Source organism: Triturus cristatus, chromosome 1_2, assembly GCF_964204655.1.
Source record: "Triturus cristatus chromosome 1_2, aTriCri1.1, whole genome shotgun sequence".
Taxonomy (NCBI): Eukaryota; Metazoa; Chordata; class Amphibia; order Caudata; family Salamandridae; genus Triturus; species Triturus cristatus.
The window spans coordinates 1016996958-1017285315 of record NC_140580.1 but is presented as its reverse complement, the minus strand read 5'-3'; the positions used below and the strand labels follow the sequence as shown (position 1 = coordinate 1017285315).

At 45.7% G+C, this 288358-nt stretch overlaps 1 protein-coding gene across 1 annotated transcript; it reads right to left on the bottom strand.

Annotated features, from left to right (window-relative positions):
* Positions 1–29268: 29268 nt before the first annotated feature.
* Positions 29269–41237, bottom strand: LOC146868610 (uncharacterized). The gene is made up of 2 exons (XM_085615833.1): positions 41128–41237; positions 29269–36282 (listed from the first exon to the last, which is right to left on the bottom strand). Exon 2 carries the CDS (start codon positions 36237–36239, stop codon positions 29775–29777), a length of 6465 nt encoding a protein of 2154 aa, XP_085471959.1. The 5' UTR covers positions 36240–36282; positions 41128–41237; the 3' UTR covers positions 29269–29774.
* Between the last annotated feature and the right edge of the window lie 247121 nt (positions 41238–288358).

The window sequence follows — 288358 nt, the reverse complement described above, 5'->3', positions numbered from 1 at the left end:
CTGGCCCCGACGGCACTGGTGGATGGTAGTGTGCCTAGAAAAAAGCATCAAAAATTTTTTAGATGCCTGTAACCCTCCCCCTATTTTAAGTGTTCACTTGGAACATTGAACAAAAAGTTAATGCGATGCAACATACATCAGCACTAGACAGTAAGTACAGTCAGTAGACAGACACTAGTAGGATATGGTTCCACTTCCTAGGGTCATCTAGTCCTACTCAGCTCTTTTGAAAGTTAGCCTGAGCCATAAGTAACCCTTTTAAATTCATCATGTCGACTACTACTCTTTTGGTGCATATTATACCTGCCAGCGTATTGACATGTGCAGTAGATGCCTTTAAGGCCGCTTGACTGTTGCGTACAAGTGAAGAGGTCGAAAAAAAAACAACATATTGACTTTGTTTAGTTTATATTGCTTAGCCATCACACATACATGTTACACTTTTTGGCATGACTGCAAAATGCTAGCATCATTCACCAGTATACTATCTAACGGCTAACTCGCAGCGTTTTTCTCATATATCATAGGCGAAAGATTCCCTTCTACAAACCAGAGATTTACAGAGCATAGTGGCTGCAAGATGATGTAACCAGTATTTCTACGTTCTACGGTGAGGGATCTTCCAGAATTATAAAGATCTTGGCTCTTGTTCTTGTTGTCAATCATGCACTTGTAAATGTTTACTGTTTTAATGTTAGGCTTTTTGCTGGCTTATTGACTATGGCTGTCGTAAATTAAATTTCATATTAACGATGTACAGAGTTTGATACTTGTTTCAAATAAACCTTTTGAACTTACACATAGACTCTGTGGTATTTGGTGTGGTGGAGTGGACTTACACAAGTGTGTGAGCATAATGGTGTTTGTTATTATGTTCTGGATTGTCTCTGTCTCCGTCATCATCAACATTGTGTATCGTCTTCGTGGGGGGGTCGGGAGTGGGACCCTAATGTGAGACACTATAGCTAGTCTGTTAGGGGATCCTGGGTTCTTCGGACTGAGGTGTGATCAGTAAGATCCAACCTCCCATCAGCACCATCCTATTTTGTTGTGCATAGTTCTGTATGTGGCTCTGCAGAATCCTAGACAATAGTAGTATCATGTACTATCCGATCAAAAATACTAGTCAAATATCTGGTTGGGCATTTTGTTTGTGGTAATTGTCAAAGCCTCATCATTGAGAAGACTTCAAGAGGACAACCCAAAGGACAGGACCCAGTGGCTAGAGCTATTGGTCAATCAGAGTTTTATTGTTGCAAAGAAAACCTTCTATTAAAGAGTGGGCAACTGTGCAAGCTTCGCTACACACAGAGTAATAATAGTAATAGTAGTAGTAGTATTAGTAGCACAGAGAGTCATAGCAGAGGGAGTTAGAAGCAACTTCGAGGCAGGGATAAACAGAATTAGTAAACAGATAGTCAAGGTCAAAGAAGTAAGCTTTTGTAAAAAAGAGATTCAGAAAGTTGAACCATAATTTAGAGTTTGGGAAAGAAAAGATGCAGTAACATAACATTTAGGGAAATATAAATGTCAATCTAACCAATGGAGGACTTACTGGGGCCAGCTGCAGGAGCCTCAGTAGAGGAGAGGTCCTGGGGTTCCCCCGCCGACTCCGACCCCGTCTTCTTGCCCCTGGGTGGTGCTGATGATCATGTAAAATATAATAAAGAAAGAGACCAACATTAAGGAGTGCTGTGAGAAAAATAATAAATCATTTGGAAAAACAATAAGTCAAAGAACATTTTAGGAAACAACAAGTGCAATAAAATTGACCTATCTAATGAGATGGATCGACTACTGGCTGCTTCCTAGTGCATTTACGGATCGTCTACTTATTTATGAACACTCCAGTGTTCCTTGATCATTCTGATTCCAAATACTAACAAAGCCTAGTAAGTACCACCTGACCTACACCACCTATTCCAGACGGGCCAATTGTTCACTAAGTCTGCACTTCAATTTTTTTCAGCCATCAAATGCATAGATGATGAGATGGAGGACACATGCATAGTTGCATACATTAGTGCATACATACAACAAATTGTGGGTTGGTTGCATAATGCTGATCTAGTTCTGCTACTGACTGACCATGCTAAGCCTACCACTCACTAAACAAAGTACAAAAGGTTCGACGGAGGACTGGGGTAAGCAGCACTCAGTGACAGAGGATGCGTCACGCAGACCGCATAAAACAATTAGTAACTACTACTAACAAACTAAACCTAGTATCCAATATCCATCCACCACTATTTCACAGTAGGACAATGGAAGGACTAGAGTCTCTCTAGCAAATCGCATTACCTAACTTCAGTTCTGTAAAGTAAACTCTTACATAATCAGCATCAGCACAAGCTAGCGCAAACTACGTTGCAAACAAGTAAGAGTACCACCGTGCACCTGGGTCCTTAAATCAAAGAACATTTTGCTTTTTGGAACGTAATACCAGCAACGCTTGGCACGCAGCAGTAATCTTGTTGTTCATCTAATTTAATATACACAATCAGTTACTCACCAAGCCCGATGACCTCGACACCTAGCAGGTCCAACAGGTCCTGCTCCCGGTCCAGGATGTCGGACCACCGGTGAGCTAGCTGGTTGTGGGTGCGCCGGATCCCAGTGCACCGGAACACGGCCCGGCGCACCTTCGCCCACCGACGGTGCCGCTCCTGGGTAGCGTACCCGGAGCCGGGCCTGCCGCCTGCTGCCAAGGTCAAGGGGAGGAGGCGCTGGATGAAAAAAACAAGAGCCGCCACCTCCTCCTCCCCAAACAGTTGCCGGGCCTGCACCCCTGCAGGACGCATTCTGCCGCAAGGCAGGCGGCGCTTCTCTGCGCCTGCAGGTCCCTTGCCCTTGGGACTTGGTGTGCCCTTGGCCATGGTTCTGGGGTGGGTGGGAGGCGGAAAAGAAAAGTCCGAAGGGGAAAAAAAGTTAGGGGGAAGAAGATAGAAAGAACTTTATAAAAGTAACAAAAACACAGTAAAAGTAGAAATAAAATGCAAAATATAAACTGAGGCAAACAGAGAGATAGATAATAACTAAAAAAAGTCAGGAAAAAGGCTTTAAAGACAAAGGATTGCTGTGATAAAGGGAGGATACAAAAGTAGGCCCAGAAACATGGCATAGAGTGAAAAACAAGATGGCCGCGCCCATTCGCGACCGCGTGGGTAAGTTCGCGCGATATTTCTCGCGAACATGTACAATTTATCGCGAACAAGTAAAATGCGTTCCCGAACACGTCAATGCACATCGCGAACACGCTATCCGCGACCCGGAACAGGAAATAAGGCATCGCGAGCGGGCGGGACTATAGAAAAACAAGATGGCCGCGCCCATTGGCGACCGCATGGGTAAGATCGCGAGATATATCCCCCGAGCATGCAAACAGTTCCCCGAACATGCTTACCGCGCTCGCGAACAAGAAAAAGCCATCGCGAACAGGTTGCCACAAGCAACTACGCAAGCTCGCGAAGCTTCGCGAAGGTCGCGTAGTGCAATGACATCTTCGCGAAGCTTCGCGAAGCGCGACTACGCGAACTACGCCCAGGGTTAATCACCATGTTAGCAAGACACACCACAAGGGCATTAATGGAGTGGTAATGTTTACGGTTACGGAAGGCTACCTCCTGTGCCTGTGGTGGTACCAAAGCCACATGTGTCCCATCAATGGACCCAATTACATGGGGCATCCCTCCCAGGGCATAGAACTCACCCTTGATACCTGTCAACTGCTCACGAGTTGGAAAATGGATGAATTCATCCAGGTGCTCTAACATGGCTTTTAAAACATCATGCAGGACACGGCTGAACATGGTCTGAGACATGCCACCCACATCAGCTATGGTCAATTGAAACGTACCGGTGGCAAAGAAATGTAGGGCTGCCATCACCTTCATCTTGGGGGTCAGCGCAGTCGGATAACTGTGTCGTGGTTGGAGGTGTGGTTCCAGCCTGTTTGTCAGGTCCACAATTAAGCGTTGGGGGAATCGGTAGCAGCGTATGCAGTCACGTTCCCTCATGGTAGCCAAGTCTGGTATTGGTCGGGGGAGAGGCGGTGCCCTGCAGAAAATTGGAAGGAATGACGAAGATTGAGTACATTACTACACCAATGTCAATGAACTGAGCACATGTTCAACAGCTAATACACATATGCCACATACAGAGTCTGGTCTGTGCAATACATCCTGCACACGTATGCCAGCCAGGTGATACTCCTACCAAGAGCCAGCTACAAACATGGATTGTCAAGGTCTACATGACATGCCATGAAAGTAGCTGTGGGCCAGTGTGAGTGAACAGCCAGACACATTACAGGAGTGACATACATCCACATATGTGCATTTGAAGGATGTCATCTCATACAGACAGCTGCCGGCAAGCTAGACGCACAGGTCACATGTCATGGAAAAAGGACAGACCACACACCTTGCCATGAAGGGGTACATGTCAAATAAGATCACACAGACATTGAGACTACGCAGAGATGTCCTAAGCTCGCAAGTCCCTGTTAGATGCATACAGACACACGTCACGTGTTATTCCACATGTGTCCTGGTGTGCGTAATAGTGTGACATGGGCATCTACACACAGACACATGTTGGATGCAGCTACAGCAGATGCCGTTGACGGAACACCAACAGCAAGATCATGGAAACACATGACACACACATGACATAGTCACATCGTGGCACGCTGGTAGTGAGATGTCAGGTGTCATCATCCGTGTACCTGGCATCAGGGGACATTTGCGGGTGTTGGGGACTGTGCCATGCCAGTGATGCAGTGCTTGACAAGTTTGAAATACATGCACACATGTAAAAGGTGTGAAGGGGAAGTGCGCCACATGTTGCCCCATCACACATGACATGTGTACACAGGTCATCACACAACTATTGGGTTAAAACATGAGGAGACATGTGCCAGCTCACTGCCTGACACACCTAGGCCCTACACATGATGCACTGCACTGACAATGACTTGATGTCCATCCTTGTGCGAGTCATACACCTCCATTCCTTTCCTGTGCGCCTCCTATCACCAGTGTAAGCTGTGAAACGCACCGTACACACGCTCTGAGGGCGTGTGTACGGTCGTATCACAATATGGGGTTTGGGTAGGAGTACGCGTGTGTGCAAGGACTGTACACACGTACGTGTGCACACTGGTCCTATCCCCATGGTAGTGTTGGCGTAGGCGTATGCCATAGAGATACGGCTCGTACCCGCATATGTACAGCCCGTAGCACTATGGCGTACGCCTACGGCAACACTACCATAGTGCTAAGGGCCCTACACACGCGGGTATGGCCCATAGCACTAGGGTAGTGTTGGCGTAGGCGTACGCCATAGAGATACGGGCTGTACATACGCGGGTACGAGCCCTACCTCTATGGCGTACGCCTACGGCAACACTACCATAGTGCTACGGGCCCTACACACGTGGGTACAGCCCGTAGCACTAGGGTAGTGTTGGCGTAGGCTAACAGCATAGAGATAGGGCTCGTACCCGCATATGTACGGCCCGTATCTCTATGGCGTACGCCTACGGCAACACTACCATAGTGCTACGGGCCCTACACACGGGTACGGCCCGTAGCACTAGGGTAGTGTTGGTGTAGGCGACGCCATAGAGATATGGGCCGTACATACGCGGGTCCGAAGCCCTATCTCTATGGCGTACGCCTACGCCAACACTACCATAGTGCTACGGACCCTACACACGCGGGTACGGCCCGTAGCAGTAGGGTAGTGTTGGCGTAGGCGTACACCATAGAGATAGGGCTCGTACCCACGTATGTACAGCCTGTATCTCTATGGCGTACGCCTACGGCAACACTACCATAGTGCTACGGGCCCTACACACGCGGGTACGGCCCTTAGCACTAGGGTAGTGTTGCCGTAGGCGTACGCCATAGAGATACTCGCCCTACACACGTGTGTACGGCCCGTATCACAATGGCGTACGCCTACGGCAACACTACCAAAGTGTTACAGGCCCTACACACGCGTGTACGGACCGTATCACTGGAGTAGAGGTGCCCTAGGGGTACGTGTGGAACGCACCGTACCTGTGTGTGGATAGTGAAATTACATAGGGGACACATGAGGGACAAGTATAAGGGCCTAAATGCATGCTGGTTGTCATGGAGACCGAGTTTCCAGTTCAAAATTTTGCATCAGGTGGCCAGCAAAAGTCGGTTTGAGACAATATACTATGTTGCAAAGTGGTTGTTGACTTGACATCATGCTCAAATTTAAACCATGCAAAGGCCCTCACTGGGGTAGGTTTAAAGGGATTGGAGGAAACGTAGGATGCAAATGAGATTGACCAATCACTCTGTACTCCTGTAAATGAAACAGCCCAGCAAGGGAGATATAAGGCAGCCAGGACCCATGAGAGAGCACTTGCCTGCACAACCTTTCATTCCACACCACTGCTGCTGCTCGTGATTCCTCTGGCACCATGTCCAGGTCTGTGGAGAGGGCCCAGCCTTTCACCCAAGAGGAGAATGAGGTGTTGCTGGACGTCATCCTCCCACAGTACCCCTGCCTGTATGGGAGACCAGGGGAGCAGGTGAGTGCTGACTCCACTAGCTGTGACTGTGCCCCTTTTTTGTTTCTGTCACTTCTGGCATTGTGTCCAGGTGTGACAGAAATGCAATGTTGTTCATGGTGGGTCCCAGGGGGGTAATGCCTTATGTCTCCCATGCAGAGCCTGATGTGGTTCATATCTGCACTCCTCACTTGCATTGTGCTTACTGTGACAATCACTGCATGGTGCATGCCACATTCAGCCTGGCTAATCCCCTTGGGAATGTTGTTTCCATAGTCCTGATGTGATTCTGTGGTCCCCCCAGTGTGACAGGTGACTGTACCCACAGATGTGTGTGAGTTGAGTGTACCTGTGGTGATAGTGTCCAAATGATGTGTACGGCTCCTGGACATTGGTGTGTGTGTAAGTCCCCTGTCATGTGGGTGAGTGTCTATGTGGAGTGTTGCACCCCAGCTGCATGGAGGATGCATATGCCCTACCCATCTGATGTGAGCAGGGAGCCGTGCTGTGTATCTGACGTGCTGAGCTAGGCCCACAACTGTGACTCCCCCCAGTCAAGTGGCACATGTGCAGAGTGATGTTTGTACCCGCAGTTGCCAATGGCAGGTGATTGTCCTGTGCGTGTCTGTGTACTCCGCTGAGGTTGTGTAAGTCGCCTGGGGCATGTGACTGCTTTGAGGTGCTGTCCATTATCCTGGTGTTGCTTGTGATGCACAGTGTGAGCCATGATCATTGATTCTGTCGCACCCCTCATGTCACCTGTGTACTTTAAATGCCACGAAGTGCATTTGGCCTTTCCCAGAGGATAATGTCCCTATGACAAAGGTGCAATGAGTTTGCTGCATACGATGCCCTGTTCAAACAAGCCCAATTGTTCTAATGTGTGTCTCTGTGACATGGAGCAGGTGTATTGATGTTGTCTCACTTTGTCATCCTCACAGGTAGCCGCCTACGCCAAGGGGGAGATTTGGAAGCAGGCCGTCAGGGCCGTGAGGTCGGTGGAGGGTCGCAGTCGGCGCCTGGCCCAGGTGAGGAAACGCTGGCAGGATATCCGGTGCTGGACTAGGAGGATCGCCCGGGTCCTGCTGGAGGACTCACCTCCACGCAAACACGGCGGGCGCCGGCGCCTGACCCACCAAATGAATTGTGTCCTGGCAGTGGTCTTCCCTGACATGGATAGGCGGTTACAGGAGAAGCAGCAGCAGGAAGGGGGTAGGTACATGTGTGTTTGTTGTGTGTCACCAGCTTTTGGAAGTGCTCAGTCGCCTGGATACACTGCCAGGGTTTATATGTGCAGTGCATATCCTGTTCCCCAAAGTCAACCGGTCCTGTTCTTCCTCCCTTCCCCTCCTTGACATGTGTTCCGTGGTCTGTGTGTAGTCACTCTTGCACAAGGTAATCTAGGCTGGCAGTTAATCCAAGTGCCCAATGCTTGCAGCATCATGTGTGGGGGTGGTCTGTGACATGTATTAGGACCTTGCCTGTGCCCTGTCCAGTTCAGTCATTTGGGGGTCCATGATTGTTGGCACTGATGCAGAGTCTCAACATAGGAGTGTGAGGCTTAAAATGAACTGCCTTGCAGCATGCATGACCGATGTTGTGGCCTCAGACATGATGTGCATGAGTGGGAGATATGCATAGTGTGGGGACAGTTGCTCCTGTTGCAGTCAGATCTATCCAGGACCATGGAGCAGTGTGGCCACTACAGTCCCCTGAGACACCTTTTCCTAGGAATCATGTGTGTCATCCAACACTGTGGACATTCTCAGTGTCTTCAGCATAGGTTGGCCTCTGTGGCATTGTACCCTGGCCACATTTGTATTTACGTAAAGTGTGCTACATGTGTACACTGTACAGGGTGACCCAATGTGGCTTGTGCATCCTCACACTGGCCAGTGCCTGTGTGTCTGTGTACAACTATCTGATGATGGTTGTTTGTCAATATTATGTGTGGCCCGCCCCACGAGGGGTAGTTAGAGTGCAATTAGGATTTAATGGAGCCCATTTTTGTGATCCCTGATTAAGAGGTGTAAGTCCTTCCTCTGTCTCAATCACATTGTCTCAGGTAGGGGGGGTTTGTGCGGGCAAGGCCTACATGTCCAAAGCTTATATCTCCTTGCCAGGTCTGGCCTGTGTGTGATGATAGTCGAAACAGACACTCAACAAGTATTGACCCAGTCATGTTGTGCAGGGTTTAATGTTTGTGCTTTGCAGCATGTGTCAAAAGTTAAAAGACATGGTTCCTGCTCATCCATTTTTGGCAACGGTGTATGGTCCAGATGCTGTGCTCGACTGTCCACAGACACTAGCTTCTCTGTATAATTCGATATCAAGTTCTTTGCTGTTGTGTCATGCTCTCCATTGTATCAAAGAGGCAAGGTGGGTCAACCAACTGTGTAGTGCAGGGCCTACATATGTGCGTAGTATTGTAGATGTTACTCATGATGCTTTTCATGCTATGCACTGTGACCTATGTAGTTTGGACTCATGTGTCATATGTATACAGGTGTCTGATTATTTCCTGTCTCTTCACCTTGCCCACAGCATCGTCGGGGGACACCGAGGGAGACACCGGCACGGACGTGGAGGAGGGATCCAGCACCGGTGCCACCAGTGCTGGGGAGTCTGGCGCAGCAAGTGGCACGGAGGGCGAGGGGAGTCAGGCGGAGGACCTGTCCAGTCCCAACACCGACTATGACACTGACGGGTCCGAGGCTGAGCTCCCAGAGGGGGTGGAGGCTGCTCCCACAGCTGGAATCAGCAGTACATCTCTCGCCGCCCCCTCCATTCCCATCACCGCCCTCCCACTTGCTCAGGTCCCTTCTGTCCGTGCTAGGCGACCACATGTCTCCTTCATGCCAGGCACCGCACCCCCTGCCCCTGTCCCCCCTGCTGCCGTCAATGCCGAGTCTGTGGACATCCTGCGGCAGTTGCAGGTTGGTCAGACATCGCTGCTTAATGTCCTCCATGGCCACACCAGACTGCTGACACAGATGGTGTCGTACATGGAGGGCATGTCATCAGCGATGTCTGACCAACAGATGTTGCTGAGGTCCATGAACTCGTCACTGACGGCAGCAGTGGGTCTCCTGCAGCGCTCCGTCCCCCCCACCCCTATCCCATCCACACTTCCCACTCCCATGCCTGTCCCAAGCACACCCAGACATCCCCATGCACGCACCCCACCAGACACAGGCAGCACAGCAACAGGGAAGGCCAAGCGCACACCTCCAGTCACGCACACAAAGGGGGAAGTAGGCACACCCACTGGGTCGGGGGGCAAACGGCAGCTACACAGCCACAGTGGGAGTCCGCAGTCCTCACAACCCACTTCCTCCAAAACCACTCCCCTTAGCTCCCCTACCCAACAGTCGGACAAAGAGTCCTTCATGGCCAGTCTGTCCCTCAGCCCTAGTGTGACACAACCCCGCAAGCGGTCGAGGAAGTCCCCAGGCAGGGGAGTTGAGTCCCCCCCCTGTCCACACCCTCCCCCAGTAGCGCTGCAACCCATCCCTCCGACTTCCCCCCTCCTTAGGGCCTGTGGTTCCTTCGTGTGCAAGGGAGATGCTGGCAGACCTTGCAACCGTGTGCAGTGCCATCCTAACCACCTTTGGTGCTGCCCCACCCCCTGTGGTGGAGTCGTCCGACCCTGCACCCACAACACCTACCCTAGCCCCTCCTGTCCCTGTGGTGCCTGGTCCTTCCCCCCCACATGATGCCCCCCCCTGTGGATGGAAAGGAACTCTGAACTGTGCAGGCAAGCTAGGGGAGACGCATCCCAATGTGTCCCCCCCCCCCCCCCCGGAATTCGCATATGGCCTATGGGCCTTGTATATAGTGTACATTTCAAATTCAATCTTTTTTTATGCTGAATAAAGCATTTTGTTTTTTATTTGCACACAAATGCTTTTCTGGTATTGCTGTTGGTGCTGCAGCTCCCTGAGTTGGGGTGGTGATAATGTGTTAGGTGTCTGGGAAATGTTGTAGTGTGCTGCTCATGGGGAGGACCCTGGTATCTGCGTGCCATGACAAGGTCTCTGCAAATAATCTTTGGTCATGTAAGCTCTTACTGTATGGTGACATTGTCCCAAGGAGTGTTCCTTCCTCTGTGGCACCTGACTTCTTCCCAGCAGGGTGTTTCCCAATTGTTGTGCTGACCTGTGTCTACATTTCCTTGCTGTGTGAGGGATCCCTTCAACTTTGCCCATGCCTGCTCAGCAATGTCTCCGCCTGCATCGTCTGTGCCATCCTTGGTAGTCACTGTACTTGTGTATGGAGTATGTTGCCATGGCTTCATGTGGACATGGTCCCATGCATGTGTGTACTCCCAGCCTAGCACACATGTGTTACTTGTTCTGCAGGGTATTTGGGCACCTGACTGACAATTGTGGGCATTGTATCTGTGGGTACTCCACCCTTTTCCTTCCATGGGAGGCAACAACATGTTGGCTGCCCCAGCACCTGTACATTCCTATCAGTCCTGGAATGTGGGTGACAGTGTGTGTTATAATCCAAAACAAGAAGGAGCAAAGGCTATTTAAGACAGGTCCAGCATACGTAGCCCGGTCACAAATCTAAAAATACAAAGGTATGCTGTTCCTCAAAAGGCTTTTAATGATATAAGATATGTATGAGTCTGCAAGGTCAGGAGGAGATTCCTCCTTAAGGAAAAAGACCCTCACACATCCGGCAGACTAGCTGTCATATTTCGTCAGCGTGTGGCACAGATGTCATGTTTCATCATTAGGTCTGCTCCGAATCGGGGCGGCGCTGCAATCCCCGATCGGCGATCTTTGTGGCGCCTTTTAGTGGAGATCTTTATTCCTTTAACTGCCGGTAGGTGAAGTGCAGGTGAGGGCCCTAAAGTGAAGTGTGTGTTGGAGAAAGTGTGTTAAAAATAAGTAGTGGAGATCCTTAGTAACGGAGTTTAATGAGGGAGGTCCCACTCTTAATTAAAAATAATAATGTGCGTAATCCTACAGTAAAGGTGTCTGTTTTACGCTATAGTGATTAATGGTCAACATGTTTCTTGCATAGGTTGATGTAACCGCAATTCTTCAGGACCAGAAAGTTCACACACTTATTGGTAGTGGTAGCAACTAATAAAGCACTTACCACTGATACAGCACCCTAATAAGTGGTTACTTATAAGGATAAGGTAAAAACGCCCTAAGGTGCAATGTTTCAGGCTTCAACGAGTAGGCGCTGGATATCGACACTGAGTAGTGCAGTGTCAACGGTCCGCAATACGGGACGCCTCGAATCCTACCCTGTGTCTGCGCCGACTCGGGAGACAGTGTGTGTTCCCTTAGGCTCTCTTAGTTTAGTGGAGTTTCACATGAGGATACAGTCTTGTTGCATGATCTCAGTGTGTGTATTGTGCTGCCACCGCCAGGGGTGGGTATGCATGTGTAATTTGTGATCACACCCACATGTGGTGTGTCATGCAGTGGGGGAAGGACATCCATCCTCATGGGAGTGGGACACTGCTGTCAGTGATGTGTTGTCATGGCACTATCAACATAGTCGCACATTGTGGATGCCTTCATGCACCTATGGAGTTTTGCTAATGGGAGGATGATGTACACACCCACATGTCTCTGTCCACTGCTGGGAGGCCTCTGCACCCACCCCTCATTTGTCTGGGCACTGCTGGAAGTGATAGGCACACACCCCTCATATGTCTGGGCACTGCTGGGAGTGATAGGCACCCACCCCTCATATGTCTGGAAACTGCTGGGAGTCCACTGCACTCACCCCTCATATGTCTGGGCACTGCTGGGAGTGATAGGCACCCACCCCTATGTCTCTGTCCACTGATGTGGATCGTAGCACGACACCCACCCACCCGCCCACACGCTCTGAAGGCCTGGGTACGGGCCATACCACCATTGTTGGTCACCCCAACAATGGTGGTACGGGCCGTACCCACGTTCTGTAGGCCTGGGTACAGGCCGTACCCCTACGGCACCCCAACAATGGTGGTACGGCCCGTACCCACGCTCTTCAGGCCTGGGTACGGGCCGTACCACCATTGTTGGGGTGACGTAGGGGTACACATGGTGCGACCCGTACCCACGCTCTTCAGGCCTGGGTACGGGCCGTACCATCATTCTTGGGGTGACGTAGGGGTACGCGTGGTGCGACCCGTACCCATGCTCTTCAGGCCTGGGTACGGGCCATACCACCATTGTTGGGGTGACGTAGGGGTATGCGTGGTGCGACCCGTACCGACGCTCTTCAGGCCTGGGTACGGGCCGTACCACCATTCTTGGGGTGACGTAGGGGTACGCGTGGTGCGACCCGTACCCACGCTCTTCAGGCCTGGGTACGGGCCGTACCACCATTGTTGGGGTGACGTAGGGGTACGTGTGGTGCGACCCGTACCCACGCTCTTCAGGCCTGGGTACGGGCCGTACCACCATTGTTGGGGTGACGTAGGGGTACGCGTGGTGCAACCCGTACCCACGCTCTTCAGGCCTGGGTACGGGCCGTACCACCATTGTTGGGGTGCCGTAGGGGTACGGCCCGTACCCAGGCCTACAGAACGTGGGTACGGGCCGTACCACCATTGTTGGGGTGACGTAGGGGTAGGCATGGTACGACCCGTACCCACGCTGTTCAGGCCTGGGTACGGGCCGTACCCCCAATGTTGGGGCAACGTAGGGGTAGGCATGGTACGACCCGTACCCACGCTCTTAAGGCGTGGGTATGGTGCGTACCACAATTGTTGTGGTGACGGGACGCGTCCACGTCCACTTCCGTTGTGGCGGGACACAGGCCTTGGTGGACACGCCCCCCCCCCGGAGTGACCAGTCCCTGGAGGTACGGTATGTACAGGGCATGTATACATTTTGCCTTGGGTGGGGGTTATGTTTCCTGCCCCTGCCCCCCACCTTTGCCCCAGGGTGTTGTTCTGACCTTCTGCGGCATCTGCGTCGGTTCCTGTGCACCAGGTCGTAGGCTATGAGGGCCGGGATGACACGTAGGATGGGGTCCATGGCTGTCCGTCGCGTACAGGTGCTCCTTCCTCGCGTCCTCCTCAATTTCCCGGCAGTTTTTGGCTCCCGTAAAAAATCCTACATGCGGAGTGACGTAGGCACGAATTGTACTTGCTGGTTCGTAAAACGCTGCCTGACTCCGTCCGGACGTCACGTACGCGGTGTCCCGGATCGGAATTGTGGGTATATTTTAGCCGGTCGGTGTTTTGTACGAATCGTACGGAAATGGTGTTTCTGTACGAATCGTACTTGCGGGTTTGTAAGGTGGTTTTCCCGGGTACGAGTTGGACAGAGAAAACGCTCCGTACGACGGTTCGTACCCGGGTTTTACAGGATCGGAATCGGCACCTCTGTTTCTCCCACAGTAGATGTGAGACTTTTTCAGAACTGGTCATACACAAGCACATGTGAGGGCTTTAAATAAACTTATTTTTTTCTGCATTCAACAACGTGTATATAAATTTGTCAGAAACAAATATTTATTTAAAAAACAAAAAACAAAAAAGTTTAGCACACACATGAATGTACTTGGATTTGATAAGATGAACAGCAAGTTTGTAGAAGAGGTTTTCCCGCCGAAGAAAAAAATGCTATCCACCAGAGATTGGACTTATAGACTGACTCTGAGTATTGTCACTACAAATTCCAATTAGATGTGTTGCGGGAGAGCATTGTTTGCCACACTGATGGTGTAAATAAATTCAGATTTTTTGTTCTGTTTTAGTGGCTAAGATTTTGTTCTCAATGTGTCTGGATATTGGCTAAAACTTTACTCTAAAGTTTCTGGTTATGCCAAGGCAGAAGGTCCACAAGGAGGAAAATGCCTTGAAGAAATTCAACCAGTGCACTTGTTTGATGATAGAATTTCTACCCACAGTGGCACTTGAAATGTAACCCTAAAGTATGGTAGTGCAGTGCAGTACAAATTATGTCTGCCTGACAGGTCCTCCCTTTTTCTCAGCATGTTTAGGACGTAATGCTCCATTTTCAATTTATTTATGCACTTATTAAGTTATTGCAGTTTTTATATAGTACTAAGCAGAATCATTTGGGTGGTGTACGGTATACAAATTCCACAACCGCGGCCCTTGCAGGTAAGAGCGGTGGGGCCGGGTGGGGGGGATTTTGGCGGACGATGACGAGGGAAAATTAATTGAATATTTCATTTTCCCTCGTCATGTCTATTGAAATCTCCCCCCCCCTCCCCTCTCCACCCAGCCCCACCACTTTTACCTGCACTGGCTATGGCTGAAATTACACTGGGGCCAACAGGGGATATCATAATGGCAGTTTCTCATGGCTGGAAGAAGTTATGTTATTTCTTGAAGAAGGTGCAGGATGAGTTAGTTATTTGGGCTGGTGGGGTGGAGTTCCCTATTCCTGGTGCACTTCCCATAAAGGGCTGGTTCAATGTAGAGGAGTTTTTGGAGAGTGAGGTTTAGAGATGGAGGGATTCTGAGATTGGGAGTTATTTCGATCCACCCTGGATAGTTAGTTTGCAGGCTAACTTTGTGTCCCTCTGAGAAGAGCTGTGTGGAAAATACAAACTAATTTGAATTGGCTTCTAGCTTCATTGTGGGGATCCAAATGATCAGTATGAGTGAGAAGTGATCAAATATTCTGGACCTGATACCAGATGGTCTAGCGAGTAGCGTGCTGCCCTTGGAGGTGATAGGTGAACTTTGGGTATGCTGGTCAGAAGTGCATTTCCATAGTCAAGTTTTTTGAGGACTAGAGATCATATTATAGTCTTGAAATCTTCTGCAGGAAAGATGGGTTCAATTTAGTAGTCTGATTTCATGTTGTGCATTCCTTGTAAAGGCATTGAGTTGTGCATGCAGGTTTAGGTTCTTGATCAGGGTGAATCCAAGGTACTCTGCTGTGTCAACAATGGTTGGTTTACAGTTGAGTATGTTTGAAGCATCTATAGGATTGAGACTATGGCACGATGAGATCTAAAGATATTCCATCTTATATGGATTCAGTTTGAGATGTTGTTGAGTCATCCAAGACTGTAAGTTCTTCAGCGTTCATCATAGTTCTGGGATGTCATCAGACGAGTAATCCTTCTTATATAGTTAGGTATTATGACCATATAGGTGGACTGAGATGTTAGACATGCTCAAGAGAGTGGTCATGGCCTCTATGTACAAAACATTGGGGAGGATAGTGCCATGGGGGGAAGGAGATAGAGAAATATTTCCCACTTTTATGTACCCAAACAGTTCACAGTTTGGATTCCAACCAGAATAGGACTAGGCCCTTTAAGCCCTTCTGTTTCTTCTGCATTTTTGACAGAGAGATGTGATGATCAGTGTCCACGTTGCAGACAAGTACAGGAGGACAAGGAAGCAGGATTCACCCTCAACTAACATGTGAGAGCTCCATCGATTAGGTGCAGCATTGCTGATTCTAGACTACTCCCTGATTGGAATCCAAATTAGTCGGGATCAAGCAGGTTATTTTCTTTGATGAATAGCCCCTGTTGTTTCTCCACACACCTTTACAAAGCTTTAGCCATTAATAGAAGATTGGGCTGGGGATGGTAAATGTTCACATTATCAGGGCCAGCTTAAGGTTTTATAAGGATGGGGGTGATCTGACCTTGTTTGAGGATCACCTTGTGAAAGAGAGTTATTTATCACCTTTGTCAGAAAATGTGAGAAACAGGTGGTTATCATTTTGAGTATTGTAGCAAGGATAGGAACTTGAAATGAATTGGAGGGTTTTAGAGTGGCTATTGTTGATTTGGCATCAATATTTTCTGTGAATGTCTGTCATCTCATTGGGGGTTTGCAGGTGTGATGTTCTGTTGGGAACTGGTCAGGCAGAGAATCCATAGAAAACATTTTAATGTTTAATTTGCAATTGAAAATCTGGATAACTTTTTGTTGGTCTCTTGGCAAGAGCTCATAAGAATCTTGACCCAGTCAGACTTTTGGTTGGATGTTTTTTGAGGCATCTATTTCTAATCTGAAATAGTTGTCTTTTGTTTCCATGATGTGTTTATTGCATTATTTGCATTTGTAGAGTCAGAAGGTTACTTTATAAGGGATTTGTGGGCCATGTGTTTTCTGTTTGTCTGAGGGCTTTTCTTTCTCTGTAGTGGTCTATAAAGACCCAGTTTTGGCTTTGTTAGCTTTTTTGGTTTTAGAGAGGCCAATTCACCAGGCATATCTAGCATGGCTGAGTTCAGGGAGGAGCATAGGTTATGGTTGTTAATGACTGTCATCAGTTTCATGGCAATTTTGTTTTCAAAGGTGCGCACATCAATTTTGTTGAAATTTATGAACGAGCCCATTGGACCTTTAGGCTTAACCGATGGCACAGATTTAATGTGCAACTGATTGAAGGTTGTCAAGAAGTTGCCTAACCAATCAAAGGGAATGTAGATTTGGTTTCAACCATTCCCCTTTTTGAAATTATTAGGATGAGAGTATTTCTTTTTGCATGAGTGTCATAGTCCTGGGCAGCTGCTCCAGGGGTGCAACTGTGGGGAAACCTAGTTTGCCGACATGCTCTCGTAAATTATGCGGCAAGATGCATGGACCTTACAGCATGCCCAATTGCTGGTGGTGTTGTCCATTGCTGCTCTGCTCTGGGTGAACCTCACACTGCCTTATAGTAATGATTATTGCATTATATTGTGCTTTTCTTTTTGTTTCTTTGTTTATTATTGTTTCTTGGTATGTCCATGCAGTGCTTAGTGAGCACACCCAGAGAACTATGCAGTACTTTATTATGGCCCCAATATATGTTGTTCTCTGTCCAGCTGTTTTCCATTCATGCAGGTCAGCAAAAATACTACCCATTTCAATAGGACTGAATTTCCCAGCTTTGCGAGCGCCACGGCCATCTTGGGAGGGGCTTGAGTATGAAACAAGCCCCACCCTTGAATGTGCACTCGCTATTTTTCTGCCTTGTTTGGGAGGCGAACATGTGCCGGGATCCATCTTCTGTGGCCATCTCAGTCTGGTTTCTGACATGTGTAGATCTTCAGTGTTGCTGTCGGCGCTGCGATCAGTGCGCCAGGCAAAAACCCATAAGCAGGTATGATTACCACTGGCAAAGCCGTTCCCATATTTCCTACCAGTTTGTTTTGAGATCAGACTGATCTCGGGGGTTAAGAGTACATCGCGCTACTTATGTAATCATACACACTCCAGAAAGGCGTAACTTTGGAACAATGTAAATAAGCTTCAAGGCTTGTCCTGAATTTTGTACTTGTAGTTATGCTAATTTTTGGGGGCAAAGACAAACAATTGCTACGTCCAGAATAAGACACAGTGAAGTAACACATATCACCTAATATTTTACAGAAAAGCAAACACAGTGCAAGACAGCCACAGAGTGCAGTCTGGTAAGTGTTCATGGTCTGAAAAGAAAGTGTGTTCCTTATATTTTTTGGGGTGTTTTGGTTCATTGTGTTGACCCAAGGCCTTATACGTTGTTTATGTTATTATCTTATAGCACTGTACTCCTCATCCACTGATTAGGAAGCTATGGAATTGCACTCACGTGATTATTATAACCACACATGTTTTAGGAGAGTATAGGTGGGTTTAGGAAGGATTTGTTATGACTCCGTTCTTTTTCGTTACTTGGTGTCCCTCACGAGTCAAATGCAAAAGCATTGAAACCCTTTCATAAAGCTGCAGTTCCACTAGTGGTTACTAGGTGTCCCTCATGAGTTAAATGCAAAAGCATTTGACTTGAGGGACACCTAGCAACGACTAGTTGAACTGCAGCTTGATGTAATAATTTCAATGCTTTTGCATTTGACTCGTGAGGGACACCTAGTAACGACTAGTTGAACTGCAGCTCTTTGTAGAATTATTTTGATATTGGATACTATAATATTCACTGCCCACTGCTAGTCTCGCCTTTGGTTGGGATTGTATTTTTGCCCATAATTGTGCTTGGGGTGGTCCTAAGAGGATGGGACCACCACTGAATTGTTCAGCATGATATGCTCTTTGTGTTCAAGGCATCTGCTTGGTCCTCCCCCTAGGTTAGGAGGGACCCCAAAATCATCATCTCTCTCAGTCCCTGATATTTTTCATTTTCAAAGTTCACTTTTGTGAATTGGTTATAAGATTTTTAGTATGTAAAGTTGCTTTATCAAAGTATTTGTGGGTGCAGTTTAATAGCTGACTCCGCTACGTGGAGGAACGGAACAGAATTTTTGCCTGAATTCCGTGGTTTTATTGGAATGTGTAGTTAACCAATCTCCACAAACTCTGGCAGATCTCGGCAGTGAAGGCGAGTTCATTGTCCAGGGTTAGTGTATTCCTGTGGACTTTGAATCCTGAAGATTTAATTCCCATTGAAAGGCATGGGAAGATTTACGGTTGGATTGTCTTTAGAGTCTTACAGTGAATTGGAGTTTTCTGGATCGTTGCCACTCCCCTTCTGGGTTTTCCTTTCTGATATAAGAGGACTATTGTGTAATCAAGATGGCTCAATCAATCAATCATTTGTAAAGTGTGCTACTCACCCGTGAGGGTCTCAAGGCGCTGAAGGGGGCGGGGGGGAGAAGCAGCTACTGATCGAACAGCCAGGTCTTGAGAAGTTTCCTGAAGGTCAGCAGGTCCTGGGTTTGTCACAGGTGGGTGGGGAGGGTGTTCCATGTCTTGGCGGCGAGGTGGGAGAATAATCTGCCACCGATGGTCATTCGGTGGATGCGTGGGACGGTGGCGAGGGTGAGGTCTGCAGAGCGAAGCTGTCAGTTCAGGGTGTAGAAGGTGAGTCGTTCGTTGAGGTATGCTGGTCCGGCGTTGTAGAGAGCTTGGTGAGCATGGGTGAGGAGCTTGAAGGTGATCCTCTTGTTGACCGGGAGCCAGTGCAGGTCTCTCAGGTGGGCGGTGATGTGGCTGTGGCGGGGGATTCCGAGGAAGAGGCATGCGGAGGCGTTTTGTATGCGTTGAAGTCTTTTTTGGAGTTTGGCCGTGGTTCCCACGTAGAGGGCATTGCTGTAGTCCAGCCTGCTGCTGACGAGGGCTTGGGTGACTGTCCTTCTGGTTTCCGTGGGGATCCATCTGTAGATCTTGCGGAGCAAACGGAGGGTGTTGAAGCAGGAGGAGGAGACCATGTTGACTTGCTGGGTCATAGAGAGCGTAGAGTCCAGGATGAAGCCCAGGTTGCGAGCGTGGTTGGTGGGTGTCGGGGCAGTTCCCAGCATGGCTGCGCACCAGGAGTCATACCATGCGGAGGGGGTGGAGCCGAGGATGAGGACCTCCGTCTTCTCTGAGTTCAGTTTCAGGTGTCTGGTCTTCATCCACTCTGCGACGGCCTTCATTCCCTCGTGGAGGTTGGATTTGGCAGTGGCCAGGTCCTTGGTGAGGGAGAAGATCAGCTGGGTATCGTTGGAGTACGAGATGATGTTGAGGTGGTGAGCTCGGATGATGTTGGTGAGAGGTGCCATGTAGATGTTGAAAAGGGTAAGGCTGAGGGATGATACTTGGGGTATGCTGCAGGTGATTGTGGTGGCTTCGGATCGGAATGGGGAGGCGGACTCGCTGGGTTCTGCCGGTGAGGAAGGAGGTGATCCTGTTCAGGGTTTTGTCGCGGATCCCTGTGTCGTGGAGGTGTGTGCTCACGGTGAGTAGCAGACGGTGTCGAAGGTGGCCGAGAGGTCCAGGAGGATGAGGGCCGCGGTTTCGCTGTTGTCCAGCAGGGCCCTTATGTCATCTGTGGCGGCGATGAGGGCGGTTTCAGTGCTGTTGCTTTGGAAGCCAGATTGGGAGGAGTCCAGGATGTTGTTCTCCTCAAGGAAGTGTGTTGGCGGTCTTGTCAATGACTTTCGCCGGGAGCAGGGAGATGGGTCGAAAGTTCTTGAGGTCCTTTGGGTCCGCCTTCGGTTTCTTGAGTAGGGTGTTGATCTCGGCGTGTTTCCAGATCTCCGGGAAGGTAGCGGTCTCGAAGGAGCTGTTGATGATCTTCCGGAGTTGGGGTGAGATGATGGAGCTTGCTTTGTTGAAGATGTGTAGGGTGCAGGGGTCTGAAGGTGAGCCGGAGTGGATGGTGTTCATGATTTTGATGGTGTCTTCATCGTTGACATTGTTCCAGGAGAGCAGGAGGTCGGTGTGTTTGGTGGGAGTTGAATCAGGGGTGTTGGCATCTGTCGTCGGTGTCTGGATGTCGGAGCTGTCGTAGATGTCTGCGATCTTGCGCTGGAAGAAGGTGGGCAGGGAGTCGCAGAGTTCTTGCGACGGCGGGTTGTCATTGGAGCTGGAGCTGGGGATGGTGAGTTCTTTCACGATGATGAAGAGCTCTTTGTTGTTGTTTGCGTTGTTGTCGATGCGCTCTTTAAAGGAGGTCCTTTTGGCGGATCGGATGAGTTGGTGGTGCCTGCGTCTGGCGTTCTTGAGGGCTGCGTGGTTGTCTGGTGTCTGGTCGTGGCACCACTGCTTCTCTAGTCTTCGACAGGTTTGCTTGGAAGTCTGGAGGTCGGTGTTGAACCAGATGGCTCTCGTGTTGGTGCGTCTGTTTAAGGGTTTCCTAATCGGGGTGAGGGTGTTGGAGCAGTCGTCGATCCATTGTCTGAGGTTGTAGGCCGTTGTGTTGGTGTCTGAGGGCTCAGTTGGGGGGTCTCAGGCTAGGGTGGTGATAAGCTGGTCTTCGGTGACTTTGTGGCATTCGTTGCGGTTGGTTGTGCGCGGTGTGTTTCTTGAAGGAGAAGTGGATGCAGTGGTGGTCGGTCCAGTGGAGTTTGGTGGTGTGGCTGAAGGTGACGTGGTTGCTGGCGAAGAAGATGGGGTCGAGAGTGGGTCCGGCAGAGTGGGTGGGTGTCGTCACAAGATTATTTGAGTCCAAGGTTGGCGAGGTTGTCGATCAGGGTTGTGGAGTTGCTGTTGTTTGCGTTCTCGAGGTGGAAGTTCAGGTCTCCGAGGAGAATGTAGTCTGTGGAGGCGAGGGCGTGCATGCTGATGAGGTCGGTGATGAAGTCGCTGAACTGCGGTCGGGGCGCTGAGGGTCTGTAGACGAGGGTTCCTCTCAGGGTGATGTGATTGACGTGGATCTGGAAGTGTTGGTGTTCGGCCATGCTGAGGGAGTCTTCGGTGTTGGTTGAGATTCTGATGGTGTTCCTTTGGACGATGGTGATTCCTCCTCCTGGTTTGTTGTTTCGGTCCCTGCGGGTGATCTTGTAGCCGTTCGGGATGGCTATGGCTATGTCGGGCGCCGAGGAGTCGTTCATCCAGGTCTCCGTCAGGAAGGCGACGTCCTGGGAGGATGAATCGAGCAGCTCCCAGAGTTCGACGGCATGCTTGTGGGCTGAGCGGGTGTAAAGTAGTATGCATCTGAGATGGTTGTGGTCTGCTCTGGTGGGGTGGGCAGGATGTGCAGGTGTGCGCTGGCAGGTGTAGCTGCAGTTACGGAAGATGAAGGGTCGGTTGGTGAGCTTCGGGGTGGCCTAGAAGCAGGTGGAGGATCGGCCGGCATTGAGTGCGTGGAGGGTGTTGGTGTCATAGTGGAGTCGGGTGACATGGCGTTCGTGGCGGCCAGGCCATCTGGCGCTGGACGGGGACCAGGTGCGGACGGGCGCAGACAGGCTTGCCTTAGGTGCGCCCGCAGCACGCGTCCGCTGCGCCACCGAGCGCAGCGGTCGCCAAATGAAGGGGAGGGGGTGGGAGCAGAGGTAGGGGACGGGAGCGAGCAGGATCGGGGGCTGGGCCACAGGGGCAGCAGCGGCGAGAAAAACAAGTCACAACAGCAGTAAATGCAAAATACAATGAAAACAGTGAAGAACAAAGAGGAGTACAAATAAAACAGTGAAAAACGATAAGGAAGACTACAGGAGCGCAATTCAAGGCACATGGGGGCAACAAGACGGACAGGGAGGGATGAGAATGTCAAGGCCGGACTGAGATGATGATGATGTGAGCTACGATTCAGTAATGAATCAGAGATCTAGGTTTTGTACTACAGTCAAGTCTTCAATTTAAAGCTTGTGTTTGGACTTGAGATAGCCACACTCTGCCCTTAGATAGAAGTTTGAATAACGACTGAAATTAGGTTCTTGTGATTCACAGAGTTGACAATGGATCGGTGTGAGTAATGTTAGTTCTCTGTGATGGAGATGTTCTTGGCAGCAGGTGAGGGGGATGAGAGTCTGTGTTACAGGAGAGTATCATACCATCAGTGGATTACAATAAGTGCCCCAGGGGTGCAACAGGCATTTGCACCCGCTTTGTGCGCTCCTGGGGCACTTTGGTATTATAGAAGGGGGCGCTAATGCATCCCCTTCTATAATACCGATAGCGCTGGTGCACTTAAAGAGCCAGCGCTACCTTCAGAGGGTGTTCCCTCATTTGCATAGGGGTGTGCCCTATGCAAATGATGGAATTCATTTGACTCTGCGCTCATGCCATATTACAGACGTGGGCGCAGAGTCAAAGAAGCCCTCAGGAGACGCACTGACGGTGCGCTATTTAAAAGGTGGCGCACTGTCAGTGCACCTCCTGAAAGCTGCCCTCTGCAGACATTCCCTTGCAGGCGGGTGCAGTCACTGACTGTACCCACCTGCAAGGGGATCTCTAATCCCCTTTGAAAGTGCAAGCGGATGCTGCCTGCACTGTGAAAACACAGAGCGGCTGCTCCGTGTGCTCACATGAATGCGGTGCCCTGGGGGTAGTGCAAGTTCGCAGCTGCCCTGTTGGGCAGCACATACATTATAACAGGGCGCATTGTGATTGATTGCACACGGCACACCTTTTAAAAGGTGCACCATGCACAAACAATCATAATGCATATTATGGCCCCTGGTGTCCAAAGGAGCAGTACCATTTAAATTCCCTTTTGCTGGAAATTTCAGGCAGGACTTTGAGCAGTGGAGAATGGAAAGTGTGCCTTTCCAAAGGGGCAACTATTGTGTTTTTCTGTTATTTCCCAGGGGTAAGTGCAGCCTACAAGATCAGTGGGGAAAACAATTCCCTCAGCTGGATGTCCCACATAATTTAAAGCTACAGGGAACAGCTCATGATGCAAAATGTCTATTTAGGTTGAGAAACTTTGCCCTACTTCACACAGCTTCCTGAATTTTCCAGACGTGTCAGACAAAGTCAAACACTTTGCACATCCTACTCTGCATCCAAACGGATTTATCAGCAGTATTCTTCTGGTTCAAAGAAAATTAAAGGTGTGCTGATTCTTCAGTCAGAGGCAGTTAATTTTTTTCTGTATCAAATGTTTTGTTGCTCAAAGACTGGTAGGCATGGCACAGAAATCCTGTTGCGTTTAAGTTGGCGAATCCGATTTAAAAGCTCATTATCTTACCTGGAGTCTTTGTTTATTGGTCAGAGACTTCACCATGCATCTGAAATGCATGGTAGTGGTTCTCTTGGATTGATGTGTTTGTGGAATGATGTTTCTACACAACATGTTTTCTTATGGTTTAAATTCCCTCTTTTCTGATCAAATAGGATCAGACATTGTTTTTTTTATTCCAAAGTTGGTTTTGGGATCAGTTGAAAAGTCAATGAACAATGTTCATGCCATCACCAGCCACCTGTGAGACCTCCACTGGCTCCCAGTCAACAAAAGAACCAACTTCAAGCTCCTCAGACATGCCTACAAAGCCCTACACGACACAGGACCTGCGTACCTTAACCACCGTCTCTCATTCCGCGCACCCACCAGAGACCTCTGCTCCGCCCATCTGGCCTTGTCCATCGTCCCATGTATCCGCAAGACCACAGCTGGAGGAAGGTTCTTCTCCTACCTTTCAGCAAAGACCTGGAACACCTTGCCTCTCTATCTCAGGCAATCACCGTCACTGCCTCAATTCACGAAGGACCTCAAGACCTGGCTCATTGGCTGAACCACAGTGCCTTCAGCGGATCAGCAGCCCCCCTCACCCCACCCCGCAGCACCTGTAGACCCTTATGGGTGAGTAGTCACGCTTTACAAGTCACGTGATTGATTGATTGATTGATTGACTGAATGTTACTAAAACTATAAAGAAGGGATTCTCAAGTGTGGTCTGGGGGATGCCTGCGGCCCTACTCACCTTTAATAGGGTGTGGAAAACTTGTGCATTAGGTACAATTTCGGCAAATTTACGAGAAATTAAAATGTGTCACTTTGTGCTGTGTAGTTAGCAAAATGCATTCTTGCATCAATATATGTCGCAAGAATGGTTTAAAACAATTCACTGTGAACAACAGACATTAACCTTTTGGTATTCACATACGTGCATAGTAAATATTCACAGGGAATGTCTTGTTTTGTGGTCATTTTTGTTACTGCAAATGGCACATAATTACACAAAGAGGCCTAAAGGTGTAATTTTGGGAATTCTTCGGAACAAGCACATTATACTTTTCCCTAAATTATGGAAATTAGATCACCGTAATTTAAATTTCACCCAGGCCTAACTTTTCTCTGCTGTACATGACATGAAGCCGCCCATGGCAAGCAGCAGCACTGGGCTGTTGTGTACTTGTCTGAACACAAGCAGTTTATTCGGTTATCATTTTAGGTGATTTTAATACTCATTATGTCGTATGGACGGTTTCATATATGGCGACTTTTACTCTGTTGCCTTAGACACTGTACATTGTGAGCATACCCCGCAGAACCACATTAATGATGAAAGGTGATGATGTTCCGACATTTACTGGAAGAGGCTTTAACTCCATTATTGGGAAAGTGGGAAATAGGGATCTAAGATAGTTCAAGAGTTGGGCCAAGGAATTCGGAAGTTTCCTCTAAGGACCAGGCCCAGAGAATAAAACGGAACAAAGTTGTACTGGAATCCTTTCTTAATGATAATAATTATACTGAATGTAGAGATGATATAAGTCTCTGTGTAAATGAGGGTTCCACCAACGAGGATGTGTTGACTGCCTTTAATAGGGTGTGTGGGCAGGTTGCAACCAATTTACAGAGACCACCAGGGAAAAGCAACTTAGCAGAGAAAGATGTTTGACTAGAACTGCTCAAAGGCCAATCAGAACTTGATTAGAGCCCTAAAACAAATCCCCAGGGACAGGTGTGAAATCACACGAATGAGGAAGATTTATAAGCAAGCCCTACTAGTTTGTAAGAGAGAAATTAGTGAGAGGGTTTGGGAGGATCTTCTCCAGATTATTGTATTGAATAACAGTAGGGAAAGTGCTGGATAGCGGAGAGGTAAAAATTACCATTCCCACTCCAGTGAGTGCAACATTAGGGAAAGTATTGGATAGCGGAGAGAAAAAAATTACTATTCACACTCAAACAGTTATAAATATATATATATTCACTGAAAAAACCATAGGTTTCACACACGTTATAGTTAGGAATTAGCATTTAAAAAACCTTAGAAATTCAGTGAAAAAACCATAGGTTTCACACATGTTATAGTTAGCTGGACATTTTACTCGTAAAAAACCAATGAAATTGCCCCGTTATAGTTAGTTCAGCTAACTATAACTCGCGCGCCCGCAATGCACTGCTGATGACGTCACATATTACATCACTCATGACATGGTCAGTGACATCACTCATGACATCACTGATGACATCTCAAATGACATCACTGATGACATCACTGATGACATCATCCTTGTGATAGAGTGGCAGACCTCCTCTCACCTTAATATAAGCTTTGATACACACATTCAAAAATAGAGACTAAAAATTTCAAAACAATGGACATACCAATACCAGTTACAACAACCTCTTCAGTAATTCTAAGATCCACATACACATCCACTCATTCACCAACAGTCCTATACAGTCACTCATACATGTACTCACTCATCATATGTACTCATACATCTATACATCCTGTTACACAATGCCACTCATCCATAGAGTTACTCACACACATAGTCACTCATGCTAATAAAGAATCAAACATACATTTACTTGCATATACAGTTATACACACACCACCACACTTACTTCTACGGAAACTTACACATACTTAGTCTTTTAAACAATCACTTATAGAAACACATACTTATTCATACAGGAACTCTTTCAATCTCTCACTTTCACATATACTCACATATATACACCAATAGTCACATATACTAGTTTAAAACGTATGTAGTTACTCCTGAAGACACTATTGAGACAGTCATTCACTCACTAACACACCCATACACACACTCATCCACCCATACAGTCCTGCACACATGCTGTGTTCAACACATACAAACAGTGAGTCACTCATTCATGCACCGATGCACTACGTAATACCCCCCACCGAACCATGCAGACACTCAGACTGATACTCAAAAAAACAACTAATAACCTAAATAGGCACCCATGTAGCTATTCACCAACCCATGCAGCCACTTATACACAAAGTGAGAGACTGATACAGATATTTACATATTTAAACATTATTCACTAAGCCATGTATTCACTATGATACACTTAATCAGTCAGTTACACAATCAATTTTTCAAAAACAAATCATCCATTTAGACACTTATATACCCATTTATTCTTCCATCGACCATGAGATATACATATATAAAACATATTTAATTTTCAGAATAACACACATTCACTAGATGATGTCATCAGTGATGTCATCAGTGATGTCATTTGAGATGTCATCAGTGATGTCATGAGTGATGTCACTGACCATGTCATGAGTGATGTAATATGTGACGTCATCAGCAGTGCATTGCGGGCGCGCGAGTTATAGTTAGCTGAACTAACTATAACGGGGCAATTTCATTGGTTTTTTACGAGTAAAATGTCCAGCTAACTATAACATGTGTGAAACCTATGGTTTTTTCACTGAATTTCTAAGGTTTTTTAAATGCTAATTCCTAACTATAACGTGTGTGAAACCTATGGTTTTTTCAGTGAATTTCTAAGGTTTTTTAAATGCTAATTCCTAACTATAACGTGTGTGAAACCCATGGTTTTTTCAGTGAATTTGCAAGGTTTTTTAAATGCTAATTCCTAACTATAACGTGTGTGAAACCCATGGTTTTTTCAGTGAATTTGCAAGGTTTTTTAAATGCTATTTTTTTTTTATATTCTTCATTTTTTTCAAACATATTTTTATTTTAATTTTCTTATCTTTTATAAAGACTATGCTTTAATTTTTAAAATCCTTAAATATTTTTTTTATATATATTTTTTTAAAATAAACATGTAAAATTTATTTCCAGATTTTTTTTTTTTTTTTTTTATAGTACGCGTACCGTAAGCTCACGGTAAGCGTACGGTTTACGCAACGTCCGTAATCTATCTACGCTGCTTGCGTATAGTTACGCACTTTGCGTAGCCGCGCGTACTGCGCGCGGGACGCGTGCGCGCTTACGCAACACGCGCACGTTACGCGGAAGTGCCGGGAAATGACTGTTATGCGCATGTGCGCAAGCGCGTGTCTTTTTTACGCGCACGCGTACTTTTTGCCGTAAGCGCACCGTAAGCGTACCGTAAGCGTACGGTAGGTCATGTGATCTTGAAACACAACTTTTGATTGGTTGAAACTACTTTCAGTTCTAGAACTCTCCTACACCACACCCATTCCCCTCATTTCTGCTTGTGATCCCTTGGGAGAAGGAGCTGGTTTGTCTTTGGGATACGATGGCAGAACAGCAGAGCTCTTCTGAGAGTGAGGCTAGCACCAGCAGCACTGTCTTGAGGCAGAGAGCGAGGAAAGTAAAACCTTCTTATGTTTGGGATTATTTTACTTTTCCAGAAGGCCAGCAAAAGGTGAATGCACCCTTAGTTACTTGCAAGCTGTGTCAGCGTGTACTTTCTAGAGGTAATCCTAACAGGAAGTATTCCTTTGGGAATCACACCATGAAGAGACACCTCCAGGATGTACACAGAAGGACACATGGTCATCTTTTTGGAGGTAACTCTTCAGAAAGACGAGCCAGTACATCCACAGCAGCTCAGCCTGGACCATCACCTGCAGGGCTTACTCCTTCTTCTGCAGGTCAGGTGAGCCCTTCATCTGTGGGGGGAGAATCTCCTTTTGCTGGCCCTCTGGAAATGAACCCTCGATTTCGGAAGGTTGATATTCATTGCACATTTTGTAAAGCTCTAATTTGTTATAGGGAGACCAGTGTTTCCCTAGTGAATAACAAAATAGATCAGCACATTTGTAGCTTTGAATGATTTTCCCATGGTTCCTTTCCTCTGTCCCTGCATGAACACAACGGTTCTTTTAAGAGCCAACCTTATCTTTCATCTTTTTTTTACATTTTTTTTAAAAAACTTTTTTTTTTTTTTTTACCGTACGCATACGGTAAGCGTACCTTTTTTTTATTTTTTAAAAAAAACACTAAAAATCATTTTTCACATTACAAGGTCCTTGAAAGACTACAATTATTACTATTGACTTACCATACTCACTGAAAAAAATATTTATTCATTTGTTTTTTTAAAAAATTGTTTTTAAAATGGTTGTAGTTTACGAAAATTTTCTATATCGATCTGAAAAAAAAGAAAAAAGTATTAATATTTTTAAAACATTTTATAATACAGTACACATATTTACATTTTTTCCCAAAAAATATTTTTGCCTTATTTTTGCTGTTTTCAGAATATATTGCATTTCACTATAAATTGTGAAAGCAATTGCATTCATCATTTTACAGCGGGCAAAAAAAAATAACAATCTCAAAGATTGTATTAAAAAAGCCCAGAATCTCTTCTCACTTAAACTTATCATTACAGAAATGCATATTATTCTTAAAAAATGTCATCTAAAAACAATACTTTTTTCTTTAAAATACCGTCTGATATTTTTGTTTCAGAAGTACATTCACAATAATATATCTCAAATAACTCCAAAATACATCTGATTTTATTTCCTTTAGGCCAAATAGTATTTTTTATTCTTTCCCTGGAATAAATTTCCAAGGGAAAACCATTAAAATTCTAAAGTTTAATCTGTCCAGATCTCACCGATTCTCTGTAACATTTTGGTTCACGAAAATTTTTCGAATAATTTATTTAGTCCACAATAGAATTGCTTACTTTTCCACATGGCCAAATAGTAATTTTTGAAATTATTTTTGAAAAAATTTCCAGTGGCAGTCCAATAACATTCCAAAATTTAAAATGTGCAGAAGTTACCGATAATCTCTAAATTATTGGTTTTTCAAAATTGCATTAAAAATTTAAAAAGTCCACATTACAATTGGTTATCTTTCCTTTAGGCCAAATGATAATTTTAAAAATCTTTTTTCTACAAAATTGCAATGGTAATCCTGTAAAATGGTAAAATTATTTTGTCCAGATCTTGCCAAGTCTCTCTAAAATTTAGGTTTCAGGAAGATTAGATAGGAATTTGCTAAATCAAAAGGCAAACGTTGTTTGAAAATCAATTGGGAATCATTACACAGTGTCCATCCTTTTTCACATTTTAGATAAACTGTGTAATGTCCAGAAGTAACAGTAGGTCCATCATGGAAAATTATTGCAACAGTTACAAAAGTTTTTCCTGAAATTGATAATTGCTGTCCTGTAAACTTCTTTATTAAAGTATCCAATTTTGATCCATCAGCTCTACATCGTTGCATCATTAAAATTACATACTGTCCGTATTCCCTTAAAATTAATGTTGATAACATGTCAGAATTACACTCACCACATTTCATGCTATGATTAGCATCTTTAACTAAGTTTGCAAAAGTGACTGTTTTACTCTCTGGCAATGTCAAATAAATAAACCTTTCATTATCAACAATAGAACCACTTATATTATAACAATTATCACAACTATGTTCCCATTTATAAGAGAGACCAAAAAAAATGTCAATGGGAACTCCTTCTTCTTCCACTACCTGAAGAAAATACATCAAAAATTCGTGAGCATCTTGCTGTTCATTTTGAGAAAACTGTGTTCGTCCTGAACATACATCTAAAAGTTTTCTAATATCAGTAGCACTTTCTATTTGAGTTTTATCTTTACTCAGCTTTTGAAAAAGGAGACTGAGCTCTGAACAGAATCTTTTTCCCTGATTTATTATTATCTGCTCTTGCAAACTTTCCAGATAAAAAGCAACATTCAGCACTACATTTGCGTAGCAGTTGACACCAGAGCTATTTTCAAAATGACATCCTACAACCTGTTCTTCATTTTCCTTATTCTTTTTGCTTGCAATTACATCACTCCTCTTTTTTTTCCTCTTCTCTACATCTTCATTACAGATATTCTCATTTCTCCTTTTACGAGAAACTACACGTTTCTCCAACACAGGATACTGACCTAAATGAGGAGCATAGCTTCTTCTTAATCTATTATACTCCTTTACACAGTTTGTATCAGCACTAACTTTTGAGTCATCGAAGTCTATCATGAATAAACCTGATAATGTTTTGACTCGTGACAAAGCAACATATGCCATACCTTCTTTGAACACACTAGATCCAATGTTCACAAATGCACAATCTACAGTCAATCCTTGAGACTTGTGAATAGTTACAGCATATGCTAGAGAAAACGGAAACTGCTTCCTACGTACATATAAGTCTTTCACAAGCATGAAACGAACTGAACAACGACAAATGTCTTTAACTTCCTCTATCTGATCAAATTTTATTTTTAACCATTCAATTCCATCTTTTTTCTGATAATTAATAAAACCCACAACTCTTCCCATCGCTCCATTTACTAAGCCTTTTTCAACATCCAAATTTCTCCTTAAAAACACTCTACAGTTCATGCAAACATATAGATTTTTTTCTAATCCTGCTGTTTTGGAGATGTTCTTCTCTAGTGAGTCCAATTTATTTTTCAGTTTGCCTGTTACTGTGACAGTAATTCTTCCATCCTCAATTTTGTCCACTGCTTCCAATTTCATGATCTCTTCCTTTTCCAATTTCAAAAGCTCCTCATTGAATATTGAGCATTCACGTAGAGTTGGCATTAAGCAGATGACACTTTTGTTTTCTGCAATGTTCTTGTATATCTTCTCTGCAACTATTTCTTCCTTTGGAAATAAATTATGTAGCAGCCGAGTCTGTAATGCTTTTTTGCCAGCTTCTGTGAGTAGTCCAATCCTGATATCTTTCAGAATACTTCCATATTCTTCATCGTTTGCTTGCCTCATATTAGTTGTAAGTTCCTTGTACTCAAAGAAGGACCAAATATTTGTATTACCGATGCTTCCCAATGACTTCTTCGTGTCTTCATGTGTCACAGTATTAAACACTGGTTGTCCTTTAACCGGAGTAAGTTGCAAAAGATCCCCAAAAACGATGACGTGTTTTCCACCAAATAACACGTCATAGTCTGTCTTCAAAATTTGCTGCATTCTTAAATGCACAAAGGCAAGCATTAAGTTTGATACCATGCTCACCTCATCAATAATGAGAACTTGCATCTTCTTCAATACTCTTGAAACTTCCAAGCATGCTTCTCCAGTTAGCTTGTTGAATTGTATTTTGTTCTCATGCTCCACTGGTAACATTAGCAAACGATGTAAGGTGATTCCTTTTATGTTATATGCTGCTAACCCAGTTGGAGCAGTAACCACACAAGACAAAGTAGAATCTGTTTTTTGCTTTAGGTAGCTTCTGATGACTTTAATTAGGAAACTTTTTCCAGTGCCAGCTTGTCCGCTTACATACATCCTGATTGGATGAAATGATGTGCATGAGCACTCTTTTTTTTCATGTAGAAATCCGTGATCAATTTTGTTTTTGATCTCTTCATAAATTTGTTGCTGCTCTTGATTCAGTTGTCTTTCCAAATTTTCTAAGTCTATAAATGCTTCTTGAGCTTGATTCATAGCCGTTTCCACTTCATTCATGGCTATTGATGCTTCATTTTCAACGATTGGTTGTCCTAGGGGATCTTGACTGTATGTTCCTGAACTTTGGCTGTCCTGAGAACTGTCTCTAGCAATTTCTGCTGCAATTGTAGTTTCCTGTTCAATTTCTTCATTTAACATTTGCAGATAAGTTGAGAATGTACTGCATTGTATGCTGTCTTTGCAAGCATTAAAAGAATCTTCATAGCTCTGGAATTCTCCCAGTAGTTCATCCTCTGAACGCCATGGTTTAAACAACTGTAAAAGAGCCAAGTAGTAAAATTCTTTCTTGTCGGTAGTGTCGCAACTCAGCTTCCGGTGATTTATCAAACTTCCTTTGGTTTGCTTCACCAAACATCCTTCTTCACCAACGACTTTATATTTTCCATTATTGATGTCTTCTGCAGCTTTCCGTGAATAAATGTAGTTCTGCAGCACTTCATAGAGACACATGTTCTCCAGATGATGACTTCTCTTGGGATAATATGTGTCCAACATGTTTGTTTTCAATATATCTGTACTTTCAGGTTCGAACTGTGCCAAATATTCAATTTCTCCAACAGATTTCAGTACCCGATTTCTCATTGCTGCAAGGCCTAAACTTGCCCAAATTATTCTTCTTGACTTCGAGTAGAGACTTGCAGAAGATAATCTATCTGAACATTCGTAGGATCCAATTTCTCGATGCGATAACATCTTCAAACTGAAACTGTACAGCTTCTTACTGACAGTCTTCTCGTGAGAAATCTCTTCCCACATTTCCTTCAATTCTGTTTTTTCTGATTTCGTATTGTAAGACGTTACATATCGAGCAACAGCAATGGAATTGTCAGCAACATACTGTATATCCATGTTAGCGTTCCACATGGATAAAATGACTGGGTTGTAGTCATTTATATTTTTTGATTCTTCTTTTCTTTTAAGGTTGTAGGTATTCTTAGGTGATTTTCTTGTGATAGTATGTCTCACAGCTGACATAAAACTGTTGACTCTTCCATTTGTAAGAACAGGTCTAGGAAATCCAAATCGACATTTAGTGTAGTATTTTTCTTTGCTCTTGTATTTCCGTCGACAGTATTTTCCACACCGATGACTTTGGAAACGTAGAACTTGCTCCTTTAACTTGTACTCTTCTGTGCTTTTAGGTATAGCACATGTTGCATATTCTTCAATGTAAGATAACACTGCTTCATCAGTATCTGTTCCAAACTTTGGGGCATCCTTGATCCACAGCAGCATATGAATATGAGGAGCACCTCTTGCCTGGTACTCTTTTCTCCAAAAGAAATCCACTACTTCTCCAAGGGGTGGATTTTTTTTATTGCAGATGAAGGACATCATAGCCTCAAATCTATGATTGAAATATCTGCAAACATTAACCGGATCCAATGAGCACAGTTCTCCTGCTGTCTTGTATTCGATGTTTTCAATGTTTGAATTGGCCTCTCGTAGAAAATCCAGTAAATCATCCCAAGCGTACTCGGCGCAGCTTAGGGTAAGGAACCATGTTGGTGTTCCTAAATTGCGTAACATGCATTTTAGTTCACCATGGCGTCGGTACCAATATTCATTTGTCCCACGCTGACAAGCCATCAGATTGATCAGTTGTGTTTCCAAATGATCATCTCGGTGCTGCACTTTCTCCATAAAATCCTTAGCAGACACATTTTGTAAATGTACTCCACTTTTTAAAATGTGATTTACTGCATAAGACAGTGCAGACAAGTCGCTTTCAAATAAAAGATGGAACAAATAAGGGATACTTTGTCGAAATCTGGGATCTTCAGCATATAGTCTTGTAGTCCGATACTCAGAAGCTGGAATCTGTTCCGGACGTTCATCGTATCGTCCTCCTTTTCCTTTAGGAAACAGCTGGGGAAAACATCGAGCTTCCAAGCTCTCCTCCCATACACTCACGGGATTTCCTTTTGCTTTCTTCATCTGAAAGAGATCAATATTGTCTCCCATAACTTCTTTCGAATGGAGAGGATGTATGCTAAAATGTTCATAAATTTCTTCTTCCTTTGACTTGTCCACTTTTTCAATTTGTCCACTTGGTGTTTCTGTATCTCCTTGTAAATCTTCTTCTTCTTCTTCTTCTACTATATAAATTGATTCATACCATTTGTTATTTTTTTTCAAATACAAATTTGCTCTTTGTACTTTCCGCACATCTACCAGCTCCTGCCAAATCTTCTTATTCTTTGTAGGTACACCATTAACCAGAATAATTAATGGTTCAGTTTCCAAAGTATCCGCATCAATAGTTTCCATATTTTTTTTCAAATCCAAGGGCAAATACACCACTCTACCTTTTAAACCTCTCACTAAATCTGAAGGAGGTAATTTACCAGTTTTGGGCTCCATACGTACTATGGTCTGGAACGGATGAACACATTGAATGAGTATAGACTCATATGTATTTAATTCAGAAAGTTCAGCAGGAATAGCATCCAATTCTAAATTATTATGTACAGCTCTGGTCGGCATTCTATTTTCCTCTAACTTGTTGTAGCAGTATTTACAAATACGCTGATCTTCACCCAATTCAAAACAATTTTCAAGAAATATATATGTTGCAAAATCCATCCACTTATAATTATCTTCATTTTCACTCTTTCTGTAGAGATCAACATTCCTAGTTTGTTTTCTATAATGAGTTCTGCGGCAACAAATACAAGTAACATTTGGTCTTTCATTAGAGACTATTGCAAATTTTGTTATGTGATCATTAAATGTCTTACTTACACAAGGTTCTACATTCTCTTCCACTTCTGCCTCATTTACTGTGTCCTTCTCTGCACTGTTTTGTTCAGGACCAAAGTAACAAAACTGAATTTCATCAACAACCTTCTCTACATCTGATACCGTTCCTCGGAACAGAGCCCTATTCAATTCATTTAACTTTATTGCTGGACTTTTGGCAAAATACAACCGTCTCACAAACTTTCTCATTTCAGTATGATGAACAGCCAGCATCCTAAAATGATGGAAAACACTATTGCACACTTTTCTAGATAGACAAGCAAGAGAATGACCCTGCAAACCAGTATTCTCTCTCACTCTGCATGGATCCAGACTTTGAAGCACCTTAATCTTTTGTTTTACACTTTTTTTACTATATTCTCTTAGAAACTCTCGAAATCTGTCAATAGATTCCTGACGCACAGTGCAAATACTACTACAATTCCAAGTGTACACTGGGGCTTTAGGACGTCTCCCCATTGCCTCATCTGCCATCACTTGTACCTCATCTCTTGGAACCATTATCTCCTTCTCCATTATGCAACCATTTTTTACTTCGTATGAACGACCTCTGGTGTCAACTGCATGCAGCAAACTATTACTTTGAAAATAGCTCTCTTCATTAAAAAAAGGTTCACTACTTGAGCTATGCATCCACTTTCCTAAAAACACTTTACAAAAATTTGTTCTGTTCACTACTCTTTTGCTTTTGCTTTGTGATTTCAGTACATTAACCATTTTATCTAATGTACGCATCCTATTCAAAATTAATATGAATAGTTTCCTTTTTAATTCTAATGCCTTTGCTGCAATGGCTTCAATTTCTTTTTTTCTCTTATAATATTTAGCCTTTTGCTTATATTTCTTTATATCCTTTATCAAATTGGACATAACTCTTCTCTGAAACATTTTTCTACGTATCTCTTTAAATGCTGTTTTTCTGTTTATGTTAAACTTTTCAATTGCAGAAGGTATATTTGCATTAACTAAATCCTCAATTTTTTGCTGTTCTGTAGGTTTTGTTACATTTTTCCGAGAACAGACATTTTGTACATTTTTGTTTGTTTTCAATATTTTGTTTAGGAATTGTCTTTTTTGCTTACCAGAAGATTTTTTCTTTTTCCCAACATCAGCATCTTCTACTAACTTTGGTCCTCCAGTTGTCCTCAAATATAGTTTTTTTTTTAGCGTTTTTTGAACTCGAGATTTTGTAGGCATCTTAAATTTTGTTCACTGTTCTTCAGCAATACCTGCAAAAAAACTAAAAAAAAAATTCTTTATTGTATTTAAATATATTACTACATTTCTTTTCACAATAGTCACAAAACGAAATTTCTTTGCCAATTTGAATGCACACAAACTCCTCTTTTTTTTTGGGCAAGTGAAAATCTGTATAACAAACTGTCACATTATGAAACCAAGCTGTTTTTTTTTCAGACCACCACCGTGTGTATTCTCTGTGACTGCCTACACTCCAGCAGGGGCAACCAGCCTTAGTGATGCTGAATGTATTTGCATTACAGACTTAAACCTGAAAACCCCACTCGCTTCTAATTACTGTGCATGACTATACATGGCAAGCACATGGGTGTGTGCTAAACCTCTGCTTCTTCCCCCAAAAATTCGCTCCTCTTTTCCATCTACTGCAACTGTGAAATCACCAGAGCAAGACGCAATACATTTCTGCCTATAATTCTTCTATGCACACAGAGTCATGTTTTCACATTAGTGCCAAAACGAAATTTCTTTGCCAATTTGAAAGCACACTTACTGCTCTTTTTTTTTTCGGGCCAAGTGAAAATCTCTTTTTACACTTTGAAATCACTTTTACAGACTGACACATTCTGAAACCTTTTTTTTTAAATTTATTTAAATGCACATGTCCAAGCTGTTTTTTTTTCAGACCACCACCGTGTGTATTCTCTGTGACTGCCTACACTCCAGCAGGGGCAACCAGCCTTAGTGATGCTGAATGTATTTGCATTACAGACTTAAACCTGAAAACCCCACTCGCTTCTAATTACTGTGCATGACTATACATGGCAAGCACATGGGTGTGTGCTAAACCTCTGCTTCTTCCCCCAAAAATTCGCTCCTCTTTTCCATCTACTGCAACTGTGAAATCACCAGAGCAAGACGCAATACATTTCTGCCTATAATTCTTCTATGCACACAGAGTCATGTTTTCACATTAGTGCCAAAACGAAATTTCTTTGCCAATTTGAAAGCACACTTACTGCTCTTTTTTTTTCGGGGGCAAGTGTATATCTCTTTTTTCAATTTGAAATCACTTTTACAGACTGACACATTCTGAAACCTTTTTTTTTAAATTTATTTAAATGCACATGTCCAAGCAGTTTTTTTTTCAGACCACCACCGTGTGCATTCTCTGTGACTGCCTACACTCCAGCAGGGGCAACCAGCCTTAGTGATGCTGAATGTATTTGCATTACAGACTTAAACCTGAAAACCCCACTCGCTTCTAATTACTGTGCATGACTATACATGGCAAGCACATGGGTGTGTGCTAAACCTCTGCTTCTTCCCCCAAAAATTCGCTCCTCTTTTCCATCTACTGCAACTGTGAAATCACCAGAGCAAGACGCAATACATTTCTGCCTATAATTCTTCTATGCACACAGAGTCATGTTTTCACATTAGTGCCAAAACGAAATTTCTTTGCCAATTTGAAAGCACACTTACTGCTCTTTTTTTTTCGGGCCAAGTGAAAATCTCTTTTTACACTTTGAAATCACTTTTACAGACTGACACATTCTGAAACCTTTTTTTTAAAATTTATTTAAATGCACATGTCCAAGCTGTTTTTTTTTCAGACCACCACCGTGTGTATTCTCTGTGACTGCCTACACTCCAGCAGGGGCAACCAGCCTTAGTGATGCTGAATGTATTTGCATTACAGACTTAAACCTGAAAACCCCACTCGCTTCTAATTACTGTGCATGACTATACATGGCAAGCACATGGGTGTGTGCTAAACCTCTGCTTCTTCCCCCAAAAATTCGCTCCTCTTTTCCATCTACTGCAACTGTGAAATCACCAGAGCAAGACGCAATACATTTCTGCCTATAATTCTTCTATGCACACAGAGTCATGTTTTCACATTAGTGCCAAAACGAAATTTCTTTGCCAATTTGAAAGCACACTTACTGCTCTTTTTTTTTCGGGCCAAGTGAAAATCTCTTTTTACACTTTGAAATCACTTTTACAGACTGACACATTCTGAAACCTTTTTTTTAAATTTATTTAAATGCACATGTCCAAGCTGTTTTTTTTTCAGACCACCACCGTGTGTATTCTCTGTGACTGCCTACACTCCAGCAGGGGCAACCAGCCTTAGTGATGCTGAATGTATTTGCATTACAGACTTAAACCTGAAAACCCCACTCGCTTCTAATTACTGTGCATGACTATACATGGCAAGCACATGGGTGTGTGCTAAACCTCTGCTTCTTCCCCCAAAAATTCGCTCCTCTTTTCCATCTACTGCAACTGTGAAATCACCAGAGCAAGACGCAATACATTTCTGCCTATAATTCTTCTATGCACACACAGTCATGTTTTCACATTAGTGCCAAAACGAAATTTCTTTGCCAATTTGAAAGCACACTTACTGCTCTTTTTTTTTCGGGCCAAGTGAAAATCTCTTTTTACACTTTGAAATCACTTTTACAGACTGACACATTCTGAAACCTTTTTTTTTAAATTTATTTAAATGCACATGTCCAAGCTGTTTTTTTTTCAGACCACCACCGTGTGTATTCTCTGTGACTGCCTACACTCCAGCAGGGGCAACCAGCCTTAGTGATGCTGAATGTTTTTGCATTACAGACTTAAACCTGAAAACCCCACTCGCTTCTAATTACTGTGCATGACTATACATGGCAAGCACATGGGTGTGTGCTAAACCTCTGCTTCTTCCCCCAAAAATTCGCTCCTCTTTTCCATCTACTGCAACTGTGAAATCACCAGAGCAAGACGCAATACATTTCTGCCTATAATTCTTCTATGCACACAGAGTCATGTTTTCACATTAGTGCCAAAACGAAATTTCTTTGCCAATTTGAAAGCACACTTACTGCTCTTTTTTTTTCGGGCCAAGTGAAAATCTCTTTTTACACTTTGAAATCACTTTTACAGACTGACACATTCTGAAACCTTTTTTTTAAATTTATTTAAATGCACATGTCCAAGCTGTTTTTTTTTCAGACCACCACCGTGTGTATTCTCTGTGACTGCCTACACTCCAGCAGGGGCAACCAGCCTTAGTGATGCTGAATGTATTTGCATTACAGACTTAAACCTGAAAACCCCACTCGCTTCTAATTACTGTGCATGACTATACATGGCAAGCACATGGGTGTGTGCTAAACCTCTGCTTCTTCCCCCAAAAATTCGCTCCTCTTTTCCATCTACTGCAACTGTGAAATCACCAGAGCAAGACGCAATACATTTCTGCCTATAATTCTTCTATGCACACAGAGTCATGTTTTCACATTAGTGCCAAAACGAAATTTCTTTGCCAATTTGAAAGCACACTTACTGCTCTTTTTTTTTCGGGGGCAAGTGTATATCTCTTTTTTCAATTTGAAATCACTTTTACAGACTGACACATTCTGAAACCTTTTTTTTTAAATTTATTTAAATGCACATGTCCAAGCAGTTTTTTTTTCAGACCACCACCGTGTGCATTCTCTGTGACTGCCTACACTCCAGCAGGGGCAACCAGCCTTAGTGATGCTGAATGTATTTGCATTACAGACTTAAACCTGAAAACCCCACTCGCTTCTAATTACTGTGCATGACTATACATGGCAAGCACATGGGTGTGTGCTAAACCTCTGCTTCTTCCCCCAAAAATTCGCTCCTCTTTTCCATCTACTGCAACTGTGAAATCACCAGAGCAAGACGCAATACATTTCTGCCTATAATTCTTCTATGCACACAGAGTCATGTTTTCACATTAGTGCCAAAACGAAATTTCTTTGCCAATTTGAAAGCACACTTACTGCTCTTTTTTTTTCGGGCCAAGTGAAAATCTCTTTTTACACTTTGAAATCACTTTTACAGACTGACACATTCTGAAACCTTTTTTTTAAATTTATTTAAATGCACATGTCCAAGCTGTTTTTTTTTCAGACCACCACCGTGTGTATTCTCTGTGACTGCCTACACTCCAGCAGGGGCAACCAGCCTTAGTGATGCTGAATGTATTTGCATTACAGACTTAAACCTGAAAACCCCACTCGCTTCTAATTACTGTGCATGACTATACATGGCAAGCACATGGGTGTGTGCTAAACCTCTGCTTCTTCCCCCAAAAATTCGCTCCTCTTTTCCATCTACTGCAACTGTGAAATCACCAGAGCAAGACGCAATACATTTCTGCCTATAATTCTTCTATGCACACAGAGTCATGTTTTCACATTAGTCCCAAAACGAAATTTCTTTGCCAATTTGAAAGCACACTTACTGCTCTTTTTTTTTCGGGGGCAAGTGAAAATCTCTTTTTACACTTTGAAATCACTTTTACAGACTGACACATTCTGAAACCTTTTTTTTAAATTTATTTAAATGCACATGTCCAAGCTGTTTTTTTTTCAGACCACCACCGTGTGTATTCTCTGTGACTGCCTACACTCCAGCAGGGGCAACCAGCCTTAGTGATGCTGAATGTATTTGCATTACAGACTTAAACCTGAAAACCCCACTCGCTTCTAATTACTGTGCATGACTATACATGGCAAGCACATGGGTGTGTGCTAAACCTCTGCTTCTTCCCCCAAATATTCGCTCCTCTTTTCCATCTACTGCAACTGTGAAATCACCAGAGCAAGACGCAATACATTTCTGCCTATAATTCTTCTATGCACACAGAGTCATGTTTTCACATTAGTGCCAAAACGAAATTTCTTTGCCAATTTGAAAGCACACTTACTGCTCTTTTTTTTTCGGGCCAAGTGAAAATCTCTTTTACAGACTGACACATTATGAATCCACCATGTGTAACTACAACAAAAACAATTCCCATTTCTATTATTCATTTCTTAAGTTACCACATACATCCCCTCTCAAACTGTAAACTCACCTTTAAAATTAGTTAGTTGTGAAAGAAATGTGTCACTCAAACAGCAGATTATCAGAGCCAGGATCTCTGTTCTGTACACCTCTCTCCTCTCAGCAGAACCAGATAATGGCAAACTTTCCCTCTATTTTTCCACACATATACATGTAAGTTTCAAATCTCAGTGCTTCCCCCTTTTTTTCAAATGTAATGACACATTTCTATTGGTTGAAAACCAACCCTTTTCCAAAAGTACCCTGCCCCCAACTTGACTTCTGCCTAGTACCCTTCCCCCAACTTGACTTCTGCCTGCTACCATAGCAACAGCTCATGGAACACTGCTGTGTGCAGTTAGGTCAGAAGTTCGACACACAATGTTTCAATTCCACAGAGCAAGAGTGCTTGACTTTTCAAACCTAACTGCAAATCCATAGTACTGTTCTTTGGTTACACATTTTTTTGTACCAATACAAAACATGCTTCTATTAATTTTCACATACAGCCTAGTTTTTTTTCTAGAATGGTATGAAACAGCCAATCAGTTCTTTTTGTTTTGTAAAAAATATGTATGCCTCCATTTCCAAACTGTCTTTCTTTTCATATTGCCATTCTACTGAAAGACACCTCCTGAGTGCATCCAGTTCTCCTTTGAAGATGTTCACAGTGTGGATTGTAGGGCACAGCTATGTCTTCTGGAGTGAAAAGTTTGCAGAGAAAACAGATATGGTGAGAGACCTTGCTTTGCCAAATGTAGACATTAAATGGATTGGTCAGAGAGGGTTAAAGTGGCACCAATTGATGCCATTGGTGAAATCCTTCATGCAAATCCAACACCCTGACCTCATAATAGTGCACTGTGGTGGCAATGACCTAGGCACTTTGACTGGGGTAGGTCTGGAAATGCTTATGAAGGACACCTTTGCACAACTGTTTTCACTTTTCCCTAAAACTGCCTTTGTGTTTTCCAACATATGCCAAAGGCAAAAATGGAACTGGTCCAATCATTTCTGTCCACAGATTGACAAAGCAAGAAAGCACGTCAACAAATCTGTTTCTGCTTTCCTCCGTGACTATGGTATGGGTGCCATTTACCACAACAACTTGCGTTACGACATGCAAGACATTTATAGAGGAGATGGTGTGCACTTCAATGATGAAGGGAACAGAGTCTTCCTCTTGAACCTTAGACTCTGCATCGGTACTTACTTGTAGGTACCACTAAAAAAATGACTCCATAAACACAACAGCTCTTTTTAGAGCTCCCTAATTTCTAAACTCTTAAATCTGATTTTCATTTATTTATTTTTATTTTTTTTACCGTACGCTTACCGTGAGCTTACCGTACGCGTACCCCGTGATTTTTTTTAAAATCAATAAATGTTTTCTTTGTACTTTTCTGTCCTTCTTTGACCCCCTTACAATTGTTAGGGGGTCTGTAACTCTCCTCATTGCCCCCTTTCCTTGTTTTCACTCTTTTTTTTCAGAGTGAAATACACAAAATGGCGGCCGCCGCTTCCTGGTTTCGGCCGATTCGAATGTTTACTAAGATCTAAGAGCCAATCAGAATCGCGCTCGCGCACGCCACCGTACGCTCACCGTAAGCGTACGGTAAGCGTACCGTAAGCTGGCTCAGATATATATATTGATTTAAAGGCTATTTTCTCAAAATCAACTGAACTGATTTACACCAAACCTACAAAAGGCACTTCCTTGACCTACGGACTACCTCTCTGCCAAATTTCTAGTAATTCTGTTCAGCCGTTCGGGCTGTAGCTCGTTCTAAAGGTCCTATGGAAAAATGCATGGGAAAAACGCGTTTTGGGACCCCCCTTTTATCTCAGCCCCCGCTTGACGAATCCCCCCGAGACTTTCAGGGTAGGAGCGGAGCGTAGCGCCCCACCTATTTTGAGAAATTCGCGAGGATTCGTCGACCGGCGCCAAAGTTATTCAAAATAGAATGTTGAGGTTTTCCTATGGAAACGTGGTCCTAACTATAACTACCTACTGGCGACCGCCAGTAGGTAATATATATATATATATATATATATACATGAAACATTTACAACAATCTGAAAAATAAATAAACAATATTTAAAAAATGAAAAATCAAATATATTAAATATATAAAAATAAAAAAGATTATAATATTAATTACGTATAACAAAAACCTACAAATATTATATAAAATAAAATAATGAATAAATTAAAAAGAATTAAATTTTAAACTAGAAAATATTGACAAACAAAAAAATTAATTAATACATAAATGTATTTATTTTATTAACTGCCCTATAACACTACCCCAAAAACAAAACACTTCAACATTTTAAATCAAATTTACTTCCATAATAACAAAATTAATAATCAATTACAAAATATTATTAATAAAAGTAACTAATAAACAATAATTGATTACACACACTTTAACACAACACACACCTAAATTAAACTATAAAATAATAAAACACATTTAAAAAGTATTTGTAAATTAAAAACTATTACTATTAACAACTAATATTAAAGTGATGAAAATGTATTTAATACCCACCCTTTACCCTTTAAAAGTAAAAACAACACACAAAAAATAAACAATTACCCAAAATAAATATAAAATAACTAACATTAATTGACAACTATATATTAATTAATTAAACACAAATTACTTCCCACCCTTTACTCTTATAAATGCCACAACACACACCTAAAACTAATTACACAATTACCATAATAAAATTGTAATTAATTTAGTTAATATCAATTAACAACATATTTATAATACAAAATAAATAAATTACTTAACACGCTTTACCCCTATAAACCCCAAAACACACACCTAAAATGTATTACAAAAATACCATAATTAATTGGCAATTAATTATTTGGAATTTATTAACAACCATTTATTAATTCATCAATTACAAATAAATTACTTCCCACCCTTTACACCTATAAACACAAGAATGTACACTTAAAATTTATTTCACAATTACTATAATAACTAATTACCAATTTATTAATTAAAATTAATTAACAACCAATCATTAGTTAATTAATAATAAATTACTTTACACATTTAAAACTATAAAAGCTCAATCAAACAAATAAAAAATAATCAATTAATTTATCATAATTAAGGTAATTCCCACCCGATTCCCCTATAAACTCAGAACCCGGTACGGAACTAAAAACGCAAAATTTGAATTAAAAAAATTAATATCTACTAAAAAAGTAACAGATATATTCAAATTACAAACAATTCTTATACAAAAAAAATACATCACATACACATAAAATATATACTAAATATTAACATAACATTAATAAAAAAACTATATTTTTAACAAATATATTTTTGTAAATGATATTAAACACTTCAATATTTTTTAAATCGATATTACTTACCTTTAGTCAATATTCTTGACCAAGGTATTTTTGCTGTCGATATTTCTGAACCACGATATTTATTACTCGATATTTGTGCAATTTGATATTTTTTACTCGATATTCTGTCTGCACACTGGGAGATCCATATCCCGTGACTCAAGTATATTAGAGAGACACTGGTTAAATTAGGTTGCCCTGAGTCATTTAAAATTCTAAAGAGCATCATAAAGAGGGACATGATCTGGGGAGAAAGGCATTCTTTTTTATTACTCATGAAGTCAGAAAGGGAAGCAAGAAATCCTAGTAAGCCCTCAGTACATGCACATGTATTTTAAAAAACATGCCTATCCCTGGAGCTTAGCGTGGCCACAGTTACCTTACCTCACCACAATTTCTTTTTGACAAGATTTACATTGACTCTACTGCATTGGATGTTGGGGGCCCCACGGGGTCAGCGAAAGGTGGAGGAGTTGGGGCCTTGTACATGTGCCAATTGTTCTCCACAGGACACAATGCATTTTATTATGTTTTGTGATCACTTTAGTGTTTTGCGGCAACAGTACATTGTTCCATTGTTCAGCGGGAAGCACTTCCAGTAAGCAAAACCTGATTTGGTTTATTTTAGGATGCTTTTAAGTCCCCCTGTTTGTTTTTATGTGGCCAGCTTCTTGGCAGGAGCTCTCAGAAATAGGAAAAGGCTACCTAGTGAAATAGCACAATGAGGGTATTTGTTCAAAGGATTTGCAGCGCATAGATGTACAGAAATGGAATTTAATACATTTTTATCTGTTATAGAAGTATTTTTTAAATATCTACGAGACTAGTCTGCTGATGTTTTTGGTTTTATTAATATGTGTTTGTGATATATAGTTGTATTTTTATTGTTGTATGTATTTTTAAAACACTTTTTTATCATGTATGTGTGTGCTTTTATGGTTTTCATTAACTGAATAAAGAGGCTTATTTACAAGCCCATTGCGCCACCGGTGTGTCACTTTTATTGACGCACCGGAAGCCCAATGAGCTTCCCAATATTTACAAGGCCATGCAAAGTCAACCTGACTGATTTTGCATAACCCTGTAAATATATTTAACTTTCACGCATAACTCTGCATGAAAGGAGCGTTCCATGGGTGTTATTGTGGGTGTTCCCATGCAACATCCTTGGAACTTTACGCATTGCCAGATTTACAACATTTTGTAAACCTGGGAATGCGTCAGAATGCCAGGGGAGGCATAAAAAGGCACAACAAGGAGAAATACTTGTTTTTTCCTCTTTCTAGGCATGCTTTAGAATGCAGCATGCCTAGAAAGAGGAAAATGCCTTTAATGATTGGTTTTGTGCAGGAAGATGCCACTTCCTGCACAACAAGAATCATCCCCTCAGCACATGTACCCTTGCGAAATGACCCAAGGGTGTCTGCTCTGGCGCACGGCTTCTGTTTGTGTGCTGGCGCAGGGGAGAAAGACAGGAAATTTCAGTGTTTTGTAGAGACAGCGCGTTCCTGCCGTTTTATTTTGATGCGCTGCAGCTCTGCAGGAAGACTTGCTGCGCTGCCCTGCGTCAAGATATTGTAAATGCGGCCCAAAGTATTTCTGACTGATTGACTGAGCAGGAACATTCAAAAAGAAGTGAAATGGGCACGTATTTATATACATGTTAATTCAAGTAAAGAAAAAGAGGCAAAGGTGCCCTGCACAGCTCATCTGTAGAATCACCTTCATTTTAGAGACATCATGCAGACACCAAAACTATGATTAGGCCTCTTTAGAATACAAACAAATGTGTATTTCAATAACATGCAGAAGCTTTTGCAAATTATATTACGGCTTTTACTAAAAGTGATAGTTCTCAAACATGATCTTAGAAACACTCATGGATCTCCCCTTACTGACAAAACAGCTATTAGTAAACCAAAAGGCACCTGCCACGTGCACTCTGTGTGTGACTAGGTAGTTATTATGTATGAAAGAACATTATGGTTTATTTGAACAAACACCAGAAAAGGTTTGTTACAGTGCACATCCTGAAATTGTGCATTTCATTTTGCCCTCATATGTGATACTGAAGAGAAAAGATGCAAAGTGAAATAAATCAATTGTCTAGGATCACACAATTTGGCCAAGTTGGGAAGCTCTGGCTGAGCCCAGGTTATCTTGTTTTACATTGTGTAATTCAGCCATTACATGAGTATCTCTATCTCAGTTTTGTTTAAAACAAAATTTTATAATTTGCGTTTAATTCTCGGCACTTTAGGTTAGGACATTCTCCCTGGATGCCACATGAAAGCTTGTCTTGGTTTGGGCTCAAGGATCCAAGAGAGGCTTTTGCTGAGCCTGAGGCCGCCATGTGCCTCAAGCTTGGCCCGAGCCTTCAGCGACTCAGCCACCTCTATCACATAATGGCAATAACGGAATAGAGGCACAGGGAGGATGTGATTTCCCTATCATCCAACAATTTGGTGAGGCAGGAGTTCCAACATCATAATATATGACTCCTTCTTTCAAGATTCATAACTTTCTCACTACACCATATTTTAGCGAGTAAACAATGGGACTGGGTGTTCTCTCCTGCATGGGTAAAATCAAAGGATTATTGGGTTACAGACCTTTTTTCTTATCTCATAGCTACTACTAGTGTTCAGTTTGAGCTAAGTTTTACCTACTTCGGTTAAAAAAAAAGGAGCAGGGATATATGTTCAGAAATTGATTACCCAAGAGCGCACAATATGTCAAAAGGCGAGGCAGAGATTAATAAAAAACATAACTCTGGTTCTATAGTTTCTATCTTCTTCATTACATAACAACTGTGCTGTGAGTGTTTCCAATGGTGAGACTCAGGGACTACTCTCACCAATGAAATGCCACTGTGCTATGGAACCTACCCACACTTCACAATCAGTATATTTTGGTGAAGTGATAAAGTTAGGGTTCTATGTCTAGCCTTGAAGTGCCATGGCTAAAACGTTCCCACTGTCCCACGTCTAGCGGTGGATGATGGGTGTTTGTGTTGGCCAGCCTCAGTAAATTGCACATCTTGCTGTGGGGTTCTTTGCCAAGAATTTTTAAAGCACGTTAAGAATTTTTTAAAGCACTCGCTACCTTAACTGAGTCTGTTTCTAAGGACTCCTCATATTTACAGTAAGGAGAATAAAGTCACAAAGAAGTCTGAGGCCCAGGGGCTCATTAGGATGGTGTAATGATCACCACCGCCGGTGGCGATCGTTACGCCATCCCAGTGTGAAATACTCCCACCATATTATGATGGCGGTGGGTATCGCGCGCACGCACAGTCCATCCACCGCTTTCCCGTCAGTCGGCACTAGTTACGATTGCCGGCTGGGCGGAGCTGGACCACTAATATGGGGGCGGCTCCTAGCAGGCACCGCCAGCCATATTAGGATGTGGGTGGTTTCAAGGCCTTTCCATGGTGGTGATGCCGCCATGGAAAGGCTGAAGGGGTTTGGCTTTGGGGGCCCGTTGCGGGCCCCCTGGGGGGGTGCGCTTGGGGAGTACCCATGGTAGCCCCCCTGCAGTTCCCTGCACCAAGCGGCAGGCACCGCGTGGTGCCTGCCATGTGGTGCCGGGAAATGCTGTGCATGCTCTTTCACCATTGTGGACGGTGCTGCAGCCAGCAACACCGTCCGCAATGGTAAAAGGCCAGGATGTGTCCGCCAGTATGGCGGGCGCATCCTAATTGGGCCGGTGGGACTGCCGCACGTCTGGCGGTTGGTCCCATCACCGTTATGCAGTCCGCCCGCCATCATAATGAGCCCCTAAGTTTCTATTTCATTCCTATTCAGTAATCAAGTTACTTCATTTGTACACTTGACTCACCAAAGGTAGCGATAGCAAGCAGAGGAGACGTACCCAGGATTTGATCGAGGGATAATGACTGTGCCTCAGCATAACACAGTATTGCCAAATCTATCCCTCTTGTAAAGACTACAGGCTTAATTTAATTTAGAGAGCAGGATGGAATGACATCCACGAAATAAATCCACAATTCACTGATCACACCATGTACATGCTACGCTTATCCTATGCCAACCTTACAAACACACACCCTGCTGGCATGAATATGGCCTTCGGTCACACCACAGACCATACTTTTGATCCCTTGAAAAATGTTTGTGAGTACCCATGACATTGAGCCTTTTAAATTTTGTGCAACTCATTCTGTCATGTACTCAGAATCTTCTTAATTACAAATACAAACTATACAGTTAAATTCAGGGTAACTCTGTTTCTTGACAAGAGATCTTTTTGACACCTTGATTAGACAGTTCATTTGTAGACTTCCTCCATTAAGACAATTTTTCCCGATCCTCTTTATCAAACAGTTTTGCAAAAGCTGAAATTGCGACCTATTAGGAAGCGCAAGCACCTAGAACAAAGATGAAGTGATGGCTCAAGGACAAGGAAACCTGGAAAGACGGAAATGTATTTTTTTTTTACTGCTCTCCACTCATATACAGTGGGGCCAACTTTTATCAGACTAGGTCCCTGCATTACTCAGCCTCACTAGTCCTAGTAAAACGAGAAGGATGGAGGAAAATTCTCAACTAAGCTGGGGATTTCAGTGGGCCAAGATCAAAGCGAGAAAAACATTCCTTAGAGATAGCTACAAGCAGTGTATGCTCCCTGGAGCCCCAATCTCCCAAATCAGAGGTTTTTCATACACATTTGCACACACATTTGCTCACACATCCTCCAATCCCACACACACAACTACACATTTGCATATGCAAACATGCCCTCAAACATACACAATAAAAAACACACCCCTACAATTGTGAGCACGTATTTTCAGGGTGAACTCTGTACAGGGTAAAGATGAAGGAGCATTAGAGTCCACAAATAGCCAGACCAATACTCCAGAGTGCAACACATTGACATATACCCCATCTTTCATACTACTTGTCACAGTCTCATGCAGCAGCAGCTCATTCTCGGGGGCTTCAGGGCGCATCCCCTCCTCCTGCGACGCCCCTGTGCATTTTTCCTTCTAGTGGTGTTCATGAAAACACGTGTTTCATGTATTCATGAATACTGCCAGTGCGCAGGTCATTCCTCTCAGCCTTGTCTCCAGGCTTCTGATGACAGGAGGAGGAGGAAGGGAGCTGAGGTAGCTGAGGCATGGCCCAGCTGTAGCATGTTTTTTAAAAAAAATAAAACACTCTGTTGCTGGATTTCTGGATTGTGCATGTGTGAGGGGCAGAGTTAAACTACGATCCCCTTGGACAGGCACAATCTATTTTATTTAGCAGACATATGTTCATGCCTCAGGCAGCAGAGTCTGCCTGCTAAAATGTGGCTATCAGGGCACTCATCAGTGCATCCTTGAATCCAATGAAAAGCCACACAAGGCAGTAGGGGCAGGATCCCCAGCACTATCCCAGCTTCTTCGAGGGCTGTCCTTTCAGTCCTGCGAAGGAGAGAGGAGAGGGCTTGAGGTGGGTCTTCCTCTGAAACCTGGCCCTGCTTCTCTGGCTGGCTCCCTGTTAGGAATCGTGGCTTTCTGGTCCCAATGCCCATCACTAGATTCCTGCTCCGCTGCGGCCACTGAGCATCCGAGATGCCAGCTAAGTAAGCAAGATAAGTAAAAGAAAATGTTATTCTTCAATTTACATGTTTGTGTTTGTGAGTGATTGAGAGAGAATGGGATTGAGTGAAGGTTTGTGTGTGTCAGTGTGTTGAGAGTGAAAGTGAGTGAGAATCTGAGTTTGAGAGTGTATGAATAAGTGAAAGTGAGTACAAGGGAGAGCGTAAAGGAGTGAGGTTGTGAGAGAGTGTTGAAGTCACTCTTGAGGTGTGGCTATCAATGGTGCAGGAGGTGCAGTTGCACCAGGGCCCAGAGTCAGTGGGTGTCTATGTTTGATGGTATGTTAGAATGAGAAGTAGTAGGTCTGAGTACTTTTGTGTGTGAGTAATAATGAGTGGGAGTGAGAAGGAATAAGTGAGAGAATGTGAGTTAGAGTGAGTGACTGGGAGAGTAAGTGTTAGTTAGAGTAGCGTGAATGAGGCACATTTTTATAAAAAACTGGGGTGAACTCCAGGCTGGTATTACACCCACCAATTTCAAAGATCACCAGCAACCACTGGTCTCATGCATAAGAACATCCAGAGTCTAAGGAGTGAATTATGGGAAAGAGAGATGCTTATATTAAACAAGGGGCTTTCCAGTGCGTGGATAAGAGTCAGAAATTAACTATTGTAATGTGAGTTAGAATGGTACTGAAAACAAGAAAATGCTGGAAACGTTTATGAATTAATCTCTTATCTCAAAAAAGTTGCAGACCCACTGACTGCTCAGAAAGTGAGGAAGAATTTCAAGCCACTGGCAACATTGCCATTTATAGTAGCATTTGGGGGTACTGTGGGCTATACTATCGCAAGAAAGCTAAGACACAAGCCACAAAATAGTTTGCGAAATAGTTCTACAAATACAGTTGCACAATGTTGTGGGCAGTAATACGGGAACGTTCCTCTGAAGTCGAATGCTGGCAGCTGTCCTGTTGGTAAACCGATAAATTAAACTGTAGAATCAACCTCATGGAGGGACCTTCCTGCTGTCTCTGTGGGCTCTGCAGCTGTCTTGTGGTTGGATTGCCCACTCTCCAGTCCCGTTCTGATCACACTCAACGCACCCTGCTTCCGGGTGAGGTAACCAGCCCCGCAGGCCAAGAAGGATTTGTCACCAGCAAGATGGAAAGGGACTGGTCAGCGTCTGGGACTCCGAGGTAAACATTCTCACGGATTACTTACCGACTGTCACAATATTCTAGAAATAGTTTGGAACTGGGATTTTTCTTGCTTGAGATCATACTCCAAATCCTCGCTTCCTGTTTTTTGGATGGACAACTTGTCTCACTTCATAAAACATTGTTACATTGCTGACCGCAGATGTGTGAGAACATTGAGAGTGGGCGACCCGCTGGATGATGGGTGTAGGGTCAGCACTTGGACATTTCTTTGAAAGTTGTGCAAGAGGATGGTTCTTAATCAATAAAGAAGCCGCACAGCAGGGTGCCATGAACTGTGGTGATAATGGGCACCTGCATAGGAGGGTTCTGCTCGCTATGTACACCACAAGAGGGTACTGTAACTATCTTATCACACGGCGAAGAGTCAGTGAATGACACAGAGGATAGTCAGAGACAGCAGACAGTTTACAAAAGTGTCCCACAGAGTTCAGATATTTTAAGTTTCACTTTATTTATGTGTAAATTTCTTTCCAATGTTCTATACATATAAATCAGCAGACCGTACATCACTCCACTATATGTATCACTCATCAATCCAGACTTCCGAATGCTTGCTTCCACTGGTTACCTCAGCACACTGTCAATGGAAACGTAAATTTAGCCAGAATAGGTTTGTTTGATCAGCTGATGATCGCAAGCCGGGTGGCAACTTGCACAAAGGCAAGATCTTCTGAGATCAACACTTCTAGGTTGTTGAGCGTGGACATTAGGTTCTGTTCACATATCTTTAAGCTAGTAACTTGGAAAGTGACCATGGTCATACTTTTAAGACAGTACTTCCTTTCCATAACCCTTTTCCTCAATTAAGCATTAGTCGTCATTAGTACCATATACTTTATTGCTTCCCAGCCCCATCAGCTAGTTTTAGGAAATTACTCTGTGCATCTCTATTGGAAGACGTAAGTGCGTCGGTTCATTATTTTTTTTAACTATTATTTTTTTTTAATTTCAAAATACTTTATTGATTTTCACAAGGTATACAGAAAGCATACATCAGAGTAACCTAGTGTAACACAGGCAAGGTTTACACGTGTAATCATCGATTGGGGGTAATGCGCCTGTGTGGATACCATGGGCTAATCTCAGCGAACACTGATTGGTTCTGATGCTCCGTCCATCACCACCCCCTTTTGTACCGCTTTGTTCGCCATAAGTTGGCATGGTATGCTCAGACGTGAGTCCCTTGCTCACTTTGCCACTGGATTCAAGCAAGCCTGGCTGAAGACGGCTGAAATGCCAGAAACCGGTCCTAGGAAGCTTGTTTCCGGTCCAGGGAATGCATGGCTTGGCAGTTCGGGCTGGACTGTTCCCATGAGGCACAGGGTCAGACTGATTTGCATATGGCCATGTCTGAACTGGGGTGGCAGAGTGGGCTAAAGAACGGTGATGGATCAAACCCAGATCTGTTGACTGGGTGTGAGTGTTTGATTGGTTCTGATGCTCCGTCCATCACCACCCCCTTTTGTACCGCTTTGTTCGCCATAAGTTGGCAGGGTATGCTCAGACGTGAGTCCCTTGCTCACTTTGCCACTGGATTCAAGCAAGCCTGGCTGAAGACGGCTGAAATGCCAGAAACCGGTCCTAGGAAGCTTGTTTCCGGTCCAGGGAAGGCATGGCTTGGCAGTTCGGGCTGGACTGTTCCCATGAGGCACAGGGTCAGACTGATTTGCATATGGCCATGTCTGAACTGGGGTGGCAGAGTGGGCTAAAGAACGGTGATGGATCAAACCCAGATCTGTTGACTGGGTGTGAGTGTTTGATTGGTTCTGATGCTCCGTCCATCACCACCCCCTTTTGTACCGCTTTGTTCGCCATAAGTTGGCAGGGTATGTTCAGACGTGAGTCCCTTGCTCACTTTGCCACTGGATTCAAGCAAGCCTGGCTGAAGACGGCTGAAATGCCAGAAACCGGTCCTAGGAAGCTTGTTTCCGGTCCAGGGAAGGCATGGCTTGGCAGTTCGGGCTGGACTGTTCCCATGAGGCACAGGGTCAGACTGATTTGCATATTGCCATGTCTGAACTGGGGTGGCAGAGTGGGCTAAAGAACGGTGATGGATCAAACCCAGATCTGTTGACTGGGTGTGAGTGTTTGATTGGTTCTGATGCTCCGTCCATCACCACCCCCTTTTGTACCGCTTAGAAAGATAAAGGCAGGTAACAACCCCACTACAACGCTCCTCTGAGAGCTACTTCATCAGAATGACAAGAATCCTGGGGGAGGGGTGGGGGTCAGAGGAACAAGAACATGTGGGTGGGGCTGGTCCAGAAGAGGGGACACCAGGGGTTCCCCCTTGTGTCCTCAATTCAGAGTATGGACACGAGGAGTCTGGAGATTCAACACTGCAAACACGGATCCCCCAGGGAACAGTGCAGATGGCACAGAGGATGTCCCCTTTATTCCTCCTGAGAGAGTTCAGAGTAGGCAGAGGAGGCATACGACCCCCTCTGTCGAATCTAATGCTTCAGACAATTCCAGAGGGACCTCCATCTCTTGCAAGAGAGAGGACTCCTTGGAAAGGGAATACTACGTGATCAAACTGGAGAGAGTTAGATTCAGGCTCCAGCAATATCAGTTGGACCTTGACAAGGAGACCTTGGAAGTACAGAAAGCTAGGAAGAAGCTGGGACTGGAGTCCCATGGTGGCAGCAGTAGTGTAGCCTGAATCAAGGAAACATTCTAAGTCAATAGGAACCTGAGCAGGATAGTTCTTCCTTACCAGGAGCGGGATGATATCCATAAATGGATCACTGTCTTGGAGACGACCTGTAAGGTTCAGAATGTCTCTCAAGGGCAGTGGGCAGCTATCCTGTGGCTCTCCTTTGCTAACAAAAATGTTAGAGACATACGCCTCAGTGTTAGAGAAGAGAATGCTGACAATTATTCAGTCCTGAAGAGTACACTCATAGATGTGTTCGGCCTAACCAATGAGCAGTACAGGATTAAGTTCAGAGACACCCAGAAGGCACACAGCAAAGACTGGGTAGATTTCATTGACAGTGCTATTAACATTTGGAAGGCTGGCTTCATGGAAGTGAGGTACAGGACCATGAAGGATTGTACAAATTGATAATGAGGGAGCAAATCCTTAATAACTATCACAACCAACTACTGCACCAGTACCTGGTGGACTCTGATCTGACCTCTCCCCAAGAATTGTGAAAGAAGGCAGACAAATGGGTCTGCACCAGGGTTAAACAGAAAAACCATAGTGGTGGGTGTGACCAGAAGAAGCAAGATTCTTCTAAACCCCAGGAAAAGGGTGGAGGAGAAGGGCAAAGACAAAAAGGAGTAAACTCAAGGTACCCCAAAACTTGCATCTGGGGGTGAGTACCAAAACTCCAAGAATGGTAAAAAGAAACCTTGCTGTTATTTATGTAAAGTAAAGTAAAGACCCATTGGACAAGAGATGCTGATTGTCCAAAGGCCAAGGAACCTTCTACCACTGCCCCTAAGGCAACTGCTCGCCCTTGCACCAATACAAGTGGTAGTACAGCAACCAAGGGATAAGTGGGGTTAACCTTGGGTTCTGGCCTTGTCAGCACTCCAACTCAATCTGTTCTAGTCTGTGAATGTGGCATAGATCTTGCCACCTTACTGGTAAGTCCCACTAACGTGGGCAAGTACAGACAACAGTCTTTGATCAAGAGAAAGGAAGCTGTGTCACAATGGTGACAGAGAAACGTGTGTCCCCTTAACAGATCATATTTGGACAAATGTACCAAGTAACCACTGCTAGCAATGTCAGGACTGATCATTCCTTGGCAGTTGTGAATTTCAGCTGGGGAGGGGTAACTGGCCCTAAAAGAGTTGTGGTACCTCCAGATCTACATGTAGATTGTCTGTTGAGGAAATGATCTAGAAACTTCAGCCTGCCTGAATAAGAGTTCAGGACTCATGCAGAAATGATGGTCATCTCTGCCAGTGTCTTTGCTGTTGCCAGGGTGCAGGCCAAACAGCTCAGCACTGAGGGAGCAATGGATCCTGAAAGAATAGACCAGATTGCTCCTAAGAGAAGGAGCAGGAAGGGTAAGGAATTATCCTCCTACCAAGCTCCAAATGAGGATCAGTCTCCTGAGGGAGACAATCTCAGTCCCTGTGAAGGAACTGTCCCAGAGAAACTTAAGCCTCAGCAGGCTGAATCTTTGGGGGCAGGGGGCCCTTCCAGGGCAGACTTGAGGTTGGAGCAGCAATCCTGCCCCTCTCTTGAACAGCTCAGACAGCAAGCTGCTACTGAGGAGGCAGAGAATGTCAGTGGGTCCCATAGGATCTACTGGGAAGATGGGGTCCTGTTTTCTAAAGGCACCCAAGCCTGCTGCTACCAGGAGGTTGGTAATACCCCAGATGTTCAGAGCTTTTCTTCTCTCCCTGGAACATGACATTACCCTTGCAGGACACCTTGGGCAAGGTAAGACTGGGGACAGGAGTGTCTCTTATTTTCACTGGCCCCATATATCAGAAGACTTCAAGAAGTGTTGTCACGCCTGTGTCACTTGCCACGGCAGTGGTAAGTCAGGTGGTACTACAAAGGCTCCCTTAATTCCACTCCCAGTGGTTGGGGTTTCCTTTGAGAGGGTAGGAATTGACACAGTTGGTCCCTTGAACCCTCCAACTGCATCTGGACACAGTTACATACTAGTGGTGGTGGACCATGCCACTAGGTATCCAGAGGCTTTTCTTCTTAGAACCTCTATAGCTCTTTTCCAGAGTGGGCTTTCCTACGGAGGTCTTAACAGACAGAGGTACCAACTTTATATCTAGTTATTTCACTGCAATGTGGAAACAGTGTGGAATAAACTATAAGTTTGCCACACCCTACCATCCACAGTGCAATGGGCTTGTAGAAAGGTTCAACTAGACCCTGTAGGGTATGATCATGGGACACCCACAAATCTCAGGCGAAAATGGGATATCTTACCACCCTACCTTCTTTTTGCCTACACAGAAGTGGGTTGGCTACAGCCCATTTGAACTTCTGTTTGGACATTCAGGTAGGGGTCTATTGTGTTTAGTTAAGGAGGGTTGGGAGCAACCTCTAAAACCTCTTAAACAGGATATTGTGGACTCTGTACTTGGCCTGTGTTCATGTTTGGCTGAGTATATGAAGAATGGAAGTAACAACCATGAGGCCAGCCAGAAGCTTCAGAAAACTTGGCATGACCAAAAGGCTGTCCTAAATGTTTACCAGCCAGGACAGAAAGTGTGGGGGTTGGAGCCTGCAGCCCCAGCAGCTATCCAAGAAAAATGGAGTGCCCCCATACCATCTTTGAAAAAAGGGTCAGGTCTCCTACTTGGTGGACCTAGGTACTCCCAGAAGTCCCCCCAGGTTACTTCATGTGGATTGCCTGAAACCTTTTGTAGACACAGGTGTCTTGCTCATGGCCACTGATGAGGGACAGGAGGAAGACGGTGACCCTCTCCCTGATCTCCTCTCTCTGAACCCTGTTGATGGTTCAGTTGAAGGAGTAGACTTGGCAGGCAGCCTCACTGATCAACAGCAAGCTGATTGGAGGAAGGTCCTCAATCAGGACCAACACATGTTCTCTCTGACACCCCCTCAAACCACCTGGTGTACCCATGAAGTGGACACAGGTGCCAGTCTGCCTGTAAAGAACAACATTTGCAGACAGCCTGACCATGTCAGAGACTGTATCAGGACAGAGGTCCAAAGGATGCTGGAATTGGGGTTCATTGAGCCTTCACATAGCCATTGAGCTAGTCCAGTGGTCCTTGTACCAAAACCTCCTACCAAGGGGCCGATTCCGATGTCACTCGGAAGGGATCCGAACGCATTCCGTCCGAAAAAAATACGAGCCGTACGCGTGTTTTCCGCCTGACTCGCACAGCTGTACGAGCGGGCAAGTACGATGCGAGAAACGCAAAATCGCCGACCGAATCGTTTCCGGGTCCAAACCGCTCTGTACGCCTCATCCGTAACCAAACTGTGCCATGCAATGGAGGCGAATTCCGACCGAGCCAGTACGATGCGCGATTTGGACAGACGGATCGAGTCCAAGCCTCCGACGCGTAAAGTCTTGACTATTTTAAAAACTGCACTGTCAAGACAGATGCATATGAGATAGGAGGAGGAGTTGGTTTGTCACAACTAAATGCAGAGGGCCAGAACCAACCAGTAGCTTTCATGAGCAGAAGGTTGACCCCCAGGGAGAAACGTTGGTCAGCTATAGATAGGGAGGTCTTTGCTGTGGTCTGGGCCTGGAAGAAGTTGAGGCCATACCTGTTTGATACTCACTTCCTTGTTCAGACAGACCATAGGTCCTTCTTATGGTTCAAATAATTGAAGGGTGAAAAACCCAAACTTTTGAGGTGGTCCATTTCCCTACAGGGGATAGACTTTTCAGTGGAAGATAGGCCTGGGATTAACCAAGCCAACGCAGATGGACTCTCCAGATATTTCCACTTAGAAAATGAAGATTCAACTAGGCAAGGTTAGTCTCATCTCCTTACATTTGGGGGTGTGTGTATAGGAAAGTAGAATCTGCTTTCATGGTCACCCACACTTTTTGTTGGTGTCATTATGTTTTTCTGACTAGACTGACTGGAATCCTGCTAATCAGGACCCCATTCCTGTGCTTCTCCCCTAAATTGGGCATGGTGAGTACTTAGGTATCTCCCAGATTGGCAACTGATGTTTTCTTGTAAGGCCCTAGTATATGGTACTAAGGTACCCAGGGAATAGGTACACCAGGGGTCCCCCATGGGCTGAAGCATGTATTATGCCACCCATGGGAGACCACATAAATTGTGACTACAGACCTACCATTGCGGTCTACGTAAGGTGGTGCTAGCACCACTTACGATAAATAAAAGTTTCCTTATACTGCACTTAAAACCTATAAATCACCCCTAAGGCAGGCCTTTCAATGCTGAAGGCAGGGTACTTGGTTCTAAGTGTGAGGGTGCCCCTGCTTGAGCAGGACACCTCTACAACCTACAGAGCCCATTCTCCCGGGTTGTGAGTGTATCAGTCATTACGATATATAGAGTGGCCATGCGTCATTACGCGATAGCTATCGCTAAACTGGCTGTAATAAACCCTGTCGTGTTTTGGTATCAAACATGTTGGAATCATACCATCCCAACAGCGTAAACGGTGTTGGAGGAATGATTCCTTGAACTGTAAAGCTCCTCCAGGAGGCCCTCAATGCTCCCGGTTCTTCTAGACCCGGACTGCAAAGTTTGGCTGTTGTCGACCAGAGACACGATTCTGCCCTCCTACTGATCAGCCAAGCTCGAGCAGGGGAAGGCAAGACAATAGGTTTCCTATCACAGGACTTAGGGGCACATGCATCAAACTTAGGAATTGCAATTTTTAAGAAATCGCAATTTAGGAATCACAATTCCTTATGCATGTAGGAATTGTAAAACAAATTGCGATTCCTACACATTCCTTATTTGCGACTTGCAAATTGTGAATCGCTAATAAGAAATGGCTTCCCAAAAGGACACCCTGATGCACCCCTGAAAGTGCAATTAAAAAACATGTTGCACACGCACATGCCCCAAGGGCATGTGTCTGTGCAACATAGAACTTTGAAAAATGCACCTTTGTGCATTTTTCAAAGTTTTTGCAAATTACCATCAGAAAAGCAAAATCGCAATTCTTTTTCTTGTTGCAATGCATTTAGGGAATCACAATTTGCAATTCCCTAAATGCAAACACAATTTAAGGAATCGCAAATTTTGCGATTACTTAAATAGCGATTTTTGCATTCGGAATGATGCATCCCAAATGCAAAAATTGCAGTCGCCAAGGGGAAGATTGTGCGAATCTGCCCCTTTGTGACCCCAAAAATCAATGATGCATGTGCCCTTTAGTGTATTGGGACAGGGTGGGAGCGCTTTCCAGTGCCAGTAGACTGCTTTGAAGGGCACATTTGGTGCCCTCCTTGCATACTCTAGTTGAAACCTGTTGAGGGAGCCATTGTTCCCTGCTCTGGTGCGAAACTGGACAAAGGGCATGGGAGTATCCTCCCCACTGTCCAGCACTTTCTCTGGGAGGGACCCCTGAATCAACCCAATCCTTTCCTTAGGGTACTTAAGGGCTTAACTGTGGGTGGGTCCCTAGATTCATCGTGGGACATGATTCAGATTTGAAACCACTTCATCTCTAACCGTCTGGTCACTTTGGACTTCGTTGGACTTCGCTTTGGTAAAAAAGACTGCAACTGGGAAGACTCCTGCTGCTCCTGGTCTCATCGTCCTGCCAGTCTTCTGTATCATCTATGCCTGTGCTCCATACAGGTTCTTTTACAGGCCTGTTGACATCCAAGACACCCGAAGAAATATCCCTTGAAGTGAAGGAGTCGCTTCCTTGGATCTGCAGGCTCCACATAAAGCTAACCGGTCTGCTGTTCCTGAGCTCATATGGACTATGAAAGGTTCAGCAACACAGGTGGTGGTTCTGCAACTCCCTAAAGGCATGCACTGTCTTCACAGCAAGTTTGAAGCCAGCCTCCCTCGTCGGAACCGCTGGAGCAGTACCCCTGTGCACCGCGTCGACTTACTATTGCCAAGGATTGTTGATGCTCTTCACCAGACATCTTTAGGCTCCTAGAAGCTCCAGCCTAAAGCATCTCCTGCAGCCAATATCTTTGCCTGCACCACATCCTCTGCACCGTGGGCTTTCATCCTTTGGTGGGCTGCTCAAGGTCCTCTTGCAACTCCTGTGCCTTTGGCCAGTGGGTCATCTTGAGGGTCTTCTTTGGCTCCAGTGTGCTCCCCTGCATGCTCGGGACTGCTACGACTTATCTGCTAGTGGTGAGTCACTTGGACCTTGCTAGTCCCGACACTGCACCTTTTTCGCATACTACGTTGGTTGTCGTTGCCAAGGCTTCTTGGTGCTCCCGGCAGAACTGACCTCCTGGCTCAAGATATCCGACATGGCACAGCTCCTATATGGCTCTTGGTCTTCCTCAGCATCGCCTGATCCTCACAGCAACTTCAAGAGCACAGTCAACTCTCCTGCATCTCCAACATCATTGGGCATTTGTCTTCCGTGCCTCCTGGTCACTCCTGAGTGGCATAGACTCTGTCCCCTCTGCTTACAGGTAACTCACATCTTGAATCCACCTCTGGGTTCCACCGGACTCTTTCGCCTTCTTCGCCAGCGGCATCTTCACTGAGGTTCTCCGTTGAGTTCTATGGCGATTTCCGATGTCACTTTGCACCTATGCACCCCGCTTTCCCGGTGTAGGTATCCTGGGTCCTTACTGGTGTATCCACGGGTGATGTGACTCTCCAACCTTCCATCTTCCATGAGCTTTTTTCAGGGTCCACTGGCAAGGGTCCTTCTTCTTTAAAACTTCAACCGCGACACCCATTGTCTTGTATTGAACACGTGGTCCTGTTCCCACTCTGCACACGGCCTCTGTGGGTTTTCTGGGTCCAGTCTTGACTCAGGTCGTGGTTCTGATTCCACTATTTTAGTATATGGTTTGATCTCCCCTTAGAGACCACAGTGTATTTGTGCTATTATGTGTTCTGTTGTGGGTATTGTGGTTATATCTCCGGGGAGGAGATATTGCAATGTGTTAGTGAGTGTTTGTAATTAATACATATTTTTATAACTACATTGTGTGGTTCGTTTTCACTTAACCTACCCATAAGATTAAGTACTGGTAAAACAAGCTGCTTTACACTCCTTCTGGACTAAGCCTGAAGGCTGATCTCCACAGCTACCACTTAGAGAGCTTTCTAAGGTTGTCTAAGACCACTAAAATCACCATAAGGGTTGTCTGGATTAGTGTAGGGTGCTACACTTACATAAGTGTGCACCATATACTAAGACAGCCTCCCACAGGGGGTTATTCATAAATAGTTTTTCAAAAACAAACTCCCACTGTGGGAGTTTGTTTTTGCAAAACATAAAGTAGGTCTTCTGTCAGTCGTTGTGGTGGGCAAAATGTTACCTTACCCCCCCCCCCCCCGATGGACAGAGTAAAGACTGCCCCAAGTACTGTAGGAGTGGAGGCAGCAGGTACTTGAAGTTAAATGAAGAAGTCCCATGTCAAACATGGAATGATCTTAAACTGTGGCAGGGTTCTGTTAACTGGTATCCAGTATTGTGCAGTCAATGGATTTTGAGTGGATCTCAGGCATTAATTAATGTTAATGCTGAATGCAGTAGGTAGTATTTTGAGAATGATTGTGAGGTGACAGTAATCACACCATCTCATGCTAACATGCCAGAGATTTAGGGCTGCTGTACAAAAAGATATATTTTCTCTAAAGTAGTTTCCTGAGAACTGATTTACTAGAAGAGCTACCAGTCGAATGACGTTCAAACAGTGTCACCATCTTGCTCTGTCGATAGTGGAGTTCGTTATTTTCATAAAAATACTGTAAATCTTCATATTCTGATCTAAAGTTAGGATTAATTTCTGTTAACTGTTTAAAATTGAAAGGGTAGCAAATACAGCATAATCAACATTCTATATACAATTGTATTAATCTTAAATAAAAATTCAATACAGAAATGTTACTCGTGTTCTTTTTTAACCCTGGTGTGGCTGGTGAGGTTAAGCAATATGTTTTAGTTAAAAGGGAGTTAAAGCAGGCATGTGTCCTCAACCATGTTCATTAATCTTTACAACAGGTACATTGGGGGCATTCCACTGAGAACTCCTGAAATTAAACAGTGCTCTATCAGTTTTTTTCCCAGCCCATCAGTCAGAGGAACAACCAAATTTGATTAAATGCTTGAGAGAGCTGGTTTCCCCCTTAAACAGGGATCTAGATGCTTGGTCTGTGGTGGACATGGCCCTCTCTACAGGGTCATTTCCAAACTTTTTGCCTTCACCCTTCTGTTAGCTTCATCTTTTTTGTAGGGCTTTTAGGACACTTTACCACAGCTAAGCAATGCTAAAGTGTGTGTGCCCTCTTCTTAAACATGGTAAAATTTTCTTACACATAATTGGCACATTTAGTTGGCTTGTGAGTTCCTAGTGATGTGGTAGTAAATGTAGGCAAGACCTGTCCATGAAATGCTACTCGTGTGCCTGAAGCACTCATTGTGCTACTCACTTAAGAAGCATTTTAAACATGTCTCAGGCCTGTCATCACAGGTCAGGGTGCAGCTTATTTAAAGAGCTAGCCATTCACTTTTCATTTTTGCATGTCTAGTTAGTGATCATCTCTTAAAATCATGTGCAAGGCATGCCACCTCCATAAATAACAATGGGTTACATTAATACATTTAATAAGCGATAACTGTCAATTAGGAGCCCCAGACACAACTTTTCATTACATCTCTGGAGCTGTGAAAGACTCAGAAGGACTGCTGTGCTGCTCTGCTGCAAGAAGGACTGCTACTCTGCTGCCTGACACTCTGCTGCCCTTCTGCCAGAGTGAGAAGGTCTGGACCCGCACCTTGAACCCAGGACCACCAGAGTGACTCCAAGGGCTAGTTGATGGGCCTAATGATCAGAGCCTCATGAACAGAAAAGGCTTGAACCACCTTGAACTCAGCACCTGGACTTTGTCTGCTATGAGTCTTTTCACCCGAATTTGTGCCACCCCAGTCTTGGACTCTTGGAAGTAGGCCTGAAGGTGCTCTGCCAGCCCAGCTGTGACCTTTTGGACAAAACTTAGGCAGCACCACAAATTATCCCAAAGTCCCTTCATCGGAACAGCCACAGCACAACACTTTCCTAGGGTAGGACCTCACACCACATCCCATGTGCTCGCATTGCAAGCCTGGATGTATGACGTTACAACGCATGCTGTTACAACGCATGCTGTTACAACTAAAGTTTTACAACGCAAGTGCATTGACAACGCAGGACATTACAACGCAAGTCCTTACATCGACTTGCACTAGATGGCGTGCTAACATTAAAAAAGTGTAATTTACTATTCCAACTCCAGTCCACGTAACAGTAGGGAAGGTGTTGGGATAGTAAACTACACTATTTTTAATGTTAGCACGCCATCTAGTGCAAGTCGATATAAAGACTTGCGTTGTAATGTCCTGCGTTGTCAATGCACTCACGTTGTAACAGTTTCGTTGTAATGGTAGTGCGTTGTAAAAGTTGCGTTGTAAAGGTTGTTCCCCTGCAAGCCTCATCGACAGCTCTATGGAACTGCCGCTACGTAACGCATCCTCAAAACAAGACCTTCCATCATTGCCCGCAGCTCATCGGAACTGCCGCTGCACGAAGGATCCTCAAAGTAGGATCTCACAATGCTCCACAATCAGGACTTAAGTACTTTCTTCAGTGTAACCAACTGGGTCCCTGCATCCAGCCCATGCCCCATCGTGCTCAGCCTGAACTTGTGACTTTGTTCTCTCCCAGTGGGACCAGGTAACCACAGCTGACACTTTGTGCTTTTAAGCACTATTTCTACTGAAATCTATAAAGTTGCATATCTCAGGAACTACTGATTGGATTTTTGTTATTTTGGTCTCAAATAAATTATTAAATGTTACTCTATTTTTCTAAATTGGTGAGAGTTTTTGTCGTGTGTTTCACTTTATTACTGTTTGAAGTGCTACAGAAATACTTTGTACATTGCCTCTAAGTTAAGACTGACTGCTTTTGTTAGGACAGATGGCTTAACAGAGGTTGATTTGAGGTTGCAAGTGACTTCACCCTGACAAGAATTGTGGTTGCTGCTTAAGTAGGATTTCACCCCCCCTAAACCAGTAACCCAATTTCCTACAGTCTGCAATGGAAAGTTGTCCACCTTAGTCCCCTTCGCTACCAGGTAGGTGCACCTAAGCAGGAATGACCATGCTCCACAGAAATGGAGTAGAACGAGTCAAAGGACAGTAGAACAGATTAATTACCCTTGCACTAAAAACATGAATGCAAAGCCGGAGTTTTGATCACAACAGCTAAATAATAAATCAAAAATATAAATGATAAATATAAATGTACAATACCAATGGGATTCAAATAATACATTGTACGCAATGCTCAATAAAATGATTATGCAACACAATACTGTGGTAAGACTGGGGCCCATTGCTGTCAGCTCTATCTGCTGTTCGTATTCATTAAATGATCACAACCACTATCCATCACAATCATGAAATGCACAAAACCACAACAATGGATATATGAAAACATTGAAAATGTAAATTATGTTTATATACATATCCTGACCGCAATTGCGGAGTGCCCGGGCTTTAAAGATCACAATAACCTGAACATAAACAGATGCAAAGTAAATTCCAAGGCAATCTTTACACTTGTCAGTGCCTAAGGGTTCAGAAAGAGAGTTTATTACTTCTAGGGAAGTAAGCCTGTGGGGTTAGGGTTGGTGTTGGCATTTACCAAAAACGCAATATTTTGCTACTTGAAAGCTCCTGTGATTCCTCATAAGGGGAGGCCAACCTTGATGACAAAAGGGGGAAGACAAGGGGCTGTGAAAATACAATATCAGCAGGGTCAAAAGAAGAAGCAAGATAACAAATGGATGGCCCAGGATGGGAGAATGATCTTCACCACTCAGGTCACATCGGCTTGCAGCAGAATTATGTTTGAATGCCCTCCGGCGGTCAATGGTGAGGGTTAGAAAGAGCTTCAGCAAGATTTGTGTCTATTCCTGGAATCCTTATGCTGACTGGGGCTTATATGCATTTAGGGCTGGTAGCAGCAGGGTAGGCTTGCAAAGCTTCACTACTGTCACATGCAGTTCTCAACTACTTTCTTTGGTAGCACCATTCACAGGAGGGTGCATGCAGGTCTGTACCCAAAAAGATGTACCGCAAGATCCAGACAATCTGACCAAGAGCAAGGTTGGGCCGTGATCCACCGTGATTAGAATCAGTGCATTATCCAGTATCAAAAAGTCATCCAATCATCATGAAGAATCAACTCCTCAGAGAACCATCTCTTATAGTATTCTTCTTGAGTGCACTGCAGTGTTCTGCCCTGCAGTGCACTCAGGGGAGCCCTCCAGACCGCACTGGAAACAAAGTTTAGCAAGCAGAGAAAGAAGAAGGGTAGAATGGGCCTATCCTTCTCTGGGCAGCTTGGATTCTCCATTAAGCAATCATCATCCTTACAAACAAAAAAGTTAGATAACAGCTACATGAAAACCTAACAGTACGCGCACAAATAGTTTTTGCTTTCATTACTCGAGTACAAGGCATATACTCAAGAAAAATAATTGCAGCTGTTGGCCAGTAGTCAGGTCCCTTTGGTGCAGCTACTAAACCTTATAATCTGCTGACACCAACCAAAGCATGTGAATGTGATGAGGTGGTCCAAGTGGAAGCACAAATACTCTGATTGTACAGTATGGGGAGTCTGACCATCTCATGGCACAGCAAACGGTGATGTTGAGGTGCACCAGGCTTGCCAAAATGAAAGAAATGCAGGATAATATATCGACAAATGGAAAAGTGGATGGGATGTACCTCTTGTGGGTGAGTCCTTGACTTTCCTCCCTATAGCTCCGCTTAGGAATCACAGCCGTTCTGTTGCCACACACAAGGAACTCATTTGTGAACGAAATGCTTAAAAGTATTGTCAATGGAAGCAATATAGGGGTATTGACCAGTAGGAATGACTAAAAATGGGAATATTTTTGAAAGCGATGAAACACCCAAAGTGCATGCACGTTTGTTTTTGAGTCAAGCAGCTGAAGCTGACATTTGTGTGACCTGGTAGTTTTGAGCATGAATCCCAGACTATATCAAGTATCATGCAATTGTGTAACAGTAACACCGGATATTTACATTAACTCAAAATTGCTAAAAGTGTGGAAGAAAGCACCATACAAAAAAACAAATTAATGTCATTTCATTTCCCAGGGTAAAAGCGGCAATTTAGGATTATTGGTTAGAAAAATTCAACAGTGGATTAACACTCAGAAGTTTAGAGAAAGGTGGACCTAGAATGAAAATAAAACAAGCATTGCCATAGCCAATAGGTCTAGCTTTTGGAATCTAATAAGTATTTAGCCATGCAACGGTTGATGTTGTTGCACCAAGGATATTATGCTGCTTAACTAAATACTTACAAGGTCACAAAAGCGAGACCTATTGGCTATGCCAATGCATAAGGATTCTGTTGCTGGGTGCCTGACTGCTCTTGCCAGGATAGGCGGGCCATGACAACACAACGAATAATACCTTTTTTCAGATTTTCATCATGTTCCCCACCAAAAAAAAGTGTTATCCGAATTTTAAAAAAAAGTGTCTCCATGTGGCTGGCCCGTGCTGTGGGATCCACGTATAGTTTCTTCCTCTCCCAATGGTTAATTTGGACAAAGCTGGGTGAAACTGACAGGAAGTGGTGATTGATAGTGAAATAAAGGTTTTAGAGAAGACCTGAGTACGTCATAAGGACAGCCTATCGCAATTGTCCAGAGCTAGGAATAGAAAGGCTGATGAACTATGACACAATAAGGACACAGGATATATCTGGGACTCGGAATAGAATGTAGAGAGGAGACGGCTTGGTTTCACTGGCAGCCATACAAAGTGTACTGAAACAAGTCCAATCCAAATAAGAAAGTTGTTCTATGTAAACAACATATTTTACTAACTTGAAACAGAACAGCCAGATAAGAGATCTTGAAGGAACATTTTCGAACTTGACGAGAAGTGTTTATAAAAATATTGCTAAAGGAGCATATTTGTCTAAAATTACAGGTTTAGTCTGTATAGATCCTTTAGACAAGAACAATTATGCAATGTATTGTATAGGAGATGCCATGCAATGTTTAACTTTACTAACATAGAAGATCACAAAGATTTCGCTACAGCACTTGTAGAACAACGTAAGGCATGCTTTTTTAGCTGAATCACTAACATGCAACCATCACTGCAGAAGAGACTCATATAGGGGCATATTATCAACCCAGGCGATAAAATTATCGCCGCTTTAGCGGCAGAAAACTGCCGCTAAAACGGCGATAATGGGCTTGATAATATGCTCTATGGAATTCCAATTAAAGCCCATGTTAGATGTCCTTCACATCTAACATGGGCTTCAATTGGAATTCCATAGAGCATATTATCAAGCCCATTATCGCCGTTTTAGCGGCAGTTTTCTGCCGCTAAAGCGGCGATAATTTTATCGTCTGGCTTGATAATATGGCCCATAGTTTGATATCATTTAGAGAGAAAAATGATATATATGGACTTAGCGGTCAAGGCTGCTAATCAGGTTAACATGACACTTGTGAAGTTTTTTTAATGTGTTGCATTCACATGAAACATCCACGTGCAGTCCAAGTGGAAAACGTTCCCAATAACTCCTCGTGTTATACAGAAAGCAACGACACACACGTTTGTACACAATTTAGATATATATTTTCCCAGACGTATTCACATATAGTTCGGGTTTCATATATGACTAATGGTTTTATGACACTGGAATACATTCCCAGCATATTATTTGTAAGTGAAGTAAAATGTAAACTTGCAAGGCAAATTCAGGAAATACCAGGAGTTTCGAAGTTTCCAACTCACAGATAAGACAGATGCTCTGGCGTCAAAATAAGAGGTGTCGTGAAGATTTAAGAAGCCTTTCCAGATAAGCTTGAAATGTATGTTCTGGACCCCTGGACAGTTGCTCGTACCGTTAATCAAAGTTTTTGATGATGGGCCTTTGATTCAGCAGAAACGAAACTGTTTTTCCCTTAGTCAAATAAATAATCTATTCTGACATTTTTTCCAAACCGTAATAGAACGAAAACCTTTGGAAATTACTTGGAACTTGTTAATATGGGAAAAATGGCACCCGACGCGTACCTAATCAACTGCAGGAATTAGCATGACACTTATATTAATCATAATCATTAATCTTTATTTCGACATTAGTCATAAAAGTATACATACAGTTAGCATTAAAAAAAGAAAATCGACAAGATTAGTGCAAATACACAAGACCATACAGCATTATACAATACCGCCATACAATCTAGACTTTAAAAGACCTCTTCATGGCAGCTATGACACTATGACGGGAGGATATAATTTCAAGCACGGTTGTCACAAATGCTTCTTTTCCTCCACATAGCTGCCAAAAATGATGACACAGCACAAACTATTACAGAAGTTAGGTCTGTTTTAAAAATTCGATAGGCGTGCATACAGTGCTTGAACCCCACATTTTTGCAGACAGGAACAATCCAGCACCTTCTGAACTTTTTGTAAGCAGGACAGAAAAATAGTATATGCAGTTCGGTTTCCTGATCGACATCACAACCAGGACAATTATTTGGAGAGAGCGGAGACCATATAAGGCTCTTATAGGTAAGGTGCCGTATCTCCACTGCAAATACAATTTTCTTATAAAATATGGTCTGATATCGTTTAAAACATCCTCAAAATGATAAAAATCTTTACACAATAGGAAAGTTTGTGTTAGAATGGAAGCTTGGGATTTCTGTACAGAGGCAATTAGTTTGGCTTCGTAATATAAGTTAGCCAAATGCTTGCGTGAAACACTAATACATGCTGTCGCCGGGTCAGACCACAGCAGTGGAAGGCCTATTCTCCCCAATTCCTCCTTCACATACCTCAACCAAGGATGTTTCCCTGCGTTAGGGAGCCCTAGGACTGCCAAAAGTTATTTTCTATAGTCCTGAAGCTCTGGGGTAATCCAAATCCTCCGCCAGAATGTTAGAGGTTTGAGACCCAATTCTTCATCTATAGATCTGAGACCCAGATCGAGTCTCAGTGGCAGTAAAGGAGTACTGGGGGGGGACGGCCAACAACTGCCTTAAGAATGTATTTTCTGTGACTGTGATCTCTGGACGGCAATAAGAGCCCCAGAGTTCACCACCATAGATTACTCCCCCCCCTGGCCTGTAGTTTGTATATTTCAAGGGGTGGGCCAATTGGTTTGGCGCATGATTTATTTAGGAGTCTTATAATCCCCCCCGCTGCTTGGGCTAGTTTAAGTTGGGCTTTGATTTGGTGTGAGACCCATGTCATTGTTTCATTTAAGGTGAGCCCCAAATACTCAAAAGTCTGGACCCTTTCTAAGCTAACTCTCCTTATGCTCGGGTTGGGGCGTGTCGTTACTGGTGGATTAAAGATAATTTATTTTGTTTTGAGAGTATTTATTTCTAAGCCCCGCTCGAGGCAAAATATCTCAAAACCATCCAACACTCGTTGAATGCCCATCGGAGACTTCGAAAGTAGTAGGGTATCATTTGTGAGCATAATCGCAGGGACCCGACATCCAGCGAGCTTGGGGGCATCACTATTTATGAACTCATTCAGATGTGTAAATACTCCGTTGACATAGAGGCAGAACAGGGTGGGAGCCAAAACACACCCTTGTCTGACTCCCCAGTTAGCGGGAAATCTAGATGTTAAAGCACCATTTTTCCCATACCTGACCTGTGCAAAATTTCCCCTATGCAGTCGAATTATCATGTTCAATAGGGGAACAGGAATGCCGAGTTGTAAAAGGACAGACCATAGTTTGACCCTGGGAACCAGGTCAAACGCCACACGGAGGTCCGCAAACACAGTATATAACGAGCCACCCTCAGTTTTAACAATTTTCCAAAATAGTGGGGTCAGGCGGAAAATCTGGTCCGTAGTAGACACGTTCTTCCTAAACCCAGCCTGGTAAGGGCTTAGAATGGAAGACTCTTCTATCCAGTCCCAAAGGCGATCTAAGATCAGCCTTGCAAAAAATGTTTTGAGGTTCATCAATAAGGCTGATAGGCCTATAGTTGGCTGGGAGGAAAGGTGAGCCCTTCTTAAAGATTGGGACTATCTCTGCCCCCAGCCAAGTGCTAGGTACCGCCATACCCCTCTGGACTGCATTAAATAGAGCCGTTAGATAAGGGGCCCAAACCTTAGGTTCGTGTTTGAAGAGGTCGCCAGGGAGTTTATCCAGCCCAGGCGCTTTGCCAGCTGGAAATCTAGATAGTATAGCAAGGACCTCTCTACCCTAAACTCAACCTCATGTAGATCAGTAGTGGAATTAAACAATTCTAGCCCCTGCTCCATATTATTGGTAGAATGGTCACCTCCATAGAGGGAGGAGAAGTGATCTTCCCAGACGTTAGCCGCAATATTAGGTACAATCGCCGGTAGAGGATCAGACGACCCCGTGTTAACAATTTGCCAAAACTTACGGGAGTCTTTTGAATTTAGTGCAGTAGTTAAATTAGCCCAATTATCATTGTCCCACTCCATCTTGGCATGGTATATTAGCTGCTTATATTTTGATCGTTTTTGTCTTATTAGCGCCTTATTATTGTTTAGCTTCACGGCCTTGAGAAGTTCTGTTTTTGACTTCCTGCAGGCAGTATTGTACCATGTAGGTCTGTTACCTCTCCTTCTCTCTTTGGGCGCTATGGGATTAAGAACATCAGCCAAAATAACAGTTAATTCCAGATTTAAATCCCCACATTTTTGATATATTTCGGGAGTTGGGTGCTGCAGCGTTAAGGAACCGATTGCCTCCAAAACCGGGATTACGTGCTCATAAAGTTCTGCCAGTGACGCTGATTGAGTGACTATTTTTTCCCACCTGATCCAACGCCTGTTACTGGATAAGTGACACCTGACATCCAGATCATCATTTGGGTTACATAAGCCTTCGGGGTTGCCCGGGGATAGAAATTCTAGGATCAACGGATTGTGGTTGCTGTCTTCCCTAATTTCTATCCTAAAATCAATGACCTTATCCCATGCGCAACTTTCAACAAATATATAATCCAAGCGTGACTCTTGCCCGGGCTTGTTGAAAGTGCACTTAGAGGGGATATCTGATTTTAAGCGGCCATTGCATGCCCTAATTGAATGCTTTAAAGTTAGGGCCATAATTTGGACAGCCAAAGGCGCCCATGACTTGGGTGAAGGGCCCACTCCTGGGGGAATTTTCCAGTACTCGTCCTCCTCCACGAAACCACTATCCGTCAAACCCAAAAGCAGCTCAAAATGACATTTAAAATCACCCCCTAGCAGAAAGGCAGTGCCCTGAGGAATCGTATTTAAATATATAGAGAGCTCTTTGATGGTTCCAGACTCCGATGTAATATTCACAGGTCTTGAATACACATTGACCAAAGCAAGCTTGGAGTCATTCGGCCATTCTAGAATCACACACTGGAGATCTTCTGATGTCGTATTCAAAACCCTGGCTCGACAACCCAAGTGGGAGCGCACCCAGATTATTAAGCCCCCAGGCGGTCTACCCTTCCCCCCCCCACCTTGCTGGGACTGAGAATGAAACAAAGCCACTCCGATGGTATTCCTCCCTAGCCCAAGTTTGCTGGAAGAGGCATATATCATTCCTATCAATAAACGAGCCCCACTCGGGACACATTATTTTATTTCCTATTCCTGCTAAGTTCCACGACAAAATTGTCAGTGGGGCGGGGATAGGTATAGGTTCCAGTATTGATACAGCATTTCCCTCTGTAATCGTTTTAATCTCCACCATATGACATTCCACTAAGACCCCGGACTGGCCGTCGGGGATGATAGTGGCCAGAGAAGCCCCTGGCTGGGCACTCTGAGCACTATCTATTCCCGCAGGTCCACCCCTATTCATACATGTAACCAATCGATCATGCATAGAAGAATCGTTGGTACTGATAGCCCTCAGATAGCTCCCCAAATTGGAGTTACCACGTAGTCAGTCAACCTCATCCAAGCAGCTAAACCGATTGTGATCCAAATATTGAGGTGACCTATTAAAATAATGTGGGTTATTCCTGTTCCCTCTGGAATGGCTTCCACGTCCCAGCCTTGTCCATCCCTCTTCCATTCCCATATCAGAACTTCTAACATGGGGTGGATAAAAGAAAGACAGTGGAAGGGTCCGGATTATGGAGTCCTCCCCGTAAAACGGGCTACTAAGAATATGGGAAACTGACCCTGGGTCCCTGAAGTTGACCACAATACAGTCGCCGCTGAAATTTTTCTTAGTTGATCAGAGCCATGAGACCCTTCTGACCATCAGGATTTCACAAAAAATCTGTGGAGGAAGGGGTCTGTGTCTGTTTAGCCAGCTTGCTACTTTATTTTTTAGTGAAGCAAATGATTCTACTCCTGTATTGGTGGATTCGGGGACTCGTACTAGGACCACTACCAGGGGAGCAGCTTCCGGGGGTAGATTTACTATCAGTTCCTTCCTCAGTCTATTGCCCTCCAAATTTTTTTGCTCAATATTTACAATAGACTTTTTCGCCATTACCCCAGGACAGGAGGAAGGAGAGGAGTAAGTGTTCCTTTTTGAGATGTCCTGTGCTTGAGAAGGGGGATTTACCAAAACTGGAAAAGTTGTTGAAGAAGGGGAATTGGCTAGATGTACACCTCTTACATTAACATCCCTCCTCCTTTCGGTAGTTTCTGCAGTTTGTGGGTGGTCTGTCCTAGGCCCAATGGCCCTTTCTATATTTGACAACCTAAGATCAATTTGATCAAGTCTGGCGAACAGAGGGTCCAACAAAGATTTCAGGATACTTCCAAAGTCTGGAATTTGAGGGTCAGCCCTTGCCTGGATATTATCCCTAATGATTATAGTGGAAGGCTGTGATACAGAGGGACTCTGAACTGGAAAGTTAATAGGTTTACTAGCTACGGGAGGGATCACCTTAACTTTTGTCCGGCATTTGGAATTAGTTTGGTTTGCGCAGTTAGATAACCTTGCCTTCTTACCACCCCCTGTCTGTGGACCTCGCTTTCTTTTTGGAACAGCCCCCTCCCTTTTGCCTCGTAACTGAAGGGTACTAGCCCCAGACCCACTGGCAGGCGTCACATTAGCAGTAGGGGGGGCACAATACTGGAATCAATAGTAGCCAATATAGAATCTCTATTCGATCCAGGGCAACGGCCGGAATCGGGCGAGGTATTTACTACCAAGTGGTCGCTGTTAGATGCGGGGTTAGGTGGTATAATACACCTATCATGTGTTCTTGCATTAGCTATGTGGCCAAGGGAAGATCTTTTAACATTATCAATGCCCTGCGAGAGGCGACGTTCCAGAATAGTGATCTCGTTTGAAATCAGAGAATTAGCTCTGATCAGAAAACAGTCCAAAGTGCCCACCATCGTTGCACTGGACGAATGAGCTTTGCTTCTTGTCTCCCTGGCCGCCATGATCCTAAGTGTACTGCGGTAATGTGTCCCTGGAATAGCAATCCATTGTACAGATACCTCGGTTAGGAGAAACCCAAGAGGGGTGGCCCGGTCTGGTCTCACACGGTCTGTAACGGGCTAGAACGGGCCCGCCCTTGGCCCGGGCTTCGCCCGCGCATGTCCCGCTTTGCGTCCGTGTAGTGACGTTATATCCGTCCAGGCAGGGGGCGGGGTCGTGAGGGAAGAGGCTGCAGCTGTGGTGGACTGGGCTGCTGGTCCTCGCAGTCCTTCACGTGTTCTCTGCCCCAGAAACAACAGCAATGCTCCCACGAGCGGCACCTTCCAGATACTGGTATGCACTGTGGATTAAGCTCTCCAAATTTATATTAGATAATGACTTTCTGTGAAGAATTTGACTTCTTTATTTATGCTGATGAGGTCAGAAGTCTGGTAAGAAGTGCAGGCACTGGAAAGGGGACAGGGCATGATAAGGATGGCGTTCGTTTAACACCGCTTTAGAAAGGGCCATCATTCATTCAACCACTAGGATTATTAGACCAGGAGATGCAATACATTATTACATTAGAGGAGACTGCTTTACATAAAGCATGAGAAGATTTGTTAACAAGTAATTAACTGCCCCCTTATTGAGTGCTCTCCATTTCCATGCTCTGGGCAGGCCCCATGTTTGCACTCTTGTGGGGCCGCAGTGTTTCCTGGGCTAGGCCGAGCGCTAAATAGCGCGCGCCGCCATTATGGCGGTTGGACCTGTCCCCTGGGGAAAGGAGGAGGTGGGAGCACTCCCACCTCCCCCTAATATGGCGTCCAATAGGCGGCGTCCTGCGGGCGTGAACCGGAAGCACTTTAGTGCTTCAGGTTCACACGGGCATCCAGTGTGGGGGTCCGGCCGGTTTAGACCGGCCTGGCCCCCTTGCCCCCCCCTTTAAAAGGAGGTGTGGGGAGCAGAACAGTCTCTTGTTCTATGCTCCCCACGGGCACAGTACCCGGGCCATCCAGCGGCCCGTAAGCAGCACCGCCTAGGTTGTAAAGCCGTTGACCGTCCAATCAGCAGAGTAAGCTGCTGATAATCAAAAGTTCCCAACCTTGGGGCCTGAGGCTAGTTTAGAGCCAGTCAGAGAGTTCGGGAAGCACGGGGACCAATCGATCAGCTGAGTAATCCTTATTACTGATTGGTCGCTACAGCACATCGTCTCCACTCTTATTTTAAACCCGGACAATGTAGTGATATCGGTAAAGGGAGATGGTTTATTAAGAGAAGGTTCTTACCTGATAGCAAAGCCGTTATCCATTTGTTCTGCCAGCTTTTCAGTTTGAGCAGGTCCTTGCTGCCATGAAGAGGCTGGAATGCGCTCTGAGAGCTCCAGCTTTTCACTCCTGCTTCACGTCCTTCCCCCCTGATTAGTGAAAGCAGTGAAGTACAGGAGCCGTTAAGGAGATTCAAGGTACAGCCAGTAAAAGTCAGCAGCTGCGCTAAATTAAACAAGCAGTGTTAGCACCGTGCTGTTCGAAACATGAAGGGCGGTGTCGGAGTTTACTGCGCTTCATGTTTTTAACAGCACAGTGCTACAATGCCTGTTTATTTTAGCAAAACTTCTAAAATTACAAGTGAAAGGCCATTGGCGAGGGAACACTGGACACCCGTTTACCACCATGGAAACCATGATGGAGAAGGTGAAAAATGGGTGTGCACGTGCGTATGGGTGTACCGTGTGGGGGTGTGCAATGCAGGGGGCAGGATTACAAACGCCACGGGAGAGGGGAGCAATAGGAGAGCGGCGGAAGCATCAGCATGCAGGGAATGTGTGGGGGGAAGGGGAGCAACACGGTGGGTGGAGGGAAGGGAAGCAAACTAACAAGGAGAGAGTAACATGGAGCAAGCTGGTGGCTGCGCGCGTGCACACTCGCGTGAACGCACGCGCTAGGCCAGCAGAAGGCTGGGGTAGCACTTTTAAAAGCACACTACAAAATGCCTCGCAGAGCAGCGCATACTCTGACTCAGTGAGACCTAAAAAAGTGCAGCAAGCTTACAATAAACCTACTGTGTCACGCCGCTGGTGAGAGATCCAATCCCGCAGGGCGTGGATTAAAGGAGACAGGGTGGCAACAATCAACAAGGGGCATGCCTTCAGTGCAATCATTGCACTGCCTTTGGCATAATTCGTGACGCAAAAGGACGCGCACGAATCAAAACTTAAGGTGGAGCTGGGAGAAGGCTTCTGGAATCGTATCGATTCCAAGAAGCCTCGTATGACGAGACAGCGCATGCGCTGCCTACATCAGGCCGAGACCTAAAAAGGGAACTTAAGCCAGTGGAGGGCTCTTCCAGAACTTCCAACACTCAGGCGTCTATTTGAAAGGATGCCATAGTTTACCATGTTGAATGCTGAGCTTAGGTCCGGCAGGATAAGAGCTGCTAAACCGCCCCGATCAAACTGTCTTTTAGATTCCTCAACCACTTACAAGAGGGCAGTCTCTGTTCCGTAGTAGGGGTTAGCATCCAGTCTAGGTGGAGTGCAGCATTTTGTGACTTTAAAGAAATTCCAATAGAATTTGATTGGCATGTTTTTCTAGTATTTTATGAATCCCTGGGAGAAGGGAGCTGGGGCAGTAATTTCCTAAAACCAAGGGATCCAGGGTGGGCTTTCTTAATAGTGTTTTGACCATAGCATGTTTCCATGCCAGTAGGACATGTCCCGTAGTAAAAGAAAGGTTTGCCAATTCAAACAGAGAGGGGAGTATCAGGTCTGCAGCTCTGGCTAAGATTCGTGGAGGGGCTGGGTCTTTGGGAGATTCAGGTTTGACTGGATTCAGTATCTCTGCAAGACTGTCTAAAGTTGAGATAGGGAATTTCAAAAGCCTGTTATGATTGAAGACCGCCTGGTCATCTTTAAGGCTAGGAATACAAGCAGGGGAGAAATGGTGAAACATGTCAGATATCTTGGATTTTCTTCTGAAAAAACCTAGCCAGGTCATCACACTGTGAGGTTGATGGATCGGGGGTGGAGGGGGGGATGGAGGAAGGCTCTAGGAGAGTTTTTACAATACAGAATTTTTCACGTGGGGAATTGGCAGCATAATTGATTTAGTTACCATATTCACCTTAACCCAAGGTCAGCACGTAATACTTGAGTATTCTCAAACCCCAGAAAGGAGTGAAATGAGCACTCCTTAGGATAGGGTCCTCCAACAGATTTTAACAGAACCCTAACATTTACAATGCCTCACTTCTTGTGTAAATGGTGACTGAGGCAGGGAAGACTCAGTTGTGCTCATCACTCTAGTCCCATAAGTACTCGAGTAGTTGACATCCCACGGCAGCAAGGAGATCTGCGCCTTTAAGATGTGACAGGAATACTAGCCCTGGATAAGGACCTCTATAGCAGTGAAACTAAGCATCACTTCCTGTGTAAACGATGGAAGATGGAGACAAATGCTGTGCTGGCCTCAATCTGTTCCTGCCACCACAACCAGTTCTAACACTTCCAGATGTGCGTGGGTGCTGCCCAAGGAACACAGCATAATTAGTGCATCAGAACTGAAGATGCAGCCGAGACCCCTCAATGCTAGAACTGCAGGCTTGCAGGACACATCACACGAAACGGACTTGGAACAAAGCATGCACTTGCAGAACCCCACAAGAACGCACAGAAGAGGTCTTCAAGGCTGCAACTTACTCCAGATCCAAGCTGTAACCTAAGGGCACAATACCGACCTGGACCCTGCTAGCAGACACATCATGTCAATGCACAAGGTCTGACTACTCACACAGAACCAGTGGGACAGGGTGCTTTGCAGAAAGTAATCACGAGAATGGAACCAATGTGAGCATTCTGTCAAAATAGAAAGAATTGTAAATATAGACGCCTCTGAAGTGCAACCGTATCATATATAGCCTATCATCTTACTTAATGCAGGCTTGGATTACAAATTGCACACCTCAAAATATGCAATAGTAATACTGCAGTGTTTCTTCACCGAGGATCTGGGGCAACAGCCCTGCTCCAAATTAAGAGAACACACCTTCAAAAAAAAAAAGCATTGGCATAGCCAATAGGTCTCGCCTTTGGCACCTTATAAGTGTTTAGCCATGCAACAGTTGCATAACTAAATACTTATAAGGTCCCAAAAGCGAGACCTATTGGCTATGCCAAGCGGCCGTGCGGCCGTGCGGCCGCGAATGTGATCGCGATCAAACATCAAAGCGGCCCTGCGGCAGCGAAAGTGAAAGTAATCGCGTCAAGCGCAGCGCGCACGCCTGCGCACATGCACTGTAGCTCTAGGCTGGCCTGGCAGCACTTTTTGGAGCCCTCTCAAAAAGTCTCGCCGGACCAGCGCATGCGCTGGGTCAGGCAAGACCTAAACAGAGAAAGGAGGACACGGGAGGACCAGAGAAAGTGGCTAATTGTAAAGGTAACTCAGAAGCTAGACATTTCCCCTTGAGAGAGTTACAAAGAGGAGCTTATGAGTATGTGCGCTGGTGCCCCAGTGATCTTTCCACGTTTACCAATCAAATCTAAGTAGTCAGTGGATGCCTCTTATGAAAGGCTTCTGCAAGTTTTCTGTCAGCATATTGGAGCTGAACATCCCGAGCATGGGGATCTTAGCAATTTTGTAACCTATTTTGTCCTTGGTTCACACCAGGAGATTAGTTTGCAAGTCCAGCAGAAGGTGGTTTTCTGGCAAGCAAAGCCTTGAAATGAAATCCTGGGATATGCAAAGTATTGCAATGATGACCTGAAAGCGAGACACAAAGGAATCAAATTGAAATTAATTTTGGCTCAAATTAAGTTATGTTATGTTAATAAATGTATTAAGCGTGCAAATACCGAAAGGTGTCTTGGGGCTGAAAGATAGAGTAAGCAGGTTACTGTAAGGCATGGGTCTCTATTTCTCAAACAGCCAAGTATTCAAGGCCTTCCTAAAGGCAAATAGAGTTGGAAGTGTTCTAATGGAGAAAGGGAGTGCATTCCAGAGCTTGGGGGCAACTGCCCTAAAGCTTCTGCCACCCCAACTGGATTTGAAAACTCTCAGAATTGCTAGCAATTTAGCTCCTTTAGAGCACAGGTGCCTTTTTGGGACATACCAATAAAGAAGGTGTCTCAGGAACATGGGGCCACTAACCTGACGTGCTCTAAAGGTAATGCCTCAAAAAGAGTTTTAGAATGGTCCATACGTAGCGAATCCTGGCCATGGTTACATTAAAAGTGCTGTAGAGACAGAATATTGAGTATAAAATGTTAAGGGTGCACAAATTTCGAGTTGGAAATATCGTGGGTCAGAAATATCGACAGCAAGATTATCGAGGTCAAGAATATCAAATTCAGGTAAGTATTATCGATTTTAAAAATATCGAAGTGTTTAATATCGTTTGCAAAAATCTAGTTGTTAAAAATATTGTTTTTTATTATTGTGATGTATTTTAGTGTATATTTTATATATATGTGATGTATATTTTTAATACATGTGTTAAATTTTTAGTAGTTATCAATAAAAAATATTTTAATTTTGCGCTTTTAGTTCCGTAGCGGGCTGTGGGTTTATAGGGGAATAGGGTGGGAAGTCATTTAATTATATTACATTTATTAATTTGTTTAATATTAATTTTGCACTTTTGGGGGCTCATTATGATGGTGGGCGGATCATAACGGTGATGGAACCGCCCGACAAACGTGCGGCGGTCCCACCACTGCAGTTAGGATGCGTCCGCCATGCCACCATATTAGTAGGCCTGGGCGGTAAATTTCGTTCCGCTCGCGGAATTTGCGGAATTTCGGTAATTTCGCGTTCCGGCGAGATCGCGAAATTGCCCCAAATTCTGCTTTCCGCGACTTCGCGAAATTTTTTGCTTGTTTGCGTTCTCAAAATGCGTGTTCGCGAGATATTTCTACCCGAGCACGCAAACAGCAATTGTGAACAGGAAAAAAGCATCGCGAACAAGCAATTCCGCATGTTCGCGGAATTTCTGCGTGTTCGCGGAGATTTTTTACCGTTTCGCGGAGATTTGCGTAACGCGATTACGCAAATTACGCCCACCCCTACATATTAGTGGCCCAGCTCCGCCCGGCAGGCAATCGTAACGATTGCCACTGGCGGAAAAGCGGTGGACGGACTTTGCGTCTGCCTCGATACCCACCGCCATACTAATTTGGCGGTGGGCAAATCACATTATGATGGCGGGCAGATCGCCACCCCCGGGCCAGAGGTGGCGATCCTCCCGCCATCATAATGAGCCCCCCTAGTTCTGTAGCGGGTTGTGGGTTAATAGGAGAATAGGGTGGGAAGTAATTTAATTATTTTAAACTCATTGATTAATTTGTATTTATTAATATTTGTTTCATTGATATTTTATAGTTTTAAATGTGTAAATTAATTTGTTATTAATTAATTAATATTTAGTTGGTAATGCATTATATTAATTCATTATTAATTAATTGTGGTAATTATGTAATTAATTCTAGGTTTGTGTTGTGGTGTTTGTAGGTATAAATGGTGGGAAGTAATTTAATTTAAATGTATGAATTAATAATTGGTTGTTAATTAATTTTAATTGATTAATTGTAAATGAATTATGGTAATTGTGTAATTCATTTTAGGTGTTGCACTCACTGGAGTAGGAATAGTAATTTTTACCCCACCACTATCAATCACTTTCCCTACTCTTGCACTCACTGGAGTGGGAATAGTAATTTTTACCCCTCCGCTATCCAGCACTTTCCCTGCTGTTGCATACACTGGAGTGGGAATAGTCATTTTTACCCCTCCGCTATCCAACACATTCCCTACTGTTGCATTCTCTGGAATGGGAATAGAACATTTTACCCCTCTGCTATCCAGCACTTTCTCTATTGTTGCACTCACTGGAGTGGAAATAGTAATTTCTACCCCTCCGCTATCCAGCACTTTCCCTACTGTTGCATACACTAGAGTGGGAATAGTAATTTTTACCCATAGTAACTTTTACCCCTCCGCTATCCAACACTTTCCCTACTGTTGCACTCACTGGAGTGGGGATAGTAATTTTTACCCCTCCGCTATCCAACACTTCCCTACTGTTGCACTCACTGGAGTGGGAATAGTAATTTTTACCCCTCCGCTATCCAGCATTTTCCCTGCTATTGCATAAACTGAAGTGGGAATAGTAATTTTTACCCCTCCGCTATCCAACCCTTTCCCTACTGTTGCACTCACTGGAGAGGGAATAGTAATTTTTACCCCTCCGCTATCCAGCACTTTCTCTGCTATTGCATACACTGAAGTGGGAATAGTAATTTTTACCCATAGTAATTTTACCCCTCCGCTATTCAAAACTTTCCCTACTGTTGCACTTACTGGAGTGGGAATATTAATTTTTACTCCTCCGCTGTTCAGCAGTTTCCCTACTGTTGCATTCACTAAAGTTTCAAATGTAATTTGAAATACTTTTATATAGTTTAATGTTTTAACTTAGAATATAAGCTTTTTTTATTAGATTTTATGTTATTGGTGTATTTATATATATTTATTTATACATTTTTATAAATACAATTATAAAATAAATGTAATTAAATAGTTTATTAATTGTTTTAAAGTAACTATATATATATTACATTTTATATATGTATGTTTACATTTTTTAATTACATTTGTTTGTTATACTTATTAAAATGTATATTAAATCTAATTAACTTTTTTAAGTTAATTTTATTTTTTATATATTTAATATTATGTTTTATATATATATATTAAAATCGATATTTTGTACAACAATATTTTTTACATCGATATTTTTTCCGATATTTTTGTATTTACAATAATAAATATAGGATGTTGATATTTTTGACATCGATATTAAAAACTTGATATTTGTGTATGGGGATATCTTGGGGGTCGATATTTTGTCAGTGAACCTTATTGTAACAAGTTGGTCCACTGGAAACATGAGTTCCATTTGAATCTCAACCGAGTATAGTTTGAGGGCCAAGGGTCTAATGCTAATATTGCGCCAGTTCCAACTATGCACATACCGAAACCTCCTAATCCTAATATGCCCCAGGCCCCCATAAAGCAGCATAATCTAAATTGTCTGAAGTTTAATGTCAATTCAAATCTCAGACCCCCACAGAACTCTTTCCAGAATTCAAACACTTTCCAATAGTTCTTGAACATCTTTGAAGATCCTGGGGTCAGATTAACCACAATGAAGTTTGCCCGAGAGGGGAGGAGGATTGCGTATTTGGTGCACCTTAGAGGGGAAACATCCATGACAATGCAGTCATTACATTGCACTGCTTTTACAACGCAGCTGTTACAACGTAACTGCCTTTACATCGCATGCCATTACAACGCATGTCACTACAACGCATGTCACTACAACGCATGCCATTACGACGCAAACCTTTACAACGCATGCCATTACAACGCATTATAATGTAAGCAATAGAGATTTTTTGTTTTAGGGTGGGTATGGGTTTTGGGATAGATGGAAATAATAATTATTACCCCTACACTATCCAACACTTTCCCTACTGTTGCACTCACTGGATTGGGAATAGTAATTTTTACCCCTACACTATCCAACACTTATCCTACTGTTGTCCCAAAAGTATTATGTGTTGTAATGGTATGCATTGTACTGGTATGCATTGTAATGAAATGCATTGTAATGATAGTTTTTAAAAATGCGTTGTAAAAACCGCATTGTAAAAGCATGCGTTGTAATTGTTTGCGTTATAACATCATATATTCACCTTAGAGGTAGACCAGAGTGGTCCATATGTGGAAGGAGTGGTGCTACCCGGTCTACGGTACGTACAGTGGAAGCACCAATCCTAACCCTCTCGGGAAAACAATTCCAAGTTGTAGGTTTTGCCAATAAGCAGATAGTCAATCCTTTTTCAACTAAAGTTCCTGTTAAGATTGTCCTCTACCAAGAAGACCATCATATGGTAGTTTGTGATTTAAGTCCAGTAAACTCAACTGTGTGATCTACTGTACACCAAAATGGCGACGAGCTCTAAACACATAACTAAGATGCAGATTTTATATTGAGTACCAAGAAGTTCATTGCTGGCTTATCCTTTTTTTGTAGAAGATTTGAGGGACTCTGTGAAAGACGAAGTTTGGGATTTTTTCTGGCAAAGACATGGACCCCATTAAAGGTGTTATGCCTGTTATGGTCTCAATTAAACAAGGTGCAGAGTTCCCTCAGACACACCAATACAACCTCTCATTAGAAATTATGGCTGGAATTGCCCCAGTAATTGAGTCCATGTTAGAACAAGGCATTTTTGAGGAGATTTTATGGAGTCCCACTACCTCTCCAATCATGGGGATACAGAAATAGAACAAACAGTGGTAGGTTGTTAAGGACCTGCAAAAGATCAATAATATTGTTGGCACATGTTGCCCCATGGTACTGAATCCAGCTGTAATATTGTTTCAGATCCCTTGTGACTCTGGGTGGTTTACAGCCATCGACCTGCGCCAAGCATTCTTTTTCATTCCATTGCATGAAGACTGACAATTCCTTTTTGTGTTCCGGTTTGGAAACAGAGTTCTGACTTGGTGCAGAGTTCCACAAGGGCATACAGAGAGCCCCTCAATCTTTAACCAGATATTGAAAAAGAACCTTACCATGTAACTCAGACCTAATCCAATATATCGCTGACCAGTTGGTGTCATCGACAACGCAGGAAGCATTCAGGCAAAATGGAATAGCCCTTTTGAATCACCCTGCTGAAAATGAACATAAGGTGTCTCCAGTCCAACTGTAGTATGGTAATAAAGAAGTCCTGGATTTAGGACATTACACTGAAAAGGAAGCAAGAAAAATATTTTGTTTTGTATTTCTGCCATATTGCAGATGAACCCTCCCAAAATGCAGAGGGATGTCAGGATGTTTCTGGGAATGGTGGGCTACTGTCGACAATGGTTCCCCAACATTTCCCTAGTGGCCAAGCCTCTACATAGGCTTATACACAAAGATGTGCCAAATCCACTATCATGGAGCGATTGTGAAAATCCTTCCTCCAACTGAGAGAAAGTATCTGTCATGCTCCACCTCTAGGAATGCCAGAATATGAGAAAGTATGTATTCTTTACTGTTATGAGAGGGAAGAGTGCTCCCTGTTAGTACTGACTCAGATGGTGGGAAACTCTAAATGTCTTGTCCCTTATTTTTCAGCCACTTTTGACCCCATAGCCACAGTGTTACCAGGTTGCCTAAAGTCTGTGGCCACAGTTGGTGTCAGCAATCTTGTGATGGAGTACCATCTCACAGTCATGGTTCCCATTCTATAGAGATCGTGCCTACCTGCATTCGAGCTCAACACATGACCACCAGTAGGCTCACTAAGTGTGGTCATACTTGTGCAGAGAACATACACTGAAAATATGCTCTTGATCCTGCAACACTGTTACAATTGTCAGTTGATGATGGGGATGAAGATGGGGTACAGCATGATTGCCTGGATGTTACTGAGTTCTATACAAAACCAAGACCCAACATTTGAAATGTCACTCTGAAAGACCCAGATTATAGACTAATTGTGGATGGGTCTTGCTTGAGAGATACAAGATGGATTTTGAAAGCAGTCTATCACGTTTGCACCCTAGAAAGTGTACTGGGCGCGTCTTGTTTGTGCAATGTAACCTCTGCTCAGGTGGCGGAACAAATTGTTCTTCCTGTGTCTCTGACAATTTATGAATCACTATCTTTACTAGTCAGTAGGTGTTTGACGTGGTCCATGACTTTGGGCAGTTGTGGTCCCAGCGAGGATTCATGATCTTGTCTGGTCTTCCATCTGTTATGGGCACTACATCATGGAAATGTTGGGGGCATGGAAAATGCCAGACATGGTAGCCATTGTGATTTGTGAAGTGCACAGCACATAAGAGTGGAAATGATTTTGCACCTGCAGGAAATAGATTAGATCGCAGATATTGCACTCTTAAGTCTTGCACCTTCATTATTCAAATGAATCTGAGCATGACAGCCTCCATAAGTCTTCTACTCACCATTGCTGATACATGGGAAGAGGTGAAGATATTGTAGGAAGAGCCACCTGAGTGTGAACAATAGAGTTGGGTTAGAGTAGGGTATACCAAAAACAAGGATGAGGTTTGGGTTTCCGTTGATTGTCATCCGGTGTTGCCAGACAGCATCTTACCCCCACCACCCACAAAGGCCCGTTATTTTCATTGCTGCCCATGCTGTCTGAGACAGTATAATTCATCTCTTTATACATATTGATTTAACCCCAGGTTTCATGTAGTTGCACCTGAATTATGTCACAAAAGTGCTACTTGGCAACAGCTTAACTCAGGCAGGATAATACCAGTTCTCTCTATTCACATAGGAAGATCAGGTGGTACCTTTAATCGCATGCAGCTAAATTTTATCAAGATGCCTGTCTGTAAAGGGCTCTGCTACATCTTGGTAGAGGTTTTTTTTTTTCCTGATGGGTGGAGGCATACCAACTTTACATGCAAAATGACAGCTTTACTGTGGCCAAATTGTTGCTTAGAGAGTTATTCTCCTATTTTTGGATTCCAGTTTCTCATGGCAGCCACTTCAAGAAAGAGGTGATGAAATGTTTTTGTGTGCAGTTTTACAGGTGGATCAGAAGTTTTCCTGTAGTTACTGACCTGAGGCTTCATGGATTGTGGAACAGAGAAATGTGATGCTCAAATTCTATCTTGCTGAGGTGTGTGCATCAACATCTCTAAAATGGTCTGATGCCCTTCCATTGGTATTGATGAGTTTGAAAAGCATTCCAGATCAGCGGATAGGGCTTTCGCCCCATGACATCTTCATGGTTATAGCCATGAGGCTCCCTACTGTGCCTGCAACTTGACTATTGCAGTTGACATGGTTCTTGGCTACTGAAAAGGCCGGTATGATGTGACGTGTTCTTTCTCTCATCAGATTGAATTGGCGAGTTCACTCCAAAGGGAGGAGCAGTGCCATGACCTCAGTCCCGGAAACTGGGTCTTTGTGAAGAAGCATGCGAGGAAGTCATGCCTGGATCCTAGGCGGCATGGCCCCTTCCAAGTAATATTGGTAACAAACACTGCTGTTATATGCGGAGGTCTATGGAACAAGATATATGCTTCACACACTTGGAGAGTCAGACAAGTTGGAGAAGATGTGGTGACAACCATTACCGGTGTTCAAAGGCCAAACTTGGTGCAACCCGAGAGCTCAGAGAGAGAAGACGCAGAGTGCGCTCAAGTGTCTCAGAGTCAACCCCAGACACGTGCAGGGGCTGTGGTGATTGATACACGAGTAACTGCAGTGACTCAAGCTTAAGAAGCTGTAAGCACCGACTCTGAGCTTGGATAAGGTACAAGCGATGTGACCAGAGGAGGGCGAAGAAATGAAAGGTGGGCAAGGAGTTCAGAGAGGCAGATCGTTTCCGAGCCTGAGGAACACATTCCAGATGAGGAGACAGAGACTAGTGAGCAAACCGGCAATGACTATGAACATTAAACCAAATCGAGAAGCAACAAAACAAAGTGTATACGAAGAAAGTTTGTAAAAGAAACAACAAAGACAAGACTAATGTGTCCTTTTTGTTTGTGTTTATCTTTTATTTGTGTTCTTCTTCAGAAAACGCAAGCGCAGCCAATGTGTTTCACTTTATCACAGTCTTTCTCAGGGCTGCGAACATGCAAGAAATATAGATTCAAAAATGTACATACTCAATAAAAACACAAGCTAATCAATGCATATTACACTCAAACCAATACTATAAAAATCCATTACAAACCATTCATTGTACAAAAACAATACAAACAAGAGATGTTTTTACAAAAACATAAAAAGGGCCATTAGACATATTAACACAAAGACATACTAAATTATATCAGTCAGACAAAATGTCCATTGGTCTAGAGATTCACACAACATAACATTACAAAATACCAACTGCTATCACAGAAATCGTATGCATGTGTAAACATACAAGAATGTAAAACAGAATTTCTACTGTCAACCAACATGGATATACACAAAAGGAAATGGTAACAAAAAAAGTGCAAGATGTACATATTTTACAAAATAGAGTGCGCAAAGTAAATGAAAAGAGGGGGTACACAAAGCAAGTAAAACATTCAAGGAAAACAAAAGGAAATTGTAAATAGATTCAAGAAAAACGTAAGATTCAAGACTAGAAGTTGAAAAGCATTCAAACAAACTTGAAAGAGGTCAAGGAAAACCTTTAAACTGTAGGTAAGTAAAATTGTGCAAGTCACTGCATAAAGACTAACACTACACTACAGTGCAAAGTGGTAAAAAGACCTTAAGACATAACATGTCCAAATAAATTCTTACGAGCTTCACAAGAAAAGCATTGTAAGCCAATCTGTAAGCCAAACAATGATGCAAAGGACAACCAAACGCCTGGAGTACTGTATTCCATAAAACAAGAGAGTCATAAGGAGTGAAAGACCTTTAAAACATCTTATCATATCTAGAAAAAATAATTTCTATTGGATCCAAAAATCAGGGACTAAAGGGAAGTCAACCCCAGAATCACCAGTGCAAGAGAAACCAGACATTCTCATCATGTGTCCAAGTGCTCTCAAATAGATACTGTCCTAAATTAGAAATGGTTTTAGATTCGGGCTTCAAAAAGTGGAGGATATTCCTTGTTAGTAATGAGTTTGTGTATAAAGAAGCTTTAAAAATGGATATACTATGGTAAGGCTGAGGTCGAGCATTCAAAGGCTTGGGATCAGTCGTCTAAGCTAATACAAACCAAAGGGAGAATATTTTAAAGCACTGTATGCTCAAAAGTAACAGCGCTCCATTGGCAGTACGTTGCTATTCTGCCAGTGTCATGCTGATTTAACAATGGTTCCTTACAGCCACATAACTCATTTTGTCCAGAACCATAAGCCAATATCAGTTGGTGCAATCGGCAAATTCATGTGATCATCAGCATAGACACCGGCATGCAAAAAACATGTGGTCAGCAGCGTACTTATAGCTACATAAATAGTCAGATTTGGGTCCATAGGCCGATAACAAGTAACACACATGACAAGTTCATCCAATCATGAGCAAAACCATCAGCGTCTTGGAAATTGCGATCTATTGAGCAAAAGGCACGTGCACTACTATAAAAACAGGAAAAATGCGATAGCTCAAGATTATCCATAACAGCCATCATGTCCTCATTACGGGAATTGCATGCGATGTATTGGAAGTACATCACTATGCATGTTAAGCCCGCAAACCGTAGAAAGGCTGCATCATGCATAGTGACTATGAACAGCCGCTAGTCAGGACATCAAAGAGAACACATGTGCCTAGTTGAAGGTTCTCAGCTTTTGAATAGACATATATTGCTAAAAGTGAAGCTGACTTGAAATTACATGAGACTGATGACTGACAGAAACCTCCATGATCATGATTGACATATTGATTTTTGGTTGTATCCTGATTTTGATTGAACTAAAGTTAACTGGCCTTTCTGAAAGACTGAACATTTGACTGAACTTTATGTGGACTTATAGGGCCCAGATTTCAGTATAAGGGTAGGGTTATCACTTTAGAAGAAAGATTGACGTAGGATTAGGATTGACTTTGAAGCAGCTGAACTTGATATTCACTGTGAACAAGTCAACAGTCTTGCAGGATTTTGCACAGGAGAAGAAGACAATAGAAGACTGCTTGATATTTTTGGGGTTGCTTTTTCCTTTTCCCATTCTGATTCATGAGAAACCATGGTGTTGCTTTCACCCAATCAATGTCGAACAACAGTAGTCATAGTATTAGTCCTTTCTATTATTCTGATATAATGCTTATTTATAGGTTTGAGCTCTCCCGCAGAGCCAACTATCCTTGAAACTACACCTACTCCTACTGCTGTAGAAGAACAGCATACTTTAAATGATATAGAAGAGCAACATACGTTTCATCTAGAGCTTTTGCATGGAAAGGAACTGAGGGAAAATATTCTAGGAATGTTTTCTTTAAGTTGTTGCATGGTTGTTTGCAGGTGTTGGATGCTAAAGGATTCTATATATGCATTTATTTGCCATTTTCTGATGACATGAGTTATCATCATATCCCACTAACCTAACCTATAACTTGTAGCATAACCACTAGTTTGTTTTATTGCTAAGGTATTTTTTTCAGTTCTTATTTTTTAAATGTTAACAAACCAATGATTAAGGTGTCTATTTTAGACCACTGATCTCATATGCTGCTGCTGCTGCTGCACAGCAAAACTAATTGGAGTACTTCTTGGCTGGTGATACACCACAGACCTATAACAAGTGAAATCGGACATGTTAGGTGAGTAGGGAGGACAAGGTTTTTATGGAAGAATTAGAGATGAGAACGGAACAGACTGTGAACACCTCATGGAAAAGTAAGGCTACGGAGTAGGAGAAGTAAAAACAGGAGCTGAAGGATGCAGGACTACATCCTCGGTTATACCTGGATATGATAATGCAGGAAAAGTTATTTTTGAAAAAGTCTCAATTAAATGATGGGTTAAAAATCCAAGAGATATGGGGGAGGGGGGAATAAGGGTGTAGAGGTGATAGAAGATAAAAATGATCACATTTTTGCTGGGAGGTAACCAGCTGTTCATGGAGTGTTATATATGTGAAATAAATGCTTAGTTCTGGTTCCCATCGAACTGGGTGGTTAGCTGTTTCCTGGACTTAATGTTTCCAAAGGTTTATCACGTACATAAGTTAGAAGGCAGGGCTTGGGCCGAGAATAGTAGATTTGTTCGCAGTGCATCACTGAAAGTGGGGGACATATTGAGTGCCATGATTCACTCTGTAGGTGTGATCTTGAATGATGTGAAGATTAAAAAGTTGTCCACTGGATTTGACAGGCTGGCAGCTGACAGTGCAGGTTCTTTGAATGCTATAAGTTCGAGGTTAGTAAAAATGAGTGCATTGAGGCTTCAGAAGTGACTTGTGCTAGACATTTTATTTAAAAGGATGGTGGTGTCTGTACGGTTTTGTGCACCCAAAGATACTGCACGTATCTACCAGAAAAGAGCAAGGGGTTCAATAAATATGTTGAAAATATCACAGATTTATCATAACACTTGAAGACCTTGGAAGAGAATGGCGCATTGGAATCAATTGGGAAAGGTTTTTAGGCTGTAGGCGAGTGGTTTAGTGAGCCAGGTGGTGGGTTTTTAAGTGTTATATGAAGTCCTATATACATTGTTGGAGTTTGTGTGATTTGTTTATTTTTTTGGATAAAGAAATTGAAGTTAATGAAGAAGAAGAAGGGTTCAGGCAAGAAAGGTGGAAAGAAATCAGCTCATGTTAAGGGATTTTTAAAAGGAATGAAGAAATAGAAATGGGGATACACGGGCAGATTTACAATAACTGGCACATCCCTGCATATTAGCAGGAATGCGCCAGTTATTGTGAGTGACGGAAAAATAGCCTTGCGCCACCATGGATGTGCTGCATTTACAATGCGGCGCACCGTGGCGCAAGGACAGACAGATGCGTGACGCATCTGTAGGCGTAAAGGTGACGCATTGCTGGAGTTGTGTCTCAATCGCGACGCAACTCCAGCACTGCTCAGGGGCGGCCTATACTTGCTGAACTGCGTCACTTGTAGCAGGAGTAAGATTTTGATGCAGCGGGGTCATAAAAGTGACTCCGTGAAATCTTGTAGATTTCACTGCGTCACTTTTACAAGGCTTCCTTGCGACCGAACGCCCACCCTGCAGACCTTATACCTGACGCAGGTATAATGTAGCACAGGGCTTTACAACGTGACTCATCTCCCTAGATGCGTCACTTTGTAAATATGTCGCATAGTAGCGCATTGTTTACGACGACGCTGCGTCACAGAAGTGACGCAACAGTGTTGTAAAGATGTCGCAAGGGGCTTGTAAATCTGCCCCATAGTGTTTTGTTAATTGTTAGTTGCAGGAGCTGGAGCGAACTAGACGTACGTAGCAGCAGACAGCATACATTTCCTGAAAGTGTCATGATGGAAAAGCGTAGGAGTTATATATGATGGCTCCCAGAGCCATCAAAGGGGGGGGAATTATGCTGCAGTGTCATCATTACCTATTTGCGGTTAATATGTTAACCTGCAACCCGCATAGTCACTGCTTCTATTATTTGCCCTTGATTTATTCATTTATTCATCATTTACGTGTATGATTTCATGTTGTTTTATATATAGATTTAAAAGACTAAAAGCCTATATGTTCATTAACTGTAGCTAGCTCAAGTACATTTAAAGTTGACATGAGTGGGCCTAGGTGCCTCACTCCATTTTGAAATAAATTCTGTTTTCCTGCTGGTTGTGCATAACCCTTATTCTGTATTCAGGCACTGGAGTCATCATGTTCTTAATTAGAAATGTCATTTTTTATTAGCTTACCTTTTGAAGGTTGTAGTGTAGTGAATAACTTGTTTGGACAATGACTCCTAGGACCTGCAGGTTGGGAGGAGAGGGCCTAAATACTCGTTTATGAGATATTGTGAAGTTTGCAAAGGAGGCTGATTCTGAGTGCAGAAGTAACCCTGAGTCTTGAATGAAATGTTATTTTTTAATTGTGTGAAGCTTGTCAGTTAGTGACATTACTTGTCCCTTTCCACTTTTACAGGTGGACGCCCTTTCTCCTCCCCGGAGATCAATGCTCTTTATTTTGGTGATCATAGAGATACCCTCAAGTGCTAGCACGTTTCTTCTCATTCTAATTAGAACCTTCATCTGGTTCTTCTTTTGATTCTATAGTACCTGACACCTGCTGCTTCTGAATTTACCAAGTCTGCCTGCAAGCTTAGCTCAGAATTAGGGAATTTCTCTTAAGGAATCAGGGGGCATATTATCAAGAAAAGGTGTTAAAATTATCGCCGCATTAGCGGCAGAAAACTGCCGCTAAAGCGGCGATAATGGGCTTGATAATATGCCCTTGAGAATTCCCATAGAAGCCCATGTTCTGGTGGGAACGTGGGCTTCTATTGGAATTCTCAAGGGCACATTATCAATCTCATTATTGCCGCTTTAACGGTAGTTTTTTGGCGCTAAAGCGGCGATAATTTTAACGTCGTGCTTGATAATATGCCCCCAAGTATTTGCTTTGATTTGCATATGCTTTCTTTCATAATGCAATATTCACATTATTAGTTGAACTGTTTGGATTATATTCACTTATTTGTGGTATTCAGATGATTATTGACTGTATCCAATTGATTTGATTGGAGATTGTAAATTTACTAATCTGTTGATAAACCTTTATGGTTTTGCAATCCACTCCTCTCTGGCATTAGTGCGGGACAAAATCTGCTTCTCTGTCAATGCAATGTTGATGAATGTGTGACTTCAGCGTCAGTTCAACACAAAGATCCCTCTGGATGAACTGAGCAGAGTTCCGAGATTTCACTGTTAGCGCGGTGCAAATAGCATCCTTATCTTATCCGCTACCATCCCCCTGCGGTGGTGAGCTCTCCTGAGATACAAAGTGCCTTCCCCATATATCTGGGTAAACCATGTTCTACAAGTCACTACTCAAAGTGGAACTGGGCATTCCTATGGTCCCTTGGTCAATTTGTATTTATTACTGGAATATAACACATCCACCACAGACATTAAGAACTGGCTTGCCGCCAAAATACAAGGTTGGGTACCCAAAGGAAATTGCATCTCTAAACAGTCCTCTGAAATAATAAACTGCACCAAAACATAAAGCTTATCGCTCAATGCCAAAATTAATCTGCATCACCACATCCAAGCTATTGCCAAAGTGCACACTACCAGTCGAAATATTGACATCAATCAAGCCCTTCATTCCAAATGATGATCAGTGCAGCCTTATTCATGTCCTGCATGGACTATGGAGTATTTGAGCAACATTTCTTGCGAGCCTCTCTCTCAACGCTTCTGAAAGCTCTTCTGCCCATGGCACAAGTCGCTGGCATTGCTGAGCATGTTTCAGACCTGACCTTCTGTGTCTATGGAACATTGCCTTCAGTTGCCTCATGAGGTGCAAAAGGTATAAACTAATTACAGAGCTTCTTGAAATGATTCTGTATTCTCTTCGTCTCCCCTTCTCATATATGTAAACCGTTCGTGCGGAGACACAGCTGGGCCTAATTTGCATTTATATACGAAACCACTTGTAAACTAGCCTCTCTGTTGGAAGTAAGCACCAATTGACACTGATTGAAACAATCATGGAGCGAGAACAGCATCTTGCCATGAAGAGGAACACAAAAAACATCCAAAATATCTGATTGCTATTTCAGTACAAAGGGATTAAGTAACAAAGCTTGGAAAAGCATTCAGAGAAGTCTTAAAAGAAATCCACACAGAATGCGCCGAATTGGATAGCTAATCACCCTTGGATTTGTGAGTCGAGCGTGACTGAAACTTGGGTATTTACGCACTTGCGTACTTACGCTAGGTGCAAGCACGCTCTTGAACAGAGAGATATTTCCTTTGGAACTAAGAATGCATCGCCCAGTTAACGTTAGAGATACATGTGACCTGTTAATGGGAGGCCTCGTCCACGGGCTTGGGGTTTCAGTCATTTGGGTTGTATACACCCTTGGATTGTCCTGAGAAGACAATGAACAACTAGGCCGAAACGCATCAATGACCTGCTCCGAATGGAATTATGTTCATGCAAGGATTGCGTTATTATGTTGATATAATTTTGAAATGTAGTTAATAATTTTGGGGGGCATATTTGTACTATTAAGTATTGTGGGGCAGATGTACAAGCCACATTTGTGCCGCCGTTGCGTCATTTTTGTGACGTAGCAGCGGCGCAAAGCCAGCGCCATGCTGCGGGTTATTTACAACGTGACGCATCTAGAGAGATGCGTCACGTTGTAAAGCCCTGCACCACATGTGGGCGTTCCGGCGCAGGGGGGGGGGCGTTACGGCGCAGGAACGCCTCCTAAAAGTGACTGAGTGAAATCTACAAGATTTCACTCAGTCACTTTTTATGGCCATGCTGCGTCAAAACCCTGCGCCTGCTTGAAGCAGGCGTAAGGATTGATGCAGCATGTTAGGCATAGGGGCACCCCGAGCCTTGCTGGATCTGCGTCGCCTTTACGGCAGCAGATGCGTCATGCATCTGTCTATTCTTGCCCCATGGAGCATCCAAGAGGTGTCTGCCGTGATGCAAAATAACTGGCGCATCCCTGCTGATATGCAGGGATGCGCCAGTTACTGTAAATCTGCCCCTAAATCTTCTAAGAGGTACAAACAGGCCAGGTTCCAGAGGGCGGGTCAGGTGGGCCAGGGCCTCCTTAAAAACCCTGTGGCCCACACAGATCCACTCACAAGCAGAAAATAATCCTTTGTTCTTTTAGTTAATTTAAAAAAGAAAAATATGACTGCATCCTCTCTAATTGTGCAGCTCTCTAATTGTGCAGCTTTTATGTATGATGCCTGGGCTTCCATAATTGCCTGGGGGCAGAGGTGAGGTCACAGGGGGTGATTGGAATTACTGCACAAGTGCAAATAGGAGTATGTGAGACACCCACAGTATATCGAGAATCAAAGATCCTGTAACACCGTTATTATGAAATGAAAACAGTTTTTTGGCAGAAACAGAGTGAAGGATTTTGCAATTTCACGAAAAGTAAGTGAAAATGTGCATACAGGCAAGATATATATCTTAAGTAGTAATTTATTTTATTTTATTTCTGCTGTGACGCTATTCCTAATTTATGGCTGGGACCACTGGAATTATGCAGCTGGGAAAAAACTAAGGGGCATATCAGCAACAACCGGCAATAATTATCGCTAAGCGCACTTAGCGCTAGGATAATTATCGCCGGCTAGCGTGGATTTTTATCGCTGAGATAGCGTGCTATTAGCAACGCTTATCTCAAAAGCGATAAAAATCCTAGCGCTAACTGCCTAACGTGAGATTATCGCTGGAAACCCAGCGATAATCTCACGAAATGTGGCGTTAGCTTGTTGATAGGGCCCCACAAACTTAGCCATGATATCCAACTTCCATAGGATATCATGGCTAAGTCAGTCCTGAAGCAGGCGTAAGGAAAGTAGCGATAACAGAAGTTGTCGCTACTTTTCCTGTCGCTATGCTTCATAGCGTGGGGCTTGATGATAGGAGAAATGTCGCTTAGCGACATTTCTCCTGTCATGTCAGATCAGGAACGCCCACTTTGCATCTCATTAGAGATGCAAAGCTGGGCATTGAGAATTCGTGCGCTAATGCAAGGTTTCACGCGTTAGCGTGACCTTGCTAATTAGGCGATAAAATTATCGCCGCTTTTCAGCCGAAAACGGCCGCAAAAGCGGCGATAATTTTCTATCGCCGCCTTGTAAATATGCCCCTAATTAGGCTGCAAGATTGACTAAATTGTGTGGCAAGAAAAGGAACATTACACTGCGTAATGCAGCACATTTTGTGTTAGTATTACTTAATTATTTTTACATTTTTAATCTCTAACACTATATTGGCAAAGGGTGCACCTCATCAGTACCAGTTTAACACCAAAATAAAGCAATAGGCAACTGAAAGGTGATTATTCAACCATAACGAAGGGCCTTCCCCTGCGCAGCAACACAAGTTACAGCATTTGTAGAAACTTTAGATCCCTTAAACTAGAAACTATTTTTTTGTTAAAATCTCCAAATTATGCAGCAGATGATGGATTATGTGACAAGTGTGGCAATTCCGTAATGATGTGGAATACCCTACAGCCCCAGAATTGCACAATTCCAGTGGCCAGACTCATAGTACTATATTAAGCACACAAAAAATACACTGACAATGCTTAAAGTTTTGACTCTCCTTGTCAAGTTTCACTAATCCAACACAGAGGGAGATTGAGAAGGAGGAATGCAAGTGTTTATTATGCAAAGAAAAGCACTGGCAACAATTCCATGGCAGTACTGGCAACATGTGCTGCCACTGTCCTGCCTACTCTCAGTCTCCTAAAGTGCTTGCAGAAGGCAGAGCTTGCTAACTTGATTAGAAGGAAATTAAAGAACAAACACCCTATTTTGGGGAACCGGTGACTGTGTATTTATTCTCCCCCAACAAATTCTTTCTTTTTGTCACAATAGACAGAAATAGATTATAGTGAAGGCCACTGGAATTATGCAATTCTGCAGCCGCAGAGTTTTTTATGTGTAAAATGAGTTTGCCACATAATCCATCATCAACTGCCTAATTTGGAGATCTTAACAAAAAGCCATCTTAAAAGGATCCAAGGTTACCAAAAACCGAATCATGTGAAGACCTTTCGCCCAGGTTTACTTGTCACCTTTCACTTGCTTACTGCTGTTCTTCCGTTTTAAATTAGTACAAGTGAGGTAAAACATTTTTCCAGACAGTGTTAATGTGTAAAAAATGACAAAATAATAAAGTAATGCTAACTCACATCATGCTGCAAAATTTGGTCAACCCTCCTGCCTAATTTGGTCCACCCTTGTTCCATAATTCCAGTGGTCCGATTACAGTGCTGCTAATACTCCTCGGGTCCTAAACTGGTAAGAGAGAAATGTGGGAGGTGGAGAGAGGGGAAGGTAAAGTTGAGAGACGGAACGGTACTAGGGAGGCGGCTGAGGCAGAAAGGAGGATAGTGAGAAAAAGGAGGATGGTGAGAGGGAGAGAAAGAGTGAGTCAGAAAGACAGAGGAGGGAGAGCAAGGGTGAGAGGAGGGTGAGGGACAGAGAAGAGGGAGTGGAAAAGGGAAGGTTGAGGAAAATCGAGAAGGGTGAAGTGGAGAAGAGTGAGAAGAATGATAGAAGGGTGAAGTAGAGCAAAAGTAAGTTGATGCACAGTGGGAGGATGGCAAGGTTAGGAGAGAGAAACTAGGATAAGGCAGATAAGGCAGAAAGAGAGCAGTCATGGCTGGCATTAATTGTGGGTGGGAGGGTCGCGCTGGGAGGGTCATGGGGGGGGGGTTAATTTAATTATACATAAAAAAACTTACCTGTCAGGGTCCCACATTTTCTCGTTGCCTGCTCCTGCAGGGACAACAGGAACAGGAAGCAGGCAGCCTCCCTCCCCTCCCCTAAGCCAATCACAACACTGCAATGGCAGTGTTGTGATTGGTGGGGATGCCGCCCAGCCAAGGGCTCACGGGGAGGCCATGTTCTCCATGTAGGCTGCATTGCAGCCTGCATTGAGAAAGGGCAGAGTGCGCATGACTGGTTTGGGCGACCCCAGAGGGCTGACTAAACAGTCATTGCGCCCTCAGGAGTGGGCAAACCACTCCTCCCCTGCTCACAGAGTAGCCCCGCCCGCCACTAAGCATAAAATGGTAATAACAGGAAGTTATTACCATTTTATGTTTCTGTTTCTCGCACTTGGAGAAAGCTGTGGGGTGACGCTCCTCTGCCCTAGTGGAGGAGCCGCACCTGAAAGAGAGGAGGGTAAAGTGGAGAAATACAAGGACACAGCACCAAATAGGTGGGTAAGGTGAAGAGATAGTTGTATGATGTGAAGATAGTGAGGAGGAAGAAGTAGAGGGTCAAGTGAGTGGTACAGCAAGGTGAAGTGTAGAGAAAGGAGGGTAAAGTCAGGAGAGAGGAATATGACAGTGAGAAAGGGTGGTGAGGTGGAGAGAGCAGAAAAGATCAAGGCCATAGGTTTAAACCTTTAGAAATATACAGTCTAACTCAGTATTTAACCATTTGTTTCTGTTGACCCCCACTTATTCATTACTGGAAGCCGGGGAACTGGCCTAAGCATTTCTACAATTTACACTGCAAAACAATACACGCAAAATACAGAAACAAGCATTTAGCAAACAAATACACAAATGATGACATTTGATTTAAATCCCCAACAAATATAAAACAATCAGCATTTTAAAAGAAGGATTGTTCTTTTCTAAACTCGATGGATGCCACTCACTGTCCATACCACATTTTGTTTGATACACTTGCCCTACTACCATAAATCAATCTAAGGATACTGACTTAATTTTCAGCCTCCAATTTCAAATTCCTTCACTTTTATAGAACTCTTCATTTTTCTTCTTTGTATACACTTTAACACTCTGTTAATATTTAATTTTCGAAGCAGTTGCTGACCCTCTGAGTAGGCTTTGCCAACCCCCAGGGGTCCCAGGACCACGGGTTAAGAACCACTAGTCTAACTAGTAGACAGAAGCCGGCATTAGATATGGTATGCAGCTCACACCCATACAAGATGGCCAGCATGCCTAGACCCAGCTCTCAGACACCTGGTAGTCTCTGGGCAACAATGTATCTTTATGGCCCGCCCATGCTTCTTCTTGGCCCTCCCAGATCCCAAATCCTGGAACCGGGCCCACGATATCCATTTACTAAACTTTAAAATAATAGATGATGAAATATAACAATTTAGCCAAGGACAATTAGAGTCAGTCAGTCAAAACAGCTTTTATTTCGGTTAAAATAACCATCAAAATCACAATATCATAAAATACATCAAATACAAAATTATAAAATGTAATTTACAATTCGACAGCATAGTAAATCCATGATTAAAACTAATATAGTAAATATTTAAGGAACTCTAGAAAATCAATTTGAGTGGTATTGATGATGAGGAAGGTTTGAGATTGGTCCCACTAGAGCCCAACACACAAGTCCTTCTCCCTGCACGCTGAGATTAGAAACACACAGGTGGACCAGACATGTAGACCGAACAAGATTTGGGAGCAGCGGATATCCGGCAGGCCACAAAACTCCTTCCTCTCTGGCGAGATGGGAGTAGTCCAGGCGTGGGTGATATTCAGGCCTAGCGGGAACCAGGAGCAGTGGAGAGCAGGCCGGATATACACCATATTCCAGACGGCAGACGAGACAGGTGGTGCTCGAAACAGTCCGACTGTGGCCTGTCAACATCACGCCTAATCCCTCCCTCCACCTGCCTGGCCTGATGAGATGCAGGCAGGGTGATAATGGAGGTCATTTTTCCATGGCAACCTATAAGGCATCCACTGAGCATGCTTAATAACAGTGGCTGACTAATTTATTTCCATAGGTAAGCTGAACAAATTCTCAAATTACCTTTTTGCCTAAAAGCTCCATGCATTTTGAGGAATAAATTACTCCTAGCCTACTTCAGAAGGATATTGAAAGTCAACATAGAGTACAGAAAACTTAAAAAAAGCTCCCGGGCCGCAACCTCATGCTTTTATATGATAAGCTTATTCCACTATAGCATGCCATATCCTCATGATGTACACTTGGGATACTTTATCCAGTGCTTAATTTGAGCCGGTGGGGCGCACCAGATCTTTTTTTGGGGACTAGCACTCATATTTTCCCATAAGATATTTACTGAGAGTAGGATAGGGAAAAACACCCATTTGGGAAAGACAGAGGAAGAGAAAGGTGAAAAACTGTCACAAAGGGAGGAATATGGAACCTGGACGAGTGAGATAAAGGGCCAGGTGGAGCCTGGCAGTTATCGCATTTGTCACAAATAAAAACCTTCAATTGTATGTGAAAAAGTTGTATCGAATAATGTTATTGCTGTGGAGTTGATGCATCATTACTTAATCATAATGTAAAGAGATCCCTACTCTGCTATAGGAATCTCTAATACCAGTGTTTTTTGTTTTAGCCAGAAGACTGTGAAAAGCATATTTTTAAACCCAACACCCACTGCCGATTAAACAATTAAAAGAGAGGCCAGTGTTCAGATCTTTCTTTTTTGTTCCTTAAAATTCACAATTATTAATGGAAAAGGGTAACTTTATGGCAGTGTCTTCATTTATTTCACATTTGGAGCTCAAGCACGAGAACAGGGATCTTTCTGCATGTGATCACACGTTCTAGATTACAGAGCTTTTTTGTCAAAGTGGTTTACATCATACTTCAAATATGTGTTTGCATTAAACTACATACCGCCTAACTGTAGAAATCATATGCATTTTATCAAATCTGTAAAATGTAAACATATTTCCTAAGAAGGTGTAGATGGCCAACAATTGAAGATTGGACGCGCAGGAAGGTCCATCATGCCAACTGCTATGAAGCATTGACGCCACACCTTCCATGCTGCCTGAATCATTCCAAGTGGGCGTGGTTAAAATCCTGCTCACTCCTCCATGCGTCATCCTGGGACATTCAGGACTGAGAGCTTCCCTTGAAATGGTCCTCTTAACTCTCCCTCCATCGTCTGCGCTCTAAACAACAACACTGGTCCTCTATTCACTGGGACACAAACACTGGCCATGTCCCTCTCCCCTTCGCTCCCTGTGGAACTGCGCAGAAGCTCCAGCTGATAAAATGATGCGCCTCGAAAGGGCTGAAAGCGGCCCTTCAAGAGTCGTCAGCTGTCAGTCCAGGTCCTTTCATGACTACACTACCATAGACAGCCTCACTTGGAACTGCCATAAGTAGGGGCCAGACTGGAGGCTCCCATACAATGGCAAGTTCTCAAAGTGCCTGGAGCACATTCAGGGCATTCATCTGTATTCAGAGCCTTGCCTCGCCAGCTCCAATGCGCCTCTGTGTGAGCACAAAGCCCATGATGGGGTGAAACACATTGAAACGATGCCATGGGTAGATCGCGAGCGTTGAAATGCATGACGTTACCCAGCCTGTCCCCGGCTGGTTAACCCTCCAAAGAGTCAGTGGAGGAGAGCAATATCCTTGCAGTATCTGATGAAATTCTCCATAGTCAACAATAAAATACAACTGGATTCAATCTTTTCCAAACCATGCTCTGAAAATCTGGCACCCCATTTAGTCGTTCATGTCAGTGGCATCTCTGCTTGGCGCAGGTTGCCATGTGTATTACCAGGTCTTCCCCAGCTAACCTTTCTTTTTAGGTGCACACACACTGAGCTTCCCGCTGATGGTGTGAGCAGCTGTCAATATGCTTTAGTCCTTATTGCATTTAGAATGTGAGCATCTGTCTCTCGTATACCATCAGCTATCACACCGCGAGGACCTGCGTACCATAACACAATTACCACACCTCTGTGTCATCACACACAACATGAAAACACTTCCCACATAGCTCAAAACAGAAGTAATACCCTTCCATCACGCAGCCTAGAAGGTGTCCCTTGCTACCTCTGTGATGAGTGCTTCAGTGGTCCACATTTGGGTAGTAAAGATTATATAAATGCTAAAATGCAATCCAACACCTTTGTCTCCCTACTGAAAAGGAGCCAAAGCTGCATTTTGCAGCACACATAGAAAGAGGAAAATGCTTCTCAGGATTGTTTTTGGACAATCCAGCCAGAAATGCAGGCACTCCTGCACCATGACACAAGGGTGCCTGTGTTGGCGCTACTCAGCCAAAAGTGCGCCAGCGCTAGGAAGGAAGAGGAATGTGCCATATAATGGTAAATACGGTGCATTCCTGTCCTTTCCCATTCACACAGCCCAGTAAGGGGGCTTGTTGCATTGCTCTATATGAAAGATGGGGACTTTCAGCTAGCGTTCTTAATCCATTGGTCTATTATTGTGTCATTTACATATTTCTTCCACCCACTACAGCAGTGGTTCACAAACGTTTTCATCCTGCGGCTCCCTTGACCTTTAGGCCGTTAGCCATGGCTCCCCATTATGCTCCTTTTGTTTGACGGGGGGTGTATACCCAGCCTCAGGGTTCGTCCATTTTTCTCCCTGAAAATAATTGGTATGAAGCCGATGAATATATTATAATCATAGATGCGGGGCTCACATTTCTGGGAACCAAATGGAGGGGGAGAAGGGTGGGGGACGAAATAAATCATTCTCATCTGCACCTTTTGCAAGGTTGCTAGGTGTAAGAGTGCAGCTATTATGTGTTTCATAATTTGTGGTAGTAAAGCACAATGGATATGTGTAGAATGAAGGGGCAGATGGCTGTACTTTACCAAACCAGGGACACTGGGATCATGCAGAGGGCAGGGCAAAGGGGCCCTTAAATTTCTTGGATGCACTGGAAGACCTGGAATGCGCTCTGGGGGCTCTTTGGCATGCATTGGCTCTGATAGCTCTATGATTAGCACTGCTAGCCCAGAAATGTGCACTGAAAGCCCTGTGAGATGTACTGGCAAATCTGGAATGTCCATTGGCAGCATTATGATGTGCACAGGCAGCTCTGGATCTGGAGCAGGTTTCTCCCTGCTGCCTTAGTACTCAAAGCTTTACTGTTCTGAATATTGTTGCGCTCCTGTCCTACCATCAGTGTCCCACCATGCCCTGTTTACTCCACTGCACAATAAGCGTTGCTACATCATTTCCAATGAGTTTACAGAGCAGGCTACTTCAGAGAGTCGAAGATCGACTTCTATATTCTTGGGAGCACAGCACTACCTGCATCAAGGCCAACCTAGGACCAACAGATGCATGATTGGAGAGGCTGATTTCATTGCTGGGACCTATATTATGTAATAAGTAAACTGCACTGCATTAATTAATGTGCATTTCAATTTACGATGCTTCTGCAGACCATTTGTATTGCGTCATTCTAGTCTGGGAGGCACACAAAACCTGGCTTGTTCAAACATGACATTCAAAACAGTGACATATATAAGAAAAACATGTCCATGGACTATTGGGGTGATACTGTGAAAACTTTAACAAGAGGTTTGGTTCAAAACAATCTGTGGCGCACATGGAGAGGGAGGTGCTGGATGTGTCTGAGTGCCCAGGACTTGATGGAAGATTGAAAGGCAATCACTGTCCTTGCACAGCCCCACTGTGTTTAAAATTTGCAAGATAGAAAATTATAAAAGCAAAGTACAATATTCAAAGGCATGTCAGGAAATGGAGATCAATGAGTGGGTGGTGGGGCCTGTAGCCAGAGAGCAGCACACACTACTTGGTCTGTGCAAGGAGGACATGGATAAAACTAATAGCAAATGTCATGTTAAAGACGAATAGCAGCAGACATAGACAAGTATTGTGCTCAAACCATAAATCTGGGAAGCAAATGCACACCATTTGCATTCTAATCCAGGGTTAGTCTATCCAAAATGGCTATGACACACAGGCTTTGCACAGCTCTTAGCAGCAGGAACATAAACCTACTGAGGATATTTGTAAATTGTATAACACTGCTAGTGGCCACAAGTTTTCACCCGTCTGCTTTTGCATGCAGTGCTGCACCAGAGATGGTTTTCAGGGGTTGTGAATTATTATTTTCAAGGGGCCGCTGTGTGTAAAAGCAGGCTGTCTGCAAATATTTCCTTTTACTTTTAGCGTGCAGGACATGTTATTTCCTCCGTCTTAAGGTACACCTCCGAGTCTCATTCCAGGCTCACTGACCTAAATCCCAGCACCCCCGTCTACCTGGCTGCAGACCTTATGTGACCCACTCAGGCCCCGTGCTCCTCCCCATAAAGGCTCTGCCTGAACTGCTAATCAAGGTGCTGCAGCGCTTGCACTTTTCTGGCCTCCAGAACTCCTGCTTTTGAACTGCAAGAATAAACCTCCATGGTTTACAAATCCTTGTGTGCAGCATCCTGACCTGCACCCCCGGTATTACCCTTATTTTCTATCAGTCAGTGGTTCCTAAACTGTGTGCTTGGTGCACATCATTTCGCGGCGCCCCTGACAAGTTTTGATGGCGCACTGGGGTGCAGCGGCGCACAGATTGGGAACCACTGGTGGTATGGGGATGTTTTGGGTGTTGATGTTTTGTCAATGAACCATGCCTGTTCTACGTGTCTCCTTGTAGTCTAGCAGACGGTTCCCCTACAGAGCAGAGCCAACACAACGTACTCTGGTTTTGCAAAACGACATTGTATTCAAGTAGCGGGACCTCCTACGCAGGCAAACAATTAAATCCCTGTGGTCACCTGAACCACCATTTACCAATTCAGAACTTTGGCATTTACTTGGTGCCAAACAGTAAACCTGTGCATTAATAATTATATATATATATATATATATATATATATATATATATATATATCACTGAAAAAACCATAGGTTTCAGGGGTGTTAGCTGGACTTTTCACTTGTACAAAACCATTTAAATTCCCCCGTTATAGTTAGTTCAGCTAATTATAACTCGCGCGCCCGCAATGCACTGCTGATGACGTCACATATTACATCACTCATGACATGGTCAGTGACATCACTCATGACATCACTGATGACTTCTCAAATGACATCACTGATGACATCACTGATGACATCATCCTTGTGATAGAGTGGCAGACCTCCTCTCACCCTAATATAACCTTTGATACACACATTCAAAAATAGAGACTACAATTTTAAAAACAATGGACATACCAATACCAGTTACAACAACCTCTTCAGTAATTCTAAGATCCACATACACATCCACTCATTCACCAACAGTCCTATACAGTCACTCATACATGTACTCACTCATCATATGTACTCATACACCTATACATCCTGTTACACAATGCCACTCATCCATAGAGTTACTCACACACATAGTCACTCATGCTAATAAAGAATCAAACATACATTTACTTGCATATACAGTTATACACACACCACCACACTTACTTCTACGGAAACTTACACATACTTAGTCTTTTAAACAATCACTTATAGAAACACATACTTATTCATACAGGAACTCTTTCAATCTCTCACTCTCACATATACTCACATATATACACCAATAGTCACATATACTAGTTTAAAACATATGTAGTTACTCATAAAGACACTATTGAGACAGGCATTCACTCACTACCACACCCATACACACACTCATCCACCCATACAGTCCTGCACACATGCTGTGTTCAACACATACAAACAGTGAGTCACTCATTCATGCACCTATGCACTACGTAATACCCCCCACCGAACCATGCAGACACTCAGACTGATACTCAAAAAACCAACTAATAACCTATATAGACACCCATGTAGCTACTCACCAACCCATGCAGCCACTTATACACAAAGTGAGAGACTGATACAGATATTTACATATTTAAACATTACTCACTAAGCCATGTATTCACTATGATACACTTAATCAGTCAGTTACCCAATCAATTTTTCAAAAACAAATCATCCATTTAGACACTTATATACCCATTTATTCTTCCATCGACCTTGAGATATACATATATAAAACATATTTAATTTTCAGAAAAACACACATTCACTGGATGATGTCATCAGTGATGTCATCAGTGATGTCATTTGAGATGTCATCAGTGATGTCATGAGTGATGTCACTGACCATGTCATCAGTGATGTAATATGTGACGTCATCAGCATTGCATTGCGGGCGCGCGAGTTATAGTTAGCTGAACTAACTATAACGGGGGAATTTCAATGGTTTTGTACAAGTGTAAAGTCCAGCTAACTATAACACCCCTGAAACCTATGGTTTTTTCAGTGAATATATATATATATATATATATATATATATATATATATATTCACTGAAAAAACCATAGGTTTCACACAAGTTATAGTTAGCTGGACATTTTACTGATAAAAAACCAATGAAATTCCCCCGTTATAGTTACTGTAGGCAACTATAACTCACGCGACCGTAATCCTCTGCTGATGCTAATACTGTATTTAGACACTTATTTGCCCATGTCTTCTTCCATTAAATTTTAGCTATACATATATTACAAATATTTTTTTTTCATAAAGACACATATGTCATCAGCAGAGGATTACGGTCGCGTGAGTTATAGTTGCCTACAGTAACTATAACGGGGGAATTTCATTGGTTTTTTATCAGTAAAATGTCCAGCTAACTATAACATGTGTGAAACCTATGGTTTTTTCAGTGAATTTGCAAGGTTTTTTAAATGCTAATTCCTAACTATAACGTGTGTGAAACCTATGGTTTTTTCAGTGAATTTGTACGGTTTTTTAAATGCTAAGTTACTTTACGCCATTTGTGGCGTGCGCGCCCACTCAACGCAGTTCGTTCCGTGCGCGCACGGTGCGCTTCGCGCACCGTGCACGCACAGTGAGCACCGCGTGCCCACGTTACGCTACATGGGCCATGAACGCACGATGCGCTTCGCGCACCGTGCGCACATGGAGGAAATATGATGAGCATCGCTGTGATAGGTAAAATATGTGTTAGGTTTAGCTCTATTAAGCCATGCACAAAAGGTGCACTTCGGGCACCTTTTGCACACGGGGTGGGGAGAATGTTGATATTTTTTATTTTTATTTTTAATTTATTACCGTACACGTACGGTAAGCGTAATCGGCGCAATTTTCAAAAAAATTAAAATTGCCTTCTTTCCCTTGGGGGATCGTTGGGGACTCACTGGACATGGCTATGTGCTTGGGAGCTGTCTAAACAGCCCCTTTACGTGTTTTGGGGCTTTGTTTTTCAGCCCCCTGTCAGAGTGCGAGAGAGAAAATGGCGGCCGCCACTTCCTGGTTTCGACCTATTCGAATGTTTACTAAGATCTAAGGGCCAATCAGAATCGCGCTCGCGCACGTCACCGTACGCGTACGGTAAGCGCACCGTAAGCGCACCGTAAGCTGGCTCAGATATATATATTGATTTAAAGGCTATTTTCTCAGAATCTACTGAACAGATTTACACCAAACCTACAAAAGGCACTTCCTTGACCTGAGGACTACCTCTCTGCCAAATTTCAAGTAATTCTGTTCAGCCGTTCGGGCTGTAGCTGTGTCTAAAGGTCCTATGGAAAAATGCATGGGAAAAACGCGTTTTGGGACCCCCCTTTTATCTCAGCCCCCGCTTGACGAATCCCCCCGAGACTTTCAGGGTAGGAGCGGAGCGTAGCGCCCCACCTATTTTGAAAAATTCGCGAGGATTCGTCAACCGGCGCCAAAGTTATTCAAAATAGAATGTTGCGGATTTCCTATGGAAACGTGGTCCTAACTATAACTATCTACTGGCGACCGCCAGTAGATAATATATATATATATATATATATATATATATATATATATATATATATATATATTCACTAAAAAAAAACATAGGTTTCAGGGGCTTTATGGTTAGTTGAACATTTCACTCGTACAAAACCATTGAAATTCCCCCGTTATAGTTAGTTCAGCTAACTATAACTCACGCGCCCGCAATGCACTGCTGATGACGTCACATATTACATCACTCATGACATGGTCAATTACATCACTCATTAAATCACTGATGACATCTCAAATGACATCACTAATGACATCACTGATGACATCATCCAGTGAATGTGTGTTTTTCTGAAAATTAAATATGTTTTATATATGTATATCTCAAGGTCGATGGAAGAATAAATGGGTATATAAGTGTCTAAATGGATGATTTTTTGGTGGGAAAATTGATTGTATAACTGACTGATTAAGTGTATCTTAGTAAATACATGGGTTAGTAAGTAATGTTTAAATATATAAGTATCTGTATCAGTCTCTCACTTTGTGTATAAGTGGCTGCATGGGTTGGTGAATAGCTACATGAGTGTCTATATAGGTTATTAGTTGGTTTTTGGAGTATCAGTATGAGTGTCTGAGTGTCTGTATGGTTCGGTGGGGGGTATTATGTATTACGTAGTGCATAGATGCATGAATGAGTGACTCACTGTTTGTATGTGCTGAAAACAGCATGTGTGCAGGACTGTATGGGTGGATGAGTGTGTTTATGGGCGTGTCAGTGAGTGAATGACTGTCTCAATAGTGTCTTTATGAGTAACTATATATGTTTGAAACTAGTATATGTGAATATTGGTGTATATAAGTGAGTATATGTGAGAGTGAGAGATTGTCAGAGTTCCTGTATAAATTAGTATTTGTTTCTATAAGTGATTGCTTAAGAGAGTAAGTATGTGTACGTTTCTGTAGCAGTAAGTGTGGTGGTGTGTGTATAACTGTATATGCAATTTAATGAATGTTTGATTCTTTGTTTGCATGTGTGACTATGTGAGTAACTCTATGGATGAGTGTCAGTGTGTAACAGGATGTATAGGTGTATGAGTACATATGATGAGTGAGTACATGTATGAGTGACTGTATAAGACTGTCGGTGAATGAGTGGATGTGTGTGTAGATTTGGAATTACTGAATAGGTGTGTTGTAAGTGGTATTGGTATATCCATTGTTTTAAAAATTTTAGTTTCTATTTTTGAGTGTGTGTATCAAAGGTTACATTAGGGTGAGAGGAGGTCTGCCACTCTATCAAATGGATGATGTCATCAGTGATGTCATTTGAGATGTCATCAGTGATGTCACTGACCATGTCATGAGTGATGTAATATGTGACGTCATCAGCAGTGCATTGCTGGCGCGCGAGTTATAGTTAGCTGAACTAACTATAACGGGGGAATTTCAATGGTTTTGTACGAGTGAAATGTCTCACTAACTATAACGCCCCTGAAACCTATGTTTTTTTTTTGTGAATGTCTACGTTTTTTTAAATGCTAATTTCTAACTATAACGTGCCTGAAACCTATGGTTTTTCAGTGAATTTCAAAGGTTTTTTAAATGCTAGTTTCTAACTATGTCTTCAGAGGTAGGACATGTGAAGAAAGAAGAAAAAACACACAGAAAGAAGAAAAAGAAATGCAGAAAGAAGCAACAGAAGTCCTCAAAGACGAAGAAAAGTGCTGGAAGAAGGAAGACAGACAGAAAGAATAAACAGAGGAGCAGAAAGAGACCTTGTTGCAAAATCATCCTGTACCCTCAACTTTTTCAGATGGGTACTGGTGGAAACTGACTCTGACTAACCAGTCCTAGAGCCAGTGCTATGCTAAAAGACACTTAGAATACAGTTAAAACACCTACATACACTAGGGAACACTATGCGCTGGTGTATCCCTGTGATTACCATGGCCTCCTCTGCAAGACCCTAGTACATAATAGGGCAGGGGGATTAAAACGACCTCTTAAAACGCGTCACAGGGCGCGTTTGTACACTGGTGAAGGGAGGGGGAGCTGAGCTGACTTGTGCAAACACGCCCTGTGGCCGTTTTAATTTGGGGGAGAAAGTCCCCTTGAATCCTGAGTGTCCCTTGGGTCCAACTAGCCCACCAGGTATCTAAAGTTAGCGCCACAGAGCTGCGTTGCAGAGAGGTGTAAAAAGGGGCACGGCCTGGACCATCTCTCTGCAACGCAGCACAGTGGCGCTTACTGGAAGCACCTGGTGGACTATTTGGCCCCCAGAGGCCCTCAGGATTGAAGGGCAATTATTTCCCCAACTTAAAACGTGCCACAGGGCATGTTTGCACACGTCACCTCAGGCCCCATGCCCTCCCTTCACCACTGTGTAAACGCACCCTGTGGCCATTTAAGTTGTGAGATTAAGTTCCCTTGAATCCTGAGGGTCCCTAGGGTCCAACTAGCCCACTAGCTACCTCCTGTAAGCTCCACAGATCTGCGTTGCAGAGAGGTGTAAAAAGGGGCATGGCCTGGACCACCTCTCTGCAACGCAGCGCAGTGGCACTTACTGGAAGCACCTGGTGGGCTAGTTAGCCCCCAGGGGCCCTCAGGATTCAAGAGGAATTATTTCCCCAACTTAAAACGCACCACAGGGCGTGTTTGCACACGTCACCTCAGGCCCCGTCCCCTCCCTTCCCCACTTTGTAAACACGCCCTGTGGCCGTTTAAAATTGGGAGATTAAGTCCCCTTGATTCCTGAGGGTCCCTAGGGTCAAACTAGCCCACTAGGTACTTCCAGTAAGCGCCGTTGTAGAGAGGTGTAAAAAGGGGCATGTCCTGGATCACCTCTCTGCAACGCAGCGCAGTGGCGCTTACTGGAAGCACCTGGTGAGCTAGTTGGCCCCCAGGGGCCCTCAGGATTGAAGGGGAATTATTTCCCCAACTTAAAATGCACCACAGGGCATGTTTGCACACGTCACCTCAGGCTCCGTCCCCTCCCTTCACCACTGTGTAAACACGCCCTGTGGCCGTATTAAGTTGGGAGATTAAGTCCCCTTGAATCCTGAGGGTCTCTAGGGTCCAACTAGCCCACTAGGTACCTCCAGTAAGCGCCACAGAGCTGCGTTGCAGAGAGGTGTAAAAAGGGGCGTGGCTTCTGAACACATCTCTGCAATACAGCTCCCTGGCGCATACTGGAGGTACCTGGTGGGCTAGTTGGCCCCCAGGGACCCTCAGTATTTTACAACTCGCCAGGGGGTGCGTTTGCACAGTGGTGAACGAAGGGTGTGGGGCCTGAGGTGAGCCCCGGGGGGTGGCGGTTCCCGGGGCTTTGTGGGGGCTGGAGCCCCCCGCAAATATTTTCGAAAAGCCCTGGGGGGTGGCGGTCCCCGGGAATTGGGGGGGCCTTTGAGCCCCCCATCCATTTATTTTAGAAGCCCCGGGGGTGATGGTCCCCGGGGCTGGGGGGTGCTGTGAGCCCCCCACCCATTTATTTGTGTGCCCCCTCTGCACATATTTTTTAAAAGCCCCGGGGTGGCGGTCCCCGGGGCTGGGGGGCCCCTTTGGGCCCCCCATTACAATATAAAGATTGCCCTCGGGATTTGGCCCACCCGGGGTCTAAATATTAACATTATCATTATCATTTTTTAAAACATTTCGGCCGAAATTCGCGCTAAGTGCGCGAATATCGCCGATTTGTTTTGAAAAAAATGCTTTTTCTGGCCCTGGGGGTCCTTGTGGGACCCCCTGAGCAGGCCTAGGGGTCAGGGTGTTTCTACCCTGCCCCCTTTTCTTGTTTTTTGCGATTCTTTTTCTGTTTAAGATGGCTGCCAACACTTCCTGGTTTGGAGTGTTGACAGCCAATTAGCATGAAGCTTGTGATCGGGAGGGTGCCCGGATCCTCCGCGGCCATAGAAATAACTATCTTTATTTCTTAATTTCTCAAAAACTACTGAACGGATTGACACCATTTTTTAAAAGGCTGCTGTCTGAGTCAAGCAGTACCTTTTTGCCAAATTTGCTGTAATTCTGTTCAGCAGTTTTTGCTATACCCGTGTCTAAAGTTTCCTATGGGAAAATGAATTTTTTACCACAATTTTTTTAATTTCTCAGGAACTACTGAACAGATTTACATCATTTAAAAAATAAAGGGCGCTTTCTGAACCAAGGGCTACCTTTTTGCAAAATTTGGTGTAATTCCGTTCAGCAGTTCGGGCTGTAGCCGTGTCTAAAATTTCCTATGGGAAATAATATGGGGAAAACGCGTTTTGGAACCCCCTTTTTTCTCGGCCCCCGCTTAACGAATCACCCCCAAACTTTTAGGATTGGAGCTGACTGGAACTGGCCATTCGTTTTGAAAATTTCGCGAAGATTCGTCAACCGGCGTCAAAGTTATTGGGAATAGAATGTTACGATTTTCCTATGGATAATAGGTCCGAACTATAAGTACCTACTGGCGACTGCCAGTAGGTAATATATATACTTAATTAAAAAAATGAATATACATTTTAACAAAAATAGCAAATAATCTTATCTTAAAAAAGTTCAACAAAATATATAATTGTTATAGATATTTACTATAAAATAATTAATAAACTATCATTCAAATGTATATTTTAATTTTAAAAATATATAAAAATGTAACAAATAAGGGGCCGATTCGGATCCGGGCCGGAAGGGCACCGAACGCGATCCGGCTGGAAAAACTACGAGCCGTACGCATGTTTTCCGCCCGACTCGTACAGCTGTAAGAGCGAGCAAGTACGATGCGATCTACGTGAAATTCACCGACCTAGTCATTTCCGGGTCCAAACCGCTCCGTACGTCTCGGCCGTAAGCTAACCGTGACGTGCAATGGATGTGATTTACAACCAAGCCAGTACGATGCACGCGTCGGACAGCTGGTGCGAGCCGGAGTGTCTGGCTCGCACAACATCTGGGAAGTTGCCTTTGGGGGTCCACGTCGGACCCCCTGTCACCCGCAGCCCTACGACTCGGACACAGGGGGAGACCCAAGGGTCTCCCCAACACAGGCATGTATGTGCGCATGGCACTGACGCGTACCTACTGTAGGGGGTGCCCTTGTGAGAGACTTACCCATTCAGTCAATCATAGCCCATGTACGCGTCGTACGACCGGCTCCCATTGACATCTATTGGAGTCCAACCGAACCGAGTCCGGCAGCATGCGGCCGCATGCGGCCGCATAGTACTCGCTCTTTTGGACTGCACGACTCCTGCTCGGTCGGAAAACACTCTGGAACTCCGGAGAGCTTTCTGACCCAGATCGGAATCGGACCCTAAATATATATATATATCTATATATATTTATATATATATGTATATATATATTACCTACTGGCGGTCGCCAGTAGGTAGTTATAGTTAGGACCCTCTTACCATAGGAAATCCGCAACATTCTATTTGGAATAACTTTGGCGCCGGTCGACGAATCCTCGCGAAATTTTCAAAATAGGTGGGGCGCTACGCTCCGCTCCTACCCTGAAAGTCTCGGGGGGATTCGTCAAGCGGGGGCTGAGAAAAAAGGGGGGTCCCAAAACGTGTTTTTCCCATGCATTTTTCCATAGGACCTTTAGACACAGCTACAGCCCGAACGGCTGAACAGAGTTACTTGAAATTTGATAGAGAGGTAGTCTACAGGTCAAGGAAGTGCCTTTTGTAGGTCTGGTGTAAATCTGTTCAGTAGTTCCTGAGAAAATAGCATTTAAATCAATATATATATCTGAGCCAGCTTACGGTGCGCTTACCGTGCGCTTACGGTAAGCTTACCGTACGCGTACGGTGACGTGCGCGAGCGCGATTCTGATTGGCTGTTAGATCTTAGTAAACATTCGAATCGGTCAAAACCAGGAAGCGGCGGCCGCCATTTTCTATCTCGCACTCTGAAGGGGGTGAGGAAAAACAAAGGCAAAAAACCCACCTAAAGGGGCTGTTTAGACAGCTCCTAACCACCTAGCCTTGATGAAGGTGTCCCCAAAGAACCCCCAAAGCAAAAAATTTAATTTTAATTTTTTTTTAAAAATCGCCGATTACGCTTACCGTACGCGTCCGGTAAAAATAATTTAAAAAAAAAAAAATTATCCACACTCTCCACACCCCGTGTGCAAATGGTGCCCGAAGGGCACCATTTTTGCTTGGCATATGGGCAATGTTATAATGTTAAACATTACCTTTCACAACGAAGCGCCTAATATGTCCTCCATGTGCGCACGGTGCGCGAAGCGCATCGTGCGTACATGGCCCATCCAGCGTAACGTGCGTGCACGGCACTAACTGCGTAAAGTGGGCGCGCGGTGCGCGAAGCGCCCCGCGTGCTCACTGTGCGCGCACGGTGCGCGAAGCGCACCGTGCGCACACGGAACGAACTGCGTTAAGTGGGCGCGCACGCCACGAATGGCGTAAAGTAACTTAGCATTTAAAAAACCGTACAAATTCACTGAATAAACCATAGGTTTCACACACGTTATAGTTAGGAATTAGCATTTAAAAAACCTTGCAAATTCACAGAAAAAACCATAGGTTTCACACATGTTATAGTTAGCTGGACATTTTACTGATAAAAAACCAATGAAATTCCCCCGTTATAGTTAGTGCAGGCAACTATAACTCACGCGACCGCAATCCTCTGCTGATGCTAATACTGTATTTAGACACTTATTTGCCCATGTCTTCTTCCATTAAATTTTAGCTATACATATATTACAAATAGTTTTTTTTTCATAAAGACACATATGTCATCAGCAGAGGATTGCGGTCGCGTGAGTTATAGTTGCCTGCACTAACTATAACGGGGGAATTTCATTGTTTTTTTATCATTAAAATGTCCAGCTAACTATAACATGTGTGAAACCTATGGTTTTTTCAGTGAATTTATATATATATATATATATATATATATATATTACTCCAATTCATGCGATTTGATTTTCTCACAGAAACCGAGCCCAGATCCTTATGCGTGGTTCAAAAAAGACGTTTATTCGTTACATAGCAAAACGCCTTATATATATATATATATATATATATACATATACCAATAACAAAACATTTATGTTAAAAAAATACTATTATTAATTAAAACATTAAACTATTTAAAAATATTTATTTTTATTTGTATTTATTTTATTAACTTGTAAAGTGCCTGAATCACCCCCAAAGGGGTATCTCCGCGCTACGGAGGTTTTACAGTTAGGGCAAAAATTAGAGTAATGGTTTCAGAAAAGCTCGGTTTTAAGGAGCTTTTGAAATAGCAGGTATTCTGGGCATTTCCGGAGGTGGGTGAGGAGCTGGTTCCAGTAGAATGGGGCTAGGTGGTAGAATGATATCCAACCTATGGGAGATTTCTTAAAGTGCGGAAAAAGGAGGAAGGATTTCGCTCATGAACGGAGTGGTCTGGATGGCTGGTATTCGGTAAGTTTTTCTGCTAAGTAACTAGGGTCATTGTTGTTTAGTGCTTTGTGCTCAATGCAGCAAATCTTAAATCTAATCCGCTCGCAAGGTGGTAGCCAGTATAGACCTTGTAATAGCGGAAGAGAGGCAGTTTTGGCAGACGAATTTGAGACAAAGCGAGCTGAATTGTTTTGGACTACCTGAAGTCTGTTTAATGAAGACTTAGGTGCCGATTACGATCCTGTAAAAAAATTCCCCGTACGACTCGTATCCGGTCTTTTTACTGTACGAATCGTACAAGTGCCGTACAAACTGCCAATTACGATTCGCATGGGAAAAAGACCATACGAATCGCATTCGGAATAATTCCCCACACGTCTTCGGGTCGGAAAATGTGTCCGACACGTCCTCGGCCGATTTACTGTACAAATGTGAAAAGTGAAGTCCGACCGCAGAATCACGATCCATCCCGTGCGTCCGATGTTACAACCGTATGGAAAAAACACCGTCCGCACCAAACTCCCATAGCAACCATGGAGACATGTGCCCGCATACGCGCCCGACACCCCCCCCAGCCCCCATACGTTCGAGTCGTACCCCCCGTGTATGTACACCCCCACCTGTATATGTACACCCGTGTACGTGTCGTACCCCCGTGTATGTACACCCGTGTACGTTTTGTACCCCCCCTGTATGTACACCTGTGTACGTGTCGTACCCCCCGTGTACGTTCGTGTCGTACCCCCCCGTATTTACACCTGTGTACGTTCTTGTCGTACCCCCGTGCATGTACACCCGTGTACGTGTCATACCCCCCGTGTATGTACACCCGTGTACGTGTCGTACCCCCGTGTATGTACACCCGTGTACGTGTCCTACCCCCGTGTATGTACACCCGTGTACGTGTCGTACCCCCCCTGTATGTACACCCGTGTAGGTGTCGTACCCCCCGTGTATGTACACCCGTGTACGTGTCGTACCCCCGTGTATGTACAACCGTGTACGTGTCGTACCCCCATGCATGTACACCCATGTACGTGTCGTACCCCCCCGTGTATGTACACCGGTGTATGTGTCCTACCCCCGTGTATGTACACCCGTGTATGTGTCGTACCCCCGTGTATGTACACCCGTGTACGTGTCCTACCCCCGTGCATGTACACCCGTGTACGTGTCGTACCCCCGTGTATGTACACCCGTGTACGTGTCCTACCCCCCCGTGTATGTACACCCGTGTACAAGTCGTCCCCCCCTGTATGTACACCCGTGTACGTGTCCTATCCCCCGTGTATGTACACCCGTGTACGTGTCGTACCCCCGTGTATGTACACCCGTGTACGTGTCCTACCCCGTGCATGTACACCCGTGTACGTGTCGTACCCCCCGTGTAAGTGTCCTACCCCCCGTGTATGTACACCCGTGTACGTGTCGTCCCCCCCCTGTATGTACACCCGTGTACGTGTCGTACCCCCCGTGTATTTACACCCGTGTACGTGTCGTACCCCCCGTGTATGTACACCCGTGTACGTGTCGTACCCCCCGTGTATGTACACCCGTGTACGTGTGCTACCCCCCGTGTATGTACACCCATGTACGTGTCGTACCCCCCCTGTATGTACACCCGTGTACGTGTTGTACCCCCGTGTATGTACACCCGTGTACGTGTCGTACCCCCGTGTATGTACACCCGTGTACGTGTCCTACCCGTGTATGTACACCCGTGTACGTGTCGTACCCCCCCGTATGTACACCTGTGTATGTGTCATACCCTTCATGTATGTACACCCGTGTACGTGTCGTACCCCCCGTGTATGTACATTACACCCGTGTACGTGTCGTATCCCCCGTGTATGTACACCTGTGTACGTGTCGTACCCCCCCCTGTATGTACACCCGTGTATGTGTCGTACCCCCCCCGTGTATGTACACCCGTGTACGTTAGAGTCGTACCCCCACCCGCCTATGCATGGAGCGTACCCCCACCACAACATTCTAAGTACGGAGCGCACCCCAGGCCCCAACATCACAACCGCATGTACGAGTCGTACCAAGCCACACACAAGGACAGCACTGAACAACAAAATGGCCCATGTACACACCGTACACACGCAAAAAACGCACGTACACAACCAGGACAAACCAAAACGACACAAGAATACACCATTCGAATGGCACAAAGCCACAAAACATGTCCAACAACCACTAAAACAACACATTCACTGACCTGCAACTGCCAAAAACAAACAGAGGCCCAAAACACAACCACTCCTTATAACACACCCACCCAAATTTCAAACACAGCCACACCCACCAATGGACCAATAAAAAGGGCCCACACACACAAACCATGAGCCTTTGCAACAGACTCACTGCTGCCAGACTCCACAGACAACCTACAGCACCATACTAGAAGCTTTACCACACCTTACACTTGCACACCTTCACACACACACCTTCACAAACACCCCCACATCACATTCACACACACACCTGCACAACCACACCCACACACCCACAATCATCCACCTCCCCCCCACCATCCACACCCACACCCCTCACCATGCCCACTAACAAGAATCCAAAGTTCACGAGCCGAGAGTTGGAGGTCCTTGTCGATGAAATCCTCAGAGTTGAGCCACACCTCTTTGGAACATTGGTCAGACAGACCACCATTTCTGAAAAAACATCCATGTGGCAGACCATCGTCGATGCTGTGAATGCTGTTGCGGACACCAGAAGGACCAGGTATGAATGCCAAGCCAGGTGGTACGATCTGCGGAGGAGGGTCCGAGCCAAGATGACGGATGAACACAACCAGGCCAACATCACTGGAGGAGGGCCGTCCCGCAGACCCGTACACTACCATCCCTGGGAGGAGAGGGTGATGGCCATACTGCCGGTGGAGGCAGTGGACGGATTAGGAGGACTCCGAGACCCGGGTGAGTACACAAACAACGCACCTCACATGGGGGGAACGTCATCCACAACCAAACTCACAAACAGGCACGCAACCACCCCAAGCTATCGCATGACTCAACCACACTCCATGAACACGCACATGCCACTGGCGCCACCATGCCCCATGCACCCAGCTGGACAATGTCAAGTCACAGGCCACAGAAGACACCAACACATGACACGGTAAGCCGGATGGCGGGAGGGGGGGCCCCAAAAATCACATAGTGCAACTCAGAAGCAGACAACAATGCCCCCTGCCCATATGGCCCAGGTCACAGCCAGACAAACAGTGTGTCCCAACACAGGAATGACTTGCCAGCAAATGGCGGACGCCTTGCATCAACACATGGGGGTGACGGCACGTTCTTGCACATGACAGCAGCTAATGAACAGCCAACACTGTGAAAGAGTGGCAGCACACACCACCACAGCAGCAGTGCAGACACAGACACTACACCCAATGGGTGCCTGGAGATCAGAAACAAACTCACATCAACAATCCAAGGGCCATTCAAAGATCTGCTAACAGTGTGTGCACAGTAAGCTGGGCTGAGGTGACAGAGGGTGACACACAGAGGGAGGGAGAGGGGGACAGAGAGGGAGGGAGACACAGGGAGACGGACAGAGGGAGGAGGCTGACACACAGAGGGAAGGAGAGGGGGACAGAGAGGGAGGGAGACACAGGGAGACGGACAGAGGGAGGAGGCTGACACACAGAGGGAGGGAGAGGGGGACAGAGAGGGAGGGAGACACAGGGAGACGGACAGAGGGAGGAGGCTGACACACAGAGGGAGGGAGAGGGGGACAGAGAGGGAGGGAGACACAGGGAGACGGACAGAGGGAGGAGGCTGACACACAGAGAGAGGGAGAGGGGGAGAGAGAGGGAGGGAGACACAGGGAGACGGACAGAGGGAGGAGGCTGACACACAGAGGGAGGGAGAGGGGGACAGAGAGGGAGGGAGACACAGGGAGAGCAAATCAGCCTTGTGGTGTGTGGGAATGTCTGCTCGTCAGCAGGTGGACTGCGTGCATGTAGACAAGGGTGGCCAGTGCCAGCACCCCCCCTCTCCTCCATGGCAAAACACAGGGCCATGTCACAACCTGTGCACGAGCACAACGACAGCTACCTGCATCATATAAGTGTGTGGAACAACTTCATGTGCCCACGTACAGTGCTACACGGAAGGCGCCAATGCACGGCTCGCCACACCTGCCCACTCCACTGCTGACTGCAGTCACACTTGACGCAGCAAGTATGACTGTGCCACACATAGGTAAAGTCGCCAAAGCTGTGCCCAAGGGACATACCCATGCACAAGTGCACTGTGAGTGGAATGCAAGACATATCCAAATTCCCAGAGGAAATGTTCCAACTTTGAAACTAATGAAACATGGATGTTGCATGGAACAAAATTAACATTGTCTCTCTCACACACAGGTCAACGTCGTGGATCACCCCCCAACACTGGGGGGGAAGACTCACAGGACCCGGCTCGGCGGGATGAAGGAGCCACCGGCAGCGACGACTCTCACCACTCTGTGGACCAACCCGACCCCGACCAACCTGGCCCCTCTGGTGTCCAACGACCTGCAGCACCTGCGTCAGGTACAACGGGGCCAACCACCACCCCCACTCCTGCCACATCCCAGGAGACACTCAGGATCCCTGCCCCACCACCACAAAGCAGCCAGGCTGGCCAGGAGGGACACGGTGTCCCGGGCACCCAGGAGGAGGCAGGCGACAACGCCAATGCCACCCCTCAGGGGTCCCGGAGACCCGATGTGCCCACAAGGGCAGGCCAGGTGCAAGTGGGCAGGGGTGGTTGGAGTGGAGGACGGCGGAGGCGCCAGCCTGACCAGTTGGCTGGGGAACTGGTATATTCCCATGTCCGAAACATCCTGGACACATACCGGCAGGACACCACGGGCATGGCCCAGGTTGTGTCCATCCTCGAGGGGATCAAGACCCAGCAGGCCCAGCAACATGCGGAGCAACATGCCTGTCTACTGCAACACTAACGGAGGATGGAGGACAGACAGGCTGAGCTCGTGACGGTGTTCACGGGAATTCACAGTACACTCCATCGGATGGCCGACAACATGGGCAACCCTCCCTGTGCCAGAAGGCGTAGAACATCACCACCCACAGGGAGGGATCAGGAGGAGGAGGAGGAAACATCCGATGGAGCATCCCAAACATCATCACGGCCTGCTTCTGAGGGTCCCCGCAGGAGGGCGGGTCGTCCACGTAAAAGACCGTGAGGGTCGGCGCTACAGCACCATCTCCCAGGACACCTGGCCTGGCACCAGGCCCACTGGAGCAACAGCAGCACAGCATCAAAAGACATTCTCTGCCACATGGCCTTGCTGGTCACTGTCTGACCAATGTTGACAAAGACTGTGGCATGGACTCTGAGGATTTCTAATGGCAAGGACACCAACTCCCCTAGTGAACTTCCGATTCCACACACCCGGAAAGCCCCTCATGTCAACCCCCCCCCCCCCCACTAAAATAAAAAGTCACACCATGAAGAGAAGATGCCTGCTGGTTGCATTATTACCTTACATGTGTCTTGTAAAGTCTAAACATGCCTGAGTTCTCATTTGACTTCAACCATCCACACCCTGGGGCCTGAGTCTGGCACAGGACACACGGGTCACAGTGTATTAGGCAAGACAGACATGGAGCACCATACACACCCGTGATGGGCCCAACCAGCTGAGGGGGTGGCCGCACAACCGTGCCGACAGACATATTGAGTACAGCAACAGTCATGCGCAGAGGTCAGGGATCATGTCGAGTGTCCTGGGGGGCACCCAGGTATGTGTAGACAGGTGGCAGAACCATGTCCTGCAAGCTTGAGTCAGGTGGATGCAGAGAATGGTGGCCTGGCCAACGTTGGATGCATGGGGATGGCACATGTCACAATACCCACACAGTCATGTACATCATGCACAATACACAATCTAATCCCACACAAACAGCTTGCATCTTGCTACTCGACACATAGACACATAGCCACTAACACGGAAAACCATGCCAGACATGCCGGAAGCACCGTGGCAACACACCAGCATTGACTGAGAAGAGGCACCTTGGAGGCATAGGGACACCTTTATTAGTCATGTATTCGGGATTGCAGAGGCAACTAGGAGTACACATGAACGGGTCATGTGGAGTAACATGTGGGTCCAACACTGGAACCCCCCTTCTGCAGCACAAATGCGTGATAGCCATGGAACTGGCACACAAGTGTCGGCTAACAGCTAAACACCCCCTGCTGCTCATGGAGAGACTACCATACACCAATGATCCGCTGATGTGGAAGTCCCACAGCTTGTCAAGCCAAGGCAAACCGTATGTGTCCGAGGGCAGTGTAACACACAATGATGCCATCATCACATTCCACAATCCCATCACTGATGACTGTCAACAAGTCAGACCATCTATTCAGGTGTACCCAGCTGCATGTAATGTGTACCATGGTGATGCGACATGTCTGCAGAGGAACCAAACATCGACAGCGGCAGTGTGCATACATCGTGAACAACTGCCACACCCAATACACCCCTGATGCATCCCTTACCCTAAGGTGACTTCCAAACTTGTCCGTGCGTGCAACGCTGAGTCAGCACACGATGACGTGTCCATGAGGAATAGCAGTGCCACAACAATGCAACCAGCAGACGGCATGCGCAAGTACCTGGGGATGAGAGACACACAAGAAGTCAGCCACAAAAAGCACAGCCACTTGCATGTGCATGTACTCGACACATGTAAGGATGACAACATGCCAGGTCACAATTATGATTGGGGAAATACACATCACTGCCACCATCCCTCCAGTGACACATCCACACACACCTCTGACTCACGTGGCATACATGCAGATGGACACACACATGGCAACACATGCCACACGGGGACCAATGCGTGCACACACAGACACTGGTACTCACCACTAAGCAAAGAAGTCGCGTATGAGCCGACTCCGGATGTCCTCTTGCGGCTCCACATCCTCCACATCACTAGCCCCATTGCCAAGACCTTCGTCCTCCACGGGTGGATGGTCCTGATCATCTTGATCCAGGATGAGTGGCACAGCTTTCTCAACTGCCATGTTGTGCAGCATGCAGCAGACCATGAAGATTTTGCAGACCTTCGCCGGGGCATATGGGAGCATGCCGCCGGTCTTGTGGAGGCATCGGAATCGGCTCTTCAGGAGGCCAAACGTCCTCTCTATCACTCGCCTTGTCCGGCCATGGGCGGTGTTGTAGCGGAGCTAGGCCGGCGTGATGGGGTTGCGGAGAGGTGTGATCAGCCATGGCATGTTGGGATAGCCAGCGTCCCCTACATGGAAAGCACATGGACATCAGTAGGACAGGAGAAGCAGTCGTGCTGGAAGTCTACGCAAAATACAGGACAGACAGACTGTACCCACCAACAAGACATGCTCGTTCGTTGTGCAGCTGCGTCATCATTTCAGGCATCCTGCTACGCCTCATGATGTAGGCATTGTGTGCTGATCCTGGAAAACAAGCACAGACATGTGAAATCACGATGTTGGACAGACACACCACAAGGGCATTGATGGAGTGGTAGTGTTTGCGATTCCTGTACGCTACCTCCTGTGCCTGTGGTGGTACCAAAGCCACATGTGTCCCATCTATGGACCCAATGACATGGGGCATCCCTCCCAGGGCATAGAATCCACGCTTGACCCCAGTCAACATTTCAGGGGTTGGGAAATGGATGAAGTCATCCAGGTGAATCAACATGGCCTCTAAGAAATCATGCAGCACACGGCAGAACATGCTCTGGGACATGCCACCGACATGAGCTATGGTGTTTTGAAAGGTACCCGTGGCAAGAAAATGTAGGGCTGCCATTACCTTCAGCTTGGGTGTCAGTGCCGTAGGATACCTGTGCAGCGGTTGCAGGTGTGGTGCCAATCTCGCCGTCAACTCCAAAATCAACCGTTGGGGGAAGCGGTAGCACCGGATACAGTCATTCTCCCGCATGGCAGCCAAGTCCGGAATTGGTCGTGGAAGAGGCGGCGCTCTGCAGTAATTTGGAAGTGACAAGGAAGAGTGAGTGCACCACAACAACAATTTATTTGTACTGAGCACATGTTAATCTGTCAATACACATATGCTACATACGGAGTCAGGTATGTGCCACATGCCCTGGATACCTATGGCTGCCAGGTGACACTCCTACCAAGACCCAGCTACACACGGAGATTGTGAACCTCCACATGCCATGGCATGGGATTAGCTGTGTCCCAGTGTAAGTGAACAGCCAGACGCAACACAGGAGTGACATACATCCACACATCAGCAGAAGTAGGATGTCGATTGCAGAGACTGCGAGCGGTACACTAGAGCCACAGGTCACATGACATTACACTAGGACAGCCCACACACCTTGCCATGAAGGTGTACATGTGATGACTCACCACACATTCATAGAGAGGATGCAGACATGTTCTTGTCACGCTACTCCGTGTCCCATGCATAAATACGCACCTCACATCCGATACCACATGTGGCATGGTGTGCGGAACAGTGTGCCATGTCCATCTACACATAGACACATGTTGGTTGCTGCAACAGCTGCAGCTTTTGAGGGAGCTCCAACATCAAGCTAATGGAAATCCCCCACACATACATGACATAGTCACATCGTGCACCGTGGGTAGTGACATGTCAGGTGTGGTAACCCCTGTACCGGGCTTAAGGGGACACTTCCGTGTGTTGTTGTCCGTGCCATGCCAGTGACGCTCATCCCAAGTGTGCAGTATGACATGCACACATGTCAAAGGAGTCAAGGGCATGCCTGGCACACATTGCACCGTCACACATTACATGTGTACACATCTCATCATACATCTGGTGCCTTCTCGACTCTGGAGTAATGTGCCACATCACAGCCTTTCACACCTGTGCCCCACACATGTAGTACTGCCCAGACAATGCCTTGATGTCCATCCATGGACAAGTATGTCAGCCCTATTCCTTCCTGTGTGCTGCCTGTCACCACTGTGATGTGTGAAAACCACTGTACTTTCGCAAAGAGGGCCTGTGTACGTTCCCGTATCACTATGGGAGTGCTGCCGTATGTGTACCCATAGTGATGGTGAGCGTACAGGCGTGTGTACGGTCCGTACCACTATGAGTACGCATACGCAAGAACACCCATAGTGGTACGGACCGTACACGCGTGCGTACGTTCACTATCACTATGGTTGTTCTCGCGTATGCGTACTCGTAGTGGTACGGCCCGTACACACGCCTGTACGTTCACTATCACTATGGGTGTCCTCGCGTATGCGTACTCGTAGTGGTACGGCCCGTACACACGCCTGTACGTTCACTATCACTATGGGTGTCCTCGCGTATGCGTACTCGTAGTGGTACGGCCCGTACACACGCCTGTACGTTCACTATCACTATGGGTGTTCTCACGTATGCGTACTCGTAGTGATAGTGAGCGTACAGGCGTGTGTACGGGACGTACCACTACAAGTACGCATACGCGAGGACACCCATAGTGATAGTGAACGTACAGGCGTGTGTACGGGCCGTACCACTACGAGTACGCATACGCGAGGACACCCATAGTGATAGTGAGCGTACAGGCGTGTGTACGGGCCGTACCACTACGAGTACGCATATGCGAGGACACCCATAGTGATAGTGAACGTACAGGCGTGTGTACGGGCCGTACCACTATGAGTACGCATACGCGAGGACACCCATAGTGATAGTGAACGTACAGGCATGTGTACGGGCCATACCACTACGAGTACGCATACGCGAGGACACCCATAGTGATAGTGAACGTACAGGCGTGTGTACGGGCCGTACCACTACGAGTACGCATACGCGAGGACACCCATAGTGATAGTGAACGTACAGGCGTGTGAACGGGCCGTACCACTATGAGTACGCATACGCAAGGACACCCATAGTGATAGTGAACGTACGCACGCGTGTACGGTCCGTACCACTATGGGTGTTCTTGCGTATGCGTACTCATAGTGGTACGGCCCGTACACACGCCTGTACGGGCCGTTGCTATGCATTTGGTGTGCCCTAGGGCCCCGGAACGCACCGTACCTGTGTGTGAAGCTCAAAATTACATAGGGGACACATGAGGGACAAGTATTAAGGCCTACATGCATGCTGGTTGTCATGGAGACCAAGTTTAAAGTTTGATTTTGTTCTGGAAGGTGCACAGCAGAAGTCAGTTGGAATGAATCTACTTTGTTGCAATGTGTTTGTGGGGTTGACATCATGCTGTTGAAAAAAACACAATAAGAACCCACTGACTGTGCTAGGTTTGAAGGGATTGGAGGAAACATAGGATGCAAATGTGAGTGACCAATCACTCTGTACTCCTGTGCATGAAACAGGTCAGCAAGGCAGATATAAGGCAGCCAGGTCCCATGAGGGAGCACTTACCTGCACATCTCTGGATTCCACGACCCAGCTGCTGCTACTGATTCCCTGGAACCATGTCAAGGTCTGTGGAGAGGTCACAGCCCTTCACCCTGGAGGAGAACATGGCTTTGCTGGATGTGATCCTCCCACAGTACCCCATGCTGAATGGGCGATCAGGGTATCAGGTGAGTGCAGAGTCCACTAGCACAGACTGTGTCCCTTTTTTGTGACTGTGACTTCTGGCATTGTGTCCAGGTGTTTCACACATGCTATGTACTGTAGGGGGGGTCCCAGAGGGGGGAATGCCTGATGTCTCCCAGCCAGAGCATGCAGTGGTGCATGTCTGCCGTCCTCACTTGCATTGTGTTTACTGTGACAATCACTGCATGGTGCATGCCACATTCTGCCTGTCTTATCCTCCTGGGAATGTTGCCTCTACAGTCCACATGTGATTATGTGGTCAGCCCAGTGTGACAGGTGACTGCACCCACAGATGTGTGTTAGTTCTGTGTACCTGTGCTGAGATTGTCCACATGATGTGTTCGTACCCTGGACATCGGTGTGTGTGTAAGTCCCCTGTCATGTGGGTGGGTGCATATGTGGAGTGTAGCACCCCAGCTGCATGAGGGATGGATATACCCTGGCCATGTGATGTGAGCAGGGAGCAGTGCTGTGTGTCTGACGTGCAGAGCCAGCCCCACACCTGTGAGCCCCCCCCAGTCTAGTGGCACATGTGCAGAGTGAGGTTTGTCGCTGCATTTGGCAATGGCAGGTGAATGTCCTGTGCCTGTGTGTGTCTGTGTACTCTGCTGCGGTAGCGTCAGTGGCCTGTGGCATGTGACTGTTTAGAGGTGCTGCACATTATCCTCGTGTAGCTTGTGATGCACAGTGTGAGCCTGGATCATTGATTGTGTAGTTGCCCTCATTCCACCTGTGTCCTTTCAATGGCACGTACTGCTTTTGCCCTTCCCCAGAGGATCATGTCCCTATGACAAAGGTGCAATGCGTTGGATGCATACTATGCCTTGTTGTAAACAGCAAATGTGTTCGATTATGTGTCTCTGTGACATGTGCCAGGTGTATTGATGTAGTGTCACTTGTTCATCCTCACAGGTAGGCGCCTCTGCCAAGGAGCAGATATGGCTGACCGCCGTCAGCGCCGTGAGGAGTGCGGATGGTCGGAAGCGGCGCCTGTCCCAGGTGAGGAAATGCTGGCAGGATATCCGGTGCTGGACGCGGAGGATCGCACGGGTCCTGCTGGGGGACGCACCTGAGAGCCATAAGAACCGCGGGCGCCACCGACTGAGCCACATCCACAAGCGTGTGCTGCCGGTGGTCTTTCCAGACTTGGAGAGGCGCTTACAGGAGATGCAGCAGCAGGAAGGGGGTAGGTACATGTGTGCTTGTTGTGTTTCACCAGCATTTGTAAGTGCACAGTTGCATGGATACACTGCCAGGGTTTAAAGGTGCTGTGCAGATCCAGTTACCCACTGTATAGCTGTGCTCTCCTGCCTCCCTTCCCCTCCTTGCAATGTGTTCCCTGGTCTGTGTGTAGTCACTCCTTCACAAGGTTATCTAGGCTGGCACTTTCTCCACGTGAACTATGCCTGTAGCATCATGTGTGGGGGTGGTGTGTAACAGGTTTTGGGACCTTGCCTGTGCCCTGTCCAGTTCAGTACATGTGGGTTCCATGTCAGTTGGCACTGATGCAGAGTCCAGACATGGGAGTTAGTCTCACAAGTGTCATGCCTTACAGTGCGCATGTCCTATGTTGTGGCCTGTGACATGATGTGCATGAGTGTGCGATACGCATAGTGCAGGGATGGTGGCGTGTGTTGCAGTCATTCCCATTCAGGACCATGGAGCTGTGTTGCCACTACTGTCCCCTGGGTCATATTTTCCTAGGTGTCATGTGTGTCATCTTAAAAAAAGTGGATACTCTCAGTGTCTACAGCATAGGTTGTGCTCTGTGCCATTGTCCCCTGGCACCATGTATATTGACGTGAAATGTAGTACAAGTGTCCACTGTACAGCCTGACCTGATTTTCCTTGTTCATAGTCACAGTGGCCAGTGCCTGTGTGTCTTGTTACAATCATCTGATGCTGGCCATTTGTATATGATTATTTGGACAGGCGCACCTCGGGTATTTGGCGTCCAATCTTGCATTTATGCATCCCCTGTGTATTTCACCCAGACTAAGAGATGTAAGTGCCACCTGTGTCTCAACAAATTGTCTCATGTAGGGGGTGGTTGGTGCGGGGCAAGCCTACATGTCAAAACCTGAAATCTCCTTGCTAGTTCTGGCCAGTGTGTGATGTTTGTCTGGACATACACTCAAGGTGCAGTGAGCCAGTCATGTTGGGCATGTTTTCAGTATTACCTATGCAGCATGTGCCTCAAGCTCATGGATTTGGTCCCTCCTCATCCCTATTGTCGGCAACGCTGTGTGGTGCAGATGCAGTGCTGGATTGTCCCCAGGGCCTGGCTCCTATGTCAAACTCCATTTCATGTCATTTGCTATTGTGTCATGCTCTCCATGGATTTTCAGTGGCATGGTGGGTCAACTAACTGTGTGTTGCATGCCCTACTTCTGTACCTTCTTTTGTAGATGTTACTGATCTTTCTTTGCAGGCTATGCACTGTAACCTATGTAGTTTGGACTCATGTGACATATGTATACAGGTGTGTGATTAATTGCTGTCTCTTCACCTTGCCCACAGCATCGTCGGGGGACACGGAGGGAGACATGAGCACAGACGGAGCGGAGGGACCGAGCACCAGTGCCAGCGTTGACATCGTGGCTGGCACATTGAGTGGTACAGAGGCGGAGGAGAGTGAGGCCGAGGACCTGTCCACTGGCACCACCGAATATGAAGCAGACGGGTCCGAGGATGATCTCTCCGAGTGTGCGGAGGCTGCACCACCAGCTGACAGCGGCACAACATCGCACCCCGCCCCCTCCATTGCCATCAGCCGCCTCCCACTTGCTCGTGTCCCTTCCCAACGTGCCCGGTCACCACATGTCTCCTTCCTGCCAGGCACCGCACCCCCTGCCCCTGTCTCCACTGCTGCCGCCAATGCCGAGTCTGTGGACATCCAGCGGCAGTTGCAGATTGGTCAGGCTGCGATCCTTAATGTCCTCCATGGCCACAGCAAGGTCCTCAACAACATGGAGGCATACTTGGAGGGCATTCACTCATCGCAGGCTGACCAACGCAGCTTGCTGAGGTCGATAGACTCGACACTGACTGCAGCAGTGGGTCTCCTGCAGCGCTACGTCCAACCCCCTACCCCTGACCCATCCACACCTCCCACTCCCATGCCTGTCCCACGTACACCCAGACGTCAGCATGCACCCACCACGACTGACACAGGCACCAAACCAGCAGGGAAGGTCACCCGCACACCTCCTGTCACGCACACACAGGGTGAAGTAGGCACATCCACTGGGTCGGGGGTCAAACGTAAGACACGCAGCCAGAGTGGGAGTCCGCATTCCACCAAATCCACTCCCTCCAAATCCCCTCCCCTCAGCTCTCCTGGCCACATATCACACAAAGACTCCTTCATGGCCGCTCTGTCCCTGAGCCCCACAGTGACACCACCCCGCAAGCGGTCAAGGGAGTCCCCGGTCAGGGTGGTTGATTCCCCCCCCCTGTCTACACCCTCCCCCAGTGGCGCTGCGACCCATCCCTCTGACCCCCCCCCTCCTTGGGGCCTGTGGTTCCTTCGGGTGCAGGGGATTCCCTGGAGGACCTTGCTAAGGTGTGCAGCGAGATCCTGGCCTCCGCCTTTGGCCCTGCCCCACCCCCTGTGGTGGAGTCCTCCATCCCTGCACCCACGACGCCTACCCTTCGCCCTCCTGTCCCTGCGGTGCCTGGTTCTTCCCCCCACATGATGCCCTCACCCCTGTGGAAGACGACGGAATCTAACTGTGCAGGCAAGCTAGGGGACACGCATCCCACTGTGTCCCCCATCCAGCTGTGACTTCTGGACTGCCCTATGGGCTTTGTAAATATTGAACTTCCTACAAACAAGATTTTTTGGTTCATGCTGAGTAAAGCAATTTATTTTTTCCCCTTGGAACACTACTGCTTTGCTGGTATTGCTGTTGGTGGGGCTGCTACATGGTTTTGGGTGGTGTTCATGTGTTGGGTGTGTGGGAAATTTTGTAGTGTGCTGGTCATAGGGGGGACCCTGGGATCTGTGTGCCATCACACAGTGTTAGCTAGGTTTCTCTGTTCATGTAAGCAGTTGCTGCATGGTGAAATTGTCCAAAGGTGTATTCCTTCCTCTGTGTACCCTGACATCTTCCCTGCAGGGTGTTCCCAATATTTAGCGCTGAGCTGTGTGTACATTAGCTGGGTGTGTGACGGACTCCTTCAACTTTGCACATGCATGCTGAGCAATGTCTCCACCTGCATCATTCGTGGCATCCTTGGTAGTCATTGTACTTGTGTATGTGGACTATTGACATGACTTCATGTGGACATGTTTTCTTTTCTGCGCTATGCATGCGTATACTCCCAGCCTCGCACACATGTGGTACATGTACTGCAGGGTCTTGGTGCACCTGCCTGAAATTTGTGGGCACGGTATCTGTGGCTACTCCACCCTTTGCGTTCCATGGGCACTGCTGTGAGTGTTAGGCACACACCCCTCCTGTCTCTGGGCACTGCTGGGAGTGTTAGGCACCCACCCCTCCTGTCTCTGGGCATTGCTGGGAGGACTCTGCACCCACCCCTCTTGTGTCTGGGCACTGCTGGGAGGACTCTGCACCCACCCTTCTTGTGTCTGGGCACTGCTGGGAGGACTCTGCACCCACCGCTCCTATGTCTGGGCACTGCTGGGAGGACTCTGCACCCAACCCTCCTGCCTCTGGGCACTGCTGAGAGGACTCTGCACACACCCCTCCTGTCTCTGGGCACTGCTGGGAGTGTTAGGCACCCACCCCTCCTGTCTCTGGGCACTGCTGGGAGTGTTAGGCACCCACCCCTCCTGTCTCTGGGCCCTGCTGGGAGGACTCTGCACCCACCCCTCTTGTGTCTGGGCACTGCTGGGAGGACTCTGCACCCACCGCTCCTATGTCTGGGCACTGCTGGGAGGACTCTGCACCCACCCCTCCTATGTCTGGGCACTGCTGGGAGTGATAGGCACCCACCCTCCTGTGTCTGGGCACTGCTGGGAGGACTCTGCACCCACCCCTCCTGTCTATGGGCACTGCTGGGAGGACTCTGCACACACCTCTCCTGTCTCTGGGCACTGCTGGGAGTGATAGGCACCCACCCCTCCTGTGTCTGGGCACTGCTGGGAGGACTCTGCACCCACCCCTCCTGTCTCTGGGCACTGCTGGGAGGACTCTGCACACACCCCACCTGTCTCTGGGCACTGCTGGGAGTGTTAGGCACCCACCCCTCCTGTCTCTGGGCACTGCTGGGAGTGATAGGCACCCACCCCTTCTATGTCTGGGCACTGCTGGGAGTGCTAGGCACCCACCCCTCCTGTGTCTGGGCACTGCTGGGAGGACTCTGCACCCACCCCTCCTGTCTCTGGGCACTGCTGGGAGGACTCTGCACACACCCCTCCTGTCTCTGGGCACTGCTGGGAGTGTTAGGCACCCACCCCTCCTGTCTCTGGGCACTGCTGGGAGTGTTAGGCACCCACCCCTCCTGTCTCTGGGCACTGCTGGGAGGACTCTGCACCCACCCCTCTTGTGTCTGGGCACTGCTGGGAGGACTCTGCACCCACCCCTCCTATGTCTGGGCACTGCTGGGAGTGATAGGCACCCACCCCTCCTATGTCTGGGCACTGCTGGGAGTGATAGGCACCCACCCCTCCTATGTCTGGGCACTGCTGGCAGTGATAGGCACACACCCCTCCTGTGTCTGGGCACTGTTGGGAGGACTCTGCACACACCCCTCCTATTTAACAATATGTACGCTTACAACATACACGTGTGTGGGTTCGCTCCATGGGGGTACGGGTCGTACTTACACTGTTGGGGTGGCAGTACGTTCCATACGTACGCGGGTGGGGTACGGTTCGTACTTACACTGTTGGGGTGGGAGTACACTCCATACATACGTGGGTGGGGTACAGGTCGTACTTACACTGTTGGGGTTGGGGTACGCTCCATGCATACGAGGTGGGGGTACATGTCGTACATACACGGTTGGGGTGGGGGTACGCTCCATGCATACGCGGGTGGGGGTACGGGTCGTATTTACACTGTTGGGGTGGGGGGTACGCTCCATACATACGCGGGTGAGGGTACGGGTCGTACTTACACTGTTGGGGTGGGGGTACGCTCCATACGTACGCGGGTGAGGGTACGGGTCGTACTTACACTGTTGTGGTGGGAGTACGCTCCATACGTACGCGGGTGAGGGTAGGGGTCGTAAATACACGGTTGGGGTGGGGGTACGTGTCGTACATACACGGTTGGGGTGGGGGTACGCTCCAAACGTACGCGGGTGAGGGTACGGTCCGTACATACACGGTTGGGGTGGGGGTACGGTCCGTACATACGCGGGTGAGGGTACGGGTCGTACTTACACTGTTGGGTTGGGGGTACGGTCCGTACATACACGGTTGGGGTGGGGGTGCGCTCCATATGTACGCGGGTGAGGGTACGGGTCGTACTTACACTGTTGGGGTGGGGGTACGGTCCGTACATACACGGTTGGGGTGGGGGTACGCTCCATATGTATGCGGGTAGGGGTACGGGTCGTACTTACACTGTTGGGGTGGGGGTACGGTCCGTACATACACGGTTGGGGTGGGGGGTACGCTCCATGCATACGCGGGTGGGGGTACGGTCCGTACATATCCGTACCCACGCTGTGGAATGCTTGTGCGGGCGGTACCCAGGCCTTTGCCACGTGGGTACAGCCGTCCCACCATTGTTGGGGTGACGTAGGTGTGGGCGTGGTACGTACCTGTATTGTTGTGTTGCCGGTTCGCGTCGTCAGGCACTTCCGTTGTGGCGGACGCTGGCTTTGCTGGACACGCCCCCACCCCCTCGTAGTGACCAGGGCCTGGGGGTCAGGTATGTCCAGGGCATGTGTGCTGTGTGAGTTTGGTGGGGGTTTTGTGGCCTGCCCCTGGTCCTGCCCCCCCCCCTTTCCCCCCTCACTTTGTTGTTCTGACCTTCTGCGGCGTCTGCGTCCGAACCTGTAGAGGAGGTCGACTGCTATGAGGGCCGGGATGACACGTAGGTTCGGGTCCATGTCTGTCCGTCGCGTACAGGTACTCCTTGTTCGTGTCGTACTGATTTCCCAGTAGTTTTTGCCAGCCGGAAAATATTGTCCATGCGGGATGACGTCGGTGCGAATCGTAATTCCTGGTTCGTGAATGGCAGGCTGCGTGCGTCCCGACGTCACGTCGGCGCTTTCCCGGATCGCATTTGTATGTTTATTTTCGTCGGTCGGGGTTTTGTACGATTCGTACGGATATTGAGTTTCCGTGCGAATCGTAATTCCATGTTTGTATATTGTTACGACCGGGTACGCGTCGGACAGAGAATATGCTCCGTCCGACGGTTCGTACCCGGTTTTTACAGGATCGTGATCGGCACCTTACTAGCTGAAATCAGAAGGGCATTACAGTAGTCTAGGCAGTTTGTCACTAATGCTTGAAGGAGTGATTTGCGCACAGTCAGGGGAAGAAAAGGAAATACCCTGCGCAGGAGGCTTAACATGTGAAAGCATGAGCCCACGGCAGTAGGTGAAAGTGTTGAATAGCGGAGGGGTAAAAATTACTATTCCCACTCCAGTCAGTGCAACAATAGGGAAAGTGTTGGATAGAAGAGGGGTAAACTTTACTATTCTGACTGAAGTCAGTGCAATAGTAGGGAACATTTTGGATAGCGAAGGGGTAAAAATTACTATTTCCACTCCAGTCAGTGCAACAGTAGGTGAAATTGTTGGATAGCGGAGAGGTAAAAATTACTATTCCCACTGCAATAAGTGCAAAAGTAGGGAAAGTGTTGGATAGCGCAGGGGTAAAAATTACTATTCCCACTCCAATGCATGCAACAATAGGGAAAATGTTGAATAGCGTAGGGGTAAAAATTACTATTCCCACTCCAGTCAGGGCAACAGTAGGGAAAGTGTTGGATAGCGGCGGGGTAAAAATTACCATTCCCACTCCAATGAATGCAACAGTAGGGAAAGTGTTGGATAGTGGAGGGGTAAAAATTACTATTCCCACTCCAATGCATGCAACAATAGGGAAAATGTTGAATAGCGGAGAATTAAAAATTACTATTCACACTCCAGTCAATGCAACAGTAGGGAAAGTGTTGGATAGCGGAGGGGTAAAAATTACTATACCCACTCCAGAGAGTGCAACAGTAGGGAAAGTGTTGGATAGCGGAGAGGTAAAAATTACTATTCCCCCTCCAATGAGTGCAACAGTAGGGAAAGTGTTGGATAGCGAAGGGGTAAAAATTACCATTCCCACTCCAAAGAATGCAACAGTAGGGAAAGTGTTGGATAGTGGAGGGGAAAAAATTACTATTCCCACTCCAATGCATGCAACGATAGGGAAAATGTTGAATAGCGGAGGATTAAAAATTACTATTCCAACTCCAGTCAATGCAACAGTAGGGAAAATGTTGGATAGCGGAGGGGTAAAAATTACTATTCCCACACCAGTCAGAGCAACAGTAGGGAAAGTATTGGATAGCGGAGAGGTAAAAATGACTATTCCCACTCCAGTAAGTGCAACAGTAGGGAAAGTGTTGGATAGCGAAAGGGTAAAAATTACTATTCCCACTCCAATGAGTGCAACAGAAGGGAAAGTGTTGGATAGTGGAGGAGTAAAAATTACTATTCCCACTCCAGTGAGTCTGACAGTAAGGAAAGTGTCGGATTGCGAAGGGATAAAAATTACTATTCCCACTACAGTCAATTCAAAATTAAAAACAAACAAAATATCAACAACAAAAAATATTTAAAAAACAAAATAAATGTAAAAAAATTATAAATAAGTTACAAATTTAAATACAAATATATTTAATATTATAATTGTGTGAAAAATAAAAATATATTATAATGATAAATACATATCACAAATACCTACAAATATTATATTAAATAAAATATTACAATATTTTCAAATAAGCAAATATCATCAGTTAGAAATTATTTATAAACAAAAACATTATTACATACATTTATTTTATTTACATCCTACCCTACAAGACAATTCACAACCCACATCTAAATTACACATAAAATGTACTTCGATAATTACCAAAATTAATCCTCAACTAAATAAATATTATTAATTAAAACCAAATTAAAACACATGGAAATTAATGAACTTCCCACCCTATACCCCTATAAACCCCACAACTCACACCTAAAAACTAATTACACAATCCCCATATTTAATTTTCAATTAATGAAATAATATTAATTAACAACTAATTATTAATTAATTAAAAATAAATTGCTTCCCACCATTTCCCCTATAAACCCCACAACCTGCACCGAAAATTAATTAATCAATTTCCATATTTAATGTTCAATTAATTAATTAATAATAATTAACAACTAATTATTATTAATTACAATTAAATTACTTCCCACTCTTTACCCCATTAACCCCACAACCTGCACCTAAAATTTATTACACAATTTCCATATTTAATTTGCAATTTGTTAGACCTGGCCCCATTGGCGTGGGTCTCCCTTCCATTTTTCGCTGTTGTCTCCTCTGATTTTGCTGGTAATAGATGCTCTGGGCGCTGTGCCACTGCCATTCAGTGCCACAGCGTGAATGCTCCCTATGTAAAGATGACCTGTGAATTGGTATATCCATGATTGGCTTATTTGGTTTACCTGTTAGTCCCTAGTAGCGTGGCCTGTGTATGCCCAGGGCTGGTAAACCAAATGCTGCTCGTGGGCTTGCAGCGCTGGTTTGGCCACCCACAGAAGCAGCTTGTAAAGTGTGTCTCAGACCTGCCACTGCAGTGTCTGTGTACAGTCTAGAACTGCCATCTTGGCTGTGAAGTGCACCCACTTCCCAGCCCCTGAAACTTTCCTTGACATCATGTAAGCCACCCCTATGGCAGGGTGCATTGTATGTGTAAGGCAGGACATGCTCTGATGTATGTAGCATGCCCGGGTAGTGAATTACACCCAATTTCGTTTTTCACTACTGTAAGAATACCTGTTCTCCATAGGACAGAATGGGAGGTTTGGCTATTACATTCTTTAGTCATAACTGACCCACAGAACATGGTATAAAAACGAATTTAGTATGCCTGAGCTCAGAATATTAAAATACATCTTTTAGTGAAATTTATTTTTATATTCTGTTTTTGTAAATACCACTTTTAGAAAGTAGGTATTTTCTTGCCTAAGCCTACCAGTGTGCTCTGCTGTTATGTGTATTGGCTGTCTGGTTTTGGAGGGACAGGGCAGGCTGAGTCAGACCTGGGTTGAATAGAGAGATCTGCATTGGAGTAAGGGGAGGGGTAGCTCCTGGACCTGAAGAGGGATGTGCCTGGCAAGATGAATGCTGGCTCCACCTCCCACTGTGCGTCTGATGACAGACCCCCTCTTTCTGAAAGGAAGGATGCAGCCTGGTAAACAAAGTGCTCCAGGGATGGGCAGAACTGGTTCTGGCCGGGTTCAGTGACTTGTAGCTTCTGAGAACAAAGACTTTTGTGGTATAAATATCTGTGCTGACACCCCTACAATTTGTATTGCTCCTGGACTACAAGAAGAACCTCTGTCTGTGTAGCTGAAGGAATCTGCAGGAGAGGACTGTCCTTGTGCTTGTGTGCTGTTTATTGGACTGGTCTGCAGTGATTACTACTGGACTTGGAAGAAGAGGAAAAGGACTTTGAAGTAACTTTTATTTTTGCTACAGCAATCACCCAAGGGCCAGAAGAGAGCTAGCCTCTTGCTGGAGTCTCATGCACATCAGACTCCACCACCAGCCTCCTGTTTCCTCCCAGCGAGGATTTCTATCTGCAGGTGAGGCTCCTGTGAGTTCCAGGGCCTCTAGTTTTACTGTGGAGAAGAGAGTGCCGAAAATCGTCGCTAACACCCGTTAGCGAGCCGCCGAAGCGGAAGAGCGTAAGGAAAATCATCGCACTGCTGCCGCTGAGTGCTCGCTACCGGAGATCATCGCATCACACGTTTGCGGGCTGCAAAATGCTCGCTAACCCGAAGATTATCGCATTGCATGTTTGCGGGCCTCAAAGCGCTCGCTAACCAAAGATCATCGCATTGAGTTCATCGCTTCACGACATCACTGCGTGGACGCTGAGAGTTTGCCATTTTCATGGCATCGCATCAGGATCGTCGCTCCCTCACGGAGCGCCATTTCTTTTCATCGCAACAAGATCGCACACGCAACAGACTCGGCGCATCATCCTCCCTTCGCGGCAAGGATTTCATCGCATCGCCGGCTTAGCGTGCAGAAGTTTGTCGCTTTGTCCTGCCCACAAATCAGCGCATCATCCTCCCTTGCGGCAAGGATTCAACGCATCGCTGGTTAGCGTAAGGAAAATCATCGCTACAACTCCTTAGCGACATTTTGGTTGCTTTGCTACAGAATCCAGGTATCTTGTGAGTAAAAGGGTCGCAGAGACCACTGCCTTGAGCTGAACTCCTCTTTGCACACCTTGAACTATTTTTGCAGCATTTTAAGACTAACCCTATTTTTCTAATATTGTGGATTTTTACTGTTATTGGTCTTGTGTTAAGTCTATAAATAAAGATTCTTATTTTTATAACTACTTGAGTGGTGTCCCTTTATAGTGTTCTTCGCTGAGTTACTGTGTATGGTCATAAATGCTTCAATCAATCAATCAATCAATCAATCAAGGAATTTGTATCGCGCACTACTCACCCGGAAGGGTCTCAAGGCGCTTGGGGGAGGGGGTCTGCTACTGCTCGAACAGCCAGGTCTTGAGCTGTTTCCTGAAGGCGAGGTGGTCCTGGGTCAGCCGCAGGTGGACGGGCAGGGAGTTCCATGTCTTAGCCGCCAGGAAGGAGAAGGATCTTCCTCCGGCGGTGGCTCTCTGGATGCGAGGGACGACGGCGAGGGCGAGGTTCGCGGATCGTAGCTGTCGGGTGGGCGTGTAGAAGGTCAGGCGGTCATTGAGGTACCTTGGGCCCAGGTCGTGGAGGGATTTGTGTGCGTGGGTGAGGAGTCTGAACATGATCCTCTTGTTGACAGGGAGCCAGTGCAGGTCTCTCAGGTGGCTCGAGATGTGGCTGCGTCGGGGGGCGTCCTGGATGAGACGGGCGGAGGCGTTCTGGATACGCTGAAGTCTTTTCTGAAGCTTGGCTGTTGTACCGGCGTAGAGGGTGTTTCCGTAGTCTAGTCTGCTGGTGACGAGGGCCTGGGTGACAGTCTTCCTGGTCTCGGTCGGGATCCATTTGAAGATCTTGCGGAGCATGCGGAGGTTGTGGAAGCAAGATGAGGAGACGGCGTTGACTTGTCTGGTCATCGATAGGGAGGAGTCCAGGATGACGCCCAAGTTGCGTGCGTGGTCCGTTGGCTTGGGTGCGGTGCCCAGGGCCGGGGGCCACCAGGAGTTGTCCCATGCGGAGGACGACGGTCCCAGGATGAGGACTTCTGTCTTGTCCGTGTTCAACTTCAGGCGGCTGATGTTCATCCATTCGGCGACATCTTTCATCCCTTCGTGTAGGTCGGCTTTGGCGGTGTCGGGGTCTCTGGTGAGGGAGAGAATCAGCTGGGTGTCATCGGCGTAGGAAATGATGTTGAGGTTGTGTTGGCGTGCGATGGCAGCGAGGGGTTTCATGTAGATGTTGAAGAGAGTGGGGCTGAGCGATGATCCTTGCGGGACGCCGCAGATGACTTCGGTGGCCTCAGAGCGGAACGGAGGGAGGCGTACTCTCTGTGTTCTGCCGGAGAGGTATGAGATGATCCATTCCAGAGCAATCCCCTGGATGCCGGTGTCGTTGAGGCGTTGGACTAGGGTGCGGTGGCAGACAGTGTCAAATGATGCGGAGAGGTCAAGGAGGATGAGTGCCGCTGTTTCACCTTTGTCGAGCAGGGCTCGGATGTCATCGGTGGCTGCGATGAGGGCGGTCTCGGTGCTGTGGTTGGCTCTGAATCCGGATTGCGATGGGTCGAGGGATACGTTCGTCTCGAGGAAGGCGGCCAGCTGCTTGTTGACGGCTTCACACACTGCCTCTGAGATAAGCCTAACTGCTCGTGCTACGTTACCACAGGGTTGAGCAGGGTTTGTCAAAGGGTGTAGCCCGCTTACTTTGACTTAGGAAGAAGGGTCCCTACTTGGACAGTGGCCAGCCATTGCCAACTAGAACTACTTTTAGGAATGTACTGTTGACATCCCAGGCTGGGCATCTACAGCAGAGTTCTGTTTGTGGGTACAACGTTCTAAGTGCCCAGTGTGCATGAGGTAATAGATGCTATTGAAGGTTAATTCCTGGGCTGCATAGAGGATGGCAAAGCAGGATTTAGAAGATTACTGGTCTGTTGCTGGAGATTGTTTTATGTTTTGTTTTACTTACTTTTATTGGCAGCATTTAGATTATATAAACATAGCTGCAAAGAGAGCCAGAGCTCTGCTTAGTGTTCAAAAAAGAATTGCTGGCGCCGAAATATTTCCTTTAGAGCCTGCATCTGAATGCAGGGGTTGACAGATACTAGGGTTGGTAAATTCTTGGTTTTTCAAATACCAAAGCAGCCTTTTCTTGGTTCCACTGACTTCATGAATTTTTCTCTCACTACCTCACACTTTCTGTCTCATTAAGTTACTCTTGGTGGTTCTTGTTAACCTCTTCTCTCCCTCTTTGTCATTTTTCCCCGTCTTTCTCTTCTTCCTTCTTTCTCCCTTTTCTGTCTTCCTCACTCTTGCTCTGGGTCAAAGTCTCATGGAGAAAACAAAGTGCCAATTCCCACCAGCTAAACAACCCGCACTAGTTAAGTACTGACTCAGAGCATGTAGGCAGGGTACTAAAACTGTTACAAATACTCACTGGTGGATCACAACAGGGAGGTCAACAGAGAACTGAAACAATAGACAATAGCCATGCAGAGGAAAAGCCGAAACTGGGGAGTTTTGGGGAGAAGAGAAGATTATAAACTTCTTTGTTGAAGAACATGAGTTAATAGACCGGTCTGATGCAAAATACTTGGTAGTTGACAAATCTGGGGGCATTGAAGCACAGACTTCCTGCCTTCCCTTTCCTTATTTCTGGGATTCTAGTTGTCAAAATGTTTGTGCAGCAGGTGATAAGGGTGTTTTTGGAGAAGGATGATCTAATTTACTAGTTTGCCTTACAATTTACAAGATGCAGAGTCACTTGAACAGGATGCACACTGGGAGAGGCAGCCTCTGTTGGAACTGAAGGGTGGGGGTGATGTGGTTGCATTTACATTGATTAGTGATTATACGGATGCGGTGTGGAATAGAGCAGTCACGGGGTTCCTTGTAGACACTTGAAGGCTCTAATGTAATATCCTCACGATTGTACTAATGGACTCCTTCCACAGCCCATCACACACAAGGGTTGCATTGGACTGACATCCAAGATTGGTTATGGCCAAGTGTAGGACCCTGAGAAGAATGTGTCAGATCGACCGACATACAACCTATATAGTTGCCATGCAATGACAAAGGTATTGTACAAAGCACAAGGTAGTGTGGCTGGGTAAGCCTGTACTCACCGACTTGCTGGTGCATAGCCAATGGGATGGGGCTACTAGTGCACCCTGCTTCTGTGTTTCATACTTGCTACTTTTCTGCAGTCTAGAGATGTTCTTTTGATTTAGGAAAATAATAGCACTGTCTACTTCATGAAATACCCACTGAATCATCTCTGCAGTCATAGATGAATTTACTACTTGAACTAATTGAAGCACCATGCACAACTTAAGCAGAAGATTTAGAAGCTGTGACTAAGACCTGTTACGTGAGACCCGAGTACTAAGATCTATGAAATATTCATGATTATAGGGATGACCATTCTATCTGTAGACCCAAAACCATGCTGTGCCAGGCACTCTGTTGCTTAAGTCACCATCTATATAGCGTACTGCACACGGGTACCAGTCCAATGTTTCACTTCTGTAACACATAATTTGATGCAAGTCACAGAGCTGTGTTTTCTGTTGGTTTAGCAGACCAGGGACTGTACTCCATCGTTGAGACTTCAAAGGGGATACGATTGGTGCCCTCACAAGCCTTTCAATATACTGTGCCAAGAGGCATGCCACTGTGCTTTATAAATACTACATAACACAGCATGTAACGTAACATAATAAGAAATAAGATAACATAACAAACTTCCTGCCGTGGCTCTGTCAGCAGAGAAAACTATGTCACAAATGGTAGCCCAACACTTATAATCAGTAGGGTTTCTTGATTTTCTACCAGCTGGGCCCCTTTTATGCAATAGCTACAGTCAGTCCATTGAATTTACATTGTATTCCTATTCTTAGGATACGCAATAATTATTGCATCTCGACCAGACCCCCAAAGATGCTGCTTGACAATTTAGGGATGGCTTGTCAGGAATTTGTCACTGAATAATTTCTTAAATTGAGACAGCCAAGTCAGAAGTGAGGGACATAGGGAATCATTAGTCTCGCAAATGGATTTAGGAGTGCACCTGCTTCGGCTGATTCAGTTCAATATCTGGGCATTTTGCAGGATAATGATATTTATGCCTCTACCTAAAATCAATTCAATTGTTTATTCGTGTTTTCACCCTCTGTGGCTACTTAGTTAAAATCTCCTTTTTGTCCCCACTGGTTTGCATTATTTTCCGGTCTTGCATCAATTTCTTCCTGTTAAGACCATGCTAATGCTTTGTATTCGGGTCTTCTAGCTACTTCAATAAGTAATCCTAGAGATTACAAAATCTTATTGTACGGGTAGTATGATAAACACTGTTTGTCACTAATTGCTGCTTCTATCACACCGACCTTCCTTTCTGAAAAACAAATTGACTTCTTCTTGCTACATTTGCTTACTTCGTTCCACATCCAAATTGCCTTTGACATTTCCCAGATTCGGGCATTCTCATGCTCGCAGACGAGATGTTTCTGTGCCTACAATAAAGCTCTGTGTCAGTACTGAGGGGCTGTTGTTAAGAAGATAAAGGACGATTGAGTCCTTTACAAACTCTAAAAGTAAACTAAGGATGATTGAGCTCTCTACAAACTCTATAAGTAAAAAGACCAAGGACCATAGAGTGTTTTATAAACCCTAGAAGTGAGAAGACCAAGGATGATTGAACGCTTTATAAACTCTATAAGTAAGAAGCCAAAAGACGATTGAGTCCTTTACAAACTGAATAAGTAAGAAGACCAAGGATGATTGAGTCCTTTACAAACTCTAAAAGTAAACTAAGGATGATTGAGCTCTTTACATACTCTAAAAGTAAAAAGACCAAGGACGATAGAGTGTTTTATAAACCCTAGAAGTGAGAAAACCAAGGATAATTGAGTGTTTTATAAACCCTAGAAGTGAGAAAACCAAGGATAATTGAACGCTTTATAAACTCTAGAAGGGAGAAGACCAAGGATGATTGAATGCTTTATTAACTCTATAAGTATGCAGTGCAAGGACGATAGAGCGTTTTATCAACTCTGTAACTGAGAAGACCAAGGATCATTGTGCGCTTTACAAACTGTATAAGCGGGAAAACCAAGGATGATAGAACACTTTACAAACTCTATAAGTTAGATAACTAAGGATGGTAGAGTGCTTTATAAACTCTATAAGTAAGAAGACCAAGAATGATAGAGCACTTTATAAACATTATTAGTGAAAAGACTAAGGATGACGGAATGCTTTACAAACTCTATATGTGGGAAGACCGAGGAAGATTGGGTGCTTTATAAACTCTCTAAGTGAGAAGACCAAGGATTATAGAGTGCTTTATAAACTCTATAAAAAGACCAAGAATGACTGGGCGCTTTATAAACTCTCTAAAGGAGAGGACCCAGGATGATGGAGTGCTTTACAAACTTTATAAGAAGACCAGGAATGACTGAGTGCTTTATAAACTCTATAAGTGAGAAGACCAAGGATGATAGAGCGCTTTAAAGCTCTTTAAGTAAGAATGCCAAGGGCGATTGAGTGCTTCATAAACTCTAAAACTAAGAAGACCATGGATGATTGAGTCATTTACATACTCCATAAGTAAATAGGTAAACTACACAACATGGCACGGCATAACAAGACATAATATGAATTAACCACGTCCCCATGCAACGTTTGAATGGATCATTGCTCAGTTATTCACTCTAAAACAAAATCTAATTCCCTGGGTACTTGCATAAAGTCTTCTTTTCTAGAGAAACCATCCTTCTGAAAATGTCCAGGAGCCAATAAGTAGATGCAAGTGACAGCGCTACCCATAATACCTGCAAGACAGAAGTTCGAATGTCAGTGCTTTATGGTTTAACCTCTGTCTTTTATTCTTCCAATGTTGATAAAGTAAATGTAATATAGTAGGGTTGCAGTAAAACCAGACATTTGAAGTGCATAGAGCCAGGCAAACTGTGCAGAATGCTATTAAATATTAATTAGCGTTACATCCGTGTACTTTTGTTACACAGGAGACCCTCATAACAGATGCCCCTTCCAGGCGAACTTTAAGTATTATAGGGAGTCCCTGCACCCCAGAACAAAACACCTCCTTCCCGGAAATCTGGAATCTTTTCACGCACATTCCTATGGGGTTCAGACGCAAACCCCATGCCCCATGTCAGTCTGGGCAGACGCGTTTCCAGTAAAATGCCTTTTATTGAAACATAATTTCCAGTAAACTCAATGATCTCCGTGTATAGGGCCCAGATCTGTCTTCACTTGCCTCCGCAGCCGAGCAGCTGCGCTTGTCTGTCTGCGCCTCTGCTTGCCGTGGCCGTGGGATGAGCCAGCAGCCTTGAAGCTGTGAGTCACTCCCGTTAGTCAGCACGGGCGAGCTGCATCACTTCTTAAGTGGCGAGGAATGAGTGCAAGTGTGCAGTTTCCGAGGGAAGGGGGATGCTTGAGGTGTTGGGATCTCACGGGTCATCCCAGAGCACCGCCTCACCTCATTACACCGCCTGGAATGGGCTCTGTTCCCCCAGAGGGGCATTCATTGTGGTTAAAATCCAGGCAGCATCTGCAAGCCACGCTGGGCTCGCGAACTGATGGAAAAACACTCCTTGAGCAGATGCCAAGCTGTGTGCTGCAGGCCTGCAAAGGTGGAATCTGGAAGAGGGCTTTCAGAGAGTGTGGTGCCCCACTGGCACATAGAGGGGTCTTCTACAGATTCCCTGGAAGGAGTGGGAGACCACGAAAAAGTTATGAGTCTCCTAACACTGCTATTTCCTTCTTGGCTTTGGAACAGGACATGTATTCATCTTGTTTACGCCTTATGTTTGCTTTAGAACACCATTTCCTAACCTGCCTGTGTTGCAGACTCTTGCAATCACCAATGCTTGGTTTTAAGTATCTTGCCCTAATAAAGACTGGATTTCAAGATTGAAGAATTACACGTTATCTACTGGGCTGAATAGTGCCCAGAAGTTAGAGTAGGCACGCAGATGTCTAGTTTAATGCAGAGTCCCATGGCACCATTACACATAGCGCCATTTACAGGTCTTAAGACGAGGCAGCAGATGGGCCATCTTAATGACTTTCAGTGGCACTCAGGCCAGGGTCTGTCACTGTTGCCTGCTTACAATTTGAGTCAGCAAGGACCTTGACCTTCATGGGTAAAGCAATGTCACCTTCCTCTTTAATTCTCATTGGTCCCTGAAGGAAAAATTCTCTTGTATGGATCACCTACCTGACTGCAAATTCTCAATACCTTTTAGTAAGGACCAGTCTGCTTCCGCACTTCAAGAGAGATGCTCTTGTCACTAGCGATCATCGGGCAAAAGGTTTTGCAATTTTAAGCGAGAAGGGTCTTATTAAACCCCACTCTACCCTAAAGGAAAGAAAGATCTAGAATCATAAGAAAGTGCACATTTGTCATCTATAGTTTAACCAAAAAGCTAATTCTGTGAACTTGTCGGGCAGGAATGGGATGTGCTATCACCCTTCGTGGGATTACCGATTATAAATATATGTTTTAACTTAAACATTTGCACCCACTTTACTACTGAATCAATATTTTTACCAGTGCTGCATTGAGTTAATACAGTTTGAAGGCGGCATGTCATGACTTTCTAGTGGTCACCCAGACACAGGCATTTTAGGTCACAGCTGTCCTTAATGAAGCTAGAGGAAGATCACAGATAAGAGCAGACTGAACCATGATGTAGTCAATCTCACATTTAGCTTCTCTTTAAACAAGTTCTCTCTCTATACTCCTTCATTACTGTACATCTCACACTGCGGTTGTTAGAGTGCAGTAACTAATAAATGCTCCTGACTATGAGGACACTGTCTACGGCATTTCTTCGCAAGGGCAAGATTGGCGTTCCCTCTTTATAGTCATTCAACTAAAATATGGATACCCATTGAGATGGCGATTGACCCTATGAGGAGAAGGGACAGCGTCGCGCCTCGGTCTGTCCTGGTGTGGCTCTTTAGGTGGTTGATAGGGATGATGCCCATCACTGTCGATGACGGAGTGACGCACTGTGCTATTGTGTGAATGAGAGTATGCCACACCCAGGATGTGAACCGGGGGGGGGGGGTGAGGGCTGTGGGCAGTTCTGCATCCTAGTCTTGCTGCTCTACTCTATACAGCAAGTTAAGGTGATGTATTTTGCTTGCTATGAACTGTACCTAATCTTCTATTTTTGATCAGCCATTTCTGCATTCTGCCCATGTACTAACATTGTTCTTGGTGTCTTCAGCTTTGTTTAATATGTTATAGCTGTTCTGCACATCTGTACTTATGGCTATTAAGCCATGCTATCCTTGTCCCACCCGCCTTCAACAATGCCTAACCTGCTATCCTTTTCCCACCCGCCTTCAACAGTGCCTAACCTGCTATCCTTGTCCCACCCACCTTCAACAGTGCCTAACCTGCTATTCTTGTCCTGTCTGCCCTCAACAGTGCCTAACCTTCTATCCTTGTCCTGCCTGCCTTCAACAGTGCCTAACCTGCTATCCTTGTCCTATCTGCCCTCAACACTGCCTAACCGGCTATACTTGTCCTGCCTGCCTTCAACAGTGCCTAACCAGCTATCCTTGTCCCACCCACCTTCAACAGTGCCTAACCTGCTATCCTTGTCCCGTCTGCCTTCAACAGTGCCTAACCTGCTATTCTTGTCCTGCCTGCCTTCAACAGTGCCTAACCTGCTATCCTTGTCCTGCCTGCCTTCAACAGTGCCTAACCTGCTATCCTTGTCCTGTCTGCCTTCAAAAGCGCCTAACCTGCTATCCTTGTCCTGTCTGCCTTCAACATTGTCTAACCTGCTATCCTTGTCCCGTCTGCCCTCAACAGCACCTAACCTGCTATCCTTGTCCTGTCTGCCTTCAACAGCGCCTAACCTGCTATCCTTGTCCTGCCTGCCTTCAACAGTGCCTAACCTGCTATACTTGTCCTGCATACCTTCAACAGCGCCTTATCTGCTATCCTTGTCCTGCCTGCCTTCAAAAGCCCCTAACCTGCTATCATTGTCCTGCCTGCCTTCAACAGTGCCTAACCTGCTATCCTTGTCCTGCCTGCCTTCAACGGTGCCTAACCTGCTACACTTGTCCTGTCTGCCTTCAACAGCGCCTAACCTGCTATCCTTGTCCTGCCTGCCTTCAACAGTGCCTAACCTGCTATCCTTGTCCTGCCTATCTTCAACAGCGCCTTATCTGCTATCCTTGTCCTGCCTGCCTTCGAAAGCCCCTAACCTGCTATCATTGTCCTGCCTGCCTTCAACAGTGCCTAACCTGCTATCCTTGTCCTGCCTGCCTTCAACAGTGCCTAACCTGCTACCCTTTTCCTGTCTGCCTTCAACAGCGCCTAACCTGCTATCCTTGTCCTGCCTGCCTTCAACAGTGTCTAAGCTGCTATCCTTGTCCTGTCAGCCCTCAACAGCACCTAATCTGCTATCCTTGTCCTGCCTGCCTTCAACAGTGCCTAACCTGCTATCCTTGTCCTGCCTACCTTCAACAGCGCCTTATCTGCTATCCTTGTCCTGCCTGCCTTCAAAAGTCCCTAACCTGCTATTATTGTCCTACCTGCCTTCAACAGTGCCTAACCTGCTATCCAACAGTGCCTAACCTGCTATCCTTGTCCTGCCTGCTTTCAACAGTGCCTAACCTGTCATCATTGTCCTGCCTGCCTTCAACAGCCCCTAACCTGCTACCTAACCTGCTATCCTTGTCCTGTATGCCTTCAACAGTGCCTAACCTGCTATCCTTGTCCTGTCTGCCTTCAACAGTGACTTATCTGCTGCCCTTGGCCTGCCTGCCTTCAACACAGTGCCTAACCTGCTACCCTTGTCCTGTCTGCTCTCAACAGTGCCTAACCTGCTATCCTTGTGCTGCCTGCTTTCAACAGTGCCTACCCTGCTATCCTTGCCTGCCTACCTTCTACAGCACCTTATCTGCTATCCTTGTCCTGCCTGCCTTCAAAAGCCCCTAACCTGCTATCATTGTCCTGCCTGCCTTCAACAGTGCCTAACCTGCTATACTTGTCCTGCCTACCTTCAACAGCGCCTTATCTGCTATCATTTTCCTGTCTGCCTTCAAAAGCCCCTAACCTGCTATCATTGTCCTGCCTGCCTTCAACAGTGCCTAACCTGCTATCCTTGTCCTGCCTGCCTTCAACGGTGCCTAACCTGCTACACGTGTCCTGTCTGCCTTCAACAGCGCCTAACCTGCTATCATTGTCCTGCCTGCCTTCAACAGTGTCTAACATGCTATCCTTGTCCTGTCTGCCCTCAGCAGCAACTAACCTGCTATACTTGTCCTGCCTGCCTTCAACAGTGCCTAACCTGCTATCCTTGTCCTGCCTATCTTCAACAGCGCCTTATCTGCTATCCTTGTCCTGCCTGCCTTCGAAAGCCCCTAACCTGCTGTCATTGTCCTGCCTGCCTTCAACAGTGCCTAACCTGCTATCCTTGTCCTGCCTGCCTTCAACAGTGCCTAACCTGCTACCCTTTTCCTGTCTGCCTTCAACAGCGCCTAACCTGCTATCCTTGTCCTGCCTGCCTTCAACAGTGTCTAAGCTGCTATCCTTGTCCTGTCAGCCCTCAACAGCACCTAATCTGCTATCCTTGTCCTGCCTGCCTTCAACAGTGCCTAACCTGCTATACTTGTCCTGCCTACCTTCAACAGCGCCTTATCTGCTATCCTTGTCCTGCCTGCCTTCAAAAGCCCCTAACCTGCTATCATTGTCCTACCTGCCTTCAACAGTGCCTAACCTGCTATCCAACAGTGCCTAACCTGCTATCCTTGTCCTGCCTACCTTCAACAGCGCCTTATCTGCTATCCTTGTCCTGCCTGCCTTCAAAAGCCCCTAACCTGCTATCATTGTCCTACCTGCCTTCAACAGTGCCTAACCTGCTATCCAACAGTGCCTAACCTGCTATCCTTGTCCTGCCTGCTTTCAACAGTGCCTAACCTGTTATCATTGTCCTGCCTGCCTTTAACAGCCCCTAACCTGCTATCTAACCTGCTATCCTTGTCCTGTATGCCTTCAACAGTGCCTAACCTGCTATCCTTGTCCTGTCTGCCTTCAACAGTGACTTATCTGCTGCCCTTGGCCTGCCTGCCTTCAACACAGTGCCTAACCTGCTACCCTTGTCCTGTCTGCTCTCAACAGTGCCTAACCTGCTATCCTTGTACTGCCTGCCTTCAACAGTGCTTACCCTGCAATCCTTGCCTGCCTACCTTCTACAGCGCCTTATCTGCTATCCTTGTCCTGCCTGCCTTCAAAAGCCCCTAACCTGCTATCATTGTCCTGCCTGCCTTCAACAGTGCCTAACCTGCTATCCTTGTCCTGCCTGCCTTCAACAGTGCCTAACCTGCTATCCTTGTCCTGCCTGCTTTCAACAGTGCCTAACCTGTTATCCTTGTCCTGCCTGCCTTCAACAGCCCCTAACCTGCTACCTAACCTGCTATCCTTGTCCTGTATGCCTTCAACAGTGCCTAACCTGCTATCCTTGTCCTGTCTGCCTTCAACAGTGCCTTATCTGCTGCCCTTGGCCTGCCTGCCTTCAACAGTGCCTAACCTGCTACCCTTGTCCTGTCTGCTCTCAACAGCCTCTAACCTGCTATCATTGTCCTGCCTGCCTCCAACAGCGCCTAACCTGCTATCCTTGTCCTGCCTGCCTTCAACAGCACCTAACCTGCTATCATTGTCCTGCCTGCCTTCAACAGCGCCTAATCTGCTTTCATTGTTATGCCTGCCTTGTATGGTTCCTGATCTGCTATTGGTTTTGTGTCTGTCTTGAGTGTGCTTATAGGGTTGTAAGTGCTGTGGCTTCAATAAAAAACACTCATCCTGCAAAAGACAATCTTCCTGCTAAGAACCATCCTTATTCTGCTGGTCTGTCATGAGGTTTGCTTATTCTGCTATAACTTCAAAGCACCATGCGTTTTCTGCTATTGATTCTTTGCCTGCTGTGAAATGCCCATAGTATTGTGCATTTAACCGTTTTTACTATACTGTGGGAGCTAGGACTTCATTGACAGAAGCTCTTTCTGTTAGAATCCTTCTCTTGTATGAACCATGCATGTTCTTCTAAGGATGTTCTTCCTTCCAGTAGCCACTTTTATTTTGGTCTAGAAGCTTTGTCCTCCATGAACCTCCTCTTGGTGTGAAACAGATTTCTAGCCTGCTGTGGTTTACATAACATAACGTGTGTTTGTAAAGCACACGTTTATCCAAGAGTATCTTGGCGCGGAACATCAGATGTTTATTGTTATCCAATTCAATGATACTCATTGTATCGACTTCAGAAGGATGAAAGGCTGAGTGGACTGCTGGTATGTGAACCTGTGACCTTTCGGTCGAACAAAGGTCCCTCCAGTGGACGTATTAGTCAACTAAGCCACCAGACCCTATTTTATGTCAGTGCTCCCGTCGATGCTCTCAATTAACTGAATCAGGATAGCTGTTCTGGATCCCTTGCCTCCTGTGGACCTGCCTATCTTGCTGTAGTATTTGTCATGCGCCATTGATGCCTACAGCAAAACGATGTCATCTATTTTACCTGCTTTATAATGTGCCTCTAGCCAGACTCAATTTATAATCTCCAGCTACCTCCAAACTATTTCTTATTCTCTAATTTCCTCATTTGCTAATAGCCTTTACTATCATTCAATGCTACCACAAAGATTCTTGTTCACTTATTTGTGCATACTTTTGTAAAGGACAAATCCAGCCAGTTAAGACGTCAAGGCGCTATATCTATGATCTTTACTAATGCATGGCCTGACCATTTATGAATACTTCCATGGTTTTTGCCCTGTGAAAAATAAGATTTCCAGACGGATACTACAATAGCAGCAGGACTTTTACATTATTGTTTAATTTACTTTACTACATACATGTTGCATTTTATAGCATGCAAAATGAAATGTACTATATGCTTCATCCATCTGAGGTTTGGCCTCATAGCGCTTTGGCTTGTTCAGCTGGTGTGTGCGAGTGTGTGTGTATGAGTGTGTGTGAATGTATGCAGGTGTGCGTCTTACATTTGATGATGATGCAAAATTAGATATGCATACTGTATGCCTATTAATATATTGGAAAGTGTAAGTGTAAGTGGTAATCAACGAAATATTAATCAACAGATTCTTCGATACACGCGTGCGCCAAACCAGACTGAACACAGGGACTATTTCTCGCTTCTCAATGTACATAGTTGTTACTTGTTGCCACTCCGTCACCAGTCACCGTTTTGCTCTCTGCGTCTTTCTACCTCTTCTCTCCTTCGCTAGTAGTTGGCCGTGTTTTTCGTCGCCTTTAGTGCACCTGCCCCACTGCTGATCTGTCACTGGTCAATAACGTTTTTATTGTGCGTCAGGCCTCTGCTTAGCGCCAGTGAAAAAGCCTCTTTCCGGGCTGTCGTCCTCATAGCACTGATCCCTTGTACCTCAGTGAGCACCCTCTGACACTCACTGCCTCAGGAGCCAGGGGTTCAGAGGTATCCGGTGTAAAACCAGCGCTGGAGCTCATTGGCTGCCTCCTCTCCCCCTCAGGACGCATTCTGAATATTGCCCCTCCCACGGTGAGCCGCAGACTGTAACCCCATTGTTCACCCTGAAGATAAGGGGACACGTGCGGCCGGACGGGCTGATTTATGGTGCATTCTCAGACCGCATCTGTCTTAACTGTCCCTTCCTTGGTGGTCCTAGGACCAGCAATTTACCGGGGATTTCTGCCTTTCACGCCGTGACCTTTGTGCACCTCTGACCGGGAAGCAGTCAATGAAGTTCCTGTTCCTTCAGCAGCTGGGTGCTTATGGCAGAGGATGCAGGGGGGCCTGGGAGGTTAAAAACGAGGCCGAGTGCGAATGCTTCAGAGATTGCCCACCATGGAGTCCCAAAGGATGCAGGGCATTCAGAGAATGTTGTGTGCATCTCAGACTCGGATATCTACACACTCTCCAGTAAAACTGTGCAATATACTGAAAAGAAGGCCAGTCAGGGGACACAAAATAGGCCCAGGCACCAAAATAAAAGTGTCTTCTATTAGGGAATCAGATAGCAAAAATATGGCCCATGTTGCAAATTGATGCAGTTTTTTTAACTTTGTATAGACCATCTGTATAAGTGTTTGCAAGATATGGAAGGCTGCATGGATGTGTGCTCGCTGCAGGCAATGTCTGTTTTAATATCAGGGAATCAATACAATAAAACCTCCTAACACACCAAAAAGGTTCACAAACTGTAAAAAAAAAAAAACACGCCTGCACGCTTACCGGTCAGCCCATCACTGTCTGATGGCTCTATGGGCCAGTCCAATCGTGATGCTAGTCCATAGGAAGACCTACCCAATCACACATGCAACCATGCCTTAACGGCATGTGCAGTTGCAGGAGTGTAACATAGCGCTGCACGCCAGGGTGCATGGTTTACATGGTTTGTCAGCTAAACACATTTTTCCCTGCCTCTTACAATAACATACATCCTTCCAGAATAATTGAATCAGGTGGCAATCAAAGGTTCGCTTTCCCGTGTTTTTTTGTTGTTGCATATTTATATAGCGCGAACTCGACCCGAAGGTATTGGAGCGTTGTACATGAGCACCGTATTTACATTACACATTCAGTCACGGGGAGATTAAGTGATTTGCCCAGAATCACAAGATGTGGGCGCGACCTCGAGGCTCGAACCCTGGTTTCCTGCACCAAAGTCGGCAGTTTACGCTGACGGACCACATCCTCTCCCGTTCATCTTCTTTACTAGTTCCTGGTTAGTGGAAACATGTATTTCTCAGGAGTTATGTGACACAGGTCCAAAGCAAATGTTCTGGGTCCCTTCCAGACCTGGTAACACTCACTAGTATTGACAATCTTTGGACCCCCATCCACATTCACTGATGCCATTCAGATACCATATAGCCATTTTGTGGTCCACACTCAATCTTACTTTTGGAATGTAACTGACCCTAATGCTTATTCTGGTGCTGTCAGTATGAAAAAGCATTGGCAAAACCAACAGCCTTGCCTTTCGAACCCTCTGTCTGTGCCAATGACTTTCTGGCAATGCTGCACAGTATCAGCAAAAAGCTTTTTTTGCTGATGATGAGCAGCATGGCCAAAAGAAAATAAATGATGAAATGGTCCATCATTTCAGTGGCGTGCACATGTGTGATGACGTATGTGTACGCATGAGTGATGACATATGTTTGATCATGCCAACATGCACTTAGGAAAGAATGTGGAGCCCTTTTCTCTATATGTACCTATCTGAAATGGATTGGCAAATAAAACCAAAAGTTAATTGAAGTAACACTAAAGCGCTTTCTAAGGCAAGGGCCAAAGAAATGAAATATTTTTCAAAAAAAGGACTGCACGGCATGGCAGTGGAGGAGCAGATACGAGGAGCAGGTGGGAGGGCATAAAACAAAATTAAAGCCCGGTTGAAGGACAAGAAAAGCAGCACACAGCGCAGGGTGGGGGTATAAACACACAAGAGATAGAGCAACACAGAGTGCAGTGATCGGGTGTGAATTGCACAAGGGAGAGAGCTAGAAAACATGTGCACTCTCAAGGAGTGCATACACTGAAAGTAAAAAAGTAGTTCTCTACATGTGAGCAGTGGAAGGATAACAAGTCAGCCAATCAAAAGGCTTGTAAAGAGGCTATGTACCATGGGAGGGACAAACACGAGAAACGCCAGGCAGGCCATCAAATAATAAACAAGCAAACAGCAATGACAATAAAGGCAAACAATGGTAATCAGTGGGCTAGGTCTGAGACCACAGTAAGTGTCTGGAAGGTGATAGCTAAAAAGTACCCTATCCATAATAACTGTTTTCCAGAGGCTCATCATCATCATCATCACAGGATACATTGCTATGGCTTCATTTAGTAGTCTGTTATGGCTGTATTTAGTAGTCTGTTATGGCTGCATTTAGTAGTCTGCTATGGCTGTATTTAGCAGTCTGCTATGGCTGCATTTAGCAGTCTGCTATGGCTGCATTTAGTAGTCTGCTTTGACAGAATTTAGTAGTCTGCTATGGCTGCAGTTAACAGTCTGCTATAACTGCATTTAACAGTCTGCTATGGCTGCATTTAGTAGTCTACTGTGACTGCATTTAACAGTCTGCTATGGCTGCATTTACCAGTCTGCTATGGCTGCATTTAGCAGTCTGATATGACTGCATTTAACCGTCTGCTATGGCTGCATTTAGCAGTCTGCTATAGCTGCATTTAGCAGTCTGCTATAGCTGCATTTAGCAGTCTGCTATAACTGCATTGAGCAGTCTGCTATGACTGCATTTATCAGTCTGGTATGTCTGCATTTAGTAGTCTGCTACAGCTGCATTTAGCAGTCTGCTACGCCTGCATTTAGCAGTCTGCTACGGCTGCATTTAGCAGTCTGCTGTGGCTGCAGTTAGTAGTCTGCTATGGCAGCATTTAGTGGTCTGCTATGGCTGCATTCGGTAGTCTGCTATGGCTGCATTTAGAAGTCTGCTACGGCTGCATTTAGCAGTCTGCTATGGCTGCGTTTAGTAGCCTGCTATGGCTGCGTTTAGAAGTCTGCTATGGCTGCATTTAGTAGCCTGCTTTGGCTGCATTTAGCAGTCTGCTACGGCTGCATTTAGCAGCCTGCTATGGCTGCGTTTAGTAGACTGCTATGGTTGCGTTTAGCAGTCTGCTATGGCTGCATTTAGTAGCCTGCTTTGGCTGCACACTTTCCAACCCATCGCCGCTGATTAACTGTGCGCACCATCCTGCCCTGCTGTGAGTCTCACTTACATTTGAAAAATTAGAGTTGCCTTCCTGGCTTTGAAACAATGTTGGTGTCTGTCTTCAGGTTACGCTCCAGGGCTACGACCTCTCACGAGTGACTGATGGGAGCCGGCCTGGCCAGACATCTGTTTAATGCATATTTTTAGTTTGGGTTTTTGGTGTAGTGCGTCACCTTTTGATGTATGGCAGAGCAGACTTGAGAGGTCTCACCTCCGCTCCCCATCCTTGGCTGACAGAACGGAAACAGGAGTGGTCCATTTCCACATTCAGCAGGCTCCCTACCTCTACTGCCAAGCACAGAGGACTGGTTTCGTGCACACAGACAATATGCATTACTGTCTGCAGCATCGATGTAACCACAGGCCTCGTCAAGACTAAACTCGCTTGGAGCTCAAGGCAGCCTTGCAAAGCAAGCGAAACATTGTTAAAAAAAAATCTTGTTTTCAACTGCCTCTTCCAAACATGACGACTCCAGTAGGACTTATTATTTATAAGAGGAGCTGTTATATTGGGTCATGTTTTAGGACTCAGGGGCTTATTTACAAGTACGTCACTTTTTCCCATTTTAAAAATGATGCACCTGCGGCGCAAGGGTCTTGTAAATAAGCCTCTCGTGAATTGGAGGTGCGAAAAGTAGACGAGCGAATTCGGTGGAATTTAGCTGGATTCACTTCAGGTCCTTTATAATGAGAATGTTTTTCTCACATTACCAATGCACTTTCAATGCACACTACAGCAGATGGGTGCACTGTTCCAAAACCTTATGGGTTCGGGGAGTGACAGGAATGGAAAAGAAGGGTAAACAGGATCTCCTCGGAGGGTCTGTGTTCAGTCATCTTCTATGAGAATGCAACTTTAGGATGTCTAGAGACTGAACACAATGGCACTGATTTACTAAAAACCAAAAATCACATGGGGAAGCTCAACAAATAAAGTTGCTCTTTTGTGTTGTTTTTTCCCTGTGCTGTCACACTTTTGGCTGCCTTCTAGGGGCGTAACACAAACCATAGCAGCCCCGGCGGCGCAGGATGATCCCCAACCTTTTGGGGCCCACCAGCCTTTCAGGGGGCCACAATTCAGCCCAAACCTAAGGAATATTTGTGTGATACTGAACTGTAAAATGATGACATTTTTGATGCTTTGCGGAAAAGCAATATGGTGGGCATACCACATGCGATTCGCCCCTTGTCAATTTAGCCACACCAACCCCTTTCATCTTCCCCATTAACCCCTTCAGTGCCCGCCCCTTTCCCCGCCCTGTGCCGGCCGTTGAATTAGCGGGCGGGGTTTGTGACGAGCTGGACCGTCATGGGCACAGCGCCACCGCGGCCCATGACGAGTCCAGCTCGTCACGGGCATTGAAGAGGTTAAACACACCAAGTCAGAAGTTGGTCTTCACTGCGTAGTCTTTATTAACCTTCAGATACCGCAATTTAATTTTGGTGATTGACTGTCAACTCTTGACCAACTTTATCATTTTTATTATAAACCAAAACCAACACACATTTGTTATAAACAGTAGGCTTATGAATTATACATTTTGAGCCATAGTTTGCATATTGTATTTACATTCCTGGATCTCCAGAGGCACATTTGCCGCATGTTGTGCCAGCAGGCCAAAACCAATTTCCCTGCTCTCATCTGTGGTAACCACCAGTTGGCCACCGGCATCTCAGGTAGGGCTGGAGAGTCCAGGACAACCAGCAGGTCGGCCCCCTCTCCCACCAGCCCGGAGCCCCCAATTGACTGCCCACCCTGTTCCAGGACCAAGCAGCCCCTGCCAAAACTGAGTCCCCGCCATTTCTCTTGCCCGAGACCCTGCCACAGGACGAGCAGCTTACTGGCGCTCTCGCTCTCCCCCAGCTTGACACTCTTGCTCCACCGTCATGGCTCCTAAAATGGTCTGGATGAGCAACTCCAGCACTGCGTTGGACAGATGCACTCCATCTGCCAAATACAACTCTGCCCTTGAGGCCTGAATAAGGTTAATTCCTGATGGGTCGTATGGGTGATCTTGCTAAGAGTTTTGCCACTGCCTGATTACATTTTTTCATCGACTTGTTCACCGCCTTTGCTGGTGCATTGTTCGCCCAAACTTGACGTGGAATCACCTCTGACCAAAATATAGTAGTGTTTGTCAATGCCTTCCTCACCCATGAGAGTGTGGAGAAGAGTGCCTATTTCACCCCCCTCCAGCCCGCCGGAATCATGTCATTGTCCCCTGAGTGGATCACCAGCACGTCCAGGACGGGCATGCCCTGAGCCAGGGCGCTCTGCAAGTGGGCCGCGAGATCCTTCAACCATTTCCCTCCAATCCCTATCCAGTGGTGATCGATTCCCTTTAGGCTCTGCTATCTTTCTTCCCGTAAATTGCTGAAAAATTGCCCTGCTCTGCGTATAAAGGAGTCGCCACACCAGCATACCTGTGTCTGCTGTCACTAGACCACTGCATTGAATTTTGAGAAAACAGAATGAAAAAAGGGGGAGAGTTCGTTAGGCAAGAGATACTACGCTCACCGTTGTGGCCCTCCAGGCTGTCTAGGCCAGTTGGGGTCTCACGTAACGCTCAAAACAAGATGACTTACATCTGCCTACTTTCTTGATAGTTTCAGATAAGAGGCCTAGCGTGGCTGCTGCCGTGGCCGCCCCAATGCGAAAAGAGTGAGACGTAAAATGGTCCGTTTCTTCCCCCAGCAACACCAGGGATCGCTTGCATATTCGTGTGAACTGGAATCTTGTGAGGGGGGTTCCGTTTGCATGTACCAATAGCCGATTGTCTCTCCCCCCCAGGCTGCATTTGCATAAAGTTCTGTGTCAAAGCCACGGGACAATAATTGGCCCCCTGCAGCGCTCTTAGCTGAACCCATACTCCCTTCCCCCACGGGTCTGTCTTAGACCTGCTTACTCTAACCTGTAGAGTAGCCACTGAGATTATAACGTCATCCAAGCTGTTTTTTAGGCCGGTATGAGCTCGAATATTCTAAAAGCCCCGAAAAATGCCAACAAATATGCTCATCTCAACAGCTGCGCCTCATAAGGAGATGGCGGTACAAAAGGGGGTGGTGATGGACGGAGCATCAGAACCAATCAAACACTCACACCCAGTCAACAGATCTGGGTTTGATCCATCACCGTTCTTTAGCCCACTCTGCCACCCCAGTTCAGACATGGCCATTTGCAAATCAGTCATGGGAACAGTCCAGCCCGAACTGCCAAGCCATGCCTTCCCTGGACCGGAAACAAGATTCCTAGGACCGGTTTCTGGCATTTCAGCCGTCTTCAGCCAGGCTTGCTTGAATCCAGTGGCAAAGTGAGCAAGGGACTCACGTCTGAGCATACCCTGCCAACTTGTGGCGAACAAAGCGGTACAAAAGGGGCTGGCTGAAGAGGGGTGAAACCCCGAAACCGGTCCTAGGATGCTTGTTTCCAGTCCAGGGAGAATCTGGCTTGGCAGTTCGGGCTGGACTGTTCCCATGAGGCACAGGGTCAAGGCTGATTTGCATATGGCTGGGTTCAAACTGGAATGGCATGGTGAGCAACAAAACGATGGATTTAGGCCCAGATCTCTGTACTGGGGTGAATGTATGACATTGTTCTGCATTCTGTCCATCAATTGTTGTTTTAGCATTTGTCACCCGAGTGGGACGGGTATGCCCAGACGTGAGTCCCGTGCTCTCCATGCCACTGGAATCAAGCTATCCTGGCTGAAGAGGGGTGAAACCCCAAAACCAGTCCTAGGATGCTTGTTTCCAGTCCAGGGAGGACCTGGCCTGGCAGTTCGGGCTGGACTGTTCCCATGAGTCACAGGGTCAAGACTGATTTGCATATGGCTGGGTTCAAACTGGAATGGCATGGTGAGCAAAAAAACGATGGATTTAGGGCCAAATCTCTGTACTGGGGTGAATGTATGACATTGTTCTGCATTCTGTCCATCAATTGTTGTTTTTGCATTTGTCACCCCGAGTGGGACGGGTATGCTCAGACGTGAGTCCTGTGCTCTCCATGCCACTGGAATCCAGCTCTCCTGGCTGAAGAGGGGTGAACCCCCGAAACCGGTCCTAGGATGCTTGTTTCCAGTCCAGGGAGGACCTGGCTTGGCAGTTCGGGCTGGACTGTTCCCATGAGGCACAGGGTCAAGGCTGATTTGCATATGGCTGGGTTCAAACTGGAATGGCATGGTGAGCAACAAAACGATGGATTTAGGCCCAGATCTCTGTACTGGGGTGAATGTATGACATTGTTCTGCATTCTGTCCATCAATTGTTGTTTTAGCATTTGTCACCCGAGTGGGATGGGTATGCCCAGACGTGAGTCCCGTGCTCTCCATGCCACTGGAATCAAGCTATCCTGGCTGAAGAGGGGTGAAACCCCAAAACCAGTCCTAGGATGCTTGTTTCCAGTCCAGGGAGGACCTGGCCTGGCAGTTCGGGCTGGACTGTTCCCATGAGTCACAGGGTCAAGACTGATTTGCATATGGCTGGGTTCAAACTGGAATGGCATGGTGAGCAAAAAAACGATGGATTTAGGGCCAAATCTCTGTACTGGGGTGAATGTATGACATTGTTCTGCATTCTGTCCATCAATTGTTGTTTTTGCATTTGTCACCCCGAGTGGGACGGGTATGCTCAGACGTGAGTCCTGTGCTCTCCATGCCACTGGAATCCAGCTCTCCTGGCTGAAGAGGGGTGAACCCCCGAAACCGGTCCTAGGATGCTTGTTTCCAGTCCAAGGAGGACCTGGCTTGGCAGTTCGGGCTGGACTGTTCCCATGAGGCACAGGGTCAAGACTGATTTGCATATGGCTGGGTTCATACTGGAATGGCATGGTGAGCAAAAAAACGATGGATTTAGGCCCAGATCTCTGTACTGGGGTGAATGTATGACATTGTTCTGCATTCTGTCCATCAATTGCTGTTTTTGCATTCATAAGGAGATAAGCATACTTGCGGAAGTACCTCCAAGATACTTGATAGTCTACCAGCGTCGATGGGTCTCCTGCTGCCTCTTACCCCTGGGACCAATCTTTCCCACCCTTTCACCGCCCGTCTGACTCTAGGGTATTTTGTAGGGTCTGCCACCCCTTCCAATCCTGCAAAGAATGCAATTACTGACAGCTGTCTTCTAACCAGGGATAGCGATTTACCATTCTCTTTCTGTTGCACTATGAATAGCAGGACACTTTGTGGTGTAAATCTCTCTGTTCTTCCTGTACTCTGTATGACCGCTAAGTATAACTGCCAAGCCCTCTCGTACATATTCTTCGTCTTGGGTGCAAGGGACGCCGCTATCAGATCGGGGGCAATGGGGCACCAACCTACCATAACTTCTCTGGGAAATTCGTCATCTGATTGTCTGCTTGCAGCCATCGGGCTCTGAATTCTGTTAACTTAAAATGGGACAGGGCATCAGCTACTGCGTTGTCTACCCCCGGCACATGTTTTGCAATAAAGAATACATTGCGCTTAAGGCATCCCAGAACCAGTACTTTAAGTAAGCGAAGTACCCATGGGCACTTGGCCCTCTCGTTGTTCACTGCCATTACTGCTGAAATGCTGTCAGACCAGAACACGATGCACTTATTTTCCAAGAGGGTGCCCCAAAGATGCAATGCCACAATGATAGGGAATAGCTCTAAAAATGTGATGTTGCAGGTCAAACCAGTCACGACCCACTCCGCCGGCCAGTGCTGCATGCACCACTTGGTGCCCAACACTGCCCCAAACCCTATGCTGCCTGCTGCATCTGTGTAAAGCTCTAACTCTGCATTCGCTTGTGTTGGTTGTTGCCACAGCACAGATCCATTGAACCCCCTCAAGAATTCCTTCCAGGTGCCCAGATCGTTTTTTACCTCTGTGGAGAGCCTAGTGTGGTGGTGCTTTGCCCGCAAGCCGGACATTGCCCTGGCTATGCTCCTAGAAAATTCTCTGCCCATGGGTATCACCCTGAGTGCAAAATTCAGCTGTCCCCCTAGGACCTGCAGCTGGTGCAGGGTAACCTTGCGTGCCGCTAAACAGTCATCTATGGCGGCCTCAAAGGCTCTTACTTTCTCTTGCGGGCATCTGCAAACCCCAGCTGTGGTGTCTATTTCGATGCCTAAAAAAGTTAGTTGAGTTGATTGGCCCTCTGTTTTCTCCTCTGCCAGAGGTACCCCCAGTGCCTCTGCCAACTGCTGAAAGCCCAGCAGGGCCTTCCCGCAAGCTGGAGAGCCAGGTGGACCTAGAAATAGAAAATCATCTAAGTAATGTACCACATCTGTTGATGTCAGGAGTTCTTGAACCGCCCATTCTAGGAAGCGACTGAATGTTTCAAACACCGCACATGCAATGGAACATCCCATTGGTATACAAAGGTCCATGAAAAAACTCCCCTCAAAAGTAAAACCCAGCAACCTGTTGTCGTCTGGGTGCACTGGTAGAAGGCGAAAAGCAGCTTCTATGTCGGATTTGGCCATTAGAGCTCCCTCGCCTAACCTCTGTAATTTTTGAATCGCAGTGTCAAATGTGGTGTAATGCACTGCGCACAGTTCTGGATTCAGTTTGTCATTGACTGACAACCCCAGTAGACTTGACAAGCTATGAATCAGGCGATATTTTCCCCCTTCCTTTTTGGGTACCAAGCCTAGTGGTGAAAACACTAAGTCTTGCCTCGGCAACTGCAGAAAAGGCCCCGACACTCTCCCCGTGCTACCTCTTTCATGATCTTTTCCCTAGCCACCTCCGGGTTTTGCAAGACTGAGTGCTGATTGCGTGGTGGAATCGTGGACAGTGGGGCACTAGATGGGATATGGAAGCCAAATTTAAAACCCTGATAGAGGAACTGTGCCTTTTCTCGTATTTACTAAGTAGGGGAGCCAGGACGTGTAGACAAATGGGCATAGGTAGGTTCTTAGGATGCTTGGGCGCTGCGGCTCTTGTTGGGTGGGTAGGTGTATGCTGCTCCTTAGGTTTTCTGACCTTCTTGTAGCACTTACTCTCTGGGTGACCTTGTATTCCACAGAAGGAACATATATGCTTGAACTCTCATGCCGCACCCCTACTGCATTCGATCTTGTTAAATTACCAGCAAGCTTGTTTCTTATCCCCTGCCCCTCTTTCTCCTCGAAAGGAATGAATGGTCTTATTAACTGGCGCTGACAAGTGGAATTCTGCGTGCCATATATTGATCCCATGCCACTTCTGACCTTACTGCCTTCATTTGTCTGAATTTGTTATCATACTGCAGCTAGGCTGTGCCCGGGAATTCTGCTGCTGCCCCGTGAATCATGGACATGTAGCTTATCAACTGGGTCGCCAATGTTGGCTACTTCTCTACCATGATTGCTGCGTAGATAGCAAACCCTGTAACCCAATTCTTAATTGACCATTCCACCCAAACTTTTTTCTTCTCAAATTCGCCCTCTTTGCCTGGCCTGTTCTTCCCTGGAACCACTCCCACGTTGATAATGTCAAATACATCGATAAATTCACCCCTGAAAATCTTCTCCCTGGTTTCTTCTGGCACATGCCATGTAATACCCGCAGATGGGGCTACTGCGGGTGATGCGGGTCCATACAACACTGGACTCTGTGTCAAAAGGGGCTGTACCGCTACCACTGCCCCCAGGGGCACCGGTGGTGCCACCAGGGGAGTCCCTGGCCCTGGCATTGCCGTGCTATTGGTTGGCCGCTGTGATGTTGCTGCGACTACCATGGGAGATAGTGCCACCCCTCCTGACTGGACCCATACATGTGCTATTCATCTGCCTTGGTGCGCCACTACTGGAGCGAGAGCCTGCACGATAAGTGGCGATGCCGTCGCTACCCCCTCTTGTGCCACCATGATTTGAGGAATATTTGTTAGCATGGGTAGCGCCGCGGCCTGTGGCATCGCCCCCTGGGAGCGGCTCCGCATTCACCTGACTCTTCTGCGCAGCTGCACCAGAAGTCTGAGAATTGTCTGTGGTCACGAGAGGTTGGCCCGTTACCACCGCCTGACCTCAGGTGCTCGCCTGTGATTCCGCAATCCTTTTGTCCTTGGCCTGTTGCGCGTCCTTGAAACATTCAGGAGTCTGCCTTGCGCGTTTGGACAACGGGGCTTCTTGCTGTGTGCCAGCTCCGGCTCCTTGAGTTAGTGACCGCAGCACCCAATCGATTCCCCCTTTCTTTGCGATCTCCCACAATGCCGACAACGATCGAAATTCCTCTTGTGTAACTGGGGCCTCCTTGCCCCCCCCACGCATGCTTTGGTGGCATCTTGCCCACTAAAGAAAGCAAAAGAGAATTAAACATTGTCCTATTTCTCTTTGCCCTCGCCTTCTTATCAGGCTTTGCAGCTTCATGCTGACTGGCCCCGCATCTCCTTATGTCCCCCCCCTCACTTCAATTGGCCGGGGCACTGGAGATTCTCACTACCACAGTGCCCCCATGTTACCATTTTGACAAACAATGCACTTTCTCATGGGTTTAAATCAACCCCCTCCCGAGACACATGGCCTACTCACTAGCCGAGTGCCCGGGTCGTCATGCCCTTACCACATGCTTCTAACCGGTCCATGCATTACCGGCTGTATCCACCGGCCCCACATGACCTGCACCTCTCCATGCAGTGCCATGCATAGTGCCAATATCGGCAACAGTTATCACAAAGCACATAAGTACATAAGTACATAAATAAAACACACAACACTGTAATGTAAGTGGAGAAATATTGCTGCAGGTTTATTAGCATAACCAATATGCAAACAAGGTGGGTTATCTTACGGGCGATCCCAGGGCAGGCCAGCCCTATGCCGCCTGCCCGTCTGATAAGCCTAGAGTCACCATGGCAACGCCAACTGGTGTATACCAAATATTGGGAGGGTCCACCCCTCCCATCCGTGGACCACCAGTCCACTTGCTTCACACGCCCCCCCGTGATGGGTGGGCGGAGCATACATGGCAGCCCCCGGTTGCTCAGACCCACAACCGCCTTTCGGTTAACGGGGCGCCGTCGTTCTTCCAGGGGACTCGCTAAAACATCCCTGGGTATCCTGGCTTAGCACCCCGCGGTGCTGCTGCATGCTGTACCCCTTGGTATGTGCAGACCCTGGATCGCCCTGTAACTCCTCCTGCAACACAAAGTAAAATTGTTAGAAGAAACCTGCCCCCCCCCCCTTTGTCCCTCTGGACGCCGGGTAAGCGGAGGGGCGGGCAAGGCGAACGAGCGGACAAGAGGACGAGGAGGGGGCGGAGACAGTATATGTACCCCTGTCTCCTCCCCGCCCTCGCCGGAAACAGCTATCTGTTGGGGTCTCCCCCAGACTAGCCCAGGGACTCGACCTCCCACCCCTGTGCCTTCCTGTGGCACTAAGGCGGCCGCCCTCCAAGGGGCGGGCCGCTGCGCAACACCCCCCGGGCAGCCTTACATAGTGCCAATATCGGCAACAGTTATCACAAAGCACATAAGTACATAAGTACATAAATAAAACACACGACACTGTAATGTAAGTGGAGAAATATTGCTGCAGGTTTATTAGCATAACCAATATGCAAACAAGGTGGGTTATCTTACGGGCGATCCCAGGGCAGGCCAGCCCTATGCCGCCTGCCCGTCTGATAAGCCTAGAGTCACCATGGCAACGCCAACTGGTGTATACCAAATATTGGGAGGGTCCACCCCTCCCATCCGTGGACCACCAGTCCACTTGCTTCACACGCCCCCCCGTGATGGGTGGGCGGAGCATACATGGCAGCCCCCGGTTGCTCAGACCCACAACTGCCTTTCGGTTAACGGGGCGCCGTCGTTCTTCCAGGGGACACGCTAAAACATGCCTGGGTATCCTGGCTTAGCACCCCGCGGTGCTGCTGCATGCTGTACCCCTTGGTATGTGCAGACCCTGGATCGCCCTGTAACTCCTCCACAGCCTTGGGAGTGGCCACCGTCACTACCAGGGCCCCCCACCAAAGTCCCCTATTATTCACAACCCGCAGCTGCCAGTGCTTCCCCTAGATCCAGTAAAATTAACTCCATGCCTAGATCCGGGAGGTGAACCCCATCGCCCTTCAGGCATCCCGTTGATTTGGCGTGCAGAAGGCCATGCCTGATGAAGCCAAAGCCTCCTTGCTCAGTGAACTTGCGCATGGCGCTGTTAACTTTTCTTCTAGACACCTCGATGGCGTCGCCTGAGCGAGATCCATGCCAAATAGCGCGTGGTGTCATCTCAGACCACCACAGTTCACACGGCCCCAACAACACGCTCAACTTGCAGAAAGTATCCCTCATGTCTTGGAGCAAAGCTCTCCTTCCTAGTGACGTGAGGTCATTGCCCCCCAGGTGAACCACCAAGAGGTTGGGCGGGAGCCACCCTCCCCGGAGTCTCTGCTTCACTTTCCGTAACAGTTCGCACCAGCGCAAGCCTGGGAAACCCAACCACGTGATGTCTGTGGCGGCAAAGCCATTCTGCCACTCTCTTGCCTCCGCCTATTGTGCCAGTCTCGCAATAATTGAGTGACCAATTACCCACACCTTCATTCCTAATAAAGAGAAAATTGGTTTTGAGTATATGTTTATTAAACGGAAAAACATCAGCAAAACATCAGCACATCTACAGTCAAGGTATACGTCAATCAGGAGCAAGAGAAAGGGGGGAGGCCTGACAAGATTGTAGGTCCCGAAGAGGCAGTCCAACAAATTTGGCCCACAGCCCCCGCGGCCACTCCTAGGGCCGAATGTATCACTTGAAGCAATGCGATTTCCAGCGCCCCACCTTCATGATACCTTCTGCGGGCAGACCTGCCAGGAACGCTGTGGTGGCCGCCCCTATGCGGAACGAATGGCTGCTGAATTTTTTGTCCCTAACCTCATTGCCAGACAGCCTTAGGCAGGCCTTTAGGATGTGGTCCACTTGGAATCTAGTGACCGGGAGGCCGTCCGGATGCACCAGCAGGTAACCCGCCCCCCGCGGGCGAAGCGTCAGGTAAGTTCTGACCCATGCTACCGGGCAATATCTCTCATCCCCCAGGCTGTGTAGCACAAATAACCTCCCTCGCCCTAGCTGGTCAGCTTTGGACTGTCTCATGACAATTTTCAGGCAACCCTGCTCCAGTTCTACGTCTTTTACGTTCAAGGCCACCCCCGAGGAGTCAGATTTAGAGCGAGCCACCAGTTCCCCGATCCTGAAGGCACCAAAGAAGGCTAGGGAAAAACAGGCCGAGAACAGTGTAGCTTCGTACCCTGAGTGGGTGGCCCTGCCCATACATTCCAACATCCCTTGTAATATTGAGAAACTGATGGGGGAGCTGGGATCAGGGGAGCGCGGAACGATCTTGGTCCACCCTCGCAAGGCTGCTTTGATGACAAAAGCCTTGGTTGGATCGGCCTGTCCCCTCAGTTTGGCGTGGTGGCTGATGGCAGCGAGGTGACCCGCTATCCAGGAATGCGTTTTGCCCTCCTCTCTGGCCCACAGAAGGAATTGTTGGACTCTAAGCTCCAGGGCCACCTGATCCTCCCCCCAGCCCCCTGTAATTGCACAGAAAAGAGTGACACAGCTCCCGTAGCGCTTCGCAGTTCTGGGGGCTAAGGACCGTTCTCCCAGTTCCCTCATCCGTGGTCCCACTTCAGCAGCCGCCACAAGTGTGGCGGGAAAGGAGTCCCCTCTTGACGTGCGCTCGGCCAGGCCTCCCGGAAGCGGTGCCACTGAAATCGAGACAAAGAGTCAGCGGCAACATTAGAAATCCCTTGAATGTGCCTGGCCCTGCACTCTACGTTGTTGAATAGGCAGGCCCTGACAAGCTCTCGCAGTAGGCACAGGACCAGGGGGCAGCTGGCAGACTGGGAGTTGATGGCCTGCACCACCGCTAGATTGTCTGACCAGAAAAGCACTCGTTTTGCGGACAGGACCCTGGGCCAGAGGTGAAATGCTACCACAATTGGGAAGAGTTCAAGGACAGTGATCTTGGACGTGACCTTTTTCTTGTGCCAGGCGTTAGGCCACCTCTCTGCACACCACTCCTTGTCCAAAATCACTCCGAACCCTTCCCGGCCAGACGCGTCAGAAAAGAGGGCAAGCTCCCGGTTGCTAGGCCAGGGGTCGCGCCAGATGACTGTCCCATTGAAGTTGACTAGGAAGTCTGCCCACATCATAAGATCTTCACGCATCCCCTTGTTCAATTTACCCATGTGATGCTTCCTACTCACAGAGGCCGTAGCTCTAGCTATCCTTCTCGCAAAGGCCCTGCCCGCGGGGATGACTCTGGCAGCAAAGTTTAGCTTCCCCAGGAGGCTCTGAATGGCTGCCAAGGAAACCTTCTCCTTCCCTACCACTTGGCTAATCTGTTCTCTCAGGTCCCGCACCTTGTCAGCTGGCAGCCTGGCCTCCCCCGCCACTGTGTCCAATTCAATACCTAGGAAAGAGAGAACCTGAGCCGGACCCTCCGTTTTCTTAGGGGCTAAAGGAACGCCAAGGTGATGCATGAGAACCTGGAAATCTGCGAGGGCTGCCCTGCATTCCTGAGTGCCATCCCTCCCGATGAATAAGAAATCATCTAAATAATGGGAAACCCCAGAAACGCCGTAGGTGTGTTGGAAGGCCCATTGAAGGAAGAAGCTGAAGGCCTCGAAGAAGGCACAGGAAACCGCGCACCCCATGGGCATGCACTTATCAAAGTAGTACATGCCGTCAACCTTGAAACCCAGCAGGTGTTGGCTGCTCGGGTGCACTGGTAGTAAACGAAAGGCAGACTCAATGTTGGCCTTCGCTAACCATGCTCCTTTGCCAGCCCTCCTTACCAGATCAAGAGCGACATCCAATGCACAATAAGACACAGAGCATGAGCCCTCCTGAAGGCCGTGTTTTACTGAGCCCCCTTCTGGATAAGACAGGTGGTGGATCAGTCTGAAGGACCCTGGTTCTTTTTTAGGGACCAAGCCGAGGGGGGAGACTACAAAGTTATCTAACGGGGGCTCCCTGAAAGGGCCCGCCACCCGTCCCAGCCTCAATTCCTTCTGAACTTTTTCTTTTAAGACCTGTGGAAGGACCCTGGCAGATCGGAGGTTTTCCGCATCGCGACCGGACAGGGGACCTACATATGGTATGGTGAAGCCCACCGAGAAAACTTCTAGCAGGAGCGCACTGTCAGAGGTGAGGGGGTACAGTCTGAGTAGATCGAGCATGCGGTCAAGGCTGACAGGGGAGGGACCCTTGCTGGCCTGGGGCGCAGGTGTACAGGCGACTGAAGAGGTGAGAGGGAGGGGGGGGAGAGGCCGCCGGTAGGGGAGGGGGCGGAGGCGACTCAAGAAGACGGTTTGAAGGAGTCAGCAGGCTTCTTGTCTGTTTTGGCTTGGCAAGAGGAAGCGGGGTGACGCCCCCCGCACTTGCTGCATGAGTGCTGGAAACGGCACTTGACCCCCCAAGAGCAAGCGCCGGCATTGAACAGATTGCAAGTCCCAGGCGAAACACGCTTGGCCCCCCCTCCCCTGCCACCTCCCCTGCGCCCCCCCCGAAGGGACTGCCTAGCGTGCTTAGAAGTAGGCTGGGAATTCCCTGGCTGGCCGCCCCCCCCTCCTGACCCTTTGGGAAGAGAGGCAGGGCTCTGGGAACCCCGAGACCCCATGTGGTCCATCCACAGCTGTACCTCTTTCTGGTCCCATTCCATCTCTGGGCAAATGGCCAACTTCTTTCTGAACTCACGGTCATAATTGAGCCACCCTTCCCCGCCCCACTTCTGCGCCTCAGTGTGAATTAGCCGCTGGTACAAAACTAACGCCTGGCCCTGTTCGGGAAATTTCTCAAGGATAACCGATTGTAAAATGGAGAAGGCGGATAGCCAGTTGTCAATGGTTTTATCCGGCCACTGCTGGAACCTGACCTTCTTATCGTCTTCCTTCCCCCCAAGCCTACGCGCGTCTTGCCCATGCTAGCCCAGCAGAAGTAGGGAAAAGATGTCCAAGAATTCGCGCCTCCAGATGAATTCCTTTACTGCCAAGGGAACCTCCCAGATCAGCGAGCTATGCCCAGACAGGAGCGGGGCATGAGTAACCTCCTTCTTGGCTGAGGTCTGCAGAGCTGGCCCTGGTACTGCTGCGCTAGCTAGCTGTGTGGGCGAGCTGGCCCCTTGGGCGGGGGAGGGGGCAGTGGACTGAAAGAAGGCAGCAGGCTGCCCAGTTGGCGGCTCACCTCCTGCTGGTTGTCGCTGCTCACCCCCTGCAGGGAGGGGCCCTGGTGCGGGGGGGCCAGCGGGAGCCCCCATCTCCTGACTGGCGGACATCCCAGAACCTGCCGCCGCCGGATCCGCACTCCTGGGCAAGGGAATAGTTGGTGTGCACGGCACCGTGGACAGCTCAGGGGCCTGACGACATGTCCCTTGTGGTGCCCAAACGGAGGCTGCAGCGGAGGGGTTCCCTCCCGCACTGTCAGCAATCGGCCGCCCCCCGGCTGAGGCTGCACGCGAGAAACCAGCCCTGACCTCTTCCATATAATTCTTAAGGGTGTCATTGAGATTGGCCAGGTCTTCCTTGGATGCAAAGTTAGAGGAAGGTGTGCTTAAACTGCTGGGGGGGGGCCGGGCCGGCCGGGGACGGCAGGGGCCCGGATGTGCCCTTGACGGTGGGCACCGAGCGAATCCTGTGTGCTGGTACTTCAGCCGGGAAATCTCTAACAGTGGCCCTGCGGATGCGTTTGGACCGGGGCGGGCCCGCCTCGTCAGTCGACTCTTGTCCCATCGTGGGACCCCCAGAAATTACACCAGAGTCGTCAGGGCTGCTGGCCTTGAGGAGGTGTGCAGCCCAGTCCAGTCCTTTAGATTTAGCGAGTTCAATAATTGCCGCTATCTGTGCGTCTTGCGAGTTGCCCTGCTGGGTCTCATCGACCTGAGACGGCGTCGAGAAGAGCGCTGGGGTACCCTCACTATCCATCTCGGACTGTGTCCTGGCCTGCAAGAGAAAGGAACGTAAGCTGCGGCCAGTACCACTTGAAACCGGCCCCTACCCGCCCGGAAACCAATCATGCGCCGTCACACCCGCTACTACTTACTCTCACGGAAGCGTGCGCACGTCCTTCGGCCCCGAACTTATGCTGTTCCAAATATCCTGCGTACAAAGAACAACAGCTGTTAAAAACCCGCGCCCCAGGGCGACTTTGTTCTTGCCCATGCAAGCCGAGAGCCTACTCTCCTATTCCCTCCCCGCCCCTTGGCACACTTACACCCCTGTCCTGCAGCGAGCGTGATCGTCTGGTACGCCTAACCCTTGGCACGATCTGGAGGGAGAAAGGAGAGGGTTGTAAACCAACAAAAGAATTTTTTTTTTTTTTCTTTAAACTTCCATGCTTTTATAACCCGCATGCACGCCCCCAAAAACGTGGCAGGGCTCGAACCGTTGGCACGAATGCCAAGACAAAGCGAGAGATAGGCTCCAGCACCACTGAGCCACAGCGTGTGGCCCTTACAGTATGCTAACCGCCATGGACAGTTGGTGTTGGCCCGCTCACGCACCCACCAGTAGGCACCTACGCCCCCTTGCTGTCGCCTCGAGTTCGCACAAGCGGCGCCCTTTCCCACACCACGCACACAAGTCCCGTGCCCCGCCACAATCTCGATCCCCGAGCACGGCCCCCCCCCGCCCGTGGTACGCCGACCACAGGGCCCCGTCTCCTGGTACTGCCCAGGGACAAGGCCGGGGCGAGAGGGAAGTAACCGGCAAACTCACCGAGAAAGAAGAGCGACACGACGGAGCACGACGAACTGCTGGCAAGGCGAACGAGCGGACAAGAGGACGAGGAGGGGGCGGAGACAGTATATGTACCCCTGTCTCCTCCCCGCCCTCGCCGGAAACAGCTATCTGTTGGGGTCTCCCCCGGACTAGCCCAGGGACTCGACCTCCCACCCCTGTGCCTTCCTGTGGCACTAAGGCGGCCGCCCTCCAAGGGGCGGGCCGCTGCGCAACCTCCCCCCTCCCCCCCCCCAGCCTTACATTGTGTCCCCTCTGCCAGGAGCACTCAGCCTACTCACTAGCTGAGCACCCCGGTTGCCATGACTCCGAACCCTGCCTTCCGGTTCCTGATGGCACCAATGGAGCCTCCCTGACGCGCATGCATGTTCGTGCACGTCATATGCCCCATTAGCCCCTCATCATGCCTCTCAACCACGTTAACATCACGGTCGCACTAGCCAGATCGCGTTACTTGGGCCACGGGTATATGCGGCACCATTGAAGGGTGCCCACTTTGTCCCTTATCCCTCTCTCATCCGCGCTGCATCGCGGTCGCACCAGCCCCGGTAATGGCAAGGTAAATTGTTAGCCTTTTAAGTTTAAACCTGCCTTTCTTTTTTTTTTTTTTTTTTTTTTTCTTTTTTTTTGTGTCCTCATTTTGCCCTTGGAGAGTCGCATAGAAACTCTAGGAGAGAACAAAAGATACGATACACTGTCACAGATAAACTGGTAGTGCTCTCACATACTAGGATAGCACTCAGTGTTGTTCATAAACTCTCCAGAGTAAACACCGCGAAAAGTTAATCCATATAGGGGCAATGTTGCTGCTGTTAAGTAGCCATATCTGGGTATATCCATATATAGGAGGGAGAGCCGACCAAGCAGCGTTAATCATCGGACAGTGTGGGGAAAAAAAAAAAAAAAAAAAAAAAAAAAACCCCCAAGCACATACTTAGGCCCAATTCAGGAGGTGCCAAAAGTCTCGTTTTTCGGGATTACCCGATCTTACTAGATCTATTTTTGATGTACATAATACTGATAAGCGCCAGTCCAGCAAGGTGGGAGGCAGTGGATCCTTCCATTTCCTACATATCTCTCTTCTAGCAAGTAGGATACAATAAAACAAAAGCTTTTTAACCGAACCTTGAACTTCCAGTGATGTTCCAAAAATTACGAACAGTGCATTAATTGAAATTTGATGTCCCACAGATGTTGTCAACAGTGTACTAATAGCATCCCAAAAAGGTAACACCAGTGGGCATTCATAAAACATATGTAGATCCGAGGCTGCTAACAATCCGCATTTAGGGCATGCCACAGTGGATTCATTAGAAAATTTAGATAGCCGCTGTGGAGAATAATAAGCCCTGTGTAAAGTAAAAAGGTGGTTCCTACATAACCATGATGGCTTCACCGTATCCCATAAGATTTTACAAGAGGAATACCAGATGTTCTCAAGGTCTTCCCCTGGGAAAGAGGAACTCCATAATGTCTCAGGTAAGGCAAACTCCCCGTCGACTTCATCTAGTAACAAGTTGTACCAAAACGAAATCTCTTTAGGTGCAGGGGGTCTATCCATCAACAAGGTCACTATACTACTCTCACCACCTATTTCGAACCTACCTCTGACAGAGCTCTGCATACGGGCCCAACTTGCTATCTGTAGATATTTAAATTTAGAGAGACCTAGCCCCACTCTAGCTAGTATGTGGTCCCAAGATAGAAAAACTCCATCACAGAAAAGATCTCCCCAAATTTCCAGACCCGCCTCTCTCAGAGGTACTGCCAAGCTGTCAAGAAGCCACACCGGGGAACCGGGAGAGTTCCATAATGGTGACCTGCCTGAGAAATAACCCACCTTTATTGCACCTCTAATTTTGACCCATGTTCTTATGAAACCCAACAAAATCTTCAACTTAATCTTTTTAAAAAACTTGGGATCCCCAAATTTAAACAAAAAACCATTCTGGTCTACTCCCCCTCCTCTCAACAATGCAGCAAACATGCTTCCTATACCCACATTTGTTGGCATCTTAAGCAGCATCCTGGCATGGGAAAGTTGGAAAGCCCAAGCATATAGCTGTAAATCAGGTGCTGCTAATCCCCCCTTTTCTCTGCGGCGTCTAATCTTTTTCCATGCTATCCGAGGTGTATGCTCGTTCCAAATAAACGAACTAATATAACCTTGCAGTTTTTGTAAAATAGAAGGTTCAAAGTACAATGGAATGCTGTTGAACAGAAAAGAAATTTTAGGTAAAATAAACATCTTTACCAAATTAGCTCTACCCAAGATGGAAAGGGAGAGCGAAGACCACGACCTCATAAGCTTTCTACAATCTCTTGTCACGATATCTAGATTCAGCGGTACAATTTTGTCTATATCTCTAACGATGGTAAGTCCGAGATACCGCATGGAACAGTTGGGCTGGACCCCTACCACTGGCTCAGCCTCGTTCCATATCATCATCTCTGTTTTGGATGCATTAATCTGGTATCCTGACATCTCACCATAATCATTGGCCTGTGCAATGATCGCGGGTAATGCTGTACTCAAGTCAGAAGAAAAAATGAGAATGTCATCCGCATACAGGGCTACCTTCCTCTCCCATCCCCTATAGATAAAGGGCTTGATATTAACATCATCCCTCAGTCGTTGGGCAAAGGGCTCGATGTATAAATCAAATAGGAGAGGGGAGAGTGGGCAGCCCTGCCTGGTACCCCGAGTGATATTAAAGGGATCTGACAATTCACCATTGACTAATACAGAAGCTGTTGGATTCCGATACAGCAAACCGACCGCTCCACGGAAACCTGCCTTTCTTGTGCGCTTTCTTCACTGGCGCGAGACCCGCCGTGCGCGTGTCACGCCGAGCTCCCTAAAGTCCCCCGCGACCTCCGTATGGAGCTCCCGATCATTGATCCTGGGATTGCACTCCCCCCCAGAGCCAAAGCGTCTCGCTGCAGCGCCGTTGTACGACCTCCGAATCGCCCGCGATCCTGCTTTGCCAATTACCGAGCAAGCGTAAACTCTCATTCCTACCCCTGCTAAGGCCCTAACATGACTGTCTTATTAAAACTCCCCCGTTGACTATGCTTTTTGTGAGGCCCTCTCATCTGGGTGAACCGTGCGCCCAGCCGGAAGACTTGCTGCAATCTCCCGCATCTCTGGTCCGTTTTTAGGTCTCGCCTGACCCAGCGCATGCGCTGGTCTGGCGAGACTTATCATAACTTCCTGTAGCTCCGGTCTGACTTTCAGGCCATGGTGAGACGACAAAGAGGGCTCCCCCTTCCTGTCCCTGGCCTTTTAAACCCCTACATAGGACCTTAGTGACCCTCTCTGGGGGATTTCCGGCAATGCCCCCTCCCCTTCGTGAGGCGGAGTAGACCCTACTTTGGCTCCCGTACGAGATGCCCCTAGGTGTGGGTGGTGCCCATCAGCTCCCTGTGTCAATCACTGTCTACATAAGCTCGGATGATGGTCACACAGTTATAATGTACAAAGCCATGGATTATTGTCCTGTTAATCTGTTTTTATACTAGTACCCTGTCGTCAAGCCCTCTGTCACAAACGCAATTTTAATGTTTGGATTTTAATGATACTTACGTACTTTAGACCGGGGATTGGTGTGACCGCAGTAACTGGTATAGTAAAACGCTTTTCCCATGCATGTTTTGAAAATGACACCGAACCTTATTGATATGTAATATCAATTGTCTTTTGGAACATTGTTACCGTTTTATTAACTTAAACAATAAAGTACGGATACCTGTGCGATATGCAATACTAATGGGCCTCTCCTCACATTCTGCGGGGGGGGGGGGGTCCAAATCACTTTGCGTTACACCACTGCTGCCATGTGCCAGCGCAGAAACCCTAGAATCATAGTGCAAGGGTGTCTGCATTTGGTAAGCATAGTTTTTGTGCAGGAAGAGGTCTCTTCCAATACAAATCTATTCTTTAAGGTGAAATTGAAACATGTTTTCATTCTGCCTGCCTCATGGAGGCGCAGAATTCTGGCACAAATCCCTGTACACAGTTATTTGTAGGTAGATATTTGCCTCAAAACCCATGGGTGGTTGCATCGGAATTCCCATACACCACACATTGGATGCCCGCTGGACGCAATGTCATGCAAGGCAGCACATTATGCAGCATTACATTACTTTTGTTTACTATCCAACACAAATACCAAGTTGGATTGTAAATACCAGCACAACAGTTTGAGTTGGGTTTGCGTTAAAAAATAAGCACAATCCCAATGCACAGTGCTTGTATATCTGGGCCAGTATGCGGAGGGTGGGACTAGCAGGGGCGTACTTTGTTACAGTTCTTGGGCCAGAGAGGTATGTCAGTTTTCGCCTCGGCTTTCGACAGCTTGCCTCGTTTGAATTTGGGCTGGCTAAGGTGGATTGATATATGGTTTCATATGAAGCAAAGTATGAAATAAGGAGCGCTTCTGTGACTCTCTCTGGTCTCACTGATCCCGTCCATTAGTGGTTGAAACACTTTAAATATCATTATATAATGTTTAACGTTATATAAAATGAATGTTAATGGCATTTTATTTACTTTGACTCCTAAATCTACATCTACAATAGTGGCTGTCACATCAAAATGTTTTTGTTCACTTTCAGTCTTTTCAGATTTATGGGCTGAGCACCTCAACTCTGAACAACAACAAGCATTGGCAAAGATGTGAGATATCTTGTCTTAGTCAATGTTTTATTATGCATGTTGCAGAGCAGCATGAGCTGCTGTGCAACATGGCTTAAAGATACAAAAGCGGTTTTACCTGGGCAGGATTGACTGCATCATAGCACTTTTTTTCCTCCCTTTAAGCAATGTTGCACAGCAGCTTGCGCTGCTGTGTAATATGTGTCAAAACAGCGCGGAGGTGATGGAGTAAGCAACACAAGTGAGGAGGACAAGTGGGTGTGAAACAAACCACAGACAGTGAGTGGGAGGAGGGCAGGAGGGTGGGGAACAAACCACGGACAGCAGAAGACGTAGGGGACGAAACAACAACAGTTGGAGGAGGGAAAGGTTAAGGCAAGAAGAGTGAGCTAGCAGTAACGAAGGGTGAGGAAGACAGGCTGCAGAGATATGCACTCTATAACAGTGCATGTTAAAAGGTACACTAAAGAGTACCTGGAGGAGCCTGAGGCCAGTGGGAGGACACTGGCTACAGACAGGAAGCTGTACTTGGTCCGTGCTTCATGGCAGGGACACACATAAAGCCCCAAGATGAAGCTGAGGCAAGTAGGAGGCCCTGGCCAATTAGATGCAACGAAACAATAGTTACATCAGAGCCAGCAAATGTTAAGTAAAGGTGAGTAATTGGCAGGCTGTAAGCTTGCTTCAAGATTTTCTTTTTGTGTACAAGAGATTTCAAAAGCACAGGACAAGCACTGTGCAGGCAAAACCTGAAAAAGGAAAGTGAACTAGCTTCTTGTCTGGCTATTTCACATCTGTTTTGCTGCAATGTAAAAGTTCTGTGGCAGCCAGTCAATTGTTGACGCGAGTGATCACTCGACTTCTTGTTTACCTTTTATCCCATCTGCCTTCTTAGATCATGATTATAAGTCAGAGCAGTATCATCAGTGGGTATACCACATCAGCTGGCTGATCACAACTGGCCTAGTGATCCTAACACTGGGGGCCTCCTTTATGAGGCCTGTTGCATCACCAGAACGTCACTTTTTGTGATGTTCCGTGGCGCAGGAGCCTGCTTTTTTGGCTTAATGCTGCCTTGCAAATATCATTCCTTTTAATGCAGTTTTCTGTGTTAAGGGGACGTGCAATGGTTGTTGCTGGGGGTGTTCCCAGCAACATCCATGGCTTTTTACGAGGAATTGTAACTCTGAGGCAGCACCAAAAACGTATGCCTCCCCAGGTGCGGTGTAAGGGAGGCACAACAAGAAGAAATATCTTTATTTCTCCTCGTTCTTTCGTTTTCTATGACGTAGAAAGTGGTAAAAGCCTCTTGTGATTGTTTTTGTGCAGGAAGGTTTCCCTTCCTCCACACAAATAATCATCACCCCTGCAATGGAGGCACCTTTGCACCTGGGTGTGAGTGTTTGATTGGTTCTGATGCTCCGTCCATCACCACCCCCTTTTGTACCGCTTTGTTCGCCATAAGTTGGCAGGGTATGCTCAGACGTGAGTCCCTTGCTCACTTTGCCACTGGATTCAAGCAAGCCTGGCTGAAGACGGCTGAAATGCCAGAAACCGGTCCTAGGAAGCTTGTGTCCGGTCCAGGGAAGGCATGGCTTGGCAGTTCGGGCTGGACTGTTCCCATGAGGCACAGGGTCAGACTGATTTGCATATGGCCATGTCTGAACTGGGGTGGCAGAATGGGCTAAAAAACAGTGATGGATCAAACCCAGATCTGTTGACTGGGTGTGAGTGTTTGATTGGTTCTGATGCTCCGTCCATCACCACCCCCTTTTGTACTGCATTGGCGCACGGCAGCCCATTGGGCGCCGGAGCAGGGGAAAAGGACAGGAATGCGCAGCACATTCCTGCCCTTTTCTTTTGCAGTAGGACAGTGCAGCAAAAAGGCCTGCGGCACTGCCCTACGGCAAAACCTCAGAAATGAGGCCCTGAATTACTCCAGGTGTGGTCCCAAAATTACTAGTTTTTAACTCAATGGTGATAGGCCATCATGATTTGTTAGTAATCTTTAATTCTCTAAATAATCTTTATTTTAGTCTCGAGAACTTCAAAATGTTTTGGAAAAAATAATAAATCAGATTTTGTGCATTGCTTGCTGCCAATGTTTTTTCCACTTTGTTTTGCTCTCAGAAGTGGGTGTTACTATCGTCATACTAAATTATACTTATTTTTATCTAGTTTGAAGGATGAAAGTCTGGGATGCCAGAATTCACCCTGAGCCTGCTGAAACTCAAACCTGAGCCTACAGGTTGGCAGTGAATGCTAAAACACAGTACTAAAACTAGCGAAAACAATACATACTGGTACTTTAGAAGGGATGTATAAAGGTTGCTGACAGCAGATGGGTATCCATTGTTACTATCTATTTCCAAGTGTCATCCATCTTAAACCAAAAGCTTAGTCTCCCTCTCCCACTCCTACTCTTGTCTCTTTGTTTCTTTAATGACCTCACAGTGAATGTAGAAAGTTTGTAGGACATGTCTTTGCCTGTCCCCTTGGTAAAACGAAAGGGAGGCAGAGATGCTAATCTTCCTCTAAGACCATGTCAATCAATGCTTTTGAACGGTGACTAGTGTGATTAAAATTTCATTTGCCCCTCTTTTACTAACTCATAGATTCTCCCACTCATCTCTGCCACAGCATCTTTCTCCTCAATCATACACCTTCTCCTTATGGGCCTATCACCAAGAACCAGGCAGGCATTCTGATTTTCAAGTTTAATTCAGATCTTTCCTTTGTGCCACAAGCCAACACTGATTCTAATTCGTCCTCGCCTACACACAAGCGCCATTTACTCAGTGCTTAGAAGCGGGTGCTTGGCCTTAATGTAAGTAAGCAAATGGCCTCCCTGCCCACTGGTTAAGTAGGAAAAGGCAGCCATAATTGGGCTGTAGTTGGACGTTATAGCTGTAGGTCCTAATGCCCGTGCAGCGGGTGCGCTTCTGATAACTCAGCACCTTACTCTTGCCACAAAGGATCACACTTGTGCTGTCAGTCACCATGTCATGACATAACCACAACAAGGGAATCTACACTGACTTTCCAGGTAAAATATTTTGAAAAAGCCAAGCAAGCTCAAAACCATGCCTCCTGCGTCGTATGCAGCTGACAGCACTCAGAACATGTCACTCAGACCATTGACTACTGATGAAGCAAACACATCGATTTTAAGTTGTTATGTCTGACTCGCAAAGTGTCCTCTGGTCCTGCATCTAGGTGTCTTGCAGACACTTTAAAATCCTAAAAGTAGGTCTGATGCCGGCGGGTATCTTCCATAGTTTGCTGGCTAACTTCCTACCTATCCACACACAGGGCAGATCACTCCCACAAGCACCTCTTTGGACTAGAACCAGACCAATTGAAGGTCCGAAGGGCTATTGAAAGGTCGAATTATGCCCCCAACAGGCAGGTACTGTCCATTTTAATTGGCTTGACGTTTCTTCTGCTACCCTCACTTCCTCCCCATAAGTTAATTTTGTCTGAGGCTGTGGGAGAGATCTTTAAAATAAAAAAATGAAAAATGGTCACATGGTTTGTTTCACCAGTGGTCACTGACACACAGCAAAGGGGTCTCACTCCTTTCCCTCCATGGGATCCCAGATGTCAAATTAGAACTTCTCCATATTACCTTGCCGTAAAGTGGTATATCTAATTTCCTGATTATAAATAAATGTATATATTAGTGAACATTTGTCACTGTTGTCTACAGAGATCACCAATGTCTAAACCTCCTAAGGGATTATGGCTGTGCTCTCATTTAAATATACGCTTCTCAATCAAAGTTGTCTTGGTCATGGCAGATTTGAGTGGAGGAGCAGGTTGTGAATCTTGTCTAACAGATTCCCTGCGTGGGGAAGTGTATGTGATTCCTAACTCCTAAATGACAACATGAAGACTTGTAAATTGGTAGCTTATTGGTTCAAAAACATTTAAATGAGATGCCACAGGTCGTGGCTGATATAATTACCACCTAGTAGTCGCAAATATTTTCAGTGTCTCTTAATTTCTCGCGGTGGTGAAAGTCGGAGTCAATTTTGCTATAATTGTTTTTAAACCACGGTAGCGGACCAGGTCACACAAATTCTGTTGGCTCCAGCCTTAAACAGCCCATCTGTCCCCTATGCGGTTCTTGTTGGCAAGCCTTCATGACATGGAGCCAAAAATGTTGTTTACAAGAATGGTGATCCAATAAATATGCAAATATGCAAATCTATGCAAATGCATGTAAATGTACACCACACAAGGAGAACGAAACCACTTGCAACCAGTTTCTGCATGCGCCCTTTAAGATGCGTTCCTCCCCGTATTATTTTGTACTCAACAACAAGGTCCACTTTACTTCTCAATAGAATTGCAGGTCCATTTCTGCTTGATCTATTGCTGCACCGTGCTGCCAATTCACTTTCATTCGTCTGACTTTATTTTTTTTATGTATCATCAGCCACTTAGTCATTTTTATAGGCTTCGGATAATCTGTAAGAAAGTTATCTTTTGTGATTCTTTACTGTTTCTTTAATCTGCATGCTAGTTCCAAGAAACTGTTGTCACATTATATATCACTTTATCCTTCCTAGTAGTTTGCCTTTTATCAAGTACTCGTGACTTTCGGTCAAGTATTTCTACTTAACAAATTTTCTTTATTGGAAACAGTTCCTTTCTGTCTGAAGTTAGAGTGGCTCCTTTTTAGGTCGAGGGACCGTCCGGTCTGCCGAAGGCAGAACCGGAAGTCCGGAGATTTAATGATTCTTAGAGTGGCTATTTAGCCCGCCTCTCTTTTTGCTTCTCCTCCATTGGCTGGCTTCCTAAACGGAGGCCAGCCATTGGAGGAGAGAGCCGTCCCTCCAAATAGGCTCCGTCTTTTTCAGATTCGGGGGCGTGTTCCCTGCTCTTCTTTCTACTTTTTAGCCACGCCCCCGAATCTGAAAACCGCCGCTGCGTTTCTCCGAGGCATTTCTGCTTCGCCTCGGAGAAAGGCAGTGGTGTGCTTGTTACTATCTGTTCCACCGACTCCTGCGCCCTCTGCACCAATGGCGCCCACTTAGCATTCCACTCGGGGGAGACTCCTTTACGATCGGTGCATTCGGAATGAGGGGATGCCGGTGCACATTAAGGAGCAATAGGAGCCAGCTTTAGTAAAGTACTTGTCCTAACTTTTTTAAATTTTTTTTAATTTATATAGCGCGAACTCGCCCGAAGGTATTGGAGCGCTTTACATGCGCGCCGTTGCGCATTCAGGCACGAGGGGAGGGTTAAGTGATTTACCCAGGATCATGAGAGTTAAGGCCACAGCTTGCATCTGTTCCACCGACTCCTGCGCCCTCCGCACCAATGGCGCCCACTTAGCATTCCACTCGGGGGAGACTCCTTTACGATCGTTGCATTCGGAATGAGGGGATGCCGGTGCACATTAAGGAGTAATAGGAGCCAGCTTTAGTAACGTACTTGTCCTAACTTTTTTTTAAATTTATATAGCGCGAACTCGCCCGAAGGTATTGGAGCGCTTTACATGTGCGCCGGTTACGTTGCGCATTCAGGCACGAGGGGGGGTTAAGTGATTTACCCAGGATCACGAGAGTTAAGGCCACAGCTTGCATCTGTTCCACCGATTCCTGCGCCCTCCGCACCAATGGCGCCCACTTAGCATTCCACTCGGGGGAGACTCCTTTACGATCGGTGCATTCGGAATGAGGGGATGCCGGTGCACATTAAGGAGTAATAGGAGCCAGCTTTAGTAAAGTACTTGTCCTAACTTTTTTTATTTATTTTTATTTATATTGCGCGAACTCGCCCGAAGGTATTGGAGCGCTTTACATGCGCGCCGGTTACGTTGTGCATTCATGCACGAGGGGGGGTTAAGTGATTTACCGAGGATCACGAGAGTTAAGGCCACAGCTTGCATCTGTTCCACCGACTCCTGCGCCCTCCGCACCAATGGCGCCCACTTAGCATTCCACTCGGGGGAGACTCCTTTACGATCGGTGCATTCGGGATGAGGGGATGCCGGTGCACATTAAGGATGATAGGAGCCAGCTTTAGTAAAGTACTTGTCCTAACTTTTTTAAAAAAAAATTATTTATATAGCGCAAACTCGCCCGAAGGTATTGGAGCGCTTTACATGCGCGCCGGTTACGTTGCGCATTCAGGCACGAGGGGGGGGGGGTGTAAGTGATTTACCCAGGATCACGAGAGTTAAGGCCACAGCTTGCATCTGTTCCACCGACTCCTGCGCCCTCAGCACCAATGGCGCCCACTTAGCATTCCACTCGGGGGAGACTCCTTTACGATCGGTGCATTCGGAATGAGGGGATGCCGGTGCACATTAAGGAGTAATAGGAGCCAGCTTTAGTAAAGTACTTGTCCTAACTTTTTTTTATTTTTTATTTATATAGCGCGAACTCGCCCGAAGGTATTGGAGAGCATTACATGCGCGCCGGTTACATTGCACATTCAGGCACGAGGGGGGGTTAAGGGACTTAGCCAGGATCACGAGATGTGGAGGCGACCCCAAGTGTCGAACTCTGGTTTCCCGCACCAAGGTCGGCAATCTACCCGCCAGACCGCATCCGCACCCCGCTGCTTAAGCCCTTACCCTGCCACTGCTCTCGGTGCCAAGAACCTCCTCGTCTTCAGCTGGGGGTCGCTACTGCGCCTTTCTATCTCACTAACTCACTTTCACTGTCTCTTTCACTACCTCTATCTATCTCACTACATCACAACACCACTCTGCTTACATCTCACTACTTCACAACATCCCTCTCCCTCACTACATCACTGTTTCACTACCTCACTCTCTCTCACTACATAACTCTCTACCTCACTACTCCACTCTATCTCACTACCTCACTATCTCACAACTTCTCTCTCTAAAAACATCACTACCTCACTCTCTAGCTCACAACCTCACAACTTCACTCTCTCTCACTCACTACCTCAATCACTCTCTATCTCACTACCTCACTCTTTCTATCTCACTAACTCACTTTCACTCTCTCTTTCACTACCTCTCTCTCTATCTCACTACATCACAACATCACCCACTACCTCACTCTCTATCTCACTCTCTATCTACCTCACTCTCTATCTCACTACCTCACTCTCTATCTACCTCACTCTCTCTCACTACCTCACTCTCTATTTCAATACCTCACTCTCTCTATCTCACTACCTCACTCTCTCATTAAAACAAGAGTTAATGCCTTTTGGCAATGTTGTCGGCTTTGCAGTGCATTCTGGGGAAGATCATGGTCAACTCTATTGGCAAAACCTGAGCTGTAGCTGTGCCTGTACTTGACTAGAAAAACCAGAACAGCTTACGTGGCACGTTCCTGCCTGGTAGTGAAGGGTCACAACAATCCCACGCATGCTTGCAATTGGGCAAGTTAGCCATGTCTCGCAACAACATTCCAAAGGCTATGGAAAAGGCAGCCAGGAACATATGACGACTTCCCAAATGTGGGATAAAACATGGAGGGTCCTCCCTGACTTCATTCTACCAATACCGATCACTTTCATTGACAGAGGGCTGGTGCAATCAAAGAGTGGGCCTGGAGGGTGGGTCTCTTTTCCAGAAATAGCAAGAATCTCACCCTTACAAAACCTGTAGGACCCTTCTGGTTGATTTCTGGACAACTGCAGACTGATGCTGCACTTTCATTCATAGCTAGGATTAAGCTTGAGTCTTTGCCCTTCATGATGGAAGTAAGTCCAACCTGCATGGATAGTATCTAAAGCTAAAATAAAAAAAATCATTTGTTTTTATAGTTGTAGGTCTGCTGTGCTAGCAGGAAGGTGGGAAAAGAAGGGGGCGGGCTGGAAGGAACATGGACGACAGAGGATGTGGAGAAAAAAAGGCTATATGATGCTGCCAGCACAGACTATGTCACAGTGCTTTTTACTTTGGAGTAGCATGTGACACAGTGAGAATTGGGAGACAATGAGGAGGGCAGAGGGCCAACGCAGACAACAGAGTATATGGGGAAAAAGCACTTTGATGTGGTCAGTGGCATCTGAGTGTTAGTGCTTTTATTTTGTTATGGAGGTGGGGTGTCAACAGTCAACATGGACAATGGAGGGAGAGAGGCTGGATGGGTGAGGGCAACCAACACGAACACCTGAAGGAGAGAGGGCGGGGGGCCACCACCATGGACAATGGAATGAGGAAGAGAAGGTCAGGGCAACCAAAATGGATAACAGAAAGAGGGAGGGCTGGCCAGGGTAAACAACATGGACAATGGATGGAGGGAGGTTTTGGGGCAACCAAGATGGATATTGGTAGGAAGGGGGGGTTGGAAGGAACACAGAGAATGGAGAAGAACATGAGGAAGACAGATGACAAACATGCACTCTTGCACAGTGCTTAAACACAAAAAAGTAGTGCCTGAAAAATTAGTAGTGGAAGGACACAAGTAATGTGCATATGATCCAGTGAGGGACAAACACATGAAGAGGAAGGGAGCATGTGCTAACTGACCAGTAACTGACTAATCTGGGGTGCCACGGTGAGCAAAAGAACAATGGATTTAACCCAAATCTCTTGTCGGGGGGGTGAATGTTTGATTTGTTTTGCATTCTGTCCATCATTTGTGTGTCTTTTGCTTTCTTGCCCTGAAGTGCACCGGGTATGCCCAGACTTGGGTCCCAGGCTCACTGTGCCACTGGATTCAAACTAGCCTGGCTAATGAGCGGTGATACTTTGAAACTTGTCCGAGGATGCTTGTTTCTGGTCCAGGGAGGACCTGGTTTGGCAGTTCGGGCTGGACTGTTCCCATGAGGAGCAGCGTCAAGACTGATTTGCATATGGCTGGGTCTAAACTGGGGTGGCATGGTGGGCAGAAGAAGGATGGATTTAACCCAAATCTCTTCACTGGGGGTGAAAGTTTGATTTGTTCAACATTCTGTCCATCATTTGTGTGTCTTTTTCTTTCTCACCCTAAGTGCATCGGGTATGCCCTGACATGGGTCTCGGGCTCACTGTGCCACTGGGTTCAAACTAGCCTGGCTGATGAGGGGTGATACCCTGAGACCGGTCCCAGGATGCTTGTTTGACTGGGGTGAATGTTTGATTTGTTCAACATTCCATCCATCATTTGTGTGTCTTTAGCTGACCAGTAAGAAGCAAGGAGATGAGAGTGACAATGAAGCCAAGGAATGGTAAGCAATAGGCGGCTTCTAAGCCTACTTTAAGAAAACAATAAGCCTAGCATTTACTCTCTTAGGAGAGACCTAAAAATTAACTACCTATAAGGGCATTCATGGAAGCTCCTCGAGCTGTGAATATTCCTGTTGATCATGCCAGTCTGAAACAATGTCTTCCACTTTGTCTTTAGTGGAGAGCACCATACCATCTCCTGGTACTCTGTAGCCTCTGCGAGGAGTGGCATAAGTTTGGGCCAAATTATAAATTCTCACTTGGGTTTTGGTAGAAGTGGCTGCTCTTGGAGGTCCTTGACACTGCCAGCCTGCACAGTGCTGCAATGCCTTGCTGAGCACAGTGACAACTAGATCCTGAGCCCTCATTGTGGAGTGAAAGGTCCCATCTGGCTTCTGTGTGACTGAGTCCTTTCGGTCATAATTTACAAATTGGAATATGAAGAGAGACTATTCTTACCTCCACAACCTCTTCCCCACAAAGAGATAATATAATGGGCCTCATAGCAACTGATGCTGTGTTGCTGTCAAGAGTGGGCCCAAATATATAGCCTTTGTCATTTCTAGAGTGTCACTAACACTAAATGAGAGACTGCCAAGTCCTTACTGTGCCCAGCCAGGGTTGGGTTTTCAAGAGTAACCAACCATATCCTTGTGAAATATGTCTTTTTAAAGTTTTTGATGCAAAACCTGGTTCACTGGCTCACCTGAGATCACCGTAGACCACCAGAAAAAGTTTGCCTGACAAGAGGAGGTAGATTAATTGCTTAATTTATAAAAGTTCCTGTGTGTGAACTTTTTCTAAGGAATGCCTCTGCTAACTTCCACCACTGGTGTGGTCCACTTTCACCATTCGTGCGGCACACACCTCTTGACTCTAAACATGATTCATTATTATAGCACTTCAAACTCCACTTCTGGGGTGTCTAAAAGTCTCAAATAACAGATGCTAATATTACCGAATTATTGGAACACAATTTACTAATTTATGAAGAATGGAAGAACGAGTCTCCCTTGCTAGTTCAAATTCATCTCATTCACGTTATGCAAATAGGCTGAGGTGAGCATTAACATTACTGATCCATCCTGTTGATCGCAAATAGTTATTTTGCACAGGTTAACTCATGGCACACCTTTTGACACTAAGGGGGTCATTACGATGGCGGTCGGACTTTCATCCGACCGACATCGTCGCAGGGTTTGTGACCAGCCGCCTGTAAGGCGGTGGTCCCGCACATAATATTACGACGTGACCGCCACGGTGGCAGTCGCATCGTGTATCTCTAACATTGCTGGCTGCAGCACCCGCCCCAATGTCCAAAATGGACTGTTGGCATTTCTCTGCACTAGGTGGCAGGCACCACGCGGTGCCTGCCACCTGGTGCAGGGAAATGCCAGTGCACACTCACCTCCCCCCAACACAAGGAGGGCCTGCAATTGGTCCCCCAAATGCAATCCCCGCCAGCCTGTGAATGGTGATGGAACCGCCATCTACCACTGGCGGGATAAAGCATCCAAATATGGCGGACGGTGCCTGCTAGGCACCACCACCATTCTAGGTATGCTTTCCGGGTCTGCCAGTCAATCAGAAAGATTGCCTTTGTCGGACCCGTGGCGGACGGTCTTTCCGTCTGTCAGCAAACCGCCCGCCATCGTAATTTGGCGGGCAGAGAATGGCCTCACGTTGGCGGTGAATCCGCCACCGGCAGGACGCCGGTGGCAGATTCCCCGCTTTCATAATCGGGCCCTAAGTAAGGATTTGCTTGATTCGTGAGACACAATCAGACAGAGTGCATTTTTAGCACCTGCCGTGAGACGGTTCATCATTGGTTATCGCTGGTAAGGGAGTCCAGGTGTTTGTGGTGAGGAGACAGGGTGCAAGAGGAGGAAAAGGAGAGAACATGACACTTAGGAACAACATGAGAAAGAGAAGCCCTGGAGAGAGTAATGCGGTGAGACTGAGGAGGTGATTTCTCTAGAAGAGAATACAAAATAATATCTAAGAAAAGGCTAGGGTGTAAAAAAGTGTTTTAGAGTGGGAGAATGAGAGCAAGAGAGAGAATGAGAGAAAGAGAGACAGAGGATGAAAGAAAAGAGAGAGAGGAAGGGAGAGGGAAATTGAATGAATCTTTGAAAAGCATTCAAAGAGACAACGTCTTGCACATTAGGGGTATTTGTCAATTGACACAGCACTCACAGAAGTAATGGTTTAACAAGCGTTTCTCTATCAGCCACGGAAGACAAAGTGTGCTAAAGGGCCTGTGATGGACTGGCAACAGAGCTGAGTGAACTTGGAAGGAGCGCAAGTCAACCCCATCTTGCCAAAATTCCTGGAAGAGCCTATTAAAATTGCAATGTGGTGAAGGGTTTACTACCTGTGGAATAACTAGTAAGTGAGCATGAGGTTGGTGTCTTCTCTATCTCAGTGTGTTGTATTGTATTACTATGTGTGTGCACACATAAACTGTAAACATGTGAAACAAGGCAGAAAGAAGGACCTTTGATCTTCATAGCTATATGTGCGGATCCACAGGTGCTTAACAAAAGCCCCTGCAGCTCCTGTGGTGCACGGATGCCCTCAACCCTTCAGGGGCCCATACTCTTCAGGAGGGGCCCATTCAGCCCAAAGCCATTGAATATTTGTGAGATATTAGCGGCTCAGGCGGCTCGTATCACATTCCGCAGGGGGGCCCCATCATTTTACATTACGCCATTGGTGCAGGAGTGTGCCAGGCCCGAATCTTGTGCTTGTTATTGTAGGAGAGTAGGATCTGCACTTATGTTGCCCCCACTATTTTTCTGATGTATACACTGGTTTCTGACTATAGTCTGGCTGGGTCCCTGCTAATCAGGGCCCCAGTCTCACTGATCTCTCTAAACAACTTGGTGTGCATATTAGATGCACTAGTGATTCGATACTGTGGTGCCTTGTGAGCCCCTAGTATATGGTACCTTAGGTACCTAGGGCATTGGTACTTCACAGGCCTACCAGGGGCTGCAGCATGTATTATGCCACCCCTGGGAAGTACTCACAATCTGACACCACAGGCCTGCTACTGCAGCCTGTGTGAGGTAGTGTTAGCACTCCTCACTGAGGTATAGGTTCCTATATCTCACCATACACACACATATAAACCTATCAGTCACCCCTCTAGCAGGCCCGAACAATCCTGAGGGCAGGGTGCTTGGTTTACTATGTGAGGGGGTGCTTCTGCATGAGCAGGACCCCTCTGCAGCTGGCAGAGTCCATTCTCTGCTACCGTTTGTGGATGCGGTTAAACCATATACTCTTAAGTGCATTATAACCTCGCGGTAAATGCTAACTTTGGAATGACTGCATCAAAGCATGTCGTGTTTGGTGTCAAACAACTTGGAATCCTACACCCACACCAGTAACTGGTGTGGGAGTAGGATCCCACCCTTCTAGAGGGGACGACATGTACCCACTGTACTACACGGTAGAAATCTTCTAGAGCCCTGGCATTACAAAATGGATGCCACCAGCACAGACACCGGGCTGCCCTCCTGGTGCTGACCGAAACTCGCAGTGGAGGGAGCCCAACAAAGGGTTTCCTGTCACAGGGAGGTGTCACCACCTCCCAGACAGGATTTAGTGTATTGGAGCTGGGTGGGTGCACTCTTAGAGTGCTTTGAAGTCCTGCACTGGGGGAGCAGTAGGCTCCTCTGTGAATATGCCAGCTCAAACCGGTTCAGGGGCTACCTGCCCCTGCTCTGGCACGAAACTGGACAAAGGGAAGTGGGTGTAACCACCCACTACCCTGACCCTCCTAGAGGAGTGGTCATAGAGCTAGTCCATCCCATCTTTCCACTATAAGATACCAAGCATTGCCAATGCAATTCAGATTACACCTGGACGACGCTCTACAAAGAAGAATCCTGGCCCTTCGACGTTCCACTATCTCTGGAAGACTGAAGAATCTCCCTTGGAGTCAAGGAGTGACTCCCCTGCTTGGCAGGCACCAAAACACTTCAACAACGGTTGCAAACTTTACCGCTCCCGCCAGAGCCCGAAGTCCCTGCGTCCCCTGAAGTGGATTTCCTGACCTCTCGACGGCCATTTTGAGTCCCCAGTGAAGCTGTGGCATCTGGACCCCACGAGTGATGAGGAACAGCAATACCAGGGAAACGTGCACTGATTTCAAGTGCAAGCCCTAATCTACGTTCAACGAAGTTGTGCTTTGGACCATTTGTTGTCCAAGTCCCTAGCAGGTCTAGTACCGAAAACCAGCAGCCTACCCCGTCCCGAGTGACTGTGGGCTGTTGGTAAACTTTTCCTGCAAAGGCGTCTTTGCGGTTGCTTGGCCGTTGGCTAGTAACTCACCTGAAGACTTCCACATCAACTTCAAGGGCTCGCCTAATTGCTCTGGGCCTGCCCTCACTTACCCTTGCTGGGTAAATCCATCAGACCTTGCTGGTCTGCACCATTGCCAATCTTTACTTCACACAAGACTTGCAGTTGCTAAGGCTTGTTGGCCCCAATCCGAATGTCGACACCGTCATCAGCTGCAGACGTTGTGGGAACCTCCGAATCCGGCTGCTGGTCATCATCGATCTCTCCTGGACCTCGTGAGCGAAGAGACAAAACACCATCATCGACCTGAAGAAACGCGACAGCTGTGGTCATCCATCTTGCTGGCCACCGGTCACTGGCAAGTGACTTTGAACTCTGTCCCCTCAATTTCTAGGTCTTCTGCAACTCCAATCCATCTTCGGATTCCAGCGGACACCTCTCCAGTCGTCACAAGCAGCAAGTCTTCAGTGATCTCCATTGAAAACAGCATCGCGACCCGACACCAAAGGACACCTATGCACCCGGCTTCCCTGGGTGAGGTAACTTGTGCACTCCGGTGCCCAAGTGTGTGTTTGCCCTCGAAATACTTACCCTGTAAGTTGCTTGCTTGTTGACTTTTGCGAAGTGCCCTGAAACTGTAAAATACAAACCGCGACATTTGCCATTGAAACGTATAGGAAACCCGCGTGTGTGCTTAGATACTGCACGCGTCTCCCGTGGGCTGATTACTTACCTGCTAACACTGCAGAAGTGAAGCCCCAGCGATTCCCAAGGCCTCTGGTCTCTTCATTTTGCAAGTTGAGTTTGTTACACCATTTTTTAGTATATGGTCTGGTACGCCCTTAGGGCTACATCCATATTTGTGCTTAATTTATTGAGAACTGTTGATCTTTTGAATGTTTACCTGGCTCTAATCTCATAAAGAGATTAGTAGAGTATATTTAGAAATAAATACATATATATTTGATATATATACCTGTGTGGTGTCTTTTCATTTGGTAATTCAAGAGAGTATAAGGTAAAACAAGCTGCTTTACATTCCTCAGAGGCTGCTCTCCACAGCTACCACTAGGATAGCTTTCTTTAAAAGGTTGTCTTAAACCTATCTACCAAGAGCCAAATTGGACTGGTGCAAGGTGGCCACTATAACTAGTGACCAGCATATGCCAGGCCAACTTCTCACAGTTATCATACTGTGGTGGTTGGCTGCACTGTAAACCATAAGACTCAAATACCAATCATTGAAAATAAGTGCTAACGATGTCCAGTGGCAACCAACGGCTCTCCTTAAGTACTGGGTAGATTTCAAGACATTGCTCACTGTGGCATTGGAGTCGGGGGCCTCATAAAAATCTAACTGTGAGTTGCAGTGATCAAGATCATTGGACTTTATTGTACCCTAACAATCTTGTGCTTTTCCTTTGCAAATTGAAGCCCTCCAAATCAGCTCTGATTTGGAGGAGAATGAAAGGACTGGCATTCATTTTTTTCACTGTTTAGGTAGAGGAAACTTTTACTGATCCATTGCTTGGTATGGTGGAGGCTGTTGGTGATGCGGACTGAACAGTGTTGCAATTGTGACAAGAGGCACACATACCAGTTAAACAATAACAGAGATTAGGCAGATCCAGAGAGGTGTATTCCATTATATCTATTGAGCTTAGTCAACAAGGAATGAGCTGGACTATTTTAGAGCATTTCCAGAAATGTTAAACCTTCTACTAGCCTTGTAAGCAGAACAGAGTTCAAGGGAATGAAAGCAGTGTGAGAGTTATGTAGGGTTCTTCTCTGATGCCTGCCAGATCAACGTCTGTTCCAAAAGAAGGTCTTAAAACCGGTTAAGGACACTTTATCAACTGGTGTTGGCCCATATATTCTTGTTGTTGCTTCCATAATAATTCTTGCCAGAATTTAGTGAGGACATGAAGAGTCAGAAGTTGGATGATAGCTTGCCAAGATCTGAGGGTCTGCTGTTGCCACTCTAGGAGTGGAGTGACAGTATAATGTTTTAGCTGACAAGAAACCATGTTTATTGTCAAAGAGTACAATATTCACAATGATCATGTCAATGGTCAGGGAACAAAATACTTTTTTCATGCAGGATATGATTAACTGGTAGATGAAATGCCTTGATCCTTGGAAATTTAAACGTTGAGAAGTGGTTTGAATGAGATCAAGGATGATTCTGGTGGATCAGGATGGATTATAGGCAATGGGATATTTGTGAAATATAATACAATTGTGAAACATATCTTTATCATTCAAAAACTTACGGAAGGTGGTCTCCGTATTGTGCCTTGTATTTGTTAGGACTTCAGATTGGTCATTCCTTTATACATACTGAAAATGTTCTTTGTTTTTTATTTTTTATTTATTAATGTGATTAGCAATGCAGTTTTTTTTTTGTTTACCATATAGCCTTTTGGTAACCTCTTCTGCTAATCTCAAGCGCACTTTTGGAAGTTTTGGACTTTGATTTATGCTATTGGTTTTTAAGGTTTAAGAATTGTCCTTTTGTATTTATATATAACATTTGAACCATTTGTTGGTCATTTTGATGCCTTGTTTGCATTTTTCACCTTCTTCGCTTACAGCTTGTTAGGCATGAAAATGATTTTATGGTACATGTTCTTATTTTCAGAACATCTGATGGGAACAGATGAGTATCTAGCAACTTTGTGTTGTCCATGAGACTCCATTTCATTGAGCTTTTTGAGATGCATTCTCGATTATGTTTAATTCAGGTCTGCGATTGTGATTGCCTACCCATATATTTAAGTCACTGATCAGCAAAACGTTATTTATTTAGGGCCTTATTTATGAGGCCTTGCAACAGTTTTGCGCTGCTGTTGCGTCACATTTTGTGATGCATCGGCGGCGTAAAACATGCCCCCTGTTGCGCCATATTTATAAAGTGACGCATCTAAGCACATGCATCACTTCGTAAACCCCTGCACTACATTATAACTGTGTCAGGTATAATGTATGCAGGGGGGGGCCTTCCCGGAGCAAGTAAGCCTCGTAGAAGTGATGCAGTGATATCTATGAGATTTCACTGCTCCACTTCTTGGATACAAATGCGTCAAAACCTCATGGCAGGCATAAGGGTGATGCAGTGCTATATCCATAGCCCCCCTCCTGCATTGCTGGAGTTGCATCACACTTCTGACACAACTCCAGCACTGCGTCATTTCTCTGCCAACAGATACGTCAGTAAAACTGACGTATCTGTCATTCCTTGCGACATGATGTGTCATACAGTAAATAGGATGCATCCATCATGTCGCAAGGAGGGCACAATGAAAAGTGAGGCATCGCTGTTTTTCATGCAGCGATGCATCACTTTTCATAAATGATGCCCTCATTTTTTTAGAACTTTATTCATACGTTTTACCAAACTTAAAATGATAAGCATTTGCAGTATTACATTTGGTAAATGTATTTCCAGAGTACATGTGAACTAATGTTCCGTATCCGCTACGCCTATACTTTAAAATGTCTCCCCTCACTCACTACTTTCTCTGGACTTCACTGGGGCATCCTTCCTCCCGTTGACTTGCATGCCACCTTGATCTGTCTTATCATCCTGTACACCTGGGTCAACATGGAATGTGTGCCGGGATTCCCTTGCCAGCCCACAGTATTGTCTCCAAGACCCTCAAACCTTTTCAAATTTGCTAGGTATGGGGTTTGTTATTAATTATCATGCAATATATTTGCAAGACCTCTTTAGCAAAGATACCTTTTGGTAACACTCTACCCTCTAATAGACTCTTGTCTGGCACCTCTCATTCAGTCAATCTATTCTTTCCTCAGCCCATGCTGTACTAAGGTATTTAGACCTTTGCTTAGTACTCAACTCATACTCCCCCTGCAGTGTTTCATATGACTTTAGACCCCTCTGGTCTGCCATGTCCCCTCATCTAGTAAGGCCTGTGACATCTCATTTCTGGAAGCCAGTCAATTTCTTTAATTCTGTTTATTTATTTTCCCCTGCCATACTAGATATTTTGTGACTTTGTCCCACAAGATGAGGGACACCAAAGTTGGTTCCAACAACTATCTTCTTTCTGCTACATATTTAATGAATGCATGTTTAACCTTCATTTTGGGCCTTTCTACCCTTCTACAGAGAACCCTCCTTTCACAGAGCTCTGTTCAGGTGGTCCTCCGCAGGACTACCAATTGTCCCAACCAATCATCACCACCCGGTCTCGCTCTCTCCTTAATCAGGTCAGAGCCTCCCTTGAAGCCTGATGTCAGCCCGCCGGTCTAGTCAACTCTTAGATTCCAGGTCCACGTTGCTTCCACCAATGCACGCCGAGCAAGGGCAGCAGCCACGTCTCCTCCCAGGACCTCACTTCTGGAGCTGGTCATAGCACTGTTTATCAGAATTTTGGCCTAAATGAGGGTAACAGTTCACAGGGAATCTATTTAAGCTGCACTCCTGAGGCAGGTAATATGCAATGAGTTGTCCCTTGTTTTAACATGACATTAAAACTAAAATGAATTATCACGGTTTTAATTGTGTCTTAATTAAAAGGACAAGCTAAACAAAAGTGGACGAACCCACTATGTAGGTATGGTACAATCACTAGTATGGTTAGTACATGGGCCCATTAGGTTTGTTTGAAAGACCCCTCCTCACACACCAACCTGGTTGGTGTCATGTTTCATCATTCGTGTCCCAACCGGGTGGCCAAATGCCCCCCGGTTGTGCTACGACGCCTGATTACAGCAGAGCTGGTGTGGTGTGAATGTGTGATGTGACGTAAATTATGCTTAAAAATATCTCTGAGAATCCTTGCCTGTAAACTTTATTAGTGGCGGCTCAGGATATGGTTAAAAATGTGTAGTGCAACTAGATGGGAAATAATTAGTTGACTATGTGAGTGGTCTAAATGTTTCAGCCCGAGAAGGTATATGTTAGGGGCTTTCCTCAGGATCGGATAGTGAGGCTGGTGAGTAGCAAAGTGGAAAGTGCCACGTGAAAAAAAGTGAAGTGCCTACACACATGCTAAGGTGTGTGGTCTAAGTGTCGACATACTTAAGGACACTTGAAAAAACCTGTGGGAGAAGAAAAGACAATACAAAACATATATATACATCTTACTTTAAGCAACATAAAATGCAATCTTACGTAGGTGCTATAGTCATACTCAGAATGACTAACACTGTGATTGTTCACTACGCCTTGACAAGGTGGGGCATGCTGCATGCGGAAAAGTGACTTGCAGCCTATAATGATCGCCCCTGTCTTATCGTGGCTATGAAGCTAAAGAGCTTCATGTGAAATCCAGTTGATTATATGGCTCAGTGTAATGAGCAAACGTAGTTTATCACAAGTCATCACACTACAAGCTATAGCGAGCCAGCGGAGGCCACCGTGGACGGTGGTTATGTGGCGCACTGTGTGGGTTTTAGTCACATTTGTGGGTGTGCCATCCGTTGGCGTTAAACGATACACGCACACGTGGATTTGAGCATAAGTGGTCATGCGGCTCGCTGCGCAGTTAACAAAGATTAAAAACAGTAGGGGGTGGTTTTGCTAGCAACACAGTGTTGGAGAGCTTATTTACACTATGTAAAGGTTTTGGGCAGCTGATCGAGGATCGAGAGGGGTCTCATCCTATGTCCCAATCTAGAGAGAAGTGGAGTTAAAGGCACAGTGAGCACAGAAGTCCATGTGTGCTCTTGGGTCCTGGGTGGGTGGGGGCAGCGCAACCTTACTTGGTCTCGGCGTAAAACCCGTCTGTAAACCTGCTGTGGTCTCCCGTAGTCCCGGCTGGTGTGGAGTGCCAGGAAAATGGTGCTTATATGCCGTTAAGCCCTTTCAATTACGTGCCGGTATGCTCGTGGAGCTGGACGGAGGAGTTGCGCATGTGTGCGCATGAGCCTTGCCGCGTCCGGAAGCAGAATGGACTGGTAGATACTGCGCATGCGTGCGCTTGCGCGATTGGGCTTTCACATTATGAGGAAGAAAGCGGCCATGATGGAATGGTCCGATATTGGTGGTCTGCATGCACTAAGGATGCACACGAAGGAGTATACGTGGACTAATGTTAGTGCTCAATGGTCCCAAAATGAAGATGGGTAACTGAGCCCTGTGCAAGGATGAAATAGCTGGCATAAGGCCTAGTGCAAGGATGAAATAGCTGGCATAAGGCCTTGTACATGAGGCATCAAAAGCACACTGGGTGTGCGTGGGGCCTGGTGCCGGGGATAGGTGCAACTGGAGTCCCGGGATGTCACTGGATGTGTTAAAGGACTGCGGAAGGAAGTGCCGCTTGGAGGGGGAGAGGACCCTGACTAGGGCGTGTGCAGTATACGTTGGAGAGTACACGTGGCAGTGGAAGGGGCCTAGTCACTGCTCGTGGTTGGGGCCCAGCCGGAGTGATGGTCTCAGTAAGGGCTCAAATCAAGGTTTGCGCTTAAAGGGTAGATCATGAGGGGGTAGAGTATTTCAAGGATGTTTTAGGTTCTCCTGAGGCTGTTCCAAGTGATGTTATTGTTGAGGCCTGTTTTATGACTGGACAGGCGGTAGATCCATCTTTGCTCCTTTTCCAGGAGGCGCCTCTGAATGTTTGGTAGGTTGGGGTCCAATGCTTCAATGATGACCCAACGTATGTCATTAGTCGTCTGGCCTATTTCGAGGAAGTGGTTTGTCATGCGGGTGGTGTTTTTCTTACACCTTATGGTGCTGCGGAGTTCGCAGATTCTTGTATTGATCTTGTGGGTGGCCATGCCAATATAGGTGAGGTTGCAGGGACATATGATGCGGTAAATCACGTATTCAGTATTGCAATTCGTGTGTTGTCTCAATTGCCATGTCTTCCTTAGTTCCAGACTGAGGCTTTTGGTGGTTTTGGTGATGTGGCAAGTCCACTGGGAAGACGGCCCACAGCAAGGAGCTCAGACGAGGAGCAAATCGAGAGACCAACAACCAGGCCCGAGCACACGATGAGCCTCGTAACCAATCTCTCCACCCATGCACTTACATCAGCGGAGTTGGCAGTCATAGAGAAAGGACTTGGTTACGCACCTACAGCAAGACTTAATAAATTCATGTTGGATTGCGAACTAGTGGAGTTATTCCGTAAGTGAAAGTTAAAAGCATTCTTCGAAAACTCTCCACATCAATCCGAAATGGAGCCACAGGGGGACACCTCCTTCAGAGTCATGTCAACTTTTATCCCAACACCCAGTGCCATACCACCAGAGATACTTGTCAATGAACAAACTGTATTAAAAGAGATCGAAGCACTGAAGGAAACCAACACCTACCAAAATACGAGCAACACAGAACGTCAAACTCTCCAATCACTGAAGACAAATAACAACATTGTCATAAAACCAGTCGACAAAGGCGGCGGGACCGTCATCCTGAACAAAGAAGACTACCACCGTGAATGTGACCGATTACTCAACGACACCAAGAACTATGAGAGACTCACTCACGATCCAAGTGAAAACCTGAGAACACGCATCCACACACTAGTGGAAGAAGCAGAGACCAAAGGACAAATCACGAAGAGTGAGGCCAAATTCCTGACAACCACTGCAGGCAAAATACCATACTTCTACATTGTACCAAAAACACACAAAAACATAATGCCCCCGCCCGGACGCCCAATAGTATCCGGCATAGAATCCTTACTGGAACCACTCTCGCGCTACTGTGACCACTTCTTGCAACCATTGGTACAGTCTACCGGCACATATGTAAAAGACACGAAAGACCTACTAGGCCTCATCAATACCCTGCTCTACAATCCAGATACCTCATTCCTGGTAAGCCTTGACGTAGAGAGCCTGTACACCAGTCTCCCACAAGACGACACCCTACAGGTATTGAAATCCGCCCTTAACAACAGCAACTGGCAACATCAAACCTCCAAAACATTTGTTCTTGAAAGTGCCACGCTTGCACTCAAAGAGAACTTCTTTTAGTTTGAAGGCCGGCTCTACTTACAGAAGTACGGCACTTCTATGGGGAGCGTTTTCGCCCCCAGCGTGGCTGGCCTGTATATGACTTCGAGACAAGACACCTACTTGACAACAACCAGCCACGATTCCCCCAAATCAGATTTTATAAACGCTACATTGACAACATCTTACTGATTTGGGACGGAAACAACGAATCTCTCATGGCATTCTGCGAATGGCTCAACTCTTGTGATCCCACTCTCAGATTCACACATTGTTTTCACAGACACAAGACCACATTTCTTGACCTGGACATAGAAGCAGAAGGAGGGGGCCTAAAGAGCAAAACCCATTTCAAAACCACCACCCGCAACTCCCTACTCCACTACACTAGCTTCACCCCAGATCGCTGCTGGAGAACCTCCCCTACGGCCAGTACCTCCGGCTTCGTAGAAACTGCAGATATGTAGGGGACTACAAATCTCAAGCCAAAGATCTGAGTGACAAATTGCAGCAGCGGGCTACACCAAATGGATCACAGAGAAAGCCAGTAAAAGGGACAGAAATCAGAATCGTGGAGGATTGATTGAGACTCAGGCACGGGAACCCACACCGGCACCACTCACGTGTGGGACAACATACAATGCCGTCTCTCACAAAGTCTCACAAATCATCCGTAAAAACTGGAAAATATTGAAGACAAACAACCTTGACTAGGAACCCCCTCTCCTCTCCAACAAGAGATCAAGATCCATTAAAGACGCCATAGCCTCCACACGACCAACACCACAGCTGAGGCCAGACAACACTGTCCTGAATGCCAGGGGGTTCCCAGGCGTGGTGGGCCATTTTCCCTGTGGCAACTGCAGTGTGTGCCACATCAACGAAACCACCAAAGGCCTCAGTCTGGAACCAGGGAAGACATGGCAATTGAGACAATACACGGATTGCAATACTGAACACATGATTTACCGCATCATATGTCCCTGCAACCTCACCTATATTGACATGACCAACCGCAAGATGAAGACAAGAATCTGCGAACACCGCAGCACCATAAGGTGTAAGAAAAACAACATCCGCCTGACGAACCACTTCCTCGAAGTAGGCCACACGACTAATGACATGCGTTGGGTCATCATTGAAGCATTGGACCCCAACCTACCAAACATTCAGAGCCGCCTCCTGGAAAAGGAGCAAAGATGGATCTACTGCCTGTCCAGTCATGAAACAGGCCTCAACGATAACATCACTTGGAACAGCCTCAGGAGAACCTAAAAAATTCTTGAAATACTCTACCCCCTCATGATCGACCCTTTAAGCGTAAACCTTGATTTGAGCCCTTACTGAGACCATCACTCCGGCTGGGCCCCTACCACGAGGAGTGACTAGGCCCCTTCCAATGCCACATGTACTCTCCAACGCATAGTGCACACACCCTAGTCAGGGTCCTCTCCCTCTCCAAGCGGCACTTCCATCCACAGTCCTTTAACACATCCAGTGACATCCCAGGACTCCGGTTGCACCTATCCCCGGCACCGGGTCCCACGCACACCTAGTGTGCTTTTGATGCCTCATGTACAAGGCCTTATGCCAGCTATTTCATCCTTGCACTAGGCCTTATGCCAGCTATTTCATCCTTGCACAGGGCTCAGTTACCCATCTTCATTTTGGGACCATTGAGCACTCACATTAGTGCACGTATACTCCTTTGTGAGCATCCTTAGTGCATGCAGACCACCAATATCGGACCATTCCATCCTGGACGATTTCTTCCTTATAATGCAAAAGCCCAATTGCGCATGCGCACACATTCACAGTATCTAACAGCCCATTCTGCTTCCGGACGCGGCATGGCGCATGCGCAAGCATGCGCCACTCCTCCCTGCAGCTCCACGAGCATACCGGCACGTAATTGAAAGGGCTTAGCGGCATAAAGGCACCATTTTCCCGGCGCTCCACACTAGCCGGGACTACGGGAGACCACAGCAGGTTTACAGACGGGTTTCACGCCGAGACCAAGTAAGGTTGCGCTGCTCCCTCCCACCCAGGACCCAAGAGCACACATGGACTTCTGTGCTCACTGTGCCTTTAACTCCACTTCTCTTTAGATTGGAACATCGGATTAGAGCCCTCCTGAGCCTCGATCAGCTGCCCAAAACCTTTACATAGTGTAAATATGCTCTCCAACACTGCGTTGCTAGCAACACCACCCCCTACTGTTTTTAATCTATGTTAACTGCGCAGTGCGCCGCATGACCACTTATGCTCAAATCCACGTGTGCGTGTATTGTTTAACGCCAACGCATGGCACACCCACAAATGTGGCTAAAACCCACACAGCGTGCCACATAACCACCGTCCACGGTGGCCTCCGCCGGCTCGCTATAGCTTGTAGTGTGATGACTTGTGATAAACTACGTTTGCTCATTACACTGAGCCATATAATCAACTGGATCTCACATGAAGCTCTTTAGCTTCATAGCCACGATAAGACAGGAGCGATCATTATAGGCTGCAAGTCACTTTCCACATGCAGCATGCCCCACCTTGTCAAGGTGTAGTGTACAATCACAGTGTTAGTCATTCTGATTATGACTATAGCACCTACGTAAGATTGCATTTTATGTTGCTTAAAGTAAGATGTATATATATGTTTTGTGTTGTCTTTTCTTCTCCCACAGGTTTTTTCAAGTGTCCGTAAGTACGTCAACACTTAGACCACACACCTTAGCGTGGGTGTAGGGACTTCACTTTTTTTCACGTGGCACTTTCCACTTTGCTACTCACCAGCCTCACTATCTGATCCTGAGGAAAGCCCCTAACATATACCTTTGCGGGCTGAAACATGTAGACCACTCACATAGTCAACTAAGGATAATTATTTCCCATCTAGTTGCACTACACATTTTTTAACCATATCCTGAGCCGCCACTAATAAAGTTTACAGGTAGGGATTCTCAGAGATATTTTTAAGCATAATTCACGTCACATCACACATTCACACCACACCAGCTCCGCTGTAATCAGGCATCGTAGCACAACCGGGGGGCATTCGACCACCCGGTTGGGACCCCAATGATGAAGCATGACACCAACCAGGTTGGTGCCTGAGGGGTCTTTTAAACAAACCTAATGGGTCCATGTACTAACCATAGTAGTGATTGTACCATACCTACATAGTCGGTTTGTCCACTTTTGTTTAGCTTATCATTATACTGGGGATACGGACGCACCCCAAAATTCCCTTGCTCTCCCATTGTTTTTCTTTAATTAAAAGGACTCCTTATTTAAATGCAGCCCACATTTAAACAGCATGAACATAGAGAGATTACATATTTACCAAAGGGTGTCGATAAGGTATTTAAATAACTATTTATTGATAAAATTAATATCTTTCTATTATCTGCTATTTATACGGGACGCTGTTAATGGATTAAATGGTCACATCTAGGTTTGCTTTTAAAAGAGCATAAGCATACAGAAACTTAATTAACGCTCTTTTCTATTGGCCCACACGTGTCAATATTTTAGTAATTGTTCTTACTTACGTTTTTTCTTTTGCATGTCCATCATTGTAATGATTTTTATTAATCAAACAATGAAGAATTTACAGAAGTTGGATTATGGAGGAGTTATGGGGACTGCGGTCGGAGTTGAGTTAAAGTGAGCCCGCTATATTTCCCTGTTAGCTCCTCCCCAATCAGTAACACTTCGATTGCTAGGGTTTGCAATTGTAGGATCCAATCATGGGTTTCACATTCACACAAGAGTTATTTGGAAATATCGTCTGGATAATATTGCTAATATGCTTTCATATGATTAGCAGGATGGAGTTGTTATTTTCATGTAAAATATAGTGGCAGAGTGAATTATAGGAAACCATCTCCGTTTTATGATCTGGCTTAACAGCACAGCTGTAACCAGCAGTGGCGGCTGGTGACTTTTCAAAGTGGTTAGGCGTAAAAGTTAGGGGCACGTTTGACTTCGGATGTGAGCCTGACTGGTATAAGGCAGGATGGGGGCGTTCTCCCGCTGAGAAAACTTTTAAAGAAAAAGGGGCACATAGTGCATTTTAAGCTCATTTTGTCAAAAATATTTTTTTTAAAGCAATAAGATTCTAGACCACATATAGGTGGCACTTGAGAACTGGGTTGCCTCTTAGTTCATTAATGGCATTATTGTAAGGGGGAGGCTGAATGCTTCTAGTAAAGTACACCTTCACCCCAGCCAGCATTGTCTAGGGACATTGTGTTAGACTAAACCTGACTTATATTTTTAAGTCACACATCTAACATAAAATAAAAAACATTAGTGGAGAGTGTAAGGTCCAAAACCCACCGTGAAAGCTGTGAAAACACACTTCTGTCTGTAATAAATAAGACATGCACAGCGACGGTCTTGTCCTGCCTCGGCTTTGTGACTTTAAATGAAAAAAAGGACACTAGCAAGAAAACATCCTCTTCCAAATACATACCTCAACTATTTCTCACGATCAAACATCAATCACATGCATCGGTTTTCAATGTTGTTGTGTACAAAAAATGCAAAAGCCAACAGTTGTAAGAAATAGTAATGTTAACTAAATTGAAATAAATAGTAAAAATTGATGGCAAATATTAAAAAATCATAACAAGCTCACCAGTGCACCACAGCGGCGTAATCAGTAAAATTGCCTGCAAATTGGACAGACACCCGAGGCCAGCCCTGAACCCCCAGAAACATCAAAGTCCAAAAACATATAGGTATATTGCAAGATATGGGAGAATGCATGCATATGTGCTTGCTGCAGGCAATGTTTGTCGTAATATCAGAGACCATAATACAGGCGCACAATTTTTTTTTTTAAAACAGACCATTCTTTCCATTATTACACGTTGCCGCGCTGTTAGTGATGACTTCAGTCTCAGGAGTCAGCTGAGACGAGGGTTCCCACTTCCCCTCTTCTCCCGCCTCCTCTCAGCAGAATCTTTTGCGCAATGCTCTGTGCCAGAAGCTCAATGCGTCTCGTCTGTTGACCTTTGGCACAATGAGCACTCGTTTCCCGCTATTTAAGTTAAATGCATCAAATGGCGCTGTCAGCCACCTAACGTCCGCGGCACGGGGCCTCTGCTTCGGTTTCTAACAGTAGCGAGAATGTGAAACCCTCAGTAGTTATTCTGCGTTTGCAGACCTCCTTGCCGCACTAGAGTGAAATAACGCGCCCTGAGGTACTTGGGGCGCTCTCAGACTCCAATCTATAAATAGATGCAGATCGGCTCAGCTTGGCACATGTTATGTGTGCATGTCAGCAAGTTGTGGCGGAGCCTGCCCTTCAGCATCTCTGATGATTGGCCCTGTATCTGAAAGTGGACCCTGCAATATATATTTTTTTGTTTGTTCCAAATATTTTGGAAAAAGCAAAAAGCTGCTAAAATACAATACATACAAAAGTCTAAAGGCCAAAATGCACTCTAATTTTAAGAACTCCCAGTGGAGGTAATGCGAACTGGAGGTAACGACGACCGCGCAGGCTACGAGCCCAGCTTTATGAGAAAGGAGCTGCGGGCCTGGGTCCTAAGAGGCCTTTCATCTCGTCTACACTTCAGGCCTTGATTCAGTTTCCTGTAAGTAAGTTAATCCTCTTATCATGGTGAATGGGTGAATGTGTGGCACAGCCAGTCAGCATCTGGTGCGAGTTTAATGGTAGTGAGTAAAAAATACGTAAACGCTTTCTGGCCTTCCCACTGCAGTGATACTCACAAATGTTGAGCATCTCACAGCACTGGAGCAGGTTTGTAGATCGGTCTCAGACACAACTAAGACTTAACACTTGTGCCTTTACAAGCACCCCAAAAAGTACTGCAAAGCCCTATCTACCATCCATGTCCAACTGGTAGCGACTGGTTGGACTTGAGCTTTCAGTTCTAACCACAGACCGGTTCCACACATCCTACAGCTGCGTATGCCAAGGCTTACTGCACAGACCATCTCCTCTTGTTATACAACTGGCTCAGCCGTCAGCTGCTCTGACCTTCAGACTTCTGCAGCCAGCCCTTCCAGCCGCTGTGCCGGACTTAGAAGCACACACAACACACAACAGCACTCTACCTTCCAGCCACTGCCCTGGACTGTGGGGCAGCCAAGTCGTGCTGGCAGTGGTGAGCAGGGGCAGTTCCTCCACTATGGTGGAGGAGTGTCACCTCACTGCTTTTAAGCAGTGCAAAGTAAAAGAAACATAAAATAATAACAATCGAGTTATTATCATGTTATGTTTCCGTGCTGCTTTGCGGGCGGGTGGGCAGGGCTGCACTGCTTTCGGAGCAGGGCAATGGAGGAGTTGTTTGCCGACTCCTAAGTGAATATAACTGTGTGGCCGGCCCTCTCGGGCTACCCAAAACAGGCATGCACACTTTCCCTGTTCTCCACACAGGCTGCATTACATCCTGCATGAAGAACCATTCCCTGGCTGAGAGTCAACCCAGGACACTCAGACCAATCACAACGCTGCATTGCAGATTTGTGATTGGTCAGGGGAGCCTGCGTGCTTATCAATCACAACTCCGCATTGCAGCGTTGTGATTAGTCAGGGGAGCCTGGCTGTGCTTCCTGTTCCTCAAGTCTGATGAGAAGAGCAGGGGCAGAGATGCGGGACCCAGCAGCAAGGTAAGTGTTTATTCTTTTCATTGCACACACCCCTGCCTGCGCACCCCCCCCTGCACCCTACCCACGCTTGCACCTGTCCCGCCACCGGCTAATTATGCCGGCCGCCACTGGTGGTAAGGTTCTATTCTTTTCACGTCATTGTCCAGACAGCCTTCGTTTCACGATACACAGTCACATGATCTGTCAGGCCTGCCCTTCGGGAATTGTCAGATTGCCCAACGGTCCATTGCAGGGCGCACGCCACAGCGTGAAGAATCCAAGCAAAGCACATTGGATGACGTAGATGGGGATCGCCGGTAGGGTCCTGGCATAAGGGTGGGCATTCCAAATCCCGCTTCTGTCACCTCGCTATTACTACAATTCAGCCTCCAGGATAAAGCATCCATTCTCCTCACTCCCATCGCTTCCGCCTTCTGTTCTTCCGCATCTCTTGAAGCGGCTTACGGTGGAACAACAATCGCTACACCAGCAATCTATAATATCCATATCATGCTCTCATCTCATCTCTTCCCTCTCTTCATAGCCTCCTTCCCCTTTTTTATATACCTCTTACCGCCTCGAAACGGACTCGCTGCTGTGTATATGATATACAGCATTCATCATGGCATTGAACCTTGCACCCTCCTTCCCCCTCTATTGCATCGTCTTTCGCTTTTCCTTATTTCTTCTCTTTGACATAGTTTCCTTCTCTCCTCTCATCACACTCAGCGCTTCGAAGCTAGGTCGAGAACCATGAGTGCTTTCGAATTAACATATGACATAACTAAAAGTAACACCCAGGAAAGACAGTAAAACATGTGTGATTACCGGGTGGCATTTACTTCAGTCCCGACACCATGACCGCAAGGAACAGAACATGGCCAATCACTGTAAGGCTTAAAAATAAAGTCACACAGTGATTGGCCATGTTCTGTGTCACTCCCATCCATGTGTGGGTTCTGAGCACGGGATCTGCAGTGAACAGAACAAATCTGTGCATTGCTGTAATGCTATTTTTGTAGTAAACAGCATGAGAACAATGCTAGGATTGGTGGGAGCAGGTGAATCCAGAGCTCCAAAGGAGACAAGTTGAGCTGGACTGTGTCCCCCTGACTCCTTAATAGCGCTGGCTCAGCAGGACTAAAGTGCCCATGTCTGGTTAGCCACCCTAGGAAACCTGTCCAACCAGACATGAACACTTGACATCATACCTGCTGCCTACCAATCAGCAGGTTTGGCCACACCCTGCTCAGATGTTGGCCCACAACTCCAGCCACGCTGGGTCACCCCTTATGAATTAATTTTTGAAATCAATTGATTTTTTAAATTAAGTGTCATGTGTGCGGCGGTGGGAGGGCGACTTTCCCATGCCCCAATGAAGAAACCGCCCCTGGTCACCAGACAATTATGTGAGAGCCACCAGGCGAGGTGGTTGGCTCCGTCCACATGTTAGGAGACAGGAGTACATATTTTAATTGGGCAGACGTGTTGTATTTCTACAAAAATGTGCATAACCTCTACACAGCTGTGATCACTTAGATTATTTATCCAGCTGCCTGATGTTGAAATTTCAAGAGCACACAAATGCAGTGGCATCTGGCACAGGTAAGCGCGGTGGGCGGGCAAGGTAGGAGAGGGGGAAGTCGACAGGCGACGCAATAGGTAAAATGAAATAAATGAGTAAGACATATTCCGTTGTCTGTCGACTTCCCCTCCCTGCCGCGCCCCACCCAACTGCCCCACAGCGCTTACCTGAGCCAGCAGCCACTGCACATATGGCACTGTAATGCTATTAAAGTTTTCAATAATTCACTGTGTTTTTCTATGGGAGCAGCACAGACACCTGACCTTTTAACTTACACCAATATAATTCTGCAGTTTTATGCTCCCACACAAATAAATACTTATTTCCATGCTATTTACTTAGAAAATGCTTGATATTACCATACATCATACTTTTAAAGCCAGACCTATTGGCACTGCCAATATTTGTTGCATCAGTTGTCAAGCATGTCTCAAAGAGACACGTAAATGACAGTCATTGTAAGGAATTAGCTAACATATGCCAATCACATATTTGTGCCCCAAGTTTGTTTTAGTATGGCCCAGCTCACTGAAGTATGGCCACTTAACTTTTGAAGTTATGCTAATAGATGGATTAGCTGTATGTTCTATGATTTTAGTCTGTTGGTTTGGTTTGGTTTTGATGATTCAGCTATATTGAGTATTATGGTTTCATTGAGAACCCAGGATTAGAGTTTAGGGGATTCTTTGGAATATGCTGAATGTAGACTTTGTGCTCACACTAAGGATGTTTGTGTGTGGGTGGTCTGTGGCGGTTGGTCAACAAGGTTTCTTGTTGGCAGCATGGGAGGCAGTTGACTGTTTGAATCCAAGATGGATTATTTGATCTTGAATAGAGTATGAAAGCCTTCCAGAAATGAGTTTAGGCTCCACATTGGCATAAAGTGATAGACCATGATCAGTGCTTTAAATGGGCCGGTACTCACCGGTACGGAGTACCGGCACTTTTTAATTTTCGCCTCTTGATTACCGGAACTTCTTCTAGGACAAGGAGAGTACCGGTACTCATGGGGGCCTTTCCTAGACACAGGTGGTGCTGCTTGCATTTTCTCCTGCCTCGGCAGCACTTTTCACATGAACTGCTCCGATTCTGCAATCCTGAGCTGAGCTCGCACGGGAGCGCTAGAACAGCAGCTCTTGTCACCTGGACACAGCAATCTTGTTGTGCTTCTCTGCAACTCTTCTAGCAGCGTGGGGTGGCAGGGTGTTTGGTTTACCCTTTGATCCTGCACAGTGGGAGTTTAGAGTCCATCATAAAACTAATGGAGGGGGATGTGGGGCGCATTCTTTGGGCAGAACAGCTTTTTAGCATGCCATTGTTTTAAATGACTGAAAATGTTATTTCATCAACAATTTAAATTAGGCATTTTTACTTGCATGTAAAACCCTTGCTGCCACTTGTATGATTACCCTCAAACAAAACAAGCATTTGCAATGCAATAGGTTTCGCATTAGGGAAGTGTGAGCAGTTTGCATTGCTATTAATAATGTAATAGTATCTATTGGCATTCTAAATGATAATGGCCTGACTTTATGTGTTTGTTTTATAAACTATATTTATAGCAATGGCAATATCTTTAAATTAGTAAAAAGCGAGAACTATTGCAGCTCTAATGCTTGTTTCTCCTGGTGCAGAAAGCGTGTATCATTGAGGCCATTGTTGTTTGGTGAAAGCAATGTTATATGCCTGTTTCCAGACCTTTGTCAGGTGACAGTCAAGCTCACTTATACCATTTTTCTCGGGCACAACTTTTTATGCTTCTTTTTTTCGCCCCTGGTGCGGTTCCAATTTGGTTCTGTCCTGATGTATATCAACATGTATTGCCTATCATCTCTGCTTTTCTATCCCGTGCAGATGCCCAGGTATCATAACCTGTCGGTATGCGGGGTCTGTTCGTAGTTCGTCTGTGCGCTATGTTAGGTGTCGTTTCGTCTATGTTACAAAATGTGGTGTGTAGCACAAATGCATTGGCAATACGTAGACGTATGTTTGCTTTCCTAGGGCGCTCTGTTGCCAGGACAGCTTGTTGCAGCGGTTAAGGGCGTGCTTGGAGCATTCCGTCAGCATTACACTGAATATCACGTGATAGTTTGGAGAGAATGCCAGACATGACGTTTCTTGGCATGCTATACCTAATACCTGCTATTTAGTGAACGCCAGACAGCTTATGCTTGCTTAGTATTTTTCAACCGCGCTTTGCACATGCGTGTTGATTAGCCCACAACATGTATTCATAAAAAAAAAACGCACCGAAGAAACACAGATCCGAGCACTACACAGTGGCTACTTCTCTTCAGCACTACTACTGCATTTCCGCACAGAAAAAGTACTACAAACTCCATGTGTGAACGCGAGTGAAAGATGGTAAGTGCTGGGAGCGGCTCCTGCATAAGTTTACAACACTGGGACGAGGGAGCTGAAGGTGAAGAAGCAGTACTAGGAAGAGGAGAGAGAATGGAGCGGACACGAGACAAAAGATAAGAAAAGGAAAATGAGAGCGATGTAAAATGATTAAGCATAGAATAGGACACAAGAAAGATATGGGAGGCAAGAGTGAAACAGTAAAAAGGAGCGAGCAAGCACCAGGATTTGAGAAAGAAACGAGAAAAGGGTAAACAAAGGAAATTGAGACAGAAGTATTAAAGTGATAGATGAAAAACAGGGGGGGAAATGAGGTGCGACATTATGAGGAACGGAAAGTAAAAGAGAAATAAACGGAACCTGCACCAGTGGATAGAGAAAAACACACATACCATACTGAAGGGAAGACAGAGAGCACGTGCGGGAGGTGATGGGATTAAAAAACACGAGAATTTTGAGACGGGGAGGTGCAGTCATAAAGTAGAATGCGCGAAACAGTAAAAGGAGCGAGCAAGCACCAGGATTTGCGAAAGAAACGAGAAAAGGGTAAACAAAGGAAATGTGATGAGAAAAAAAGTGGATTGAGACCGCAGTATTAAAGTGATAGATGAAAAACAGGGGGGGAAATGAGGTTGTTCTGAGGCTGAAGTGAGAACATTCCAAACTGATTTACATGAAGTATTTTCGGAGTTATCTGTGAGTGGCAAATGGCGTGTACATTTAGTGGGCGCTTTGATGTTCGCAGTGGCCACGCGGCTCACTGAGAACATCAAAGCGCCCGCAAAATGTAAGTGATCGCGATCACACTTCAAAGCGGCTGTGTGGCCCGCGAAAGTGAAAGCAAACGCAAACGAGCGCTTTCAGGCCTCCAAATGGTGCGCGCGCCCGGACGGCGCACATGCACTGTATTTGGAGGCCTGAAAAGCCACTGTTTGCACTTCCAAAACTCGCTTACTATAAGTCTCGCCAGAGCAGCGCTAAAGCGCTGGCTCAGGCGAGACCTAAAAACACCTTAAAGGCAACACAATTTTGTTTGGTTTGGTGCATTTAAACGACAACACTGTTGATGCCTTTTCAAATAGATCTACAGTACATTAAATTAGGAGGTGCCGGGGCAGAGGCAGAACGAAGGGGCGAGCCGTGGTGCATCAAGAGCGCAGAGTTCCTGTGTCAAACCCATACAGTCAGTGTTCGAAGTGGGCGGGATCGGAAGGGCGCGGCGTGCCCCTACTTCGTTAATTTTATGCAATGCGTTCCCCTACTTTTCTGTTTTTAGTCATGCGTCCCAGGACGGCAGAAATAGCGAAAGCCTTTAGATAAGATTCAGCCCTTCGTGTGGCAGAGAAGGAAAAGGGCTCTGTCTCTCTTCCTTCTTGCCCAGGGAAGACAAGGCCAGTGCCCGTTTCCGCTCTGCCGCTGCCCCCATCTCTCTCTCGTCTTCCCCTTATTGCCTCTTTTTCTGTCTTCTGAGTTACTGAAAACCGTGACTTCAAAAACATCTCTTACCCTCTCTTTCGTTTATTTGTTCCCCTGTGAAATGGATCCAAAAAAGAAAGAAGGCCTTTTGCTGCAAATGTCTGTAATGTATTGAAGACAAAAGAATTTTGTGGTTCTTTATTTGTAGGCTGAAGATAAACTGCGGGTACCAAGGGCCCAGGAGCACGAAAACCAGTAGCGATCAAACAGGCCCAACAGAGTTCCGAACTAGAACATGAAGGGAATCAATAGCCTCACTAATAAAAATTTACATAACAATAGACCTAACAGAGAAGAAATACTGACATAGCATGCCGCAATGTATTTTTCTGACATTCATGCGCTCCTCTCGTATATCGGGTAGGGCTGCTTCCATGTTCCATGAGGATACAAAGTGTTGACGGTCGTAGAGGAGCTGGTTTAGTTCCACATACTGTCCGAGCTGTATCATCCTCCTCTTTTACAGGACCTTAGTGAGAAAAGGAAGCTTGAACCTGTCCCTGTAATTTCAAAGGACCTTTTTCTTTAGAAGAGGGTTATGATAGTATGCTTTGGAAGGAGCGGGGGCACAACTGATGTGTGGAATAAAGCATTTGAAATGTTTGTTGTATCAAAGTCGATGAAAAGGAGGAGGCGCTCAGTTGACCACGGCTCCATAGGTAAATCAGATGCTTTTATTTTGACAGACAAGCTTAGCATCTCATAGGTCTCTGGGGGTTCAAAGGGGATGAATGTAGTAGGGACGGTTTGTGGGTTCTGGTGGGCAGGATAACATTTATTGATCTCATTTTGAAAATGGATTGCCACGTCCAGGAGATCCTACAGGAATTTGGGATTGTGGCTATGTGAGGTAGACTACTGAGACAATGGGAGAGAACATGGGGTTGATGGAGACACAAGAAGCTATGTATTCAAACAGCGAATAGGTTGTTTCGGCAATGATAGTGCAGTTCAGGTTAGTGGCATTGGTTAGGGCAATCTTTCTTCTTCTCTTACCTTATCAGATCTATTAAAAGGTGCTGTAGTTTGGGAAGAGGAGATCATCAAGGTAAGTAGAGAAGCTGTCACTAAATGATGTCTTTGTAAGTTAAACGTGAGGCAGTAGGAAGAACATAAGATGTTGTCTGCATCAAGGGAGAGGGAGTGTTAATGAGGTGCATTTTTATAAAAGGGCTGTGATTATCAGTTGCATTATGGTCAGCTGCACTGCTAGGAGGTGGCAGGCCTTTCCCCTGAGTTTAGGTGGCTTGGGGGCAAGTGGATTGATGGGAAGCAATAGTACAGGGTGGGCGTCACCTGTGGGTGGCAGCTGTTTATGGGCTGAGGGAAGTTTCACTGTGGTTAGGATTCACTTTTTTAGGTTCTGAAATATGTCATTGAAGGCCAGCAGATAGTGATCATTTCCCTGAATCATCATGATTGTGGAAGTAGATAGTGACATTCCTGAGGTTAATGACAAGATCGTGTCTGCAGCCTTCTTGGATATTTAAAGTCTATCTCATGGTGAGATCTAATTGGAATGCATTATTCCTTGCTTAAAGGTTATCTTTGAAGATTTTATTCTTTCATGTTCAGGCTTGTAAAGAAGGACTCTATCAGTATTTCAGGGTTTCCTTGCAAGAGGACATACTTCAGTCACGTTCTAGTGCTTTTAGAAACAGACGTTAATGGGTATTTAATAGCCCTCTGGACCAGTGCATATATGCTATGGATGAGACCTACCGTGTTTGTGTTTGGGACTATCATGATTGCTGGGTGGATTTGAGCAAGAATTGAGTGCCTGCACTAACCTGGGCTAATAATGTAGAGATTTCGAACAAAGTTAGTCTGCTTGTGCACTGGTGTTTCTTTATGGGGTACTTATGGTGGCCTGGATGACTTGCACTGTTGTGTGTCACAAGCGAGAGTTGACACTAATCTTCTTTAATATTGCATTGTTTCTTAGCAGAGTTGGTCTTTTTGGGCACATTGGATGCACAGAGGTTGTGAAGCAAAGCTGACATTTTTGTGGATGTTGGAAGAGATTATGTAATCTTTTTTTTTTTTACCTCTATGGCACCATAGGGCATAATATATTTAGTAAAGCACAAAGCATTTCTCCTCGTTGCGCCCTGTTAAGACCACATTGTTCCTGCTTACATTTCACATGCTTTACCTAATCTTGCATTCCCTATGAGTAATTGCTTTTTCCAAGATGTTATTACTTTTTTTCAGGCAGCATATTGCTTATCTAGTGCATAATTTGAACTGAGGCACATTCAGGTGTTGATAGCGCAGCACAATTGGGTTATAGCTGAAGGCAGTGTGCGTTTCTCTCAGTGGGGTGTATGGTGTTTAGTGGGGGAGAGGATGTGGCACTATGGCTAGAGCAGCCGAATTTGCAACTGGGGAACCAATTTCAGCCTTCATGACCACTCCATCAAACCACTCTCCTGAGGGAGCACATTCCCATGCTTAACCTTAGAAGGCCCAGCTAGACTGTAGAAGCCATGGTGCCCTAGCACCAGCAGGTGGACCCTACTAGTGGCAAGTCTGGGTTAACCTTGAAGGCCTGTCCATCACAATTCATGATGAAGATCACCTCCAGTCTTGCGGGCAGACTTACGAAGCAACACATCCCAGAGTGACAGTGACTCTATCACTGAGGTCACAGGACCCTTGAGGTCAGTCCGCCTCCCGATTGGTACCTCAATTGGCCTCGTTTCAGCAGTACTAGTGTAACTCACCATGGATTGGCAATGCAGGATTTGCAAGCTCACTAAACTAAGTTCGCAAACTTCACAGCCTCTCTGCTCCATTCACAAGCATGTGTAACATGTGCTGCCTGCTCTGGGGCCAGTGGAATTATGCAGCAAGAGAGAACAAAATTATGCCACAGTGTTGACTAAATTACGCAACACACAAAAACAGTGCAGCGTAATGCGGTATATTTTATGATACTGTATTATTTTGGCATTTTTATACATGCTGAAAGTCTCTGCAAATTGTTTGCCTCATTAGTACCATTGTAACAGCCAAATGCAGCAGTGAGAAAGGTGACCAGTCAACCTTCGCAAAGGACCCTCCACTTCGCAGCAACACAAGTCACATCTTTTAGGAACTTTTGATCAATTTGAGCTACAAACAATCTATTAGTTAAAATCATCAGATTATGCAGCAGATGATGTATTATGTGGCAGAGTCATAATTAGTTGGAAAACATTTGCAAACTGGATTATTTTGTCATTCATGTTTGAACTGCTCATGTGGAAAAAGGGAGGAGAAGTGCTGATGACAGAAACTGCATGGCTCAGAGACAAATGGCTTGTGCTTCCACTTTTAAGTGTATTTGAGACATTCTGTGATTGGAAACATATCCCACTTTGTGAATAGATTTTAATGTGAATAACTCATATTCAAACTTTAATAAACATGTGTATCCATTGGTTGAATTAAATAATGTAATAAGTTGTAACTGGCCAGTGAAATACCAAGCAAATACTAAAAACTGGGATGTTTTGCTCTTTCTGGCCACACCTCTGACTCTGCCCATTGACCCAGTCCACGGGTTATTCCCGCCCTCTGATTCTCCATCCACAGTTCCCCGACTTTTTTTCCCCCACTTCGACCACTGCATACAGTAGATCATTGGGTTTTAAAGGCATTTGAGCAGACCCCCCACACCCTCCTCAACCCAATTAAATGCATGAGACAATAGACGTCCTTCAATTACTAAATGCTGGGGGCTCGGTGTGCGGAAGAGAAGAGGGCAGGAGGCACTTTTCTGCCAAAAGCATAGTTTGTAGATTTTATTCTTTGTAGCTCGACCACTTATCAAACTGTAATCTTAGGCAGATGACTTGTTTCCTCAAACTGAACGTAAATGGTCCTCTGAAATGGCTGTGTTTCATGTGTCCGGTAAAAAAGGTCAGCAAAGGTGCGAGGAGTTCCCCTTGAAACATTTTGACCCTCTTTAGTAACCTGTATAATGCTGAAAGGCTGAATTTTTATCAGGGTAGACAAAAGTTACCTAAACATTGGTGGTTTTGCGTCCAGTTGTATATAGTTGAGTGGCCTCTTTTGTGACCGGTACCATTGTAGCAATCTCAGCAGAGAGGCCAAGAACTGAATGAGCCCCAGTGCTCTCCATTTTGGCAGCCTTACCTCAGCAGAACGCGACGGTGGGGGTGCATGTTTTTGCAAATGTGGCTTGTCTGTGTTCTCGTCTTGTGCCTTTCACACTTCCCTAAATGCCCCAAGGGCTGCGAGGCTTTCAGCAGACAGTGTGCAATCACACAACTGAGCAAGTCAATTCTTGTGGCTGATGCCCAGGTGTTTTGACATGGCCTGCCAGGATGGCTAGGATGCCAGTGCCAGGGGTTTGAGGCGGGGTGCCCATGATACAGAGCATTTGGGTTGTTGGCCTTTCTAACAACAGCACCAATCTGAAGCCCACACCATTCTGACCTTCTCAGTGGCCCTTGCTGCCCTTGTTTGATTACCCTCAAACAAAAAAACATCTTAAAGCAACACAATTTGTTTGGTTTGGTGCATTTAATCCCCTTGTTTCGTATGGGAAACCATACATAATCCAAATGAGACAGGCAGCTCCATTGAATGCCTTAAACTTTCAGACAGTTTTAAAGATTTTTGTTGGTAATGCTTTTTCATGCTGGGACTCGTAGCTCCCCTTTCTCATAAGTAAGGGTTTCTAAAAATTCCAGCATGCAAAGTTTTGATGGCAAAAGTCAGAGACAGTTTTGAACATACCATTATTAGTAAATGCTTTATAAATGATTATTAGGGCAATCACCATTGAACAGATACTTCCGATTTTTAACAATGCACTTGGATTTCTTGCATATAAAGTTTAAAAAGGTTGAAAACCTAGCCCCGCCTCTGGCTCCACCCCTAGTCCCGCCCCACACTCCACCCCCAGTCCATCGCTCCTTTTGGAGAGTACCTGCACTTATTGTTTTCCATTTAAAGGACTGACCATGATCAATGCTGATTGTGTACTTTCTATCACAAGAAGAGTTTCTTGAAAAATCCAATATTTAGCCCCTTTGAATCTGATTCAAGGGGGGCTTTTCTTGGATAGTTTCAAAATGAAAGTGTAACATTTAAATCATAAAGCTTGTTGGATGCAGAAAATGCTTTCCCAGGGTTTTCCTGTGGGTTTTTTCAAAAGAATTGTAGCATGAGAGCCGTAGAAAGGGAGAGCATTCTGTTGCAGGTCCACCCTCAATCCACGGTGATTCAAGATAAAGATGCTGTCTTCACTGTGCCCATCACCCATTCTTCATCATAGTGGGAAGTCAATTATACCTTCTCCCTCTCAAATCAAAATCTTGCTCCCAATTGGAAATGCCCAAGGAGGAATCAAATTGTTATCCCTTAATTTCCACATTAAGCAATCCGAAAAACCTACATTTAACTGACTATGGATAAATGTATTTGTCTTTGGAAATTTCTTTGAGAACTACTCTAAACAGAATTATGATTTTTATGATCAATACTATTCAGGCACTTGGCTGAGATATCCATGACAAAAAATGAGCAGGCAGCCATGGAGAACTTGTTTTCAATTGAGACTCCTCCATCCAGTGTTTACACCGCTTATTACCATCATAAATATATAACTGTAAATGCAGGATCATCAAAAGATTTTTTTTAATTGATTGAAATATGGGCCATATCATGATGCTGATATCTGCACGGGCACAGAAGAGGTTCTGAATTAATGCATTATTTTTCTGACAACACAGACTGAAAACAGAAAGAGGCCATTGCCACCCTGTGTGTCCTCTACTGTCAGCAGCCGCGGTGCGTCCATTGGGGCGTAGGGGCGTAGCCCCACCCCTGCTTGGACCCGCGACTGCAGAAATAATTAAAATAAATGTTTTTACGTGCTTAGCAGCACGATATTTATCCGGCGCCGCCGGGCAGCACCCGACTGAATCGGGAGTGCGCAGGGGGGGCGGTAGTTGTTTTCCCGCATATATGCTTCGGGCAGCAACTTGCCCGAGCATGCGCATGAGTCCCCAGGGCCAGGGCCCCATTAGCTAGTAGGGGGGGGGTGCAGGTTATGCTGGCGGCAGCCCCTGGCTGCAAAAGGGCGACAGGGCGAGCAGTTAGTGTGCCCTCCAAGCCAATCCTGGCGCTGCATGCAGCGCCAGGATTGGCCGGTCACCGCGCAGCACAGCAGGGGCAATCCATATTGGATGCCGAGCGTGGGTGGCTCAGCCGCCCTGCACAATGGCCAATCACTGTCTCTGACTTAATGTAGTCATGCAGTGATTGGCCATTTGCGGCGCGCGGCGCTGCAGTGTCCTGGTTCAGCCTGGTTAGGTAACGGTTCACTCGCCTGAGAGTCGCCTCGTGGACCTCGTGGGATGATTGACAACCCGAAGACTGAGGTAAGTGCTGCTTTCTAAGTTTCTTCCCTGCCTTCTCCTCCCACTTTGGGTCCCGGACGGTTCAGGGTCGTGTTCGGGCATTGGTGGTTTTCGGAAGGAGTGCCAACACCACTCCACATGGCCGCCGCACACACACGTCGCGCTCACGTGAAGTACGTGTGAGGTTGACTGCGGTGTGCTCAGGGGTGACAGATGCAGAGCACCCCCAACCACCACCCGACCCCCCGCCCCGGTACACATAGCTACGGGCACTGCACTGGCACCTGGGCCTCTAAGCCGCGCACCACCATCTGACCATGCCCACCGGTGTCACGCGCAGCACCAGGGCACAGACACCCCTCCCCCAGGCTCCCGCGTGCTGTCTGTTCCGATGGATGCAGCGTGAACCCTGTGCAGCGCAGCACTGCACCCGCCGTCAATACCTCGATGGAGCAGCGCATCCTTGGGTAGGGGAATGTAACGGGCCACAGCCGGAAGTAACGCAAGTTACATGACGGACCCCCACTCTACACCTATCCTTAATCCCTAGGATGAGCCCACCTGGCTGAGGGACTGAGACCTTACACTGAGCCTTGCGTCGCTGCTTACGCTCGACCCCGGACCATACCTGGGCTCCCTGCTGGGTTACACCGTGCCCCCCGCTGGCAGTGCCGGTGAACATTATTATTCATATGTAATCCGCGACTGCTGTTGTAAAGCGCTGTAGCACCTTTGGTTAGTGCCGACGCTACATGACCAAGTAAATGAAAAACATTCCCCTTCATTGCCCCCCCGGCCCCCTTCCTGGTGGCCTCTGGGTCCATGTCCAGGAACTGACACCTACCGCCCAGGCCCAGACTCTCTGACCCTTGGAAATTCTGGCCTCCCCTCGTGACTGAATCCCCCACTCGCCTTCAGTGAGAGGGCTAAGGTGGGGAAGTAAGGGTTGTGTACATCACTAAAATATTTACGGTTGAAATACTTGTCTCTTCCCTGCTCAGTCCGCCCTCCGTTTGAAATCTGCAGGGGTGATTGCGTGCACTGATCTGTGATTACACATTGGACCTGGCTGGCTGTCTCCACTGAGTGCGTGTGTTTGCATCGATGTTGCCATAACTGAGTTTGGGGGTCTTGGACTGGCTTCATGTCGTTATAAAAGGGTGTATATTCTCAGCAGTGGGTGTCTGTTTCCTCCAGTGTCAGACCCAGTGAGCGGGGTTGTGTTCACTTGCCTGCATTGCTCGCCTTGAGCACTGGGTTTGGTCCCACACATCTGATGCTGTGCCCCTGGTTGCTCATTTTCTACCGTGAGGGGGTTAGAGTTGCCATGAGTGGATTGGTGGTCGCATTTGGTGGTTCTATGACAAGGTTGGTGTTTGCTTGTGTGTGTTGCTGTTCCTTGTAGGTTGTGGCTGTAATGTTCTTCGTGTTCCCCTGGGCCTGGTTCCCCCCAGACTTCTTCTTTTATAGCTGGTTTTGGCTGACCTGTTTTTCTTTGTTCTGCGCCGGACGAGGTCGACATAGCTGGTGGCACTAAATGATTGCAGCATTAGAGTAACTGGGGTTATTATTTTGTATTTAGAAATTAAATGATGTACATTAGGGAGTTAGAAGCTGTGAATCCCTATTACAGATATTGTCACCGAGGGTATTTGGAAGTATCTTTGGCTTTGGCCGTCCTTTCTAAATTAACCCCACTTTAAAAAAGGGAGTTAACACTGAATACCTGCTATTAACTTGTGGGTAGGATTGACTGCCATCAATACAATTTAATTTTGTATGCAGTTCCACTCTACACTTCTACTCTGGGCGATACAGATTATATTTGCCCCTTTGCCTATAGAACTTGACAACAGTATAGCTAGGGCATATAGCATGAAGGTGGTAGAACCTCCACCTCTCTCTTGAGTGCCAGCATGGGTCGGTGCTAGCCCAAGCGTTAGAGCTTTGGTGCCTCCTGTGAATTCCATGGATGATCTCCCCTTGCCCTTTTCCTTTTTTCGATCTTGATTCCAGACTTTTTTACTTGATAAAATGAAGGAGTTCGGATATGTGGATATATGGAGACTTAAGTCTGGTCTAAGACAGGGCGTCTCATTTAGTAATTATAAATATCAACATCAGTCAAGGATAGACTTAGCATTGGTCAGTCAGGAACTAGTTAAACTGGTACAAAAGGTTTATTATCTTCCCTTTCATCTCTCTGACCATGCTGCTCTATGCCTTGAATTTGCTGGGTTGTCAGAGACCGCAGTTAGAACTTGGTCATTCGACCGCTCATTCCTCAATGCTCCAGACGATATCTCTTTTTTAAGAACCGAATCACAGTATTTTTTTGATAACAATACTGGCTCAGCTTCCTCCGGTTTTGTATGGGACGCGTTCAAGGCTTTTTTGCGGGGGCTAATTACTAACAAGGTCTCGTATAAAAGAAAACTTTATAGAGACACGGTCACCTCGTTGGAAGCTGATATGGCTAAGGTGCAGGAGAATATTCTGCTACATTCTGCCGCTCCACCAGAGATATTGGAAGACTGGCAAAATAAATTATCTGCATTAAAGGGGGAACTGAGCTCCATCTTGAATTTACGAGTTCTTCAGAGATGGGAGGCCGGTAAGATGGCCCATTTTGAATATGGAGAAAGTGCAGGAAAGCTTTTGGCTTGGAAAGCGAAAACAGATCGTATTAGAAATAATATAGATCAAATTTCGGTAGAAGGTACGGTCCATTCAGCGGATAAGGATATCAGAAATGCCTTTCGTGATTATTTTGAGAACATATATCACGAGGATAAGAGCATTGATGCACAACAAGTCGAGGACTGGCTGAATGGAGTATCTCTTCCTTCTCTTTCTTCTGTTCAGAAAAATGCCTTGGATAGACCTATCACAAAAGAAGAGGTAACTGGAGCTATTTTAGGTAGTAAGAAGGGTAAGGCATCAGGTCCGGATGGCCTCCCTTCGGAGGTTTATCAGGTTTTATTACCAGCAATAGTTCCCTTCTTAACCCAGTTGTTTAATCAGATTTTCTTGGAGGGAGTGCACCCTCCCTCATCTTGGAATGATGCCTCTATTACGTTGTTATTAAAGCCTGGTAAACAGGCTGATAGTTGTTGGTCATATAGACCAATTTCCATCCTAAACTCAGATTATAAGCTTTTTACATCTGTCCTGGCCAAAAGACTGGGGGTGGTGGCACCTTGTATTTTACATCAGGATCAGCGAGGTTTTGTTAAGGGTCGCCAGCTCTTTGAGCTGACTTATGATCTGATGGGTGCTATCGACATGGCGACTGCGGATTCCTTGCCTTTAGCTGTCATCACGTTGGATGCCACCAAGGCCTTCGACAGGGTGAATTGGACATTCCTGTCGGGGGTCTTGGTGAAGTTTAACATTGGGGAGGCTTTCCGTGGAGCGGTCATTTTGCTGTATCGGAACCCTACAGCTTCCTTGCTGGTCAATGGGGAGTTGTCAGACCCCTTTAATATAACCCGGGGTACCAGACAGGGCTGCCCACTCTCCCCTCTCCTATTTGATCTATACATCGAGCCCTTTGCCCAACGACTGAGGGATGATGTGGATATCAAGCCTTTTATCTATAGGGGATGGGAGAGGAAGGTAGCCCTGTATGCAGATGACATTCTCATCTTTTCCTCCGATCTGTGTACAGCACTACCTGCGGTCATTGCACAGGCTAATGACTATGGTGGGATGTCAGGATACCAGATTAATGCATCTAAAACAGAGATGATGACATGGAATGAGGCTGAGCCAGTGGCAGGGGTCCAGCCAAATTGTTCCATGCGGTATCTCAGACTTACTATCGTTAGGGACATAGATAAAATCGTACCGCTGAACCTAGATATAGTCATGAGAGATTGTAGAAGGCTTATGAGGTCGTTGTCTCTGCTCTCCCTTTCCATCTTGGGTAGAGCTAATTTGGTGAAAATGTTTATTTTGCCCAAGATTTCTTTTCTGTTTAATAATATCCCGTTGTATTTTGAACCTTCTATTCTACAAAAGTTGCAAGGTCTTATTAGTTCTTTTATTTGGAACGAGCGTATACCTCGGATAGCATGGAAAAAGATTAGGCGCCGTAGAGAAAAGGGGGGACTAGCAGCACCCGATTTACAACTATATGCTTGGGCGTTCCAACTTTCCCATGCTAGGATGCTGCTTAAGATGCCGATTAACGTGGGTATAGGAAGCATGTTTGCTGCATTATTGAGAGGAGGGGGTGTAGACCAGCAGGGTTTTCTGTTTAAATTTGGGGATCCTAAGTTTTTTTAAAAGATTAAGTTGAAGATTTTGTTGGGTTTTATAAAAACATGGGTCAAACTAAGAGGTGCAATAAAGGTGGGCTATTTTTCAGGTAGGTCACCATTATGGAACTCTCCCGGTTCCCCGGCATGGCTTCTTGATAGTCTGGCAACACCTTTGAGAGAGGCTGGTCTGGAAATTTGGGGAGATCTCTTTTTTGATGGAGTTTTGCTATCTTGGGATCACCTATTGGCTAGAGTGGGGTCGGGTCTCTCTAAATTCAAATATTTACAGATGGCAAGTTGGGCCCGTACTCAGAGCTCTGCCAAGGGTAGATTTCAAATAGGTGGTAAGAGTAGTATAGTGACCCTGATGATGGACAGACCTCCCGCACCTAAAGAGATTTCGTTCTGGTATAACTTGTTACTAGATGAGGTTGATGGGGAGTTCGTCTTACCTGAGACGTTGTGGATTTCTTCTTTCCCCGGGATAGATCTTGAGAACATTTGGTATTCCTCCTTTAAAATCTTATGGGATACAGTGAAGCCATCGTGGTTGCGTAGGAATCACCTTTTTACGCTACACAGGGCTTATTATTCCCCACAAAGGTTATCCAAATTTTCTACTGAATCCACTGTGGCATGCCCTAAGTGCGGATTGTTAGAAGCTTCTGATTTACATATGTTTTTTGACTGCCCATTGGAGTTACCTGGGAAACAACCTTTACAACGCAACTTTTACAACGCTATGCTATTACAACGCATTTTTTACAACGCAAAAGCTTTTACAACGCATGCATTTACAACGCATGCTATTATATGGTAAGTACTTTTACAACGCATATACCATTACAACGCATTCTTTGCAAAAGCCTTTACAACGCATGCATTTACAACGCATGCATTTACAACGCATGATGTTATATGGTAAGTACTTTTACAACGCATATACTATTACAACGCATTTTTTTTAATATTGAGATTTGTAAAAAATTAAATATATATTGTATAATTTAAAATAATTACTATATTTGTAAAATATGATAGTGTAATTATTGATTAAAATTTTTATTTTTTTTTTGAAAAAATTAAAAATGTGAGTAGTTTAACAAAAGATTAATACTTGAGTATTTTTCTAATATAAAAGAGTATTTGTTAAGTTAAATTAAATAAATATATGATTAATACTTGAGTATTTTTCAAATTTCAAAGAGTATATTTTAAGTTAAATTAAAAAAATATAAGATTAATAAAAGAGTATTTTTCTAATATCAAAGAGTATTTTTTTAGTTTAATTAAATAAATATAATTTTAATATTAAATGATTTGTCTTTTGAAAAAATAATAATTGAGTATTTTTAATTTTTTTATAAAGAGTATTTTTAAAGTTAATTTAAAAAAAAAATTATTATTAATAAAAGAATTGTATTATGAGAAATTAATAATTGAGTAATTTTAATTTTACTAAAATATGTAATTAAAAGAAAAATTAGGATTATTATAAAATATTAATACTGGAGCAATTATTTAAAATTAATATCAATTAATAAAAAAATTAATATTAGTATTATGAAAGATTAATACTTGAGTATTTTTAATCTTCTTATATAAAGTTTAATGTTTGTAAAAAAAATACAAAAAAAGTAAGAGTACTTTTGGAGTAATATAATATAAAATTAGAGAAATGTTAAAAAAAAAAGATACAAAACTAAAATTATTTTTAATATTAAAAGAGTAATTAGAAATGCATTTCAGAAATAATAATACCTAAAGAAAATAGAGCAAAGAAAATAGAACTTACTTTAAAAAAAAATTCCCACGCTTTTGCATTGAAGTCTATGAGCTTATTTGTCCTTCATTTATTTTGGCAGCTTCAGAATATACAACCCGCGGAACAAGAAAAGAAGGATCAGAAAGAGAAGAATGCACAAGTTTAGAAGGAAAAAGAATATAGAGTCGAGGTAAGAAAAAGAATTAGTAAATTTACATTTAAAAAGTAACATTTTACATGATTAAATTACAATTTTTAAAAATTATAACAGTAAACAAAAAATGTCTATAAAATATTTCTTTATTGAAACAAACTTAAAAAATAAACCATATTTTTATTGATTTTTGCAAAATAAGGTACATTTTTTAGAAAACATATAAATATTTTAATTACATTTTTAAACATTTATTTACAGATTAGTTAAATAAAGTAGTCCGTTATAAATATTGAAGCACGCGATGACGTAATGACGTGAGCGTCGACGTAATGCGCCATTTTGAAGAGCATCGGAGGAGGAAGCAGCAGGAAGCTGATCTGCGTCCAGGTAGGAAACATTTTCACTTTTAATTATAGATTAAACCTTTAATAGTGATACATATATAGTAAGGAAAGAATAAGGAGAGGTTGCGGAAAAACTAATTGATGTTTTAAATGTTTTTAAACATGTCCACATTTATGTCATTAATGTATGCCTATGTCGGGACGCCCAAAGGTATTGGTTCATTTAAAAAATGTATGTAACTGTAAAAATATTTAAAGTTACTGTTCACAAAGTTTATTTCTTAACTTCGGAACTGAAAATAGTGATTTTGATCTTCATTTCTAAGAGAAAAATAATAGCGTATTCGTAAATTTTGGGAAATAATGATTGAATATAAATTGGTGTTTATGCAGCAATGTGCATTTTGGATAATGGCTTGACATGTACAATTTAGATTGGTTTGTTTTTTGGTGAATTTTTAGGTCGGTAATTAAAAAAGAAGTTTTCTGTAATTAAACTAATGGTGTTCGGTTGTTGAAAAATTGGTCCAATACTATGGAACAGCAGATTTGATGACATTGGTAGTTTTGCAAGAAATGAAGAATTGAAGAAAAAAAAAAGGACCCGACTTGTTAGTTTGAAAAAATTTTTAGAAAAAACATTGTATGCCAATTGTAATTTAAAAATATTTAAATTTGAAGCAAAGCAAGAAAGTAAGTACAAAACTAATTTTAGAAAGAAAGAATGTTAGAAAGATTTTCCAGGTAGTCTATAGCCACACACAACGAAAATTGTTGTACAATAGCCAATAGTCTCTCAGACATTTCCCTTGTTTTGACAGTTACTCGTGGGTTTAGACTACCTGCAAGTGTTTGGGCTATTCTCATTTCTTGAAAACTTTGCTCCTTCTTCAAAGTTTCCAAAAAAGAGTAGAAGTTTGGATGAGGTTTGCCAATTGTGTGGTTGAAGGAGTTATGCCATCCCTCAATGGCATTGTTTGTTTTTGCTTCTCCCTCTAAACAACTCGTGTAGCAGTTCCACCACTCCACATGGAATCGTGGCTTCCTCCTGCGACCCGATCTGCTTAGGTGTCCAATCCATGTGTCCTCGAAATAATTTAGAATGGGTGCCAATTTTTCTTCGTTACTTGTATAATAAACAGATTCTATAATTGCAGTGTAGTACTCGTCCACACTATCGGGAGCAACAAAACAAAGTGCTGTTAATTTTTTTAGTTCAAATTGTAGTTTGCTATCACGAGAATATTCTGCAACTAGGGATGTTTTTTGTAATTTACGCCAAAATGCCTGGGAAAAATGAAAAAAACATCCCTGAATTTGGGTATCCGTGTACGTTTTATTGATCACATTGATCATGCTCAATTCAAAATCTATAATTATTTTCCTAGGACTTTCAGATGTTTTACTTTTAATCACTGATAAAAGTTCAGTGTATGTTGCAGAAGTCTTATCAGGTAGCAAACTATATATTAAGGGGATTACACTATTGTTAATTTTGGCATGTATAGTGTAAATTTGAGTGAAAGGATGGGGTGTACTTTTAAACGTCCCATCCATCATCCAAATTTCACTACTTTCTAACTTTGCAAGGTTACGTGGGGTACTAAAAATGAGAATTCGTTTCTGAGGGTTTTCGTTATCATGCAGAAGGAAAGGTTCATCAGAAAAAGAAATAGAAAGATCATGTGGAATTCTAATGTCAGAGAAAGAATGTGGTGTAGATAATTGAATGTTACTTGCCTGCTTTTGTCTTTGAATAATTCTTCTCAAATTAGGAATTATAGGCATGTTACTAGCAACATGACTGGGGACATGCTGTGCAACCTCTCTTAAAATTGATCCTGTAGAATCATTGGAGGTGCTTGCAATAGCTTTCATTTCGTTAACTGTTTCTCTAATTTCTACCTCCATTGCAGAGGCAGAGTGGTTATGTTCTGTGGTTTTCACAACTAAATTATCAAGAGTAACCGCTCTGCCACTGCAATGGGTAGTGTAGTATTGCACACACCTCCAATGATTTCTAGTTACATTTATTCTTTCCTTACTATATATGTATCCTCCATGGTTTAATAAATTTTTTCCCTTCCTGGATTTAATGTACTTCGCAGCTTCAAGACTAGACATTATCTGAAAAGAGAAGAGAAGAAAAACAAATTAGGCTGAAAAAGTAAATGCAATACCTAAAATGTAACACTTACACCTTCCCACACTTTCCCTACTGTTGCACCTTTCTGGAGTATGAATAGTAAATTGGACCCCAACACCATCCAACACTTTCCCTACTGCTGCACCTTCCTGGAGTTAGAATAGTAAATTATACCCTTACACCTTCCCACACTTTTCCCTACTGTTGCACCATCCTGGAGTTAGAATAGTAAATATTACCCCTACACCATCCAACACTTTCCCTACTGCTGCACCTTCCTGGAGTTAGAATAGTAAATTGCACCCCTACACCATCCAACACTTTCCCTACTGCTGCACCTTCCTGGAGTTGGAATAGTAAATTATACCCCTACACCATCCAACACTTTCCCTACTGCTGCACCTTTCTGGAGTTAGAATAGTAAATATTACCCCTACACCATCCAACACTTTCCCTACTGCTGCACCTTCCTGGAGTTGGAATAGTAAATTGCACCCCTACACCTTCCCACACTTTTCCCTACTGCTGCACCTTCCTGGAGTTGGAATAGTAAATTGCACCCCTACACCTTCCCACACTTTTCCCTACTGTTGAACTTTCCTGGAGTTGGAATAGTAAATTATACCCCTACACCATCCAACACTTTCCCTACTGCTGCACCTTCCTGGAGTTGGATTAGTAAATTATACCCCTACACCATCCAACACTTTCCCTACTGCTGTACCTTCCTGAAGTTGGAATAGTAAAATGCACCCCTACACCATCCAACACTTTTCCTACTGCTGCACCTTCCAGGAGTAAGAAAAAAAAATTCTTCAATCTGAAAACTTTATGTTCTACATTTTGGAAATATTTTAAAAATAAAAAGTAAATTGTTTGTTAAACTAATTGATGGTTTAAATACAATGTTGTATAAAAATACCTTGTTTTTTTGGAATTGGTTTCCTTGGTGAGGCTTTTGAAGTGGAATTGGCCTGCTGGCTGGAGTTGACACTTATGTGTTGGATGGAATCGTACAACACAAACAATTGTCTGGAAAAGTGATAAAAGGATAAAATGAGAAAACTGAACGTTGTTGAGAAATGCAAATTTAAAATAACTTTTTGCAAAAATGATATTCAATATAACTAATAGTACATAACACTTTCCCTACTGCTGCACCTTCCTGGAGTTAGAATAGAAAATTGGGCTCCTACACCATCCCACACTTTTCCCTACTGTTGCACCTTCCTGGAGTTGGAATAGTAAATTGCACCCCTACACCTTCCCACACTTTCCCTACTGTTGCACCTTCCTGGAGTAAGAATAGTAAATTGCACCCCTACACCATCCAACACTTTCCTAACTACTGCACCTTCCTGGAGTTAGAATAGAAAAATTTACCCCTACACCATCCAACACTTTCCCTACTGCTGCACCTTCCAGGAGTTGGAATAGTAAATTGCACCCCAACACCATCCAACACTTTCCCTACTGCTGCACCTTCCTGGAGTTGGAATAGTAAATTGCACCCCTACACCATCCAACACTTTCCCTACTGCTGCACCTTCCTGGAGTTGGAATAGTAAATTATACCCCTACACCATCCAACACTTTCCCTACCGCTGCACCAACCTGGAGTTAGGAAAAAAAATTCTTCAAACTGCAACTCTTATTTTAATTATTTTGGGATTATATTAACATTAAAAATAAAATGGTTAGTCTAACATATTGATGGTTTAAATACAATGCTGTATAACAATACCTTGTTTTTTTGGAATTGCTTTCCTTGGTGAGGCTTCTGAAGTGGAATTGGCCTGTTGGCTGGAGTTGTCACTTATGTGATGGACTGAATCTTTCAGCAAAGAAACAAACAATTGTCTTGAAAAAAAAAAGAGAAAATAAAATAACTTAACGTTGTTGACAAATGCAAATTCTGAATAACTTTTTAAAATTATGACATAGAATATAACTAATAGTACATAACACTTTCCTAACTGCTGCACCTTCCTGGAGTTAGAATAGAAAAATGTACCCCTACACCATCCAACACTTTCCCTACTGTTGCACCTTCCTGGAGTTGGAATAGTTAATTGTACCCCTACACTATCCATCACTTACCCTACTTCTGCACTTTACTGGAGTAACAATAGCAAAAGGAATGACTATTACATTGTGGAAATTATAACTCTGAAAATATAAAATACCTTTTTCTGTTGTTTGTTTTCGTGGCTTTTTGGTAATGCTGGCTGCAGGATTAAGTAATTTTTTTAATTTATTTAATCCACAAACTTGTAACCGATTTACTGTGGAAATGAAATTTTTTTTTTATAAATTAATGTTACTTAGTCAACGTTGGTTAAAGCAAAAAAACCAATTTTTTGTAAATCTGATATTTGACAAATGAGTATGAGTAACAATTGGTAAAGCAAAACATAATACACTTTGAATGGATTATTAAATAAGAGTAATAATGGATACACCTACACCATCACTCAATTACTCTACTGCTGAACATTCTGGGACTTAGAATAGTAATAGTTACCCTAGTAACATGAAACGCTTTTTCAAATGTAGTACCTAACTGAAGTCATATTAGTAATTGTTACCCCTGCACCATGGTATTATTTCGTTTATGATGTAGTGTGAATGAGTAAAAAATTAATATAATCACCTTAACCATACAACACTTTTGCTAATGCTAAAAATATATTTTTAAAGTAAATAATTACAATTAAATAACATTTACCTTCACAATAGTAAAGGTGAGTCGATTACGTTGAGGTGATGCAAAATTAGGTACACGAATTCTTGATTTTGAAAAAATAGCAAGTTTCTGTTTTTGGAAAAGAAAGTAGTTGTTTTAAGTTGGTATATATTTTTAGTGATAACAAATTAGAAATAGTACATTTTAAAAGTTAATATAAAAATTTTTAAAACATATTTTGTATGGAAAGCAAACATATTTTATGCTACAGCAAGGTGTTAAAATATTTTACTGACTTACTAGTAGTTGCAAACTAATAATGCTTTTCCAAACGAATTCAGTGCTCTCTCTGAGGAGGTCGCAGTGGAGGTGACAGAGGGTCAGGTTTTGACGTCTGGTCTCCCTGGTAGTTGATAATCAACTGATTGCAAAATGGTGTCTTCCTGGTATTTATAAGTTTTACTCAGTGTCACTATTAATTTTTTTTAAAAGTGCGTTCATTGTGGTTTTTTTTATACTTTATTTTACTGTGGAAAATGATAATTTAAAAAAGCATTTAAAAATGTATTGTTTTCATTCATTTGCTCCGTTTTGGCATCCATTTTGGAACATGTCTTTTGCTATTGTTTTCATAGAAAGTGTTGTAGGACAAGTTTTACAAGTGAGATGGTTAAAATGGCGCCTATGTGTATGTGTCTTCTGTTTTTCTCTGTTTACTTTCTTTCCGATGTAATCATGATAAAAATGTGTATGTATTGTTGTTAAATCTTTCGTTGTTTGTTTAAAACTTTGAAATGTGTGAATACGGAATTTTATGGGGGATTTTGAGTATTAATTTTAATACTCGAGTATTAATTGTAATACTCGAGTATTAATTTGGTAATGCATTTCAGTAGATTTACGTACAGTTTTGCTCCACATTTTAATACACTTCCCCACCCTAAAACCCCTAATTTCCCTGCATCCCGTGCCAGATTTTATTGTACTTTTTAAAAAAAAAATTTGATTTCGTTGTAACTGCACTTTTAAGTATTTTAATAGGTTTTGCGTTGTAAAAGAATTTGTTGTAAAGTAATGCGTTGTAGTAGTATTTGCGTTGTAAAAAATGCGTTGTAATGGTATGCGTTGTAATAGCATGCGTTGTAACGTCATACATCCGTGTTACCTTATTGGGACGCTATCAGCTATCTGTTGACAACATCAGTGGGGCATCCAATTGCAATCAACATCTTGCTTGTAATTTTTGGAACATCATTGGAAATTCAAGGTCCTGTTAAAAAACTTTTGTTTTATTGTATCCTACTTGCAAGAAGAGAGATCTGCAGGAAATGGAAGGATCCACTGCCACCCACCTTGATAGACTGGCGTTCATCAGTACTGCGAACGTCAAAAATGGACTTAGTAAGACCCGGTAACCCCGAAAAACGACATTTTTGGCACCTTCTGAATTGGTCCTAGGTGTGTGTTGGGGTTTTTTATTTATTTATTTATTTATTTTATTTTTTTCCCCATTGTCCGATGATTAACGCTGCTTGGTCTGCTCTCCCTCCTAGATATGGATATACTCAGAGTACGGTTTTCATAAACCGATCATGGGTATTCAATAGCAGCAACATTGCCCCTGTATGGATCATATCTCGCGGTGCATCCTCTGGAGAGTTTTTGAATAACACTGAGTGCTGTCCTTGCCTGTGATAGCACTACCAGTTTACCTGTGACAGTGTATTTTACCTTTCTCTTCTCTCCTAGAGCTTCTATGCGACTTTCCAAGGGCAAAATGAGGACAAAAAAAAAAAAAAAAAAGATCTTGATTCCAGACAACTTTACCTCCAATACATTAAAATGCATACATATTATGGGCTAGGTTGGGGGCCCTTGCTTTTGATTGGATGTGCTTCATGTTCTTCACATTTAGCAGATTTGTATTTGGTGGATTTTCTGACTATCCTTTGTTTGTTGTGTATATGAGCATTTCTTCTTTACTATCTTCTGATTGTTTGACTTGTGTCCTTCCAATGGACTCCATGTCATTACACATGCATGCCGATACACAAGGGTTCCCCCACTTCTAGAAGAGGTTGGGGTGCGTGATTTCGGTTGACATGACATCCTTCAATTTCCAAGAATCTGTATGTTATTCATGTACTAGAAAGAGCCGGGGTCTGGAAGTGATTCTAGGAAGTGAACGACATGTACTGTGGTCACAACCAGTACACAAAACCACACATGCATTTATTTGTTCAAATTATTATTTGTTTGTGTTTTTTTGCATTTTCTATTGTGCATATTTATTGCATTGGGGCTGCTTCAGAGCACTTTTCAATGTGATTACGTAAATATGATCAAATTGTGTTACTGGAAAATGAGGTACAGCATCAAATAGGCCAGTGACAACAACATCATTAGTGAGCGTAAATTTCCTTATCACGTGCAGTCTGGCTGCTGCAGAGGGATGCATCAGCATGGGGAGAATGATGAGGAATTAATGGTAGGAAGAGGGTTTCAGTAAGGAATGTTGAAAGTTCATTTCAGAATGCCCATACTCCTCATCGTGTCACCTGTTGTAAATTCCAGCGCTGCCTTAAAATATTTGAAATGTAGTCTTTCTGAACATGAGATAGTCTGGTTTGGCTCTTGATATTCTTCCATGCGCAGTCATTTGAGTCCATAAAACATATCAATGAAATAGCATCCTTTCAGTAAAACTAAAAGCGTTATAAAAAGCCATCAGATAAAATGTGCCCATATTAAATGAATTATGAAAAAACAATACACATTTGGAACTCGCTAATCCACTCCTGAGGGATGTCACCAAGAGTGATATAGCATTGGGAATACTGGCCCTTGCCTTCAGTTCTTCTGTTAGAAGTTCCAAGTAGACAATCGACTGGTGGAACTGACCATCTCCCTTGTCTTTAGGGCCTAATGTGAGGCTCAAGTCGGATACTCCAGAGAATCCCACATTCTACATCAGGAAATGGATTCTAGACTAGATTAAATCATGATCCAGATAGCGGGTTGGAACAGGTGATCTGGCAATTGTACTAAGCTTTCGAAGGGATCATAATCCTGTAACTGCCAAAATTCAAATGAGAATATCCCCCGACTCAGTCCAAGAGTGGACTCTAATCATGAGCTATCAGTGATTTGAAAGAACAACATGCACCATTTTACAGGGGAATATAAATTACACACTCATTTCTACAATCTGTTAATTAGTAAAAGTTTACTTAACCTCCAACAACTGTCAATGAAGGATGATTTGAATAGAGGCAATGAACATTCTAACTCAAAATGCTATTCTTTGAGTAGATACCTCTCCTTTCGTGGTTCTCAAACGAAATCCTCCCAACAGACCCAAAGATACTACTCACGGCAGCTTATTATCCAAAGGGAGAAATATGAATGCCTGATAGCTTTCAAAAAAGAAGTCTCATATCAAAAAGGCTTGGGACCTACTATGGCAGTTTCTAAGTTAAAATCCTAACATACAACAGAGAGCTATTAACTGTCATCTAAGAGCTGGATGCAAACTGCAAGGAAAAAATTGGAGCGTTATGTTTTTTCCCCACAGTCTTTGTTTCATTACCCTACTGTTTCAAAAATAAATTGTTATCTTTTCATTTTCAGCACCTGACAACCTGAAACATTACCGCATTTTGGGGCAATTTTCCAGCAAACAACAAGAGGACCCCAACCTCCTTTGCTGCTCTCTCACCCGACCCCGGCTACAACCCAGCAAACACCAGTGTTAAAGGTAAGGAAACTGATGCTATATATTTTTTTACATGGGAGTTAGGGCTATGTATGTATGTGGTCACTCTCAAGGCCCTCAAGCAGTGTCTTTCAGTACCTCCAGCAACCACTATGGCACAGAGAGGCAGGAGGCAGTACGGCTCTATTTTTAGCAGTCATTTGAGATGTATTAGGATAATGCACAAGATATATGTATAATGTATTTATACTGAAATTTGATATTATTGCACTGCACCTTATACGTTGTACTTTGATTATTGACAGGTTTCTTTAATATATATATATTGGTAAGGCCAGCAACACACCATCATGAATACAGTACAAGAGCTGATTACAAAGTCATTCCAGTCACGGCCACTTGAACAAAAACTACAGATAAAACAATTAGGACCTCATCAGCCTGAAATAAACCTACAGCAAACTACCCAGGACAGAGGAAAAATGTCAAAACTTACATTCTCAAATGCCTGGTACACAAAAGCTGATTGGCTTACAGGGTGCCCTATAAGAAATTCTCTGTTCTGCTTCCCCTGCTTGCTGTTTGGCGGTGACTTTTCTTGGACACGGCAAGGAATGGTCGACCTGAAGCACATCGCTGAAAAAATAAAGAAGCATGCGCTCACAAGAAATCATCTGGAAAACCTGACAAGACTGGGAATGTTGGGGGAAGACGCACCAATTGAGCAGCAGATAAATGATGCGTATCGCAAATCCATTCAAAAACACAATGAAGCTGTTGATAAGAACAGACAAAATCTATCCAAGATCATTGATTGCATTCGTTTCTGTGGTGCTTTCGAACTGGCATTGCGAGGCCATGACGAATCAGAAACTTCCTCAAAACCTGGGATCTTCCGAGGCCTAGTGGATTTAATGTCAACCATAGACCAGGATTTGGAAAGACATTTAGCACATGCTACAGTCTTTAAGGGCACCTCTAATACAATACAAAATGAACTCCTTGACTGTATGCTCGAAATTATAAGAAGCCATATTGTGCAAGAGTTGCGAAACACAGACTTTGTGGCTATTCAGGCTGATGACACCACTGATGTGTCCACTCAAACACAGTTCGTGTTAGTGTTTCGGTACCTTGACAGTGACAGAAACGTTGTGGAAAGATTTTATGGCTTCACGCATTTAAGTGACTCTAGTGCAGCAACCATCACTGAAGCAATACTGTGTCAACTGGACTTAATTTTCCCGGACCTGCCTCAAAAACAAAAACTTATCGCACAAAGCTATGATGGTGCGTCCGCAATGAGTGGAAGCCTTAGTGGAGTACAGAAACGAATTCGAGATGTGTACCCTAATGCTCATTTTGTGCACTGTTACGCCCACCAACTCAATCTTATTATGCAACAGGCGGTATCAAAGATCAGAGAGACACGAGTTTTCTTTCAGGATATCGGAGGCATAGCAGCATTCTTCACACGTTCCCCCAAAAGAACAGAAGCCCTTCATGAGATTGTGGACAAAAGCGTACCAAGGGGATCCTCAACTCGTTGGAACTTTCACATTCGTACAGTCAACTTAATCTTTGAACAGAGGGAGGGCCTTGAGAAATGTTTTGTCGCCATAGCATCCAGAGCAGACTTTGATCACACAAGTCAGAGTGAAGCCCATGGCTTTATTAGAATACTACAAGACAAAGAGTTTCAGTTCTTACTGTTTTTATTTCATGACATAATGATTCCTGTTGATGTGTTATACGATCAGTTGCAAAGAAAAGAATTAGATACTGTCTCTGTGAAAGCCAATACATCTGCATTTCTACAACAGATTATGAAAGTGAGAGATGGGGTTGAAGATTTAGAGAGCAAACTGCCGGAGCGTTCTATTTTTGCAAACCGCAGACAAAACATCACCTCTCTGGTTCGAATTGGAAAGGAGATATGTGACATTGTAATTGTGCAGGTAAAAGAACGTTTTTCATTCACAAAACATTTGGTGAGTGCAACTTTATTGCAAAGTAAAGAGTTTGCACAATATGATGAATCCTTCCCTGAGCGTGCTCTGAATCAGGCTGTGGAAGCATATCCTATGCTCAAAAAAGAGCAGCTGAGAACTGAGTTAACTGTACTCTACGGAATGCCTGTGTACCGGAAGGCCAGAAGCGCCTTGACTTTGCTGAGTTTAATTCATAAACTGCATACGGAAAACTCACTTACAGAGACAGTGACTTTACTAAAAATTGTGATTACGACTCCAATGACAACAGTAGAAGCTGAACGATGTTTTTCAGCCTTAAAGCGCATAAAGACATTCCTCAGGAACACCATGCTAGAGGAAAGATTAACCCCTTCAGTGCCACGCCCTTTCCCCGCCCTGTGTCGGGCGTTACATTAGCGGGCGGGGTTCATGACGAGATAGTCTCGTCATGGGCACAGCGCAACCGTGCTCCATGACGAGACCATCTCGTCATGGGCACTGAAGCGGCTAAATGCTTTGGCGATGCTATCTGTAGAGAGCAAGCTAGTCCAAAAGATACCGGACTTCAACATGAAAGTAATTGACAAGTTTGCTACACTGAAAGACAGACGTGCGGATTTCATTTACAAAAAGTGAATGCTGCTACTTGTTTGTTGAATACAAAAAATTCTGATTGAGGTAAGAAATGCATTGTTATCTCTGTTTTTAAAAGTTTGTAGTGTTTGTTCTATTTGGAGACTACACAGATTTGCTCACCTTTGTTCACTGGCCGGACCTGTCTCCCGCAGGGTGAACGATTCGTTGCTTGTGTTGCCTATCAAACCTTTCCCCCTTGGCAAATTGCGAAAACCTTTATACCATTTATATTTGGGGTACTTGCGTGGACCTATGTGAAGTGTGTGTACAAAGCTCAGCTAAACCAGAATCACGGTAACAGCGCAATGCGCTGCCTCTTTTATATTCAGTATATTGTAAGACTGTTTTTCTTCCCCCGCCTTTCCTTGTTTTGTTTCCCTGTTTTCCCCTTGCTTGCCATTTGTTGCTCTAGAGTCTAATATTCAGTATGTTGTAAGACTGTTTTTCTTCCCCTGCCTTTCCTTGTTTTGTTTCCCTGTTTTCCCCTTGCGTGCCATTTGTTACTCTAGAGTCTAATAGAGTCGGAAGGCCGTAGGGGAAGACTGTGGACTTTTCTTCAAGTTCCTGACGCTCCTGCGGAACGAGCCTGGCAACCATTACACTGCTGTGCAACTTCTTCTACTCTTAGAGCTGAGATTTCCATGAGTCTTATAGTCTGAATTCAGCACCTGAGCATAATAGGACAGAATGTATGAAGCTCTGTGGTAATAATGAATAAGCAGCTACCTATGTTATGCCATCTATTAATGTAATAACTGCACTTTCACAATTGCTTTATTAACCTTCCTGCTTTCTCAAATTTGCTTGAAAATGCACGATTTTTCTTCTTTTTTTTCAAAATTTTCTTGGGGGGGGTAACCTCCCCAAACCCCCCCCTTTTGGGGTTCGGGCTCGCTCGCTGCACTCGCTCGCTACGGTGCTGTATGCTAATTCGTTTGCGCCCCACCACTTTAAAATCTCACCCACCGCCCCTGACTGTCAGCAAAACAGGCATTAACTTGGACACAGTTCAAGTTCATTTATGCGCTCAAGATGGTAAACAAACGCAAAAACTCCTTCTGAGCTGGCTCAGTGCTGAAACCATCCCCATGATGTGGCGAAGATGTACGAATGAAGGTGCAGGTACAGGTCTTCTGTTAATAAAGGCTGCAGGACACATTTACACTACAGAGAATGGGTTCATTTTTAATAAGTGGTAAATAAAACGTTTAGTGGCAGTATGTACATGGATTTTTGGTGCTGATCGCTATTAGATGGTGTTGTGCATTAGGCGGGAATTAGCCATTACATAACTGTTAGGACTCTAACCTGTGTCTTAATGTATCAGCCCACATAGCCTTCTGTCTCCTTTCCATGCCCCAGCGTCTGTGTCATCTTCACAAAGCAAGTGCTATCTTACAAAAGTGCAGAAACCACTGCTCATGGTCGAGAATATATGTACGTACAGGAAATGATAACATTATTGGGGGTCAACAGCTAGATGATGGATTTCTTAGTTCTGTAATGGTCTTTTTTCATGAGGAAGGTACAGCTGGTGCTCAAAAGAAGGTAGTTAAGGCACGGCCAAGTAACGGAGTCATCTAGGGCGTCATGGCGTATTTACGATGTGTAAGTGTTGGACATACAAATTGCTTTTGTATATTCTATTGTGAAATAATTCTTTAGGAAGCAGTGAGAGTGTAGGTGACATTAGAACTTGTCACTGGATTATCATTAGATTTTCCATATATTTGCACTGGGTGAAAGAATTCAGCAGATATAAACAGTCTTGGAACAATTCTCATTGTTTTCTTATTGGGATATCAGGTAAAACTACTTAGTTGGTTGTTTGATTTCATTAGACAATAGGCGGAGAGGAACACAGCTATGTGCAATAAAGGCTCGTTAGGAGGACTTGCATGAATGAAAAGGAGAAATCGACCTTCTTCTGTGTCTGTACACAACGGCAATATCTGCAAACCAGATGAGGGGAACATTTGTATAACTACCACTTAAAGCGATGACCACCAAAGATTCACTTCTCCCCAGACCAGTCCCTCTTTTCCTTGGCACAGGAAGGTGTGTACTGAGCTAAAGGGGAGTGGACCACTTTCTGATACTATTTCCCATTATGTAACCCGTGGGACCTGGTAAATTGATGACTACAGTATAGCTCAATGGATCATTGGATTTGATTATGATATGGACTATATCCTCATAATAAATAGTACTGGGAGTATCGAGGTTTGGGGTTGGAATTGAAAAGAAATGCCAAGAAGGTATCATCTCAAAGGAAAAAACATTTGCAAGATGATTGATGTGAGATGCCATGACATGGGAATCAAGATGCTTAGCAAGCTTTCAGCAGTGTCATATGTGTACAGTGCAGCATCAACTGAACTAATGTAATGCAAGCTTGCATTGAGCACTGTGTAAATGTTTTGTTATCCATGCTTTGCAGGTCATTGACTACAACACAATTCATAGCATAATGTCCTAAACCTTTAGTCAAGTAAAAACGTTCTCTTCTTTTCAAATTGAAGCAGTGGTAAGATAGCTCCACCCGCCATACCTTTCTTATTTGCAGAACCTGCAAAAACTCAATTGGTACAAAATCCTCACATTTCTGATCAATAAAGTTGCTATTCAAGGCTGCATGGTTGATTTAAAAAAAATTATTTTGTACAGTCGATGAGTGGTCAACAATTCAGTGACTTCTGGATAGGGAAGACACCAGCACCAAAAGTTCCATCCAGATCTAACTCCTCTGCAAACAGCATGTTATCACATCTGATTGAGTCAGAGAAAATGGATTCAAAATAATAAGGAGCGATATTGCACGGAGCAGTATAAAACCAGTGTATTTATTAAGCAGCTTTTCCAATTAAATTGTCCACTCGAGTACAGTGAATTGAGCGAAGTGGTGAATTTGCCCCTCTGCATTGAAAATGAAAAATTAGTATGTGCAAATTCGCTAAAATTAAGTTTGTGGGATGAAAATCTGCCTAAAAAATCTCCTTCCCGAGGTAAACAACGTTTTAAATAAGCTAGTCTCCTGCAAAATAAAGTTCAGATACATTCTCCCACTATCCAGGTTGGTAAACTTTACAGTATTTGATCACTGGGCAAAGCCCGAAATTTTATGATTTTGAACAACTTGTAATGGCGAAGCCTAAAACCTCATCTACCTCTTGATGGCCGAGGTTACACTGAAGAAGTTCATCCTCTTGCAACTGGTAACTGAGAAAAAGATGCACTAAAACATTTTAGTTTTTCCAGGTGGCTGACTATCACATGGCTGAGCACTGCACCTTTCACCAATGTATAAAACAATGACCAGAACTCACAACATACTTTAAATCCATCATGATGTAATGACATAAAAGTGCTAAAGAAGACATACAAAAATTATATATGAAATAATATGACATAATAGTGAATGTTAAAGTTTTTATGAGTACCCTATACTTACCTGGGTTAATTGTGAATTATATTGAAATGATATTAATACGTTTAAATGAAGAATCAATGCACTGTTTCATGTAATGTGAAATTCATATTTTAGCACAAATTCATTGTGTATAAGCTGTATTACATGAAGGCCTCTAACTTTGCTTCCTTTCCTAGTATGAACTTATGCACTGAGTAGTCTGAAGCCTGTGTGAACCTTTCGTAAAGATTCCACTTGTGTTCTAACACTCAATTGCCTTTTTTCACGTTTGTATCTTACTTGACTAGACTTGCAACAAAAGTGTTACTTCCTAGAGCAAATGCTTGAGAATGGACAGACAGGAGATGAGAGCATGGAATTGCTTACTTTCCAAATGCTACAAACATTCAAACGACTAAATTACAGTGGTCCTAAGGAAATTGTAAGTAATGGATTACTTACCTCTTCCGGATTCGTGTACTTTTACCTGCTACGTCATCTCATCCTATCGTGAGCAACCAATGGGACAGAGTGGTCTGACAAATTTGGTGTGTAAACCTGGAATTGATGGACTATAAGTGACTAAATTTTGAACTAAGAGGAGTCACCCCCTTTACCGATCTTGCGGTACAGAGACTGACGATTTGGACTTCTAGAAACAACGTGAACTGTGATGAAATACTGCGCTCTGCTGCTGGATGGCATGGTAACATAGTGGAACCTTTTCGACTGAAAGGGTTCATGTCACAGCAGCTGTGGCATTGATGCTACAGAGTGTGCAGAGGCTGACAAATCTGTCCATGAACTGCAACTGGTCATTTGGATTTTACTGAACTTTCCAAATAGGTTTGGTATGAGACGCAAATGACTTCCCTTCCAATTGACTTCCTTTAGGATAAGATCTCCCTCGGCTGAGCAAAATAGCTCTTTCATATTTGAATCTCGCACAGAATATATAAATGCATATTAAATCTGATCTAGATAAAATTTAGGTTGCATGCAAATTATTCTAAATCTAAGAAGGAATAAAAAATAAGATAAATTACTTCTGTCTCAATAATTGTTTGTGGTTAAATTTAATTTGACTTGATGGTTTGCTAAATTGGAGTTGGGATTACTTGGGAGTATATAGACAGTAAATGTATGTTAACAATTATCCTATTCCAGGTCCTCATATGACAATTATTTATCCTCTAAATATTCTAGTCCCTTTCAGCACAGAACAAGATCCATCGGAGGACCTAAGTGGATTTGACATGGTAGCGGAGGTTAGTAACTAAAACGTATATAAGATATTTAATGAGGCCCAACACGTTGATGCTACAACAGTTATTCTGGTAGTATGTCGGATGATTTACTGTCAGACAAAGCTGGGAAATAAGGGGGATATGCTATAAGGTCACTACAGATTTCCCCAAACCCCAAGTTTAATAATGTTTGACCGACTCCCAGTTCTGAAGACAACTAAACTAAGAGACATGTGGTGTGAGTATCAATAGGGTTATGAAATCTATGCTGCTTAAACGTGTTACTAATGAGAACTGGTACAGGAATGTTTTAGTGTTTTTGTTTCAAAAAAGCGTATTGTCTAGGCCTGGGTGGTGAACTCCGCTCCGTTCGCGGAGTTTGCAGAGATTCTTTGCACTCGGCGCTCGGTGGAGCTCGCGGAGTGTAGAAAACTCCGCTCTACGCAGTGCAGCGTTATTTTTAACTGTATGGATTTTTCAGGTGTGCTTAGATTGGATGAATAATTCTGGCTGTATGGAGATGTATACTTTCTTTTAGTAGGGCAGACAAGAGTTGATTTGTGTTTAGTGGGTTGTTTAAGATCGGAATTGAAGAAGTTCAGTTGTGAAGGAGGGGTCAGTTGCTGCGAGGAGTTGGTTTGGCTCTCTGACGCTGAGATTTGTTGAGAGTGTCAGAGAGAGTGGCACAATGATTGGGAGCTAGAACAATAATAAGGAAGTGTATTTCACTGGAAATACAGGTGAAATAATTGTAAAGGACATTAAAATATATACTTTGGGATCATTAAAATGTTAAAGAGCTTAAAAACACTGATACATGGAGATGTGCCTGCAGCTACTAGAGAGGGAGTACCAAAAGCACCTGAAGGCACGCCTACTTTGTTCATGACTTGGTAAAAGAATTGGATGAAGTATACTGAGAAAGATGGACCTATGGCTTTTCCTCAATATGGTAACTTGAATGTATGAATTATAGAATATTTAAGGAGACAAATGAATGATATTAAGCACAACCAAGACCTATGCAATTTGAAGCTCTTGGACAATGGGAACATGCTGCTCATCAGAAAGAGAAAGAAACATATCAGGGAAGATATAAGAATCCATTAAATAAGTATGTAGAGGCTAAGTGGAACACTAAGGGAAAATGTGGAGAAGGGATATTGCAGTGGTTGTGCAAATGTGCCCCTTATTAGTCACAGAAAAGAGTGAGGGAGAAAAATGCAAAGAGTAAAAGAAACATACTGAAAACTCTCAGGCTCTCAAGTTAACTGATGAGAGTGGTGATGAGATTGATGATGAGTTTTCGAGTGAGTTACTGATGAATCGACCTCCACCATATAATGAAGAATAGTCACAGACAGGGTCAAATCCATTCATGGGTATGTAACCAGATGCACCTGCAATACCAACTAGTTTAAATCCTTTAAATGATTGAAGAGCAAATGGCCAGAGGAGTCTGCTTTAATAACCTCATAATATCAAAAGCTCCAGATGCTCTTTCACTTCCAGTAACCATAGGACCTGTGGTCCCTTTGTATCAATCAGGTATGGGAGGCCAGGAAATACATCCATTAACTTTTCCAGCTGGGTTGTGGGGAGCGAATACCGTTTCACAGGATTTGAGTGGAGATCATATGTATTCCAATTTGACATTTCTAAATGTAGATACCTCACAAGGGAATGAATCAGGAATTAGTGCAGGGACCATTCGAAGTACAAGAGGGTGTAGTAAATGAAGCAGTAGGGCCTACCCCACAGGAGCTTTATGACTGGATAAAATATATTGCTCCTTCTAATTTTGACAAGGGTAAAAAAGAACAGGAAACTTCGGGGATGAGAAATTTAAGTAGGAACTCATTTTATGCAGCTAAACTTAAGGTGGAATTGGAAGAAATGATGCTGGGAACCATTAGTCCTGGAAGACTTGTCAATTATCGGGATGATGAATTATTGTTCATATGTAAGGATATCACAGAAGATCTAGAAATACTCATGAGAAATTGGCTAAGATTGCACAGAAATATTGGGTGGACATATAGAAATCAAAAACATTACAAAAAACGTATTGATTGGATTTCAGTGACAAAGTTCTTGAGAGTCTAAACCCATCAGGAAAAAGATTACAAATTAAAGAGTTACTGTCGACACTTAGGAAATGGAGTGAGCAAGAAAGGTGGGAAGGCAGATGCGCTAAGAAGAAGGGAACAAAAAAGGCAACTATGCCAATGTATCCCATGTTCGAAGGGGAAACCAAAAATTCAAAAATTAAAATATTTCCAATGAGTGAAGTGCCAGGAGGAGGGTGCGTTCATGTTCCATGGACTAGACCAGATATATTGTCCTTTACAAATGATTTCCCGAAATTGAGAGAAAACCCAGTTGAATGGTATAGACAAGTCTAGAGTTTTGTAAAGGTCTCAAAAGTTTTATTAAAGGATTTAGAAACCTTGTTTGACATTGTGATGCCAAGTGATCTATGGACTGAAGGGAAGATTGCAGTAGATTGGCCAGAAACTGGACTGGCTAGAGACTCAAAAACTGGTGCACCATCACCTGAAGTAATGAAACAATACAATCAGGTCATTACTTATCTGAAGGTAAACATTTCTCCAAAGGAAACAGATTGGGTAAAGATTGACAGTACAACTCAAGAGTTGAGAGGGACAGTGCATGCGTACTACAAGAGACTTCTAAAGCCATTTAAGCAAAATACTGGAATGGAAAATGTGTCAGGTAAAGATATGGGACATTTTGTATATCAATTTGTGTATGGATTAAAAACCAAAATAAGTGCAATAATACAACAGCATTTGAATTGTTGTCAAAGCAAGCCTATAGATGAGATTCTTTGGTATGCAAAGTATTGCGGATACTAAGTGGTTTCCAAGCATAAGAGATTAAAGGAAAATTTTAAATTGGCTCAGATCAAGGCAGCAAAGAAAAGTTATATGGGAGTTGGTGCCGATTGTTCTGTTTTGGTACAGGGGAGTGGCCAAACATATACTAGTATGTGAGGAGTAGCAGGAGGTCAGCAACAAAATAGGACAACTCAAGGCAGAGGAACATGGGCTTCAATAGAGATTCTGAAAAAGACTAACCCATGTCATATTTGTGGCAAGTTTGGGCATTGGAAGTGCGAATGTAGGTTTAATCCACTGAATCAGATGAAGGATCAGGTAATGCAGGGTAAATCTATGTAGGCCCAAGCAGGCGATATGATACAGAATCAACAGACTCAAAGGCAGAAACATTTTAATGTGACTATGCCTGAACCTTCTATGCACCACATGAATGGTCAGGTTCAAAAATACAATGTGAACATGTGATTTCATACAAATTGATACAAACCCAAAGGTAACCCAACAATACTTGATACAGATTGATGACCGTGATTTTGATTTATCCCAATGACGGTGCCTGAGAGAGGAGGAGGAATGCATGCTTGGCGCATCCTTAGAGGTGGTCCTTACATGGATGGCAAACATGAATGGAACACCAATTTCATTTCCTGTCAACACTGGTGCTACCCGTTCCACTGTGAGAACAGCGGTAGTTCCCAACCTACCGCTTTCGGGAGAAAGATTCCAAGTTGTAGGAGTTTCTAACCGATTAATGTCAACCCCTGTAACTGAGCCTGTAAAGGTACAAATAGGTTTGTTTGAGGATTTGTGATATGTGATTCTAGCCCTGTAAATCTCTTGGACCGAGACCTGTTATGCAAATTGAATTATTCCATCTATTGCACTCCAAAAGGAATAGAGTTTCATACCAATGATGATTGCATTCAAAATGGCAAAACAAAGCACTGAAATCAAAAGGTTATTCCACTTACTAACCAGTGATGATTTACACCTAGAATTGAGAGACACTGCATTACCTGAAGTTTGGGATTTCACTGTAAAATATATTGGGCTGATTAAAGGAGTAGCTCCAATACGAATCACTTTGAAACCAAATACAGAATTTGTTCGAATTCCACCATATAATTTGAGACCTGAAACCATTGCCGGTATAACACCTCTGATTGAGTCATTGATTGAACAAGGAATTTTGGGAGAGATCATGGGGAGCCCATGCAATTCACCTATTATGGGAATTCAGAAACCAAACGAAAAGTATTGAATTTTGCAAGATTTGCGCAGGATTAATCAGAATGTGATAACATGCTGTCCAATCATGCCAAAACCAGACGTAATAATATATCAGATTCCATGTGAAGCAGAGTGATTTTCTGTCATTGGCTTGTGTCAAGCTTTCTTCTCCATCCCTTTAAAGCTGGATAGTCAATAGTTATTCACTTTCCGGTTCGTAAACCATGTGTTGGCATGGTGCTAAGTTCCACAAGGTTATACAGAGAGTCGTTCCCTTTTCAATCCTATATTGAAAACGAACTTGGAATCATTGCTAATGCCAAATCACTCTGTTTTGGTAAAGTACATTGACAACTTGTTGGTGGCGTCATGTTCTCATGAGGCTTGTAAATGCGACATTACATTAGTGAATCATCTGGCAGTGAGTGGACTTCAGGTGTCACCTACAAATGTACAGTTTTGCAGAAGGGAGGTCCTTTACTTAGGACATCTCATTGAGAAAGGAGCCAGAAAGGTGTCACAGGATTGGATTACTGCCATTCTGCTGATGAATCTGCCGAGCACACAAAAAGAAGTTTGCATGTTCTGGGAATGGTCGGCTATTGTCGCCAATGGATTCCAAATTTCTCATTGACCCCTAAGCCACTTGTGAGGCTTAGCAAAAGGATGTGTCCATGGATCCATTTCCATGGGACGATGAATGCATGTGCTCTTTTAATGAACTGCAAGAGAGTTTTTGTCGAGCTCCAGCATTGGAAATGCCCCACTTCAGCAAAGGCTGCAGTGAGCGTGAAGGCTGTGCATTGTCAGTTCTGATGCAGATGCATGGAACTGCATGTAGACCTGTTGCTAACTTTTAAGCCACATTAGATCCTGTAGCTGCGGCAATGTCTGGATGTCTAAAGGCAGTTGCTGCCACATGTGTGAGATTGGAACAGTGTGAGAGCATTGTGATGGGTCACCTGCTGAAAGTGCATGTACCACATTCTGTTGAGATCTTGTTTACTCGTACTCGAACGCAACATCTCACAAGTAGCCGGTTAACTAAATATGAACAGGTGATACTGGGTGCTGAGAATGTGTCATTGGTGTGACGTACAAGCTTAAATGTGGCTACATTGATGCCCTTGCCAAGAAATGAAGTTGTGATTGATGAAGCAGATCCCAATTGTTTGGATGTGGCTGAATTATGCACCAAGCCCCAACCGGACATTTTAGATGTCCCATTGCCTGAATCAGATCATGTGCTATTTGTGGATCGATCATGCTTGAGAGGTGCAGGAGGAAACCTGAGAGCTGCATATGCCATCTATACAGTTGTGGGAGTGGTGGAAGCTTCGTGATTACAAGGAGTATATTTAGCCCACATGGCTGAGTTGATTGCACTAACCAGGGCTTGCAGCATTACTGAATAATTGAGAGTTACCATTTTTACAGACAGCCAAAATGGACTTGAGGTTGTCCATTATTGTGGGCAATTGTGGTCTCAGCGTGGGTTCGTGACCTCTTTGGGTTCACCCATCTGAAACAGAGAGAGCGTGAAAAACACACTGCTGTCATGACAGTTGCCCGCCCAAATTGCGGTGGTAAAATGTTTAGCCCATCAACAGGGAAATGATTATGTGATGGTCAGTAACTGCTATGTGGATGAGACCGTGCGCTATTGCGCCCTAAATTCTTACATCTTCAACAGGGACCCATTAAAAGAAAAACAAGGTGTCACTGAATGCAGGCAGATGTTTTCAGTTACAGAAACATGAGAAGAAATAAAAGCATTATAGGATGAAGTGTTAGAAACAGAGAGACAGGTATGGATCAAAGCAGGTTGCACACAAAGGCAGGAACATGAGGTATGGGTTTACACAGATGGTAGACCACTTTTATCTGATAGTTTGTTGTCCGCAAAGGCAAGAGACTACAACGGTCCTGCACACGTCGCGGGAGATGCTATGGTACATCTCTTTCAACAGACGCGGTTGAATCCTGGATTCTGAGCTGTGGCAGAGGTGTTGTGCCAGAGGTGTGTGATATGTCAACAACAAAATGTGGGAAAGAAAACACTAGTCACAATGCGTCATGTAAGAAGATCTGGAGGATCCTTTAAAAGGATGCAGCTCGATTTTATCAAAAAATCCTTTTCAATGGATTAAAATATGTTTTAGTAATTGTGTGTCTGTTCTCTCATTGGGTGGAAGCCTATCCAACCAGGCATGATAGTTTAATTATAGCTAAACTACTCCTTCGAGAGCTTATACCATGGTTTGGGTTTCCGACCTCTTTGGAATCGGATAGAGGGACTCCCTCTAACAATGAGGTGTTGCGAATGCTTTGTGCAGCTTTACAAATTGAGCAGATGTTACACTGTGCATACCAGCCAGAGTCGTCTGGAGTCGTTGAGCAAATTAATGGAGCGCTAAAGTCCCATTTGGCAAAGGTGTGTGTGTCCACATCTCTGATATGGCCAAATGCCTTGCCCTTGGTGTTGATGAGTTTGAGAAGTACCCCAGACACAAGAACTGGACTTTCCCCACATGAAATCATAATGGGGAGGACTATGAGACAGCCTACAGTCCCAGCCAATCAGCTAGTGAATATAACTGATGAATTGGTACTCGAATACTGTAAAAGATTGGCTGATGTGGTCTGTTCTGTGTCCAAGCAGGTTAGAGAAGCTGCCACCTCACCACAGCAGGAGCACTGCCATGACCTTTGTTCCGGTGGCTGGGTACTAATGAAGAAGCATGTGCACAAATCGTGTTTGGAACCTCAGCATGGGCCGTTTCAGGTGATCCTTACTACCACAACTGCTGTCAAATGTGGTGGTCTGCCTAATAGGGTACATGCTGCCCACACTCGCTGAGTCCCATATCCCTTTGAAAATGTGGTACCTGTAGTGGATGTGCCGGTGGTTATAGTGAGACGTCCAACTCAGGGTAGTCACAGAGTAGAGGGAGCGCCAGCTACTGGGTCCCGAACTACTGGTTCAAATGAGGGTCCAAGTGAATCAGCCCCTGTAGGTAACAAGGGGCAAACGGAGAGGGTCATGACTACGTGAAGTATTGACCCAGCTGCTGTGAACAGGGCAAGTGAATAGCGAGTGATAAGTGGAGACCATTGGCCCAGGAGAACAGCTAAATTGAGGCAAATCTTGGCAGAAGGCAGCGTACCCTCAACTGTGATTGAAGGAGCAAGTTAATCTGAACAGACTGATATGATAGATATTTAAACAGATCAACAGTGAGAAAGTCAAAAAGAGCTAAAGTATCATATTGGACATATGCTGCACTGGAATGGACTTATATAGCAGCAGCCAATGACTGGGAGAAAGCATATCAAGCTTTTTGCTTCAAAGATCTAAACTCAAAAAAACACCTTGAGATGCTGTTGCAAAAGGGATCATTTTCAAGGTATTCAAACAAAGGAAATGGCCTATGAATTAAAAGGGTGATTCACACTCTGCTATGGCTTTGGATTGGCAACACTAAGGAAAGCTATGCATATTGAGACACAGAAGTAAATGTAATAATACGTTTTTGATTCTAGTGAATGTGATTACATCTTCCAAATTGTAGGAGGTTGGGGATTATATCATGGATGTTCTGATCCAGACTTCCCATGTGTGTACTATATTTGTGGGAAAAATGCCTATTTAGGCTACCAAAACATTGGTACGGATGCTGCTATATGGGAATATTATTTCCCAAAATGTATCATGTGGGACAAGCTAGTGGAACAAACAAATTTAAACACACCTGTTTAAGAAGGGGAATAAGTGCTGCTGAAATAATTGGGGATATTGTTGGTGCAATAATACCATCAGTTGGGGTGATTCTAAATCCTCACAAAATTCGTAAACGTTCTACTGTAGTTGATCGCTTATCACCTGATACAGCAGGAGGGTTCCTGGTCATAGATACTGAAATGGTTGCTAACAGATCTATGGTGTTACAAAACAGACTGGCATTACACGGCCTCTAGCAAAAGAGGGGGGGAGTCTGTCATATGTTAAAGGACCAACAGTCGCTGTACTGATATCCCTGATGAAAGCAAAGATTTTCAGGGATATATCAGAAATATTACTAATTTATGAAAACATTTGAATGAATTGAAAGCTGATGGAGCTTGGGTATCTATAGGTAAAGGATTTATCTCTGTGGGCAAATGTTTGCAACTTTGAGAGGTAGTTTAGTTGTGAAAATATTAACACCCATACTAACTATTGCTGTTTGCTTACTACTAATAATAATAGCTATCAGATATTATATACGCTCAATAATTAAAAAGGAGATTAAGGGGATAAAGTGAAAGAAAGCAGAAATTGAATTAGAGGATAGAAAATGTGGGTAGTACAATGAATTAAAAGCCTTAGAACAAACTAGGCTAAAGCTTTTAAAGACATCCACCTTATAAATGTGACATCAGATAAATTTAAAGATAAGAGTTTGATGGCTCGATTCGCCATCAAAGGGCGAACTGATGGAGCAAGAGATGTTCTCTTTCATTTATTGACAACAAGTTTTACACAGAAGTAATTTGTGACACTTTTACATGATAATGACAATAATATGTGTAAGGCTCCATGTATTAAGAAACACACCAATGAAGTTCTGATCTAGATACTGCATCGTAAAAGCATGCATTGAGTTAGAAGTAGTTTTCTGATAATACAATAGAGTTAATAAATAGTTGTGAAATCTAACGTTTCAGTAACGTGATCCTATGTTTAGATAAACGTGGTCAGTAAAACGATAACACAGATAAATTTCTATGTAATAATAAAATTGCTGTATGTGTTAGAAAACGGATAATAACCCTAGAATATATAACACGAGCACTGACATTCACAAGAAAAGTAGGTGTTACATGAGATTCTGTTATGAATTGCAATTCGTAAAAGTTCATTTCTGATGTACTTTAAATCCTGCATGATATAATGACATAGAAAGTGCTAGAGAAGACTTATGAAATATTATATATGAAATAATAGTGAATGTTATCATTTTTATGAGTACCCTTTACTTACATGGATTAATTTAAAATAATGTTGAAATGATATTAATACGTTTAAATGAAGAATGCACTGTTTTGTGTAATGTGAGATTCATGTTTTAGCACAAATTCATTGTGTATGAGCTGTATTTCATGAAGGCCTCAAACTGTGCTTCCTTTCCTAGCATGAATTTATGAACTGAATAGTCTGAAGCCTTAGGGAACCTTTCATAACGTTTTCACTTGTGTTCTCACACTCAATTACCTTCTTTCACGTTTGTATCTTACTTGACTAGACTTGCAACAAAAGTGTTACTTCCTTGAGCAAACGCTTGAGAACGGACAGACAGGAGATGAGAGCATGACATCACCTACTTTCCAAATGCTACAAACGATCAGACGACTAAATTAAAGTGGTCCTAAGGAAAACTGCGAGTAATGGATTACTTAATTTTTCTGGATTTGTATACTTTTACCTACACATCATCTCCTCCTATTGTGAGCAACCAATGGAACAGTTGTCTGACAAATTTGGTGCTGTCAAGGGTTGTAAACCTGGAATCGATCAAGTATAATTGGCTAAATTTTGAACTAATGTGCGTCACCCCCTTACGGGACAGAGACTGACGATTTGGACTTCTAGAAACAACGCAAACTGTGATGAAATACTGCATTCTGCTACCGGCTGGCATGCTAACGCAGTAGAACCTTTTTGCCTGAAAGGGTTCGTGTCAGAGCAGCTGTGGTATTGATGCTACAGAGCAGAAAGAGGCTGACAAATCTGTCCATGAACTGGAACTAGTCATTTGGATTTTACTGAACTTTCCTAATAGGGTTGGTATGAGATGCAAATAATTTCCTTTCTAATTGACGTCCTTTAGGATAAGATCTCTCTCGTCTGAGAAAGATAGCTCTTTCATATTTGAATCTTGCACAGAATTTATAAATGCATATTAAGTCTGATCTAGATAAAATGTAGGTTGCCTGCAAATTATTTGAAATCTAACAAGGAATATAAAACAAGATAAACTACTCTGCTGATTCTGTCTCATTAATTGTTTGTGGTAAAATGTAATTAGACTTGATGGCTAACTAAATTGGAGGTGGGATTACTTGGGAGTTTATACTAGCCAATATATGTATGTTAACAATTATACTATTCCAGATCCTCATATGATAATTGGTTATCCCCTAAATTTAGCAGCCCCTTTCAGCTCAGAACAAGATCCATTAGAGGTCCTAAGTGGATTTAACATGATAGCTGAGGTTAATTACTAAAAGGTAAATAAGGTAATTAATGAGGCGCAACACTTTGACACTACAACACCAAATAAACGGAACTCATTTTGTTGACTTTTGAATGATTTTGGACTGAGTGGAGCTGGCTGTATTTGTGTCGGTGACCAGTGCTCACTCCACTCAGCCACCTGCTCCACCTTATGGTCAGCTATCACAAAGCAAACAGCACAAAAATAGCAACTACAAATGGAGTTATTAATTTGGTAGGAGTCAACCGTGGCAAAAAAAAAATCAATCAATTCAATCCCAAAATTCAATCCAGCCCCACACTCAAGTTTCAAGTTACATTTTATCAAGTGCATTGTTAATTAAAACCATTGCACTAAGTTCACACATAAAAAAATTAGTTAAAAACTTACAAAGAAACTCTTTGGTTAGTGACAATAAATACAACATAGTGCCAAGAGGCCCGGGCTGGAATGGGTCAGTGTAGGCTGGTTAAGTCGCAGCAGCCCATCCTGCTTTGAGAGTTCTAAAAGCAGCCCTCAAACCTGCAGCTCACCTGTACTATGCCAAATTACGAGAATGGCCAGGCCATCACTGACCCTGTCAACTCAATAAACCTACTATGGTCAGGACAAAACACAGCTCAGAGAGAATCTTTTCTCAACCCTGGTTTTCTACAGCCCAACCAGCAAGCAATCCCCAGAGAAATGTGTGATAAATTCAAGAAGTGCAACAATTGTTTAGTAAAGAACACAAGTTTGCCTTCTTTAATTAAAGTAGGCCAGGTGTGGGGTAATCATAATGCTACTAGATCATCTTTTCTTCTCCAGAAATCTTATTGTGGAGGATAAATAAAGGGAACTTTAATTGAATCAAGAAACTATTGAAAATATAATTTTGAAAGATCAATGTTCAATATGGTCTAATATTTAATATTTGTGAACACACAGGACCTATTGCAACAAACTGTTGATACATTTACGGAATTTTTGGTATCAATACCAGATGTTAAAATGCAAGTTTGATATGGCTTATTCAGTGAATATTTTTATTATGTCTATTTGATGTTTTGCATATTTGTATGTCCAAAATATTTGTCTCTTTGACTCTTTTTAACAAAAACATTCTTTGCATTCATTCTCTATAGCCCTGAAGAAGCATTTTTCATTGAATACTGCAAAACACATGTTGGATGTTTGTTTGAAGACACTTTCTGTGATGAATCAACAAATAGGTTATTATCGTTTAAGAAACAAAATGTAATCTTAGCTTTTAGTTGTGGATTTGATTTATTAAAAAACAATGTTTTTAGAATGTTATGTAATGATCATTTAAGTCTTATATTTGACCTCTGAATATGATGCATATCTGCCAATTTTAGATATGTTTACCCCCCTCCCCCTCATATTGTAGAAGCTTTATAGGCATCATTTGTGTAGATTTAAAGAATTTAACAAATCAGTAGGGGAGATTTGGCTGGGTGGGTTGAAGAATTTGTAGGGTCAAAGACACAGGGTGTAATAGTCTGTGTTTTTTTACTCCTAAATGCAACCATATTTAAGTAATGTATACTCTTAAACAGAAGCTTAAAGTTGGAAGGTTAAACTTGTGCAACACTGCACTAGCATTCCTAATGTGGTCTGCCACTTTTTCATTAGACACAGAAAACTTTTGATGTAAGGAACCATGATTGCGCCCTAGTAAATAATTTCTGAACAAGAGGCTTTGCTCCACAAACATTCAATTGACTCCCCTCCCCAACTTATTGACAGAACCAATTTCCTGGGTTTCTTTGTTGACATCAACCTGAGCTTCAGATCTCACATCACATTAATTGGCCCTTATCTACTGAATGAAGACTATTCTACCAAAGGCAAACTTAAGAACTACCCAGTATCTGTTTTTTCTCCTCTTGATGGATACATCTCTCTGCTTACTGGCAACAGATCCATCTATCTCCACTAAAGAGTGTTCGCTATGCATCAGGAGTTCTCTTCAATGGTGTTCACAAGTATGACAATATCAAACTGCCACTCATATAAATTCACTGGCTCAATGCAACACACCAAAGACCTGCTGCACTAGCCACAGGGCTCTTAAAAATGCCTCCCCAGCATATTTGTTGAAATAAAATGAAGACTGCTGATGGAGCTTGCAAGACACTCAGCAGTATCACTGCCAGACTGGAATTGAGAGATGTCATATAGATCAGATTTCATGACAAGCTTTCTCGACTTCACCCATGGCAATGTTTAGACCATCTGCCCATTATACATGATAACTTCTAACCCTGGGCAATGATCTCCTCTCCGCTGCCGGAGTTACCACGGAATTCAGACAAACACGCCATTCGTCCATGTAGCGGAGTCAGCTACAAAGCTGCACCCACAAATGATTTGATAAAGCAACTTTACATGCTAAAAAGCATATAACCAATTCACAAAAGTGAACTTTGAAACTGAAAACAATCAGGCAATGAGAGAGGTGATGATTTTGGGGTCCCCCCTAATGTAGGGGGAGGACCAAGCAGATGCCTTGAACACAAAAAGCATATCATGCTGAACGATTCAGTGGTGGTCCCATCCTCATAGGACCACCCCAAGCACAGTTATAGGCAAAAATACAATCCCAACCAAAGGCCCTGCAAAGCATTATGGGACGAGATTAGCAGTGGGCAGTGAATATTATAGTATTCAATATCAAATAATTCTACAAAGAGCTGCAGTTAAACTAATCGTTACTAGGTGTCCCTCACGAGTCAAATGCAAAAGCATTGCAGTTATCAGATCAAGCTGCAGTTCAACTAGTCGTTGCTAGGTGTCCCTCAATTCTAATGCATTTGCATTTGACTCATGAGGGACACCTAGCAACGACTAGTGGAACTGCAGCTTCATGAAAGGGTTTCAATGCTTTTGCATTTGACTTGTGAATGACACCCAGTAACGACTAGTGGAATTGCAGCTTGATGTAATAATTTCAATGCTTTTGCATTTGACTCGTGAGGGACACCTAGTAACGACTAGTTGAACTGCAGCTCTTTGTAGAATTATTTTGATATTGGATACTATGATATTCACTGTCCACTGCTAATCTCGTCCCATAATGCTTTGCAGGGCCTTTGGTTGGGATGTTATTTTTGCCCATAACTGTGCTTGGGGTGGTCCTAAGAGGATAGGACCACCACTGAATCGTTCAGCAAGATGTGCTCTTTGTTTTCAAGGCATATCTCTCCCTAGGTTAGAGAGGATCCCAAAATCATCACCACTCTCACTGCTTGCTAAATTTTTATTTTCATCTTTGTGAAATCACTATATGCCTTTTAACATGTAAAGACAGAGATACTTGTTATTTTACCAAAAGTATATGAGGTTTCTGTTTTATTAATTGGGAGTCCAACGGAACGAAGTTGCGGAATTCACTGAGATTTTGTTCAACTTCGTGGAATTCCGCGCAGTTATACTCTGCCAATTACGCGCACCCTTAATGACTTCCTGCAGATAAATGTCCTGGATGCCATACCCAACAACAAGGGCAAAGCATCTGCTTCAATTAGTTGATTGGGGAATAGCCATAGGCACACATGAAGGGCACAACATTGCCACTGCACAAGACTGCTCTTAAGATATTTATTATTTATAATGTATTAAGTTTTTTATAGTGCTAGCTAGACCCGAAGGTATTAGAGCGCTTGGGCGCAGCAGTAGTTACAGTATGCAGACATAGGAACCGCTTGAGCTAATAAACGTACAAGACATAGTGGACCGCTGAAACACTAATTTAACCGCTACAACTGGTCAAGGCAGAGTGGGTGTGAGCTAAAGTATTTGTTGAGCAGTAGATGTTTTAGGTCCCATTTAAAACAGGAAATGAGAGGTTGCAGCGCAGGTCACTAGGGTGTGAGTTCCACATCGTGGGAGCATTTCCAGAGAAAGAACGTGTCTGGGAGGATTTCTTTTTCAGTTTGGGAGGTATGAGAAGAAATGCGTTAGAGATATTTAGAGAACTGGCTCAACCAGCTTTCGAAAGTTTGTTCTCCAGATAGTTGGGGTTATGTGTGTGTGTGAAGGGCTTTGTGGGTGATGCAAGCAGTCTTGTATAAACATCTTCCTTCGATTAGGAGCCAATTGAGACTCTTGAGGGCCGGTGTGATGTGCTCAAACCATTTGCAACCTGTTATTAGCCCGCCCGCCTGCCATGTTGGAACTGAACTTAAGGGGACCAGGAGAGTTTTCGGAGTTATTGTGAAGATAGTGTTACCATAATCCAGTTTTGAGAGGACTAGTGATTGCACTATTGTTTTAAAATGTAAGGGGGAATGAAAGGTTGGATTTTCTTGAGGTGTTTTAGCGTGAAGAGTGCTCCCTTGGCTAAGTTGTTGATGTGGGATTTCAATGACATGTTTCTGTCCATGGTGATGCCTAAGGACTTAACGGAGTTGGACAGTGTTGGAGAACAGTTTAGAGCATCCAAATTCTTGAGCCAGACTTGTATTGGTAGCAGGTTCTTTTTCGGGGAGAAAAGTAGTAGTTCAGTTTTGTTGGAATTCAGCTTTATGTGGTTGACACTAAGCCACGTTTGTATCTTGAATAGTGTGGTATTCAGATGTAGGATGTCACTGGGTGATTTAATTTTTTAATAGAGTTGGGCGTCATCAGCATATAGGAGATATTTGACCCCAGCTTGGTTCAGGATAACCGTAAAGGGTTCCATGAAGAGATTGAAAAGGACTGGGGATAGAGTTGAGCCTTGGGTACTCCATAAGGAACTAGTGTTGGTTTTGAGAAACAGTTGTTGATTCTTTGTTGCGAGTGATGCTGCAGGTAAGAAGTGAACCATTTTAGGACTGTGCCATTAGTCCCAGTGCGGTTCTTGAGCGTCTCAAGTAAAGCTGGCTGATTTACTGTATTGAAGGCCACTGATAAGTCAGGTAGGATTAGGAAGCATGCATCACCTTCATCCAAGGATCGGCGAATGTCTTCCGAGATATTGAGCATAACAGTTTCAGTGCTACAGCCTTTCCTGAACCCAGATTAGAAGGTGTCATGGAGGTTGAATTCTTCTATGTGTTGGTTTAGTTGTTGTAGGACGAACTTCTCCAATGTTTTGGCTACAAAGAGAAGGTTAGTGATAGGTCTGAGGTTATTGAGGTCATTGGGGTCGGCACCTGTTTTTTTTTAGTATGGGTGTGATTTGGTCTGGTTGGAGGCAGTCAGGAACACTGCCTGAGGAGAGAGATGAGTTGATGATTTTATTCCAGAATGGGGCAATGATATGGTTGAGGTTTTAAACTATTGTGGAAGGGATAGGATCCGAAGTGTGGGATGCGTGCTTCAACTTCGCAATTATATTGAAGACTTCACTTATAGTCATAGGTTCAAATTCGGACCAATTTACTTTGTTTTTCAGTTGAAAAAGATAAAAGTTTTTAAAAAAATGGAAAGAGTCCATACGGTCCTTGGTTACATCAGGAGGGGGTGCTGCCATGAAGGGGAGTGAGGCAGAGGGGAAAGTTGGTAGGGATTTCAGATTTGTGACTTGGATGAGGGATTGTTCAATTTTTGCAACTTTATCAGTGAAGAAGTTGGCAATTTCTTCACAGCATTCATTGGTGACTTTTGTTTCGTGTGAGGAGGAAAGGGTAGTTTGCCATTTAATAATGTTGAAGAGCACTCTGGGTCTGTTCTTAGCACAGTCAAGTTGGTTGCGAAAGAAAGTGGCTTTTTCTCTGAAGATGTGTTTCTTGTAGGAAAGCTGTGCCGTTCTTAGGAGTGAGAGGTTCACTGAAGAGGGGTTTTGTCGCCATAACCTTTCTGACTGCCTGAGTTGTCTCCTCTTGTTGTTAAGATCTGAGTTGAACCAAGATTTATAAGGATACATCTAGACTGTTTCAGTTTGAGCAGTGCAACTTGATCAAGAACAACAGATACCGCCGTGTTGTAGTGGGAAGTGAGGTCATCAACTGTGTAAGCAGGAGGATGGTGCAGTAGTTGTGCACAGATCCTGGTCTCCGGTTCTGTCATTGAGATTTGCTTTAAGTTCCTAACCCAGTGCTTGGGTCTGTTGGGGGTTATTTGGGATTTGAGGTAGATCTCTATATTAAACAGTATGAGATGGTGGTCTGACCAGTCAATGAGTGTGATAGATCCAAGTGAGACAAGATCATTTTTGGTGATAATCGCATCTAGAGCGGGTTGTATATGGGTCAGTTTGTTGCATAGTTGGTTGAGATCGTTAATTTCACAAATGTTAGTCAGATTGCAGACCGTGGTATCTTCAGCATTGTTCCACTGAATGTTGAAGTCTCCCAAGAAGACATCCTTCGAGTCAGTTAGGGAGAACCATGTCAGTTGGTCAGTTATTTCTTCTAAGAAGAGGGTGCAATCACCAGGAGGGTGGAAGATGGTGTGAAGTTTGAAGGAAGAGGAGCCATTGGCAGTGAGTTCTACTCCAAGGGTCTTGAAAGTGGAAAGATTGATTCCATCTTTTTGGATGATTGCTCGTCTGCCACCTTTCCTCTTTTGTCTGTCTTGTCTGATGATGGAGTATCCAGGAGGTGCTAGCAGGTCAAGTATGAGGGTTGAGTGTTTGTTAAGCCATGACTAGGTGATGAATGCAATGTCTATTTCTTTATCAAGAATAGATTCGGCAATATCTGTGGCATGTTTAACTGCTGATCTTCAGTTAATGAGCATGCAAGTTAGAGACCAAAGACCATTATCAGTCATATCAATTTTCTGAATGGTGGTGTATTGAGCGGATTTGTCTGGGCGAGGTGATCATTCTAGGGATTCTATTAGGTCCCACGAGAGATGGAATTTCAGACGGAGGCTTGTAGACCGTTTTCTGGTTCATTGTAATGTAGGATTCGCGGAGTGCATCAGCTTCACGAGCTGATACAGGGCTAAGGGCTCGGTGGGGTCTGTTGGACAATCGACTCAAGGGAATAGAGGTCCAGTAGGTATGTTGGCTGACAATTGGAGAGCCTATAGGGGGAGACAACTTCTCCATGTCCAGAGTGTAGTAGTAGGTACACTTGGTCTGGATCGTGAGGTCTTTCTTTACATGCAAGATGTCTTCAGCTAGGGAATGAAGTTTTTGTTCTAGTCGTTTCAGGAGCTGGGTGATTCTGCCAGTGAAGGTTTCAGTTCTGAAAGTGGACTGATAAGCGTTGGGTCTCGTGTTAAAGGAAGGTGAGTGAGCTATGCTATAGGGAAGGTCAGTGTCATTGAGGTTGGAAAGGCAGACAGTTTGTGTGGGCTGAATCGTGTCTGCATTAAGAAAGAGGGTTGAGTCCAAAGGGGACTCCGTTGTGGATGGTCTTGAATTGGGGTTGGCGGCAACCGGCTCATGGAGTGAGTGAGCGAGTTGAGTTACTGTATGTTTTCTGGTTAAGGTGGGTTCAATTGAAGTTATTTTAGATAAGACTTGTTGCAGGCACACATCCAGGGGGACAATCAAGTTGCTCTTCTTGTCAGAGGGTGCAGCAGTGGTGTATAGCGAGTCAGTGGAGGCAAGGAGCGAGAAGGATTGGGGTTGTTGGTTGGGGGTGAAGGGAGGAGGCGACTTGGGGAACAAGGTCATGTTTAGTTAAAGAATCCAGCAGTGAGGGAAAGTGTCAGTCAAAGATGGTGAGGTGATAGTCTGAAGATTGTATAGGTATGTTCCCTGTCGTGAAAATAGAAATGGAGATTTTCCCTCTAAAGGTTTGTGAGGGGTGAAGCGGTGAGGTTGATTCCATAGGGGATTTTTATAGATTTAGTCATTTTTAGGTGGAGAAGGAAGGTGTTTCTCCACTTTCCACTCTTAAGACATAGCGGAAGTGGGTAAACAGAGACTCTCAGCAGCCATGAATCAATAACTTCCCCTAACACAAGTACATATGCCTCACAGGACAAATCTTCTATTTTTGGATAATCTTATGCATATCTGTTGGAAAACGAGGCAGCATCTGTGAGGCCTGCACAAATAACATGACTATATTTGTCCTTCACTGGGAACCAAACACCCAATTGTAGTGCCTGACTCTCAGAGGGTAGCGTTGCAGAGCAGTCTGAGGCTTACTCAAGGGAGGTGGTGTGGGCTAGTAATCGCCATTTGCAGGTGCACAAAAATAACACTCAATAATTGATTGCCAAGTCTGTAGTTTGCTCTATTAAAGTAAGAGTACATTTATTAAACACACACACTACTCAATACTATGCACCAATTTACAAATGTACATAAGCTGTTGGAATTACTTTGTGACATTGCATAACATCTCCATCCCTCCTGCAGGGGGGGTGGGGTCTAGTAGCACCACTCCCATGTATGCACATCAACTTGCCCCCAATGCAGATAGTTGAACATAACCTGGAGCGAGGGCTCTGCGCACTGGCACCATCCCAGTGGCGACCCACCCCATTACCTCAACAAGCATTAAAAAGCATTAACCTGCCTTGGTGACACATGACCCTGACTGAGCATATCCTACTGACCATAAAATATGCACCTCTATATCTTAAGGGCTAGCAGTCTGGGGTCTTCACCTAAGCGCAGCAGCAAGAATCCATGTTTACGCACACTTTAGAATGACAGTACTTATCACCTTGGTTGATCATTTGAATGCATTGCAATTACAGCCCCTAAAGGCATCACAGATGAAATCACAGGATTGCGCATCTACAGCCAGACACCCTAGCCGGACTGTCTGGCAACATAACCCCTCTTGGCTTATGACATCTCCTTACACATGTGACTTACAGTCCCTTCAAAAGAAGTACTCCTGGCAATTACACTTCTCCTGCAGTGCGCCTCTTCACTTTAAAAGGAATCACAGGTAAAAGCATGGGATTATGTAAATACAGCCAGACCCCCTAGCAGGAAGGTCCAGCAAAATAACTCCATTTAGCTTAACATCACCTTACACATATATTTCACTTTACACATGTGACTTTCAGTCCACCTAAAAAGAAATAACCACCAGTAAATGCATTTCGGGGCAATTACACCACTTCACCTCCAGGGGATGCACTTCTTCACACATCCCCAACTCAGCCCTTCACTTCATGATGCACTTCCCCACACACCCTCAGCTGTAGAACAAAAGTTCCAGCCTAGAATGTGTTTAAATGCTAGCTGAGCCCTTGAGGGGTAGTTTCCTTTAGATCCCCATGACACTGAGGGTGGGACTTTTCTTCGTGCTGGGGTGGTAAGACTGAGCTTCTCCAGCAGCTCCCCCAGCACCTTTTCACAGGTGAGGGTGACCCCCCTCCTCTGGGGGCCACAAAGCACCAAAACGGCAGATTTCTTCGTGCTGGGGGGGGGGAAAGACTGCGCTTCTCCAGCAGCTCCCCCCAGCACCTTTTCACAAGTGAGGGTGACCCCCCTCCTCTGGGGGCCACAAAGCACCAAAACTGCAGATTTCCAAATGCCTGGCGAGGCATTATGGGGCGCTTCATGCTCCTCTTTACCAGCCCCAGCCACTGGGAACACTCTCCTCCGCCCTCTGGGTCTCTGAGAGGGTAGATTCAGCAGGGTGCTGTCTTCACTGGCTCCCTGCGCCAGCCTTTCGCCTGGCTCTCCTCCTTGGCCTCTCTTCTCCCTGCACAGAGGCCACTGCTCCTGCACTCCGGTCCTGGGCTCTTCTTCTGGTGCTGTTAGGGTCCTGGGGGAAGTCAGGGAGTCTCTCCTTCCAACTGCCCATTGCGCCAGGCTCCAGCACCTTCAGCAGACCACACCCCAGAGTGAGCTTTTCTTCCTGTGCAAGCACTTTTTAAAAGTTGAGTAGGGGGCTGGCAGGAAGTCTCTGTTGGTCCTATCAAACAGTGACACATCACGTCCCTGCCCCTGCTCCCTCCTTCTTGTCCAGCCTCTGGGTTTGTTCAAACTGGCGTCGTCCAGGGTTTCTGGCCACATGTCTCTGAAGCCCCTTCCGCCCACGCTGCCTTCCCTCCTTGGTGCCGCCTGGTGCCTGGCACCCAGTGACAGCTGCTAATGGATGAGCCTGTAGCCCCTCCGATCTTCTCTGCGTGGAGAGGAGGCCCTAGCTTGTAGAAGAAAGGTTATCAATCCATCCAGCTGAGGTCAGCCCTCAGCCTGGGTCTGGTCCTGGCTGGCTCAGAGAAATATGACAGTTCTAGATGACCCAAAAGCAGTACAAATATGACTTTGGACTCTGCAGAATACTTATTTTCTCATTCGCTACATTGGACTTAAGTGCGTGTCTGGAATCTGTAGGCCTAATGGAAGTTAATCTAGCCATGGGCCCCACATCCCCATAGGGGAATAATGAAGTGAAAACACAGTAAAACACACTGACTTTCCCTGGCATGTTTCTTTCCAGTGTATAAAGCCTATTCCATGTCACCATCCAATACTGCATAAGTTCTGCCACACCATTCACTTTGTAGCTGCTCCTGGACTGCGCACGCTAGGAATCTCCCCTGCGCAGCCCATACACGTGTGCACACACATGTACACATGTGTCTGCATGTAACCAGCCCGGTGTCCCTGACCCCAGCTGCTGCGCAGTGGCGTGGTCAAGCCAGGGGAACACCAGTAAAATACCCGCGCATTGTCTTACATCCTGAGTTCCCTGTGGGTGAGTACCAACTTATGAGGCTCCCCCACAGTAAAAGCTCAACAATTAGGTGCTCAAAAAGCGAAAAATCCGGGCGGCCCATAGTGTCAGAACCACCTTCTAACAATATCTATCATGGGGGCTTCTCTGAATGGCAGCAGAAATGTTTCCCATTAAAGCGGCATGGCTGCCGAAGGTGTCCCTCTTCTCTGTAGTTTTCGATTGGTTCACATTTTGCATAGATTGTGAAAAAATTGATACGTTTCAGACCTGGCATCATTGGTGTGGTTCCCCTGTCTTTTTGCCTTTGCCTCCCCTATTTTTGGTTGTATGTTGTGTTTTTGTTTGCTGGTTTAGGTACTCTGGGCACTTTACCACTGCTGATCAGTGCTAAAATGCAAATGCTGCCTGTGTAAATTGTGATTTGGATTGATTATCCATGATTGGCATATTTGATTTACTGGTAAGCCCCTAGTAAAGTGCACTGTGTGTCTAGGGCCTATAAATCAAATGCTGTTAGTGGGCCTGTTGCACTCGTTTTTTCACCCACACGAGTAGCCCTGTAAACGTGTTTCAGGTCTGCCATTGCAGTATCTGTGAGTGCACCCACTTGCCTGGCCCTAACCATCATTTTGTACACATGTAAGTCACCCCTAAGGTAGGCCCAAGGTACCCCCATGGGCAGGGTGCAGTGTATGTAAAAGATAGGACATGTGCTGGTGTGTTTTACATGTCTTGATAGTGAAATATTGTCATTTTTCACTATTGCAAGGCCTGTCTCTCCCAGAGGTTATCATTGCAACTGCCCTGTAACATTTTACAAGTGCAACTTTCAATTAGGAAGAGAAAGAGATTTGCAGTTTGGGCTATCTTGAGCTCAGAATTTAAAAAATACACCTTTTAGTGAAGTTGGTTTTTAAATTGTGTGTTTAAAAAATGCCACTTTTAGAAAGTGAATATTTTTTTGTTTAACTATCCTATGTCTCTGCCTGCCTGTGGAATCCACATCTGGTTTAGACTGACAGGGGGTGTTTGTGCATTCACTCTAGTCAATCACACAAAGCACCTTGGGTGTGTCTTGCATATCCTGATTAGCCATCACCCGGCTGATGGGTCTTCCTGGGCTAGAGTGGTGGGAGGAGTTGTCACCAACACCTGAATAGGGCTGTGCATGTCCTCTCACAATGTTTTCTCCACCCCCTGGAATGTGTCTGGAGCCAAGCCTAAGCAAGACAAGAACTTGTGACGAGCAAAGACTTTCTTTTAGGCTTACCAACTTCAAATGCCAAAAGGGGTATCAGTATTGGACATAAAACCCCAGACTTTTAGAACACTTTTTGATCAAGAGGACCTGCTAAGACGAAGAGATGTTAGGAGGAGTACTGCCACTTTGCCGTGCATTGCTTTGCTGGGTTGGCCTGTAGTTACTGCTTCTATCTGTGGGCAGGGGAAAGGACTGGACGTTTACTTTGCTGTATCCTGCTTGAGAAGATTCCCCAAGGGATTGAAGTAAAGCTTGCCTCCTAGAACTCCACTGCTGGGGGTTCTGACCTGCCTTGTGGAGCCAATTCCAGGTCTGATCCCTTGGAGCTTGTTCCTGCTGCAAACAGCAACAAGAAACCTGAAAATCGACGCATCACCCTTCTAGCACCTGGTTTTCTGACACAGCACTGCTGTGCGTGAAGAATTTCCACTCACCGCCACCGTGCGGCTGAAGGAACCACCGTAGCCTGAGTTCCGCGCACCCTTCTTTGAAGTCCGAGATTACCGCACTCACTCCGACGCAGGCCCCACTGAGCAGCTTGAAGAATCTGCACATCGTTGGACCACGGCTGAAGAAATCGGTGCAGCGCCTGTTGACCGCTGCCACATCAACCTCCAGCGCATCCGGATTTCCACACATCCCACCTGTGCAGCACGTTTTTCATATACATCACTCGCAGACCAGAACCATCTTGGATTTCAAAGCCTTGCTTGCCTCTACAGTCTGGATTCGATGCAACACTTCTCCTGCATGCAGCAGAACTGGCGCATCCCCTCCCCAAGGACTCAAGAATCATCGCATTGCTGTTTTTTCCGAGGCTTTCCTCCTCTGAGGCAGTTTTGGCTTGTGAATGTTGATTCATCTGAAGGTACTTTGTGTAAAATCACCACATCCATAGTTTACTATTGACAGAATTGCTAAAACCTTTTAAAAGTCATATTTTGAGTTGTGTATGTTTGATTTTTGTTATTTTGGTCTTGTTTGGTTTAGTTAAAGATATTTCCTTTTACTAAATTGGTGTGGAGTCCGTGGGCCAGATGTACGACTGCTTTTACCATTGCAGAGGGCATTTGGCCCGTTTGCAACCGCAAAAAACGGATGCACAATGTACTAACTCAATTTTGCGAGTCGCTAATCTATCAGCGACTCACGAAATAAGGTTAGCAACTCGCTATTAGGAAGGGGGGTGCCAAGGGCATCCCTTCCTTATAGCGAGTCCATACCCGATGCATGATTGTTTTGCGACTGCAACTGCGGTCGCAAAACACTCGCAGTTTACCACCCTTCTCAAATATTTGTTGAGAGCAGACAGTGGTCCCAGGGACCACTGCCTGCTCATGGAAAATGAAACTAAAAAGTTTAATTTTTCTTTTTTAAATGCATCCCGTTTTCCTTTAAGGAAAATGGGCAGCATCTAAAAAAAAACTGCTTTATTGACAAAGCAGTCCCACACATGGTGGTCTGCTGACCCCAGCAAGCCACCATCCCTGGGAGTGGCAGCCATCCCCAATGGGGTCGCACATTGGGACAGCCTCATTAATATTCATGAGGCAAGCAATTTGCGACCCCATTGGGATTCGCAAACAGTGTCTGAGACATTGTTGTGCATTGAATTTTGTGACTCGCAAATTGCGACTCGCAATTTGTCGCATTTTGTGAGTCTCAAAATTCAATGGTCATACATCTGGCCCTATTTGTAGTGTTTTCACTGTGTTACTGTGTGTGTTGTGTACAAATGCTTCACAGATTGCCTCTGAAATAAGTCTGACTGCTCATGCCAAGCTACCAAAGGGGTGAGCATGGGTTATCCGGGTGTGTAATTCCCTTAATCTGACTAGAAGGAAGGGTCCCTACGTGGACAGGGTCCATACCACTGCCAACAAGAGACCCCCCTTTCTACAATATGTGCATTTGCAAAGCATCTGACTTTTTTGCATACCCTTAGATTGTTTTTACCCACCTGTTCCAAAAGTCAGGGATTTTTAATTTTGTATTGATTACAATGTTAGTTCTGAGGAAATGCCAAATGTAAACTCTTGTAGTTTTTACTTTGATTGAGGATTATATACTGTTATTATAAAAAGCAGTTAGAGTGAATTTTCATAATCATTAGAAGCACCTCAATTCTAATTCGGATGTTTAAATTATTCATTAGTCCTAAATGGATACAAATGGTTAATTGCGCCTATTTTAACACTAGCACAATTAGGTGATAAATGCAATTTGCACTTGCTTCCCATTTTTGCACCTTTAGTTAGAGCCGATGAGAACTAAACACACATATTTTATTGTGAGGGTGGGAGGGAGAGAGGGAGAGGTTGAGTGATTAACATTTAACAGAATGGATATTCCTCAATTTTAGAAACTACTTGTTATTTGCTGATTTTATAGCTAAGCACTTTTGGTAATACAGAAGTATAGAAATGATAGAATTGCAAAGGCTGCCTCAACTCAGGGGAACTGAACAAATGGCAGCATGGCCCTTGGGAAGTGTGCAGGCGATTGGGGCTCTTGGGCAAGAACTGAGTGCTTCCGTGGTCATGGGCGTCTGCAGGGGGGGGGGCAAGGAGGGGCGTATGCCCCCCCCCCTGGATCGCCGGTGCGTGTGGTGCGGGCCGTACTGGTGGTGCTGCCGTCAGCTCTACTAACTGAACCAGAAAGCTGTCAGCATGCCGTGTGTGCACCTTGCAGGCAGGGTCCACGCTCTCAGGGCAGGCTTCTCATGCAGAGGTAAGGTTACAATATAACTAATTCACCATCGCCGGCGCGGTTGCCAGATCGTTTCAACTGAGTGCTCACACCGTGCATAACTGTTGAGCCGAAATAGTAAATTACCACGTCACCCACGACCCGTGTGCCACCAAAGTGATGGTGCCTGAACAGACACTGCAGTGAGCCCAGCAGCACTGAGGCCATTATCAAAATGCTGCTCCCGGCACTGTCCTCGACTGCGAGGCCTGGACCGCGGCCGGCGCTTATGCAGGGAAAGTCATCGCGGCAGGCTGGCTCATCAGTCCATGTTGTTGCAGCTACAAGGCGCAGGAGCAGGCTCGGTGGCAGCAGCTGCTGCAAAAGTAAGTGTGCGGTTACCAAACATAGTTGCTTATACTACTGCTCAACTGTTTCAGCGCGGTTAGTCACCGAAATGCAGAAATACCTTATTTTTGGGCAGTTCAGCATTAAACTCATTTTTCTCGAGTGAGGCTGAGCTGCAGTAAAGACAGCCCAATGACCAAAACTCCCAGGATTGTTTCCTCTTCGCAGCAGTCTCCCTTCTCTGGACCCCCCTCCGCCCACACAGTCCTTCTCTCCTGCCTCGCATGTGTAATGTCGCGATAGGACGTGGGTCTGCCCACACCTATCGCCGCCGGAGGGGGAGTGTTTGAGTAGAAGAGACCCCCGTAAATGAAAGTAGGAGGAATGGTTCACCGCTACCCCGAAACCATACTACTGTGTCCCGTGCCTTTACTGTTGTTATCGGCCCCACGCGCCCACAACATTACACTGGCGACGACGGTGGTTACTCTCCTCACCTGCCGTGCGACGGGTGTTCGAGCGCTGCCTCCACCCCACCGTCTGCATCTGCCTCGGCTCGGAGCCTCAAGTGCCGGGTAGTTCCCGCTCCGCGCCTGCCGGCTGGAGCGTCTCGCAACGGCCCCGCTGCGTCCTGGTCACCTGCCTCGCTCCGCCTGCCAACGACCCACCCGGGACCAAGAATTGAACGCCCGCTGAAGTCCTGCGGTGTTCCGGGAGACCCGGTGAGTGCACGCGTGCCCTCTGCTGCCCCCCTGGTGGCCGCCAGCGGTACCGCGCCTGTTTCGCCCGTCCGCCTCCCTCACCTGCACGAGACCCGGCCGCAGTAGCTGGCGCGTCTCCAGCGCTCCACGCGCTCCTGCCCCACAGTGCGTCCCAACGCCCCCAGCAAACCCGAAAGGAGACAGGGCCAAGCCTGTAGTGGAGAACCCCGGCAAGCCCAGGAGTAGACAGGGCCAAGCCTGGAGTGGAGAAGCACCTGCACATGATCCTGCCTACGCTGCACTGGGCGCGTTCCCGTTAGTGCCCCCTTTTCTGTCGTGGGTGCGCACTACCTGCTGCGTGCACCGCTGTGGCCCCAGCCACCACCATGCCCCTCGGACGCCCAGAAAGGTACGCTGCCGGGACGATCATTGCACCTGCTGCATCGTGGTACAAAAGGAGGTGGTGATGGACGGAGCATCAGAACCAATCAAACACTCACACCCAGTCAACAGATCTGGGTTTGATCCATCACCGTTTTTTAGCCCACTCTGCCACCCCAGTTCAGACATGGCCATATGCAAATCAGTCTGACCCTGTGCCTCATGGGAACAGTCAAGCCAGAACTGCCAAGCATCAGAACCAATCAAACACTCACACCCAGTCAACAGATCTGGGTTTGATCCATCACCGTTTTTAAGCCCACTCTGCCACCCCAGTTCAGACATGGCCATATGTTGATTGGTTCTGATGCTCCGTCCATCACCACCCCCTTTTGTACCGCTTTGCTCGCCATAAGTTGGCAGGGTATGCTCAGACGTGAGTCCCTTGCTCACTTTGCCACTGGATTCAAGCAAGCCTGGCTGAAGACGGCTGAAATGCCAGAAACCGGTCCTAGGAAGCTTGTTTCCGGTCCAGGGAAGACATGGCTTGGCAGTTCGGGCTGGACTGTTCCCATGAGGCACAGGGTCAGACTGATTTGCATATGGCCATGTCTGAACTGGGGTGGCAGAGTGGGCTAAAGAACGGTGATGGATCAAACCCAGATCTGTTGACTGGGTGTGAGTGTTTGATTGGTTCTGATGCTCCGTCCATCACCACCCCCTTTTGTACCGCTTTGCTCGCCATAAGTTGGCAGGGTATGCTCAGACGTGAGTCCCTTGCTCACTTTGCCACTGGATTCAAGCAAGCCTGGCTGAAGACGGCTGAAATGCCAGAAACCGGTCCTAGGAAGCTTGTTTCCGGTCCAGGGAAGACATGGCTTGGCAGTTCGGGCTGGACTGTTCCCATGAGGCACAGGGTCAGACTGATTTGCATATGGCCATGTCTGAACTGGGGTGGCAGAGTGGGCTAAAGAACGGTGATGGATCAAACCCAGATCTGTTGACTGGGTGTGAGTGTTTGATTGGTTCTGATGCTCCGTCCATCACCACCCCCTTTTGTACCGCTTTGCTCGCCATAAGTTGGCAGGGTATGCTCAGACGTGAGTCCCTTGCTCACTTTGCCACTGGATTCAAGCAAGCCTGGCTGAAGACGGCTGAAATGCCAGAAACCGGTCCTAGGAAGCTTGTTTCCGGTCCAGGGAAGACATGGCTTGGCAGTTCGGGCTGGACTGTTCCCATGAGGCACAGGGTCAGGCTGATTTGCATATGGCCATGTCTGAACTGGGGTGGCAGAGTGGGCTAAAGAACGGTGATGGATCAAACCCAGATCTGTTGACTGGGTGTGAGTGTTTGATTGGTTCTGATGCTCCGTCCATCACCACCCCCTTTTGTACCGCTTTGCTCGCCATAAGTTGGCAGGGTATGCTCAGACGTGAGTCCCTTGCTCACTTTGCCACTGGATTCAAGCAAGCCTGGCTGAAGACGGCTGAAATGCCAGAAACCGGTCCTAGGAAGCTTGTTTCCGGTCCAGGGAAGACATGGCTTGGCAGTTCGGGCTGGACTGTTCCCATGAGGCACAGGGTCAGACTGATTTGCATATGGCCATGTCTGAACTGGGGTGGCAGAGTGGGCTAAAGAACGGTGATGGATCAAACCCAGATCTGTTGACTGGGTGTGAGTGTTTGATTGGTTCTGATGCTCCGTCCATCACCACCCCCTTTTGTACCGCTTTGCTCGCCATAAGTTGGCAGGGTATGCTCAGACGTGAGTCCCTTGCTCACTTTGCCACTGGATTCAAGCAAGCCTGGCTGAAGACAGCGGAAATGCCAGAAACCTGTCCTAGGAAGTTTGATTCCGGTCCAGGGAAGACATGGCTTGGCAGTTCGGGCTGGACTGTTCCCATGAGGCACAGGGTCAGACTGATTTGCATATGGCCATGTCTGAACTGGGGTGGCAGAGTGGGCTAAAGAACGGTGATGGATCAAACCCAGATCTGTTGACTGGGTGTGAGTGTTTGATTGGTTCTGATGCTCCGTCCATCACCACCCCCTTTTGTACCGCTTTGCTCGCCATAAGTTGGCAGGGTATGCTCAGACGTGAGTCCCTTGCTCACTTTGCCACTGGATTCAAGCAAGCCTGGCTGAAGACGGCTGAAATGCCAGAAACCGGTCCTAGGAAGCTTGTTTCCGTTCCAGGGAAGACATGGCTTGGCAGTTCGGGCTGGACTGTTCCCATGAGGCACAGGGTCAGACTGATTTGCATATGGCCATGTCTGAACTGGGGTGGCAGAGTGGGCTAAAGAACGGTGATGGATCAAACCCAGATCTGTTGACTGGGTGTGAGTGTTTGATTGGTTCTGATGCTCCGTCCATTACCACCCCCTTTTGTACCGCTTTGCTCGCCATAAGTTGGCAGGGTATGCTCAGACGTGAGTCCCTTGCTCACTTTGCCACTGGATTCAAGCAAGCCTGGCTGAAGACGGCTGAAATGCCAGAAACCGGTCCTAGGAAGCTTGTTTCCGGTCCAGGGAAGACATGGCTTGGCAGTTCGGGCTGGACTGTTCCCATGAGGCACAGGGTCAGACTGATTTGCATATGGCCATGTCTGAACTGGGGTGGCAGAGTGGGCTAAAGAACGGTGATGGATCAAACCCAGATCTGTTGACTGGGTGTGAGTGTTTGATTGGTTCTGATGCTCCGTCCATCACCACCCCCTTTTGTACCACTTTGCTCGCCATAAGTTGGCAGGGTATGCTCAGACGTGAGTCCCTTGCTCACTTTGCCACTGGATTCAAGCAAGCCTGGCTGAAGACGGCTGAAATGCCAGAAACCGGTCCTAGGAAGCTTGTTTCCGGTCCAGGGAAGACATGGCTTGGCAGTTCGGGCTGGACTGTTCCCATGAGGCACAGGGTCAGACTGATTTGCATATGGCCATGTCTGAACTGGGGTGGCAGAGTGGGCTAAAGAACGGTGATGTATCAAACCCAGATCTGTTGACTTGGTGTGAGTGTTTGATTGGTTCTGATGCTCCGTCCATCACCACCCCCTTTTGTACCGCTTTGCTCGCCATAAGTTGGCAGGGTATGCTCAGACGTGTGTCCCTTGCTCACTTTGCCACTGGATTCAAGCAAGCCTGGCTGAAGACGGCTGAAATGCCAGAAACCGGTCCTAGGAAGCTTGTTTCCGGTCCAGGGAAGACATGGCTTGGCAGTTCGGGCTGGACTGTTCCCATGAGGCACAGGGTCAGACTGATTTGCATATGGCCATGTCTGAACTGGGGTGGCAGAGTGGGCTAAAGAACGGTGATGGATCAAACCCAGATCTGTTGACTGGGTGTGAGTGTTTGATTGGTTCTGATGCTCTGTCCTTCACCACCCCCTTTTGTACCGCTTTGCTCGCCATAAGTTGGCAGGGTATGCTCAGACGTGAGTCCCTTGCTCACTTTGCCACTGGATTCAAGCAAGCCTGGCTGAAGACGGCTGAAATGCCAGAAACCGGTCCTAGGAAGCTTGTTTCCGGTCCAGGGAAGACATGGCTTGGCAGTTCGGGCTGGACTGTTCCCATGAGGCACAGGGTCAGACTGATTTGCATATGGCCATGTCTGAACTGGGGTGGCAGAGTGGGCTAAAGAACGGTGATGGATCAAACCCAGATCTGTTGACTGGGTGTGAGTGTTTGATTGGTTCTGATGCTCCGTCCATCACCACCCCCTTTTGTACCGCTTTGCTCGCCATAAGTTGGCAGGGTATGCTCAGACGTGAGTCCCTTGCTCACTTTGCCACTGGATTCAAGCAAGCCTGGCTGAAGACGGCTGAAATGCCAGAAACCGGTCCTAGGAAGCTTGTTTCCGGTCCAGGGAAGACATGGCTTGGCAGTTCGGGCTGGACTGTTCCCATGAGGCACAGGGTCAGACTGATTTGCATATGGCCATGTCTGAACTGGGGTGGCAGAGTGGGCTAAAGAACGGTGATGGATCAAACCCAGATCTGTTGACTGGGTGTGAGTGTTTGATTGGTTCTGATGCTCCGTCCATCACCACCCCCTTTTGTACCGCTTTGCTCGCCATAAGTTGGCAGGGTATGCTCAGACGTGAGTCCCTTGCTCACTTTGCCACTGGATTCAAGCAAGCCTGGCTGAAGACGGCTGAAATGCCAGAAACCGGTCCTAGGAAGCTTGTTTCCGGACCAGGGAAGACATGGCTTGGCAGTTCGGGCTGGACTGTTCCCATGAGGCACAGGGTCAGACTGATTTGCATATGGCCATGTCTGAACTGGGGTGGCAGAGTGGGCTAAAGAACGGTGATGGATCAAACCCAGATCTGTTGACTGGGTGTGAGTGTTTGATTGGTTCTGATGCTCCGTCCATCACCACCCCCTTTTGTACCGCTTTGCTCGCCATAAGTTGGCAGGGTATGCTCAGACGTGAGTCCCTTGCTCACTTTGCCACTGGATTCAAGCAAGCCTGGCTGAAGACGGCTGAAATGCCAGAAACCGGTCCTAGGAAGCTTGTTTCCGGTCCAGGGAAGACATGGCTTGGCAGTTTGGGCTGGACTGTTCCCATGAGGCACAGGGTCAGACTGATTTGCATATGGCCATGTCTGAACTGGGGTGGCAGAGTGGGCTAAAGAACGGTGATGGATCAAACCCAGATCTGTTGACTGGGTGTGAGTGTTTGATTGGTTCTGATGCACCGTCCATCACCACCCCCTTTTGTACCGCTTTGCTCGCCATAAGTTGGCAGGGTATGCTCAGACGTGAGTCCCTTGCTCACTTTGCCACTGGATTCAAGCAAGCCTGGCTGAATACGGCTGAAATGCCAGAAACCGGTCCTAGGAAGCTTGTTTCCGGTCCAGGGAAGACATGGCTTGGCAGTTCGGGCTGGACTGTTCCCATGAGGCACAGGGTCAGACTGATTTGCATATGGCCATGTCTGAACTGGGGTGGCAGAGTGGGCTAAAGAACGGTGATGGATCAAACCCAGATCTGTTGACTGGGTGTGAGTGTTTGATTGGTTCTGATGCTCCGTCCATCACCACCCCCTTTTGTACCGCTTTGCTCGCCATAAGTTGGCAGGGTATGCTCAGACGTGAGTCCCTTGCTCACTTTGCCACTGGATTCAAGCAAGCCTGGCTGAAGACGGCTGAAATGCCAGAAACCGGTCCTAGGAAGCTTGTTTCCGGTCCAGGGAAGACATGGCTTGGCAGTTCGGGCTGGACTGTTCCCATGAGGCACAGGGTCAGACTGATTTGCATATGGCCATGTCTGAACTGGGGTGGCAGAGTGGGCTAAAGAACGGTGATGGATCAAACCCAGATCTGTTGACTGGGTGTGAGTGTTTGATTGGTTCTGATGCTCCATCCATCACCACCCCCTTTTGTACCGCTTTGCTCGCCATAAGTTGGCAGGGTATGCTCAGACGTGAGTCCCTTGCTCACTTTGCCACTGGATTCAAGCAAGCCTGGCTGAAGACGGCGGAAATGCCAGAAACCGGTCCTAGGAAGTTTGTTTCCGGTCCAGGGAAGACATGGCTTGGCAGTTCGGGCTGGACTGTTCCCATGAGGCACAGGGTCAGACTGATTTGCATATGGCCATGTCTGAACTGGGGTGGCAGAGTGGGCTAAAGAACGGTGATGGATCAAACCCAGATCTGTTGACTGGGTGTGAGTGTTTTATTGGTTCTGATGCTCCGTCCATCACCACCCCCTTTTGTACCGCTTTGCTCGCCATAAGTTGGCAGGGTATGCTCAGACGTGAGTCCCTTGCTCACTTTGCCACTGGATTCAAGCAAGCCTGGCTGAAGACGGCTGAAATGCCAGAAACCGGTCCTAGGAAGCTTGTTTCCGGTCCAGGGAAGACATGGCTTGGCAGTTCGGGCTGGACTGTTCCCATGAGGCACAGGGTCAGACTGATTTGCATATGGCCATGTCTGAACTGGGGTGGCAGAGTGGGCTAAAGAACGGTGATGGATCAAACCCAGATCTGTTGACTGGGTGTGAGTGTTTGATTGGTTCTGATGCTCCGTCCATCACCACCCCCTTTTGTACCGCTTTGCTCGCCATAAGTTGGCAGGGTATGCTCAGACGTGAGTCCCTTGCTCACTTTGCCACTGGATTCAAGCAAGCCTGGCTGAAGACGGCTGAAATGCCAGAAACCGGTCCTAGGAAGCTTGTTTCCGGTCCAGGGAAGACATGGCTTGGCAGTTCGGGCTGGACTGTTCCCATGAGGCACAGGGTCAGACTGATTTGCATATGGCCATGTCTGAACTGGGGTGGCAGAGTGGGCTAAAGAACGGTGATGGATCAAACCCAGATCTGTTGACTGGGTGTGAGTGTTTGATTGGTTCTGATGCTCCGTCCATCACCACCCCCTTTTGTACCGCTTTGCTCGCCATAAGTTGGCAGGGTATGCTCAGACGTGAGTCCCTTGCTCACTTTGCCACTGGATTCAAGCAAGCCTGGCTGAAGACGGCTGAAATGCCAGAAACCGGTCCTAGGAAGCTTGTTTCCGGTCCAGGGAAGACATGGCTTGGCAGTTCGGGCTGGACTGTTCCCATGAGGCACAGGGTCAGACTGATTTGCATATGGCCATGTCTGAACTGGGGTGGCAGAGTGGGCTAAAGAACGGTGATGGATCAAACCCAGATCTGTTGACTGGGTGTGAGTGTTTGATTGGTTCTGATGCTCCGTCCATCACCACCCCCTTTTGTACCGCTTTGCTCGCCATAAGTTGGCAGGGTATGCTCTGACGTGAGTCCCTTGCTCACTTTGCCACTAGATTCAAGCAAGCCTGGCTGAAGACGGCTGAAATGCCAGAAACCGGTCCTAGGAAGCTTGTTTCCGGTCCAGGGAAGACATGGCTTGGCAGTTCGGGCTGGACTGTTCCCATGAGGCACAGGGTCAGACTGATTTGCATATGGCCATGTCTGAACTGGGGTGGCAGAGTGGGCTAAAGAACGGTGATGGATCAAACCCAGATCTGTTGACTGGGTGTGAGTGTTTGATTGGTTCTGATGCTCCGTCCATCACCACCCCCTTTTGTACCGCTTTGCTCGCCATAAGTTGGCAGGGTATGCTCAGACGTGAGTCCCTTGCTCACTTTGCCACTGGATTCAAGCAAGCCTGGCTGAAGACGGCTGAAATGCCAGAAACCGGTCCTAGGAAGCTTGTTTCCGGTCCAGGGAAGACATGGCTTGGCAGTTCGGGCTGGACTGTTCCCATGAGGCACAGGGTCAGACTGATTTGCATATGGCCATGTCTGAACTGGGGTGGCAGAGTGGGCTAAAGAACGGTGATGGATCAAACCCAGATCTGTTGACTGGGTGTGAGTGTTTGATTGGTTCTGATGCTCCGTCCATCACCACCCCCTTTTGTACCGCTTTGCTCGCCATAAGTTGGCAGGGTATGCTCAGACGTGAGTCCCTTGCTCACTTTGCCACTGGATTCAAGCAAGCCTGGCTGAAGACGGCTGAAATGCCAGAAACCGGTCCTAGGAAGCTTGTTTCCGGTCCAGGGAAGACATGGCTTGGCAGTTCGGGCTGGACTGTTCCCATGAGGCACAGGGTCAGACTGATTTGCATATGGCCATGTCTGAACTGGGGTGGCAGAGTGGGCTAAAGAACGGTGATGGATCAAACCCAGATCTGTTGACTGGGTGTGAGTGTTTGATTGGTTCTGATGCTCCGTCCATCACCACCCCCTTTTGTACCGCTTTGCTCGCCATAAGTTGGCAGGGTATGCTCAGACGTGAGTCCCTTGCTCACTTTGCCACTGGATTCAAGCAAGCCTGGCTGAAGACGGCTGAAATGCCAGAAACCGGTCCTAGGAAGCTTGTTTCCGGTCCAGGGAAGACATGGCTTGGCAGTTCGGGCTGGACTGTTCCCATGAGGCACAGGGTCAGACTGATTTGCATATGGCCATGTCTGAACTGGGGTGGCAGAGTGGGCTAAAGAACGGTGATGGATCAAACCCAGATCTGTTGACTGGGTGTGAGTGTTTGATTGGTTCTGATGCTCCGTCCATCACCACCCCCTTTTGTACCGCTTTGCTCGCCATAAGTTGGCAGGGTATGCTCAGACGTGAGTCCCTTGCTCACTTTGCCACTGGATTCAAGCAAGCCTGGCTGAAGACGGCTGAAATGCCAGAAACCGGTCCTAGGAAGCTTGTTTCCGGTCCAGGGAAGACATGGCTTGGCAGTTCGGGCTGGACTGTTCCCATGAGGCACAGGGTCAGACTGATTTGCATATGGCCATATCTGAACTGGGGTGGCAGAGTGGGCTAAAGAACGGTGATGGATCAAACCCAGATCTGTTGACTGGGTGTGAGTGTTTGATTGGTTCTGATGCTCCGTCCATCACCACCACCCCCTTTTGTACCACCTGCTGCATCGTGCCATCGACGCACCTTCTCCCCTCTGGCTCAGTTCTTCTGCCTGCCTGCGGTCCAGTAGTCGCGACCCGGAGCCGTCATGACCACCGTCCCGCCCGTGGAGCCGTTCGAGGTCTCAGGCACGCCGCCGTCTCAAGCGGCGCGATGGAAGGAGTGGGTTGAGCGCCTGGAAACCTTCTTCGAAGCGGCAGAAGTTAAGGAACGACGCCAACGGTCCATGCTGCTTCACTTGGGAGGAAAAGGCATCCACAAGATCGCGAAAACAGTACACGAAGCGGGGCCCCCGAAGACCTATGCTACGCTGCGGGATGCGATTACAGCGCACTTCGAGCCTTATGCGAACCCGGATTACGAGCGATTCCTACTCCGACAAGCAAAGCAGCTCCCGGAGGAATCCGTTGACGTGTTCTACGCCAGACTTAAGGAACTAGCAAGCACGTGCACCCTGCCCGACGAGGAGGATGAAGTGCGCGCGCAATTCATCTAGGGGTGCGCATCTTCCAAACTATGTGAGCGCGTGCTAGAAGAACACAACATGCCGATGAAGGACATACTGACCCTGGGACGCTCAAAAGAACTTTCAAAAGCGAGAGCCGCTCATATGGAACTGAAAGCCCCAGTGACCGTCAAAGAAGAGCCGGTGTGCACCATTCAACCCAGCGCCCGTGGCCAGCGCCCAAAACACAGAAAGGCAGCAGCTCAAGGGTCCGGACAGAGTCCCAAGCCTCGACCCTGCGGGTGGTGCGGAGGCTCGCTCCCACATGACAGAGCATGTCCAGCGCAAGGGAAGACTTGCAGTGCCTGCGGAAAGATCAACCACTTCTCTAAAGTGTGCCGCTCAAAACCAGCCCGGAGAATGCATGGCCCAGCGAGACCAGTACACACACTAGAGGCGGGCCCCGAAGAATCGTCGGACAGCGACATGGACGATGACGGACCCGCGACGGTGCACGTGGTGCACATGCTGCATGCCCTGTCGGATAACCCGCAAGCCGCACCTATGTGCACGGTGCAAGTGCAAGGACACCCAGTGGCGACACTCATCGACACCGGGGCCACGATAAACCTCATGGCGCTCAGCGCGTACAGACAGCTGCCCGACCCGCCGGCTCTCCGTCACACCAATGTCCAGGTATACGCATTTGGGACCCATACCCCTCTCCGGATGTGCGGAGTGTTTCAAGCGGAGCTCTCTCACAGCGAGTCCTGCCTAACATCCAAGGTGTATGTGTCCGAAGAAGGGTCCGGATTTCTACTTGGCTGTCGCACAGCGGTGGAGCTACGCCTCATGCAATTCGCGTGCGCACTCCAGTCACAAGGCCTAGACCAACTAGTAGCGAGTTTCGCACCCCTCTTCAAGGGCATTGGATGCCTCAAAGGTCCAGCGGTGCGACTGCACATTGACAAGACAATAACCCCGGTGGCCCTCAGGCACAGAAGGATTGCATTCCACCTCAGGCCGAAAGTAGAGGCGGAACTCCGTATGCTGGAAGCGGCAGGGATCATAGAGCGGGTGACAGGACCCACGCCGTGGGAATCCCCCATCGTGGTCGCGAAGAAGCCAAAGCAGTCTGACGCTGTTCGCATATGCATCGATATGCGCATCCCGAACCTAGCGATCAAACGAGAGCGCCATCTGATGCCCACGGTGGACGATATCATAGGCGAGTTGGCCGGCTCCCGATGGTTCTCCAAGATGGACCTCCGCTCAGGATACCATCAAGTCCCGCTCCACCCTGACTAGCGCCCGATAACCACGTTCTCCACGCATGCAGGCCTGTGGCGGTATAAGCGCCTCAATTTCGGAATCTCCAGTGCGGCTGAGGTGTTCCAGAACATCATTAAGACAGTGCTTCAAGGGCTGGAGGGGGTGCTCAATGTGAGTGATGACATCCTTGTCCACGCCCCCTCTCTGGACGAACACATCGCCCGTCTCATCGCGGTATTCGCCCGCCTGAAAGACCGCGGGCTTACGCTCCACAGAGAAAAGTGTGAGTTCTTGCGGAGAGATATAAGCTTCTTCGGATACTGTTTCTCAGACAAGGGGATCGGACCGGATCCCGCCAAGGTCAAGGACATCCAGGAAGCACCTGCCCCCACGTCAGTGACCGGAGTACGAAGCTTTCTAGGGATGGTCACTTATTGTGGCCGATTCATCAAGAACCTATCGGATCTGACGGGGCCACTGAGAGAGCTCACCAAGTCGACGGCCCAGTGGACCCGGGGCCCGTCGCAGGAACGGTCGTTCCAGCAAACCAAAGCTGTGCTGTCAGCGGACACCACGCTGGTGTACTTTGATCCTTGCCAGGAGTCTCAGCTAGTTGTGGATGCTAGCCCCACTGGCCTGGGAGCGGTATTGGCACAACGGCAAAGCTGCGGAGAATGGGCACCAGTAGCATATGCAAGCAGGACTCTCACGCCCACCGAACAGAGGTATTCACAAATCGAACGGGAAGCGATAGCCATTCTGTGGGGGTGCCGCCACTTTCACATCTACCTGTATGGTCACCCGTTCACAGTCGTAACAGACCACAAGCCACTGGTGCCGCTTTTCCAAGGGTCATCGTCCCGGCCCCCTCCAAGGATCGAAAAATGGATCCTGCAATTGCAAGAATTCCAACTGATGGTGGAGTACCGACCCGGCTCGAGGAACCCAGCAGACTTCCTGTCATGGCATGCCAGACCAGTCACGCCGCCGGAAGCGGCGGAAGCCGCGGCAACTGAAGATTATGTCCGAATGGTAGTCGAGCGATCCCGACCGCTCCCGATGTCACTACGGGAGGTGGTAGCAGCCACACAAGACGATGACTGCCTCCAGATGGCGATACAGGCGGTCAGGTCAGGGGACTGGCAGCATCTCCAGAGCCCATCACCCCTGCGGACGACGACTGCCCAGTCCACGCTCAAGTCGCTATACCAAGTAAGGCATGAACTGTCGGTGTCAGAAGAAGGCTGTCTCCTACGAGGCCCGCACCTAGTCCTACCGGCCAGCCTCACCAAACGGGCAGCAGTCCTAGCCCATGGAACCCACCAGGGGATCGTCAAATCCAAAAATCGTCTTCGAAGCAAGGTGTGGTTCCCAGGCCTCGACAACCTGATTGAAACGCTAGTACAACAGTGTCCCGCGTGCCTCGCCACCAGTCTCCCAAGCAGACCAGCGCCTGTGATTACAGAAGAGGGACCTCGAAGACCGCGGGAGAGAGTGAGTGCGGATTTTGGAAGCCTCCCAGGTGGGCGCTACATGCTGGTGGTAGTCGACGACTACTCCAGATACCGGAGGTAGAGTTTATTCCTTCTACGTCAGCGGCTGAAGTAATTCCGAAGCTCGAGAAGATGATAGCAACCCACGGGCTGTTCGGAGAACTGCGGACGGACTATGGGCCACCATTGACCAGTTCAGAAATAGCCGATTACCTCGCGTCCCATGGGACAAAACACCGCAAGATCACCCCTCGATGGCCTCAAGCTAACGGCGAGGTAGAACGCATAATGCGGACACTAAAAAAGACTATTCAAATCGCAATGTCAGAATCCCGTAGCATAGAACAGTCGGTCTATCAGTTCCTGCGAGAGTACCGGCTCACCCCTCACTGCACCACGGGGATATCGCCGAGCCGCCTATGCTTTGGTCGGACGTGACGGACACCATTCCACACCACTCCCTGTGGGAACGAGCGGAAAACGCTGAGAACCTGTCAGATCTGAGGCGAGCCCAGACCAACGAAGCAGCGTCCCAGAGGAGAGGCGCCAGAGAACCTGCCATCGCCATTGGTGACCGGGTGCTGGTTCAAGACCGACACCCCGCAAGCAAGTTCCGGACACCCTTCGAAAAAGACCCATGGACTGTCACGGCGGTCAAAGGTACCATGGTCACCGCCCAGAAGGGTTCGGAAACCGTCACCCGGAACGTATCCTTGTTCAAGAAGGTTTTCCCCGCGGAAGCGGCCACACCTCCCAACTCGCCGGTCCAGAGAACGACACCCGACAGACTGCCGGGCGACCCAGAAACCAGCGCGACAGGCCAAGAGTCACCAGATCCCAGCCACCGGTCACCCCACCTACGGCAGCCACTGCCATCAACCCAAGAGTCGAGGGACAGCCAGAGCAGATACCATCTCCGCCCGTGCCCTAAGCCGTCCCAGAAGTACAAAGACTACGTCACCAGTGGCTAATCGGCGACTGGAGGTCGAGTCGCAGCCGGAACCAGTGGTTAAGAGCCACGCCCCAAGTAAGACTGTTTCATTTTGTTAATGGTGGGGCTGGAACCCAGTGATCTGGACCAGAAGTGACTGTCGAAAGTGTTTGACACTAGAGGACTAGAAGTGACTATTGTTAATGTTTTATACCAGTTGTCTTGGTTGTTATTGGGTGGGGGAGGAATGTAATGTCGCGATAGGACGTGGGTCAGCCCACACCTATTGCCGCCGGAGGGGGAGTGTTTGAGTAGAACAGACCCCCGTAAATGAAATTAGGAGATAATAAAGTGCCCAGGGCTCTGGGCGGGAGTTAGTTCACCGCTACCCCGAAACCATACTACTGTGTCCCGTGCCTTTACTGTTGTTACCGGCCCCACGCGCCCACAACATTACAGCATGGTTCTTGGGGTGGCCTTCTACACGGCACCAGCGAGGCCACGAGCTCCATGCCGTGTTCCCCACAGCCGAGGACCGAGTTGGCTGCTGCAGAAAGGTCAGGGATCGAGGCCTTTCACAACCGGGAGATAATCCCAGGGGACGCAGAACTCGCAGGCTGTCACATCCTACCTAAAAGATCAGCAGACAAATGACTGTGACAGGAGAGCCCAATCTCGGGAGGGGAAGGAGTCAGGGAGCCCTTAACACAGAGCACCTGGGAAGGCCAAGCCTCTCAGAGAGTGAGGACAAATCATACATGAGGGAGGGACGCCCTGAACTAGGCAGACATGGACTGTCAACTCTTGAAAATGAGGTAAAGATAGAGGCAGTGCCTAATTCCAAAAATAATAATAAGCACAGGGGTCCAAAGTTTTCTTAGGGACCCACTGCAGGAGCAGCTGAAAGCTGGGGTGCCTAGACTTGTGGATAACTAATGCCATTTTTCCACCACCCCCACACTGCTGGTCTCTTTAGCTTTATTCTCCTAAATGTTCTTTTTCGTCCGTTTCCCTTTTTTTACTCTTTTCCTATTTCTTCTTCTTTTGCCTTTCTCTGCTTTTATCTCTCTTACTCCGGGTAAAGTCTGAATAATGAAAAATGTGTCCCATTCTGCCAATGTTTCAGATTGCTATGTGTGATATTTTCATAATTTCATTGTAATTATGAGTCAGCCGCCGCAGGCGTTTGCACCAGTTTTAAGATCTTCTTAGAGTTTTTCATTGCTCAAATCGTTCTAATTTTTTATATTTATATGTTTCCCTCATCTTCATTGCTTGATTTTTGCTCACAAGAAAGTGTCACTCATACTCGTTGAAACGTCACTCATAATTACACTGTAATTATGAAAATGTCACACATGGCAATCTGAAAGCTTGGCAGCTATTAACGCTGGCAGTGACACTCCAGCAGCCTAGTGACACACTGGGCTGCAGGAGTGCCCGATGTTACCAAAAATAATGGCGTCCGACCCGCGAGGTGCAGGCCGTACTGGTGATGGCTGGACCTGGTGACGTGCAGCGGTGCCGTGCGGATGGCAGCCGCGGGCGGCTGGGTGCCATTCCTTTTTGTAACACACTAACTCTGGCAGTGCACTCCTGCAGCCCAGTGAGTGACACTGGGCTGCAGGAGTGTACGTGAGTGCGATCAATGTTACCCAAAAAAATGGCGCCCGGCCGTAACGAGTCACGCCAGGCGGTGCGGGTCGCAGGCGGTGCCATTTTGCAGAGGTGGTGGCAGCCATGCTACGGGGTCACTCAATGGGAGCATCATGTTATTGGTACCTGAGCCCTATGCTACTACCAATAAAATTTAGCATATCTCTCAGCTGCCAAGGACCATGGGCTGCAACCGGCTGCAGGTTTAACAGCCACCAGGAAGCTCAGGCGGTATTTGCAGGCAACATGGGCATTTCTAGTCAGTCCAGTTCATGAGATGGATAACTACACCACAGACAATTTGCTATAATCTGTTTGACTATAGGAATGTGAGCTTGGGCTGCGGCTCCGCATCATAACTTCGACAGCTACGTCTCCCAGTGACTGTATGGTCTTTGAATAATCTAATATTTTGCGTGTTTGCCTGGGATGAGGCCCTGAATTTTGCAGTCATGCCACTGCGCAGTTACAGTAGGCCCACCCTACACCACCCGGTGCTGTCAAGCGGAGGGGTGGGGCAACCCTCCGTGGAACACACACTGGCAGTGATACATAATGTGTGAGTGACAACATTGGAGCTAGCTGTCCATGGACAAGGGAAGCACTTACAATTCACTCACTTCATATAGCGCCAGACACCTGGGCGCTGCTGGGGCTTCTGCTTCGAGCGCATGGAGCTCTGTGGGCCCCATCCTTCAGACGAGTACCCTCAGAAGGGCACCCTCCACTCCCACTCAGCCCCTCTAGATGGGTTCCTTGGCTTCTGCAGCTTCAAGTCCATAGGTTAACCACCTCCGTAAAAACCCAGACGGGTTACTGCAGACATCGGCCACAGGTGATAGCCCGGACCCCCAGGTGAACCCTCTCCTTCACCTGGGGACCCCGCAGTCCCGGCCCTCGGGAGCCCCCGCCCCCATCCCTCCGGTAATGCCCCTCGCACCCTCCTGCAGAGCCTTCCTGTTGAAGCGGTTCCTGGCGTCAGCACTGGTCCCTCCTGCAGGAGGCCGCTAACCCCATGGCTCCTACTGCGCCCCAGTGTTTCTTGTGCCCCACCTGGCACACATCATTTTGGAGGAAAGTGAAGTAAAAATGTTCCCCCCCGCCCCGCCTGGAAAAATTTCCGTGGACGCCCATGTCCGTGGTCGTTGTGGGCGCTGCCCCAAATTGTAGAGCAGAAAGTTTTCTTTCCTTTCTTTTGTGTGCTTGGCAGATTCAATGACTCTGGCCAGTACCTCTGTACTCTGCAGTCTGCATCCGGAGCTTGCAACTTGAGCCTCCGGTAGCTGCACGGGCTCAAGTATATTCTCACCCGACTAGGGTGACCAACCGTCCGTAAATTTCACGGACTGCCTGTAATTTGGGCCTCTTATCCGTTGTCCGTGAAGAATTCTTTCACAGACTTTCACGAACTCCTTTTGTCCTAATTTCCGTAATTTCGGACTTTAGAGCAAGTTGCCCCCTGCAAGCAGCCTGAGAATTCTGTAACTCTCACTGCAGGGGCCAGCTCGCACTCCTGCTGTAATCAGTGGCCTGCAGCAGCCCCTCCTCGACCTGGCACAGGCTGCTATCGGCCCATTATCATTCTGTAAATTGGCCTAATTATCACATACATGATAATGAGGCAGTGACAGCATTTGCTGGACCTCCTTCTGCCAGAGCCCAAGGCATGGCAAACTGCTTTTGTTTATGGGCTCCTGTCACCTCACCAGGGGTGAATCTTTGGGGGTGTGGAGGTTTCATTTTGACGCATGTTACCCAGGTGCATCCAATATGCACACACAGGTATTTAAGTTTCACTTTGGCACACACCAGAGGCAGTGCAAGATTCTCTCAGCCTAATATAAAATAGTTTTGACTTGTGCTTGTGTTGGTTGTCTATTTACTTATGTAATATTGGGTGACCTCCTCTGATGTGTCTGTAAAATGTACCTTTTGTCCCAAATTTTTGTCCTGAATTCTGACCTTCTGTCCTGAATTTTTGTTCTGAATTTTGACCCTTTGTCCTGAATTTTTACACTCACTGTTCTGAATTTGCACCCATGCCAGTTGGTACCCCTACACCCGAACTGAGGTAGCTCTTAGTGGTGGCTCTGGTTCTGCGCTGTGGGCTGCTGAGGTGGGGCTTGGGGGCATTTTTCTGGTGGCTTCTAGGTGATTACTGTATTGTGTGGGCTAGATTTTAAGGTCGTAGACTCTGAATCTGAAGTCTAACGGTTTCAGTCTTGGAGTCCCAGTTGGATATGTGCATTCCCCAGTTTGGAAAGATGTTTTCGTCATTTTGAGGGTAAAGGATGAGTCACATGCATTGGTTCACAGGGTCCACTAGTGTAAGGGCCCAAGTCCCTCATTACAGGGGTCAATGTTTCTTGAGGTCATTTTTGGAGGGCTAGGAGAGCCACGGTGAGCCATGACTTTTTAGTAGATTTCTTTGGCACAACTGTTTCTTGCTGTGGGGCAGCGCATCAGGGAGGATTTGTTGGGGTGTAGTGGCAGTTTGGAGGCAAATCTGTATTGGACCCAGTGTTTTGGTGGTTTTGAGGTGCCTGCACACCGGAGTATATGCCACAATAAGGCCTATTTTGGGCAGTGAAATTTTTAACATATTAGTGTGGTCTCCCTACCAAAGGAAGTGTGCATTGATGTGAAGGATGGATGCCATGGATGAGATTTTGGCCCTTCTGCATCTGCATGCACCTGGGTGCCAGACCAGTAACCTAGAGGCACCAGCGCAGAGGGTGGCATTTCCCCCCTGTGAAGAAGTGGGCTAAGTCCGGGGACATACTAGGGGAGGAAGTAAGGGTAGGGGTGTGACTGGGGAGGAGAGTGATACCTCTGGGTGCCCCATGGAGTCTCCACCAGTGGCCAGCACTGACAATGATGAAACTCCCCCTTGCTTTAGCAGTGTTGGTGCTGACAGTGAGATGTAGCATTGCTCAGAATGGGAGTAGTTGTATGGTAATTAGGGTTATATCTATGGGGACTGTAGCCTAGCCTGATTCTGTGGCTAGTTTAGCAAGTGTGCTGCCCAGGCTATCCGAGGTGGGGATGTTGGCTCCTTCCATGATGGATGGTCCTTTGGCCAGTGTGGCCAAGGGTGATCACGTTGAGAGGGCCTGGAGATTAGAGGCTCACCTTGAAGGTTCAGGAGGGCCAGGCACGCAAACTCAGGTGGACATTGCTCCTAATGGGCCATCCCAGGCTAGTCATGCAACACAGGCAATGCAGGGGACTACTGGAACAGTTAACAGTGTTACCCTGGTGGCCGGTGGTGGCAGGGACCTCACTCTCTAGTGGCGGCGACAGGTACGGTGACATCATTGCTGAGTATTGGGCTGGGGAATGCTTGTTCAGAGCATGACCAGTTAGGCAGACACGTTCCATTGGAGATAAAAGAAGACATTTGGAAGAAAAGTTATGTTGACATGTGTAAATTGACTTTGGATAGGTCCGAGCAAGAGGAGGCGGTGTAAGGAGTGCTCTCATTCTAGGGATTGTTGTCACTGGTCTTACAGAAAGACGGTGGGTGAGGAACAGATGATCTCGGTGAAGGGCTTCATGATTTTCCCAGATATCATAGGTAAACGTTTCCCAAACATGGACGAACAACTGGTCTACTACAAGAACAGGATAGCCGGTGCGTACAATAGGTTTGGGGGTACAGCCTGGAAGAACTATATTAAGGAGTTGTGTAGAATTAAGGCCACAAGGCCCACTTTAGTTTGAGACCAGTTAGACGTGGGCACCTGGTTGCGCCTTATGAAGCCACAGGCCTTGAGACCACCCCATTCAATTCTTTCGGGCTGGATCTGGGGCAAACAACAGCCCAGGTGGTGGGGAGAAAGGCTCTTGTTGAGACCGCAAGAAAAGGTCTTGCACCTGACCCCCGGGGACGTGCACGTTCAAGCACTGCTGTTCCTTCTGTGGCTTGCCATTTCACCCTGAGTCAAAATGTTTCATTAAAGATAAAGACAGAGGTACCAAAAAACAGGAATGACAACACCCTCATGATCAAGGCTCCCTCCCCAGTCAAATGGCAGGCAATGGTGTCATGGATAAATGTCTATACTAACCACACTGCAGCCCTGGCATTCTACAAGGGTTGTAAGGATGGCTTTAGGCTCCCAGCGGAGGGGTGTGTTGGCGTAGCATACTGCAAGAATCAACAATATCTCAGGTCCAATCATTACCAGGGCTAAGATTCTCAAGGAAATCAACCTGTGGAGGGTGGCTTGCCACTTCGCATCTGTTCCTTTGCGGAACTTTGTATGTTCTCATCTGGGAGTGGTCCCAAAGAGCCAGGGGAGTACAGATTGATTCACAACCTTTCTGATCCCAAAGGGCAGTTGGTGAATGAGGCAAAAGATGGGACATTATGCTCAGTTAGGTTTACTTCCCTTGATCAGGCAATCGTGATGTTTCAGGAGCTGGGGCAAGGACCCTGCTGGCAAAATAGTATATTGAATCTGATTTCCGGTTGCTTCCTGTGCACCCTGGCGATTTCTACTGCCTCTGCTTTCAGTTTGAAGGACCCTTTTACTTTGACAAATATATGCCCACAGGCTGCTCAGTCTCCAGTGCATATTTTGAAAAGTTCAGCACATTCTTGGAATGGATCTTTCGGCAGAGGTCTGGGCACCAGTGGGTGTTGCATTCCTTGGATGACCTTTTAGTTTTGGGCCCTTCCGGTGCAGGAGAGCATGCTGGGGCACAGCAGGTATTTCAAGAGTTGATGGAGATCAAATCAAATCAGGTGTTTGTTAAGCGCGACTACTCACTCGTAAGGGTCTCAAGGTGCTGGGGGTGTGGGGGGGTTCGCAGGTTCCAGTCCATCAAGGAGGGGTCTGTCAAAGAGCCAGGTTTTGAGGTTTCTTGCGAAGATGGGGAGCGATGTTATCTGTCTGAGGTGGAGCGGAAGGTCGTTCCAGGCTCTGGCTGCGAGGAAGGAGAATGAGCAGCCTCCCGATCTGGTCTTTCTGGTGCGGGGGACCACTGCGTAGGAGAGCTGGGCTGATCGTAGGATCCTTTGGGGTGCGTGGAATTTGAGTCGGCTGTTCAGGTATGCTGGTCCGGTGTCGTGGAGGGCCTTGTGAGCGTGGGTTAGCACCTTGAAGGTGACTCTAGCTTTGATGGGGAGCCAGTGGAGTGTTCGCAGGTGCTGGGAGATTTGGCAGTGTCTTGGCAGGTTGAGGACCTGCGGCGGTGTTTTGGATGTTCTGTAGCTTGCGGTGAGGTTTTTGTTTATTCCGGCATAGAGTGCATTGCCGTAGTCGAGCCTGCTGGTGACCAGGGCGTGAGTGACGGTCTTTCTGTGTTCGAGGGGGATACATTTGAAGGTCTTATGTAGGAGGCGAAGGGTGTGGAAGCAGGAGGACGAGACAGAGTTGATCTGGAGGTCTATTTTGAGCTCTGAGTCGAGGATGATTGCCAGGCTGTGTGCGTGGTCCGTGGGGGTAGGCGGCTTCCGAGGGCGGGGGGCCACCAGGTGTCATTCCAGGCATCTGGGTTTGGGCCCATGATGAGTACTTCCGTTTTGTTGGTGTTTAGTTGTAGGCAGCTGTTTTTCATCCATTTGGCGACGGCTTCCATGCCTTCTTGAAAGGTGTGTCTGGCGGTGTTGGGTTTGTTCGATAGGGAGAGGATGAGTTGGGTGCCGTCTGCGTATGGCACAATATTGAGTCCGTAGGTTCTGACGATGGGGGCGAGCCGAGCCATGTAGATGTTGAAGAGCTGAGGGAGGACCCCTGGGGGACTCCGCAGGTGGTAGGTGTAGGGTCTGAGAGGAAAGGGGGGAGTCTGACCCACTGCGTTCTGCCGGAGAGAAAGGAGCGGATCCAGTCGAGGGCCTTGTCTTGGATCCCTGCTTCGTGGAGTCTGCGTATTAGGGTGCGGTGAGAGACTGTGTCGAACGCCTCTGAGAGGTCGAGGAGGATGAGGGCTGCTGTTTCTCCTTTGTCCAGTAAGGTACGGATGTCATCTGTTGCGGCGAGGATGGTGGTTTCCGTACTGTGGTTTTTCCTGAAGCCGGATTGGGAGGAGTCGAGGATGTTGTGCTCTTCGATGAATGTGGTGAGTTGGCTGTTGATGGCTTTCTCGATGACTTTCGCTGGGAACGGGAGCAGGGAGAGGGGTCTGTAGTTTTTGAGGTTGGTGGGGTCCGCTGAGGGTTTCTTCAGGAGGGGGTTGATCTCAGGGTGTTTCCAGTCATCAGGGAACGAGGCGGTTGTCAGGGAGCGGTTGATGGTGTGGCAGGGCATGGGTGCGATGGTGTCGGCGGCTCTGTTGAAAATGTGGTGGAGGCAGGGGTCCGTGGGGGTCCCAGAGTGAATTGACTTCATCGTCTTCAGTGTGTCTTCGGTAGTGAGGGCTGTCCAGTTGTCGATCGCTGGCTTCAGGGTGTCGGGGTGGTTGGTGAGGGTTCAGTGTGTTGGTTGTCTTCATCGAAGGTGTTGTAGATGCTCTTGATTTTGTGATGGAAAAAGGTGCTGAGTTTGTCGCAGAGGTCTTGTGAGGGAGGGATGTCAGTGGACTCGCTAGTGGGTTGGGCAAACTCCTTGATGATGTTAAAGAGTTCTTTGCTGTTGTGTGCATGAGTGGAGATTCTGTCTTCAATCTCTTTTTTCCTCGTTTTTCTGATGAGATCCGTGGCGTGTCGCTGCGTGGTGCCGCTTGCCTTGGGGTACGGCAAGATGGCGGAGCAGGGTCCGTGCTGAGCGGCTCACCTGGGGCTTCGTCCACTCTCTCCCTCATCCAAGGAAATGATATGCCATGCTGAGGAGCTGAACTGCACCGCTTAACCCCCCCGAAAAAACGCATGAGCTGGTACCTGGTGTTTGGTTTTTCGAGCTGATCCGACGGATGTATCCACTATTGCTGATGCTGGAGCTCTCGGGCACTGCCTGGTTTCTCGGCCATACACTGCGGAGCCTTCGAGGGAGCTTCAACTCCGGCTGGTTTGGCTCATATCTCCGTTCTCTCCCCAATTCTATTCGGTGGCTAAGGAGAATGTCACCCAAGAACCCGCATCGGGCGACACGCAACCACAAACAAACTGGAGGAAGACGACAAGAAGCCGGACCTACGGCCCCTACGGCCGCTACGGTACGTGTGCTCACTACACCGCGAGCGGCTGCTTTGGTCTCAGCTGGGTTGCCATCGATTTTTCCGATTCCGATCGGAGCCGTTGGAGCTCCTGTGTCAGTGGGGGACGAGCACAACGCCGTGGAGATGGAGATGGAGAGGGCGAAGAATGAACCTCAGCTGCCCACGATGTTAAAGCCTCTCCCGCCCTCGCCAGTAGGGCCCCCGCCGTTAACGGGAGGAAATAACCGCAGACAGGTATTGAAACCACCTATCTTGATCGTAGACTCACACCCTAAGAGCCCTGCTAGTAAAACAGCTAAAATGATGGATATGTCTTTGATCAGAGAGAATGAGGCAACGGGGGGTGAAACAAATAACGTTACTGGTCCTATACCCGCGCGAGTCCCCCCCACCCCCAAAGAGACTTACTCAGTTAAGCCAAAGACATCTACCTTAAAGGGGACTACATCTTTGCATTCTACTAACTTTGATACTGGGATTGCTACCGATCAGGTCTCTATCGGTTCTATAATAGAACAGACACAGGCTGTGGAGCACCCCAGTGATAAAACAGTGGGGGCAGCTGAAGTTTCGATACCCGACCTTTCTATTGTAATGAAGAACTTTAAGGGCTGTGAGGCTGATATACAGGAATTCGGGAATGTAGGTTCGTTAGCGGATCTTAAGATAATCATTGAACCCACTGAAGCCACGGAGATTTCGGAGAACAATGACCATGCCGAGGTCATTGAGCAAGAGCTGTCCGAGGAGCTAGCTGTATGCACTGGGGAAGAAGATGAGGTGGGGGAGGAGTGCGGGAAGGATCACTGCACAGATGGCAAGGCTAAATCGCGAGTAAGCAGAGGTCGCAAACTAAGAGGCAAGCCAAAAGTCAGAAGAGGAGGCAAGGCTGTTGCCATATCATCTCAGCCTGTTAAAAATATAAAGAAAATCCACGCAGACAAAAGCCCATTAAGAAAATGGATTGAAACAAGGGGGCTGGTTAAAAATATGACGCTGAGACTATCAGGTGCTAGTCTGAACGATTTCTCAGAACATATAGAACCTCCACCCACCTCGGACATGCAGCCCCATGGCAGCTTCATCAGCCAGGAAACCAACGCCACCACTGCTCAATCCAATCCGGCATCAGATGGGCCAAATGAACAAGAACTGTCTTTGACCCAAGATCACTTGGACCACTCGGACTATTCTTCAAATCGAGCAGCTGTAAATCCATCACCCGAAGTAAACACAGCTTCTCTATTATCAAGTTATCTTTCTCCACAATCCATAGAGAGCACTACTATACAAACGACACCCCTCCCACCTCCTCAAAGTCAACACCTGCATCCATATATCACTAAAGAGGGACTAGGGCATGAAACAACGGATCATTCCTCAATAGATCTAATTCTGCAGATTTTGAATGACCAACGTAAGGTAGCCCAGGAACACCATACTCAACTGAGAGAGGATAACAGTAAAGTGCAAAACTCATTACAAGAACTTACCTCTAAAATTGGAGGGATCTGTCAAGACGTCACTGAGCTACAACAACGAGTGGTTGAGATTGAAGAGACTAACACTCATACGACCGCTAAAGTAGAGAAACATGATGATCTGCTATTCACTCTTCAACTGAAGCTCGAAGATTTAGAAAACCGGCAGAGACGCTCTAATCTAAGACTGTTTGGGATTCCAGAAGGGTCTGAGGGTTCTGACCCTAGGGCTTATTTAGTGGGGCTACTCCAAACAGCCTTCCCGGACTTGGCAGACTGGGACTGGGACTCACAAGTACAACGTGCTCACCGCTTGTCATTGGTTATGAGAAACAGGGCAAGCCAATTTCCACGTCCTTTTTTGCTGTTCTTTGGCAATTTTCTACTTTGCCAAGCAGTATGGCAGAGAGCACGCCCCAATACCCCTATAGTTATAGGGGATTTTTCAATCTTTGCTCGTTCGGACTTAAGTAAGGAAACAATGGATCGACGCTGGATGCTCCGCAGATTTATTGATCCAATCAAATCTAGCGGGGGCCAGGCTTTCTTACAGGAACCTGCCCGTCTTAAAGTCATTAAAAACGGTCGCACTCACTTCTTTAATGACGTCAATGCAGTTGAAGCATTTATCTCTAGTTTTAATGAGGGCAGGAATCAGACAGAAAAATAATTACACACCAGGGTCTGAGCCAGTCATTGTAATGCTTGTTTTGTGGGTGTCTTTCCGTGCACCAATAGGGCTTGTCCATTTGGGAAAAACTGGATAATTTAGTGTGCTTTATGAATAATTGAACTTATGAACTCGCGAAAACTGTACTCATCTAGAGGATCCCTCATTCATTATCCTCTATCTTACTTTTCTCTTTATTTCTTTTGGGTGAGGGAGGGACGGTTGGGTGGATCGGGGCCCCATGGGTGACCTGCTAAAGATGCTGCCCTTCCAGCGGCAGCTGTCTTCCAAGGGCGGTTCTGCCCCTGTTGGGGTTGGAACCAGGGAGGGGAAGGGTGGGTGGGTTTGGGGGTGGGGTAAAAACATTATAAAAAGCTTACAGGCAGACAGGGAAGAGTTTAATGAGCTACTAGAGACTACATCAGTTCCACTCTTTTTTTTCTCCTTTTATTTTTTTTTATTTTTTTTATTTTTCACACTTCTCATCATTATCTCAAGTGCAAATAACAAGTACTGTATTAGGGTACTCGGAGCCGGGGTAAAGGTTTTGTCCTTTACTTATTATAACGTATGAGATAAAGTGTTTAACCTGGAATGTTTCGGGTTTGAATAGCAAAAATAAAAGACTTTCGATCACGGAAGAATTAAAACTACACAACCCTCATATTGCTCTCCTCACTGAAACACACATCGCTGGCAAGGATAGGAAACTATTGAACCAATTGGGCTACGATATTATAATAGGTTCGAATTTTACACACTCCAGAAGAGGCGTGGCTATCCTTAAGGATAAACGCTTCAAGATTGAAATATTACAGACCCTCTGTGATAAAGAGGGCAGATGGGCGATTGCTCAGATTAATTTTGAGAGCTACAAATTTGCCCTCTGTGTTATATATGGCTCAAACACAGATGAACCGAAGATCTTCGACCAGCTGAATATCAAACTCTTGGGCTGGGAGGGAGAGCTTATTATTATGGGGGATTTTAATTGTGTCATGGATTATAAAATTGATACAACTAGACCCGGTAACTTTCAAAGGATGCGCAAAACCAGATTATCCATTTTAGATCTCTGTCGCATCCACAACATCAAAGACGCCTGGCGATACTTATACCCAAATCTACCGGGCTATACTTACTACTCAGCACCCCACAAACTATGCTCAAGATTAGATATGGTGCTAATAGGGGATAACTTATTAAAGAGTTCTAATCTGGTTCTTTGTCCCCGAATATCTTCGGATCATAACCCAATAATCCTTACAATAACTACTTCACACACCAGGACCCCACCCAGACTATTCTCCTTTCCTAGATACTTGATCACAGACTCACAGTATGTGATGCAGCTCAAATTTCACCTCATAGAATTTATGGATATTAATATAGACTCTACAGCTTGTGGCATAGTCTGGGACGTCTGCAAAACAAGTACCAGGGGATTTACTCAAGCCTACACGATCAGACAAAATACGGAACGCAGAAAGGCTAATGCTTTGCTTATATCCAACATAACCAATCAAGAGGAATTACTAGCCTCTGCACTTCGATTAAAATTACCAACGACAACTGAAATAGGCCTTAAACTTGGACTCCTAAAAAATGAAATTAAAACAAAATTTATACAGAAGTGCAGCACCAAGATCCATAAACTTAAAATAGCACAATATGAGGGTGGCGATAAAATTGGTAACATTTTGGCCTATAAAGTCGCTGAGGATAGAGCTAGTACTATAATTACAAGTATACGGGGGAGTGACAATAAAAGTTATAACAAACCTCAGGATATAGTAGGACAATTTGCTGATTACTATAAGAATTTATACACCCCAGAAAACACTCCTAACCCAGACGCAATCCGGGGCTATGTGGACAAACACATAACAAACTCACAGATTATAACTGGAACAGATCCATTGTCCAATAATATTACAATGGCAGAATTACATCAGGCTATAGCCCTCCTACCTGTAGGGAAGGCGGCAGGGGAAGACTCAATACCATTAGAGCTATATAAAGTATGTTTAGCTGAGCTGGAATCTCTATTCTTGAAGGTACTGCAATCTGCCGGCCTTAATGGCAAAACCCCTAAATCATGGAATAGGGCGAAAATAATTTTCTTTTTAAAGAAAGATAAACCAAAGGAGGAGAGAGGGTCTTACCGACCCATTTCTCTTATAAACGCTGACTCAAAAATATTTGCAAAAATACTGGCTATGAGATTATCCCCTATACTGCCTAAAATTATCAACTCGCAGCAACACGGGTTCATATCCGGCAGAGACACTACTATGCACGTAAACATGGCCATAACGGCATTCGACGTAGCGGAGATAGAGTCCACCCCACTCGGCATGATATTACTAGACGCCGAGAAGGCATTTGACCGAGTGGGATGGGACTATCTCTGGTGCGTCTTATCTAAAATGGGGTTTGGGGGACAATTCTTGCGGGGTATACAGGCCCTCTACGATAATCCCACTGCCTATATCTGCTACAGGGGCCTGACATCCCCTGATTTTCCAATATGTCGTGGCACTCGCCAAGGCTGCCCTCTTTCACCCCTCTTATTTGCCCTTTCACTGGAACCTTTTCTATCCGCTCTTCAGTCCCAAACCCAAATTGTACCTTTTAGATCTGGTTCAAAAACACTGAAAATAACAGCATATGCCGACGACATTGCTATTTACACACAAGATATTGTGGAGGCACTCCAAAGTATTGTTTCTGAGGCTGGGAAATTTGGGAACATCTCAGGGTACAAACTTAATGTACAAAAGACTCAGGTTATTGCTAATTATACCCCAAACTCGACCGTTCCTGAAATTTGTAAAAGCGCCACATATTTAGGTGTTAAACTAACGGCTAAAACACAGGAAATTAACAACATAAATTACAAAACACTAATCAAATCCACTATCTTACTTTAAAAAAAATGGCATAGATTACCCCTGAATTTAATCGGAAGAATTAACCTAATCAAGATGACGATATTGCCTAAATTTTTGTATCTTTTTCGATCTATACCACTTAATCTAAAAAATAAGTTTTTTAAACAGCTGGACGGCGCATTCAGCAGATTTATTTGGAGCTATAAAAAGGCGAGAAGGTCGATAAAATTTCTGACAAATAACACGAATTCGGGATGGCTTAATTTTCCTGATTTTAAGTTGTATTTTTGGTCTGCTTTTGTTTTGCGTATCCGCTCATTGCTTATTAAAGAAGGAACACTCCCTTTTTATACTCTTATGCTAAAACAAGACTGAAACATGTTTCTGCTCCGAGCCAACGATCCAAATTATTTTAAAAGAATCAAATTTAAGACCGCCAGAGACCTAATAAAGATATGGGGTAATATCTCAAATTTCTGTAAAATAACTTATTATCTTCCAATGATGCCGCTATGGGGTAACCCGGGTTTACCGGGAATCTTTAATGACAACTCTACTCATAGCTGGTCTAGGAAGGGTATTAGTGTATTAGGGGATCTATATGGCACTCATGGGTTCATAGAATTTAACACTCTTAAACTACTATTCGATCTCCCTGAAACTATGAGATACAAACACTTACAGCTGCACGACTATTTGATTAATAAAAAACAAATTTTAGCGGCTACAGACAACGAAATCTGGTCCTGCCTATACTCTGGAAAAATCAAATCAACTATAAGAGATACTTATCAGGTTCTATCTTGCTTTAAACCAAATGATTGTTCTAAGCTAGCAGATAAGTGGGGCAGGTTATTAGGTATAAATATTACAGCAAGAGAAATAGGGAGCTCTATGTCAAACATTAATAAACGGGTTCGCTCTTCAAGCCTAAGGCTTCAACAGTTCAGAACGAGCTGTATGCTATACTACACGCCCGAAATAATATCTAAATGGTCTTCTAATAACTCCTCTAATGATCGAACTAAATGCCCTAAATGCTCAACAGAGGCCGCCGACTTGATACACATGTTGTTTTCTTGCCCTACCCTAAGGATTATTGGG

What these genes read in the sequence shown, in the direction of transcription:
- LOC146868610 (XM_085615833.1), bottom strand. Translation starts at nt 36,239, where the DNA reads ATGCCTACAAAATCTCGAGTTCAAAAAACGCTAAAAAAAAAACTATAT.